This window comes from Echeneis naucrates, chromosome 16 (assembly GCF_900963305.1).
Source record: "Echeneis naucrates chromosome 16, fEcheNa1.1, whole genome shotgun sequence".
NCBI classification, from domain to species: domain Eukaryota; kingdom Metazoa; phylum Chordata; class Actinopteri; order Carangiformes; family Echeneidae; genus Echeneis; species Echeneis naucrates.
The window spans coordinates 21,176,552-21,458,743 of record NC_042526.1 but is presented as its reverse complement, the minus strand read 5'-3'; the positions used below and the strand labels follow the sequence as shown (position 1 = coordinate 21,458,743).

Here is a 282,192-nt window from a genome sequence, read left to right as displayed (position 1 = left end):
TTATCACAAAGGGCTCATATACAACATATTGCATTTTCCATTGTGACAGTCACGTGACAGCACATTCCCATAACAGCCTTCCACCCCTATCAACGCTGTCCGAATGAAAAAACGAGTGAATAAATGAGTGCTGAACCTACTAGTATGTTTAGTGGGGCCCTCCTAGCCCATTTAATGGTGACAGACGTTGCCATTGAAACAGGACATAACCTCTCTGAATAACTTAATGACATTTATTAATTCTTGTCGAAAGCCGCATTACATATGAAAAATAAATTTTGTTCTGTATTGTTTAAAGTTAGAAAATAGAAAAACCAAACGTCTTTTCATAGTGAAACTTTGCATTTACATCCAGGGTGGGATGAGCTTTGATTAATTTCCAGTCTAGACTATGTGAGGGCTTTGGGATGGGGCTCACGGCAGCACCTGCTGCTGCTGCTTGTTGGGAGCTGCAGAGCGTTGTGAGCTTTCACAGCAGTTGTAACCCTTATTTCGATGTAATAACAGAGCACAGGTAAGTAATAATCAATAGTAATAACGGGACCAGTAACAGAAGACAATAAGCTTTTAGGAGCCAGTAATTTGAACATCAATAATGACGCAGACACATTGATTTGAATGTTTATAGCCACTTGTTACTTCAAGCTGAAAGGTGGACATGCAATACAACAGCTTTTTTTTTTTGGGAAGAACAATGCATGACAAATAACAAACTAAAACTAGAAAATTCCTTGGTAGAAATTTCGAGAGTGACTCGAGGGAGCTGCTGCGGGGACTTCGATTTGGCGCATTTCCAGAAGCATGTGCGCGTGAGTGCTGCGTCAGACCAAGGCGTTAGGAATTGACAAAACGCTTTGGAAAAGAGACAAAACTTTAAAGTCCTGAGTTCAGTTGCTTGCGATTCAATTGTTGGCCGGATATTACTGTGATCTGTGTGAATGAGAATATACACAGACAGATGTATGTCTTTAGACACGCAACTATTTATTTGAGACTATTCTATTTCACACATACACCCTGTGACACTATTGTAAAAACTGACAAATGTTGTCTATCTGTTGTGTGTCTGTGTGTCAGCTGTGTTTCTGTTTGTCTCATTATGTGCATTCCTGTGTGTGTGTCTGTATATTTGTCTTTGTGCATGTGTATATTTGTCTGTTTGTGTGTGTATATTTGTCGCTGTGTATTGCTGTAAATGTGTATGAGTGCGTCTGTATATCAGTTTCTGTGTGTGTTGTGCGGTCTAAAACAAATGTCAGTAACAGTTGATCAGCAGCTCTCATATCAGAGGAGTCAGGGATGAGTCCATTGATTTGTCAGAGTCAGAGAAGAAATCATTCAAACTGATGGTCATACTCATAGTGTTCGTCAGCTGTGTGTTTGTGTCTGATTTTTTTTTTTGTGTGTTTGTGTGTGTGTGTGTCAGCTGTGTGTGTCTGTGCATCAGTTTGGGTTTGTATGTTTTTGTTTCTGTCTGTATATGTGCTTCTGTATGTATGTGGGTTCTTATGAATAGGGCTGTCATATTTGTGTCTCATTGTATGTGTCTGGCTGTGTTTTGTGTGCCCGTCTGTCTATATGTGTGTGTGTGTGTGTGTGTGTGTGTGTGTATCTGTGTAGGTCTGCATATGGATGTCTGTATGTGTGTATATGTATTTGTATATCAGTCTCTGTGTGTGTTGTGCAGTCTAACACAAATGTCAGTAGTAACAGCTGATCAGCAGTCTGATGACTTAATTGACTGCAGCTGTGTGTCTGAGCTTGGATTGCGTCATCCTTCTCAGAAAGCCCATTAGAAAACAGGTTCATTTCTGTCGGCAAGCCTCTCGCTGTAATGCAATTTGTGACAAAACGGTAACTCCTATCAGAAAACCGAGAAGACGCTGAGCGCCGCAAGTGTCTGAAGCTGTGTGTGTATTTTAGTGTTTCTAGGATGTAAAATGTGGACATGGGAGCGATCTAAAAACGTATGAAAATGTGAACTCCTCTCCTTCCCGCCAAAGAAAAATACATGGGGAGTAATAGGAGAGAGGAGGGGTGAGCATGTCCTTTAGAGGGGCACAGTTAAAGACATTTTTCAAGAGAGGACAAGAATCTCTACTACTTTGGAGAAAATGACAGGTGTACCTCAAACTATGTGCCCGTGAGAGCAATTTACAAATGTTTATTCATTCATTCATCTACATCCGCTTATCCGGGGCCGGGTCGCAGGGGTTGCAGCTCCTGTTTTTCGATAATCATCAGCTCACTGACTCACTCTAACTGAAGATTCCTCCACTCTAAGCCACCAACATTCCAAGCAATACACACACGGGAAACTGAAATTTGCAGCAAAAATTAGGTGAGACGAGCATGACACTTGAACAATAGCATAAAAGATATCAGAAAGATGAAGACATGACTTGAAAGAGAACACATTTTCCTCCATTTTAAAGGTTAAATGGACTGTGTAGCTGGAAGTATGCCAAAGTATCAGAAGTTTGAAAAGCTGAAGATTTTTGAGGATTTTCGCCGTCTCTCATAGGAAATGATTGGAGTTTTTGGCCACGTTTTCGTCGTTTACGACGCCAAAATATCGTATTCTACCCAGAAAACGGATAGCACACCGATCCCAAACAGGCCCCAGATGATGGGCTTTGGTCCGTGGGGCTAAATTCAAAGCCCTCCAACAAGAAGCGAATCAAAATTTTTATGGAAGAGGAATAAAAACTTATTCCTCTTCTGGGCAGAGCCCAGTGACTCTGTTTGCAGCCTGAGTCACTAATAAAAACATTAAAAAAGAATAATAAACGCGCAGGATAACAATAGTGACTGTGTGGAGCCCGAGTAACTAATAATAAAGCCGGCACTATAAAAATAACAGAAAATACCATTTGTTCCCAAAGTTAGTCTTTATTTCGTTGGGGCCCTTTTTCAACCGATGTCGGTGTATCACTGTTTATTTGATGCCTCAATATCAGTAATTCGGTTTGGCTCGCCACCCGGCTCATACTGGGAATCTCTGGGTCTAAGGATCTGAAGCCTAATTTATGAATTAGTACTAATTAATATTAATATTTAGTAATAATTATTTCAAATCAAGTTCTCAAAAAGGTCTACTTGTACAACAAAAATATATCTTTAGTTTCAAGTATTCATTTGTAGTTGTGTAACTATAAATACATTCAAAGTGCTTATCATGTTCAAATACAAATACACATTAATAATCATTTACAATTTCTCAGAATCCCGCAGTCACATAAGCAAAAATACATTTTACAAACATAAAATACAATACCATGGGGTACCCCTTTAATTTGGTCAGAAATTGCATTAAATGTAGTAACATTAATAGTAACCTGTGGTATAAGGAGACTAATAGTCTCTCCTTGCACCGGTAACAGTGAGAGACTGCACTAAATATTAACCTCTTTAATTATTATAAACATAAATTGCATATAACATCAAATAATTATGCCAGCTACGTGGCTAGGCTCAAGCTAACATGCTATTAGCATCACAAAATACAGTCTAAGATAGCTTATTAGCTCCGTTTCATGGCTATCAGCAGCAGTTAACATAAGTATCAGTTGCCTTACAATCATCTAAATAGGTTTTACAGTGTTTTTCCACTCTGAGTCAAAGTATGAGTGAGCTTTGCCGCATTTCACTTCGGCAGACCCGCGAAAATCATCAGCCTCTCACGCCACTCTACAAAGCCTAAATGTAACAGTATGGAGAATCTAAATTACTTTGTTCAGAAGATAATTTTTAGCTCTTGTCCAACAGATGACATCACACATTCAACAACACACATCAACACATTTCCCTGTGTGTCCCGACAGCGCTTCATAAACAGGAAGTGATAATAGGAAGCGGAATCTAATGGGGTTCATTGATTTGTCATTTGGGGATCGTGCCATATTGACCCCTTCACTGCTGCTTGGAAAACACAAAGTTGGCTGACTTTCTCCCTTTATGCAGTTTTGTGATTTTAAACAACTCTTAACAGATGTATTTATTTATGAGTTAATTGAATGATGTTTATATCAACACCTTTCTTAAAAGTTCTTATTGTCATCATTTTTAATGCATATAATCAATTAGCATTAATTATTTGTTTCAAAATAAAGTCGTTTTTAATTATTTTAATGACTCCTAAATATTTTAGGGTGTCGTTTTAGAGCTTGGGCTGCACAGTCCATACCAGAAAACCGCTAAATCTAGTGCCAAAGACACTACTGGTGAAAATAATGCCGATTGTTGAGCTCATGTTATGGCTTTAGGTGGTGTCTTCACTATGGTAAGTGATCGTGTGTAAGACTAATGTAGCCTTAAGCTAACGTCCAAAGCCATAGATACAAAGACTAGACGCCGAACCGACTGCCGTGGAGCCAACGTCTTGGACTTTGACTGGCTCAATTAACTCACTGAATACTAAATTAATTTTCATGCGATTTTATTTGCTGCAAACGTCATACATGTAGCTATGATACAGGACACATGGTTTATATATAAGAATAAAAAAGAGTGACTAGCACAAAGTCTGGATAACAAATGGGAGGGGAAGGAAGTGGAAATACCTCTACACCCTCTCATCTTGCTTTTCAGACTTGCTTAACAAAGCAGAGAGAAAATAGAATGGTAAAACAAGAACATGACACATTCCCACGCCAAACTATATTTACACATGTACAAAGTTTCTCATGAAAGGTTTACATTAACTAAAACCCCTGAAAGAGGACTGTCTTGTAGAGCTTTCTTCTCGTGTTTCCGTTCTGCAGGTCAAGAGAGGTGAGTTTGGCAATGTGGTGCAGCCTTATCTTAAGAAACACAGACAACCAATAACAAGTTGGAATGATGGTTGTCGATGCCAAACTGTGTCTCCTCAATGTGTTCCCCCAGCAGGAAAAACATCCTCCGTTCCTGTCCTACCCGACAATGTACGTGACTGTCAATAACTTTGGAGCTTGCTTAGTTGAAGCTCGGCGGATCACCCTCTCTGCAGCTTTCAGCACCTAATAATAATAACAACAACATTATATTTATATAGCACTTTACACAGTGCTCAGACACTTTAAAGAACAAAGAACAAAGAAAAAAGCAACTCAAATATATGAAGATTAAAAAAAACAAGATAAAATCAAACCTTCACTGTGCCTGGTGATGGAATCACTACACCGCCATTTTTCAGGGCGAGAAGGTGGTAGTTCTTGTCAAATGACAGTATAGCATCTCTGACCAAGCTTGCAAGGCACACACTACAGGACAGCTTTTGCAGAATCTGCCAGACTACAAATCCTGCTATGTAGACCAGAGTATTTTCCACCAGACCATCAAACTGTGTGGGAAGATAACCTTGGTCACACACAACGGCTGAAATGTTGACGAATGGAGATAGGTGTTCTTCAGCAGTTTCAGCAGGGGACATCTCTACAGCAGGCAGAGACACAGTGTCATCTTGGGCTGCCACATTACCTGTCTCACTAGGTGAGACACCACACCATCAGACGGAAGATGGTCTGGAACTGGCATGCAGATGGATTGTTATTCCAGCTGCCTTGTAGAATCTTGCCTGAGTAGAATTCAAGCTTCTCTTTGAGCTCTTTATTAATGAGGTTCTTTTCCCTCAAATCCCCCAAAAGGCTTCTCACTGTGGTCTTTGTCCTCTTTTCTCTGGCCATGGCATTCTTCTTCTCTCACTCCAGGCTTTATTGAGTCTGGCCTTCAGAGTGGTAGGAGAAGTAGGCAAGGCGTAGCCATGATCCTAGTAGAAAGAGGAATGGACATGGTTTGGGTGATGTTTCACGTCACACTCATCACTTTGACACCACCAGTTTATAGCCCACATTCTTTCTTATAGTCATCAACAGTCAAAGCCATTGCCAGCACTGTGTGTCTGTGTGTGCGTGTGCCAGGAATGCATGTTCAATATATCTTCAATTATGTGTGTATGGGTTTATTTGTGAGTGGCAGCAAACAAGTGAGAATTTCATAAGTCCAGGATGTTTTTGGATGTGTATGATGTTTAAAGTAGAAATACTCACATCATTAGGCTGAGGTTGTTGTTTCTGGGGCATCCTGAGGGGCCATGGACAGGCTTTCCAGCTCTTCGGGAGGTAGACATAGTCCTGCCCTTTTCCTACAAAAATGGAGAAGCATAATACCTGAAAAGAACACACACACACACACACACACACACACACACACACTGCTACTGCCCACTTCTTCCTCACATCATTGTCTTTGGGAAAGATTCAAAATTAAAACTGGAGATTTGGGAGAGTCTCCAAAAAAACATTTTACAAAGGAGGTCAAGCTTATTTTCTTCCTTAAAAATTCGTACAGACTTTCTTCAACAAAACTCCTACTTTGATGCGCATCTGTTGATAATTAACCAAAGCTGCTTGTAATGGTGACCAGGGGTTCCATTACTTAAATTAATAATTGAATGTGTATTTACGGATACAAACAATACAGTAACTGAATAGGCACACACATGTTAATGGTCAGGTTTATTGAAGGGACAAACATTTGGGACATTTGCTGTGCCATGTAGAGGTTCCAGGTGGGAGTGGGCCCTTGGGGTAAGTAGAGAAGGACTGGCCATCCTGCCTGTGTAAAATGAAAACCCCAGTGTCAGTCAGTGGTAATCACTGTGCAAGGGATGGCATTTCAGTTGCTTCCTGTGTGTAAAGCAATTTTAGCAAATAAAGTCAGTGCTCACCTCTTCCTGGTTGCCTCCTCAGCACAGGGTGGAGACCAAACAGGCCACACCACCAAGGAAGCTCCTAGAGCAGGGATTTTTAATGGATGATGATTGTTGGGGCCTGATGTCAGGAACAACAAACGGCACCCTGGTGTTTGCATTTTTAAATGCCATCTCATGCTTCTTTCTTTTTTATTTTTTATTAAAGCCCTCGCCAGTCGATCCGACACTGCTGAAACCACTCCTGAGAAACTGAAGACATTCTTTGGGAATTCTATTTACATGGGCTGTCTAGGATATCTAAACATTCAGATGTATTGGGCCTCAAAGTTCAGTTTCACCTGTGTGGCGTTCCAATGTTCACTGTAGTGGACATATGATATCTTAAAAATAAAAACTTAAAAAAATGTTTTCAGTATTCTAATTACCTCACAAATATTGGGGAATAAAAAAAAAATTGATTGGACAATTTTTTTTCTTCTGGTAGTCAGGGGATATGGTGGTTGCGGGCCATCCACAGCGACCCATATAGGTGATAGACGTATAGTACAGCCTGTCATAAACTTTGACCTAAATAAATTTGTCAAGAGAGAAGATGAGTAATATGAATACTACAAATAAATAAACATGAATACACACCTTTTATCTAAGGAGCAAGTAGACAAAAAACTCACAACATATATAGTGAAGGCCAAAAGTTTGGACACGCTTTCCTATTCATTTGAATGAGAATGTGTGTCCAAACTTTTGGCCTGTACTGTATTTGTCATCAAACTCAGCCCAATGATTGTCTTTACAGGCTTGACCGCAGGCTCCAGTTTTTTTCGTTTTTTTTTAGAGCAGATGGACCTGCACAAATCGGTCACTCAGCAAATTAATGAATTAAGCAGGCATGATTCAAAGTTTTTTTTTTTTTTTTTTTTAAGTTTTATCGATATTAAAGTTGTGTCACGCAATGAAGCCCAAGCTTCTAGCGTTTTTGGCCAAAGCTTTTCAAAAGAATGTGGATGTTGTGGAATTTCATTTGTCTCTCTACTCATATTATTACGGTATTTACAGCCTGACCCTCGAGATTTTCAGCAAGTACAGACTTGGAGTCGGATTAATCCGTCTTCCGGTCCGCTGACTGAAACAGGCTTGCTGTTTTTAGTCTGATTCCAGAACAGTACTTTTCGAGCCATTTCCTAATTACGGGACTCAAGTGCTTTGCTCTGTGACGTCAGAGGACCCGCTGAAATTCGAAGTGAGAGGAGGAGGTGACTGAAAGCGTAAAATAACAGGAAGACAGTGATTTTACCTCCTATCAGTTGGCGTTGACCTGTTTAACAACTAATTCTCCTACCGACTACTTTTCAGGTAAGACAATGAATAACTGCTTTGCAGTTTTCGTCAGCTATTTGACGAGTTTTTAAGAAAGGTTAACTTGGCATCGTAAGCTAGGCTAAATTGTTGGATCGACTGAATACATTGAAAGGAGTTGCCAAAGTCGACGCAAACTGCATTGTTGCTAACATAATCTAGCTAACATAGGTCGTCAAAATAGCCGTTGGCGGCTTTTCAGTGCTCATAAATAGTAAAATTGAACTAGCTTGAACTAAATTGATCGGAGCTGAAACTGGAAGTCGGAGGCGTTGGAGCGATTCGTTAAATCTACGATACTGCTGGAACCTGCTTGGTTAGACACTTGCATTTTTTCCGCGTGTAAATGCTAGCTTTGTAATTTAAATGAAATACGTTTCAGGGCACACACATTCACCTATAACTTTGCCCATGATTATTGCAAACCTGACCTTCGCTGTCCTGAAATCTTTTTAATATATTTTATAACTTTACTTTGATAAAAAAGTTTAGTAATTATAAACCGTGTTGTTGTAGCTTCAGCCCTTAAAAACGCGACTCTTGTCTGTATTGCAGCTTGTGTGCATGTAGGTTGCTGTGCGATAACAACGAGAGCATTCATGTTTAAAGAATGTCCACTATGTAATGTCACAGTAGTTGCAGCTCAGTATGGAAGGTGGCAAGGAAAAAATTGGCAACATCAACTTGAAGAGACAGAGAACACCTCTGTCAGATTCTGAAGACAATGTCCTCTTTTCATCAGGTTTGTTTGTCATTGTTATTAACAAGAATACAAAGGTTCACTTCTTTATGAATGCACACTGTCCTCATATTTGCATGTATATTTAAGACTCTGTCTTCTGTCATTTAACTTTTTTGCCCTTGTGTTACAGAGGAAAATGATGGCCAAAAGCGACAGTGTCTGGAGGCACCTGGTCTGGAAAATCATAGCCCAAACCCATACAACTCTGGACGTTTGGTTGAGTTAGGAACAAAGCCAGACACACCAGTGATTCCCTCTGTCCGGTCCAGAGTCCAGCAACTCACTCAGCGAAGAGAGGGTAGTCACACCTCTCCACTCATTGCTTTTATTAATGATACAGACAGTATTAGTGTCATTCATAGCTAAATGACACTAATAAACTGGTTACCAAGTGTGTGTACATACAATAATATTATAGTGTATTTAGGCAGGATTGAGAGTACTACTCTAGATCAGAGATTGCCAACCGCTGTGCCGCAGCACACCCACACATTTTGGCACAGTGGTTGGGAATCACTCCTCTAGATGACAAAATGTTCTGACTAGTTCATCACTCAAGATTCTTTATCTGCATTTAAGATAACAACTACAGTTGCTGGAACAATTCTAATGTAAGACAAACTTTGTTTGTAACAGCAGTTTTTTTAACAGGAGCTCCACTGGCTCAGAGGTGCCTGTCAGATCCTGGAGCTGACAAGATCTTCTTCAAAGAGCATGTCCTTGGTAAGCATGCATAAAAACACATTTAAAACCAGTGTGGACCCCCCTCCAAAAAAAATAAAAAATAAAATAAAAATAAATAAATAACAATAAAATAAAATCTACAGTGTTGTAAGGGGAAAACAATGGTTTAGAGGTTTATGAAGCACATGGATGATGCACACACTTTTATTCATAAATTTCACCTGTTTTATACTATTATGTAATAATTCATAATTGTGTTTTACACCAGGTGAGGAGGAATTCAGTCAGCGAATGGAGCGCTTTAAAAAGCCAGTCTTAAATGTTCCCTCCACTCAAAGTTTTGTCAACCTTTGTCCTCAAACTTGCTCAAGCTTTGTATCTGGCATTCATCAGAAACTCCAGTGCTCTACAACACCCAGTTCCACGCAGGCCTCTCGTATCCGCCAGGTTGGTTTGGGTGTCATCTACACTAAAACTTTTCATTTAAAATAAAAACAGTGTTTTATCCCTGTGTTTTAGGAAAAAACTTAAGATCATATAATTCACCAACAGTTGGCATCGGTGTGCTAGTGTAAAAAGGAACTAAACTGTCCAATCTGCAGTGAGTCAGTCATAGAAAGTATTAGAAAATTGTATGAACAAATAGCACAAACAAATGGAAAAACAATTGTAACACAAGGGTAGAATTAAATGCCAAACAAAATAACAAGGTAATCAGTTATCCATGTTTCATTGAAGCATCAAATGAACCATAATTTTCAAACACAAGCACAGTCAGGTGCATTTCAAAAAGTTCCCATTACGGGGCTTGAACACTTTAGAACAGTGTGGACATTAAGTGTAAATGTAGCAAAAATTATGCATTAATTTAAAAAATATTTATTTATATATTTGGCCTCCAGGGCTGAAATGTGCCAGTAGTATTTAGAACTCTACGATTAACACATTTATAGCACAGAAGTACACCCATAAATGTTCTCTTATACACCAGTACTCTTAAATGTTGTTTATAAATTTTGAAATTTAGAATTCTAAAGCTAAAACTACTAGCAGCAATTATTCTTTATTAAAATTATTTTAAGAGTGAATGGATACATTTTATATTTGTTTGCTCATTTTTAAGACTTTGAAATTATAAAGTTTTCCAGAGGAGGTTATGGTTGACATCTGACATGGTTTTCTGGCTCAGGAACGGGAGCAGGAGTTGAGCAAGTTGCCCTTCCAGCCAATCAGTGAGAATGCCTGGCTGAAAAGGAGCAGCTCCGATCCCTCAATAGCCCAGGTGGGTTTTATGATTGTGTTATGCGTATGTTTTGTCAAACTTTAGCTTTATTGGCATTATTAACTTTAATGCGACAACTAGTGAAACAGTGTATTTAACTGGTTTTATGAAATATGTACAGGTTGCAAAATTGATGTTAAAACTCCCAACGTACAGAGATGGCTAAAACATATCTGAAATGCACATAATAAATCAATGAAATATTCAGAGTGCAAAAATATTATCTATCATGCGGGTTATTCTGACTGTTGCCGTGTGATTCTTGTTTAATTTCATCTGAAACCCTCTCCAGGAAAGGAAGTGGGACTCCTGTTTGTCTTGCTCTCAGATATTTGGCATGTTTCCGCTGACTATCAGCATGCTATTGGTTATTATTAACTTAACATAAAATCTAATTTATCTAGGCTGAACAGGGCTTAAATAAAAATTAGCAAAATATACAGGAATAAATGCAAACGTATTAAATTGACATTATTAATGTTATGGATGACTAGTCGCAGAAAATGACTGATAATATATCACCGCTTTTGCCTGTTTTATTGTCAAATACTTTTTGTGTTGGTCTTCCTGCACTGACTCTGGCCATACTGTCAAGCACTTGTCAAGCAGTTTTTAAAGTAAAATTTATTCTTAAAGCTATGGTGTGATATTTGGTGATCAAATAATGCAAAATGTTATGAGTAATGTTGATGATGTATGTTTTTAAAATGACAGACTGAGAGAAAGAATGAGAATGAAAGTCACTGACTAGTTGGTTCAGGGATGGTCGTGACAAGGTGATACAACCATCGCTTTATCACTGGCCATGTTTTCACCTCCTGAAAACTAGCCTGACTGCCAGCTTCTTTTCTTTTCTTTTTTTTCATCTACAAAGCAGTGATTCTGATAATACTTGTTTGGATTCCTAGACATTTGATCTCAGTATCCCAAACATACTAACACTTTTTGTAGTTTCCACTGAATTTCTGCTTATAATGATAGTAATGTGATTTAAAAAAAAAAAAAAAAAACTAAACTATGCATTGACGGCGACAAACTCTTTGGATTTTTTGCAATCATTGGTGTTCAGTTGGGTTAATTATTTAACTTATAAAATCAAATCATATTTATTTATATAGCACCAAATCATAACAAAGTTACATCAAGCGATTTCACATATAGAGCAGGTCTAGACCAGAGAGGGAGAGGAGAGACAGACACATGGGGTGGGGAAGCAAAGTTGGGTAGAGTAGGGAAAGAATGAGAGCAGGTGGAGGGGATATTCAATACAGGTAGGAACATGATGAAGTTCATAGAGATATGGGAGCAGCAGGCATAATTTATCAGATTACAGTCAAGGATTTCCTGCCTACCTTTGACCATTGTGTTTCAAAGATGATTCTTACCCAACAGATGACTGACAATGCAACATAAAATGTTGAATGTTGAAACATTTTTATATGTACACTATTTTGTAATGTTTATTGCTCTCTTCCTGTTTTAAAATTTACCACATACATGCCTGTGTAAACATTTAGCAGAAAAGGACCCCTCCTGGCCCCTCAACTCCTTCCTCCTGGATTCCTAGCTCTAGAAGGCGATTTCATTGGCCTCCCATGCAGCCCTGGGATGTGAGTCAGTTAAAAGGACACTAGTCCTGTGTGACTGTATCAGTTGGACAAAGGGGAAACACTTTAAGCCAATGCATTGGTCATTTTGATTTGGGGGGTGATAAGAATTAAATTGGACAGGTAGGTGGGATTACTGAGGCACTGTTGTTAAACTCACACTGGGCGAGAGTGGGGTACACCCTGGACAGGTCACCAGGCCAACACAGGGCCAACAGACAGAGACGAACAAACATTATATATATATATAATTTATTATTTTTTTCCAGGTGGATGATGCTGAGATAAAAGATGTCATCTTCACTGAGTTTCCAATGTCTGGTGCAGAGGTGCCATCTGTAAATAAAACAGGTAGGAGTTTGTTATTGAATCATATGTTCCTGAAAATTGGCTTAATATATTTCCCTTAATTCAATCAGGCTTAACTTTGACTGTGCTGGTTTAAGAATGTCCTGATTTAATGTACAAGATAATGCAAACCCAAAGCAGAGATCTGTTAGCGATGAACCAATGCATTTCATTGGCTCCTTATCAGCATTAATAGGGAATAAAAATGATCCACGTAAAAGCTTTGGTCAGAATAAAAACTGATGGAAGTTATAGTCTTGAGATTTAACCTGATTTATTTACATCTGCTATTTTAAAAAACAAAAATTTTATTATTTATTTTATATTTTTTTTATTTATTTATTTATTTTTTTAACATCTGCAATGATGTGCCATAGAGCTGCAACACTTATGACCTCAGACCTCATTTCTGTGCCCATATCTCTGTTTTCTGGTCTGTTTAATGACACACACACGTTGACGACCACATACCTTTTTATACTAATGTTTTGTAACTAACTAACTAACTAGTAAAAAAATTAATTAATTAAATGCAATAGAAACTAAGTCATTTCTGAAATGTAAAAACTATACTAAACTTTCAAATCTGGTGCAAAAGATAATCAGTTGAAAACAAAAAGTAAATTAATTAAATTAATAACTGGTTTTATTAGTTATTAGTCGCCACATAAGATAAGAAAGAGGTGAGATAACTGTTGAGAAAGTCAACACATCCATCCACACCTTTTGTGCACGGCTGTCCAGATTGATGTAATCTGCACTGGAAATAGTTGCATTTAAACACCAGACCATTTTACTGTGTAAATTGTCTGAATAGAAATATGGTGCATGTAAAAGCAGCTGGTATTTTGTGGTAGTGGGAGTACATTAATTGGTCAAGCAAAAAAACAGATGACACATTGTGTTTTTCCATTTGCTCTCTGACTCTGCAAAACTTTGGATAATGTATGGTTTTATGTTAATACTAGGGATGCCCCGATGAACTGGCCAGCAATCAGAACTATAGGAGATGTATATGTAATTAATTTATAATCAAATTGTGCAATTCAGTTGATTGTACAATACTTATTGCAGCTCCTTGGGAGTTTTTTTGTACTGCTAAATAATTGTAGTCTGAAAAAGCATAACCTTTTATGGTCATATTATCAAATACACAACAACAAGGAGACTGACCAACAGCTGAAGCAGCTGCAGAAGAAAACACAAAAAATACTTGGTAGTATTGGGGTGATCGGGACATCCCTATACTAAGTGGTGGTTCTTAAGTAAATTCTAGGAACCTAGTGTAAAGATGTGAGACCAATCTTTCAACAGGTGAAATTGCATCTTGTGACTCTGAAGCCCCAGGGACATCTATAGAGCTTGAACGCTCCGTTGAAGGGAAGCTGCAGATGGAATGGAGAAACCATAATGCACATCAGGTTAAAGAATTTGTGAAGGTGAAAGACCACCAGGCTTCATTTGTAGAAGAGCAGGAAAGACCCAAAGAACCAGAGACACAGACTATACTGAAGTTGTTGTTTAGTGAGGATCAGTGTTTCTGTGAAACATCTTTGGGTGATAAGATTATCTCAGGTGATGAACAGACACTGCTACAGTCAGCTTCTTCGCATGAGAAAGAAATGTGCGATTTCTCCCAACTGAATGAACAGTCCAGTGTAGAAATGTTTTCATTTGAAGAAAAGATCGAAGCTTCAACAGATGAGGAGTTAATGTTATGGAGGTATCCTGAAAGACAGGATGTATGTACTGAAGAGAAGCTCAGATCATCTAAAGTGGAGAAAAGGGAAGGAGGAAGTGATCACTCTGGCACCGAGGATAGTGAATGTTGTTTGGCTAATGTCTCTGTTGAGATTTTCTCTTCCTTTGAATTGCAAGAAGATGAGAAACTTGGACTAGATGAGGCCAATATGAAAGAGTCTTATGAAGAATATGCTGAGGCTGTGAATAAAGGAGAGAGTGATATTTTTTCACTCAGACAAGGCCCAAAAGATACAGTGGGAAGTGTTCAGAGTATATGTCAACAGTCAAACAGCTTTCATACAGTCAATATAAAAGACCATGCAGATCTAGAGCTGAACAAAATAGGCTCACATATGAAAGTGAAACCAATAGAGGCATCTCCTTTTGCAGATGCAACTCTGGCTCTGAAAGAAGCACAGACAGATTTTATAGAGCTTCAAAGAAACCTTGAAGATGTAGAACCATCAAAGGGAGATGCCTTTGCACAAGTAGTAGACATTGATAAAAAGGACACAGCTCTTAGTTTAACAGGGATCCAGATATCAGAATGCCTGTTGGACATGAATCAGACCCTGCAAGTCACAAGACAAGAAAGGCGGGATGTTATAGATGAGCTGACAGAAGAAACTGACAAGGGGGCAGAGAGGTTCAAGAAAGTCACTTTTATCCTTGTGCCTGAGCTAATCAGTGACCAATCCCTGTGTGAGACCGCTACCTCTGGGGATTCCAGGACAGAGACAAATACATCAGGTGAGAGCAGGATGATACATGTGTGAGCACATGGGCTGAGGAGAAGTGGAGCACATTGGTGAAGTTGTTGGTTACACAACTAGAAGAGTAGAGGAGCTTGTTATTTAGATAGATGGGGGTATGAAGATTGCACATGCTTTTCCATTCTTCACACTAACAAATGGTTATTGTAATGCTCTTTTATTTGTTATTTTTTCGAGAAATTAAGACTTTCACGTGTCCTTTCAAAACTGTTATTTGAAACTAAGGTACACACTTGCACTTGAGGGGAATTTTTTTTTTTCCCTGTTGTATTTATTCATTTATTTTATTTCCACCAGCCATCTGTTATTGTAGAATTTTTGTCCTGATTTACTTCTGGAAGTGTAATTTTGTTTCTTTCTTTAGATGCTGAACTCAGCTCTCATGATGAGACCAACACCTCTGAAATAATTGATCAGATGTTTGAGGAGGTGTTGGAATATGCTGGAAAGATGGAGGAAGAGAAGGGGTGTGATGAAGATGCTGAGGACCATGATAGTGGCATTGGTGCTTGTTCTGGAGAGAAAAAAGAAGAGGATAAATTCAAGAAGATGAGTGAAGTGGCAGAAGACAAACAGGAGTGTGATGAGAGCAATGTCGATGAGCTGCTCACATTCCCTCCTAATGGCATCCTGTCTCCTCTCAGCAAATCTGTAGAGGCTGTGGTTACCCCTCTGGTGAGATGAATTTGTAATTTTAAGCTGTCAATACTGAAGTTCCAATAGGACCTTAAGTACCAATCAGAAAGTAAATGGAAAGCTAATGTTCCTTCCACCTACAGCGGCTAGCAGCAAGGGAGGAATCAAATCCTTCTTCTCTGCTGCTGACTCCAGAAGAGACGAACACCCCTCATGTTGAATCTGCTCCTCTATACAGGTACAGACCGCTTATATAAATTCAGTGTTGAATTACCAGTGATAGTTCCAGTGCACAAGGCAACATGTACTCAATTTGAATAGAACCTACATAGCTATAATTTTAAAGATTGTTGTTCCTATGATTGACAGTATTGATGCCTACCGTATGCAAAGGCAAAGTAAATTGCCCACCATTCAGAGTGTCACACCTGGAGTTCAGAGAAAAGCACCAAAGAAGTCTGTATCTCAACATTCTGCCAACACCAAGGAGAAAATCACAGTAAGTAATTACTTAGAGTAAATTTGAACCATTGCATTCTAGTACCAAAAATTAACATTTAACTTTACAAACTCAGTCGAATGAAAATGGATATTGTACTGCAATCGATGACATTGACTCCTATTTGATTTAGTGTAATGTTATAATAATAATAATTACCAATAATGTTATTTGTTTTTCTGTGATTCTCCAGGCTCTTAATGAAGAAGCAGCAAAGTTGCAGAATGTGATTAACCAGACCCTGCAGGCTCTGAGCTGCTGTACTGATGAGGAGCATGGTCGAGGCTCAATGGAGGAAGCTGAAGCTGAGAAACTTCTGCTGGTGTCTTGTATGTTCACCTTTTAGTTTTCATTGGGAAATAATGTTTTAGCCACATCTGCTTCACAGAGTAGCAGGACTTGGTGTCAGAGCAAAGAGCTATATGACTTAAACATGTCACCCGACTAGATATGAAATGTTTTCACACTACCGTATATTAAAGTAAAAGTTCCAGATGGTTGGTATTACTAGTTTAATTGATCACCATATCTGTGGTAGTCTACAATATTTAATTGAAATCATGTTAGGTACTGTATGGAATAGACATATATGTGGAAAGAAACTTCATTGTGTTATGTCAGTCACAGGGACAGGGTTCATCTTTCTGTTTCTCTAAAGGTGACATTTTGTCACAGCTAATAGTATTTTGCCTGGCCTTTTCCAACCTGAGACCAAGCCATGTAGCTAAATCTTAAAATATAGATAAATTATGAAATTCCTGTTTGAAATTCTACATAAAGGCTCCATGTTTCTGATTAAGATATGAATTTTCCCCTATTCCAACCCAGAACTTAATCTTCCTCTCCCAGTGTGGGACATAGGAGCTGAGGGATATTTCAGTAACAGTACATTTTGTGTAGTTTCACAGTTCCAGCATTGCAAAGTTACAAGTTTTTTGTAATTGTTTTGGGTTTGTTTTTTTTTTTTTTTTTTTTTTTTTCAGTTTTTACTTTTCTATTTCAAACAAAGTACTAAGAGTACTGTGAAATTGCTGGATAAATAAGCAGATAATATCGCAAAAAATAGTTGCATTATTAAAATTCCATACCTTCCTACCTGTTTGTTTAGGTGAGAAACGTTCTGCCCTGCTGGCAGAGGTGGCCAGACTGAGGGAAGAAAGAAACTTGGAGACTGGAGACACTGCAGAGTTGGACAGGGAATATGTTAGCCAGCAGCCCTGCAGGGGGACTGTCAGCATCACGAACATCCAGCTGCCTCTTAAGGTTGAATTTGTCTGCTCCTCACACAGCCGCACAGGTTTGCCCAGCAAGAAAGCATCTCTACTATTTTGTGTTTTTATGAGTCTGATACAATGACATTATTGTAATTTTTGTTTTCATATAAATTCTTGTGCCTTCTATTAGAATTCATGGCTTGATTAAAACAAACATGGTTGTTGATATTCACTTTGAAAGTACTGTTTATGTTCGTTTTCAGGTCGACCAAGTCACTATTTTTTTGTGCTGATCCGTTACGCGCCCTGCAACATCCTCGCCACTCCACTGGCCACAGCTGCTGATGCTCAAAATGGAGACACTATCTCCTTCCCTACATCTGTCACTCTGTAAGCTGTGATTATCAACTGGTCTCTTTTTGTTTTGACCAAATAAGCAATGCACACATTTTTTACTTGCTTGCTCTGAAGAAGAAGAAGGAAAAAAAAATATTTTTGTGATTGCATCAATGAATGTATATAAATGGAAATCTGTAATGGTTTGGTTTGTCTCCTTAATATTTCAGGAGGGATATTTGTTCATCTTTTGAGATTGATGTGGAAGTCTATAGTCTGGTGAGACACATTGACATTTTCATTTGCTCTATTCTGTGTCACATAGTAATTGGATTAAAAGTCATTGTGAAGTGGTTGAGTATTTTTCAAATCATAAATTTACACTTGCATGTTGAATGCTGTTTCTCGTATGTAGCAATCAAAACATGCAAAAACGAAGTAGCTACTTTAAAGGCCAAAGAACTTTGTGTCTAATACTAATACTAATAATAACCAATAAATGGTGGTTATACTAGAGCTTTATAAGCAGGGTTGACCACTTCCATACTTTTTACTTCAAATGTGCTGGCTACTTTGTTCCATTTAACTGTTCTTTAACTTTTTATCAGTCAGTTGTAAAAAGTAGTTCAATGAATTCACCATAACTATTTAACTTTTCTGTTTTTATCTAGTCCCACACCTCAGGTAGGAGCTCCAGCATAGACCGGACCACCAGCAAGCCTCGGGTAAGTGGGTGAATTACTCAGAAATAATGAGCCAGGTGTGTATTCAGTGCGGGTCATTTACATCTTTCTTTACATTTTTAGGTCACACCAAGGAAACTTCTGAACACCATCACTGTGAGTATTTTAATTCATGCTCAAATGTTGTTACATGTGGGTTTTTGTAATACCTTGCACAGAAGTAATGACTTCACTCTTGCTCCCATTTTCAGCAGAGGTCCAATAACAGTCTGACATGTGAGTTGAGTTTATTTTGGTAAAAACATTTTTTTTGCTTGTTTTACACTTTTCAGTAACTCTAAAAGCTAGTAGCTTGTATGTTAAAAAATGACAAAAATAAGATGTGCATTTGATGTAGAGGCAATTCTACTTTGTATCAGATAAACTTACCAATCACTGGTCATAATGGTCATAATTTTTGTCATGCTTGTAGGGATGTTTCAATCTGTCTTTCTTTCTTTTCCAGCTGCTGCTCTTCCTGCTCTCAACACTCGTCGCTTCAGTAACTTTTGTCTCGTTGGGTCGCATAAAATCACCTTGTCCTCACTGGGACACAGCAAGTTCCCACTGGATAAGGTAATTGTCTGATATTAATAGAAAGAGTTGCCAACGTTGTTTTTGGTGTTCTAGAGATTGAGAACAGAATACCCTATTGTGTCATTTTGAAAATCAAAAAAATGACTGTTGCTGACTGCTAAATTTAAGTTGATATTAAATATACCGGGCACCATGGCAACATAGTGGTTAGCGCTGTTGGCCTGCAACAACAAGATTGTGTTTCCCAGTCTAGGGCCTTTCTGTGTGGAAACATTGAAAGGGGGATGCACAGCATACATTCACTGTCACGAGGCTTAGCCTTGTCTTTGCTTTATATTTAATACTTCCGACACTCACCAAACAGAAGTATGACACCACAAACACCTATGAGTATCCTTTTGTTATTTCTGTTCATCTACTGCAACTTTCTGCACATGGGTGGGCACACTGATGATGTAACAGGTCTGTCTCCCTTTGTCTTGCTTTCTTCACTCAGATGAAACTTGAAAGAAAAATCAAGATGCTCTTGGGAGATGAATTTCAGGAAAAGGTTTCACTCTCTTCTCAGCACTGTTTCCCGTTTCCCTCTTGCTTTTCCCTTTGATTAATTGAAAATATTCAACTTCTGTCTTGTGATTTAAGTTGTAAACCTAGCAGCTGCTTCTGTTAGACTGCTTTTGTTTGTGTATAATGATTTTTCTTTGAAGTTGAAACTATTTCCCATTTACACCAAAATCCATGATATTCAGATTCTGACTTCCAAATTCAGTGTGCAACAAATGGCCAATTCTCAGACGATGTATTTTGCAGTATGCACATGTGTAAATCTTATTAGATTTTTCCCAACCATCTTTTTGACTATTCAGTGATTATATAATATCTCAGAAAACATTAGTGTCAAACTTTATATTTTAAATGCACAACGTTATGCCATTTCTGATCATTTTCTTTCACAAGTTAATTTCAGGTGAAATTCTTATCATTACATAAATGGCTTCATTTTTGCTTCTCATTTCTTGCTTTTCCTTGCCTTCCTTATCATAAGCGTTTCACAATGTGTCCCTTTCCTCTTCTCCCCTGACAACAGGTGCCATTTCTTTCTCCTCTAGAGGGCAACATCTACTTACAGTTGAGCAGCGAGTCGCACTCAAATGTGCAACATGAAGGATTCCTGGTTAGTAATGTAAAATTTTTTTACACTGCATGCTTTTTAACAAACACATCCAACCATTGATTTCTTAACTCTATTAAAATTTTAAGCAAATAAGGTGAGATTTGAAGTACACCTCAGTGAGATTCAAATCTTGATCTGACACTTTTAAATCTATTGACATCCGTTGACAATTTCACAGATCAAAAGAAACAAAACTGATATTTTTCTGTGAGAAAATTACAAAACAATTTTCATGTTGTGTTTTGACAGCATTTAGAGCATTACATTTACTCTGTTTTCATGTGTTTATGTTCCAAGACCATGTTTGAGTTAATTAGTGGATATGGGGTGTGGCATCGCCGATATTTTGTCCTTGAGGGATGGAGCCTATGCTACTGGAACCACCCAAACGACAAAGAAACCAAGGTAAGAACAGACAAATTTTCTTCCATTTGGCTGATGATTCTGGTTTCATTCTTTCCTCTGTTTGTACCTTTCAGGTAGCAGAGGGCCACATCTCTTTGTCAAGGTCTCCCTGTGAGAATGTGAGGTCTGTCAAGAGGGACTTGTGTGCTCGGCCTTTCACCTTTGAGCTGGTGAGCAGCCTTACACATCAGCAGCACGCCAGCCAGGAAGCCTTGGCCAAGTAAGTTTGAAAATAGCATTCTTAGGAGTTTTTTTATGTGCTAGGTTAATACATTAAATGATATTTATTTTCATTCAGAGCATCAAAAAGACATCCCAGGGGCTTGCTTTTTCATTATTACTATGGACTGTAATCATCTTAGTCCCAGAACCTTACTTTGACCATCACTGAATAAACCCTTTTCATAAAAACATATCAAATAATAAAAATATATGCATATAGGTTCCACCCAATCAATACTGTCACAGTGGGTGTTTTCAAATTTGATGGGAAACACTTCTGACCTCATGAGGCTAAAAAGTGTGACTAAAGAGTTATTTGGCAGGTAACAATCAAACAAACTGATATGTGTTCTTTTTTGTTCAGGTGTTGGTTTTCAGCTGACACCAAACAGGAGAGACTGGACTGGATGGAGAAACTCAACCAAGCACTTTTAGACTTTCATACATGGAACCGAAAATTGGTGCCACAACCAGAAAGCCAGCAGTCAAACATGTTGAGCAGGGAGAATTTGAGGGAGAGCATACTGTAGCTACATCATTAAACTAATGTGAATACTACAAGTTTGAGGATCATGAAGGCACACTTAAAAAAGCTTTTATGTGTTTAGTAGATGAGCAGCAGCTGGGTTTAAGATGAAATGACAAACAAAAATATGAAAGCAAAACCAGGCAAATCCTCATCTTGATTTGTGTGTATGGGTTTCTGTTAATACTTTTTAGTCTGAATCCAATCAATAATGGGCTTTCATTTTTTCTTAATTATGAGGTTGGGGAAAGCAGGAGGTTAGGTTTTTTTTTTTTTTTCCCCCTAGAGCTGCTTTACTCTTTGCTGCCACTTTAATCTTTAATATGCTCTCCTGGAGTAGCTAAGGGAACGTTTGTCTTGTCTCTCATGTTTCTCAAAGAATGTACATTTAGTCCCATATAGTATTTTTGTATCAATTAAACTGGAATGATTAAACAAATAATAGATACAAAGAAATGTGTGAAAACTAAAGCTTTAACCTTACAGCTGTAGGATGGGAATGTTTTTGAAATGGCTTGGAACATCAGATACAATTTAAAAAAATATTGAAGGAATGCATCCTAGTGTTGGACTAAAAGCCTGTCTCAGTCATTTAGACAGTATCTGCTACCGTAAAATCTTAATCACGGCCACAGACTTTGTGTTGATTTTTTTTTTTTTTTTTTTTTTTTCTTTAGTAGCACTACATAATCTGTGTTATTGCACATTTATGTAAAACATGTATGTTTTACTGATGTATACCATATTAGATACATAATGCAGATAAAATTGGGAACTGCAGGTATGCTTCTATGTTTTGTCTGGTGTCCTGATATTTTCTATATATTTTCACCTGTCAATCTGTATCTTTGTCTGAAATATTCATGTTATACACCTAATGCAAGATACCAATAAAATAAATGGAATGAAATGGCTCCAAATGCAGTTTAAATTGATAGACTTGACTATGCTAATATGTGTGATTTATAGTCAGAATTTGAAATGCATGTAGTGTGTGTGAACATGAACATTCACATACAAAAGAACAGAGGTTTAGCTTGCTGAGCTGTAGATGTTCTATAGATACACAGCTTGAGCGAGTCTAGCAGGAAGGCAGCTTAGGTCAGGAATGTTGGACAGGAAGCAGTCTAGAATTAGACATCCTGTTCGTCCCAGAACCCCTCTGGGTGAAGGTGTTGCTAGATGTTATGGAGCTCAAGGTGATGACAACAGCACAGAATTTCTACGGGGTTGTTATCTACAATTTCTTTGGCAGTTTGATGAAAGTGGTTTATGTTCATCACATGAGGCTGATGTAAATGGAAGCTTGTACACATTTAAATTAATTACTTAGATCTGTCAATGTAAAAAATCTAAATTTTAAGCCTCTAACTACACCACTTCGTTGTTAATGTGTTTAACTGGCATTTGTACATCTTGATCAGAGTTTAGAATTTTTATTTAATAGTGGCACTAGATGAGTGGTCAGTACCTTTGCATATAGAACATGAGGAGCCAGTGAATTTCATGTCGATGAATCAGTCATGGACAATGGAACATGAGAAAGTCAGGATCCTTTACCAAATTTTCAATCTGTAACTCAATGGAGGTGTATTTGTCCAAATCAGGTTATACAGCAGAGGGAGTGACTGAGCTGGAAAAAAACACTCGTCTGCTGTCACTGACAAAACAAGAGTTTCGCAGTGTTGGGCGTCCTTGTCCTCAGTGAAGTGTCGCACCCTGACAGGAATACATTCTGAACATCCTGGTTTGTCAGCTTGTGCTTTCTTCCCTACATGACCTTGGGGGAAATTGTTTATGTGTGGCAAAAAGACAAAAGGTGATACTGAGGAGGGTGGCCTTGCTAGCATGACTAACTGTAATTTTAGTCTTTTTTTCCTGAGATGCGTTCCTGTCAATGCAATTTTCAGTTGGGTTCTCAACAAAGTCACTCAGTGTTATGTTTGTATCTTATCCCCCTCTGGCCAAAAATAATTTCATCATGATTCCCGGTTTTAACTGGTGTACATAATCATCCTAACTTTGTTATGAATTAAAATATATGGCTTATTACCAAATAGCTGGGTTATTCATTTCTCTTAAGAAGCAAAACACAAGCTACAGGAGCACTGTACTAGAGATTATGAAATGCTGTACTGAAAGATGTTGGTCCTGTTTTCCACAGACAGCATGAGCTGGCTCCAGATGCACAGCCACTTGGCATTCTGATGACTATCTTGAAGAGGTTGCTTGGAGGCGTAAACATGGTCATGAGTTCAGACCCAAACTTCCCCCAGTGGCATAAGCCAGCAGCAACCAGACAGCTGCAGACAATCAGAGATGGTCAAGGATACTTTGCTTGTTTCAGAGGTAAACAAAAATCAACACTTTTTCTTCAATGTCAACAATAGAGCCTCGTTACACATCTTATTTATTATTTATTAATTGACCTTTATTTGACCAGGTAAAATGTTTGAGAATTAATCATCGTTTACAAACATGGCCTGGCCAAGTAATTATTATTATTATTGACTAATGTGTCTTAATTATGACACTGGTCAACTTTTGTAAATATGACAGATGCTTTTCTTCAAATTGACTTGTCTATATTCCTGCAGCTTTAGTGCAATAGAAGATCTTGGTCTAAGTACTAGTACTGGCATCTGGATTTAACAGTCACTGACTCCATTAGTTCCCGGTCAAGGTTCTGCATTAACATTATATACATTAACATTATATATTACAGCATGTAAAACCAGAACTGTTTATATGGTATTAATGAATAGGTCAGGTTTTACAAAGATCGTTGAAATACAGGCTTCATGGCTGTGAAAATGATTTTTTTTCTTATGCGGACCTTGAAAAAGCTTTGGAGAGAGTTTGTAAGGGAAAGCAGGAGTTACGGTTGTTTATCCTTCAGTAAAGTAAAGCTTGGGCTAAACATTTACAGCCTTTTCATTAGGTCACTGAATGCATCAAACCCCCACCCACCACCCCTTCCTGTGTCTGGGTGAGAGTGTGTGTGAGAAGGATGGATCCGTGCTCTCTCATCCACCCTTCCTCCTCCGACTCATCTGGTCCTCACCCTCCGCAGCCAGCGTCGCTCCCGGGCACTGATCAGCACGGAGAAGGAGACACCTCCGGTGAACGGGCCGCCAAAAACTGAACTTCGATGTCAGCAGAAGAGCCGAAGAATGGTGGCGACAAAAAAAGAGGTAACAAACATACACTGAGCAGTTAAGCGGTTGCAGCGTTGCCGTTGGGCTGCTGGAGACAGAGCGGTACAGGACTGTCCTCTGCCTGCGGTATGGAGGTCCAGACTCAGGTATCGATCTGTGGAATCAGTGCAGTCCACCCCGATTACAGCCACAGACAAAAAAATCTGTTGTATTTCTGCATTGTTCAGTGTGCAATTTTAAACAAAGAAAACAGTATAACAACGAAACGACCTACTCAGATACTGTCAGATGACCTAACAGATGGCATTTGCCCAGCTGACTTATTCAAACTGCTGGGTTTTTAAGTTTCAATCTCTAAAATTGCTTGAAATTTAGGAAAGCTGCCATCTGCTGATAAAGAACGTCTTATATGATCAAAAATTCCACATCATTTTAGTTTGGTGTTCAACTGTTGGTTAATCGAACTTTGTAATGAATTAAAAAAAAAAAAAAAAAAAACCCTCACCATTCTGAGTTGGACTTTGGGCTTATTGAAATACTGCAAACAGAAGACTTCCAGGTTCTAAAAAGTTAATAGGATGAAGCAAATCTGTCCAATATAATAAAAGGTTTTATAATTCAGTGTAATGATTTTTAAATAAAATCTGAAGCTTGGATGGTGTATTTTGGATGAGACAAATAGCAAGTAAAAATTGATCTTGGGCAAGCAGATAATCCCACATTCTAGAAGAATGAATAGAAATAAGAGTATATAAAGTTCTCAGACTATCAAGGTAATAACCTCAAACTAAAGGTACCTTAATCCTCAGCAGAGTGTATTACTCTATTTGTTGTTGTTGCTTACTTGGATCCCCATCAGCTACCACCTCAGCTTCAGCTATGCTTCCTGGGATATGATGTGCTACGCATCATGCATTATTCAGTTAAGAACTATATTGTCATCAGGACTTCATGACTCCTCTACTCCCTATTTCGCTGAGAGATGATAAATGATATCCTACATACTTTAGCAGTGTCTTCTATAGCAATATTCTCTCCATTAGAACGCAAAGATATGCCTGACTCAGCATATTGCCTTTCATAGACATCAATATCATTACTGCTTGTCATGCTCAAAATAATCTGTTTTTACAGGTGAGTTGGCGGGGTGGGTGAAGCAGAGGCAATGAGAGAGACATAGTGAGAGCATGGAGGAGAGGAGGGGGGACTCAGCAGAGGGATGGAGATAGAACAAGAACAGGAGGAGTAGTAGTAAATATTAAAGAAGTTACCATGGTGTAGCCCAGGCTCTAAAATTACACCCTAAAATATTAGCATTATCCCATTAAAATAATTTATCTTAATTGAGAAATAAATAATTCATTGGTGAGTCATTAAAATCTTTAAAAACAGTTCATTCTATTTTTAAATAAATAATTAATGTACGTTGATTGTATGCATTAAAAATTATGACAATAAGAACTTTTAAGAAAGGTGTTGATATAAACATCATTCAATTAACTCATAAATAAATACATCTGTTAAGAGTTGTTTAAAATCACAAAACTGCATAAAGGGAGAAAGTCAGCCAACTTTGTGTTTTCCAAGCAGCAGTGAAGGGGTCAATATGGCTTGGCCAATTCCCCAGAACTTGTGAGAATTAAGATCTTTCCTCAGGTTTGCTGCGTACTACAGAAGGCTTGTTAAAGGCTTTTCCAGTGTCATGAAGCCCCTCCATGATCTAACTTCGGGTTACCCACCTGTTCAAAAGAAGGCAAAGATGAAACAGAAATCAGAGCAGTACCGTAACCCAAAGGAGCTCTTTGGAGAACGATGGTCCCCTATTTGCCAACTAACATTCGAGACCATCATTAACGAACTTACCACCGCACCTGTGCTGGGTTTTGCGGATCCCCAGAAACCCTATGTGCTCCACACTGATGCCAGTACCACCGGGCTTGGTGCTGTCCTGCGTCAGGAGCAAGAGGGTCAGCTCCGAGTTATTGGCTACGCAAGCAGAGGGCTGTCATGTAGTGCCAACCATTTCACCATTGTTACTGATAGCAACCCGCTGACTTATATACTGACCTCAGCAAAACTGGATGCAACAAGCTGTAGATGGCTGGCAGCATTGTCCACATTCTCCATCAAACTTCTTTAGCAGCCTGAAAAGCAGAACGGTGATGCGGATGGTTTGTCTCTCAGGCCGCATGGAAAGTTGGAGGATGACCTCAAATCCCAGAAGGAGAGGGAACACATTCTCCAGTTCACCCAAGATCACCTCTCTCATCCAGAAAACATTGACACAATTGGTCAAGCAGTCATGCAAGAAATCTGTGAAAGGCAGCTTATCTACAGTGTCAATGATGATGACAGTAGCACTGATAATGTTGCCCTAGTTGAATGTCTTGCGATCTCTGCTAGTGCTGTGTCTGACAGCTATGAACAAGAGGGTCAATTCGAAGGATTGCCAGTCATCCCCCATCTATCTAAAGCAGAGCTGATAGATAAACAACGGACAGACCAATGTATAAGGCATGTCATTTCCCAAATCAAGCATGGGGACACACCACACCCCACCTTGTGGAAACAACTCCCTGACCTCCCACTCCTGCTCCGAGAGCTGAATCACCTTGAGCTCTTGAATGACGTCTTGTACAGACCTCACCAAGAGGGTCCCAAAACAATCTACCAGCTTGTGCTCCCAGCTGAGCTCCGTGACACTGTTCTGACCAGCCTGCATGAGCATATTGGTCACATGGGAGTGTACCGTACAATGGCTCTTGTAAGGTCCCGATTCTACTGGCTGAGAATGGCTGTGGATGTGGAGAGGAAGGTTAGGACATGTGGCAGATGCATGTGGAGGAAGGCACCACCCGAGAGAGCGGCGACCTTGGTCAATATTAACACCACTAGAGCCCTTGAACTCCTTTGTATGGACTTCCTCTCTCTTGAACCTGATAAAAGTGGAACCACAGACGTCCGTGTGATCATGGATCACTTTACCAAATTTGCAGTTGCCATTCCAACACCTAACCAAAAACCACGCAATTGCACCAGGAATGATGTAGCAGGTTTCACACCATATGTACTCATGTCCGGGCGTCAGCCTCATCTGATCAGATCTGTTGTTGATCTGGCGTTTGGATTGCCAGTTCACAGCAGCCAACACACATCACGTTTCGAGTATGTGCAGAACCTTCACGACTTGAGGAAAGCAGTTGTAAGTAGTTATGAATAACGCTGCAAAGACAGCACACAAAAAGAAAACTCGGTTTGACAGGCGCATGACTGCTTCAGACTTGGAAGCTGGAGATCGAGTACTGATCAGGAATGTCCGCATCCAGGGGAAGTACAAGATTTCTGATAAATGGGAGTCAACTGTCCATGTAGTGGTGAGCAGAGCAGGCACCCTTCCTGTCTATACGGTTAAGCCCAAGAACAAGGATGGTCCCTTAAGGACACTGCATAGAGACTTACTCCTCCCATGTGGACACTTACCTACAGAGGAAAGCGTTGAACCTGCTCAGCACTCTACAAAGCACAGACCAGCAACTCGTGCAAATCCTGCTGTAGATGCCGATTATTCCTTGGAAGAGGAGGAGATGAGCTCATTACAGTCTACTGGTTCAACCAACCCCCAAAAGCTCAGGTCCCTGCGGTCCATGAGAGCCCAGTACTGCTTGATCCACATATGTCTAACGAGCGAGATACAAAGCATACTGAACCTCCAGATGTATGTTCTGTTGAGAGTCCCGTGAATGCCCAGAATGTTGATTGCACTCCTGAAATTGGCAAACCACCTGACACGCCCAATTGTATACCAGACAGTCCCCTGACACTTGATGAACCTACCAGCCGTCAGGGTGACACTGAGTACTTACCTACTGAAAGAGTAATTCTAACAGAGCAAATGCATGAAACAGACCAACCTGGAAGCGACTTACCTGATATCGAATATCCTGCAGGAAACAGCAACCTACCTGAAAGTGTACGCCCTGTGGAAAAAGGAAACTTAGCTGATGATGTCGATTACATCCGGAACAGCTGCCAGCACTCTCCGACATGTCAGAGAGTGAAGAGAAGAAAGGACAGGATGAGTCGGATGAAATGGAAACAGAGACTAAAGAGGAGATGGAGGGAGGAACAGGAATAGATACCTCTGTCAGAAGATCAGAGAGAAATCATCAACCGGCAAGACGACTTGAGTATGCTGAACTTGGAAATCCCTTGGTCATGGTAGTTAAATCGTTCTTTCATGGACTGACTACAGCACTAGCAAATGCTTTGAGTGAAGCTGAAAACTCGCTATATTCCCCTGTCCTGTACTGTCAGATAAAACATATTTGATCACTGTCATGTACAGGGACGTACATGAGTTAAGGAAGGGAGAGTGGTGTAGCCCAGGCTCTGAAACGACACCCTAAAATATTAGCATTATCCCTTTAAAATAATTTATCTTAATTGAGAAATAAATAGTTCATTGGAGAGTCATTAAAATCCTTCAAAAAAAAAAAAAAAAAGCTGTTGTATTAAATGTTGACCTTTCAGTTTGAAGTAACAAGTGGCCACAAACATTCAAATCATTGTGTCTGTGTCATTATTGATGTTCAAAATACTGGCTCTTAAAAGCTTAGTGTCTTCTGTTGCTGGTCCAGTTATTACTATTGATTATTACTTACCTGTGCTCTGTTATTACATCGTAATAAGGGTTACAATGGGAAATGAGCAGCATTGTGTAAGGATAACTAAAGGTAACTCTTGCAGCAGCTACTGAGCAGGAACATGGAGCAGAGATGACAGGAAAGGACAGGAGAGCACATACAGAGCACATACTACGGGAAGAAACGAAGTTAGAGACATGTAAGGTTGTAATGCACATGCATGGGGGAGAGAAGAAAGCAGGATGTTCATGAGATTTGTTTTATATGAGGGACAAAAGGACACGTCCCATTCAAAAATTACTCCAAGATTCCTAACAGTGCAACTGGAGACCAAACTAATGCCATCCAGAGTGGTTATATAATCAGATAATGCTTCTCTAAGGTGTTTACAGCCAAGTACAATGACTTCAGTTTTGTCTGAGTTCAGAAGGAAAAAGTTGCAGGTCATTCAGGCCTGAAGTCTGATTAGCTGATTAGTTTCTTTTGGCTTTATTAACAAGTATAACTGAGTATCATCTGCATAGCAATGAAAATTGATGCTGTGCTTTTGGATTATATTGCCTAAGGGAAACATATAGGGTTTAAAGGACAGAACCCTGTGGAACTCCATGATTAACTAAGGTGCGTGATGAAGACCTTTTAACATTAAACAAGTGATATCAATCTGATAGGTCTGATTTAAACCAGCTTAGTGCGGCTCTTTTGATTCCAGTTTCATCTTTCAGCCTTTGTAATAGAATATTATGGTCAATGGTGTCAAAAGCAGCACTAAGATCTAAGAGGATATGTGTGGAGGCCAATCCGTTGTCTGAAGCTGTTAAAATGTTGTTGGTACCTTTAACCAGTGCTACGATGGTCTCTAAAACCTGACTGAAACCCTTCAAACAATCCATTCCCATGCTGATGTTGACATAATTGACTTGCAACTGCTTTTGCTTTTGGGTCTAGCACAAATTTCTGGGTCAAGATTTGTTTTTTTGAGGCAAGGGTTAATAACTAGAATCTTGAAAGGCTGTGGTACATAACCTAGAGATAAACTGATCCAAATTGGCAGTGAGGCATAAAGAGTGAGTTTGCAGGAGCTTGGTTAGTCGAAGATGGTGCAAAGAATGAGCTGATCATGAGACGAGTCTACAATCCAGAACTGGCTGACTGATGACAGGAGCTTATGTAGGCGGAGACTGATGAGGTGCAGGTGTGTGGTTCAGGCACAGCAGTTGCCCATCTCTAATCAGCACCTATATGCCAAAAGAGAGAAGGGGGAGGAGGACGAGGGAGCAAATGGCATGACAGGACTACTGCCAGTCGTTGGTAAAAACTATTGAATTCTGGCTGTCATGTTACAATTTTATTAGTAAAAAAAAGACCATAAAATCACCCATGCTAAGAGCTCAAGTAATCCATGGTTCCACTGAGCTACGACTCTGTCAGCATGGCTACAGTACTGAAGCGACATCTGGGATTGTTCTTGTTTTCTTCTCTCAACTGAAAAGGATGAGCTTCTGATAATTTGAAGAACGTTTTTTTTATATTTTAATCTGATTTTAATCTTTCTTTCCAGGCTAAATAGGCCTCATCTGTGTTACTGTAGTGCCACTTCCTGTCCAATTTTCATGACGTTTGCTCAGTTCATTTTGTTTCCTCCATAGTGGCATCAACGTACAGTATTATTCGGCATATGTTGTTGGCCCACTAGCAGATGCAGGCATGTAACACAAATCTTAAAATTAAGTTAATTATTAGGGATTGTATTTTAATCCAACAGCTGATAAGAGATCAATTTAAAACTGGGTTATTTTGGCTCTGATGCAGCCCCGTCTCTCTGTCTGCTGTCACTACTCTGTCTCCAGCATTGTCCCACCCACAGCACCATCTGATTGGTTACACACAGAGCCACAGTACAGGTAACAGCCAATCAGCAGTGAAAGTGGTGCACGCACAGTGCTCACACACACGGCGGAGAGGAGAAAAAGTTTTGCCGAATGGAGAAGGTCTGGAGAGCAGATGTATGCTTTGAACATGGCTGTATAAAGAGAACTGGATACAGTGTCGGAGGCGGGGCCTGTTCATTCCTACGGATGTTGCTAAGTGGCGCATGATACCAAAAAAGTTTGTTTTCCGGGTGTCATGGCATAAAATTATTTAAATTTCAGTTAACTTTGTAAGAGATGCTGCTGACCCTGGGAACACCCTGCACTTTTTGTTTTTGTTTGAACATAAAACGTCGGCCCTGAAAATACTATATCAGTCACTATTAATTATATGACATTAATTGCTTGTACAAACTAAAACAATAACTTTTACTTCCATTATGTAAAACTTGATATATTTTTATAAAATTTTAAAGCTGCGCAGACATTACAAATAGCAGTTTTGCTGTCTGTTTCAGACACTTGGAAAACCTTCCAGACCATGAACATTTTGGCTTCCTCTCTTTCTGCGTGTGGATGCATGTCAATCACAAGAGCCTATACACGTCTCACTTATTTTCTGCTGTTTATCACAAGGTTAATGGAGGGTGCTGGAGCCATCCCCCCACAAGGGTTCTGGCTGAGGGTTGGGTACACCCTGGACAGGTCACCAGTCCATCACAGGCCCAACACACAGAGACAGACAGAGACGAACAACCACTCACACTCACACTCAGACCTATGGGGAGGGTCCACCAAGGCACAGGGAGAAGATGCAAACACAGAAAGGCCCCAGCCCCGGGAATCGTACCCACAATCTTATTGATGTGTGGAAACAGCGGCAATGCAACCCAGCAAATACCAATAATGTGCCAATAATCCCTAGAAGGTTGTGTCCCAGGCTTACATTTTTTTATGATAGTTGTCAAATCTGCTTATCCGTTTGCTTTTGGGACTTTGAACATTGAACTACCCCAAGGGTTTGACTCCTAATCGAGTCGAACAGGCAGCTTTCCTTACCAACAACTCATGCCACAGCCATTACTTCACTGAGGAAGAGGGTCAAGAACCTATTGCAATGAGTTTCATACAGACCTACTTTTTTGTTAAATGCTGTTTGTAAAGATCACTGCATAAATGTGACCTGTATGTTTCAAATCAGTTAATCTTGCTGAGCTGTAAGATTTTGTGCAGGGTAACTTTTTAATGAACTAATGACTGTGATAGTCAATGGTGACACAATCTCTTTGCACACTTAACAGGACATTGGGGTTGAATAGAATTATTTTTGTGTCATCTTTCATTTAATGTGATTTCCTCTCCAATGATGGTGCAATTTTTCTTAGTTTATTAATGAATGTCCTCAGTTGGAATGGAGGTTCCAAGAGATATATGTATGAAATTATATCTGTGTTATATTGGGTCGGTTCAACAGGCCAAATGTTAGTGTCTTCAATGTTTCTTCTAAGGTACACCTAATAACTTATGACTAGAAAATGCTTCTTTTAACTTGCTGACAGACAAAATGCGGGCAGCTGAGGTCTGGCCGGAGATGGAAAAGGCTGAACATTTGGCGCGTGGTGCTGCCTTGAAGTGGGCGTCAGGCGTTTTCTGTCAGCCTGAAAATCTGGAGCGACTGAGCCAGTACAGGAAGAGAGAAAGTCAGAGGACTGCTTCTGTACACGCCAGACTCAAGGTGACACACATACATACCTATATAAAGACAAATAAATGTACAGTAAAATCACTTTCTTCAATCATTTCATTAATGATAAAAACACACTTGAATCCTTGCTCTATTTTTTTGTTTTTGTTGTTATTGTTTTTTGTTTGTTTCACCTTCAGTCCATGGTTCAATCATATCTGGAGGGGGTAGGCTGGGGTCTGGAGCAGCTCCAGGAGGCCAGGACAGAACTGAAAGAGGTGTCACATGCTTTGAAGAAAGCAGCACTAGAATCCAATCAAAATGCAGAGGGAATGAAATGTCTAGAGAGGCTAAGAGAGGTGTCATTCAACCACCATCAGCTCCTCGCTGCTGTCAGCAACCTGCCAAGACTTTACGCTGGTGAGACACTGCTTTGTGGTCACCCATTCAATAATAATGAATCAGTTCCTACTAAAATATAATATCTATATAAAATACAGGGGAGAGAATTTACATTTCTCCAGATGCATGTGCAAGAGAACAAAAAATCAACAAAGAATGCAAGTTAAGTTAAAAAAAGTTACGTTAAAAAAGCTACATATGAAAATACTATAATAGTGCATCCAATATATATGATAGTATGACAATCATTTAAAATGTAAGTTGGTCCACATGTATCAGGTTCAAGGTGCTCGGCTGTTTATGAGTCACATGGCTTGTGGAAACAACCTGCACGATATTCTTACTGTCTTAGCTCTGATGGAGTCTCCAGCTAAAAGGCAAGTCAATTTGCATCAAAATGCAAAGGGCCTTCTTCCTGTAGCTCTCCTCATAGATGTCCCGCACAGAGAGAAATCAAACCCTGATGATCTCCTTCGCAAATCAAAATCCCTTCTCTATGTTTATTCACCACCATCTCTCCGTCATATTGTCCACTCCTGGAGCGCAGGAGGAGGAGAGGACGGCATGGCTGCATGGAATGAAGCATCTGCCTAACGTGTAAATAACATTTTCCTTTGATACTGTGAACATATAATCAAATGCCAATGAATTCATATTTATATTTTTCGTGTTGGGGGTTAGCACAAACTGTATTCAAGTTGTTATCAATCATTCTGATTATTGTGAACCTATAAATACAGCGTGGAGCCCTGTGTATAATGCTGCACCATGGCACTGCTGGCACTGGAGGACTATGCCAATGGCAGAATTAGGTGGGAGAAGGTTTGGGACCATAATGACTTATTGGCTCATGGTGATGACTGTCTTATGAGCCGTTTTAGATTCCCTAGAGTTGCTCTTGGATCTATGTGCTGAACTGGGTCCAGCATTAGAGAGGGCAATGCGCTGGAACTGCGCCATCGGTGCAGATGAATACGATTGCAGACTCAACTTCACAGGAATATTGCACAGTAACACAGTAAAGTGGTTAGTGCTATTACCCCACTATAAGAAAGTTGCGGGTTTGGATCCTGGGTCTGTGTGCAGTTTGTATGTTCTCCCCATGCATTTTTACGCCCAGTGTGAGGTGGGATTGGTTCCAGCACCCAGTGCGACCCAGAAATGGAAAAGCAGTAGAAGATGAATGAATGAACAGAGTAAAGGACTTCAGGCTTGACCATTTTGTTGAACTCAACTTCTTTGAATTTTACTTGAATACCCCTGGTGTAATGTGTAATAAACTGAAATGGTTACTCCCCACTCTCATACAGCATCAAGTTGGCAGTAGGAGGTTGGACAAATTGTGGACAGATGGAGGAAATTAACTCTCCTTCCTTGGCATCCTTGCCCCTTACAGTGCATAGCCTGGTATTAGAGACTGAGCGTCTAGTGGAATCCCGGCGGCTCCTTGAAGCCCACGCACGGCTGATGGATCTGGAGCGCTGGCAAGATGACATTCTCTGGCAGCTCCGTGGTCCAGGGATGACAGGAACTGCACTTAGCACTGAAGACCAGGAACTTGTGGCAAAATATTTTTCTGGTGTCAGGCAACTTGGGGAAGCCCTGGGTAAGGAAAACTCATTCAAAAACAAACCTAGCACAAATATTTTCTGTAAAATGTAGTTTTGTGACTTTTGTTTAGTGCATTACATTCACAATACATGCACTGTTACAGTATGAGAATAAGCTACCATATATAAAACGTAGATTTCAAAGTTTTATCCTTTAAGTGTAATCCCAGCAGCACAAGGTAGCTCTTTCTGGCAGGAAAACCAAACAATAAGCTAAAGGAGGCTAAAAAGCTACAAAGCTGAGGATAAATTTAAAATTGGATAATTTCTATTCACATTTGAAACAAGAAGCGCTTTCCTTAACGCTCTTACTTGATCTTTTGTAATTCTGTAATTAAGTTGGTTGGTCTGTGAATAGGGGGATATTGACAATTTTTGTGTTTAATTTTGCTAATTTTGTGTTTAACACCAGTGCCTTAAAAAGAAAAGACCTACTGTTTATTGCTAATTTAAGAGCGGTGGCAGAGTAATTTGGGTATTGGAAGAGATCAGCCACTGAATGAGTGATATCACACCCTCAACATCCACCCCCGTCATTGCAGGAAAGGAGCTCTGGGCGGTGGTGAGCAGTGCTCTGGCTTTGTCCCGACAAAACCCCACACCATTTGTATCAGCAGTAAGAATAGTGGAGCGAGAGGAAGCCCTGGATAAAGCTTTGCTGGAAGAGAGAGGTGGGATGGGGAGCAACAGCAGACCTCTCCCCCCTGGACGTCCTCGCTGCTGGAAAGCAAGCTTCTTCCGGGTCAGCACCAGCTGATTCATAGCATCTCAGCTTTCCACTAAGTTTCTCCCGTTAAATGTTGGATTATATAACAACCTCTCCTCTCACATATCCTGTCTTGTAGGTACTAGAGGAGGCAGTTTCTGCACGGTTTCGTAGTGTTTCCTACCTACACACACGAGGCCCAGGTCTGGCAGGCCATCTTTCTGCTCTCCAGCATGCTACCATGGCAGATCTAAGCACTGTGCGCCACCTGCTGGAACACTGTGTCCCACCACACTATCGGCTAACAGGAGCCTACCTGAGAGCAAGCCATCACTGTTTACAAGTTCACTTGGCACAGGTAAAAGAATTAAGGTAGTGCTGCAGTTTCCTTATTACATAAGTATTTTTGCACTACAACATAATTACATTTTAGCTTTTATTTTATACTTAATATTTATTAGTCATTTCCTTGCTATACACTTGTAAGTCATATTTGTGGCTTAGGTTAGCAGCTGGGACCTAGAGAGTGGTGAAATCTTTGCTGTGCTCAACTGGGTGCTACACATCTACAACAGGTGAGGTTAGATACACAGAGTGTATATTTTATTCTTAGTATTAAAGCACATAATATACAAATACAGAGAGAGACAGTCCTGTCAGTTTTGGCTCTGAACAAAAGACTTTGGATTGGTGTTAGTGCCTTAACTAGGATATACAATACCAACTGCAAAGTAATGCCAAAAAGGAAAAGATATACAAATAGCATGATCTATCACAGCCACCTATCTATTGTATTTATTTTGGGTCAATTTATTTTATTTTGAGTTTTTACAGGGTAGAAAAAAGAGAGGAAACAGCATGTAGCACAAAATGCTTTTTGTTTCTTTTAAATCTTTACACAAAAATACTGCAATTTGGAGGTCATCCAAATACTTTAAAGAGAAATAAAAATTAGATGTGATGATGAAACACCACTCCATACCCTGTAGTAACTCAAAGTTCAGCCTATGACAAACCTTAACATTGTTGAGAGATCAGAAACTCTGGATGTGACTTGTTTTTTGCAGCCCACACATGATGGGACACCCAGACCTAGTGAGTGAGGTGGAAAAAGAAAAGCTGGGACCTCTCATCTCCACTGAGGGGCTTGAGGAGCTACAGAGCAAATATGTGCGGACTGTACGGGTAAGTCAACCTCAAATTAACAATAAAGCCACAAATTGGGTGTCTGTAGTTTTCCTAGGTGGTCTCTAAGGTCTGTATCAGGGCTGTGCAGAGACCTCTAAAGGGGGCAGGTGCTGAAAGTCAAAAAGGGGCATATTGAATCTGATTTTAAAACACTGTGGTGTTAGGGCTGTATATTTAGCAATAACATGGCTATTACAGTTCAATGGGCCATGATATAGTACAGTTGGGGTACCGTTGGGTTTTGAAGTCCAAGTCAATTTGAGAATGTCCTCTTTTTGGTTTTGGTCTCTATGTCCTGAGCTTCTGATTCCTGCATATTTTTTCTGGACTGTGTGTCTCCCTCCATCATTCCAGCCTCTGTCTCTGTCTCCTGTACACTTTGTGTTCGCTCCATCTCCTCATCTGACCTGTCACTTTCTTGCTGTCTGTTTAGGAATAAACAATAACCTATCAATTAATCAGCCTTAATCTTCTATTTTGTTGAAACACAATTTATTAACTCTTGAACCTTATGCGACTATAGATCTAAAATGTAATGTTTAACAATTAACACACTGCCATGTTGTTGTAGTGTCCTTCAGAAATGTTGTGATGTCACCACACCCCCCTCTGCAAGTGCCTAGTCTGTAAACTGAATTAAAAGACGTTAGACTGCCTGGATGTACATACAGTATCTCACAAAAGTGATTACACCCCTCATATTTATGCAAATATTTCATTATATCTTTTTATGGGACAGCGCTGAAGAAATTACACTTTTTTATTTTTGGACATTTTCATTTAGGGGTGTACTCACTTTTGCTGGAAGCAGTTTAGACATTAATGGCTGTGTGTTGAGTTATTTTGAGGGGACAGTAAATTTACAAATTTATACAAGCTGTACACTGACTACTTTACATTATATCAAAGTGTCACTTCTTCAGTGTTTTCCCATGAAAAGTTATAATGAAATATTTGCAGAAATGTGAGGGGTGTAATCCTCAGATACAGATACTGTATATTGCACATTGTATCATAGCTTCTATATAAATTGACATAGCACTTACACCACTTTGTATTTGTTGATTAAAATGCAACATTTTGTTCATGAATATTTAACTGTTTCTAACTGGTTTTAACAGGGGACCTCACATCACTCCAGTCTTAGCGTGCTTGCACTGGCTTCTGGTTAGTTTTAGAATTGATTTTAAAAAATCGCTTTTAAAGCTTTCACTGGTCTGGCTCCAAGCTTCCTCTCTGAACTCCTGACACCCTTTGAGCCTGCCCACAGCCTTGGATCCTCGAGAGGGGCTCTTCTGGTCGTTCCATGGTCAAAGCTCATGTCTAAAGATGGCCTTTGCCTGTCAGAGCCCCCCAGCTCTGGAATGACCTCCCAAAGGAGCTAAAGCTTGCAGACTTAGTGTCAGCATCTTCTTAGAACCCACTTTTACAGACTTGCTTTTATGAGTTTCCATCTTCTTCTTTTATCACTGTCATCTACTTCATCTTAAAGCTTTATTTTATCCTAATGCTCTTTGTTTTATTTTCACCCTCTTCTGTTTTAACTCTTTTTTCCCATATTTCTTATCTTATTGTATCTAATTTCATTCATTTTTTATTACATATTTGTTTTGTGTACCCCTTATGCTATTTATTCTATCTCTATATCCCCTTTCCTCATCATATTTAATTTATTGCATTTATTTTATCTAACTAACTGCATGCTGCATTTTAATTTGAGTCCTTGTGGTCTCATCTGTTGTTGGGTTCCTGTATTGCCTGTGATGCTGTATTGTTTGGGGCGGTCCATTTCTTATGGTTTATGCAATTGTGACTGGTTTTTATGTTGTTTTGTGAAGCACAAACTGGTGTTTTTAAAGGTGCTTTATAAAGTTATTATTATTATTATCATTTATCCTTTGGAATCGGGTGTGTTGGCAGTAAGAGTTATGAAACTGTATTAGGTGCTGCCACAGGCAGAGCAGAGCACAATGACGTTTTTCACGTGCATTCAATTTTTGTATTCCAGAAGAGTGTATCAGAGTGGATGCAGAAAGCTCTACTGGTAGAGCTACAAGACTGGCAGAGAGACCAGGAACCAGATACAGACCATGAAGGTTTCTACCAAACCAGCCTGCCTACTATCATCACACAGGTAAACAAAATTCTATAAAATCCCCCAAATTACCACATAACATACACAAATTGCTTCTGTATTTTGCTTATATTTAGAATTATGTGAAGTATTTCACACAATTAACCATAATATGTTTATTTCCAAGCACAAAAATATAGATTATGAGATGACACACTAAAATAGATACTTAGTTATTAAAAATAGAAATTAACAGAGAGCAATTTGTATCCAGAAATAGTTGTCTCAAACTAGTTCAAATTACTTGGTGGCTTGCCGAATGTTCTATGCCTGGGCCACTTCTATTCATCATTAGATGAATTATTTATCCGTGCTATGTAAAAATTTATTTCCTATTTGCTGATGATACGAATCTCATTGCCACTAACAATGAGTTCAAAGAACCAATCTGCCGTGCAAACAGTGAAACCATTGAAATGTCTGCAATGATTTCAGATAATTGCAGATTATGGAGAAGGAGGAGATATTCAATATAGGTGCAGGCAGGAACATATGATGCTGCATGAAGTTCATAGAGATGATGCTGTGTGGAATTCATGAAGATAGGGGAACAGCATGCATTGCAGGAACATGGGATGGTGATAATTCACGATGTGCAGGATGAGGACAGGGAGAGACAGGAGAGCAACTGGGAGAGTCAGAGACTTCGGGAAACATAGTTGGTAAATAGTTACACATACTTAGAAGTGTGTGAGAAACGGGGATTTAGAAGAAACATGATTATTGATTATAGTAAAGAGTTACAGTAGTCCAGCCTAGAAGTTACGAATGCATGGATTAGTTTTTCTGCATCATCCTGAGAGAGGGTGTTTCTGATTTTCCTAATTTTTCTCAGGTGGAAGAAAGCTCCCCTACTGACTTGTTTCATGTGAGGGACAAGGGACATGTTCTGGTTAAAGGTTACTCCAAGGTTTTACAGTGGAGCTGGAAGCCAAACTAATTCCATCCAGACTGATTAGATAATCAGATAGGATTTCTCTGAGGTGCTGAGGGCCGAGTACAATAACTTCAGTTTTGTTAGAATTTAGGAGTAAAAAGTTATTGGTCAACCAGACTTTTATGTCTTGTAGACATGTCTGCAGTCTGACTATCTGACTAACTTCATTTGGCTTCATTGATAAATACAGCTGAGTGTCGTCTGCATAAAAGTGAAAATTGATGCTGTGTTTCCTGATAATGTTGCCTAAAGGAAGCAGATATAAAGTGAAGCGCATTGGTCCAAGTACCTAGCCCTGTGGGACTACATAATTGGCTATAGTATGTGAGGAGGAGCTATTGTTAACATGAAAAAAGAGATATCTATCTGATAAATTGGATTTAAACCATCTTAGAGCAGTTCCTTTAATGCCAATTTCATGTTCCAGTCTCTGTAATGAAATATTGTGATCTATGGTGTTGAATGCAGCACTGAGATCTAATAGAAGTATGGAGGCTGATCCATTGTCTGAAGCCAGAATGTCATTGGAGTCTTTAACCAGCACTGTTTCTGTGCTGTGATGGGCTCTGAATCCTGATTGAAATTCTTCAAGCAAACCGTTCCCATCCAGGTGGTCATATAATTGATTTGCTATTGCTTTTTCAATGATTTTAGAAATGAACAGAAGGTGTCTCTCTCTCTCTCTCTAACAACTCAGTCGTTGAGGCAGATGGCCACCCCCCCCAACCCGGTTCTGCCCGAGGTTTCTGCCTCTTAAAGGGAGTTTTTCCTTGCCACTGTCGTCAAGTGCTTGATCATGGGGGGATCAGTTAGGTCTCTTTAAATAATTTTGATGTAACTTTGTTATGAATTAGCGCTATATAAATAAATCTGATTTGATTTGATATGATATATGGGTCTGTAATTGGCCAAAACATCTGGGTCAAGATTGAGCTTTCGACTGCAGTCTTAAGAGTCTGAGGTACATAACCCAAAGATAAGGTCAAATTAATCAGGTCTAAAATGAACAGCTCAATTAAGATTAAAATCTCTTTAAAGAGGCTAGTTGGTACTGGGCCTAAAATAAAGGGTTAGAAGGGTATAGAAACTAGCTCTGGGAGATTCAGAGATGATTCCAGATGTAAAATAGATGTTCCATTTTTTGTTGTAGCCAGTGATGGTGTTGATTTCTCTACACATTTCACCTGTGTTGCTGTGTTGTAACTTCATCTCTATTATGACATAAATATAGTGAAGGCAAGTTCTTCTTTGTAGTGATAGACCATTATTAGTAGTCAAGGAAGCCAATAACTGATATTTAGAGCCGAGGGAAAAGGAAAATATTGGCATCATAATTTTGATTAATACAAACTCCAACACTTAACTTTGTTTAAATGCCTTTAAGCATGTGTTTATTAAACAGCCTATCAGATTTGCAACATGTTAAAGGTTTTTTTTTTTTTATCTTAGACAATAGACATCTTTGTTTTGAAATTCTAACAAAAAGTGCAGGGAGCTCCCAGGCTCAGCAGCATGTCTTATAAAGTTAAATGAAAACTTAAACAAATAAATAGCCCCCTAAAGTTTTTTACAGAAAATAAAGTTTTCCAAAATTTCAATATAACTGAAATGTTAATCTTTCACTTATCTTTGTTTTAAGTTCAAACAAAAACAAAAAGTGCAGGGTGTTCCCAGGGTCACCAGCCTCTTTTATAAAGTTAACTGAAAATTTAAATAATTTACCGACATGACACCTGGAAAACAAATTTTTTGGCATCATACGCCACTGAGAAACATCTGTAGGAATGAACAGGAATGAACGCCTCTAACGCTGTGTCGTTCTCTTTATACAGCCATGTTCAAAACATACATCTGCTCTCTTTCTCCTTCATTAAAACCTTTTCTCCTCTCCGCTGTTTGTGCGAGCACTGTGTATGCAAAGCTTTCACTGCTGATTGGCTGTTACCCGTACTGTGGCTCTGCGTTTGACCAATCAGATGGTGTTGTGGGTGGGACAATGCTGTAGACAGAGTAGTGACAGCAAACAGAGAGGTGGGGCTGCATCAGAGCCAAAATAACCAAGTTTTAAATTGATCTCTTATCAGTCGTTGGATTAAAAAAAAAAAGGCAGATGCTGATATGTATCAAAGCGCCAATAATTGGTCAATCCCTCACTCTTTGTGGGACTGAGACAGATGCTCGAGGAGAACACCCGGGTGGCTTTGATGATTGGAGAATCCCTGAGAGATCAGACTATACAGATGGGACTTTATGAGCTGGAGAACCTCTTGAACAGGTACGTGTATTAATGCATATTTTGTTAATAAATACCATTACCTACATGGTTCCTGTTTCATTTTCATTTACCTGTATATGCTCACATCCTTCAGGTTTCGAGAAGCTCTTGTGCAGTTTGGGAAAGATCATCGCAAGGATCTGAGCAACAACAGAAACAAGTTCTACCTCCACTATTTGCTGGCCTCCATCAGCAACTGCATCATCCTCAAGTAAGTTTATGACAGCATATCGGTGAAGTTCATTAAAAATTTAACAACATGATATTGAACCATTTTATTTATATATTTATTATATTATATTATGTTATATCTCTATTTTCTTTTTATTTGGAATGGCATATTTCCAAAACAGACAGTTTACAGCTTTTCTTTGTACATAGTAGGTTATACATAACTTCATAACCATCTATTCATACATTGTTTTTATGTCAAATCTATGTTGCCTTTCTGGGATTTTATCTTGTAAATCACAGGCTATTTTAAACATGAACAACAACAGAAACAGGGGAGCACAACATCTCTGTCACTCTAACCATTACTTGAAAAAAAGGAGGGTAGGTTTACACAAAGCTCTTAATCTCTTCTATGGAACCAACTTCCAGCATCTGTCCGGGATGCAGACTTTTTAGCAGTTTTCAAGACCAGGCCTAAAGCTTTTCTGTGTGACAGAGCTGCTCCCTTATTCTCATGAATTCCACACTACAGCACCATGTTCCTGCCTACACCTGTTTGAATATCCCCTCCCTGCTCTACCCAACTTTGCTCCCCCCCATGTCTCTCTCTATCCCTCTCACCCTCTCTCGCTCCCTCTCACCCTCTCTCGCTCCCTCTCCCAACCCAACCAGTTGAGCCAGATGGCCGCCCCCCCTGAGCCTGGTTCTGCCCGAGGTTTCTGCCTCTTAAAGGATGTTTTTCCTTGCCACTGTTGCCAAGTGCTTGCTCATGGTGGGATCTGTTGGGTCTCCCTAAATAAATTTATAAAGAGTTTGGTCTATATGCAAAGTGTAACTTTGTTTTGATTTGGTGTGACACAAATAAATCTGATTCAATTTGAAAGCACAAACACAATCAAATTAAATCAGATCTGATCGGCTTTACATACTCAGCCCATTTGTATATTGAGCCATTTTGATTACATCAGGTACCTAATGTCTGTGGGAAAACGTCAATCACAAGCCATGGTTTAATATCTGTGTCCTGCGGTGTATAATGCAGAAAATCCACAGAGAGTCTCCAGCAGCAGCAATCCTCACACTTGACAGGCCAGTTCTCTCAGACTCCTCCCAATCCACTGGCAGCTCTGGACCGGGCAGTGAGACGGGCATGTCGCCTGGTGATGGATCAGCTCTTGCTGGACCTTCAGCCCTTCCTCCCGGGTCTGTTGACCCGAACCTGGCTGGTCCAGGGTGACCCCACACCCAAACTCTGCCGCATCTTGGAGCATCACCTGGAGCTCTACGGTCATGTTCGACCACCCTGCCGACAGGTGACAGCTCTGCTGTGTTTATGTCCCTACTGTGCGGACAGTAGTTTAGCTGTACTGTTTTTCTTTGGAACAATGCCCACCCAGAAGCAAAAAATGTATGTTTAATAAAACTCACTGAGTGGATATCTTAATGTGGGTAGAATATTCACTACCAATCAAACATGGTAGTGTACATGTCCTGCATATCTTTACAGCAATCAAACACTTTCTTTTGTCAACTTCTTATTATTTCTGTCTACCAGAGACACCAATATATCCTGTGGCAGAGCATAGAAATTACTGCAAATATATCTTGCTCATGCCAATGTTAAACTGAAATCTATGTAAACACAATTATTTTGAAGAGGTTTCACAGCTATCTATGAGCTGTACATGGCATTAAGATGTAAGGATGGTGGTTGTCATGAATATATCGAAGTTAGGAATAAGTTAAATATAAGTTAATGTCTGTCCTAGCTGATTGAGTCTTCCCTGCCCCCTGCTATAACCAGCAAACATGCTGTTGCATATTGTACAGGTCTGGCCAGCCATAATGCTGTTCAGAGGTCTATCTAGCTCTTGTATGGTACATGCCCAACACATGTCATTGGTTAAGCCTTGTATAAACATTTAACGTGCCTGCTGAGTCTCATTTTTGTGTCTGTAGCGTCTCCAGGAGGAGGCCCAGTGGCTAATGGTGGTGGAGTATGTCAGGGCTCTGATGCAGAAGAGGATGGTGTGTCGCAGCGCTGAGGAGAGGAGACAGCTTGCTCAACAGATGGTCCAGGATGACCAGCTATTCAGAGAAATGTTCATTAGCCTAGTAAGAATTGCTGAAATCATATCAACATGATCATATTGCATTGGTTTGGCTTGAGTCATGATTCATAAATGTTTATCATTAATAAAATAATTTTGTTGAACTAATCAATACTATTGATAGACCAATATGCCTTTTTCAGGGCCGATACCAATACCAATTATTAGTAGTCAAGGAGGCCGATAACTGATATTTGGAGCCGATATTCATTTGCAGTAAAAGGGAAAATATTGGCGTTTTTTACAGTAAATAAAGTTTTCCAAAATTTCAGTATAACCGAAATGTTAATCTTTCACTTATCTTTGTTTTAAGTTCAAACTAAAACAAAAACTGCAGGTTGTTCCCAGGGTTAGCAGCATCTCTTATGAATTTGAAAATTTTAAATAATTTTCCACCATGACACCTGGAAAACTTTTTCAGCATCAGACTTTTTTGGCATCATGCGCCACTGAGCAACGTCCGTAGGAATGAACAGGCCCTGCCTCCGACACTGTATCTGTATCTGCTCTCCAGACCTTCTCCATTCGGCAAAACTTTGTCTCCTCTCCGCCATGTGTGTGAGCACTGTGCATGCACCATTTCACTGATGATTGGCTGTTACCTGTACTGTGGCTCTTCGTGTAACTAATCAGATTGTGCTGTGAGTGGGACAATGCCGGAGACAGAGTAGTGACAGCAGACAGAGGCGGGGCTGCATCCGAGCCAAAATAACCCAGTGTTAAATTGATTTCTTATCGGCATTGCATTAAAAAAAAAGGCTGATGCTGACATGTGTCAAAATGCTGAATATCGGGGCCGAGCCCTAATCGATACTACATTGTGTGTGGTAAGACCTGAAAGGATTTAATTTTGTTTAAAAATTATTACTCGGCTTGTGCTGATATTTGATATTATAGTGTTATTGATGTGAAGGAAAAGTTCATGTTAAATACTAAAATGTTGCAATATAAAGGAATGACGAGTTTGCATGTTCTATGTGTGCCTGTAAGGGTTTCCTCCCACAGTCCAGAGTCCAGATAGGTTAATTTGTGACTTGATTTGTGAGTGTGAATGGCTGTTTGCCTGAGAAGCTGGGAATGACCCCAGCAGTAACTGTGATGGATAAGCAGTGGAAAATTTTATGAAATAATGAAACATCCCAAAAAGGAGATTGTAACTAACTGTATTCAAAGTACTGACATTGCATCAGCTTTCATTATCCCATAAACAAGTGTGTAACTTTGTGCTTGTGTAGCAGGGTGATGGGCCAATTCCTGAGGTAAATCCTTTAGCTTTACTACCAGTGCTGGCTGACTTCATCCAACTCAAAGACCCCAGCATGCTCACTCTGGAAGTGTCTGGACTTGCTGCCAAGTACCCTGACATCAGGTAATCTTAGCTCACCTTCTGTCCCTTTACTGTCAGATGATTTTTAGTCTGCCCAGCTTGTTTTTGGTTGGCAAATTTTAGTCGAGTATCTGTTAATGTCATTACTTTCAGTTATTGGGGTGTTCTTTTGTCTCAAAATTAGGTACTTGCAATGTAAAATATAAACGAAAATATGCATAAATGAATGAGAAAAATGATTTGCTGATCAAATGAACTACACCTGCATGTTTTCTCCTACCTTAGTGAAGAACATGTTTCTGTACTGCTTGATGTCCGTGGGGATGTCTCTAGGGACATCAAAGGAGCTGTGCTGGACTTATTGCAGCAGAGTGCCCCTTCACTGCCAGCAGGATATCGGCCCATCTTCACCGACATCCTGGTGCCTCCATCTACCATGGCCTTCTGTCTGCCCACTGCCAAATGTGCATGACTACAAGCTAGGGCTGCAGTTTGTAGTCATGCTTGATTATTTTTGCGATCAAGTATTCTACCAGTTATTTTATCGATTAATCGGGTAATTAACAATTTCTTTTGCCTTATTAAATAGCAATCGTAAAATGGGAGAGAAAAACACAAAAAAGACACACAATTGGCTTTTGTTCCTGGACATTGTGTTTTGAAACCACAACTAAGCCCATTTATTGCATTTAACGTGCCTTTTGAAACAAATCAATTAAATTAATAATACAAATGCAGCAGTATTTTACAGTTAGGAAGATCATGATTAGCCATCAATATCAATTCAGATTGTTAACTAGTAATTAAAAAGAAGCACAATTACCACAAGTTCTTACTAGCGTTCATCTCCATTAGAAGTTACTTGGAATTATGTTTGTCGTCTTACTTTATGCTGCTTTGTCTTAGCTCTGCTTTGTGGTGTTACGGTGGATACACTCTTTTATTATTTTCTTAAATTTCTTGGCTTTGCTCCATCTCATCCATGATCATGCCATTGAATTCTGAAACATTGTGCGTCATTAATAACCGTCCATGTGAATCACAAGCAGAGCATCTCTTATAATGTGAGTGAAATTTATTAAACAAAGCTTAAATTCAAGAAAAATTGCTTGAATTATTGCTTACTGGAATTATTTCATAATTCATATTAATATAATTATGAATCTATCTGCATGCTCTGTTTTCAGTCATCTCTCCAAGACCATGAATTGTCTTACTGAGGGACTCAGGCTGCTAATTAATTAACTATAATTGAACTTGTACTCACCTTTCTGCTGTTTCTTTTTTCTCCAAATGTATTGTGTTTTCTATATTTGGTGTTATAATACCAAATAATATATATAATATATAATATAAATAATATCAATAATCTTTCTTTCTATTTATTGCATGTATTTATTTGTTCAACAAATTTTAATAGTATTCCTACTGGCAGTAGTTAGTATGAGCATATAACATGTAATTAAATTATTCTCTCAGTGATCAAAACACTTAACACACTTCTTAGAACAGTCCATAATTTCCACACAAAGATCTGCATCTCATTGTGTTTGTACAAATGTCCATTGGCACTAGTTCACTACTCAAGAAATGTTCTCATTGTTTTGATGTGTTTCTTTTGCACTCTGACCACTGATGAAAATAGCTCAGCTATAATACAAACCTCTGTCTCACTTTAATCCTGTCATAAATTGATGTATCCAATCAAATCACAACTTTCTTCAACTATGCAATATGCATTAAACTGCAAGCAAGTGACACAGACAACATACTCACCTGCCTCTTATCTTTCACAGCATTTGTTTCATGTTTCAAATTCTGAATTAGTATATGACCTCGTCATTCAAAAACCTCTTCCCACTATGAACAGAAGTTCCAACTGTTACAAATTTAAGCTCAACTATCCATTAGCAGGGTTAAGGTTAAAACTTAGTCACTGTGCGCTTGGTTCTCAGATTGCTTAGTGCCTCGGGATCCTATCCTCTTACCAAACAATAATGAGCTGCTAACTGGGGAGGTCGGTAATACTCCCAGCAGCTGGCCGAACTGAGTGGTGACACTCTTCGGTAGCAATACCCCTCTGAAGGCAGGCCCACCAACAAGAAGGGCCACCAATGCCACTATTTCCTTAGGAGGCTAAGGTGAGTCGGCCTCAATACCTCAGTGCTGGCAGCTTTCTACAGATGTGTGGTCACCTCCTTCACAATCTGGTATGGGAACTACTCTGTTGCTGATAGGAAGGTGCTGCGGAGGGGAGGGAGACCACCCAGAAATTCAGGGGCAACAGCCTTCCTTCAATGGAAGACAGGAGTAGTGCAACTGTGTCACGGTCCACAGTTCATGTCCGCAGCTTTCGCCTCATTTGTGCATAACCGAGGTATCTTATAGCAGAACATCAGTCTACTATTCAGCTGCTAATGGAGCTATTGATAGATTTCATTGTGCCCTCAGAAGCTGCATCCAAACTGCTATCCAACAGTCACAACTTCAAGTGTACACCACCACATGCTGCAACGTCTACCTCACCATATGAACTCTTGTACGGCAGAAAAATGCGTATCAAGCTGGACATTCTCCCTCTGCTCCCTACCACATCCTCACTGGATGCTTCTGTTCGTCATGCAGTTCAGAAACAAAAGGTAAAGAAAGCAATGTTATACTGATGGCAAACGTGGTGCACGCACTCCTTCTTTTCAACTAGGAGAGAGAGTGAGGATAAGGAAGCCTCACCATGTCCCAAAAGCACACCCCAGATTCACCTCACCAGCCACTGTGAGAAAGAGATTTGAACCAAACTCTTTCTTACTTGGAATGTTTCTCACCTTGCCCACTTTCCCTCTGTGACTGAACAAGATTGTGACACTGTGTAATCTTTCACAGACAGAGGAAATGTGTTCTTCATTTGTATTGTTTCTGTATTGTACCACAAAGTGGCACTGTAGCGTGAGATAAGGAACTTGATATGAGTAGAGTTGGAGTTAGACAGTGTTTTTTTTTTACAAGATGGCTACTACTCCGTACACGATGCTACGCTAATACTCAACTACCTATTGTTATTTACTTTCAAGTAAACAGCACCTGTTCAGACTTCTTCATTTATGTGTCAACACTACAGTGACCCCAACACATGTCGCCAATTTCTAACACAGTGCCAGTTAACCTTCACTGCTAAACCTCATTGTTATGCCAGTGAAGTGGCTAAGGTGGCTTACCTGGTTAACCTGTTGGAGGGTCCTCTGCTGAGCTTTTACAATGCCCTCTTTGAGCAAAACTCCCCTCTCGCCATGCCAGCTGATGCCTTCGCTGAGGAGCTCAGGTGCCAGCAAGCTGGCCTGTAGCTTTCCTGGAAGCATATAACCCATGTAAGAGATATATTGCAATGACTACCGGAAATCAATTGTAAAAGCAGAGAAGTGTGAATTTCATGTAACACCTGTTAGCTTCTTAGGTGATGTGATGGAGAAGGGACAGCTCCAGGCCGACCCCTCCAAGGTGGAGGCAGTGAAGGGGTGGCCGGTTCCCACCACTCGCAACCAGCTCCAGCGCTTTCTTGGGTTTGCAAATTTCTACAGATGGTCCATTCACAACTATGGTGAAATAGCTCTCTCTAGGCTTGCACGTCATGCTCACCTATCGTCCCTGCTCCAGTCATAGAGGAGGGGAAGTCCACCAACGAGACCACCCTCAATTCCTGTGTGATGGGGACAGTCTGGTAGCAGGTTGAGCAGCAGGTGCAGGACGCTCTTCAGGGCAAGCTAGTGCCGGACAGGTGTCCCCCAGGTTGACTGTTCGTTCCTGCCTTGGCTAGATCTGCAGTGCTGATGTGGGGACACACTTCCTGTGTGGACTGCCATCTGGAGTTCACCACACCCTCGCCTTAGTTCAACAGAGGTTCTGGTGGCTGTCCACTGACGTCCGGACCTTCATTGCTGCATGCACACAACAAGTTTTCTCATCGGCCCTTAGCAGGTCTCCTCCAGCCCCTCCCGATTCTGCCACAGCCCTGGTCCCACATCGCAGTGGACTTCATCACAGGTTTTCCTCCCTATGAGCGCAATGACAAAATCCTTACCATAGCTGATCGGTTCTCTAAGGCACTACACTTCATTCCCCTACCCAAATTACTCTCTGCCTTGGGGACCGCTAAATTACTAGTGTCACATGTTTTCAGACTTCACAGGATCCCCATGGACATTGTCTTGGACCGAAGCCCACAGTTCACATCTGAAGTCTAGAAGGCATTTTACTGTGCCCTGGGTGCCACCTCCAGCTTGACTTCTGGGTACCACCCACAACCCAATGGACAAGCGAAAAAACTCATCAAGACCTGGAGACTGACCTTCCTCTTGGGCGACACACCTGCCGTGGGTGGAATATGCTCACAACACCCTGATTAGCTCAGCCAGAGGAATGTCCCCCTTTATGATAAACACAGGTTACCAACACCCATTATTCCCTTGTCAGGAGTCGGACTCTGCGGTGCCCTTGGTCCGAGCCCAGTTCCTTCGGGCGAAACAAGCATGGCGAGAAACCTGAGCAGCCCTGGGGAGGACAGCCAAGTGGAATCGGAGGCTGGGGGACCACCATTGAATCCCGGTGCCGAATTATGAGGTAGGTCAACAAGTTTGGCTGTCATCACATGATCTCCCCCTCCAGCAAGGGCAGATTAACCATAAGAGCAAGGGGCCTAAGACTTTAAAAGGGCCCAGGGTGGGGAGAGCACAGGCAAAATATCTGTCTGACCAATGAGGGAATCGATGGGTCACGGTCACCTGGGCCTGCGAGCAGACTGTGCGCCTCCACACTGACGCTGCCTGGAAATCCTGGTCTGTGGGGACCCATTACAGAGCTGCTCCAAGAGGAAGCAATCCACCGGGGACCTACAGGCTTCCAGAACCGGGCTTCCAAATATCCTGCCTAAGTTAGGGAGTCTGGTATTGTTTCTGGGACACACTCTATTACCAATCTCTTACTTAACTGTCGTCTCCAAAACAACCAAATTGTGCTAAGGGAATGGTTACTTTACTCACCGTTGACTGGTTCAGTTTACTGCTATGCCTGCAAACCACTGTCATTGCAGAGGAATGCATTTATCTGCGGATTTTGTGATTGGAAACATCCTGAAAGGATTTGTGATCACGAAAAGCGTGTAGAACATAAAGAAAACATGCTTTCTTTAATGCACAGGTGTAAGCACATGAGCAGGGTGGACGCTTCATTTGCCTGACAGTGTGCAGCAACAGTATTGGAAAGAAGTCCTTAGACGTGTGTTCACAGTCATTACATTGTGAGCGAGAGGATTACCACCCCTAGCTGACAATGAACTGCTGAGCTCAGCGTGTAACGGGAACTATTTGGGTCTGCTTGAAGTTATAGCAGAGTTTGATCCTTTTTTAAAAGAGCATATTGATAAGCATGGTAATAAGGGTAGAGGTAAGCCCTCCTATATGTCATCAACTGTATGCGAAAATTCATTTCATTAATGGGTGAGAAAACTAAGCAAGTGATAGCAGAGGAAACTCAACTCAACGCCACATTTAGCACACATAGACCAAATCACGTGTTTTTCGTTTTGCAGATTGTAGAGTGGTGGAAAGATTTATTGGATTTGAGCCCCTCCACAGCCATACAGGCATAAGTCTGGCTGAATCTGTAATTAAAATGGTGAGAGACTTGGGGTTGGGCTTGGCCAACTGCCATGGCTAAAGTTACGATAATGCGAGTAACATGTCTTGCAAATACAATGGGCTCCACATCGCTGGAACAGAGCTTTCCATAACAGGGACAATTACATTAGCCATACACTAAAATCTCTCAGCAGTACTAGGTGGATTTGTAGAGCAGACTCCAAAAAAGTTCCCAAATACAATTACCAGGCAATTAGAGATACACTGGCCAAAATAGCCTCGGACTGCGACCAAACACAAAGCTGCTGCACTAGTCTCTAAACTGGATAAACTGGAGACAGTAATAATTACTATTTTGTGGGACAGGGTACTGGGTAAGTAATTAACTACATGGACATGGATTTAGCTACTGCTGATGGTCTATTGCAGTTGCAGTTACTGTAATTGTATGTTGGCTCTTTACGATACCAGTTTGCAGAGCTTGAAGAATCAGCACGCTCTGTCAGTGCTGCACAAGACTACCAATTTGACATTCAACCTATAAGAAAAAGATTCACAGACGAGTCTGATGATGACAACGAGATAGCTCTTTCTGATAGTAGTCAGAGATTTAAGGTTGAAACATATTATGTCATCATTGACAGACTCAGTTCATGCCTATTCAAACAGCTCAATGCCTACATAGATGCATGTGATCTTTTTGGCATTTTATCTGACAGGGACTGTGGTGATTGTGGTTTGCGTGAAAAAGCTGCTAAGGTGTGCTCCATTTATCCAACAGACCTGAGCAATTCCTTGGCAGATGAACTTATTCAGTTCAAGCACTTTGTTGATGTTGCATTAAGAATGTTTTTAACCTTCCTGTCTCGAACTGTGAGGGTGAGAGGTAGTTTTCAGTTTTAAAAGAGTTAAAAATGAGCTGAGGACCACAATGTCACACAGAAAGCTTTCTTCACTTTCCCTCCTGGCCTGGACCTGTGAGTGCTATTGATTTTGAAGATATTATACATCAATTTGCATTCAAAGTCAAGAAAGAGGCCAGTGTAAGCTCTGGCATGACTTTACATTATCAAAAATGTCAGTTGGATAAACATGTCGATATTTAGGGCTAAAATAGTTTATTCCAGGTTATACTGCCATTTGTGTTCTTTTAGTTTTCTTCTGTGGTTTAGTTTTTGAGAGAAATTGACAATATTTCTGAATGTATATGTTGCACTAAATGTTGTTAAACCTGACTGTCTTGAATTTAGGGTGAAAGGATGTTTTCTCTTTAAAATTAAGTTAAAATGAGCCAGATTATATGGTTTGTTTGTTTTTTTTTTGTGATTTGAGGGATATGTGTTAAGATACAAAATAAATATTTGATGCTCTGAGAGTAGTTTCCCCTTGTTTCAGGTGGAAAAACTGGAGGAGTAGCCAGTGGCTTGTAGCTTGTTTGTTTTATCAGGTTGTACTGATGTGTTTTCATAATGTGAGTAGCCTTGGTGAGATACAGTGGTGTGTTTACTATCATAAGTGAGTGTGAGTGGGGGGACACACAAATGTTGTTGCCCAGTGGCACAGTGACGTGTTAATGTGGCCCTGCCCTCCAGACAGACTCAAAGAAGATGGCCCCCAAATACATCGGTACCTTCGAGGTGGAAAGTATCATTAACCCCAGCGCCGTCTGCCTAGATGCCCAGCCATCTGAGAAACAATAAACATGCATTTAGTATTTTACCACTAAAGCACTTATACATATCCTGGACAAAAACTTGCTATTGGGAGCTGCCAGCACCAGGATCTAACTGAATACCTCCTCCATGATCGGCCACCCTTTGCTGTTTGCAAGGGCCAGTTCCTCTGAGGAGCAGGGCCCCTTCCAGTCTGTCTCCTCTCACTTTTCTTCTTGTTTGCTTCAGATAATTGTAACTACTTCACAAAAATGCTGAGGCTGAGGTCGGGCCTTGCCTTTTTCTGACGCGCTTAACAAAGAAAACACGGAGAAAAGGAAAAATAAACTAACTTTTTTTATTAACGAAAAAGAATAATGAACTCGTGACACCGTGCATAAACTCATAATCAGAATGAACACAATAACCAAAGAAAATAGCAGTCAACAAAAAATACGGCGACCCCGCTCACCCTCCCTCTCCCTCTCCCTGACCACACCAGGTGAGCAGGTGCATATAGCTGCTTCTTGGCTGAAATGTGCGGCACGTAATCGGTCCATATTTCTGCGGAAATAGCGTCAAATGACGTCTAAACGCCCCTTTTTATGTGAACGAGCACAGAGCTTGATGAGGTAAGCCTGGGTCAACAAATCAAGTTGACAACCACCGTCGTGATACTCGTTATTTCTGGTTGGAGCTTTCGGTTTTGTGGAGCCAGCTCACCCAAAGAAAGCCCGGCTCTGTTGAGCTTCCTTCGTAGTATACCCCTCTGGGTGGCGCTCGCTGTTTAGCTCTGCTCCCCCAATGTGATGTACCTGCGCATAGACACTATCACGTGAATAAAGAGTGCCGTGGACAACTCAGACACTCAGAGATCTCATTAGCCGTTCACGTTTCATGAAGGCAGCGACGACAATTTGGATATAAAAGCGACTAAGTTGACGTCGTTCATTTAAAAGAGCAGTTCAATAGAGTCGACTCGAACGTCACATCTCGAGTTTCGGTGGATGTTGCAAGAAGTGGGGGAAACACCCGGTACGGCAGCAGGAGGAGTGTCAGCAACAGGCTGCAGGAGGCGGCAAACTCCGTGAATTTTATTTAAATTCGTCATTTTAAACATTTACAATCATACAAAAAATAAACCGAACCAGAGGGGATATACATTCTTTTTAAAGAGGATTTTAAGGCTTTGTCCGTAGATTCCGGTTGGCTTTCTTATTCGTCAGTCCTTTTAGTGTTTCAAAATAAAGTTTCATTTCATTCTTGAGTTGGTGGATATTGGGTTTCCTTTCAGTCCATTTGCATTTATGTGTATAAAACTTTCCATGTAAGATAAGAAGGTTTAGTAAGAGCAAATGACTTGTGTCCATATTCCTTTTCTCAAAATAAAAAAGAACATCCTTTTTTGCTGATTAATGTTAATCCCGCACAAAGATTCAAACATTTTCAACATCTATCCAAAAGAATTTAACATAAATGCATTCATAAAATAAATGTACTACTGTTTCTGTTTCAGTGTTACTAAATACACAGGATTCAGAAAGCTCAAACCTGTATTTTTTTTTTTTGTTTTGTTTTGTTTTGTTGGATAAATTATATGTATAATTTTAAAGTGAACTTCACAAATCTTATTATTAATCACATATTTTTATACTAAGTCCATACCATTTTACAATGAATGTTAACAAAATGATTATTCCAATAATTATTGCTACAAGAAGTTGTAGGGCAGCGTATCATATGTCTAAACAGTTTGTTATTGCATTTGTTATTTTTTACATTGATGCCATTTAGTAAAATATAGTCTTCAAAACTGGCTGTTCATTAGATACATTGCTGCCTTGTAATAATCTTGAGTAGCATCCTGGTATTGCATCAAATGTTGTACAATATTCTCGTGCAGGTATTGGAATACCAAATGTCCAAATGGAATACCAAATGTTTAATCCAGTTCAACCTGAAGATTATGTTCGAAGAATGAAAGTGAAGCATATTTAATCCTCTATGACAGTATGAATTACACAACATATTTCTTTTTAGGTAGTGAGGTTTGTTTCTCCATAAAAAATTGAATAAGGTAGTCTATTTTTTTATTTATTTTTATAGTCGAAAATCTAAGATTAATCTAATATTGTTACAGATAAGTCTGCCTTGCATGAAACCAGACTGACCATCATCCATAATTGTGTCAAAACAAAACTTTAGTCTTTCTGTGAAGATGTGAGGCAATAATTTTGCATCATTACTGATTAAGGTTATCAGTCTCCACCTCTCACCCTAACCCTAACTCTCAATCAGCAGTTGATCCTTATTAGATTTAAGCATCAAGGTAATTAAAACTTGGCACATAGTTGCAGGAAGCTTACGGATTTCTATAGCCTCTTTGAAGACATACAGTAAAAACTTAGGAATATGACCTTGAAATACCTTATAAAATTCGCCAGTAAGTCCATCATTTCCTGGGGACTTATCTTTTAAGCTACTGATATTACTTTTTAGTTCTCCCAAGGATAAATCTTGTTCACAGATATATTTTTGAGTTTGGTCAATATGTTGTGCCTCATGGGATGGGCTGTAACTATCATTTGGTGCAGAATATAAGTTTTTATAAAACTTTTCACTAGCATTAGAGATTTTGGGGGGGTTTTCAGATATTTGTTGGTCAATTTTGAGTTTGCGTATTTTATCTATTGTAGCATTTCTTTTCTGTCGGGAACAAATAAATGCACCACGATTTTGATATATATTGTCCAACTCAGATTGCAATTCAAATAAATTATTGGTCTCGAGCTGAGAAAGTGTGTTATTTTCATAAATAGAAATTACAGCCTTAAGATTTTTTTCTTTAGACAGTTCCTTTCCCCTTTTAATTGCCATACTACTAAGCAAAAATGTTGTATATTCCCAATGTTTGCCATATAATTTCTCCTCTCGGGATTTCCTCCAATTTTCAGTTATGACTTCAATGGTTTCTTCTTTGAAGGATTTGTCACCTAAAAGTGTATTATTTGATTTCCAGTATTTGGCCCCAGCCGCCCTCCCAGCATAGGAATAAATAAGCTTGTCTTCATCACCAGTGGCAGCAACCAGCCACGAACGAATCCCTCCCTTCCAGGACTAGCGCAGCTGCACATTTGTAGCAGGTCGCTCTTCAGTCACACAGGCCAGCGCTGTGCTGTTTAGTCTTTGAGTCCAGCCCGCGCGATTCGCCGCAGCTCCGGGGCTCCCAGCAGTCCAATCATACTACTGCACAGAACTCGTCAAAGCCAAAGTACAGCTAATGTGGTAGAAACCGGCGTCATGGGAAAAATTTGGGGGGGAATGAGGTGGTCATGTGACCCAATGACCTTGTGACGTCTGAGGAAAAGATGGCAGCTCCCGTTAGAACAATGCTTCTCAAGTAATTTAATTCATCCTTTAAGTTGTGGAAAATATATCTGCAAAACAAAATTTTACTATCATAGGATTATTACAGCAGTTGTGACAGATATGAAGACCTTCTGTGGAAGAGCCAACCCGACCACTGGTGCTCTAGACTGGGTGGAGGAGAGCGAAGAGTACGACTACCACCAGGAGATAGCCAGGTAAAGCCTGGCTCACACGACAAGAATTTAAAAATCTTATAAGAGTCTGAAATTGGGTTGTATCACACACACAAGGAGAATATCATACATTTTCTCTTAAATCTTAAACACACACTACAAGATGTGAAGGTAATGACCAGCACATAAGACAGAATTTTATCAAGATTATCGGACTAGAGAGCGACGCACCACGTGATCCTACGTCATCTCACAAGGAAACGAATGTAAACAAAAGCACAAAAAATGGAGCCTAGTGCGGTCCTGCTGGTCTTGCCACAGGTCGACTAGAATACCCTCCTCGGCTGTCCAGCTCACTCGCACACCCTTCTCCTTCGTGGTCGTCATTTTCGTCGCCGATAACTTCCAATGACTTCCCTCGTAGGCGGGTCTCTCTGATTGGCTATGGCCATCCTCAGCGAAATCATCCCGATAAAAACATTTCACACATGTTTGAAAATGATCTGGGCGCCTCCGATTGTCGGGAGGGGCGAATCGGGGTAAAATCGGCCCGGGAAACCTGTAGTGTGAGCCAGGCCTAACACTGACCCAGCAGCATGGATACAAGCTGCATTATACACACTCATTGGATACTGTGCATGGGCTGGTGGGGGGGCATTCTATCATAATCTTCAATATCTTCAGTTTTTACTTGTTGTTGAACATCGAACAACTGTAAAAAAAAAAAAAAATAATAATAATAATAATAATAAAAATAAAATAAATAAGTAAATAACTTTACACTGGGCCAACAGCTCACCAAAGAACATAATGGCCTAATCTGAACGTGTAGTCCTTCCATTCAAATCTGAAATGGGTGTGTTTATTTTGCAGGTCCTGTTATGCTGATATGCTGCATGATCATGACAGGGTGAGTGTTGGGAGACATTACTGATAGGCTTGATAGGAATATCTGGAAAAAACTCTACTAACTGTCATGACTTAAAACAATCAATAGATAAACAACCACAGAGTGTCTTTGTAGCACAGCTGACATTTGTACTTGCTTTCAGAATAAGAAGTACTACCAAGGGATTCGGGCAGCTGTGGCCAGAGTAAAAGCGTGTGGTAAGAAGGTCATCATCTTGGACATTGGGACGGGAACAGGCCTACTGTCAATGATGGCTGTCACCGCTGGTGCTGACTTCTGCTATGCTGTTGAGGTGCATATTCTCTAAGTATACACTTAATGGATACTGCACATAAGCAGGACCAAATTAGTTCCCTCTCATGTTGGATACTAACGCTATCAGTTGTGCATGCTAATTGGATCTCCAGCCTAATTGCATTCAGTTTTTCTTGTCATAAATCTACAAGTAATCTGCAGCAGGTGGACTTGCGCAATGCAGTTAAAATAAAAAATGTTTGGTATCAAAGCTGCATAAATGAAAATATATTGGTTATAAAATTGTGATCAACTGATTAACCACTAATCATTTCAGTCCAAATGAGGCCATGTGAGACTTTGATAACATTGGCTGAAAAAGGCGAAACTGGGTCAAAATTAATCAACTTTCTTAAATATGACTAAAAATTCACATTTTGCCTGTGTATTGGAACAGAAGGATACATAGCAGGAAGTAGATATATATATATATATATATATATATATATATATATATATATATATATATATATATATATATATATATCATAATTTGTATTTATATAATCCCAACAGCTGCAACAATATAACCATGTAAAGGATATCTCAACAATGTATCTTGATTGGGAATCAAAGAAAATAGCCTTATGAAGTTGCCTTTTAGGTTTATTTCAAACCAAAAGAAGTTAAATGGTCCTGAGGAAACACATTGTCTACTTCACAAATATAGCTTCAATTAAATGTGAAAAATTAACTATTTTAATTCCGCTTTACACAAGTGGCTAGTTACTTTAGACTAGTCTAGTGAGCAGTTTTTTTTGTTTTTTGTTTTTTTTTAAACAAACTATCATAAGCAAATTTTTTTATTTTTATTCAAAGTTTTATTCACCTCTGTGATGTCAACAGCGTCTGGACGCTGCTGAAGGGACAAAATAGCAGCATGCAATTAATGCAATATATATATATATATATAGTCTCTTGTTTTCCTTTTGTCTGAAGGTTTTTAAACCCATGGCTGAAGCAGCTCAGCGAATTGTGGAAAAGAATGGCTTCTCTGACAAGATCAAGATCATTAACAAACACTCCACTGATGTGACTGTGGGACAAGGTCAGAGACAAATTAAGCACATACACACACTGCTGGATGTTTGCATTTACCAAATTTTCCTTTCAGTGCTTGTGTTTGAGATGTGTTGTATTTGTGATTTATTTTATTACAGATGGAGATATGCAAATGAAGGCCAACGTCCTCATAACAGAACTGTTTGATACAGAACTCATAGGTGAAGGAGCCCTACCCAGCTATGAACATGCTCATCAAAACCTGGTTCAGGTGTGTTACTGATATTTTAACAGTTTGCATGAGGCCAAGAAGTGATGTCTATGTCTTGTGTTCTAAATGATTGTGCCTGTCGTCTCTAGGAGGGCTGTGTGGCGGTTCCTCATCGCGCCACTATCTACGCTCAGCTGGTGGAGTCAGAGTTGCTGTGGAGTTGGGCTCAGCTGCAGCCAGCAGAGGTGGATGGAATCCGTCTGGTCCCCCCACCTGATGTGGGCCGCTGTGCTGGAGCTCATTCAGTGTGCGACATTCAGCTAAGCCAGGTGTCCCCAAACAACTTCACCCCACTGAGTCCTCTCTGCAAGATGTTCAGGTGGGAAAGTGAGAAAGATGAAGATGTTTCTTTTAAAAAGTTTTCTCTAAACATTTTCACATCCTCTGTATCCTTTCTCTGCATTTCGTCTCTCCCTTTCAGTGTGGATTTTAGTAAGCCAGTAAGCAGTACCTTCCAGTCTCACTCCTCCCGATTTGTGGCTCAGTCCAGTGGTCAAGCACAGGTGGTTCTGTCCTGGTGGGACCTTGACATGGATCCCAGTGGAAACATTGTGTGCACCATGGCTCCTGGCTGGACATACCAACAACCAAAGATGGCTCCGGTCAGTTGTAGTGCATATTGTACAGTACAGTTATATTCAGGCACCCATCATCCATTGTTAATGGTGTGTTGTGTTTTAGTGGAGAGACCATTGGATGCAGAGTGTCTACTTCCTGCCTGTGGAAAGCAGGGTGACAAAAGGAGATGAGCTCAGTCTAACTGTATGCCATGATGACTACAGTCTGTGGTATAGCCTCCAGTCTAACAGGTAAAACAGCTATCTCAGAAAAATCCTTTAGTACAATACTTGTGGAAAGCTAAGACAGCATGATATCTACCTAGCATGGCATGATCTGACAGCAGTCTAAAATTAATTTCATTTTCTTATAGCATGTTTGACAATTGATGCTTTTCATAAATTTCGTATAAACACACTAATACAACATTTTGTACTATAGTCTTTTCAAAATTTCATTGTGATGATGTGATCATATATCCCTCCTGAACTAGCTAATAGACTGTTCATGTTTTCAGCCACCAGACTACAGCCCCTCCGTCTCGTCCATGTTGCACCTGTCAAGCTCACATGGTTTGGACTCGGCCTCGTTTCGGTGAACTCAATGACAGTCAGCGTACAGAGACATACATCAAGGCATTGTGCTGTGTAAGTCAAGACAGATTGGAATCCAGACTTTTAATTTGTGATAGATTTATATATTTTTTCTGTTTCACCTGCTGTGTTACTTTCAGGTTCTGAGAAAGGACAGTGTGTGTCTCAGTGTCAGTGATGGAAGCCTGCTTCCTGTGTTTGCTCATATGCTTGGAGCCAAGAAGGTACTCTGCTGTGATCATGGACATGCTGGAGAGAACAAAACACCACACTCAGACTATGTTAATGACTCATATTTTTATTCACTTGACTTCTGCTTAGGTCTTGAGCTTGGAAAACTCTACAATGTCCAAACAAGTTATTGAGCAGGTACCTGACAACTATTCAAAGGGCTACATAAACTTTGGAGAGCAGAGAGATGCTCCTTGATATCTTTGCACTTTGCACTCAATTAACTCTTCAGGCAAAAGTGAGGAAGAAATTATCATGCTAAAAATTTTCTCCACAGGTGTTGGAAACTAACTTGATGAAAGGAGGTGTTGAGCTACTGGAGATGAAGCCAGACCAACTAACCAGTGGTGACCTGGGTGAACAGGTACCTTGAGAACAAGCCTGTAATGGTGTGTGTTATCTGCCAGGGTGTGCTGCTGTTACTATTACCTGAACTGGGAAATTCTGTAGTCTGCACTTGATGACTTATAGCCACAGGCCTAAACACCTGAGACATTGATGATTAACTGATTAAAAAATACTGACATAAAGAGAGTCTTTCAAAATCAACACAACAATTGAAGCTGCATTCATAACCACTTTTGACAATGCATCTTCTGTGTGTGGTGTGAAATATGCCCCTCATGAACAAACCCTCTTAGAACTGTCACCATGTGGATGGAAATGCACATCATTTAACGCTGACATAAAAATCTACTTGTTTTTTAAAAAATTCTGTTTTCCTTTCCGCATATGGCAAAAATTAATGCTGCCTTAGTTATTTACTTTACAGTTGTCATTTGTTAGAATTCAAACATATTTTATTACATTTGAGGCCAGAAATGAAAAGACAAAAAAAAAAAACAAAAAAAAAAAAACAAACCATACCAGACATGTAACTTCACATGTGACGGTGAGAATCTCACAAACAGATCTCAGTCCTGATGGGTGAACCGTACTTCAGCACCAGCCTCTTACCCTGGCACTCCCTTTACTTCTGGTACTGTCGGACTGCCTTGGCAGGACTCCTGCAGCCCAGTGCCACCATCCTCCCCTGCTCTGCCACACTTCACATGGTTGCTGTGGAATTCCAGGTGAGACAGAAGGGAATATTTCATAGATGCATAGAAATATGTATGTATGACACATTTTATAACGGTAATAGAATAATAACTGTTTAAAAATAAGTCAGTTGAATAACTCTTTTTCTTACTGCCTTTGTTAGGATTTGTGGAGGATAAGAGCGCCATGTGGAAAATGTGAGGGCTTTGATGTCACACCCATGGATGAAATGGTTCAGGTAACGTATTTCTGTATTGTTATTACTTGCATTTCTTATTTGTGCCTAGGGGCTCCGCACCAAGCCACTGGACCTGTCGTTGGACCATTGTTGTTATTGTTACTGGTTGAATTTCTTATTCATGCCTCGGCCCCCTGCACCAAGTCAATATTGTTTTTACTTGCATTTCTTATTCTTCTTTCTGAAGAGAACGGAAGCGAAAACATTTCAATTTGCTACTTGTCCTAGGGCTTTGAGAAAACTCAGGCCAATTATGTATCAAAACGTGCAGCTTGGTATCAGTCAGTGTGCTAAGGATTTTCTCTACCGGAGACACATTTTTGGTGGCATAAATGGCCAAATGCATCCAAAAAATCTACTACGTTTGCGTATTTGTGGGCAATTTGACTTTCACATTTTCAACCTTTTACTGCTACTTCCCCATACTTTCAGCTCCAGACTGCGTTCAAGTGACAAAAGTCTTGTCTGTTCATCACTGTTTTGATCTATTTCATTATCTTTTATGCTTTTTGAGCAGCAACTGTTCAAATATCATGCTCAGTTTTGACATATTTTCAGTTTATAATGAGTGTATATTGCACAAAATGTTCAGTTAGAGTAGTGTGTAGTTTCACTAGAGTGGAGAACTGAGGTGACAATTACCTGAAAAAATACTGATAAATCATTCTCACTGACCCATAGTATGAACTAGCCACACCGTTTTCTCGGAAATAGAAGAGATTCTCTTCCTGTTTCAGACAATGTGTCTACTTTAGTAGTGAGTCAAACAGAATTTGATCTGTGAGCCTCTGAAGGACATGTCCACTATCTATGTCTCCAATTCGCTCCAATTACTTGGGCGAACAGCAGAACTGTCTCTGTTGTTTTACATTGCTGTGTTGTCCACATTTTAGACTCTAGAAACAACAAAAATCCATCCACTGCCTCAGGAACTTGTTACAGCAGTCACCATCTGGTCAGTTTTAATATAGGAGTTACCATTTTGTCATAAGCCGCCCAAGTTTGAGGGCTTCGCCAATCCATTCTGGGCTCTCTGTCTCTGCTCTCAGGTTTTTGTCACAGCAACCCTGCTACAGGTGACAGCTGCAGGTGGAGCAATTACTTTATGACTGCTCCGATATTTGAGCAGCTGATCAGCTGACACACAGCTAGATGTACAGACACTGACAAACACACACACTTGCACGACACTGGATGCTCACAAACGCAGGAATTGATTGACATCAATAGAAGAGGGTGAAAACCAGGCAGCATGGCAGCATAATGGTTATAATGCCTCAAAACTACAAGGTTGCTTGTTCCTGGGTTTGCGTGGGTTTCCTCCAGGTACTCTGGATTTCCTTTTTACTCCTTTTTACTGGGTTTCTTCACACAGTCCTACGATGTATAAAAAAGACACATGTGTAAGTGATAGTTTGTCTTTGTCTCTCTCTGTGTGTTGGCCCTCTGATGTACCCCCGCCCCAATGCAAGCTGGGATTGGCTCTAGCACCTCCCTGACCTGGAAACGGATGACCGGTAGAAGATAAATGAACGAGGGTAGAAACTAACCATAACACAAGTGAAACAAACTCATTCTGCAATGAGCCTTCTCTTTGGCTGTCATTTCAAAGTTTTGGAGATAAGATATTAAGAAAAGCAGATAGGTTTATATTTATTTAACATGGTTTTAATTGGCCCAGGGACATAGCTCAGTGGTAGAGCACCCAGGCTTCAAACCCCAGCAACAATACAAACCAGTGGTAGCCTTGTGCTGGTCCCAAGCCCGGACAAATGGGGAGGGTTGTGTCAGGAAGGGCATCTGGCGAGAAAACAGCAGCCAAATCAATCATGCAAGCCACGGAGCTGCCACTTGCTGTGGCAACTCCAAATAGGGAGAAAGTTGAAAGAAGGAGGGTGTAAATAAAATGAACATGGTTTTAGTTATAGCTGTTTTTTTGTTCTATAGTAAAATCAGATTGCTTAAACATTATTCCTAAATTTCATGTCATCTGTCCTTTCAGCAATCTCTGGATTTTCGTGAATCACATGAGGCAGAGCCCCATCCTCTGTGGGAGTACCCATGCCGTGCTCTCACCCAGTCCACTGCCATCATGAACTTTGACTTCACAGAGTGTGTCCCTCAACAACCAATTAGCAGTCAAGGCTCAGTGCCTTTCATAAGGTAGGGTGTATTCCTAGAAGCTATCTATTATTAGGATATATTATTTAGAAAAAAGATCTCAGATTTCATGAAGATTTCATTCTTCAAAGTTAGTTTACATGTCTATTTTAGGAATGGTTGTTGCCATGGTATCGCATTGTGGATGGAATACCACCTAACCAGCGACATCACTGTTAGCGCAGGTCTGATCAAATCAATCACTGAGCAGGTATTATGGTTTTGTTTTCCTCATAAAATGAATCAACTTTGTACTGCAAGACTTCTTTTACTTTATTTTTGCTACTTAATGATCTTACTCTGTCTAATCCATGTAATTTAATAAGTGCAATGTGTATTTCCTGGTTTTCCTTTGTCAAATCTGGCTAAGTTTGTGAGTTCGTTTCAATAAAACCAATAGGAAGCAGCATAATGAAGTCATTTTCTGGAAAACCCAATGATTGCTTATATTCTCTTCTCCTGCAGGGGGACTGTGAGTGGAGTCGGCATAGGAAACAGGGAGTGTATTTCTTCAGATCACCATGGGAGAGTTCCGGTGATGGAAGAGCTGGAGTGTCTTACAGCTTCACCTTTGAACCAAGTTCAGGAGACATTAAGATGGACTTCAGCTTCAAGTGTCAGCAATGATGTTGAAAAACCACAAATTGTTATGAATTCTGAGAACATATTCAACATCAGGGGGTAAGCTTAGTATTTGCCTCTGATTTAAATTCAGTGCCTGACAAGTGGTAATAACAATCACCATCCCTTAAATTGAGCAGAATGTTATATTGTTTGTGAGAACAATTAATTTTATGTCCAAGAAATTAGTTGAATGAAGAGTTGAATAAAGTGTTTTGGTTTCCAGTGCATGGTATCTTCATTGTTTCCATGAGGGAATGATTAATTTCTTTCTGACACAGAGACAGCTGGGACTAACAATGTAGCAGTAGCTCTGCCAGTATCTCCAAATCTTTCTATATATATACTCTATATATATATACTGTGTATATATATGTATGTATATATATATATATATATGTATATATATATATATATATATGTATATATATGTATATATATATATATATATGTATATATATGTATATATATATATATATGTATATATACACTCACCGGCCACTTTATTAGGTACACCTGTCCAACTGCTTGTTAACACTTAATTTCTAATCAGCCAATCACATGGCGGCAACTCAGTGCATTTAGGCATGTAGATATGGTCAAGACAATCTCCTGCAGTTCAAACCGAGCATCAGTATGGGGAAGAAGGGTGATTTGAGTGACTTTGAACGTGGCATGGTTGTTGGTGCCAGAAGGGCTGGTCTGAGTATTTCAGAAACTGCTGATCTACTGGGATTTTCACGCACAACCATCTCTAGGGTTTACAGAGAATGGTCCGAAAAAGAAAAAATATCCAGTGAGCGGCAGTTCTGTGGGCGGAAATGCCTTGTTGATGCCAGAGGTCAGAGGAGAATGGCCAGACTGGTTCGAGCTGATAGAAAGGCAACAGTGACTCAAATAACCACCCGTTACAACCAAGGTAGGCAGAAGAGCATCTCTGAACGCACAGTACGTCGAACTTTGAGGCAGATGGGCTACAGCAGCAGAAGACCACACCGGGTGCCACTCCTTTCAGCTAAGAACAGGAAACTGAGGCTACAATTTGCAAAAGCTCATGGAAATTGGACAATAGAAGATTGGAAAAACGTTGCCTGGTCTGATGAGTCTCGATTTCTTCTGCGACATTCGGATGGTAGGGTCAGAATTTGGCGTCAACAACATGAAAGCATGGATCCATCCTGCCTTGTATCAACGGTTCAGGCTGGTGGTGGTGGTGTAATGGTGTGGGGAATATTTTCTTGGCACCAATTGAGCATCGTTGCAACGCCACAGCCTACCTGAGTATTGTTGCTGACCATGTCCATCCCTTTATGACCACAATGTACCCAACTTCTGATGGCTACTTTCAGCAGGATAATGTGCCATGTCATAAAGCTGGAATCATCTCAGACTGGTTTCTTGAACATGACAATGAGTTCACTGTACTCAAATGGCCTCCACAGTCACCAGATCTCAATCCAATAGAGCATCTTTGGGATGTGGTGGAACGGGAGATTCGCATCATGGATGTGCAGCCGACAAATCTGCAGCAACTGTGTGATGCCATCATTTCAATATGGACCAAACTCTCTGAGGAATGCTTCCAGCACCTTGTTGAATCTATGCCACGAAGAATTGAGGCAGTTCTGAAGGCAAAAAGGGGTCCAACCCGTTACTAGCATGGTGTACCTAATAAAGTTGCCGGTGAGTGTATATATATATATGTATATATATATATATATATATGTATATGTATATATATATATATATATATATATATGTATATATATATATGTATATATATATATGTATATATGTATATATATATATGTATGTATGTATATATGTATATATGTATGTATGTATGTATATATGTATATATGTATGTATGTGTATATATGTATATATGTATATATATGTATGTATATGTATATATATATATATGTATGTATATGTATATATATATATATGTATATATATGTATGTATATGTATGTATATATATGTATGTATATATATATATATATATATATATATATATATATATATATATATGAAGTCTGAATTTTACTGGGGGGAAGAACAGCATTCTTTCAACTTATTACCTCCTTTGGTGTTGTGATGGTGGCAGAGAACGCTGTGCAATACATCTGTCTAAAACCAAATTACTGAAGTGAAGTAAGTGGGATGCCTATAAACACCATAAGAGTAGCTTTAGTTTATTGTACATACATGGTTTATTCATTTATAAGCTTGAATAGCACTACTTTTGACTTCTACACAAAAATTTGCTCGTATTCGCTTACTATCTGATACAATCTAATTTGCAATGACAGTGAACTTCTTCCCATTTTCATCAAGTTCCACTGCTGGTCACGCTTGAAGCTTCAATGACAGTGATGTCCTCTGAAAAAGCAGTTTTCAGCTAGGAGCTGCTGAGTTGAATTTCTTCAGAAGCAACTCAGAATGGATGGGAAAAGTGAGGAATGTGATTTTTTTTAAATGAAGCATAAGTGATAAAGAAGAAGTCTGCAGTTTCACACATCTGTTAGTGTGTTGCCGTTCAGAACAACCTTCTCTCCTGGTTTGAATGCTGGCATACCCAGATACGGACAGCTGGCACATCGGAATGCATCACCAAGGTAACACTGCCATCAACAGATAATGAAAATAATTGAAATGATTATTTCCTCACATGGGTAATTGGTAAGTATATTGAAAGCAAAAAGTGAAGCAAGACTTTCCCAATGGTGAAATAAAATACACTCACACTTCCACAGGCAGATTTTGGTAAATTTGTCTTCTGTTTTCCTTTACTCTCCTCCGCCAACTCCTCAGCAAGACCACATGTGCTACAAATACATATGGCATCATGCAACATTTAAATAACCTAGCAGCTTCTTGCATATTGACTACTTAGCACACCAACATGTTTTGTCTGTGGTTTAAATACATATGTGCAGTGACCTCACCAGTTCTTGCAAGCTTTCTTCTTTTTTTCAGCTCCTTCTCCACAACTCCGTACTCTAAGAGATGCCGGATCTGGCTTCTTCAAGTCATCTTCATCCAGAAGAGCATCAGAGTCTACCAGATCCTAGAAAAGGAGCACAAAAGGCACATGAAAAACTTGATGAACGAAACATGATGTCATCTAACAGGTTACCACATATGAAGGAGTAAAAATATAAATAATTGACTCACCACATCATCATCGTTTATGTCATTGGCTGAAAGGGTCCACATTTTGACAGTGTTGGGATCGAGGGCAGGCTTCTCCACTGCAACCACAGATGATAGCGTTTCCCTTTGTAACTCACAAGGTAATGCTATACATTAAATATTAACAAAATAATTGTGTGGCCATATGTCCACATAGAAAATAACCATATGTCTCACCTACTTTTGCACCATTTATTCAACCTGCATCTGGCATTGTTTCACTGGTTTTCATGATGTTTTTGCATTTGGTGAGACATGACAATTTTTTGCAAAATCTGAGCAATGTTTTTAGAAGCATCATGCTAAAGAAATAAAAATTTACCTCCCTACAGATCCCAGAAATCTCCTTAAAGAAGCCCTGACTTATAAAACCTACCTGACTTAGATGTCTTTTTTCCAAATGATAATTTAATCTGGCTGGATGATCCCATCTCATAGTTGGGTTTGGAAGCAGATAAGCGGACTCTAGATATGTTGTTTCCTTGAAAACCACAGGCTGTCCTGAGAGAGCTCAATGCTTGTGAACTCAGTTCTGATTTACTGACCTAGATGGAGAGAGGTCAAACAGGTCAACAGGTCAAAAATGTGACCATTTTAAAATTTCCATTTTATTAATGCCAGGCCTGTTAGCACAGGTGTTATACCACTTCCCTCTCACCAAATCAAATTTATTTATATATTGCCAAATCATAACAAAGAGACATCAAGTCACTTTACACATAGAGCAGATCTGGACCAAACTCTTTATGGAGTTGTTAAAGAGATCCTACATATTCCTCCAAGAGAAAGCACTTGGCAAATGTGGCAAAGTAAAACTTTGTTTAAGAGGCAGAAACCTTAGGCAGAACCAGGCTCAGGGGGAGCAGCCATCTGACTCGACCGGCTGGTTTGAGAGTGGGGGAGAGAGAGCGAGCAAGAGGAGGTGGAGCGAGAAGTTTTAAGCCTGGTCTTGAAAATTGCTAAAGAGTCTGCCCCCCGGACCGATGCTGGAAGTCGGTTCCATAGAAGAGGAGCCTGATAACTGAAAGATCTGCCTCCAGATTTACTCTTGGAGACTCTAGGAACCACAAGTCCATCTAGAGAGCGGAGTGGCCTACTGGGACAGTAAGGAACTATGTGCTCTCTGAGATATGATGGAGCTTGGCCATTAAGAGCTTTATATGTTAACAGAAGAATTTTAAATTCTACTCTGTATTTTACCGGCAGCCGATGAAGAGCAGCTAACACAGGAGAGATGTGATCTCTTTTCCTAGTTCCTGTTAATATTTGTGCAGCAGCGTTCTGAATTAACTGAAGGCCTTTTAGAGATTTGTTTGGACATCCAGATAGTAATGAGTTACAGTAGTCCAGCCTAGAAGTTACAAATGCATGGATTAGTTTTTCTGCATCATCCTGAGAGAGGATATTTCTGATTTTCCTAATGTTTCTCAGGTGGAAGAAAGCTTCCCTACTGGCGTGTTTTATGTGAGGGACAAAGGACATGTCCTGGTTACTCCAAGGTTTTTAACAGTGGAGCTGGAAGCCAAACTAATGCCGTCCAGACTGACTATATAATTACATATGGTTTTTCTGTGGTGCTTAGGGCCGAGTGCAATAACTTCAGTTTTGTCAGAATTTAGAAGTAAAACATTTTGGCCTTAGCCTCAAACATGTTTGATGCTTGTTGATTACTATAATCCTCTTGTACATCATTGCATTCACACTATAGTAGAATAGCTTAGCTTAATTACCAAAAGTTACTCCAAGGTTTCTTACAGTGGAGCTGGAAGCCAAACTAATGACGCTCAGACCGATTAGACAGCGTTTCTCTGAGGTGCTGAGTACAAGAACTTCAGCTTTGTCAGAGTTAAGGAGTAAAAAGTTGCAAGTCATTCAGGTCATTAAGAGACCTTAAGTGTTATTAGCTGATTATTTTCATTCAGCTTCATTAACAAGAACAACTAAGTATCATCTGCATAACAGTGAAAATTTATGCTGTGCTTCTGGATTATATTGCCTAAGGGAAGCATATATAGGGTGAAAAAGACTGGTCCAAGGACAGATTCCTGTGGAACTCCATGATTAACTAAGGTGCATGATGAAGACTCATTGTTAGTCTGAACAAAGTGATATCTGTCTGATAAATATGATTTAAACCAGCTTAGTGTGGCTCCTTTAATACAAATTGCATGTTTCAGACTTTGTAATAGAATATTATGGTCAACGTTGTCAAAAGCCGCACTAAGATCTAAGTAGGGAAGTATTGAGGCCAGTCTATTGTCTAATGCAAAAGTTAAACACTGCAATTCCAAGAAAATTTTTCATGAAATTGTGATACTTCATGGCACATAAGGATGGCTTTCAAGCCATTTCAGTGTGAGTCTCTTACTCGCCTCTGTCACTGACATAAAGCCTGACAACTTCAGAGCTGACACCAGCTTCTCAGCAGTCCTCATACTCTGCATCTCAGCTCCTGAAAGATACACAAACAATGTCTGATATACTGCAGTGCAATGAGAGCTAAAAAGTTTGTGTAAGATTTTTCATGAACCCTGCCATATTATGGTGACTTTATATATATATATATATATTATGGTTAAAAACCTATTGACTCAGAAACATTAAAAAATAATACACACAAATTGTCAAGTCAGTGTTCTAAATAAACTCTTGCCACCCAATATGACATTGACACTCAAGGTGCTCACCAGTAACAGGTTCATCCAGAACAAGCTTCCCACCAGGCTTGAGCACTCTCATGATCTCAGCTAGTGTGTCTGAACTGTGTATAGAGTAGCTGTCAGCAAGAAGGCAAGAGAGCACCAAGTCAAAGCTGGATGCTGCATGGGAGGCTGAGAGGGGAACAAAGACATTTTTACAAAAAATAAAAAAATAAAATCATACCTTCAACTCAGTCAAGCCATACTTTGTAAGGCAGTCTAATAAAGCAAGAATTTGTGTTTTGGAGCTTTTTGTTCTAAACATAAGGCTTGTATGGTATAACGAGATAGTAAAGTCACTCACACAGCAAGAGTCTCTCCATGTTTTCCACTGACACTTTGCCATCTGCACCAACAGTTGCGCCCAGTTCCTCTGCATAGTCTTTCAAGGCTGCTGGTGCTGAGGGCTGCACCCAAACAAACAGCACCTTGTCGCCTGCCTTGATACCAAAGTCTTCCATGATTTCCTAGAGAAACCAAATTTTTGGGTTGGGATTAATTGTTAGTTGTAATGCTTGCCTTGAATGTAATCTCCATTATGACATTATAACAATGCTAAAGAAACATTGAGCCAATTTGTGAGACCATGGGTTGCAAAAAATTACTATTTATTTTGATGACAGTGGTAATGAGAACACTTGACTTTTGAAAATAAATAAATAAATAAATAAAAATCACACATGAAACACTTCAAAATCGTGCTCAAGTCCACTCCATTAGAGCAACTAGGTAAGTCTTGAAGTTAAAACGATCTGCTGGACCCTGATGATAATAAACTGGTGCATGACCATGACCAGCATTTCAAGTAGTGATAAGTTATTCACCTTTAAGATACCACGAAGTTATAAAGAATCAAAAGGTTAATTTGTCTAATGAGCATTACGTTAACACGGGCAAAACGCAATGGTTTAACAAACAGCGTGACACAGAAGACACCGACGATGTCAAGTTTATAAGACTGTTTACATACAGCAAGAATCAGGCACACGAATACTACCATCGAAATGTACCCAAGCTACCGTGTGATCGTTTCTAAATACCTTAGTTGTCCTGAATGTCATATATTCTAACAGAAAACACTGCGACCTACCTGCTAGCTTAATGATAGCTCCAGCTAGGAACAAGACGCATAATATCCGATTTTGGTTTTCAAAATAAAATGTAAATCGTTGTTGATGTATCGCTGGCGACAAATATTTAATAATATCAATAATATTGAGTAATTTTGACCCAAAAAATGTTAGGTATTTTTTATTTGAGCTTTTTAACTTGTAAATTTGAAATATTTGGTTCAATGTCTTATGTTTACAGGATACCAGAAAATATGGGACTTCTTTTTTTTTTTTTTTTTTTTAGCTCATTGCGGTTCTTAAATATAGAAAAACGATAAACAAATAAATTGATTGGTTCAAAAGGAACAACAAAACAATGGTGACAGAGTGAATCTATTTATAAATGCGACCGTTTAATGGGTTTTACGGTGAGCTGAGACGCGGAAAAGTGACGTAGTTATGTAAAAAAAAAAAAAAAACTTGGTGCAGCTGGACATGGCGTCGCTGCTGAGAGTTCTGCGGACTGGAAGGGCATTTCGGGGACTGGGCAATGGTGAGACAGGCCTATTAATGATTTTAAGTTAGTAATAGACTGAGTGGGCTGGAATTTTTGAACCTGGACCTATCAGGTCTTGAAGTCAAACGAATATTTTATTCGTTGCCCTTCCTGGACTGGCAGTAGGATCGTTATTGGGCTGCGCTTTGTTTGGAAAAAAAAAAAAACTAATTTACTAAACTTGGTTTGTGTGGTGCTACGGGTATGTTGAACTCATGATTCACAAATGTGTTACATGAACACGAGTTCTTTCAGCTAGGGGGCGTTTTGTCTTGGTTATGCAAATGTGTTTCCCCTGCATTCAGATGTCAGTTAATGGGGAACTCTTAGATAAACAAACTAAATTTTAATTGAATAATGCCCTTTTTTATGACATTTTGATACATTTTACACGTGTGTTGACCCAGTTCGTTTTGGAGGATGGAGTTGGTGGTGCTGTTGAAAGTCACTGCTTCCAAAATAGTTCTGTGCACTGGAATCTGTATAGTTATGCATACAAGCCTTAAATACTTGTATACAACCTGCTTTATGTAATTTAAATACAATTTGTAGTGAGTGTACATTCTTATGTACATAATAAATGTAGTATCAAAGAACAAAAGATGGTTATGAAATCCTTAAAGCTTGTCTCAGTTTCAAATTCACTGAAGGGAAGCTTTTCCTATGGAGAGATGTGCAGTTTTCTTCAAAACCGAGATCCAGAGCAGTTTGGGAAAAAACTAACAAACAAACAAACAAAAAAACCCACAGTCAAAAGTAGGTAAAGGATGGCCTGTGGAGAATACATTTTCAGCATTTGAATTTATTATAGTGTCATTTGTGAGTTACTTGAAGTGGATACATAAGGAAATGCAATTTTGTTCTGTTCCACCCCAAAGTCTCCAAAACTAACAAAATATTCCCTTTCCCACCATCAGCTTTAACCCGCCAGAGTGGCAGCCTGAGACGTGGCTTTTATGGCTCAGCACTGAGACTTGAGAATGAATCCAAATCTGACAAACCCCCATCCTCCTCATCCACAATGTACCATGAGCACTACCAGGCTCACCCTAATGAAAAGGGAGATTCTATCAGGTCAAACATGAGGTCAGTTAATGTAATCTGTAATGTGGATTTCTTATGCTAAGTTTGTTGTTGGTTATATTCTGACATGACATTGTGAGTGTCCACATTTCCTGGTGTAAAAGTCTCCTGATCATCCTTGTGCTGTGTTTGTGTTTAAACATCACTGATTATGTGTCTATATGAAGTTACCAGGATCAGAGTGGAGAACATGGTGAAGAGTATGAAACAGAGGAGCAACTTCAGGCTAGAATTTTTACCGCTGCTTTGGAGTTTGTCCAGCAGTATGGCTGGTCGATGGAAGCCATCGCAGCAGGTGCTGAGGTGAGCTGCTGTTAGGTTAAAGAGTTGGATGGCTTCTAGAAAAAAGACATTAGTACTAAGATGTGTGGTGCTATAACAATATGATGTCACATGTAGTATAAATATATAGTTAGTTGACAAATTTGAAATCTGTTAGACATTATTTTAAAAGGCTTCAATGGGTTCACAGTGGATGTAAAGGGTTCCACTGGATCGCATATATCTCACCTGACTTTTACTACACACTATGCAATTTTTTTTTTACTTCAGACAAATTATAAAAATTTGGAGAGCTTTGTGATGAATAAATATTAACTGTTTTCTACCACTACAAACCACAAATCAACCAATCAGAATACAGTGTGGAAATAAATATGTCACATGGATGCATTAAGAAAAGCTGAATACCAGATCCCCTGAAGGCGTTTGCTATAATCCTGGAAATGCTTTTGTTAAACTAGGGTTACAAAATAACCTTTGTACTCACCTTAATCTAATCTAAACCTTAATCGTGTGTGTGTGTGTGCGTGTGCGTGCGTGCGTGTGTGCGTGCGTGCGTGCGTGCGTGTTTCAGACACTGGGTCTGTCCTCTGCTTCCACTGGAATGTTCTCTAATGGAGCTGGAGACTTGGTCCTACATTTCATTGCTCAGTGCAATTCGAATCTGACAGATATCCTGACTGAGCAACACAAGCATGTCCAGCTGGGCCAGGCTGAGTAAGTTTGCATGCCAGCAATTCAATTTTAATGTTGAAAATTTTATTTACTACCATTTCTGTAGCCAGGGAAAAAAATATCTTGTGTGATGGCTTTTATATTACATTCAGTTCAGTTCTAGCTAATCCACCTTATTTTCAAACACGGAAGTAAATTGTGACGAACTTCCGTGTTTTTGTGCAGCACTTTCGGTCAGCCGCTTTCCCTTACCAGAGCTAACGGTGCAAGCTAATGTTGATCAACTGTGTCTTGGGTACACTATAAAGAAACCTTAAAAAAAATAAAATAAAATAAGATTGGAGGCTGGTACCACATCCTCAGACGCTTACCGACTGGCAGTACCAGTTTCAGTACATAGGTGATGTGCTGCCCAGTCAAAGCAAAGCTGACCTCCACTCTGCCTGGTTCCTGACTACATCGGCTGGCACGATCAAAATGGCTGGTTGTTCCTGCAATCACGTATGAAATAAAAATTCAATTGACACTTGAAAAAGACATTTTGACATTTTATTTAACATTTTATTTACCATTGACATTTTATTTAACATCAAGTTGTATGTGTAATTATAAATTCTGAAAAACTTTTGGTACCATTGAGTTCTTCAAATATAATAATAAAAATAGAAGAATTAAAGAAAAATAGAGGTGACAAACACGAACTGTTCCGAATAAAGCGAGCTCATTCTAGAAACACCCTCTTTCTCATAAATTGTAATTGTTTAGTTAATGTAATCACACACATTATATATGTATGTATATCATATATAAAAATTATACCACAACCAAGGCACAGTGGTCTGTAACTAGATAGAAAAAAACAAGTGGACATGACGTTTTTGCCTAAATTGTAGATTGACATTTTTAACCAGCATCCTCATGGATGAACCACAGGCAACGGGATTTATCGTCTTTCGGTGGAGGATGCAGATCATATTGCACCTTACATCCACATTCAGTTCTCGTACACAGCTGATGTTCAAAACACTCCCCCTCTAGGTAAACTTGTTTATACCAGTTATTATTATAGCCCCTAACTGCACAAGAGAGCCCAGTCTCCCTTGAAGCCATTACTTAACCAAAACCAAAACAAAACACAAATATCTCTCTGTAGCTGTGGTAGACACAAGTTAGCTAATAGCTACACAGTGCTGAGTGCTGAGCCGGAAGTGTGGCACAAAAAACCGGAAGCTGGCTGCATTCTGTCTTGTCTCTGTGCATCTGTGAAAAATGAGGTCAATACGAGAAAAAAGACACTCAGTCTAATTGTAGTTAAATCAGTGTTTCTAAATTGCACATAGGTGTGAGTGTTTTTGGGGGGGCTTTTGTTCCTTTATTCTGACGACATTAAGTGGCAAAGAGGCCAACAGGAAGCAGGGAAAGAGAGGGTAATGGCATGTAGCATGGGTCCCTGGATTGGGTCCAAACCCAGGACCTTGTGATAATGTGACACGCTAACCATGTTATTTATCTCTGTATGTCTCTATATGATGGACTGGTGACCTGTCCAGGGTGTACCCCACCCTCCCCAAATATCAGCTGGCATTGCCTTTATCCTGCCCACAATCCAGACTCATACATTTTATAGTCTGCTGCTTTTGTAAGCTCAAGAAAACTGCAACGCCAAAAAGATGCACATGCCAACTTTTAGCTTTGGCACTTGTGTTTCAGAACAAAGAAGACTTCTGACTTTCTTCGAGACGCTGTAGAGTGCAGACTGCGGATGTACATCCCATATATTGAGACATGGCCACAGGTGTAGTTTGGAGAATTCATGACAATGAGTCATGACAGAACGAGAAACCAAATTTAATCCTAAACTTTGTGTACCTGTCCTCAGGCAATGAGTATCCTGCTCCTCCCTCACAACATCCCACACAGCCTAAAACACCTGTCCACCCTCGTAGATGACATCTGGTACTATGCTGGAGACCGATCCACAGATGTGAGTAGATCCCATCATATTCAATCCCCTTCTTCTGCTTATACTATCCTGTCCCCCTTGTCAGGATCCTCATAATATCCGCCCTGCTACTTATCCAGCTAATAAAATCCAATCAAAAGTGTAATCATTGTCCTAAATGAGCACTCAGCTCATAGTAGGGATCAAAAAGCCAGAAAAGGAAATAGCTGTGATTTCACACCGTATCATTCTGTTAAAATGTACCTAAAACTCTCAGATATAAATTTTTTTTTTTTTTCGTTTGTTTGTTTACAGGAAAAAAAGAATATGTAATATGTCATAGAGGGTCAAATTGTTTCTCACCTTTTCCTGTTGTATATAATGTAATGTATTCTACTGTATATGCAGCATACGCCATTCCATTTTTTTAATCAAGCACAATAATATAAAACAATAAAATTGTCTTGCTTCTTTCAAAGTTTTATCAGATGTATTGCCCCTTTCCTACATAGATGAACTGGTACACCAAACGAGCAGCACTGACAGGCATCTATAATACCACAGAGCTGGTGATGGTTCAAGACTCTTCTCCAGACTTCCAGGACACCTGGAACTTCCTTGACAACCGGATTCAGGATGTAGTTAACATGGCTACCACTATCAAACAGGTAAGACACACTATCATTAAAACTGAAAAAGGAGATTTAACAAATGAAATGTAGTCATTACAGAGCCACTTTAAACTAGCTGATATTTGATCAGCTAGATGGAATTTTGATGACGTTCTTTAGCTTTTGAAATGTGCATTTAATTTTGTTCTGTAGGTGCAATCGACTGGTGAAACCGCTCTGCAGGGGCTAATGGGAGCGGCCGTAACAGTATGTGTTTGCCTCAATAATATTTGTCTGTGTGTATGTATGTATGTATGTATGTGTGTGTGTGTGTGTGTGTGTGTGTGTGTGTGTGTGTGTGTATATATATATATATATATATATATATATATATACGACGGCTCATGCATGTCGTGTTTTTACAGCTAAAGAATATCGCAGGGATGAACCAGAGGCAGTGATGATAAACTTCCTTTCAGTCAAATGGATTATGACAGACTCCGCATCACAAGTTGGATATTTTCTTTTTCTCCATGCTCTCATTCTGACTATTGGTATGAATTGCTATGAATATGGTATTAGGATTTTTATTTAGCAAAAGAAAGCTATTGCTCCTTACAGACCACTGATATTTCTTTGTGTTAATAGTGGCTTAGTTCAGTTGTTTCACTGCCAAAGATTTCACCATCATGCTCAGATTTCTTTTTGTATAAAAGGAAACACAGATGTTGCTGTTATTTTGTCTTTGGATTAATTAAGATTTCAATAAAATGATTATTATATATTCTGATTATATTTGTCTTTAATTGTTTGAGAATTAGATTTTTCTGTCACGCTGTTATCGCAAGATCATTAATAACATTTTCTTCATTTTTAGCGATGGGTTCTCTAAACAAGCTCTGATTTCGCAAAATAAAAGTTTAATGATCCTATCATTACAAAAAATATATGGTTCCTCTCATTATATCATTTTTCAATTTACCCATAATTGCTGCCCACAATATTACATATTTATGCTTTCACTACTACTACTAGCCTACTGTATACATATGAATGGTCCTGAACTGAAAGGCTGAAATCAGGAGAGCAAATGAGCAAGACACTTTAGATTTCATCACAATTGTCCCATCCAATGATCTCTACAAAATGCGATGAATTTTCACGTTATGCACAGAAGTGTGCACCTCGTTTAAAATTTTTAAATGTTAATTAATTCTGTTATCACAACAAGCTTCGCTACCATAATATAAACATATAATTAACTTGTGCTCTTGAAAGAATTACATCTCGCTGAAGTAAATGCTTTGGGCCAATCTTCTTTTTTCTTTTTATTAAGGCGGGAGTACTTTTATTTTGGAAGAGCAGTCCCAGTCACCTGTGACCCGGATATAAAAGAAAATCCCACCTCATGAATCTTTGCAACCAACCACTGATAGGAATTACGTCTCTTCACCAATCAGGGGCTGGTAAATATTTCCGTGAGGCCTTGTAGTCGACGCAGCGCTGTTGTGAGTCGAGTTAGCAACGTTCATTCTCAGCCATCTACCATAATGCCGTATGCTAACCAGCCGACGGTGAAAATCACAGAACTGACAGACGAAAATGTCAAGTTCGTTATTGAAAATACAGACTTGGCGTAAGTATTCTTTTCTTACTCTTACTATTGAAAATGTGTGTGTGTTTTGTGCGTGGTCGAGAGCAGCCATTATATTATGATTTAGCAATTGCATGACAGAAAGATTGAACGATAGCTCTGTTGGCTGAAGCCCAATAGTTTTTAAAATAATGTACTAATTTTCCACAATAAATTGGTTTTAATTTTGTATTTAGTTTTATAAACATAAATCAAGCTTTTATTTTGGGAGCTCCGGTGACCGGTAGTGTGAATTTCCATATTCGCTAATTATTTTGTTTCAGTTTCAAAATTTAGGTTTAACATTTAATATTAAGATTTAAGTATTTAATATATAGTTTTAGTCAACTTTTCTGCAAAGACAAGCCATTATTCTACTGCCTTCCTGACTGCAATCATTGTTCTTTAGCAAATCTTGAACCTCCTTTTAAGTGGGGAACTTATTTACAAAGTCTGTGTCACTTATTGCCACATTCGGCCCAGGCTGGGGATATCGCATTGGACGAAGTACTTGTTATGAGACCTGGGTGTTCACAATATGTTCACATATTCATTTTTGTGTCAACTTGGTAGTCAGAAATGTGACATTATCAATAGGTGGCTACAGCCTCTAAAAGGACAGGAAAAACTGCCATTAAAATTGTTGCAAAGCTTTTTTGTAACAGAAATATAAAAAAGACATAGTACAAGAATCTGCTGTAACGACTCTATTAACTCAGGGAATAACTACAATTGGATTAGCTGTCGTCTTATACTCTTGATTTTATGCTTTTGGTTAACACACACATTAGTGAGATCATACTCCTAACACACCATACAGTGTGTGTTGAATATAACTTGTTTGTGGGCTGTAATGTGGGCTGTAGGACTATGACTAAGTGAGAGTCTTTACAAACTTTTTCTCTTCTTTTAGGGTTGCAAATTCCATCCGCCGTGTTTTTATGTCAGAAGTTCCCACTATAGGTAAAGTAAATTACTGTCTAACACAATTTTATCTGACCAACAATTGAATCAAAAGCAACTGGACTTAGCACTTCGGTTTGTCAAAGACGTTCCACCTCTTATCCAAGGGCCTTGATCAGTTTGTAATGGAAGTCATCACTAGTCTGACAAAATAGTGTAGTTGGACCCAGGTTTTTTACCTCTGTGGGAGTGTTCACAAAGCACCTTGTGACAAAAGCCCTTTTAGTGGATAAGAGGCAAAACGTCTTTGACAAACCAAAGTCCTAAGTCCCGTTGCTTTGGATTCAATTTTTGCCAGGTCAATGACTGTGACCTGGATAAAGGAGACGCCTAACACAATTTTATTTTCATACAATGGGTTTGAATCAAAGAGTCACAGATTTAGAAAATATTATTCATATTTTGAGCATTGGAATGTTGATATTCTTTATAATTTTGTAAAACTGCCATAAATAAAAAGTAACACACCCACCAGGGCCTTTGCCTACATCCATTTCCATTTGATGGAGCAAGGACTTAAAGCTTCAGCATGTATTATTGAACAAAGCTTTCACCTGTTTAATGTTTTTTGTTTGTTTGTTTTTTTCACATGGACATTTGAGTTTTAGAAGAAAAATTCCAGGTATTGCTAACACTTACACTGTGTTCCAAATTATTATGCAAATGAAATTTTTCTCTCTTTCTCTCTTTCTTCTTTTCCTAAATAGTCTATGCAAGTGAGCCAGTATAATTTTCAGCTTGAATTTCTTTGCAGGATGTCAGGATAGTCTAGAGCTGCTGTTTTGATGTGAACTGCTTCCCACCCTCATAGATCTTTAGTTTGAGGATGCTCCAAAGGTTCTCAGTAGGGTTGAGGTCAGGGGAAGATTTGGGCCACACCATGAGTTTCTCTCTTTTTATCCCCATAGCAGCCAATCATGTAGACATATTCGTTGCAGCACGAAATGGTACATTGTCATGCATGAAAATTAGCCTTGTTGGGACATCGAGGCCATCCACCAACAATCCACAACTCCATCCCGGGTTGCACGGCACTCATCAGTAAACAGGACTGTTTTAAAATTAGTCTTAATGTATTTCTGGGCAAACTGCAACCATTTCTGCTTGTGAGCACTCGTAAGGGGTGGCCAAATAGCAGGTTTACACGTAACTGCAAGCTTCTGGAGGATCCTTTTATTTTTTTTTATTATTATTATTATTTTCTTTTTTTTCCTTTTTTTTTGTGAAATAATTATTTTTTTATTTTTTTATTTTTCTCAATACCTTGTCCAAGGTATTGCATGATTTAACACTTTTTTGCAGTAGAGAGATCCTGTGGCCTGCTAAATAAGCTGGAATGTCCTTAAGTAGTTTTCCTTTAATTGGGCTTACCTGAGACTTACTTCATTCATCCACAGAACCCTGAGACACAAGACCATCCATGAGTTTAATTGAAAAATCAAAAATTAAATGTTAATGACACACAAATCCAATTTGCATGATAATTTGGAACGTGGTGGACTGTTCTATTCTAATAGTGCATAACTGTGATGAGCTCACATTCATAAGCAAAGATTGTTTCACCTCTGCTATGATAAAAGAAAGTGTGCCATGAAAGTATCTAGTCCTGAATTTTTAAATTTTTTTTTTTAGAAATATAACTGAGTGGGATTCAACTATCATAAATTTTGCTATTAATTGTTTATTTACTTAGCTTTTCCGATTACAACACATCTAAAAAGTTTCTCTGTTAGTCCAACAAAATGTGAACTATTCACCTCCATGAATCAAGAAAATTTAATCATAGAATAAATTAATAAACAAAAATAAGTAAAGTTGAAGAGATCTGTGTAAGTTTATCAAAATTGTGAAAATACTGGAAATGTAATCTGCGTAAAACTTTCTTCCATCAATATAAAAAGAAAATAATACAAGTTGCATTATTTTATTTATGTCATTTACAGCTATTGATTGGATTCAGATTGATGCCAATTCATCTGTACTACATGATGAATTTATTGCGCACCGAGTTGGTATGTATGACAGTATTTGTGATGTGCTTTGGTGATAGTGACTTGATTTAGAGCTAAAAAGAAAAAAGAGGAGGCGAGATATCATGTAAAGTTAAGTATTATGTGTTTCCTTTTGTGGTCAGGTCTCATACCTCTCACAAGTGATGACATTGTCGACAAAATGCAATATTCTCGTGTGAGTATACAGGTATTCACCTTTTATGAGACTGAATAGTAAGCCTTCAATACAGCACCATTCATAATTGACCACTGATGGTATTGAAACACAACTGAGACTCTAAATCCAAGATTAAAGCTGTGGATGAGATCTGCACAATGTGCCAGGAGGATTTTGATTCATTCTACTTGACCTATTGCTTCATCTTGAATAATTTTCACTATTATTTTTAAGCCATTCTAGCAGCAGTAGTAGTAAGTTTACTCTATTTAGGGTCATATTCCTGCTGCATCCCCCAAACTCAACTAAGCCATATTAAATTACACCCATGGTAAACAGGTTGATTGTTTAAGAACAGCAAATCCCATCCTAAACACATATTCAGTACTTGGCAGCACGAGTGGTTGAGTGGTTAGCGTTTGAGCCATGTGATCACAGCATCCAGGGTTCCAAGCTGGCCAGGACTGATGCTGTAGGTTTCAGGCCTATTCCCCTGTCCCTGTCTCCTGTAGGCCTCTCAGCCAACTACTGTATGAAATAAAGCATAAAAAGGCCAAAAACTAATCCTTAAAAAAATTATAATACTATAGCAATAATCCACTACAATGGAGTGTTGTAACAGGATGTTTCTAAAGTTTTCTCTTGGTTGGAATTGTATTAACTGAAGATTACATATCATTTACCCCTGTATCTACTCGTCCTGCAGGACTGTACTTGTGATGATTTTTGTCCAGAGTGTTCTGTTGAGTTGACCCTGGACGTTCGATGTACTGAAGATCAGACACGTCATGTCACCTCACGTGACCTTTTATCCAACAACCCCAGAGTCATCCCAGTGAGTTGTGTGTCTATTTTTTGAAGTCATAATGTGGGCGCACAAAGAAAAGCTGAGTGTTTTAATGCGGCTTTCCAGGTAACTTCCAGGAGTCGAGACAATGATCCAAATGACTATGTTGAACAAGATGGTAAGTTTAGATCAGAACATCAGCTCTTTTGTTTCAGCACATTGTTGGCTCTGTCATTAAATCCTACATTTTCAAGATTTCCATTTTCTTTTCTGTCTGATTTCTCCTTTGTCATTTACTGAAACAACAGACATTTTGCTGGTGAAGCTTCGTAAAGGTCAGGAATTACGGCTCAGGGCATATGCCAAGAAAGGCTTTGGTAAAGAGCATGCCAAGTGGAACCCAACAGCGGGCGTGTCCTTTGAATATGACCCAGACAATGCACTGAGGCACACAGTCTACCCACGACCCGAGGAGTGGTGCGTTTTGTATTGGGTTATTGGGTTATCACCATCAGGATTAAATGTGTGAATGATAAAAACAAATAATGCTTCTCTACAGAAAACAAATTGTATGTACACCCTGACTAAATTGACTTCACTCTGATTTCAAGGCCAAAGAGTGAATACTCAGAGATTGAGGAGGATGAGGTTCAGGCTCCTTATGACCCCAATGGAAAACCAGAAAGGTAAGGAATTTGTTTTCATAGGTTTGAAGCAAATGTTGTGAGCCAAAATTTTTAACAGCACAAACTGTAAATGCCTACAGCACTGCTCATCCACAGCACCTTTCACTCTTTTTAAGGTTCTTTTACAATGTGGAGTCATGTGGGTCTCTGCGACCTGAGACCATTGTTATGTCGGCATTGGCTGTCCTCAAGAAAAAGCTTAGTGACCTGCAAACTCAGCTGAGCCATGAGATCCAGAGTGACGTGCTAACTATCAACTGATGTCATCCCTTGAGTAGACTAGAACTTGGCTTCATACAGCTTTGAAATCGGAAAGCTGAATTTTAGATTATTGTTAATGTCACCGGTCATACGCACAAGCATTGTTTATGGAATTTGTCTCTTATTCCAGGAACAGTGGCAATAATAAGTTGTTCTAAGGAGGGGGAGGGAATTGCAAATTAACTTTGAAGCAGTTTGTCTCAAACTGGTGAAAATGATGCTTTGTTGCTATTTCTGTAAATCCTGCATTTTATTAAATAAACAAGTTCCTGAAAATCTTGGTGTTCACTAATGTCACATTGTGGTTATGTTAAATTTATGTACAGACTATTAACACCAGGAAGAACAGGAAAACTAGGCCTGTTAAGTTATTTCATGGTAATTCTTAAAAATAAACATGTAATAAACTAAAGATTTTTTTTATTAGTTTATTTAATTTAGTTGAGTTTTATTACTAATGAAAAATGTTATTGTCAGAATTTGATCAATTGGTGGCTAAAGAGTTCAACAACTAGCACTGGTGGATGGGGCAGGGACACCACTTCTTAATACTCATCTTGGAATGTGTCAAGTCAAGCAAGCACCCAGAGTAATATGAAATGGATGGTTGGATGGTTTAATATTCCTTGTATAAAGCGCATTCCAGGTAGTTACAGCGTCCTGAGTCTAGTTCTATCTGTCTTCCTGTTTCCTGTTGGCCTTTTGCCAATTACTGATTGAAATAAATGTAAATATAGCAAATGTCTTTAATTGACCTTTGTTTGCTTTTCAGCTGAAAAAGTCAGTGCATGCTACCATTTCTGCCTCTGACACACACTCAATATCCCTACGTATTTGTGCTGTGGTAAACACTTTGCTGTGATCATTTGTTGCATCAGCTGGGCCAGAACATCCACGTTAGTGGATTTTCTGTCAGACAGACAACATTCCACAATGTGTGGTGAGGATAGCAAAGAAAATCATTGGCCATCGTTCCCCTCCATATTGGACGTCTTTGAGGAGGAAGTACTGTAGGGCCGTTGCATTTTGATCTCACCCTGCAAATGAGCTGTTTATGTTGTTGCCTTTTAGCTGTAGATATGACCATCAAAGCTAAGACAGAATGTTCTATAGGTTGTTTTCACAAGCCATATGACAGCCAAACACCTTGATACATGCAGACCAATTTACTTTTTAAAATATTGTCATACTATTGTGTATATATATGTTTTATGCACTAGTTTAGTATTTTCATAGGTTGCACTTTTTAACTTAGTATTGTACTCTTTGTTCAGTTTTTTTCTCTCTCTCTCTTGCACTTGGGTCTTGAGAAAAATTATTTTGCTCCTCTGTGTGTATTTTATATACATATGGATGCAATAACAGTCCACTTGAACTTGAATTTGAACTTATAATAATAATTCCATCCTGGCCCCTGTCCACCATGCCTACAATGGGCATGTGAACATCAGAACTGGACCACAGAGCGATTGAAGAAGGTGGCCTGGTCTGATGAATCACGTTTTCTTTAACATCATGTGCTCTAGTGCACTCTCTTTCAAATGTGAAGATGAAGTTAATGAAGCCAATAGGAACCAATGCCTTGCAAAATCTTCAACAGTCCCTTTTAATACGTTTTGCTCCAGTGGCAGGATGGACATACATTTTCCATACCATGCTGAGTTTGCCTGCTCTTATTTCACAATTTTTTTAATAAAACACATGCAGCATGGAAGCAACTTTAAGTGTTTTTTAACTACATACATAATGTTCCCAATCCACAACGTTCCTTTTACACTTTTTAATAAATTTGGCATTATGATGGCAAATATGAAAGAGCAAACTCACAACCAGCTCTTTCTGAATCTAGAAATGTAGTCATTTTTTATCAATTCCATTCTATATATCTTATTTGTGAAGCCCTTATACAATGTAACTAGGAAGTGGTAATCCTCCTTTGTTTAGAGGAAAATGCACTTTCTCAAATTTAAATCTACGATACTTTTTTCCCCAAACCAATCCAATACCAATATATATATATATATATATATATATATATATATATATATTAAACTGACTAGAACATTAACAATGGGCTCCACCTCTGAGAGCCTCTTTTAATTTCAACAACCACTTGCTCTAACTTACTTTTTGTAAAATCATCAAAATTAGGATAAACAAATATCCATAAATACTGTTTCGTTTTTGCTGTTTTTATTTCTGAAATTTGCAATCACGGCAAGTCAGGCTAGCTAACGGTAATTGTTTGTGGTTTGTGGTCCTGACTAGGTCCCAGAGGTCTGTCAGTTTTTGTTTGTCCTCGGTCATCAGTCTGAGTAAGGTAAGATTAAATGCTGTTTTAAACTTGATTTGGCTGACTGACTTTTAAAGTGGCTTAAGAGGGGGTGTTAAGAGTTTTTACGGTGCCCAAATAATTTCAATTCCATGATTGCATTTAATTCTCATTATGTGAGTGAAAATTATAGTGACGGAGTGTAGTTATTTGGGTGTAAGTAGGCCTGCCACGTTTGGTGGGTGTAAATAATGTTATATTGATCGAATAATATAAAAGTAATCGTTAGATTAATCAAAAAATTTATCATTAGATTAATTATTTAAACAATAATTGTTAGGTGCAGTCCACAACACTCCAGTCTTTCATAATTCGCTCATCTCTATGTTTTCCCTATTTCACATTATTCTCCATGGATTTAAAAGATTCATCATATCTTTGAAGAAGCTGTATTACAGTACATGTATACTAATAATTTAATATGCAGCATAAATACTATTAGCATAAAGTTACTTGTTGGATTTGATACAAAATGGTTAAATGATATTTTATTAAACTAAAATTACGAACATATATCCAAATATTTCTTTTTTGATAACAATGCATAGAAAGACTCTGCCTGTGTCCTGCTCCACCTTAAGACGAAGGACCAGTGTAGATGTAGATAAACGTATGAAAGAAATTAGTGATGACTGCACAAAGTTTACTGACTTTGAAGACAGGAAAACAGGACCTCAGAGATGTTAGTGGACACTTTCTTGAAGGAAGTACACTTTGCACAGACAATGACACTTGTTGTGATATTGCAGCTGGAGTAGTCTTTAGTGAAGAGGAAGGTGGCATGGAAGTGGATGCAGACATTAGTGAGGATTTTGTGGTTCGTGACTGTGATGAACAGATTCAGAACATTGTGATGATGAATTCTCTGAGAGATTTTCACTCACTGACAGCATTTCCAACTGGGCCATACAGTTTGGCATTTCTTTGGTTGCTTTGACAGCACTATTGGGCATATTACGCATTTGCCATCCTGATCTTCCAAAGGATGCTAGGACCATCCTTAGGACTCAGACAAAATACTCAATTCTGGAGAGAGCTGGGGGAAAAGTACCACTATTTTGGGATTCTAGCATTGCTTAGAAATACACTATCTAAGTACATGCACACATTGGCAGACAATTTCACTTTGAAATTGCAAATAAACATAGATAGACTTCCTTTGTTCAAGAGCTCTAGGTTGCAGCTGTGGCCCATCCTTGGTCTGCTACTAAGTGTTCCCATGAAAGAACCAGTAGTGATGGGTTTGTTCTGTGGACCAAAGAAAGCCAGTTCAGCAATGGAGTTCCTCAGAGATTTTGTCACCGAGTTGGAACAGCTTGAGAAAGGTTTTGATCTAGATGGCAAGAAATTCAAGCTCAAACTGGACACAGTAATTTGTGACACACCAGCCAGAGCCTTTGTTAAAAACATAAAGAATCACAATTCTTACCATGGCTGTGACAAATGTGTGCACCCTGGAAAATACATACAACAGACGCATGACATATCCATGTACAGACTATGCTTTAAGGACAGATGAATTATTTGAAAACATGGTTGAGTGTCATCATCATGAGGGCCCACATCCATTTCATGGTAGCAGTGTTGGCATGGTTTCACAGTTCCCTTTAGATTATATGCATTTGGTTTGTTTAGGTGTTGTTAGGCGACTGCTACACATCTGGCTTAGAGAACCTCTCAACTTCCGAGTACCTGCAAACATAGTGGAAAGAATGTCTGGTAAACTCTTAGAAATGCGTTCCTATATTTCTGTGGAGTTTGCCCGCAAAGCCCAGATCGCTGAGGGAATTAGATCGTTGGAAGGCCACAGAATTAAGACAGTTTCTCCTGTACACAGGACCTGTAATGCTGGGTGCCTTTCTGGATAAATATAAATATGTACAACAACTTCATGCTACTCTTCTCTGGTCCTCGACCATCCTGTCATACACAGTTTGCTGCCACCTTGCTTAAATCTTTTGTCAGTCACTTTGGTGAAATATATGGCAGATATCAAATTGTTTATAATGTACATGGTTTGGTCGATCTAGCAGATGCAGTACAACAACATGGTTGCCTTGACTCATTTTCTGCATTTCCATATGAAAGCTACCTGCACAAGCTGAAAAGGCTAGTTAGAAAACCAGACTTTCCCCTGGCCCAAATTATCAGGCGATTGTCAGAAATGAAAATTATGGACTGTCCTTTGAATGGTACCTACCTTAAAAAGCAGCATTTTGTTGGGCCACTTGTAGGTGGAATGTCAGTGAAAGCACAGTATATAGAAATGGCCTGTGACAAGTGGACTATTAAAGTTTCAACAGGGGATAATGTTTTTGTCATTGGAAATGGCATTTGCCGCATACTTAACATTGTAGAATGCAGTGATGGAGTGTATGTAGTGTACCAAGACTTTGCAGATAAGTCTTTGTTCTTTACTTATCCATTCAACTCTGATTACCTGAACATTCATACAATTTCCCAAGCATCTGATACACTCAAGTGTGTTAAGGTTTCAGAGCTTGCTCAAAAATGTGCTGTTTTGCCTCACAGGAGAGGTTTTGTGGCCATTCCCCTATTTCATACAGTTTAGGGATGTGTCATATTTTGGTGAGACACAATGCAGGTCATTCATTTGTTCAGGTTTAGGGTAACTAGTTGTAGCTCTTGTGTTTAAAAGTAAAATGAAGTACAAACTTAAGTTTTGACTGGATGGGCGTAAATACAAAATAAGGGCCAGAGACTGACTGACTGCACCACCAGAAACGCAGTCTTTGTGAACTGGACTGGACAATTGACTGTAAGTATTTTTTAAAAATTGTGTCTAATTGTCAATGGTGACTAAAAGATACTCACTTCTTGAAACAGAAAGTTATATTTTTATGATTGATGGTGATGTTTATTTATTTCTTTCTCAATATAGGATGTTCCATTTAATAGAATTTTTATTAAACAAGAGTGTAGCAGTGGTATAGTGATGGTGTGGTCTGTTGGCCACAATACAAAGTGATGAAAGAGTGGAGCGGGCTGTCAAAAATTTGGAGGAGCAAGGACCTGAGTGGCAAATGTCTAATGTGAGAGTTATTATATTATATTCTAATAAGAAATGGCTAAATATCAACATTCGCACATATTTGATAATACATAAAATCAATTTAACTGTATTCTGTTGTATACTACTTTGTTCTTTATGTGGTCAAATTGAAATTTAAGTGATGTCTGACACATTAAATTTTTAGATCAGTATTTTGAAGCACGGCAGCTTTTAAAGAAGTCGCTTACATGCAGTACGTCGGACCTCCAATCTGAAGAGGAAGAGGGGATTAGACCAAAAAGGAAGCTAAAGCCGATGTAAGTATGACTACATTTTCCTAAACGTTCTTCTGAACTTTATGACCTTTAGTTTCACAGCAGCGTCTTTCAGTGTTATGCTATGACCAATTTAACAACAACTCAGGCAAAGCTAATTGGTAAGGCTAGCTTGAACTGGGTTTGTTTGTTTATTCAGAAAAGTATTGACACAGAGTCTAACACATTGTTGGTTGTTTTTTGATTAGACAAAATAGAATACAGAATAACACTAGAAAAACTTTCATGTCATATTAACATGGGCTTATTTATCCAACCAACTTTGTAGTCATTTCTTTGGGGACACTGACAAAGACAGTGAGGAGGAGGGGGTTCCGAAAAAGAGACCCAAGGGTCCAGCCAAAAAAACCTACAGCTCCGAGTATCCCACTGCCACCTTGCCATGTGCTACCACCTACACCCACCCCACTACCTCCTCAGATAGAAAACAGGCAACAAATAGATGAGGCAACTCCCTCTACTAGCCAGGTGTACAGACCCACTTGGCGAGGTGGAAGGTGTGGCTCAGACACATTTGCCTGCTCTGGTGAGTAATACCTAAAATGGCCATGAGATTCAACATCTCGATCATTTCACTTTTTAAGATGTTAACTGTATTACCTCTTGTCAGTAGTTCAAACTTCTTGTGCCGTAAGAGCAAACCAAAATTCCAAGGCACACCATTTAACCAGGGGACAATAAAGATGTATTGTTTTGGCCTACATAACAGTGAAATCTGTCTTAAGGAGTTGTTCTGAGCTAACTGGAATTAATTTATATATGTTAATGTTCTTTAAAAGCTGCTGAAGTCCACATAATGAGCCTGCTGGAATATGAACTGAGCTTTTTTTAGTCGTAAAAAGGGCATGAAACAGTCAACCAAGTTGTGATGGTTTACTAAATGGACATCCCCTCTGATCAAGCGTTATATAATAAACATGATAAATGTTGGCATTTAAGAGAGAAAAGAAGATCTGTTTTAGATATCAGATATAGATAGCAAGGGTGCCACCATACTGCCTGAGCCTAGCTGGTGGCTCGCTCGGCTGCGCTCATATAGTACAGTACGTATACAGTAGAAACAATATAAGATATCGCGACAGATAACGACTAAGACACTGACAGAAGGAGACATGCGGGGCACAGGTGAAAGGAAGACAAAGGGGAGACCACTATTGTATTATAGATGTAAAAATAAATTTACATTATTTTTACAAGCTACGAACAAACAGCCCGCTTTCATTCACTGCTGCTGCGCCGGCTTGTTGTTGTCAATCCTCTTTGCTCTTACCCACAAAGCACCAACTTCAAAATTTTGGTATTGTGCCACTGCTTAGTTCTCAAGCTTAGTTCTCAACCCACATAAAAAATTTGACTTATTAAAGGCTCATAAGGCGTTTCAAGTTCATCTTCCCCATTTTTTACACAAGTGTGCGTTTAAGCAGCCCAGAAGGAACGTATTATATGACGTAGGGCGGCGCACTAGACACATAGCTTGGCAGAAATGACAAAAATAAATTTGGCATATCTTTGGTTTAAAAAAAAATTTTAATCAAATTTTTTGACAGGCTGGTTCTTCTAATATATACAATCATCATCAGTGCCAAAATGAGCATTTTTCATGTCTGCTTGAAAGCCTGTAGAATTTTGGTTTCAGATCTAGTATTTCTCAATATGCGATTGTAATCTGTGTGTTTGTCTGTATTTCTGTATTTAGATTTCCTCACTGGGATGTATTGGGGGCCATGATATTAAGTGTGTTACATGGAACATCCTGGCCCGCATATTCCCTGATGATGTGGGGCACAAGATTAATTGGAAGGGCATCAACAGAAAAAAATCCTTCAGCCAGATGGCGACCAAGACTTTGCTTCTGCGTAAGTAATTGTGATAATGGTCTTAGACAGTGACATAACTGTTATAATAGATTACATGAGAAATGACTAATGCTAATTAATTTGATTGAGGGCACTGGGGAGGTGGTCAATGCTTGGGGCATCAAAAAACATTGCAGGGTCTTAAAAAAAACAGCAACTAATTAACTGCAATGTGCACATGAGACAAAGAGCGCGAAGGACAAGTGACAGAGTAATTCATGTTAATATGCACAGAAATGTCAATGTGAAATAAAAGCAGAAAGCATATTTTTCTATAACTCTATGGAGTGTCAGCGAAGTGTGAGAACTATACTGCGGGCTGGAGTTCACATGTCTATTCACAGTCAGGAATAGACAGATCTGCATTATGCATGTCCTTTATGGAGCATCTGTATTCAATGGAAGCCAATTTCTGCCAATTTGATGGAGAAAATGAAAGTTTTATCGTATCCTTTAAGTCATAATGAATGTGTGTGTGTGTGTGTGTGTATATATATATATATATATATACACACACACACACACACACACACATATATACGTGTGTGTGTGTAATGATATAATGAAGCTTCTTGGATGAGAGGCATAACATCTTCAGATAAGACTTTTGAACAAGTGCAGTTGCTTTCAATTTAATCCTTCCTGAGATTACAATGACCTGGACGAATGACAGCATTCACCTATATTAACAATAATTATTGGTTATGGCAGTTATAACAGTGAAAAGGCAAAATATAAAGTGTTGATTAGTGGGTTGTAGGGATGCAGTTATGTGAACTTTTAAAAATTTTGGTAAAGCCATATAAACTGTTTACACACGTTTCCAGTATTTATACTAAGTTAAACTAACATATCTGGCTATAGCTTTAAATTCACTGTTCAGACATGAGATTTGCTGAGTTGTGTCAACAATGCAAATAAGGACACCTAAATGTCAAGGAAGCAAAATTTCACTTCAAAGGCTTATACGCATCTTTTTAAAACATTACAGCTGGTTACTGTAATGGGAGTTCATGAAATTTTGTGTGATTTCAGATGCTCTAAAAAAGAGCCACATTGGTCGTGCAGCGACAGAAGCGGAGATAAGCAGACATGCTATTTGCTGGTTCAGCCTGGCAGCTGACAGGGGAAACTCCCGGAGGCGTCCCAGTACTTTAAATGACGACCAACTAGGGACAAGTTAAGAAAAAAAAATGTATGCAGTGTTCTTTTTTTACTGATTAATCTTTTCACAATGTTGACTTGTTGTTGTTAATTTTCATGTCTAACTGGTATGTTATTATTTTCCACATTAAATAAAACTGTTCATAATTTTCTCCACTAATTGATTGGTCTAGAGTGGGTTAAAGGAGATATATATATATATATATATATAATTATTATTTGTTATTATTAATTAATTAATTTATTTATTTATTTTTTTTAGAGCAATCTAGATTGTAGATACCTTTGTAGTTAGTTATGGCCAAATGAGCCATTTTAAATAAATAAAATCTGGCCGAATCAGCTACTTCATGAACGGATCCGGACCGGATGAGCGGCTTCATGAACTGATCCGGATTGGCTCCTTCCGCCGTGCAATCGATATCGATCTGCCTTCATAATTCAGACTACAACACAATCAGAGATTTAACCGTTATGTTAATCAGTACTGTGTTATCATCATCTTATATCTTGGTTTCCGTCACTTTATTATTATTATTATTATTGTTATTTTAAAGTATTCACATATCCTTATTTTTTGACCCACAATCCTTTGTACATTGGAAAAAAAAAGTCATACCTACGGTCACGTGGTATTGTCACTGGGGCGGAAATGAAAGTTCGTTAGCGACAGCAGCAGAGCACAGCTGAAAAAGGTATGAAGAAGATTACATTTTGATATTTTTTTAGTGTGTCAATGTATAGAGGTTGTTCTAACACGAACCACGCAACCATTAATCTAGCTTTTACTTGGTCAGATGACTAGAATAGGTTTTATCGACATGTCCTTTCATGAGATCCCCCTGCGTTGCTTGCTTGCTAACAATTAGCCGCTTCTAGATCAAGTTTGCCTTACTTAGCCACATCGGGACCCGACATGAAGCTGCATCACCTTTGAAATAAATGCACGAAAAAAATCAGCATATTAGGACGAATAAGTATCATTTACACAAAGCTCTTTTCTTTCAGTAGGATTTGACTTTTTATGATGTCTCTTACTGGATCGTATTAAACATAACACGTAGAGACATGGCTGCGGATGCAGTTGCGTTTTAGTTTGGAAAAATTTACAGGAAATGCTAATATTGTCTTATCCTGACTTGACAGAGATGCATACAAATTCTTTATCATCTTCCGTGTTTGTGCTTTGTGCGCAACAACCGAGGATATTTATATTCAGAGACACTATTATCTGTTTGTCAGGTTTGCCATCTTTATTGCGCTGTGAAAAGTTCACCTAAAATCCAGTGAATAGCGAATCTAATGAACTAGCAGTTTGATTCTAAAGCTGACGGGCGATGCGGAGCGTTTCTATTGTGGTTCCTTTAATTGATGTGTCTGGAAATCGGAGACAGACCTCAGGTTACAATTTGGTGAATATAACACTGTTCGCTCTGTTTATGCCCAGGACACATGCATCACTGGGTTATGGCTGATCTCAGACTGTGAATCCAACAGCAGTCACCTTAGTGCTGCAGCAAGAAACATTACACTCAAACGAGGTTTGACTCCTCAAATCGCATTAGGGTTAGGTTCTTTTATTGTTTTATGCAGTAAATATTAGCATAAATTATTGTTTCAGACTAGAGTTCAGATTTGCTGTGTTTTGTCAGTGCAATGCATTTCTCTCTGCTTTAAGCACAGAGGGCTACATCTCTGACTTTGCTCAAGGTGACGTTGATATAAGCAGATGCATGTATTGGCTATGCCCAATCTTTTGTGTGTGGGGGGAGGGATGTCTGTCTAATTGTTAAAAACAATTTTGTAATGCAATAGCAGTATTTTGTAATGTGTGTGATTGTGGTTGTTTCAGAGCTGTGATGTCATGGCAGCTGCGAGTGTAAGCCGACCTGCTCCCTGTTCCCAGACTGCTGAAAAGTCTCAGTTAATCTTGAAAGGTAATTGTCTTCTGTAAGAAAAGGTATTTACTAACTGCAACATACTAAGTTAGATTCTAGTTGAATTACTTGCTCAAATCAATTTGCTTTTTGTGTTCAAAGTTCATCACCCTATACCAAATGTGCAAATAAGTAAGATTTGGGATGTTAATGTGAATTCACACAAACTGAACTTGTAATTAAGCTTGGGGAACTCACAAATCAGATAACATATAGCCTTATCCTTGTGATGGACTCGCGACCTGTCCAGGGTGTACCCTGACTTCACCCAGTGTGAGCTGGGATTGGCTCCAGCACCCCCTGTGGCCCAGAAACAGAAAAGTGGTTGCAGATTAATTAATGAATTAAATGTAGCCTAGCTGATTGCAATATCTGAGTCTGAGTCACTTACAGTACAAGGGGTCTGTTTTTAACTAGTAGTAGAACTGTACTGAATGTCAATGTAGCATTAAGCCCTCTGTGCTCCATGCTAACATCTTGCATACATCTTGTAGTTTGAAAAATGCCAACAATTTGGCAGTGCTCGTCAAATTGTGCTTTTATAAAGACAGTCAGTGGCAGAGAGAGAACTGAATGATGGTTTGTGGGTCGGAATCAAACCCAGGATGCTGAAAGACGTGGCATGTACACTGACCACTTAGCTTCCCATCCAAAGGCTGTAATCGTGATGGGAGGCAGTACCATTGGCAATTTAAAAACTAGCAGTTTTATAAAGCATTTGTGTCACACGGAAGAGCAAGAAGAGTTCGCCAATGACATGACAAATTCCTTAAAAACACGTAATACACTTTATTATGTATTCTCAGATTTATTTTTGTTTCAAGGTTGCACCAATCTTTTATACTGTAATATGCAGTTTAAAATGTCTTGCACTTTTTTTTTTTTTTTTTTTTTACAAGTTTTTAAAAATAGTTATTTGTTCCCAAATTTATTTACTTTTTTATGACTGACAATAAAATATGATAGTAAATTAATGGCATTGTCATTCAAATGGAATACTTACATATGTTAATGCTTAACATTGGGGTTTTATCTGAGCCATACCATTAGAAGTATAGCAATCAGATCACACCTATAAAGGGTTAATAGTGAACAACTGTTAATTTATTTTCTTTTCTTTCTTTCTCTTTTTTACAGTTTAAATATTGGGAATGAACGCACATTTATCATGTAAATTGCATCACATAAAATGTATTTATTTATATACTGCAAAATCATAACAACATAACAAAGTTACTTCTAGGCACTTTTCAAATAAGACAGGTCTAGACCAGCATCTAGTTATTTAATGGGACCAAACAAATCGCTCCATGAGAAAACAGTTCATGCTAGTGGAGAGAAAAGTTTCCTTTAAGAGGCAGAAACCTTAGGCCAGGGTGGGCAGAGCCATCTGCATCGACTGGTTGGGTTGAAAGGGAGTGAGAAAAAGAGAGAGGGGATTGGGGGACAGAGAAGGGATAGATAGAGAGCCAGAGTAGAAGGAGAGAAAATACAATAATATGGAAGCAAAACCACACAGATGTAGAGAGAGATTAATGCCTGGTACCACTCAATATACATTGGTGAATATTAGCAGTAAGTAAAAAATATGGCATTTAGCAGAAGAAGTGATAATGGAAATGATTAATAGTGTAACTAATAGTAGCTATTGCAGCTGCAGGTGCTGAGGAAGAACATGGAGTAGAGATAATTTAGCACCTGCATGATGAGTACAGGGAGAGAGAGAGAAAAATGCTTAGTGCATCCCCCAGCAGTCTAGGCTTAGGGCATCATAGCTAAAGAGTAATTGAACTTTAACTTTTAACTATAGCTCTATAGCTCTGTCATAGAGGAAGGCTTTAAACCCAATGCTAAAAGAGTGGCAGCATTCTGAATCTGCAGAGGGATTTTCACAGATGTGGTGGAGCATTCTGATTGTCATGAATTACAGTAGCCCAGTCTAGAGGTAACAAATTCACGGAGTAGTTTATTCCATACTGCTTCTGATGCTTATGAAAATTGTTCAGGTGAAAGTAGGCAAGAGACTTCTTTTATGTGAGGGACATGTCTGGGTAAAAAATTACTAGGGTTTCCCTAACCTTCATCTGTAATGCTTTGGTGCTCTGATATACTCTCAATCCTGACTGAAAACCCATTCCTATACAAATGTTAACATAATTAGTTTGTGAGTGCTTTTTCAATGAGTCTAGATTTGAAATTGAGGTTACATATGGGTCAATAATGAAACAAAAGGATCATCAGGATCAAGATCCAGTTGAAGTAGAAGTTTAATAACCGCAATCTTAAAAGTCTGTGGACACAATCTAAAGATAGAGTGAAATTGATCTACAACTATCCTTCAATATCCTTAAACATCCTAGTTGATATCAGGTCTAAAAGACAAGTTTATGGTTTAAATAATGGGACTATAGAAACTAGAGATTTAAACTTGAGAAAGATTCTCAATACAAAACAGGCATTGCAGGTGATTCAAAAGCTTGAAGATTTTGTCTAAAGTTTTCAGATAAAAATCTGCTTTAGCTGAATTTATTCCTAGATACTGTGCAGCCAATTATTGTAAAATCAATTGTTATTAGGAAAATGTTGCGGAGAACTCTTAAATATAGAGTGTTAAATAGAGAAGAGTGTTAAACTGCAGCTCTGCCTCCTGGTCTCGATGTCACAGTTTTAACATTTTACTAAGTTCAGTCAGATTCCTAGATATTAGAGATGCACCCTTCATGATGGGATGAACACCATCTCATCTAGACACGGTATTCCCCAGAAAATCTTCCTGTTGTCTGTGTGGTCTTCAACTTCACCATATTTATGGTTAGTCAGCTGTTTCAAATAAGATTGGATGTCTCATGTTATGGCCCCAGGAATGCACTTAGCTATGGCAGCTGGTGTCTCTGACCATACAAATAAAAAGGAATTCAGATAGTTGCATGTTCATAAATGAACAACCGAAGCCAATTCGACTGACAAAATTATCAGTCCGTAGAGTGGGACAGGTGAGCAGGCACACATTGTGGCATAAGAAATAATGCCAGATTTAAGAATTGCTACATTAGAAATTCAAATCGGACTACATGTAATGAAGAAATGGCTTGTTGACTGGTAGAGAAGTGTGCTGCTTGTGTGAACAGCCAGGCTATTGCTTGCCTGACACAGGGCTAGTCACTATTTCAAACTTACTTAACAGAAACAGAAAGCATGCAAATAAGAACATTTTTATTGTGAATTAAGCTCTTTTATATCACTGTTTATGTCAGCACAAGAGGAAGAGAGAAGCAAATGGATAAGTACTCTTCATAATATAAATGCAGCATGATTATGTCTTTTGTAGCACATTTTCAATTTCACATGATATGCAGGACAGCCAGATACTATGTTTTCACCTAGTCTTAAAATTAACAAATAAATGTTAGGTAAAGGTTTAACAGATGCCTACATCAGATGTAACACAGTGTTTTATCGTATTTTATCTGCTGCTCTTTGGACCTTTTTATAGTTTTATTGCTAGTGGTCTATGTTTTCTGATCAGTAGCTTTACTTGATCACTGTTAATCAATTTTTTAGTCAAAAAGGTCTGATGAACAGGTGTACACTACCTGCACAACATCACACAGGGAAAGTTAAAGGCTCATGGGTCGTTGGGCTGCTGGAGCCGATCCCATCTCATCTCGCTTGTGAGGACGGTATACCCTGGACAGGACGCCATTCCATGGCAGGGCCAACACACAGAGACAGGGATGAACAACTACTCACATACTCACGCTCAACATGCAAACTCGCAGAAAGGCCCCAGGCCAGGAACTGAACTCAACCTTCTTATTCTGGGGTGACAGTGCTAACCACTACGCCACTGTGCTGCACAATATTGGAGCATTTAGCACCTAAATAAAAAAAAATTTTTGTAGAGTTGAAAGTGACCATCCTTTCTGGAATTGCTCCACCTCTCTGTGTTACATTTGTTCTCCTGTAGTCAACTTTTGTTTTGCCAAATGTTCATGAGTTCAGAGATTGTCAGTAAGTCTGAGCTGACACAGATCTGCCACTATCTCATGTGCAATACGAACAAGGATGGATGGAAGCCTCAACACCATCTGTTTGTCCTGATTAGACACCTTTGCAGAAACACTGCCAGAGTTTCATTCAGTTTCCAGAGAGTCTAATTCAGAAGAAGGCAGCATTATGATGTTTCATTGTGCATGAGAATACTGTGATCTAATAGTTGCGCAACTTGTTTCATAAAAATAGATATAGTCCAACAGGTAAATCAAATCAAATCAAATCAGATTTATTTGTATAGCGCCAAATCATAACAAAGTTACATCAAGGCACTTTACATATAGAGCAGGTCTAGACCAAACTCTTTATAAATTTATTTAAAGAGACCCAACAGATCCCCCGATGAGCAAGCACTTGGCAACAGTGGCAAGGAAAAACTTCCTTTAAGAGGCAGAAACCTCGAGCAGAACCAGGCTCAGGGGGGGCGGCCATCTGCCTCGACCGATATGACCGATGTGACCGGTATGGACACTACAGTGGGGGAATTAAATATTCTATTTTTTTTTTCTGTAAATATAATGGCAATGAAGCTATTCACACAAATAAATCACCAGACTTGTGTATTAATTCAAGAAATGCACTCACATAAATAAATCAACACTGTTGCGTTTATAAAAGTCTTATGAACTGTTGGATTTCATTCAGGTGATTGACTGGGCCAGTTGAATACCTTGACTTTCTTTCTCTGAAATGATGAAAATTTATGTTTTCCTTGGCTTTATGTTTTTGTTTTGATCATTGTCCTGCTGGTAGTCCACCCATGTCTTATCCCCATCATCATAGTTGCCATTAGATTCATTTAAAAGGCTCTATCCATTGTTCCTTCACTTACATGAAATCTTTCAATACCATGAGATGAGAAACAGGCCTTCATGCCATGATGCTTTCACCCCTTAACTTCAATGTTGGTATAGTGTATTTGTGTAGTGCCTTTTCTCCTACAAATTTTAAGTGTGTAGTATATTAAGTGTTTAGTACAACCAAAAAAAAATTTTGTTCCATCTAATCAGATTACATTCTCCATTCTTCGTGGCTGTGTCCAAATATAAGTAGTACATCTTCAATGAACTTCACCATTTCTTTTCTTTAGTAATGGAATCTTATGGGGTGAGTGCTCATAGACTCCATGTTGGTGTAGTGTATTGGCTATTATTTTTTCAGTGACAGTTATACCTGCTACTTCCAAGTGTTTCTAACCCTAACCCTTGGCTCTTGGACTACTCCTCTTATTATCCTTCTAACTCCCTGGCCAGAAATGTTCTCTTGTGCGTAATCAGTTGATGGTGGAGTGATGTTCCTTCCACCAGGTGTTTTGAAATATGCCTGCAACCACTTTTGAAGATACTTTTCAGGCTCTGGAAACAGTGAGGGTCCTGAAGATCTTGAAAAAATATAGTAGCATTCTATTAAGGCTACGGTGTGAACAGTTTCTGCCCTCTTGTGTTCTTACACTGGGTCTTCATTGGTATTTTATTTAAAACACAGTATATAATTCTTTCTGACACCCCAGTCAGGAAAATAATTCACAGGCATCTTGCATCCACTAGAGGGCAATGTATATATTTTTCTTATTTGCCTTGCAGCAACAACCAAATTGTATCCCAATCCATAGAAAATATCAAGTATCGACAACTTTTGAGTGTGTAATGTGTTTAAAAAGGGGTAATTGGCAAAGCCAGGACAACAGCCAGGATGCATATATAAAAACAAAACTTTCATAGGAAATGAACACAGATAGAATGACATATATATATATATATATATATATAGTGGACACTATATATATTTAGTGACCTGCAGTGAAACTTGTGACAGCAATTCTGCTGAAACCAAAGATAATAAAAATAAAATTCAATTCTGGAAGAAAACTGACACTTTAAGGTCCATCAGCTGTGAACAAACCTACATAGTGAGGCCAGTAAAATTAATTCGAGACAACTAAAATAATTTTTATAAAGTCAATTTGGATTAAAGCATTTGCCAGCTGTAAATGTAGAGGAAATTATTAATATGTCAGAGGTTGTATCCGAAAGGAACCTTCTGTGATGAAGTGCATATTTAATAAATGGGAAAATAAGTAAATTTTCTAACTGAGAAGGGAACAGTACAAAAACTAAAACACAGTTAAAAAAAAAAAAAAAAAACATATCACACACACAACTCCCAAAACTGCTGTGTAGCATGAACCAAACAACCATCATACAGACAGATACACACATGCACAACATACATACAATAATCCAACTAATCATATTAAGTGTGAGCATATAGAAATGTTTCTTTTTGGATGTGGACTTGGTTGTGTGAAATCTCAGGCAATTCCTCAGACAGGCATGTTACAGCTGCTTTAACTGAATGTATCTGTTTCCTTTGGGATTGTATAGTGGTTAGTGCCTCATGGCACAATGATTCTAGATACAGTTCCAATACAGTTCCAAAACACATACAAACACACACATATAAACAATGAGCAGACATTAACATGCACATATAAATAAATTTTGAAGTATTTGATATTATTTAAATGATGGATGAGTGCCACTCTGTTGGTGTTAATCCTAATAGCCCATCTTACTGAGAGATTGTAGCTGTGAGTGAAGGGTTAAAGGCAAACCTTTAGAAACACTTTAGACAAACACTTTAGAAACAAAAATGGAAATCCATCACTTCCTTATTATCCTTGAACAATTTTGAAGGTCACACTGTGTTTATTTAATCTATAATAACTTTACTCTTTACTCCAGGAGGTACCATTCAAGTTGATGTTTTTGAGCTCTCCAAAATACCCTTACTCACCTTACTAAGCTATTTCCCTTAATGTGTGTGTGTGTGTGTCTGTGTGGGTCTGTGTATGTGTTTTCATGGACACAAGCAGTAGTTTCAGCGAAGCCCCAGTCTCCCAAGCTGCCAAACCGCCACTCTCGACTCAGCTCCTTTGTGGAGGTAACTGCCGATGGTCTGACCAGTGAAACCAAAAAAACTGGCAAACGCAGTGGACATCTTGAGCTGCAGTGGAATGAAGACCTCACCCTGTGAGAATACCATCATTCTTTCATAGATTCCTGTTTGTAACCTTGTGGACTAATTACTGAAAATAAAAGCTGATAGCATTCTTTCTATTGTATTGTTGTGTGACTGATGATACTGGCAATGAAGGTGATTTCTACTTGGAAAATACTTTTGAAGTAAATTAGCTTATTTCAAACTTATCCAAATAAAAGAAAATGCAGTTTATAGGTGCAGAGGTTTAAACAAAATTTAATTAAAATTAAGTGAAACAGTAGTGTTGTGCAAGTCTGTAGTTCATGTGCTTTTCTTGTTGTGTCTGTAGAACTTATCCGTTAATGTGATGTATTATCCATGTGTTCATGTGGTAACAAGCTTCATCTAATCGCATGATCTTGTGTGGCTGTGTTGCCTTGTGTTTCAAAGTAATGTAACGCCACAGAGTCATCTGGATCTTAAACTGTGGAGCTGCCACACCCTGAGGAAGGAGTTATTGGGCAGTGCCACCATAGACCTTTTGGACACGCTGCGTACTCACAATGGCAAGAGTAAGAATACACACACACACATACACATACAAACATGAATTTAAGCTAAAACCATTGTCCCCCTGTGTAATAAGGTGAAACATTATCTAAAGCAAAATAAGAGCAAGAAACGTTGAAAACAAAATTTACATATGAACAATGGAAATATTTAAATCTTTTTATTTCCAAAATTCCAAAAGCTGCTTTGTTAAACTTGGTCATTTGTCAATATTCTGTTTTCAAATTTCTGCTACATTTAATAATTATTGACTAATGCTTAGCGTCATTGAGGGTGAATGAGGGTGATGCCAGAGTTTTTTTGTATTTTTTTTTTCAGGCCTCTTAGGGCTAATCCGCACAGAAACCTGGATGCTTCTTCAGGTTTATTCCAGGATGTTGTCCACAAATTGCAAACAAAACCCAAGACAGTAAAGGATGTGAGATTTTCCCTCAAAGACAAGATGGAAAACTATCCAAATAACAGCAGCAAAGTTTATAACTGGCATTTTGACTTTATATTTTAAAGTTACCTTATTAGGGCTCCACTTTCAAGAGATACAATAGTTGTTTTTATTTTAATAGGTCACTGGATATTAACATCAGGATGTCATCCAAACTATGCTTAATGGCAGCAAATATCTCAGTCGCTTTCTGTATCAATTCTGCTCTTTGTGATTATGGAAGAATATAGTCATTTGGCAGTGGGAACATTTTTACTTTTTGTCATAGAATTCCTTTGAAACCACTAAAATATAAGGCAGTAAAATCAGACAGCCATTTTCTCAATCTGACTCTCTACCCCCCCAGTGGAGAACGTCCAGCTGAGTCTGGTACTGCAGACGGAAAACAAAGGCTTGGTTGTGGCAGGAGGCGAGCTCAATGTCTGTCTGGATGGCATGGTTGTTGATCTGGGCTCACTGCCCAATGGCAGCACGGCAACGGACAGTGAGTTCCACCTCTACCACACAGACACACACAGAAGGAAGGTAATTATTTACAGATTACCTGGAGAAGCACTCACATCAAGGATATGAGTATGTTGATATCACTATTGTAATGTTAAAGCTACTCCATAGCGGCAACTTGAATATTTTCTCAATCCCGAAGTCGACTAAGGCTGAGATGAGAAGAAAGAAGGTAAGAGACAGGGGAAAAAACTTCAGTTTTTACTTGGGTATATTGGAATTAGGTATTGGTGGAACTTGTTGAAAGGTTAAATTTCAACATCAAAAGGATGTAAAATGTATGACTATAATCAATAGCATTTTTTTCATTGTGTCACACGATGGCACTCAATGTATACCATTTGCCAAGGCAAAGGCAATGATTCCGTCCAGAATTGGATTATGATCTAGATCTGGGGAAGTTATAAAAACACAAAATGTTATTGTTAATTTGAAGGGAAGTGATGAAAAAAGTATGATTCTACTCCAATAACCATATTCACATGAAAATTTGGTGTTTTCTTCTGTGGACTATCCATCAAGTTTGGTGTAAACCATGCCATACTTTGTAATGTAATCCTGCCACAGGCCACAACATGACCTGCAGAGGTGACAAATATCAAGAGATTTTCAATTTATGAAAATTCAGCATTTTGGAAATACAAGGTTTTCATACATGACAAATTAAACTGAACATGCACACCCAGTTTTCCCACAGAAATCAAGGCAGTGACCACAGTATGTTTTTCGTCTCTCACTCTTTTCTTTCCTGTCTTTCCTAAATGTTCGTTAGTATTGCCAACAACCACCACATATACACATACATCTGTTTGTACAATAAGGTGTTTCTGCGTATCCACGCTGGTAACAAGTGGTTTTCCTCACTTGGAGAAAAGCTGAGCTTTTACTTTGGATAGATTACTGACAGTTTTCCAAAGTCACTTCTGGCCTGCATAGCTTTGAACTAATGCCATTTGTCCACATACAGATTTGGTATTTACTGTGACCAGCCATCAGGGGGAACTCGAGATGTTTCAGTTTGACTTTTGTCATAATTATAGCCACTATACTGATCTCTGCCATGACACCCCCGCCTTTTTTTGGTAAAGGTTACATGTTACACACCCATATCCCCAGACAGTGTGGCAGACTTTCTTACATTGTACACTTTTAAAATATTTTTTTTCTGGTATACTTTAATTTATTATTGTTACCGCTTTATTTTATTTAATTTCAAATTCTTTGCCACTTTGCTTCAAACCTGACAACTGTGGAACCCTGGTATATAAAGGCAAGTATTGAATATTTTTGATTTATTATTCCAGCAAAGATTTGGTGTCTTAGGAGAGATTGGGTGATGGTCAACACTTAATAGAAAAAAATCAATTAAATCAAATCAATTACAACTTACCACTGAATTTTAACACAGTGATTGCTTCCAAACCATAAACCTAACCTTGCAGATAAACAAATTTTAACAAATAACAGTTACAAACTGCTCTTAAAACTGTGGGCTGGTCAATATGTCGAAGTCCTCTCTACATACATACACACACACACACACACACACACACACACACACTTATACATAAGGCTTTTCATAGAGTGTGCAACAGAGCCCACAGTGTAGTCCTCTGAATGAACACAGGGCTATCATTAAGTGCCAAGGTCCTTTACAGCATGAGTTGTAAAGGTGTCTCTTTGTGACTGCTGAGATGTGAAGAAATGTTAAGAGGAGGTGTGTGTGTGTGTGTGTGTGTGTGTGTGTGTGTGTGTGTGTGTGTGTGCGTGTGTGCGTGCGTGCGTGCGTGCGTGCGTGCGTGCGTGCGTGCGTGCGTGCGTGCGTGCGTGCGTGCGTGCGTGCTCGCGTATGTGTACGTATGTACTGTCTTACCATATATTTTAGGCCATTTGGCAAGTTTTGACTTGCACATGTTAGTTTAGAGTATGGATTTAAATGCAATTTAAAATGCACAAGAGGTTTTAATGGACATGTGTTTTTAATTTCATTCATATGTACGTGGCAGATCTTTGCCCATTGCTGTATAGCAGAATATTGTAGAATAATGATCGCTTGATGGACTTTTTACAACCAGGAAAAAATTTGTGTGAAAATGTGCATATTCCTCTTGGCATTAGTTCCCAGTCTGGGGGTTAGGTTACAATATGATTAATGTCTTTGAGAAGGTGTCATAAATTGTGCACAAACCAAACAGATGAAGAATCAATGCCTCAACAGAGCATTTAACTGCTTGGGAAATGTTTTGGCCAAAGTTGCATGGATTTAGATGAAATGATTGATGTATTTTGTCACAACTGTTCATAGAATAAAGGTAAAAGTCTTCATTAATATGTTATTGATTTGAAGGAAAATTGTCCTAATTAGCGCAGCCATTGATGATGTGTTGGTCACTTTCAGTAACAAATAATGTAAAGAAATAAATTAATCTCTCGGCTACCTCTCAGATAGATCTATGAGTCGTGGCCTTTGTTCACAACAGAATCCTTGTCTGAGTCTAGGTCAAACAGGCTCATTCATGTGCCCGAGATGTTTCTTCACTAGCTACCTCGATAACATCTAATGTCTGAGCCACAATTTGTCAATGAGGTTTGAAGCATAAATGTGCCTCCACCATGTTGACAAAAAATAGTCATAGCATATTTTTACACCTTTTTTTTTTTGGTGGTTGGAACTTTAAGGTTTAAAACATAAGGGAATGAATATATTAAATAGGACACTTATAGAAGCTTAGATTTATTGAACATGTGGAATTCATAGTACATCAGACATTTCGATGATGAGCATCAGTTATTGATCTCTCTCTCTCTCTCTCTCTGTGTGTGTGTGTGTGTGTGTGTGTGTGTGTGTGTGTGTGTGTGTGTGTGTGTGTGTGTGTGTGTGTGTGTGTGTGTGTGTGTGTGTGTGTGTGTGTGTGTGTGTGTGTGTATCTGAAAATTTCCTGAATAAATAGTCTATAACATCAGCAGAAGGTATGATTCCTTCTGCCTGTATTCTGGTGGTGCTCTGAATGCACCTCTTGTTCGTATTTTAATCATTTTTCCAGGGGGCTTTTCTAAGGCGTACACATACATAACACAAACCCTTCTATTGAAAGAGTTAGAGTGGCAGAAGAAACCAGAGCAGAATAAACTTTTTAAATGTTAGATGCCCGCATACAGACGTTATATGTGTACATGTACAACTTCTCATCATTCAAAGCAGTAAGCACATGTAGCTCAGACATTTGGACTATCCAGGCACCAATGACTGACACACGTTATTATGGATATGTTCCTCTAGAAACGGTACATGGTAACACGTTCATGTGCCAAACGCTGAGAGAGAAATACAGCCAGTGTGTACTGTAACTGCTGAATCAGAGAGGTGTATGATTTGATACAGCAAACCAACTCTGAAGCCATGGCCAAGATTAACCCCATGTCAATATATGAAGCTATATAAATAATTCATCTTGATGTCAGTGATTTGCTGTATAGCTAGAAATGTTATATCACATCATGTCTTAGATTGAAGTAACATAATGCAACTATTATTATAGCTACCTCAAAAAACAACTAGTTCAGAATTATTTTGATAATAAAGTGATTTGACGCGGAAGAATTTGTGCCACTGGCCAGCATTAAAATATAATACACCTTGTAAGGACAAGATATAACCTATAACCTCACAAAACTAGTTTTTAGCTTCTTTAACAGGATACCTGAGATCTTAAAATTTTGGACAAACATTCTTTTACAGATTAAATTATTACATTTTGGTGAGCAGCAATCAAGGTCATGGTGGCCTCATGTTTTTGTGAGTATCATATTAGGAAGAAACCAGAAACATTTTTATTACATGCCACTATATTCACTTTTTTGACAAAACTGAAAAACAAAATTCATTCAATGATTATGACAAATGTAATAGAAAAGAGGGAAAAGTGGTGACCAATAAAAACGTCAAGGTTAGTTTCATTGTAACATTATAATTTTCTGCAAACAATTTGTAAATCAGAAAGGGTGCTGCTAGTTTGTAATTGTCGGACTCTTACAGTTTACAGGTGACTTAAGATGTCATGTAACTGACCAACCGTTGCATATTTTGTGAAATAGTTGTTCTGTTTCTGCAGTAATGACGTGAAAAAAAAAAAAACTATCAGGTAATTAACAGATTTTTATTTTTTTCTGAAAAAATTTTCATCTTATTTTTTGAGCAAGTTGTCATTCTCTCGGCTTGGCGTCTCAAAGCGTGTTGTTAATATCACAAACGTATCACATATCACAAAGATCCCGCTTTGTCATAACTGAGGTCTTTAAGTTTGGACTGTGACTCAAAAGAAACAAGTAAATTGATTTTATCAATGATATGTTAAGTACTAAGAATCAAAATAGTTATGGTGGTGGTGACATTGTCTCATACAGCATTTAGAAGTGTAATTATGGTTCATCTACTGCAGCTGTTTAACTGAAATATATCATACTGTAGTGGAGTTTTTTGTTTTGTTCCCCCCCCCCCCCCCCCCAATTTTTCATTTATTTATTTATTTATTTTATCCTTCACATGGTTGGATGATTGGAAGTTCTATTTTGCACTGTTACAGTACATAACCCCACACTAGGTGAGTTATTAGACATGCCTTTAAGGGTTGGGCTAAATGAACAGGGCATGACAAAACGGTTTCTCCTCAAGACCACTGTTTATTTTTCTGTATGTCCATCAAGTCTGCCCACAAGAAGCCCTTTCATACCCGCAAAACAGGACTCTGTGTACGAGAGAGAGAACCTGTTTGCTTTACTTTAGATAGCAGAATATACATGTGTGTAAACAGGGACACTGTTTGAGCCTGCCATACCTCTGCTGGAAGTTTTGTTACACACAAGAAGGTGTTGCATTTGTGTGTTAAACATTAAATTAGTGTTAATGACAAACATATTATAGACCTGTGCTTTTGAGTCACAGTTGGGACTAAACGTATTGCATGTATGTTCCCTCACAACATCTGTACCATAAATAGACATACATATACAAAATGGTATGAATAGTCTATTAAACCACCAAATGTATTTCTATTGTTACATGTCTTCCAAATTTGTTGGGATATGTTGAGATTTGATTATTTAGACGTTATATGTATACTTTGTGTAAACCTGAGCAGTTGTTAGTATTCTCTCTAAACAGCTCTGGAGAGGACCAATAATCTGGCCAGTATTCAGTGTTCAAGAGTAATGCCTCAAAATTAGGAGGAGATTAAAATCGAAGTGGTGTGGTCATTTCTTTAATGTCAGCCTAATGGATGGCAGCAGCATTGATAAAATAAAGAGCAAAAACAGAAGTACAAATACCACACGAGTAATACCAGTCAATATCCTGCTCGGGCTGAAGGAAAATCCTCCTCAGGGCGTCCTGTGGTAGGACAGAGCGCAACGCGTCATACTCCATAAGCCACGCCCACCGGAGGAAAAACCAACCGGCGGCACAATTTAAAATACACTGTCCGGTAGTTAGCTTAGAACATTATTTCAACATGTCAAATTAGTATTTTAACACGGTAGCTGTAAAAACGGTACAATGAAAAGCTCACATATGTGGGTCTTTCTCATTGTCCCTTAATTTTCATGGAGAAATGATCCCACTGAATGTTTGGAGGACAGGGCTTCATGCAGCCGGCATTGCGTTTCTCATTCTCAGTTTCTCTACTTCTCTACCGGGGTCAGGTTTTTTCCAGTCGTCTCTCTCTTCTTATCTTTGTGTAAAACAAATTAAGCTGTAAATAAAAATATAGTGAGGCTTACAATAAATATAGAAATTTCTGACCAACCCACATCAATTTCAGGCTTAAAAATACAGCTTTCATGTAAGCCACGCCCACTTCTGGTTTAAGTCCTGCCCCTTTCAAGTACGAATACAGATACAGATACAGAGAGTGGTGTATTCGCTCATCCCTACTGAATACTACCTGAAAGTACTGTACAGATGGGATGGAACAAATAAAACAGTAAAGAGATATCCTGAGGTAGGTGTGATGTGCTGGAGGTGTCCTCCAGTTTACGTTTTTTTTTTTTTTTTTATTCTGTTATTATTGCTATTATTATTAATTTTGTTTAATGTATCAAGTTTTTTTTTTTTTTTTTTTTTAGTAAGTCAAAAGGCCACTTTACCCCTGATCAAACAGTTTGACTAAAATAAGATATAAATTAGGTCTGTCAACTATGTGAATATTAATGTTTGGAAAAGTTTGACTGATATCAGTCTTGTTGCAGTGCATACTTTTTTGGTTTCTTTCAATACCCATCTTGCACCTAACCACACCCCCAGTATATAAGTGCTTCCATCAATAGAGTCAGATTGTTTGTGTGTTTCTTTGCAGAGATACTTCAGTCAGACAGACCAAACCTGAGGAGAACACAGAGTGAGGAGACCCCCAGTCCTGCTGCATCTCAGAGGTCAACATGACACATGCACACATATAGTTTCATATTGTCATCTGGTGGAAATCCATCTACACAAGCTATGTTTAAAGTTTATTTATTGCCTCCAACTCAACCTACTCTTATCTGTATAATAATAGAAAATATTTCTTGCTAAAAGGCTCTTTGGAAAGAGCCCCCTGGACGTGGTTCCAGAGACTCTCACTGATAAGAATGGATAAGAAATAGTGGCACATGCTACATTCATTTCAAAATTTGCACTGCTCTACATTGCATCAGACGGTAAGCTAAGCTAAGCATTGTAGGAGGCCATAAACACAGCTAAGTCAAAAGCCCAAGCTGCTGCTTTCATGGAAAAACAGTCAGCATCTCCATTCAGTTGGTTATGAATAGATACCAGGAACAAAAAGTAGGATATTTTCTGTTCTTCTGCCAGGATGAGGAGCTCAGTGCCCTCATAAACAGATTGATACATTGACACAGTACTCTCCTGTCTTTCTCCCTTATGGCATGCCAACAACCCTGAAACCAATTTTTCTTGTAAAGCCCATGTTGCATGTATGCTAGTTTCATCTATATAAATATTTCACTGTCCTCAAGGCCTGTTTTCTTGAGTCAAGAAGAAAAAATGGCCTTGTGTAGTAGTCAAAACAAAGCTGCTGGGTGATCCAGGGGAACCATACATAAGAGGCAATCAAAGTATTTGATTGTTACTGTTACATATTTTTGAATTTTTGAATTTTTTGGAAGTAAATTTTTCTTTTTTTTATTGTGCTTCCATCTCACCTCCCCTCCATTCTGCCTCCCTTCCTCATTGCGTTTGCTTTAACCCCCACACGTCCGCTCCACATCCTGTTCTTTTGCGTGTTTGCAGGAGTAACAGGCACTCAGTGGGGGGTTTGCAGACCGGTTCCCCAGGGTGCTTTAGAGGGGCCTTTCTTACTAATGGGGAGCTGAATGAAGAGCAGATCCCTGGGCTGGGACCCTCAGGTCACAGTCAGCCCTCCAAGAGTCAAGGTAACCCAGCAAACAGTGCAGTTATATACTTTATATAATTTTATCTTGATTGCTTCAAAAGAAGCTAAAAGAGTAAATAAGCCATCCAAAATTATACTGGTGAATAAAATCTGACTGTATTTCTTTGCTCTACCTGCAACTTAGTATGTAAATCTGTATTGAGTGGGAGCAAATTAAGTCAGTAGCAATTTGAGTGTTTAAATGTTAAACATAAAATACAAACAGTCAGTGGGTGGACATAGCTGTGGGACCGAACCAAAGGTAGTTTGTTGGAAAGGCAGATTTAAGGGGATGATGGCAAATTCATCTGTGGATCAAGTGCTATCTGACTCCAATCTGATCACACGCATTACTTTTAAATGTCAGAAATAAAAAATTAGAGAGCTAAAAACTGTGTGAATGCAAGAAACTAACCATACTTATAGTTAATAATAAAAAAGGTTATTAAAAAAAAAAACAGAAGAAAGTCATTCATTCATCTTTTCCCACCTTTTCCGTTTTCGGGTTACGGGGGTGCTTGAGCCAGTCCCAGCTCACTTTGGTTGAGGGTGGGGCACACCCTGAACAGGTCGCCAGGCCATCACAGTGTCCAGAAGAAATTGAGTCCATTTAAAAAGATGGTTTCACTGGAGAAGACAGTTCTTGTTGCCTGAATTCTTTTTTCTTTTTTTTTTTACAATAAAAACAAAATGAGGTCAAAAATATTTTCCAAGCATGAAACAGATCCAATGTGTTTGTGGATATTTGAACCACTTATCATGAAAATAATAATAAATTCATGCCAACAGAAACTGAATGATGATGATGAATGATTGAAACTGAATTTAATGCTCATATCTGTTGCTAAATTACTTTTCCCTATATGTCCTCTATTAGACAAAGCTGAATTAGCCTCAACTGGTTTGGAGAGCAGTCGGGGGGGTATGGCCCGTCAGACACCTCTTCCACCCTCACCACTGGGCCGATCTCCGGCCACCAACAGTAGCAACAGTAGCCCCTCACCAGGTCAAGAAGCCTTGGGTCTGGCTACCCCTACAGCACCCAACCCCAATACCACCTCCAGCACCGAGCAGACCAACAGCAGCACAGAGTCTGCCACAGACTCACTCCCAGCAGGGTAAGATTTGGCACGTTATTCAGTCTGCAATTAAAAGCAATCTTAGTTGCTTTCATTATTAACTAATCGCAGCGCAATTCAAAACTGAAAAAATATTGTCACCAGAATGAAAGCACTCGCTAACTTCACAGATGATGTTCACTGCTTCTTTCTAAAACAAATCTAACATTCAATTTCTCTAAGATTTAAAATCAGAAATGTTGTCCATCAGAAGATGCATTTAATATACAATTCCAGGACACAGAATTTCAATCATGAGACGTCTATTTTCAAAACCCAAGGACAAAATCCTCTTCAGTAATTAACCATGTGCACCCAAATTAAATTAATGGAGCTATTTGCAGTGATGACTTCTGTCCAGCATTCTGCAAGACCAGAGCCGTGAGATCAACTCTGAATATAATATTGACATTGATATGTGTCTGCTGCTTCACCCTGTGAAGGCTCTACCTTTAAGGGCTTTTAAGAAAATCTTATGTCCTCCTCCTGTTTTGTGTGTGCTCTGATGTCTTCAGTGTTGTTCTATGATATAGAAAGTTGTCAAAAAGCTATTTCCAATATCTTGACTGCTAGTGCACATTTGAAATAATTTATGAACTTAAAGGATTTCAGTGAGGAATGAATAAGATAACTGAGAATTTACAGTTTTGATTGCAATATAAAATGATTACCACAAATAAAGCTTTAAACCTTTAGCTTGGCATCAGTAATTCCCAATGTCTTGGTTGGTGGTGGGACAATTTCCATCCTAAAGAAAAATCTAAGTTGTCAAATGGGGAGAAAGGTTTATTAGAATAATTATAGCTCTTTTTTCTCATTCTGTCTTTTAAGCTGGGAACAGAGGGTTCTGCCCCATGGCAGGGTATACTATGTTGACCACAACACCAAAACCACAACCTGGGAGAGACCACTGCCACCAGGGTAGGCCTCTTAACATTTGATGTGTTTTTGTGTTGATTCGTCAATTGCTCAACAGACTTTAAGGTTAAAAAGGTAAGGCTACCTGTTCATATTGTTTATCAACATTGACATTTATCAAAAATGAAATGAAAGTAACTACATGAGCAGAAGTACAGAAAATGAATGTGACTGCTCACTTATTTTGGATTGGCCAGTAAAATAGTCTCAAAACAGGCTGAGACATTTACTTCGAACATCCACTTTCGATACTGTCCCAATATTCACTAGGTAGTAGTATAAAGACAGGGCCAAATCATGAGATACATAATGGATCATTCAGAAGTGTTATCAGGGCCTGATGTTATATGTAGTGTTGGCTGCTGAATCCAAAGGAGCTGAAAGCTGCATATCATTCTACTCTTCAAGATTCTAGGACCCCAGGTAGGACTGTATTTAGAGTGTGGAGTATTCTGTTTGGATAATGGGATAAGAGTAAGAATGACTTTGTAGGTGAAAGATATTTTAAATTCTATTTGTCCAATGCACATAATACAGGTTAATACAGGAGAGCTATTTTTTATTTCCTAGTTCTTCTCAGTTTGGATTATCTGCAAGCTTTTCATTGAGAATCTAGGACATCCATGCATTTGTTATCTATACAGCTAGCCATCAGGATTGTAGGGGAAGACTGGAGCCAATCACAGCTTACATTGGGTGAGGGTGAAGTACATCTTGAACAGGTTGTCAGTGTATCACAGAGCTTAAGTATAGAGAAAGCCAGAGATACACAACCATTCATTCCTACAGGAAATTTGCAGCCACCAATTAACCTAAACATACATGTCTTTGGACCGTGGAAGGAAGGCGGAGTAACCAGAGAGAACTCATGCAAGCACAGAAAGAACATGCAAACTCCACAAAGAAAGGCACTACACTCCAGAACTTTTTTGCTGTGAGGCAACGGTGTTTACTACCTGTTAAATCGCATTTGGCATCTATAGGTGCCAAATGCATCTTTTTGATTGCATTCAAGGAAAAGTCATGTTCAACCTCAGTCTTGTCACATGTTTCTTGTTCCTGCTTGTATGTTTTATGTCCTCTTTTATAATAATTCACATTGTCATTGGTCATAAATCACAGATTAGATTCTAGTATTTATGTGCTAGTTTTTGAGCCAGCATAATGGAAACAGCTTCTCCCTCTCTTTGTGTACCGCATTATAAGAGTATGCCAAAGTCCAACCCTTTTATGAATTTTTACTTGCACCAATCATTTATTGATTTTCACAGTGTGTGTGAGGCTGCATGGCAGAGAGAAAGAGAGGCTGTTTTTAGGAAAAGGTCACCACCACTTCTCCCCAAACTTCCAATCCCCATCTCAGATTTTCCATAGAAGGAATGGGAGCATAGGGGCCTTGAGAACAGAAGTTCTTTCTTAGTGCTACACATACTTCCATGCAGTGCTATATTGGCTGCTGGCCTATAGCCCTTCAGAGATCAACTACCAGGCTAATGCCGGGCTAAGCACTCAAGACATACACACCAGGAACTGTTTAGAGGTTTGAGGTTGTTGAGCAATCCAGCATCGTAACTTAAAAAAAAAAAAGAAAGAAAGAAAGAAAGTCATCCAAAACCAGAGTAAGCTTCTGAGCCACACTGCTCTTTAAATATACTGTAATGTAACCAGTCGTGCACTACAAGCTCAGCGACTCTGGTCTTTAAGTTATAACACATTTCCTTGAGTTTAACGTTAGGCATCACACAATAAAGTTATACCAACCAGGTTCAAACACAGAGACTAGTAAGTTAAGCAAGATTGTGTGTTGCCATGATTCCATTTTGTCTAAACTGTTCTTTTTGGAATTATTGGTTGAGGTTTAGTAAGTTAATTGGAAAATTGGTCAAATAGAGCCCTTGCTATTGTTTAAAGCTGTTACCATTACTTCTGCAGTCAATCCTGCCTAAAATATTTCCAAACCTCTCTGGGTGCGAATTCTGTTCTACATGGTGTTGTGCTTTGATTTGCCTGAGTGACAATCTTTTAAATATCAAAACATGTTCTGAAATTGAATTTGGCCCCTGTGATCATCCATGTCTTAAAATAGATTTTCATGGATTACTCTTAACATAGTCTTTCTATTTAATGAGCATCTGTTTAAGATGTACTTTGATCAGTAGTTGGAGAAATAGCAATATACCATCACAGCCAGAATTTTATGAAGTGTTTAAGCTCCAGTACAGGACTTGGACATGTTATCGAAAAGGCTGTAATTTCCAAGCCTTCACTAATTGAATTCACACAATGTTTGAGCTTTTCAGCATCAGCATCTCTGCACTATATGTACTTGAGTTTTAAATCTGGGGTCTTTTGTGGCATTGCTACACTTGGCCTAATATAGAGGCTTAAAAGACTATTACAATCGGCATGGTGTTTAATACTAAAAGGTTCAAATTTGAAAGCTCATAAGGGTACTTTTTGTACTTTCAGCCTGCAATCTAATCAGTATTCTGCAAACATCATTATTAATATATAGATATATATATTAAGATATCAAAATAACTCACAGTTCAAAATAAATCAATAGTTGTTTTTTTTTAATAAATGTTTTGTTTTGTTTTTTGTTTTTTTTTTTAATCTTTAATAATTTTTTTTTGGGGGGGGGTCTATAATATTTAAGTATTTAAGATTAACTTGGATCATGATCCAACTTTAAACCTGAAAAGTTATATTAGTGTCTTTCCAGCCTGACAAACTCGGTGTTAAATTTTAAAGAGATAAAGAAATGAAAAAGATAAAGCAGAGTATTAAACCACAAGAAAAAGATGTTTTCCCATTTGAAGAAAACAAAATGTCATTATTAGTTAGCAAAATTACATTACAGTGTCTCCTCTGGGATTTTTTTTTTCAGCAGTGGCAGCAGGCTCTCCAAGGGGGGCGTGGCCAGTTGAAAATGGCTTTTTCCCTTACAACCACTACAACCTATACACCTCAGCCATAAACAATGTCAGATAAAGGTTGAATGTAAAAAAAAAGAAAAAGTAAATAAAAGGCTAATGATACATGACGGCCGTCATCTTTTCCAGTTGTCTTTCTCTTTTTAGAGAAATATTTAAACAAGTTCATCTGAAAATGCAGTCAGCAGTTAATAGATGATGACGTGTAGATATTAGCTTAATGTTATTAATTAGTTTACCCAAGTTAGCGTCACTGAGTTGGCTAATAATTCTACCTTTTCTCCGGTAATTCACTGCCTTATTCCTCACGACTACACTTCTCTGACTCTGACCTGGTGCCTTATGTGATGTCACTTTCAAGGCCGTGCTCTCGCAAGCAATGAACTCCAATAGGATCCCCCAACCACCCCACTTCGTCCCTTCCATCTCCTCCTCTTTCCTCCCCTCCCCCCGCTGTTGTGCTCATCATCACACAGGCTGTGCGGTGAAGGTGGAGAGAAATAAAAGAAATTTGAAGGCGTGGCGGCTAAATGAATGTAGAGGAAACACTGCATTAGATAAACAGCTAATCAGTATACACTACCTACTGCCTAGGTTCAGCTCTCACTGCAGACAGCAGTGCTAATTATGTTAGCATTACACTAAAATTCCCTCAGCAGACGAATTTGAGTTTTAAACCCTGGAATTGTAATTTACATTTTTCTAACTGTAATTTATATAATCCAGTGCCAGCCTTTCGGTAGATAAATTAAGGGAATTTAGAATATTTTAAAAGCATACCGTAATTTCCAGATTATAAACTGCTACTTTTTTCACACACTTTGAACCCTGCGGTTTAAACAACTATGCGGGTAATTTATGGATTTTTATGGGTAACGAGCTTCATGCCGCAAACACGTTTAGAGTAGCATCAAACCAATGACATTACCGAACAGGTCACAGTGGGCCAATGAAATTATTCTAATTAAGTTAAACACACCCACACTAAATTCTTCAGATTATCCATTTATTTTGCGCTTCATGCACACACCCTTATCATGGAAAACACATGAAGCAATGAATATGATGCAGCTTTCAAGTTGAAGTCGATCGATCTGGAAAATAGGCCAAATCTTTCTGTGTAACATAATTCCTGCCATATGCCATTTCCTCCCATACTTCCGACAAGTGCGGCCTATACATGTACAAAACAGTTTTTCTCTTTAAATTTAGCGGATATGCCTTATATGCAGGTGTGCTCTATAGTCCGGAAATTACGGTAGTTTCTTCTAAAGCTCATGTTGAACCGTCATTGCTGTGTTACTGTTTTTTTGTTTTGTTTTGTTTTTTTTTTTTTTGGTATCCTGACTGGAGTTGAAATCATACTGTGTGTCCACTTATAAAAATATCCCCTTTTAGTTTGTATGTTTCACAAGCTTGTGTGCGTGTTTTTTTTTTTTTTTTTTATTATTTGTCATGATGCAGAAGTCAGTTCTGTTTTCCAAATTTTATAGCGCTTCACTCAGAAATATGAAAATAGCAGTGGGGTAGCAGTCAATCTCAATTAAATCTAGGGAACAAATCTATTTATGTGGGCCTTTTTCACGTGTTTTGCATGTGCGACTTTGCGAATCCTTGGTCTGTATGTGTATGTGTGTGTTTGTTTCCATTGACCTAATGGATCTATAGCTTAATCCAATTCCAGAGCCCCTAACATAGATGAAGAACAGGATATTTACACGTCTTTGTAATTGCACTATCAAGAAATGACGCACGTGCATTTTTTTTTCTTAGTCAAAAAAACACAGAAAAGGCACCTTCCATTTATTTTGTTTTTTCTAAAATTTGCTGGCATTGTGTTTAAGTGTGTAAGGTGTAATTTCTGTCAGGAGTGGTTTGTTTTAAACATATAAGCAGTGTTATTTCTTTTATCCTTCCTCTCTTCTTTCTTCCTTCCGCCTCTGTCCTTCTACATTCCTAATGTCTTACCATCCTTTACTACCTCCTCCTTTGCTTCACTTTTCTTTCTTCCCACACTCTCTTCATGCTCTCCTCTTCTTTCCTCTTTCTTATTTGTTTCATTTTGCTTGTCTTTATCGATTTGTGCTATTGCTGTCAGTTGCTTTTTAATATAACAACCCACCTACTTACTCCCATCTTTTTTTTTTTTTTTTTGACACTCATGCAGCTGGGAGAAGCGAGTTGACCAGCAAGGCAGATTCTACTATGTTGACCACAATACCAGAACCACCACATGGCAGAGGCCCACAGCAGAGTCAGTGCGCAACTACCAGCAGTGGCAGAGCCAGCGCAGCCAGCTACAGGGTGCCATGCACCAGTTCAGTCAGCGTTTCCTCTACCAGGTAATCCAGGTATTCACTGGCCAAGGTTATATGCACATTATGCATGAGATAATAAAAAATTGCTAAAGCAAAAGACTTGACAGTCATTTTTAGATTATACTAGCAATATTACACAACCATTAGAAAAACTGGCCCCGACACCAATTGTCCACTTCTTTTAATGCCAAATAATTTTCCTATTCTGTCATTCTGTGCAGTTTCTGTCTCCTTGTGGATCCTCTCGCAATTTAAACATAAACATTTCAATTATTTTCTCTCCATTCACTCTGTAGCATGTGAGAAAAGGCAAAAGGCAGATCTGCCCTCTATGATAAAAGAGTGGAATGCCCACATTGCTGATAGTGGGGACTATTTATGGCCCCAGTGTGTGAACAAGAAAACACACAAAAGATCTCAAAGTCTAACTTTGAACATGGCAACATGCTCCACTGCCTAACTAACACTCATGCTACAGGGAGGTACAATAGAAACATAATTGCACAAAACTCACTAATCATAACCAATTCATAACCAATAACCAAATAACAATCAGCCTCTTGTTCCACGAAAAACGGTGTGTTTGTGCGCGTGCATGCGCAGTGTGTTGAGCAGATGTGTTCACAGGCCTGTAATGTTGAGGTCAGGTGCCACATTTCTTTTCTGTAACAGATGGCAACTAAAGAGTGTCACGGGGCCTGCTGTCCTTCTCGATGTACCATGATACTGTACACTCTCATATGCACCCTGTGCAGAACTGTATCTGTTCAGAATGACCAAGTGCACAAGTTATGCATACATGTTACATACATACAATGTTTATACTTCTTAAGTACATGAGGACATAGACAGATTCTCACTTTTAGTTGATCCACATCTGTCATGTCTGTCTGTGCTCGGAGTGTAATTGCAGCTAGTTAGGAGCCCTAGAAAGCAGCCTAAGGATCACGAACCCTGCTTCCACCCTACAACCTTAACCACCTTAACCTCATCCTTTACCTTTACCATTCAGAATCAGAACAAGAGATACTTTGTTAATCCAGGGAGGGAAATGATGCTGTTTGGTAGCTTATCTTCTAATAGTTAAGGAGTTGTAAATTGTGATGGCAGTGGGAATTTAGCATTCTTTTTATCTTTCCATCTTTCCATCCTGCATTTTAGATGGATTAACCATCAACTGCTGTGGTTTCTCAGTCGTTCTCTTACCTCTGTACCTTCCTTTCAATGTACTATTCAGTCGCCTCTCCAAATGTTGTTTACTTCATGTCACAATGTTGATGATTTGTGCTGTTCCTCTCCTTTTTTCTGTTTTTGTCATGCTTCATCCTTCACCTTCAAATTAGCCCTTAGCCTCAGCCCCTTCCTTTTCCCTTCTCTCAGTCAACTCCTTCTTCTTCTCTCTCCTTCTCTGGCTTTATGTTGATTCTCACTGAAACAAAGACCCTTAACAGTACCACTTGAATCAGCCCTTTGTTTTATCAAAGCTCTGAACAGAAAAGTCACACACGAGCCCACAGCAGCATGTCACTTATGTTTACACACAATCCATCAGTGCTCATATTTCTATAAAGAACTTAAATAAGTGGCTTTTTAATGAATAGACAATGAACGTGATTGAGGGAAACTGCACTGATGCGCTGTTAATATTCATGATATGAACAAAAAAGAGTCCTTTAATGCTTTATGTGTATTTAACATTAGTTAAATTAGTTATCGCTACAATATCATACTGTACTGTACAAAGCACTGTGGAGAGAAGATGGCTGAGCAGATTATTTACAATAGTTACAATCTTGTAGTTTAAATGCATGAAACTGTTATGCGTTAAAGTTTCTCTCTGCCATCTGCACTGAGAGGTCAACAACAGATAAATTGTTTACTTGATATTTGTGGAGTGGGGTACACCCTCAGATAAAATTGTGTGTGTGTTTTGTGTTCACTTTTTGATCAATTGTCATCACTAAGATAATGTAAAAACAACTTCAGTAATTACCGGTTCCTGGATATAGAGACAACTGTCACTGGACTAATTTAATATTAAAGAAAAATAAAAAAAACTGATGTTTCTGACGCAAGGTTCTAGAGTTATAAAGATTTATGAATCCAAGGAGAAACAAAAATATTATCCCAATTTTCAGCAATCTGGCACTAATGATTTTAGTGATTTAACAACTTACATTAGCTACCTCAGCTGCTGCTTAACTGGGATTAAGGGGCCAAACTATAATAACTGCACATCAGTTGTTTTGACTTTCACAACACTTGCATACACCTATCCCTGTCACCTCACACTGTATCTTCCCATGCTCATCGTCATGTTATGTGCTGATGGGGAAGTGCAACTCTTACTTTGGTTGTGTGATTATGTGACAAATTTGCAATTGTTTGCTTTGTATCACTTCTTATTTGGTTAGATAATGGTTTAGGGCTTTTCATGACAAAAGTTAAGAATGATGATCATGTATTACGAAAGTTCGCCTCAATGGTGTACTTGTTGGTTTTTCTTAACTGATTGATTCATCGCAAGAATGCTCAGCTGTTTTAGTTATCAGTTAATTATAATTTTTCAACTAAAATTACAAAAACTATGTAAAAAGATTTTCAGCAGCACTCATAGAGCTTGTGTTAAACACAGCGTTTTGAACACTGGGGGAGTGAACATCACTCAACATGAGACGAGGAACGAATTCTCAGATATTCCAGCTAATTTTGTGTGTCAATGACTGACGAACTCACTGACCTAGTTCCAACTTCACTAGACTCCTGTTTTTTCCCTTCATTCCAAGTACACAAATGTGCTTTTCTGTTCCTTGCAGAGGTGGAAAGCTAGTGAAAAATTCAAAATGTACCTTAAAATGACATTTGTATAAATTAATTGTTCATTGTTAAAGTACCTTTCACATGTGCTGCATTGAAATGAGTCTTTATTCTTTCCAGAGCCATAACACCCAACCTTTATTTCACACCTTTCTGCCAAATGGCAGCTTTTTCCCTCTCTTCTTCCCTCTCTTGTTTTCTCAGTTTCTCTTTCTTTTCCTTCCTTCAGTCTCAGTCTGTCTGGAAGCTGCTGAGGAGATGAATGGTTGGAGCCAGGATGAAGTCATCATGTCTTTATATCATTATAGTCTCCTTTTACCTTTTTTAGTCACAGAAAACCTAAAAGGGTGGGGTTCAGGGGCATAGATTGGCTGTTGATGGTAGCGACACACACACACACACACACACACACACACACACACACACACACACACACAAACACACACACACACCCACCCACCCACACACACACACACACACACCCTGAAATTCAGTTATGTGCCCATCTTACTCCTCCAGCAAACCCAGTCCTCTCTATCCAAGCTTTCTCAGAGTTTCCATGACAGAGCCACCTAAAATGGGTGCAGTCACATTTCTTTTTGGGAAATGCTGTATAAAGTGACGTTGGCATTCGGTAGATAATATTCTACAGCTAGCAGTACATAAATGCAACATTGGTACAACATGTCTTCATGAAAATACCCCTTTGAAGCTACTTCAGTTTTCATTTGGAGGCCGTAGTTCTTCTCACCTTAGTGAATGCATAATTTATCATTTACTATTGCAGTTTGTTTGGCATTTTGCAGTTAACACATATTGAGCACTGTGAGCTCAAATTCTTATTTAAAGCACCACTACAAGCAATGCTAACATTAGATAACATGCAGTCATTAGAGGTGGCAGTACTTGGCGTTACAGTTAATGATGCAAAAGTTGTTTGTGACACACCTAAAACCAAAGTGTTTTTATAACCATCTTTCAGCACGAAAAACTCTAAGCAACTGCTTAATCCTAACAAGTGTCTTTTCAGCATACTTTTCCACTGAAGCTAATGCATTCTTGTGTGTGTGTATTCTAACGTGAGGGTACACACTGACTGACTGTTTGTCATAGACAAACTTTCCACACTGAGGCACACACACACACACACACACACACACAGAGGAGGCTGAATAAACCCAGTAGTTTCCAAGCCCAGGGTGAATAAAGGTGCCTTTTGTCAGACCTAGGGTGGGTTAGGGCAGCGGATGAGGAGGTGGGATGGGTGGGGCAGGGGTATCCAGTCTGGAACAAGCATGAATGTTCCTTCAGTTCCCTCAGACATTGCACTACCCTGCTTACTTTCACAGCAGCATTAGAAAAGAGCAAGAGAAAAAAGGAGGAGGACCTCGGGGTGAAGAAGGGAGGGGTGCCGAGGTGGGGGAGGTGGAGGAGTGGGACGTGGGGTGTATTTGAGGAGGTAAGTGGGAAGCAGAGAGGTGGGGCATGCATCCAGCCAGTAAGCTTATTGGAACAGGGTTGTTGTTTTATCCTCCTACCAAGCATGTCGTTTTTGGAAGGCATACGAACAGCCAGGCAGTCAGCTCTTTCAGATGCCCCTTACCGCTTCAGCAGAGAGGAGCCACCCCCACCCTCATCTGCCCTTACCACTTAAAAACACACACACTTTACAAAGATATCTTGATTTCCTGATTTAGCTACGTTTAGGGAAGACTTTGCACCTCTGAGGCTTTCATCTAATTGCCAGAATCTCGGAAAACATCATTGAGTGAGTTTTACTGAGTTTCATCTTATTTTTTTCTTGCTCATCTGCAACCTCGACACTATTCCCTCCATTCTGCATTTTTGGGGTTGTTTTTCACCCAAACTTTTCCTTCCTTTCCTCATCCTTATGTGGGGATAAAAAACAGAGTAACGTACAGTGTACAACAGGAGGACAGAGCAGAGAGACAGAGAGGTGAACCTAACAGGATTTGTTTTGTCTCTCTGTTTCTCCCTCAGCCATCTGGTGGACCACTGGAAAATGACCCTCTGGGCCCACTGCCTCCTGGATGGGGTAAGTTTGCTGAACACACTAGTCAACTGATAGAAGACAAACCTTAGCATCAGTAATTTTTTTAGTACAAGATCATAGAGATTTTGGTCATTCTGATGGTCTGTTTCAGTCTACTTGTGCTGAAAATAACTTGTAGTGAAATGAATGTGGGCAGGCAGGACCCACATCTTGACTCTGAGCTGTTTTCAGTCAAAAACTGCAGCCCTTCCAGCCAATGTATTTTAATGATTCTTGCCAGAGGTCAGTAGTAAATCATTGCAGTTTGTAAAGATATAAAAATTTATTACTTGATTTGTTCCATCAAAGTCATTTCTGCTTGCACCTGAGAGAGTGAGGTTGATTGAAGCGTGGATAAATATTTTCAGTTCCACATTTGTCAGAGCCGTTTGTACATTTTTATGGGAAGACAAAATGCAAAATTGGACTCATTGCTGGTTCTTTGACCTTTTTTGCTTCAGGTTGTTTTGTGAAGATGAGAGCAGATTTCTGTATTTTTCTACACCCAACATTGATTTGTATATATTCATTATGGAAAATATGGATTTATACTATCTCTATTTTCCCAACACTTGTTCTTCTGTTCATGTTATACAAAATAGTAAACACATGAACTACCTTTTACTGTGGAGTCCACATTATAAATGGGAATTCTCAGGAGCCAACATTTTCCCAAATTAATAGTCACTACTCTACTTACTCTACTTAAATTAAACATTTGTTTTATGAACATTCACAGGTAATACCCCAAGTTAAAACTGTGTTCGGAACTCCCCCCCTACTGTGTGCTCAAATTTTGTTCTGTGCGGTTCTTCCACCTCGTACAAATTTTGCTGCGACTCACACTGCGCACCACCGTAGCCTACACCACCCCAGCATCACAGTTCTTTGTACTTACGTTAGTGTTAAAACGTGCTCTATTACAAACAAACAACTTATGAACAATTCAGGATACGAATGGCCTTTTGGAATGTAACTCGTTTGTAAATTGGGGATTGACTATCTAATCAGATAGAATTGGATCATGTTACACACATTCATTCATAAATAGACACTGCTTCCAGCCGTGTCTTACCAACATTTTCATAGACTTTGTTGGGTTCTCTTCAAAAATCTATGTCTATGATGCATTCTTAACATGTTACTGGACCTGAAGATGAAACCCTCAATTATATCACGGGTTTAGATTTGAATCTTTGGTGCACTCCTCGTTTCTCTCTGCTGTGGTTGCTTTCCTCACATTTTTTTAGGCTTAAATTCAAGAAAACAAAGATAGGAGGAAAGAAAGATGGGGTGAAAGAAAGAAAATTGAAATTGGTGAATGAAAGAAATATGGGAGGGGGAAGGGGCTTAAACAGGATAGCGTAGTGGGGGAGGAGTGAGTCAAAAAGAAAGCTAGTAAGAGTTCCAATAACAGCACTACTGTTTCTAGGCCTTCCACACACGCTTATTAATGAGAAAAAGATGTTAAAGCAGTGGAAGGAGGGGGAAGGGGAACTAGTTGCTCTTTTTTGAGACCAGTCACACCCGCATGCACACGCACACATAAACACACACTTGTATACATTTTGCAACCTTTCATACAATTTAAAACTATTAACAATGCTCCCAGCGCGTTACCTTATTTTAAATTTACCCTGTTATCTGTTCCACATTTATCCCAAACAACATAGCCACTTTAATGTGCAGACACCCTCACCACAGCATTAAATCCACACATAGTGAGATTTATCCTGGTGAGCTATTCAATTCAAAACACAAAATATCGCATGGACTCGGTGGTTTTCTGTCCTGGTGGTGTTTATTCATTATTCGTTCCCAAATAGTCAGGTCCTTACTTAGGTCCTTTCATATTTGTTTTGCCTTTAATATAACATTAGTATAATAAAATCAAAAATACAACTTTTAATATCACACATGAAATAAAACTTGCTCCTCAATGTAAATTTGTGTTTATCTGTGCAGAGAAGCGTCAGGACAATGGCAGAGTGTATTTTGTCAACCACAATACAAGAACGACTCAGTGGGATGATCCACGGACCCAAGGGTAAGACTATGAGCCAGCAGAAATACGAATTTGCGCATGTGCATGTGCCTGCTTGTTAGGTGGTACCTTGCTTTGGATGTTTGCTCATGCAGAAAATCATCTAGTCCTCACACCCAGTTTCTCTTGAGTCTGGTGCTTCCCTTGGAGCTAATGATCAGTGACACCACTGAATTAAAAGTTTTTGTTTTTAGTTTTTTTCATGCTAAATTTAAACTTGTTTTACTAAAGGATATAAATTTGACAAATTTTCTGAGATGGTGAAATTAAAAAATAAATCAGTAATTGTGTAAAAAAAATTCCACTTAAGGTCGGAATTCTCATCTCACTTCTTCCCTCCTTGGGGGGGTTGCAGAAATCCTGCAAGTCGTCCTGAGCTCTCTATGATGTGAGCTTGACATGTTTTAACACTCGATTCAGTCAATCCTTCGCATACTGTTAACTTCCAAATAACTTATCATTCAGCACTTACTGATATTTTGAGGGTTTTAATTTATTTACAAAAGACTAAAACACTTCAAAGAGACTAGATTAAAAAATGTTCAAATACAACACACAATAAAAGTAGAAAAGAAAAAGTGTACAAATAAAGCACATTTTATCTTTTTGCAAAAATTTTATTTATAAATCACATAATTATGCAACTTTTAAGTAATTTATGATCAGTGGGTTCTCTACATTGATGGATATTTCCATCTGGCTACTACTGGTATGTTGATGGTGCCTGATCAGACAAAACGTGACAGGGCTAACTACGGTCCCTGATACTGATCTTGCTTTCTATCAATCTGTATTCATAAAATAAACAAAGACAAAACATTCGGTTCTTCCTGTCTTTGATTGAAAACTGGATCAAGGTCGAACAAGCCCTCAGAATCCTTAGAGAAGCTAAATTCCACCCCAGGCACATGCTTTGCTTAAGTATTCATTTATTTAGATCAACAGGGTGCCAAGGGAGGTGTTTTACTTGCATTCTCAAAGGGGGACCCACCAGTTAGGACCGTGCTCACTGCCCCTCTCCCTGTTGCAGGATGATCAAGGAGCACCCCTTGCCCCCGGGCTGGGAGATGAAGTACACCGCAGAAGGAGTCCGATATTTTGTGGACCACAACTCACGCACAACCACCTTTAAAGATCCCCGACCTGGGTTTGAGTCAGGGTAAATATTCTCTCAGCCCTTCCTCCCAAGCCTGCTGTTTCAAAAAAATCCAAACATTTAAGTAATTTACAGAATGATAAAAAAACTAAACTCATCTAGTTTTTGATAAATTATTTTCGCTCATAATTGTACCACAGCTGTTCCCTTTTACTGCAGTCCCTTTATTTTGTGAAAATTCATCCAAAATCAAGAAAAATATATAGCTTTAATTTTTTTTGTCACTATCTTTTTTAGAACCATGTTCTGTCCATGACCTTTCCTTTTTGTTTGTTTTTATGCATTCCAGACAATCCTTTTAAGCATCTCAGATATTTAACAATGACAAGAAGTCATGTTTTCCATGACAATATGTACCTGGTAGCATGCTCATTCACACAAACCTCCTTCCCTGATTCTGTGCATGTATGCTTTAACTTGAGGTCTCAGAGCTCTATAAGGGCAGAGCTCTGTAAGGTGAATGTGCAGATCCACTGCAGACTTCACTGGCATGTGTGAGTGCACCATTGTTTGTGCCATTCTGTTTCTTTTGCTTGCAAGAGTGTATTTGCTTAGGCAGTCACTGCTATAGATGATGTTTTCCTATTTGTCTGTATGCATCTGACTGCATCTGTGAGGTGCTTTTCCTGTTGATACTTAAGTGTATTTTCGGCTTATGGTCGTAGAGGGCTTCAGAAAAGATAATTGTTTTTTTACAACAGCTTTTTTTTTCACAGTCAGCACACTGTTACTGCAGTCTCCATTTTCTAACCCAGGATGTGATGTGTCTCATGGTGCAGACAGTACAAACTCAACATGTTGCAAAGCCCCTTCTTCTCACCCCACATAACTGGCTTATTCCTTCCCCCCATTGTTGGTGGAGCCTATACTATAACGGCATCAGACTCGCACTCAGCTTTTCCTTTGAGGCATGGAGCCATTTTTTTAGAAAAGCAGGCTGAAGTGAATTAAAGTAGTTTTTCTTTTTTTTTCTTTTTTTTAACTTCACCTTTAACCACTTACCCCTGGAGCCAATCCCTGCTCAAACTGGGCGATGGCAGGGTACGCCCTGGACAGGTTGCCAGTCTATCGCAGGGCCAACACACAGAGACAGACAACCTCACTCAGACTCAGACCAACGGACAATTTAGAATCGCTAGTTAACCCAAACATGATGTCTTTGGATGGTGGGAGGAAACTGGAGCACCTGCACAGAAAGGCCCCAGGCCCGGGAACCGAACCCACAACCTTGATATTGTTGGGGTGACTGTGCTAACCACTATGCCACTGCACTGCCCAAAGAAGCAGTTAGTTTCTGTTTATCTGCTGATCTGACCACACAACACAAATGTCTATCAGTTTGTATACTATACATGATTTACGGTGAACTTGTAAAGCCAGAATTAAGTGTTGACTGAGTTCCCTTCTATCTGTTTGTACAGATCACGGCAGGGTGGTTCACCTGGAGCCTATGACCGCAGCTTCAGATGGAAATACCACCAGTTCCGTTTCCTGTGCCATGTAAGTGTTAAGTCTGCAGCTAAAGTAAACATTTTCCTGTCCAATCACCTCAGCTTGAATTTATTTATTTATGTGTGCTACCAGAGCATTGGTCTGTTTATTTTTATGCTTCATTACAGCTCATTAAAAGCATAAAGGAACACAGTTGTTAATCTGGATTATTTTCATAGAAAAAAATCTGTGAATTGTTTCTTAAATGGAGAGTTTAAATTAGAATTGATTGGCTGTTAGGTCTATGGGTTTTTCAGAGCAACAAGGATACATTATGCATGTTTGTTAATTTTAATTGCTCTGTGTTTTTTAAGGCAAATATATGGGAACCTGTAGCAAATTACTACACTTAATGGTATAAAAACTAACTAGTACTGGTGCTACAGTTGCAGAGAACTTAATACTGATAGGTATCGTAATGTATATTATTTCCACAATAAACTGTTTCGTAATCAGGCAGACCAGATGTTCAGTTCCTCAGCTGTTGCTGAATAAAAGCACATATCGGGGCTGGCTCTATCACTGTAACACAAGAGCTGATCTGTTTTTGTTTGTGTAAAAGAACAAGATTCAATACTTAGGTTAAGAAAAATGCAACCAGTATTTAACAGAATAAATTCATATTGTCTTGTATCCGACAAGGATTAAAAGAATGGCGAAGTTGATTTTTGCACACATCTTTGTTTAAAAGTGATGAACTTTGGTTATATTCTTATTCTCTGTCTTTATCTAGTCCAATGCATTGCCCAGCCATGTGAAGATATCTGTTTCCAGACAAACACTTTTTGAGGACTCATTTCAACAGGTTAGTGACAAAAAAAAGATTTCTGCTCCGGATTTTATTTTATATTATTTATTTTAATAGCCGCTGCTCTCAAAACTGAGCTCTCGCGGTATGTGCTACCAAGACTGGGGCATTCTGTTCCAGATTTAAATATAACTACATTAATTAAGGGGAATGATCAATACTGCAGCAATTTTATCATAAAAACAATACAAACGTTTATTTTATGTTGAATGAATAACACATTGACTTATAACATAATTAAAAAATGTGATTCTTGTGCAGTATAAATATGTACTTTTACTATCTTTGCAAAATGAGAAATGGTTGGGCCAATAACACTCCAGTTTACTATTAATCTTAATAGGAAGCTATCAATTTTAATGGTAAAATGTCACCTTAATTTACTAATGTTAATCTTAATTTTAATCTTATTTGTGAGTAGTAAACTGTTACGTTAGAATATAGTAAGCATTTGCTAATAACACAAATGTTATGCCATCAGATCATGAACGTGAAGCCGTATGATCTTCGCCGTAGACTCTACATCATTATGAGAGGAGAGGAGGGGCTTGACTACGGAGGCATCGCCAGGTGAGATCAGCAACGAAACAAATATTTCTTTTCTCTGCTCACATTCTGCAGGTTTTGTTGAGATAGATTTTGGTTTTGTTTTTTGTTTTTTTTTTTTTCCTACATTTTTCTTTTGTGTTGGTCACGGGGTTAGTGTGTTTTTCCTCCTCTGACACTGCTCATTCACCAGTTTACACCTTTCTTGAAACTGGCAGTTCATCTTAAATACTCCAGTTTGATTGGTTTTGATTTTTAAGTTCAAATCCTTGGGCAAAGAGGATTACAAGTAGACTTCAATTGAGGTGATGAGCTGGTTTGAAAACTGTGGAGACATTTTCTGTGCAAGGATGAAATTCCCGGTGATGGACAGCAGAGGATGCACTGCAAATGACTCAATGTTACTTTTTGCTTCATGACACCATACAGCACTTTCTACCTCTTGCAATGTTTCTGTCCCCCTTCCCCAAGCCTCCATCTGTCAATCACATTTATCCATTCTGCCCCCTCAGTCTGCTGTGTTCCAGGTCTTGTTATCTTTCTGTTGGTGGTGTTTCATTTTTCTGTTTAGTTTTGCATTGTGTCTCTGTCTCCGGTGTCACGTCAGTGGTTTTACCCTATGGTAGGTGACATCATGCTGTTCTACCACAGGGTAGAACCACGGACGGGATGTTGGGAGGTGTCTGCGTCCGTCCCTCCGTCCGTCCGTCCGTCCGTCAATACCCTCTCCCACATATACCTAAGGGGAGGGCAAGGGCCTTCTGAGCCCTTGGTTCTGGTCCTGCATTTGGTGGTGGTATAACAGGTGGCCCTTCATTCTCTCTAAAATGCTTCTTTACACAGTATTTTTTATGCTACCTTCTTGTACTTATCCTTAATGTTCTTTGTTTTGTTCTCCTATAATCTCTATGTTTAATTCAGGTTGTGTTAATGTGCAGTATATTATCATTGGCTGTGTATGCATATGGATTTCCACTTTGCTACTTGTTAAACACCCAGCTCAATCCGTGAGATATTTGGCTTCTCATTCAGACTGGTGACACCAAGAAAACAAAAACACAGTAAAAACAACAAATTATACATGTTTGACCCTGGATCTGTTCTTTGTTGGAGCACAATCACTTTCTAAAGTTGTCAAGATCTTGAAGCTCCCAGGCCATTGTTTTTGCAGGGTGTCACTGGTCAAAGGGTGAGATCAATTCTCTTATTCACTCTCTTAGAGAGTGAATGAGCAAAGATGTTGAAGTGAAGAACTTTTAACAAAAAGCAGTGATATTTATTTCAGTAGAAAAATATATTTATAGTAATGTCAGTTATAGTCCTGTCTTTGTTTTTTGTGTCTTTCTAAAAATAAATAAATAAATAAATAAATAAATATTTTGATTGTTATTGTATTGTTAAAATGCCCTAAACTGTTCCATAATTTACATAACTGTACGTAAGTATCTCAGCAATATTTTTGAAAGGAGATAGACAGGCCCGTGACGTTTCATTTCTGCTGTCTTCACTTAAAATGTTCCTTCTTCCACTCCCATATGAATGCTTTCTGTCCTTTCTGTCGATAGGGAATGGTTCTTCCTGCTGTCCCACGAGGTCCTGAATCCCATGTACTGTCTGTTTGAATACGCTGGCAAGAACAATTACTGTCTACAGATCAACCCGGCTTCCTCCATCAACCCTGACCACCTCACATACTTTCGTTTCATTGGTCGCTTCATTGCCATGGTGAGCCTCATTTGATTAAGTTTTTTATCAAAATCATATTTCAGCTATGATTTGCTTTCAGGGATATTCAAGGTCTTTAGAACTGCAAAAGGCCATATGCCTGTTTTGCTGTTTTTTTAATATATATATATATATATATAATTTAGTGTCTTTGACTCAAGCACATTTAACTGACATTTTAAAGCAAACAGATAACTCTATTACCATGATAAAATATTTTTTTCTTTATTTCACTTTTATTGATGGTGAGTGTAAAATGTAGTGCTTACACAAAAAAACAACTGTCATATTTCAATGTTAGACAGCTCATCCTATTTCACAGCATCATTTTCTTTCAGAGCAACAGATAATGGTCCACCTTTCAAAAACTGTCCACCATTGTCTGTGCTCAAAAAAGGATAACAGTTTAAGTACAACACAAAATAATTGTATAACCACATCCATACATAGTTTCTGTATGAGATTCAAAGGCTTTTGTTGAAAGAGCAAATAATGGTCTTTTCTCATTATTTAGGCAAATAGACAGACATTTATCACATTTTTCAATTCAGAATAAAAACATTTAGTTGAATTTTATCATTCACTGCACAATTGTCTTGTGCAATTGCATAACTCTTACACAGACAGCTGACGTTAAATATCATCTATTATCATACTTAAGATGACGGAATTTTTTTTTAATCTACAGCAAATTTTAAAGTAGTTGTGTGGAGCCCATTTAGTCAAACTTCACCATATAATATAACTAAAGGATCTAAGATCTAGTCTGTACTTTCGTGTAACTTTTTTTTTTTTCCCTCATTACTATCCTCCGAGATCCTCCATAACATCCACCAGGCGGCAATCACACGGTGATCAAATTGCCTTGTCGCCATGCGTGTGACCTAGGGTCAGAGCGTGGATGCAGTTCCACATTTGTTGTGTTTTTCTAGGGTCACAAAGACTGTCTTTGATTTTATGCAAGTAACTCCCTTTTGCCTTTTCAATGGCCCCGCAGAGCTATGACCTCACTAACCTGAGGGTTGTTTGTACTCAGATCTGAACAGGGCATCCCTGAATTTCATTTTTTTTATGGTCCTGTCATTCATGGTTTCTGATTAGCCCAGGTTTTAACAGTCTACTCCTCAATGTAAGTTTTAAAATCATTGACCGTAGCCCAGTTGTTGATGGTCCAAAACAGTCTTGAAGTAGGTTGCCACGTCTTTTCAAAATGCTATATATTTTTGTTCTTTTTACAGTCTTGTTTTGTTTCAGCAATGTCTTGTTTGCTGGAAATAGCATTATGAATATGTGATCTGAATCACTTAAGCCAGGGTGTAGTGCTGTTTTGTAAGTCCCCTTGGTGTTTGTGCACACCAAATCCAGTGTGTTAACCTCTTTTTTTGGAAAGCAAGGTTTGGGTAGGACAGATTTTCAGTTTGCATGGTTAAAGTACCCTGCTACCCCTGCCGTTTGTATGGCCTGTTGCGTTTTTCATTTCAGAAAATATAGCTGTGGCCCTGAATTTTTCACAAGCAACTGCCAGACTTCATCACAATCATAATCACTGTTAAGTTAGTTCTGTGAGTTTTTTTTTTTTTTTTTACCGTTATCTCCAAGAGTTGATGGCCACGTAGTTTGTTACTGTCTGGATGAAAAAATAGTATGGTGGTATTCTGTGGGTTTCAACAAGTTAGTGCAATATTGAGACATACCTTTTTTTATAACTGTCCAAAATCTGATATTTTACAGGAGAATGTTGTGGCTGCGTTTCTGTTGCCTTTGGGTACTGGTTTTTGTTGGATCACTAGTGGAGTAATGTGCACTCCAATTACACCCAAGGGTGGGGAGTAACACCTGTACACAATCTCTGTTTAGAGCTCAAGGCTTTCCTAACCGCTTCCCCTATGACTCTGAACTTTTAGCAGTTGAGTTTTATTGATGGAAGGTGAACGGTCATTTATTTATGTATTCATCTGTTTTCTAGCACTTATCAGTTTCTGGGTCATGGGGGAGATGGCTGGAGTCAATCACAGCTCACATTGGGTGGGGGCAGGGTACACCCTGGACAGGTCGCAAACTTCACACAGAAAGGCCCCAGGCCCAAGAATCATGCCCATGACTTTTTTGCTGTGAGGCAACAGGGTAAACCACTATGCTGCTGTACTCCTCCAGAAGGTGAACAATCATCAGAAAAGGAAACACTAATGTCAAATTGTAATGCTTAGTCTTTTCTCTTTCAAAAAGGTTTACCCATGAAACAAGTCAGACATTATTCTTGAATAATAACAAAAAAGAGAATGTGGTAGTTCATATTCTTATTTTGTATATGTAAACATATTTGGTGTGTGTGTGTTTTTCTCTTCAATTAGCACAAAGATACACACATATACACATTTTCCCTTTATTTGATAGTAAAAGTGACACAAACAACAACAGTTCCTTAAGTGGAGTTGACCCACAGATGGTGTGACAATGTCAGCTGCCTGTACCACATACTTGTTGTACTTGTTGAGTTTACTTTCCACGTGTGTTTAACAAACAGTATCTACACTACGTAAGATATTCTGTGTGTAGTAGAAATTACTGTCAATGGGGTCAAATTCAGAGAACTCTATCCCCAAAGCTGAAACTTGTTTCGTCTGTCACCACACACTCACATTCATATAATGCATTGCTTTTCAGTTGACACCATAACCTTTACAGTGGCAACTGAATGTGTCAGCATAACCTAAACCTGACTGTAACCTTAAACCTAAAAAAGTCCCCTCAAGTTATGAACTGGGAGCAAAACTTTATTAGACCCTGACAGCCAAAGCTGCTGTACCGTATGGTTGTACTGTATGAATTTCAGCAGTGATCCACATATGATATAAATTCTCTCTGCAGGCCTTATACCATGGCAAATTCATTGACACCGGCTTTACACTGCCATTTTACAAGCGAATGCTGGACAAGAAGCCCACCCTCAAAGACTTGGAGTCCATAGACCCTGAGTTCTATAACTCCATCATGTGGGTAAAGTAAGTACAGTAAGACATAACAGGTCACCAAATGTGTCATTTTAAACTCACAAGGGTGGAAATTGGAGAAAAATATCTATACACACAATATATAATCTTGCAGGCCAGATAACCTTTTCAGCTTCTTTTTTTTTTTTTGCTGCTGTTGTTGTTGTTATTTGAGGTTGTTAATTGAAAGGAAAAACTGAAAAGTAATAGTGAAGTGTCAGGTCAAACCTTAAGTAGTCAGCAATAATGAGTACATGAAGATTTTGATAATATACTGCACACTTTCCTGTGTGTCCAGAGACAACAATCTGGAGGAGTGTGGTGTGGAGCTTTACTTTGCACAAGACATGGAGATCCTTGGCAAAGTATCCACTCATCAGCTGAAGGATGACGGCGAGAACGAATTGGTCACAGAGGAAAACAAAGAAGAGTACATTAGGTATGTAAACAAAAGCATAAATGGGTTTGATTTATATCAACAATAAATCTAAAGAAATTATAAAGGGAGACCAAACTACCATACCATATTGCTTTTCCTTTCCTCAGCCTGCTGACCGACTGGCGGTTCACCCGTGGAGTGGAGGAGCAGACCAAAGCCTTCCTGGACGGCTTCAATGAGGTGGTTCCTCTGGAGTGGCTTCGGTACTTTGACGAGAAGGAGCTAGAGGTGAGGAGTAGAGTGTGTGGGTTAACATACTATTTGATGTGGCAGCTACTTTGACAGCTCATTTGTCAGACAAACCCAGATAGAAAGATGTTCAGACACAGCTGTCACTGGGCTACTAATTCGACCTTGTTCTGTTTTCTTTATTGTAGCTGATGCTATGTGGGATGCAGGAAATCGATTTGGCTGACTGGCAGAAGAACACCATTTACAGGCATTATACTAAGAACAGCAAGCAGATCCACTGGTTCTGGCAGGTACAGATACACAGTGGTACTGTGAGCACCCAGCAAGATTTTGTTTGTTAGAGATGTCTTACGATATGTACCATACAAGGTTTAAATCTATACGAAGGATGATGAAGTTGTGTTCCTTTAGGTGGTGAAAGAGATGGACAATGAGAAGAGAATCCGTCTTCTTCAGTTTGTAACAGGAACCTGTCGATTGCCTGTTGGAGGCTTCGCTGAGCTCATAGGTACGCACATTGGTACACAGTGACTCAAGACAACTGCATATTCACAACTGTTAAGGGTAATTTTGATGATATTTGATCATGGCCCCATCACCTGTTCTATTCTGTCACAGAAATACTGTTTTAATTTTAGTCTTTTGTTTTTGTTTTGTTTTGGGGTTTGTTTTTTTTTCCATTCCGTCAATGTTAACTTCTATGTTAAATTAATTTGACTATGAATCAACAGTTCCAGCAGATTGCTCCCATTTATGAGTATCTCGTCTCCATTTTGTGGGCCCTTTAGTCTAGAGATATTAAGAACAACTTAATATTTAAAAAACAAAAGACAAATCCTAACGGACATTTACATGGAAATCAAACAATCATTCTCTAAAATGAGAAATGCAGCAGTATAGTATAACTCTGATGCACTTACACTTATGGACAAAATTGTTGCCCTTCCATTAAAGAAAAAGAAAAACCCAAAAAAGTCACTGAAATAACTTGAAATTGACAAAAGTAATAATACTTTTTTTTAAGTAACTAATGAAAAGCAGACATTGCTTCTAATTGTGGTCCAACATAATTATTTTAAAAAATTAAACTAAGGAAACTGGCCTGGACAAAAGTGATAGTATCCCTGGAAAAGATATTAAATATTGACCGTAGGGACATGCTAAACTAAGGTTTATCCTGTAATTAGCCTTCATGTGTCTTGTATTTAAGGGTGAAATGTAGTCACTGTGCTGTTTGAAATCATGGTGTGTACCACACTGAAAATGGACCACAGAGAGCTAAGAAGAGAGTTGTCTCAGGAGATTAGAAAGAGAATAGAGAAGCATGTTAAAGGTAAAGGCTATAAGGCCATCTCCAGGCAACTTGATGTTCCTTTGATAGTTGTTTGTATTTTACAATTAGAACAGAAACTGGAAACATCAACCGGTTTTTCTAAGATTTTTTCATTTTTATTTTTTTACTTCACCCTGCAGGAAGTAACGGCCCACAGAAATTCTGCATAGACAAGGTGGGAAAGGAGACTTGGCTTCCAAGAAGCCACACATGGTAAGCTGCTACTTTATCTTCTATATTATGTGGAAACATAAGCTCAAAGGACCAATTTATATTTTGAAGGAGGAAGATAAGGTGTCAGTAAAGGGGCTTAGGTCTTTTTGTATATGGTTCCTAATGGTCAAGCATCAGATGTTAAATGTGTTTGTGCAGGTGTAGACCAAGTTCAGTATATTTTATTAAAAATAAATTATGCGAAGGCTCATGGCTTTTTGTTAAGGAAGTGTTTGGGATGATCAAACACAGCAGACATAAATGTTAATTATCAAACTGTGATCAAACTAAGATCAAACCTGAATACTAAACAACAAGATTGTCAACACTGATGACAGGAGCATGATGCTTACATCTACAATATGTCTTAAGCCGTAGAATATTTTACCTTATGCCATGGCCAGTGTGAATACTCTTTTCTGATTGGTTGGCAGGTATGCGTTAAAACCATTAAATGCGCACGTAGTTCAGCTAAACTTTGTAGGATAACTGCTCTAAATTCATCCGTGCCTTTAACCACAGCAATATAACAAGCCCAGCTGTCAAACTGTCAACTGCCAACTTGTCAACTGCAATTTCTGAGGAAAAAACAAACAGAAAAGGGGGTCACAGAAGAAAAAGAAATGGAGAAGAAAAGACAAAAATAAAGAGAAAAACGGCACAAGGAGCTGACACCTGAAGAGCTGCAAATGAGAGAGGATAACTTTTGATAGCCTAATTTTGGCTTTGTTAAAGTGATTGAGCCACAGTGCTCATCCCGTGCTACTGTGACTACTGTAACTGGTGTGGTTGTAAAAGGGACTAGTTTATTCCTTTTCATGACAATGGTAAGCTCTTGCTTCAAAAACTTTAGATTTTGAGTGCACAACTTTCGCCAAGAGTTGGCGAATCCTTTTCCTATATTCTTGGAAAATGACCATGGTATAAGCAGGTTAATCCACGAGTAAATTTGCTTCAAATAGTTTGCACACCTACTTGTGGATTAACTCTTACATATATAACTCACAAAATTGGCAGGCGCATTGCTGATGTTTGGGGAATCACAGTCAAATTCCTGTTTCTCCACAAAGACCATCCACTAATAATTTTTTGGCTGTCTCTACCTGCTTGTCTTCCACATAGCTTCAATCGTCTGGATCTGCCACCCTACAGAAGCCTTGAGCAACTCCGAGAGAAACTCCTGTTTGCAATTGAAGAAACGGAGGGGTTTGGACAGGAGTGATACAGAAAAATTAAAAGAAACAGCTGAAGGGAAAATGTTAATTCAGTGGGATTATTTTTGTTGTTATTATTATTATTATTATCATTATCTGTCTTTGTTAATCACAAGACTGAGAGATCATCTCTCATCTATTGCCCCTCATCTGGGATAGGATTATGTTTGTGAACTGATTTGAGGATCTTTGGCCCTGTCCAGGCCTAGGATTTGTGTGTCTCTTCAGTTATCCAATCAGAAGTGATCAGTTCATTATCATCAATTCAGTCATGTTTGCTACCGGGATGTAGTGTTGTGCAAAGCTCTCGAGTGGAATCAGGTTTCATTGTTTTAAAATAGGAAAATATTTTCTGTTAATTACAAAACCTTGGCAGTACTAATTAGACTGTGGCAGAACACTACAGCGGTTGTTGTTCGCTGTTGGGCCAGGTAAATTTGCATTGGCCACATGTCACCTAGACCTACTCAAAATGTGATTTGAGTGATCAAAGCTCAATGTATACTCAGTGCATTCACAGTAGAACTGTTCACTTGTAATTGGATCACCATCATCATTGATCATGGTCTAAACCAGCCCTGAGAGATGGGGACATAAGAGCAAAGAGGAAGTGTGTGTGTGTGCGCGCGCACGCACGCATGGTCACTCACCATAGTTTCATCTATCTGGATGCATAAAAATGGTGTGTATGCATAAAGACTTCACATGATGGCACGTATTGAGAATTATACTCTACGATGGTCTCATGCACACATCTCTATTCACTGCTTTAAAAAAAAAAAACAAACACTAAACCAGACAAGATACTTTTAACATCAGCAGCAAATCACAACAGCTATCCACAAATGCAGTATAACACATCTATGAGAGAAAAATTAATTTTTACATTTTAAAGAGAAAAGGGTTAGTGTGTGGGAGAGAGGCAGTGTATGAGAGGAACTAAGTGCATGTGTCTGGATACAGAGAGTCATCATCATCAACAATGACACCTCTGTTACAAAGGACACAGACGCAAAACATTATTTTTTATTTCCCTGTTAATTGTGAAAATGAGCATATTTCTCTTGTACATAACAAATAAATGAGACTTCAATCTTTGTCGTTGTTGTTTGATCACCATTTATTTTTACAGTACTTTAAGACAGAACATGCAACTGAACTCAGGTATGTTTTTGCAATTATTTTACTGATTTTAAGATGAAAGTTAGGTAAATTGAATTGTTGAAAATACTGGAACTTGACTTGGAAGTCGTGCACTTGGCACAGAGCCTTAAAGAATTTAAAATGCTTGTCTAAACAGCAGTTGTTCAGCATGCTAGATCTACAAGGCAGAGAATGGTGGAACAGTAATAGATACCTGTTTGTGACAGATCTTGCGGCTGGTAGATCATGATCCTGAGTCAATCACTGAATAACTCCCTCTCCTTGGAGACAAAACATATTGGAAACTTGTAAATTATGATCACTATCACTGACTAAACCAACTAAAGTGTAATAAGTGGTGAAATCTGTATAGCTGCGTAGACTAGTGCTCACATAGTGATTTATCAGTCGTTTTAATCCACTAATAAAGTATTTATGATATATTAGTCATTCAATAATATAAAATTGCTATCACTTCAAGGTGATTGATGGTTATTTTTGGTAGAGGGGTGTTTTAATCTTTTTAAAGTTTTTCCTTTATCCATTTTTTCGAACTACTGAAACTACTGCAACATCTTCAGTTTTTAATTATTTTTTTCCTCTATTCACCAGGAGAATACTGCTATAGAACGGAAGTTAAATATTTTTTCGATTATTCATAAATTAAGGACCTTTATTGTGAAAGCAAACCATGGCGGAGACCGGATATTGCGTAGTAGTTCTCTTCTGTTAGTTCCCAGCAGCATAGCCGGCTAACTTAGCGAAGTTCTGCTCATGAATTGTTTAAGTGATATCGAAACTATTCGAAATAGGTTAGCTGTTAATTTAAATAACATTTGCAAATGCTGTAAATGTACACACAGATGTTCATCTGTGGGTCAACATGGTGAACGCGGACGAAATCGCCAACTTGTGCTATGAACGTTTCGAGCAGCTGCCGCGGAAAGGAAAGCCGGAGCCCGGCAGAGAGTGGACCCTGCTGGCCGCTGTGGTCAAAACCACCCGCTGTCTTCGTTCCGACACAGGTTGGATTGCAGAATGAACCTCATCGTATTTTATGTTCCTGTTTGTGTGAACAGCATTTGCAGATAAGTGGAATACAGATCAAAATTTGTAGAAGATGACAAATATGGAGGTTTGACGCTGCAATGTGTGATGACAAATATTTTAAGGGTTTTTATTTTCTCCGCAGTCAAACACGAGGTTGTTTCCCTGGGAACTGGCACAAAATGCATTGGACAGACACACATGAGCCCCAAAGGTGTGTGGAAGTGACCTTGTACCCTTAACTGCTATTTTCGTTTATGTTTTTAGGTTGTTGTGGGTGGTGGTGGTGGAGTGGTGGGGTTTTTTGTCTAACTCTATGTATTTGGATTTTTATCCCTGTGTAAAATTTCATTCCATCCACCACTCATACAATGAATTCAGTTCACAGTCCAGGCAAATGTATGCCACCACATTTTTGTGTTCATTTGTGTTTCCTGTTTAAATGTCAGTTGATTTAAATTCCCTGAAACAGTCAATTTATGGGGCAGCACAGCTGCATACTGGTTAGTCCTGTTGTGTCATAGCAAGAAGGTTGCGGGTTCAGTTCCTGGCCTGGGGCCTTTCTGTGCAGAGTTTGCATGTTCTCAACGTGTCTGCATGGGTCTCCTCCGGGTACTCCGGTTTCCTCCCAACATCCAAAGACATCATATTTTAGTTTAATTGATTACTCTAAATGGCTAGTAGGTCTGAGTGTGAGTGTGAGGAGCTGTCCAGTGTATCCTGTCCTTGGCCAATGTGAGCTGGGATTGGCTCCAGCACCCCCCGTGACCCAGAAATGGATAAGTGTTAAAAAATGAATAAATGAATGAGTCCATTTATGGTCAGCATTTTTTTTTTTAAGTCAATTAAATAACTGATTGATTATATTTTTTATCCTGATTCCCTAAAAATAACTTTTAATCAGCCTTCCTTCTTGATTATGCCATCAATTCAGGTGATGCACTCAATGACAGCCATGCAGAAGTAATTGCCAGAAGGGGATGCATCAGGTCTCTACATGTTGTATATTCATTTTTGGATATATTCCTGCAGTTCTCCATGCATAATATATAAGAATTGGTATAGAAGTCTGCTGTGTGTGTATTTGTAGGTACCTGATTCAGGAACTGCACAGGGCTGTGAGTGCTGGCACAAGCACTGTATTTTGTCCAGCAGATCACCAGGGGAAATGGAGGCTTCAGCCAGGAGTCTCCTTCATCTTCTTTACCAGTCATACTCCCTGTGAGTCCAGCATGCTCACAGTGTATTCCAACAAAGTTAACATTTTACACACCATGCAGATATAACTGAACCACAAGTAACCTCTACTTCAACATAATATTTTTTTGCAGTTGCACCATTTATATGTAAAGAAGAATCTTGGGATTTTCAGAATTGATAATGGCTCCTTCAAATAAGAAATTTGTTTGGGGGTTTTTATACAACCTTTAAAATGACCACCAGCAACTTATACTTGTGTGTGTGTTCTTGTGTATTACTAGGTGGTGATGCCTCCATCATCCCTATGACTGACTGTGGGTCTCAGCTCTGCCCCCCTGTGAGCTGTGTAAAGGGTCATAAACTGACTAAGGAAGGCGGAGGCCTGAAAAGGAAAGCCAAGGAACCAGTTGAAGCACCAAACTCAAAGGTGCCTCATCTGAATGAACAGGAATTATCAGAGATGGGTCATTCTAATGAAACACCTGCAAAAACTGCTTTCCAAGACTCAGCACAGTTAGTAGTTGACAAAAGAGGCTCCAATGGTAGTGCTGGATTGCATCAACAGGTCCCAGACATCCACAGAACAGGAGCCAAATGTGTTCCAGGTGGTCCACCTGACCCTCTGCATCCTGGAATGGGTTACCACAGCACAGGGGTACTTAGGGTGAAACCTGGGCGGGGAGAACCCACTCTTTCGCTTTCCTGCAGTGACAAGCTGGCCCACTGGACAGTGCTAGGTTTCCAGGGTGCACTGCTGTCCCATTACTTACAGGACGGACTTTACTTCAGCGTCATAGTTGTGGGGAAGTGCCCATACAGGGAAGAGGTCATGCAGAGAGCTTTAGTCACAAGGTAAGAAACAATGGCGAAACTATTAGTCTACTTATTAATATTATTGTATATTTAAAAATTAGCTTTGTACATTTAGTATGAAGTTGTTCAATATGTAGGCAATAGTTGCTAATCCAGGAGGAGTTGTTTCTGGCAACCTGATAGATTCAAATCAAATATTCACTCAGCCCTTATTCTGTTTTGTTCACCAGGACAACTCCTGTGAAAAATATCTTGCTGTTTTCCCTAAATGTTTAATTTGTTTCACCACCTAATCACTAACCTCCCTGATTACCTACCATTAACTTATTGAATGGACCAAATCCTATTTTGTTTAAAAAAAAAAAAAAAAAAAGTTTTTTGTTTTTTTTTATCTGAGGAAGACTATTTTCAATTCTTTTTGCTAGAATGTGAGTAAAGATCTTATATTCTTAGTTCAAAACACTTATCGGCCAATAGCTTCCACAAGTAAGATAATAATTTAGCTGATTTTCCCTGTTTCATAATATATTTATTTTAGAAATGTCAATTTTTTATTGATGTCATTTGAGTAGATGTCATTCAGTTCATTTTTCTTACTCATTTTTAATCTTGTATTTAGTGTTTTTATGTATGTTTTCAAATCTTTCCAGGTCCGACTAGAACTGTTACAATTTTTGCTTTTCTCTGGTTTTTCAAATTAGAGCAGTAGTCTATAATTTTTCCCATTAGAACCACTTTACAAGCATACCAAAGAGTTTGTGGAGATACTTCTCCATTGTCATTTTCATCAAAAGATTGCTTTATATCTGTTCTTATTTGTTCCTGCATTGGACATAGATCCCTGTATATATCCTCCAAATGGTCCTCTTTTTTCCTGTATCTAATGTTACATTCAAATAGACTGGTGCATGAGCCAATAAATCCACAGTCTCAGTATTGCAGTTTGTAACCCTATACATATCCCTTTGAATTGAATCAAGCCTAGAATAAACCAAATGTTGGTGAGAAAAAAACGTAGTCTTTTTTTAAATCGGATTTTAGTCTCTCCATATGCCTGCAAGACACCCTCATCATTAGTTTTTTGTTTTTCGAAGTCATCTTCTCTCCTGTGTAGCAGGGTTTTGGCGTGTCCAAGGTTGGGTTAGTCTCCACCACAGATTAGGGTACTCTGAGCATACGAAACTAATAACTCAAGAATTTATTTAAAAAATTTCCACTCAGACAGTGGAGGAGCGTAAGCATTCAAAAATGTAATTAAGCACCCTGTAGATAACCCCAAACCAGAACAAATCTCCCATATGAGTCCTTCTTTTCATATGTACACTCAAAATTTTATTTCTTTAGGAAGGGGACTATTGATTAAATCTCCATCTCGTAAGTTTTTCATTTTTCGAATCTGAATGTGCCTCCTGGAGGAGAGCTACTTCTACTGCTTCGCTCTTAAATTTTCTCATAATTATGCCTCTTTTGATTGGATTGCCTAGACCATTTACATTATATGTAACAACCTTAATTGACTTGGTATTTTGTATTATATATCATTTCAGTGTATTTTAATCCCTGCACGCCTGGATTGCATTCTTTTCCATTGCAATATAGATGACACTCAGTTGTATTTGTTAATGAAGCAAAATGAATCTTCTAGAATCAGACAGAACTGAAATTGTTGTCCTTAGCCCTAAGCACCTTGACCTCTAGTTCCCCTGTAAGGAGTCTTGGAATAATTTTTGGCCAGGTTCTGAATCATCTCTGCTTCATGTCCCTACCCAACAATTACTGTTGAAGTAGTTACTATTAATTATGCCATTATTTTTTCTTTTATACTTGTGTTACATTTACTTATTACTAGTATCCTCTGTACACCTCTGGTTGCATTTTATTGAGTTTTCTATCCTATTGCTTTTGTTCTCACACACACACACACACACACACTATCCAAGGCAGATGGTTCCTCCCTCCCTTTAGTCTGGGGTTTCTTAAAGGATATTTTTCCTGCCAGTGTCAGGAAAACATTTTTACAATGATTTTGTTCTAGACCTACTCTACGTGTAAAATTCATTGAAGTAACTTGGTCATGATATGGTGCTATATATATATATATATATATGTGTGTGTGATTTGATGTGAGCTCATCAGACTCACTGGAAAAGCGTACTAGAAGGCTTAAAACTGTAAAATAAAACATTTCAGGGAAAAGAATCCAGGTAGCAAGCTTAAAGGACATCTTCTAAATAAAGCAGCAAAAGCATAGTTGCACCATTCAAAGGCTGACATTGCAGCCCATTGAAATCATGAATAAACCAATTAGCTAAAGGGCTATAATATGTTACCAACTCTGATTTGATTTTAAATAATAAGGCCAACATACTGACTTTGTGATAATAAATATTAGAATACTCCATTACATCTGTTCTAATTAGGATTCATTTATGTGATAGTTTACAGATATCCACAATGTTACCATCTACAAAACCCTAAAAGTTGCTCCTATATTTAACTATATTGAATAAGTTGTTCAATCAACAGATTTCTTGATCATTGTCCTCATATACTCCATAGGTGTTCCCATGTATCAGACCTCCCGGCTGGTTTCTCTGTGTCTCCACCATTGCTGGTCCAATCGAGCCTTGAGTTTCCCTTCAGCCTCGCTCAGACTATACTCCACCACAGGGCCGGTCAGGGGCGCATATCCCCCTGTGGGGCAGGTAATATTTTCCCTTTTTCACCCTCAAACAAACACATCCACGCATATTCACTCTCAAATATTGTTGTAATTGGGAGAGAAATTATTTAAGTCCAGTGGGTACTAGTTAAAAATGGACACGTGAATCTCACACAGAGTAAGATTCACGCATTGCGTGAAATGTAAGTCACAACTGTAGCTAATGGGTGGAAGCATAGTACCGAAAACCTGCTCAAAAGATTTTGGGACAAATCCACATTTTACCACAATGTAGCTGCAATGGAGAGTAGTGCTGTTTATACTAGGGTTGAGCCAGATACTTGGCTTAAAACGAGTATCCGGTACAATAGAAAATTTAACAAGTACCACATGAGTAATATGAGTCAATATCCTGCTTGGGCTGAAAGAAAATCCGCTTCAGGGCATCCTGTGATAGGACAGAGCACAATGTGTCATACTCCGAAAGCCACGCCCACTGGAGGGGAAAACAATCAGCAGCTCATTTTAAAATGCACTGTCCAGTAGTTAGCTTAAGACATTATTTCAACATGTCAGATGAGGAAAAAAAAAGTGCAATGAGAAACTCGTATCTGTATCTATCTTTCTCATTGTCCCTTCTGTTTGCCTTCATTTTCATAGAGAAATGATCCCACTGAATGGCCGGAGGTGACATAAATCAATATTTATAACTTGAGGCTTACAATAAATATAGCAACTTCTGACCAACTCATATCAATTTCAGGCTAAAAAACACAGCAGTTGCTCTGTCAGAAACAACAGGACACTTTTATTAACAGCTGTGGTCGTGACAGCTAGAGAGTGAATGAAGAGAGGGGCCGCTAACAGCAGAAAGCTGGTGATTAGATCAATCAAATTTAATTTTTCTGATTGTTTCACATCAGTTATGTTCAACACGACAATAATATCTGATATGAATAATTGGCCTATAGCCTATAAAGTAATATATGAAGACGTCTGAGGTTGGGATTTTCCTTGTGCACGGCTAAGCGGAGAGAATTACAAAAAACAATTACGCACAGTTCACAGAAGTTTCAAAGTCCATATTGTACCAGTACCATATTAAGCACCAGTCAAAGTTTTGCACACACTTGAGGTATTATGTTTAAGTCCTTCCCAATGCCGTCAACAATTCTAACCTATGAAAAATAATATAAGGACAACTGAAATACTAACACTTTTTTTGTTTCATTCAGCCATTAGTTGGTGTAATGTGACTGAGCAGCCACTGGATGTTACTGCCAATGGCTACAAACATGGAGTTACAAAGAAGGACATTGGCACAGCTAAGGCTAGGTGGAGTCAACACACTCTCGTCATCCATTGTTTTATTTTTTTCTTTTATTTTACCATGATTCTTTTGTCCATAATTTCAGTGTTTCTGTCTTCAGGTCTCTTCTGTGTAAACTGGAGCTTTTCCACTCCTTCCTTTCTCTGGTGTCAGCGACTGACCATTCCAAGCTTCCCAGCTCTCTGAGGTAAAACAATGGGCTCTTTCACAATGTAAATGTGGTTTGAAAGAGCCTCAAACAATCTGGAAAGACAAGTGAAGACAGAAAATTCATCTTGCATTGTGTAGATTTGATCAAATGTGCTAGCACTGCTGGTATTGCGTGTGACTTTCTTGTGCTTTAACTACTCATATAATGTTTCCAAATTTCTTTTCAAAGCATCTGTTGTTGCATGGCCTCCTGAAATTACACCCCAAGTTGTGTTTGTGTGTATGTGCATAAATATGTTATGCCTTTCTTTGTGTGTGCTTTTGTATGTCAAGTCCTTACATTTCATGACCTTACTCATGACTGACTTTCTCACCGGTGAGTCTGGGGTGTGTCCTAATGCCTGGGGATCCTTTTTAAAGGGGCAGCAGTCTTCTTTGTTTGTCAGTAATTCAGAACAGAATACATACATTCAAACACAATGACAAATATTTATGCAACTGCAACTACCAGTTGCAGTTACATAAGTTACCTAACTTGAACTCCAGTTCAAATGGTAGTGTACATGAAGTACATTTTAGGCAAAAATAAACCCAATAAACAACACCCACAAAATAAACCTAATGCTCATGAATTGCCATAGTTCATAAGTTACAAATTTGTGACATACACTGGCTGGCATTATTTTGTTTTTGCGTGTTTCTAGTTAACTTGATCCTATTGATCTAAGAAGACCTACATCTTCGAGAACTTCAAAGTTAAAAAGCTCATTGATGACTTTAAACATTTTATTGGGTCTAGAGGAGCACTGTGGCTCAGTGGATTTCTACCAGGCTTTCTTGTGTGCAGGATGAATAAATAGTTTGTATTACTCTTTTTATAGATTTTTTTTTTTTTTTATAGGTTTCGAGAAAAACGCACGCTATTATTACGCACATTTTTAGGCTACTTGTAAGCTTTGTTATTGCTACATACAGTAACCAATGCTAACATTATGCACAGTTAGCATTGCATTTTGAAGCATACACACATGGGGAAAATGGGGTCCAACCTAATGCAAACAAGTGGTCCAATATACTCTATTAATAATGTAGAACTCTCATTGACCTTATTGACATATTGATTACACCAGAGAGGGTCATTGTGAGCAGTAATTGCATTGTGTTTTTACTCCTTTGTTTGTATCTGTTCAGGGGAAGAAAGCTGCAGACCTACTGGGACTACAAACAGGCATCTCAGTCATACCAGCAGGCCTGGCAGCAGCTACACAGTCAGGCCTTTCCTCTGTGGCCACGCAGTAACAGAGATCTCCTGCTTTTCCACTCAAGTCCCTCCCTCGTAAAATGTCTGCAACTGTAATGTTCCATAAAGTTCCACTGAAAGCTGCTTTTGCTAGCAGGATTGGAAAGTCACAGGTTAGAAATAAGTATTGTTCTCATAAATCATGTGAAACAAAAATTTATCAACTTCATCATGTGACAATTAATAAACTGACAAACTTAACTTGTTCTCATTTCCTGTTGGACCTGCTTCAGCAAAGGGTAAGGTCTGGATAAATATTGTTCCACAAGTAACATCTACTTCAACATATTTTTTGCAGTTGCACCATTTTTAAGTAAAGCCATAAATCTAAAGAACAATTTGGGGAGTTGCTGATGGAGCCTTCAAATAAGAAATGTTTTACACAATTTTAAAATGACCAACAGAAACTTGTATATTTGTGTGTATAAACACTGTTTCCTTGACTACTTCCTCCTTTCCAGGAATACAAAAATCTGTCTGAAGCTTATTGTGTATTACCAGGTGGTGATGCCTCCATCATCCCTTTGACTGACTGTGAATCTGAGCTCTGCCCCCCCTGATGTGTAAAGGGTCATAAACAGACTAATATTGTTCTCCCTGTCGTCCCTATCAATTATGGAAGAGTCGTCATGGAACTTCTGCAGGTGGGGACTTGTGGGAGAATTCTGCAATGTAATGGGTGAAGAGTAACGGAACCAGGAGCGTTCCCCCTGAGGCCACTGTACTACAGATTATGTCAGATATGCAGTCCTGTGCTCTCATATACTATGCACGGTTTTTGAGGTAGTCCAAGATCCACAGTGTGAGGAGAAGGTCCACCTCAAAGTGTTATGGCTTGTCCTTCAGTGCAGGCTGGATTGTGTGGAAACCACTGGAGAAATTAGAGAACAAAATCCTCTCAGTGCTTCCAGGCCCGATAGCCTTTCTTCAGTGTCCGCTGATCCTTTTAGTTTCACAATACTTCTAACACAATGTGTCTATTAGGCATTCATAATCTGAAAACACAGGAGGTTAAATGGCTGAGTTGAGAATAAGTTTCAATCTATGGTAATGTTTCCAATGCTTGTTAGAAAAGGCACCAGCGCTCTGTGAGGGGTATTCACCCAAAACAAAGAATAAGTTCTGCAAACTTCCTCAGTAAATATCAGGCATCAGATAAATGGAGGGACTGAGGATCAGTTGTGATTTATGCTTAAACCCAGATTCCCCTCTTTCCTATTCAGCTTGGCTAAGATTCAACAACATGTTGGTCTACAGCAAACGCTGAATTGAAAGTAAAATAACTTTTAAGTAGGTTTAAAGTTTAATGTTTTTCAGCCCACACAAGACAAAAACAAACACCTGAAATCTGCACATTTTGAACAGATAAAACTGAATGAGGCAAGAACACTGGTCTTACGTGATTATCAGGCAGTCAGTAAAGGCAGGAAGCCCACATCCTGCTCCTGTTGCTGTAAGTGTCCGTGATGAGAGGAAGGCTGTTAGCAATTGTATTGTATTGCATTAGCAATTTTCCTAGCAGATTTCACTACCATAGCTTCTTCATTTTGGCAGCGGGGCAGTTACTGCACCAGGGCAGGGGTTGTTGTCCTACTTTACCTCCTGTGTTAACTTTGCACTAGTCTTCTAGATTTCTCACTTCCTGCCAGTGTGAAAATTAGGTCCACTAGGGTCATTATACCTCTCCTCAAAAAAACAAAGTTTTTCTTTGACACTGTTACCAAGTGCTTGCTCTTGGAGGGTTTTGTTGGGTTGCTTTAACAACTCCATAAAGAATTTGGTCTGAACCCTGCTCTATGTGTAAAGTGCCTCGATGTAACTGTTTTGATTTGGTGCTATATAAATAAATTTGATGTGCTCTCAGCATTGAATATGAAGTTTAAATGCTCCATCATACATAAATCTCTGATTAAACAAACACTCTACAAGTCATTTTACATTCTCTTTTATTGGTCAGTTCTTCCAGCTACCTTATCTTTTCAACTAAATTTTCATCATGTCATTAACATATTTAACATTGTACAACACGGATAAAATAAAACAATAGCATTTAAACAATGTTGTACATATCTACATATGTTATCTACCATGTTTAAAAGCCTGTTTTGGCTTTGTGTTGTGAAAGTATGGATGGGGGAAATGTGGAAACACATGTCTCTGATTCAGCACCAAAAACTACTGCTGCAGCTAAAATGTAAGGTTTATTTTTCCAAATGAGAATTAACTGTGGTTCTGATTTTACACCTATACAGCCAAAGTTCTTACTTACTACACTTGATGCACTAGGTATGTAGATGACAGTGCTTAATATTCTTACTGGGTTTCCTTATAAATACAAGGTTCTTTGTTACAAATGCATTTTATAATTGACAATTCTGAAAAAATTACACACTGTGTACACTACATGTGAATAAGCATTCAGTGATTTTTATCAACCAACATTCGACTGTTCTGTGTTTAGTCATTCAAATTTAAATAGGATATATTTAGGGCAGGGACAGGGTCAAATATTGTGCACATTTACCTCTATTGGCATTGCAACCATTCCAGGATCATAAAAAGTACTCCAACATAATAGTGTTTATGATATCATTATCATGCATGCATACATGACTTTGAAGCACTCATTGTCTCTACTGTACCTCCTGACTTCTTACTCACTGGCTTACCGTCACATACTACATACTCATATATATCAAGTTTTTATACATGATACGGAGAGTTATACAAATACATCCATGGTGAGTCTGAGTCACATCATAATAGGATTTCTGTCTCACCTCAGCTGGACTGATATCTGTACCAACGAAAAGACCCAAAGAAACTGAAGCATGGTTGGGTGATGTGGAATGACTGGCCTGTGTGTGTGTGTCAGAGCCTGAAATTGTTTAAGTTTAATCCTGATTTAATTCTTAAACTGAAGCCATGATTTATTATGTGCCAATAATGTGTGATAATAATTACTCTTATATTTGGCAGTGTTACACACATTTCTCTCCACATCTGACCTTTAAGTGGAAACCATAAAACCATATTCATCTGTTTCCATGTCACAGGGGGCGCCTAAGCCTACTCCAGCTCACATTGAGCAAGGGTGTGGTCACCCTGGACAGGTCGCCAGTGCATCACAGGGCCAACACACAGACATACAGAGATAAACAACCACTCACACTCACACTCAGACCTACAGACAATTTAGAGTCACCAGTTAACCCAAACATGATGTCTTTGGATGAGGGGAGGACCCCAGTGCAAGCACTGGGAGAACACACAAACTCCACATATTATGGCCCTATTCCCAGGAACCGATCCTGCAACCTTTTGGTTGTGGGGCAACATAACCAACTGTACCACTGTGCTGCCCCATAACAAAAATACGAACCATTAAATTTAAACAAATTTTGTCACAAATTTCTGCACAAATTGGTGATTTTAGTATCAAAAATTATTAACAAATGACTGTGTAAGAGTGTAACACATATAAAGACCAATATATAAAAAATAGTGCACCAGCATATTTCAGGCCCTACTGTATTCATGTGTGTGTGTGTGAACTTTAACCACTTGGATAAAAGGGTTTGCAACCAAAGGTATTTTCTCCACTGTAGGATACGTACAGAAAACCATCTTCATCCTTCTCCTTGTCATAGAGCTGGCCCATAGTCAGACTGCAACACACAGAATTACACACAGTCAAGTAAATCTCCACATTCCACAACAAAAACAACATAGGTTCACCCAAACTGAAATCAATAGTGTTGAAATTTGCACATATCAACAAACAGATTTTACATGTATTCCTTGTGGTGTCATTCATTTGCATGCATTGAACTTTCAGGTGGTGACACCTGAGACATTTTTTTGTTATTGTACATTGAATTGAATCACTGCCATATGTCTTTGGATCCAAAGAGTGTGTGTGTATTATAATCAGAGGTAAGCACATCTTGTGGTACATTTTTACAGAGTAAAAATTCTATGTGCTTTACAATACCACAAAAGCAATTGCTGTAAGTTTGGCCACCTGATACTTTACTTAAAGTTATTTATTTATTTATAAAATACTTCAGTGAGTGTGAATGAGCTGTGTTGGAACTTGAAGTTCATGTTGTCAGGCGTTTTTGTTTTTTTTTTTTAAGATGAATAAACATGACAGCCTCATTTATGTGCCTATATTAGCGCAGTATTTAATTCACAGGTCATTCATTTTGTGGCTATGTTGGCATGTTGTGACAACTTCTAAGTGTTTTGTCTTTTTTATTGGCTTTTCACTCATAAATTTTCAACAGTCATCTGTCAATAAGGAAGAAAGGTATTTGCTCAACATTGCTCATGGAAACTGAGTTTGACTTGCTGTTTACATGTAGGGGAACAGTACAAATAACTCAATAATGGTAGTTAATAAACATGTAACTTAAAAAAGAATTATTGAAATAAACTTTGCTTCAAAATGGCTACAACCAACAGCTTGTCACTAATAAACAAGTTCAACATTGACTGCGGAAACCAACATACGATCAACAAAAATGGTGGCTGCTCTATATTTTACAAGGTTAACTTTTTTTAGGCTTTAAAAACCCTAACCCTTTTTTAGTTTTTAATGGCCCAAATAAAACATATTTCTGACAAAACACAGGGCAAAATTTTGCCAACAAAGTTTCTCCACCTCACAAAAATTACTTACGACTTGTAATAACGAAATGTAGTGTTACTCTTACCTTGACTGGGGGACAGTTTTGTCAACAAAGAGGAAGATGGCTTTCTCTGAAGGCAGCTGGATGCGTTTCCTGATGATCCACATAAACTGGGCCACTGTGATGTCAGAGGGCACCAGATACTTCCTCTTATCAATGTCCACTATCTGAGAGCCAGAAACTTTCTCCACTATCACCTGAAGCAGATAAACAAACTTTCAAGGCTGTATGGAGATATGCATATATATCTCTCTCTCTCTCTATATATATATATATATATATATATAGGTTGCAAATACCATTGAAACACTGTTTTTTTTTTTTTTTTTTTATGTTTTTTAATGTTGCATTTCCAAAGACTTTTAAAAGGGCCCAGGGCGGGGAGAGCACAGGCGAAATATCTGTCTTTATCTCACTATTTGTTAACCTGTCTGCTGGTGCTGCTGCTCATTTTAACAGACCCTGTCACTGTGAGCTGACTGGCCCTCCTCTCATTGGTCAGGCCAAGCAAGGCAATTCAAAGGTGACGCCAATAAACGTGCTGAAATTGATGTGTTTGACGTTGTCAAGGAAACCAGCACCTTTCATTCAAAGATGCAAAAAAGGAGAAGCCAGGAGGGCAGCTAAGCGGGAGCGCCAAGCAAAAATTATAAAGGGACAGAGACATCAGAAAGGTGGAGTCATTCCAAAAATAGGTAATATTTTCAATTATGTTCCCAACTGCCCTGCAGATCCCCAGACTGTATAGACAGTAAGCAACAGTGAAGGCAGCACAGCTCATGATACTGCTGCAGCAAGTGCGACCGATGAGGGAACAGGCACCAGGGCCTGCGAGCAGAATGCGTACCTCCACTCTGATGCTGAATGGAGATCCTGGACTCAGGGGACCCCTTAGAGAGCTGCTCCGAGAGGAAGCGATCCACATGCAGCCTTCCGGAACCAGGCTTCCAAATATCCCGTATCAGTTAGGGAGTCTGGTACTGGGTCTAGGACATGCTCTTTTACCAATGACTTACTTAGCTTGTAGCTTGTTTATTTTATCAGGTTATATTGATGTGTTCTCATAAGGTAAGTAGCCTTGGTGAGATATAGTGGTGTGTTTACTAGTATTTATCATAAGTAAGTGCATGGGGGGAGGGGCACTTAATCTGGCCCTGGGTTAATTAATATGAATTATTAGTAGCAGTAGTATTATTACTATTGTTACTTTTGTAACCAGGATAGGACTAGGTCTTCCAATCCAACAATGGGATCTTTATACTGATGGGGGGTGGTCTTCAAGCAATGGGTTGCAAGAAAGGGTCGTCAGCTTAGTGCAGGGGATGATAGGCTTCATAGAGGTCATCAGGGGGCACCCTCCTTCGTCAGTGTGTCAATGATTAACCCCTAACACCTCCACTGGCACCGTCTTGCATCCTAGGTGTGGCCCCTCTGCACTGGATCCCTGCTTGCCCAGCTGCTACTGCTGCTGTTCTGGGGCCCAGACACTGTCTCTCCTCGTTATCCAGTGCCAGCAACTTGACTGTTATGCAGCATTGGGGAGTTGATGGCATGCTGCAGAGCTTGACCTCAGATCCCTGGGTCCCTCAGTGGCCTGGTTGTTGATCTGCCCACATAATCCTCTGCAGCCAACCTCAACTAGATAAACCTTGGTCTTTCATCCACGTTGTTCAGAGTCTGCTGACAGCTCAGAGTATTTGAGGTTCTTCCGCTCATAGGCCTCCTTGACAGAATCCTCCCGGGGAACAATCAACTTGACTATGAAGGCACTGTAAAAGGAGAAAGACCAAAGCACGACATCAGGCCTGAGGTATATTGCAACGATCTTGGCAGGGAAGCAGAGACATTTGTCCAGGTGCACAAGCAGCCTCTATCCTGTGTCCCACACAGTTGGCCAGGATGTTGTTTGGATACATGGCCTCTGCTAGGTGTTATGTTAGTGCTTAAGAACGTTATTGTGGGTGTGCAATGGCCTTGTGACAAGCTTGTCTTGCATCCAACCAGGATATGTCTCAGGCTGGCAGGAGATGGACACAGTGGGCACGAGGTCTTCTCCATACCATTGGTTGAGATGTAGGGGATGGGATGGCATCATAGACCGCTCGAATGAGGAAGCTGGTTCGATTCCCCAAAGCTCCTTCCATCACACTCTCCTCTTCTCAACCTCATCCCACTGTATCCACTGGTACAGCTTTGCATGTGGGACAGCCTTGGTCCACCTTATTCCCTGTTCTTGCCGGCGTACTTATTCTACCACTCTGCACTGATAGGGGCTTACTTTCTGCTAGGATGGTCTACTCTCCCAGGTTCCTAAGCCTGCTCTTCCTGCTGTGTACAGCCAATAATATCTTGGTGTTTGAGGGAAACATTTTCCGGCTGAGTCACAGCAGTTTAGTACCACTTCCTTCTAGTTGATAGGGTGTGGAGAGTCTGAACCACCGCTTAATCGCAGGACTTCATCAGAGTCAATTCCAGCCTCACTTTTGAGCATTTTTAATCCTCCATAAGACTGGACACTGGTACTGCCAGTACACCTTTCCCATACAGTGCTGTGTGGTAGTGCACCTGGGGAGGCCAAGCCACTTTTTGGCAAAGGACCTTACCAGTTGTTCTAACTTGTCAACCTTGGAGAGTCATAGATGGTCAAAGACAACATGAAACCTGGTAGGAGGCCAAGCTGGAAGCACCAGAGCTTTAACCTTCCAGGTAGTAGGGACTTTTTGATGGTCTTGACACTGCTGATGGTGTCCTCCCTAATCTGGTCCACCTGTGTTCTGTTTCTGAGGGAAGCATTGTATCAATGGTCAAGACTCTTGATGGGTTTCTCTGCCACAGCTGGAATAGGCTCCTCGTTGGTTTAGAAGTGGTGCTCTGCCAGTTTCCCTTTCTGAGCCCACTTGCTGTTGTCTTGCAGCTTTCCCAGAAGTTGCCTGGTGCAACTTTTGGTTGTGATGAGAGTGGTAAGATCATCTACAAATGCCCTGATGGGAGGGAGAATAAGACCAAGGTTCGTTAGCTCCCCTCTGACCACCCACTGTGACACATGGATGATGACCTACAGAGCCATAGTGAGGACTAATGGAGAGATGGTGCATCCAGCCATAATGCCTACCTCCATGGGCTGCCATGCTGTACTATTCTGCTCTGTAGACAGGGAGTGTTGTATATTCTGGTAATAAACCTCTGGTAATAAAGTCCCATCTTGTCTAGTTTCCTCTCCGCAAATCCCTTAAATGTATTCAAAAGCCCACAGATATCGCTATTTACTCATTCCCACTCACTCTTTTCATAGGACTTTGGTCTTTGTCTATGGATCTTCTCGGTAGAGGGTTGTGGTACACTGGGCTCAGTGTTCGGTCCTACCTCCTCCTCTGAGAAAGGGCGGCTGATGTTTTGTAGACTGTGGGGTTTGTCCTTCTGCTTAACCTCACTTGACTGACTCAACATTTTCCATAAGAAGTAGCAGTTGATGTGAGGTCCCTGTGCCACTGTTCTTGCAGTGTGATTTAGTCCTTGGTGAGTTACCATGCCATCCACCATGTTGCCAGCCATGTTGCACTCCCGCTCTCGCTGACTCTGGGGGTATTTTCTTCTTATTATATATATATGTATATATAATAGAATAGAATTGAATACAACAGTCTGGCGACCAGGGTGTACCCCGCCCTCGCCCGGATTGGCTGGGATTGGCTCCAGCACCCAGCGAACCAGAAATGGAAAAGCGGTAGAAGATGGATGGATGGGATGAATACAACAGAACAGATATTTAATTATGATTAATATTAATATAAATATTAATATTAAGGATATATCCATTTAAAAGTTACAATCAAATCAGATTAAACACAAGGACATCACAAGATAATACATAAATAAATGTGGAGAGAAAAAAGGTGCAGCACCAGCACACACTATCATCTAGAGATCATAAGGATGTTACTTCAGCAGTGATTCCTCTGGGTTGTACCATATTAAATAAAGCATCCTGCCTATTTTTAGAGTTACAGGTTAAAAAGGAGACAAAGTGGTGATGAATCAAAATAACAAAAGCAGAAAATTTGTGTCATGAAACATGGAAATGTCCTAATATGTGCACATACACCATATATATTTGAGGTATCTCACAAAAGTATTCTTTAGATCAGGGGTATTAAATTAAAATTTAAAGAGTTCAACTTAGAGAAAATTTTTTGAAGCAGAGGTCTGGAATATCATGATGAGTAACTATTTAGTGTGTTACATATTTAAATAGGCTTGTTCAACATTTTTTATATATTTATATTTATATTTATATATATTATATACAGTTGTGGCCAAAAGTTTACATACACTTGTAAAGAACATAATGTCATGGCTCTCTTGAGTTTACAGTTATTTCTACAACTCAGATTTTTCTCGGATAGGGTGATTGGAACAGATACTTCTTCACAAAAAGCATTTGTTAAATTTGGTTCTTTTATTACTTTATTATGTCTTAACAGAAAAAGTAACAAAATCTGCTGGGTAAACCTTTGACCACAACTGTAAAATGTGAACCACCTCTCTCACTCACCGGGACTCTGTCTGGATATTTGTTGCGTATTTTGGCAGACTCCACACATCGATGCTCTGAAGGAGAGACAGAAAACAAACAGGAAGTCAGAGATTAGAGGGATGGTTGAGAGGCGTCTTGGAAAGTTCCTCTAGTACCTTCCAAGATAGTGATTCATGTGCAAGCTCAAACTCAGCATAAAGGCTGGGAGCATCCTAAACAAACAGAGGGCAATGTACAGAATGCAACAACACACCCATCTAGTGTGCAATTATTCAAAACGGAATTATTTTATTTGGCTCACATTGGGGGAATTCTATTAATTTTAATGCATTTAACTGTTTGATTTACCTTTATGTTAACTGCATCAACATTCTTAGAGCTAGCCCAGGTAGGATGTTAACATTTGGAAACAAGTGAGACAACTTACATTTTGGTATGTGACTTATCACTTTGTAGCTTCCTTCTGCGATTTGAGTATTCTATACAAAATTTAATGCAGAATTCTATATTATATTATCTGTAATGTTGGAATCACTGTCACACAAGTCTGGAGCAAATACTTAGGGAACACTGATATATACATTACTATCACTGCTTGTTACATTCACCTACTCTTAGTCAGCGTGAAATCCTGTGAAAATATGCACGGAGGGCCGATGCACTCATATTTAGTCGAATAAACTGCTCTATCCTGAGGCATCTAAAGAAACATGGGGCCTAAGGAAATTGTCTTGACATTGTCCTACACTGGAAATAATATTTATGTTTACATTTCTCCATGCCAAATACGATTTTGGCTGAGGCAACTCACAGCGGTGCATCATTTTTGACAGCTGGTAATTTAACTTGCAGTCTGCAAGTTGCAGGAAACCCAGGTTTGCATTTGTTACCAGTCATGTAACGTTAGCCATTATGGATTTACTACGGTCAAAGATGCTACGATGGCGTGCATTTCTGAACGTAGCCTATGTGGGATGACATTGCAAAATCGTCGTTGGGGTAGCAGAAAAGAAAAGAATAATGCATGACATGACAGGAACATCCCTTGTTTCATAGCTATCTAAAGCCTTTTACCAAGGGAATGGTCCTCTTTAAACATCCATTTCATCTTTGCAGGATTCCTGCACCGTGGCGTGACAGAAGAGTAGAAAAGTGGGTTTCTAAAGTTCTGGACACCGTCTGTGTAATGTCCAAAAAATGAGAAAAGCGACCAAAGCAAACGCTGACAGTAGCTCCCTGCAGATGTTTCCGACCGCCCGCTGGTAGGAAATGGTGTCACAGGCTAACGGACGTTTGGTGATGCTGTTCCTGATGCTGCATTCAAGTGCTGTTGTAAACAGTGATTTCATACATGAATGGGGCCCTCGAACAATGCAGCCAGTTACATCCGAAGTAGTTCCAGGATTATATTTTTGATGAAAAATGAAACCAAAACCTTTACCTTTTGCTTTTGCTTAGACAGCAATCAATTTCACTTTGCAATTCACATGTGTTAGGTGTTTGATTGTAACACAAAAGGTTTTCCGCAATAATGTAAACTGATGTTTGCCACACTGAACGTTAACTTCAACCCAACAGCATTTTTCCCTTAAGAGTTTTCCCATTTAGGGCACATGGAATGGTTAGTTATACCTACGATGTTACACTTCTACACACCATCTGAGAAACCTATTCTTAATGCACTAAACCATTCATCTTAGATAAGCGAGATAAGCTTAGAAAAGCTTTTTAAGAGTATTGTCATTTTAAAAATGCCTATGCGTGAACATGAAATGACGGGTGTTGGACTTTCCCAAGTTGCACGATATTTCATGAATGCAGCAAAAATGACTCCACTGGCAGCCATGGTTACGGTGACAAGCTAGCTCAAACATGGCGCGGTGCACGGTGCTTAGCTAGAAGGCTAATGTCCATTGCATGTTGTGATTCGTTTTGTCGAATATGTTATCAGCTACGATGAACGGATAACCTGTGTTTACTTGGCATTCCTTTGTTTGTAAGCGTTTTTTCGTTAGGGCTCCGGGACCGTTCTATCAATTGGCATATATGCTATCATAAACATTAAGTAGTGGACTGGCTAAGTGCATTATAGATAGACCTGACAGTTACTCACAACTCAACAAACTCTATTTTTATTGTTACCCATGGCTTTTTATGAAGTCTACTGTCACCCGGCTGTGATTCGGTACAAGACAAGTGTTTGCACGAAAGCAACTTTCTTCCTTGTTGTGGTTGTCTGTCTTACTTACCTCGCACCCTTGCTGGTCTCTTATAGGAGCCAAGGTGTGGCACTAAATCTAAGAAAATTGATATTCCAACACTTTCTTATATTTGTAAAGCTTACAAGCAATTTGGTAAGCCATGCTTCTCATATTGTATTAGGGTTCTGGATCAAAAGAAGCACCTATGAAGAACAGCCGGTTGTGAGGTTCCAGTACCAGGTTCTGCTGGTGGCAGCAACCAGTTCTGCGGGAAACTACGTCGCGTGGAGCACTTTCCCCCATCTTAACAAGATGCTTGGTGCCAACCTACGGATCCCTTCTGTCTCAGTGAGAAGAGCTCAATTACAGTTCATTTAGATGTATATACTATGCTATCTGGTTTGTTGCATTGACTCCATAGGTCTTTTTGAAGTAAATATATACTGCTTTATTTCAACACTGTCAGTTGTATGTGTTTTCTGGGTGGGAAATGTGTACTATAGGTCAGAGAAGAGGATCCAAACCAGGATGGAAAGATGGACCGCCTGGTTTTTCAACTGCAGCTGCCTCTTAAAGCTGAGGAGGAGGTTTACAACATCCAGCTGTTGCTCACCTTCAGCTACCAGCTCTTTGTATGTATCACACTGCAGCACTAAGTCTGTCAGTCCTCCTACAGTCTGACACTGCCATTAAAATGCTGTTCTTAATCTGATGCCAAAATGTAAGGACTGTAAAGCTTAACTGAGAAAAAAATTCCAGCTCTTGTTGTAGCCAATATTTAGAAAGTACTGTCAGTGACTCAGTCGCTGTGTCGGGTATGAATTTTGATATATTATTTCTTTCACCATTTTAAGGTCTGACTATAAATACACTGTCCTATGTTGCTTAAGTGTCCCATGGAAATTATATGTAACTCATTTGCATATGAGTTTCAACCTGGGCTTTTAAAGTAGCATATGTTGGGGCTTACAGTAATGTGTGCCAGTTCAATTTTATCAAGACCTTGAACAGCTTGTGTATTAATCCAGGAGGAGAAATGTATCATACTAGAGGAATAAAATGAAGGCAAGATTCAGTTATTTTCAGCTAATACACATTAAATAATTTCCCTTCTTAACTCATACATACAGTACAGTGTGTTTGCATTGCCTCTGGGGTCAGTAACCAGTTTAGAATACAGCCAACAGATACAATTGTGTCTAAACACACTGTGAGTGTATGTTTGCAACTGCAGTAAGATATCAGATTTATCTAGATCAGATCAGCCTATAGTCTGTTTCCAACTAAAAGAAAGCTTTCTTATTTGTTTTTCCCAGCGGATGTCCACAGTTGTGATGCAGAGCATGGCTTTTGTCCAGCAATCTTCTTCTGTCCCTGGGGCTAAACTGTTCATCAGTGGAGACCTGAGGTTGCACCAGAAGACACCGCTACCTCACCAGGGACTGTATAATATTTATAATGTGAGTGGACATGAAACTCTCTGTCTTTCTGCCTCCTCTTTCCTCTTTACTTTTTTCTTCTTTTCTTGTCAAAAATAAATTGGAATAAAGTTGACTGATCTTATGATCATAGGACAGAGAAAGCCACACAGAGTACACACTAGAAAGATGGGGTGGAAAGTAAGAGGAAAAACAGTCACCAAAAAGACTGCAGTAGTGTGCCACAAATTCAGGAAGTGATAGGATGGATAAGATGTAATTGGAGGCACATGTGAGGTAGTAAAGGACATACTGAGCTCCGTTGTATGGTCCAAACACATTCATGGCACCAGTATTATCATTTGTTTAATTCCAGTGACACATTAAGAGGTGCAGCAGATATGTTGATAGATTGGGTAGTTAGCAGTCACAGAATAGAACAATCTCTATCAAGTAAAATTTACAGGATTTCTGTGTCAGCATCCCTTTGCAGCATATCTATTCAGAATTTACACAAATACCTCAAATGTGAACTCACTGGCATCCATTTTAATATTCAGAGAAACTAGGGGTCCATAAGTAATAGAAACATTGCTATATCAAAATTGCAGGAGCTGCATTTTTTTGGCACAAATACAAAATATGTCACAACATTGATGCGCATTGTAGACACTTTAGGGAGGTGATAAATCCTGCTAGAATAGGAAATGGGCAATGGCATCACCATAAAGCTTGTCAGCAGATGAAAGCATGGAGCATGAAAATGTCTGAGAAGATGTTGTGTTGACTTTAGACTTGATAAAACGCAGTGGACGAACACCAGCAGATGACATGGACCCAAACAATCATTGACTGAGGAAAGCTCAAGCAACTTGGATTCTGTGCCTCTACACTCTTCCTCCACACTCAATGAAATTTAAAAATGCCTTTCACCTGAAAGGAGGACTTTGGACAATAGTCCATTTCCTCCGCTTCTGACATTTTCTCTGGTTCAGGAGCATATTGGTACTAGGCCTGTGGCAGTTGTAGTCCATTCCTGAAGGTGTCTATATGTGGGTGCTCATGATGCCCTGACTCAAGGTTCAGGCCACTCCTTGTGAACTTTTACCAAGTTCTTAAAAGACCTTTGCCTGGCAATCTTTTCACAGCTTCAGCCATCTTTGTTGCTTGTGCTTGTCTTCCTACCACACTTTTCACTCAGAATACCTGTTCCCTTCAACAGGTTAATTCTTGCCCTGATACTAATCACCGTACACATATCTGTGTAATATACTATTACATGTACCTCTCAGCATGCAGTGCTACCACATGCTAATCGTGAAAAGGGATCAGACAAAAGATCATTGTTAAGTTCATCTTTTGTTCTGTTTGACTTTTTCCTTTATTTCTGCCAAGGTGTCAGTGATTGATGGCTCAAGCCCCTTTGCAAGTGCATATGACCTTGACAACATAATCAGGAGCTACCAGAATAGAAACTGTAAGTTGACATATGATCTACTTTTGGTGTGTGACTAAAGTAACTTCTCAATTTTAACTTAAAGCTTTTAGTAAGTTTTAAACCTTCAACTTATAACATCCAAAATATTTCACTTTGTAAAACCCATAGACAACTCTTTTCTCTTTTTCCCATCATAGTGACCACCGTATTCTCCTGTCCCATGCCAGTCTGGACACTCGGACGAGCAGCTGGTTCTCCCTTTGAACTAAATGCTGAGATCCATTACCCCATGGAGGTCATTAGATATCCTTTAATATAGCGGTCTCTAACTCCGGTCCTGGAGAGCTACTGGTCGTCATCAAGCTCTACTGAGGTCTGATAAGGAGCCACTCATTTGAATCAGGTGTGTTGGAGCAGGAACCATCTAAAACATGCACGACATTAGCTCTCCAGGACCTGAGTTGGAGGTCCCTGCTTTAATACATACTGGAAAGAAAGAATGTGTGTATGTGTTTCAATATAGCATAGGACTCAAATTTCTTTCAGTATTCTGTGGGGATGTCTTTCTTAATATCTCAGTTTGACATTAGTAAGGTAAATTATTAAAAAAGACTAAAACTATATAAAATGAGATATGGCAAGATATCACCAGAGGAAGTCACAGAGGTTATTCATAGATTTTGCGTTGGTCTTTATCCTCAATTCCTATGAGTCCGTCTTTAGAACAAGTTTCATTGTAGCCAAATACAACAATGAAAAGGAAAGGTATGCCCTCTACTACTGAAATTATGGCCTTAACTATTTCCTCCACCTATCGTCCTGGCTTTTGGGAAACCATTAAGTTTGCCTGGATCCAGTATGTCAGTGTCCTGCTCATTTTCCTCTGGGTCTTTGAACGTATTCAGAGATTTGTTTTCGAGAACCAGGTTCTTACCACTGTGCCCACCCAAATGGAAAAAACTCACCTATCCTGAAGCAGTGGTCGTTGATTTTATCAGAGACAATAGTACTTTCTACACAGTAACTTGCCCCCACTGATACTGTGACTTAAATTTAAAATCAAATCAATGGCTATGTGTTAGGATAGCCATTTGCATCAGTTTAGATTTAATTCATTCACATTACCATTAGATTAAACAAACAGCTTTCCACTTGTTGTTCTTATAGCTAAAATAGGGCCTGAACTTTTTAAACAATATACATGTTTGTAAAGACAAGAAATCCTGACTTTTCATAGCTTATTTCTAGGAACGACATTACATCAACTGTATGGTTTGTCACCAAAGTGACACCTTAATGAACAATGAACTTGGTGTGTTCCTTGACAATTTGCTGCTTAACTTAGAATTCATTTATATTATCACCTTATCCAGGGCAAGTTTTTATGCAGTTTCATATTCTACAGGAGCTTCAGTAGTTCTTGCCATATGAAATTTGTTTGCAGTCTGAAGATATTATAATGGATAAAATTTAAATTTTCAAAAATATTTTCATTACTTGAATGTTTTAAAATTTTTGGCTGTAGTTAAATAAATGTTAATGTGTTTCATTTGGATTTCTGTTGTTCCTGGATTTAGGTGATTGTTAATAAAAGTGAATTTAAATTTGCCCACTTTGATATCTGCTTTCATCCATTGTATCTTTTTGTTTAGTAAAGTAAATAAACTCATAAATATAATTGAAAAAACCAGCACATCATATGGCAGAGGCCACAGTCAAAATGAAATTTACTGTAAGCTCTGAGCTAAATATAATTTGAAGTCAGATCAAACAAACAATATTTTTTAAATAAAGATTAAAGGTAGTTTAATGGCACAAAAACATTTAATTGACATGTCTGTGTCACACCAGTCTGTGGAAATGGACTCAGGTTCAGACATAAAACCAGAACTCTGGGGTAGTGGTTATTTAACTGATTTATTGCCAAGACAGAAAAAGCAGGTTGGAGCAAATGCACAGGATGACAGAGAAGGATGAGGGCCAGGTAGGTGGGGGATCCCAGGTAAGAAGGGACGAGTGTGGATTCTGGTGGAGACTGACAGAGTAGGTGAGTCAATGGATCTGGGAGCTGAAGACAAGGAAACAAAGCCAGTAAATGCAAGGCCAATTCTTGAAGAACAGACAAGAGCCATGGCACTCTACCACTATGGTAAGCAGACGATCTGGCAATGAGGGGAGGACTGAAGCAAGACTTTACGGACAAGGTGAGTTGATGGCTGACGAGGCTGCATTAATTGCAGGTGTGCAGGTAAGAGGTTAGAGCTCCACCCAGCTCCGGACCAAGCTCCAGTGGGAAACACAGACACATCCAACACCAAAAAAGGAGGGAAACAGAATATGCACTGGCAATCCTGACAGTTTTTCCCAATGACATTTTTCTATTCTCAGTCTTTTATTAATTCTTACACACCACATATTTAAGCACTCTACGGCTAACTAGTGAAATTGACTTATACTGGGCTGTGACAAGCTTTTTGTGTTATTTGATGTTTGACGTCATAAGGTTTAGGATGGTAGAAAATCTTTACCAACAGGATGAAAACCAGCAGTATTGAGGTATACTGGTGGATAAAACACCCCTAAATGTTTCTTTTTGTTCCAGAACTCTAGTATTTTTTTTTTCTTTACTTGTGAAAAATATATTGACAAATTTGAACAAAGCTTACATTCAACTTTTAAGGCTGGTGGACAACAGGCGCAGCGTTCCTTTTTGCAGCATGCTCCATAGCAGAAGCTTTCACCTGGAATACACATCTCAGACCCAGCCTACTTCAGTCTACACTGGAGGGCTCCTGGGCCCTTTCCCCACCCTTTACCACACACCATTATTAAACAAAAACAAATACTGTCGGGACTTTGACTTGGCAGATGTACAGATATACTGAACCGCGTATAACTGCGTGCCAGAACGCACGCGTCAGACCGAGGCGTTGGGAACTGACGAAGCCCTTTGGATAAGAGGAAAAGCTTCTTTGACAAAACTCAAGTCCTGAGTTCAGTTGCTTTCTATTCAGCTGTTGGATATTACTATGATCTGTTTGATCTGTTTGAATGAGAACATACATGCATGAACTTCATGCAACAACATGTTCCTGCCTACACCCCCCCCCCTCCAATGCCTGCCTGCCTGTCTCTCTCTCTCTCTCTCTCTCTCAACCCAACCGGTCGAGGCAGATGGCCGCCCCCCCTGAGCCTGGTTCTGCTCGAGGTTTCTGCCTCTTAAAGGAAGTTTTTCCTTGCCACTGTTGCCAAGTGCTTGCTCATCGGGGGATCTGTTGGGTCTCTTTAAATAAATTTATAAAGAGTTTGGTCTAGACCTGCTCTATATGTAAAGTGCCTTGATGTAACTTTGTTATGATTTGGCGCTATACAAATAAATCTGATTTGATTTGATTTGATTTGATACACAGACAGACGTATGTCTTTAGACACACAACTATTTATTTGAGAAATCAATTTCACACATACACCCTGTTACACTATTGTAAAAACTGACCAATGTTGTGTATCTGTTGTGAGTCTGTGTGTTTCAGCAGTGTTTCTGTTTGTCTCATTATGTGCGTTCCTGTGTCTGTGTGAATCTGTATATTTGTCTCTGTGTGTGTCTGTATATGTGCGCGTGTGCATGTGTATATTTGTCTCTGTGTGTGAGAGCGTCTGTATATTTGTCGCTGTGTATTGCTGTAAATTTGTATGAGTGCATCTGTATATCAGTCTGTGTGTGTTCTGCAGGTTACCGAAATTGTCAGCAGTTCTCATATCAGAGGAGTCTGATGACATCATTGATTTGTCAGAGATCGAGAAGAAATCCTTCAAACTGATGGCCATAGATAGATAGATAGATAGATAGATACTTTATTTATCCCAGACTGAGAAATTGCAGTGTAATAGCAGCATTACACATAGGGAATAAAATATATAACATGAATGCATCTGGGTGTTCAGTCAGTAGTTTGGCAGCGGTGGAGCTGATGACTTCACAGGCTACCGCTGCATCAGCTGACGGGGGGATGTAAACAGTGACAACAATGGTGTACGTGAACTCCCTTGGTAAATAATACGGGCGCATTCCTACAGCCAGCAGTTCGATGTCTGGGTTATAGAGACGTTCCTTCATGACATTTGGAAAAGTCTCTGTCTCCCCGTACCAAACTGTAACCTGGGACCTCAACGCTGCTGTCCGGGATGTGCGAGTGTAGCCATGTTTCACTGAAGCAACATATGCTACAGTCACGGTATTCCCTCTGGGTCTTCACAAGCGCTGCCAGTTCGTCCGTCTTGTTCCCCAAAGACCTCACGTTCCCCGTTATGATCGCTGGGACCGCTGGTTTGTGTCTTCTCCTTTTTTCCCTCCGTTTCGCTCCGGACCTGCAGCCCCGGTGTCTCCTCCGTAGCTCCTGCGGTACCACAGGCCTGTCTCTAGGCAACAGCGCGGGTTTACACAGCGCAATCAACTGCCACAACTGCCGGCGGCGATCTTCCAAGCCACAAAAGTAGGAAAGTAGGAGAAAAACCAAACCAACCAAGCCATTTCGCAACTTTAACAGAAGGTTGTGATTGAACAGAAGAAAAACAACAAAAGAGCGAACCACCAAATTAACGAAGTTAACACGAAACACGACGAGGAGCTGCGGCTACAGGCTGCCGCTAGAACGGCGCCAAAAAAAAAATAATAATAATAATTAAAAAAAAAAAAATAAAAATATATATATATATATAGAGAGACACAAATATATATATATATATATATATATATATATATATATATATACGTCATAGTGTTTGTGTCTCTGATTTTTTTGTATCTTTCTGCATGTATTTGTATGTCTGTATGTATGTATGTATGTATGTATGTATGTACCTAAGTATAGGGCTGTAAGTCTTTGTGTCTCTTTGTATGTGATTGGCTGCTTGTTTGTGTCCCATAGATGGCCATAGTCAGTGTTCATCAGCTGTGTGTTTGTGTGTCTGTTTCTGTGTGTGTCAGCTGTTTGTGTATCTCTTTGGGTTTGTCTGTGTATGTGTTTCTAAGTATAATTGTTCCTATGAACAGAGATGTATATGACTGTCTTTCTGTGTATTTGTGTCTGTTTGTGTTTGTGTTTGTGTGTGTGTGAGTGCATCTGTATATTTGTCTGTGTGAGTCTGTATGTCTGTGTATGTGTCTGTGTGTATCTTTGGATCAGTCTCTGTGTGTGTCCTGCAGTCTAACACAAATGTCAGTGGTAGCAGTTGTTCAGCTGCTCTCCGATCAGAGGAGTCTGATGACTTAATTGACTGCAGCTGTGTGTCTGAGCTTGGATTGCATCATCCTTCTCAGAAAGCCCATTAGAAAACAGGTTCATTTCTGTCGGCGAGCCTCTCGCTGTAATGCAATTTGTGACAAAACGGTAACTCCTATCAGAAAACCGAGAAGACGCTGAGCACCGCAAGTGTCTGAAGCTGTGTGTGTATTTTAGTGTTTCTAGGATGTAAAATGTGGACATGGGAGCGAGTTAAAAAAACATGAAAATGTGAACTCCTCTCCTTCCGGCCAGAGAAAAATACATGGGGAGTAATAGGAGAGAGGAGGGGTGAGCATGTCCTTCAGAGGGGCACAGTTTTCTTTATTTTAGGCGCCGACGTTAGACATTTTGACGTATATGAAATGTAATCGCTAAGGACTGTATTTAAACTTGCGCACTGACCTGAGCAGCAATGTTCTCCCATGCCGTCTCCCTCTCTTTGGCAGCCGCAGCGGTGGCACACTTCTTTCTAAAAACATGTTCAAACTCACCTTATGATCGCATTAAAGCCCCTTGCCTTTCAATCGGACTGCATGGGACGTCCTCTCGGTGACCTGGAGAAATATCCAGTTCTAGCGGGGTGTAAAACACAGCCCTCTGTCAGGTTTAAGCCACCTAGAACATTATTAAACACACAGGGAAGAAAGACAAGGGACAACAGCGCTCATTTTACTTGCAAGGAGAACAGACAGAGATATGCTCAGTTACATTCTCTACCTGCTCTGACGTATCTCTTCTGTTCTCCCATATTTATTTCCTTAGGGTGGTCCCTAGTTACATGGTGTTGCAGCTCTAAAGGGTGGGGAAACATACAGCTGCAACATAGTAGATAGATGCTTATTGTGTAATCATATTCAAGGTACAACTTTGAAACATGACACACCAAACACTGTGAGAAGCTAGTTCATAACCAAAGTAATCTTGTTTCTGCCTCCTCCCTGTCTTCATGTTCCTCTTCGAAGGTCGTTGCTTATCTTCAGAGGTATGATCTCAGCTCCTGTGAGAAAAACACAAGTTTCTGCATTCTTGCAGGGTTAGTAAAAGTAGAGCAATACTGTGATAATCACTTTATGTACATTTATTCTAACACCCTCCTCTTGCGCTTTTTTTCACTCCCCCCCCCCCCTAATTTTAGACATTCCAAAGGCTATGTGTATGTCTCATCTCAGTGACTCTGTTCTCAAGGTAAAAGCCATAGTATGCGCTTTTATCAGTAACTGGCAATTAGAGTGAGTTTGATACTTTTCCCGTTTGCTCCTCTATGGTTCACACAGTCTAAACTTGTGATTGCAAGTATTGCAGAAACAAATCAAATCAGATTTATTTGTATAGCGTGAAATCATAACAAAGTTACATCAAAGCACTTTACATATAGAGCATGTCTAGACCAAACTCTTGATAAATTTATTTAAAGGGACCCAACAGATCCCCCGATGAGCAAGCACTTGGCAACAGTGGCAAGGAAAAACTTCCTTTAAGAGGCAGAAACCTCGAGCAGAACCAGGCTCAGGGGGGGCGGCCATCTGCCTCGACCGGTTGGGTTGAGAGTGGGAGAGAGAGACAGAGAGAGAGAGAGAGAGAGAGACAGGCATTGGAGGGGGGGGGGGGGTGTAGGCAGGAACATGTTGTTGCATGAAGTTCATGGTGTTGAGCTGTAATACAGAATTCATGCTATATGGGACCAGCAGGTGTTGCAGGAACATGGGATGGAGATGAGTCACCACCTGCAACTGGGAGAGACAGAGACAGAGGCAGAACATGGTTCGTAAATGCAGTATAAATGCTTAGAACTGGGTGAAACAGTTTTTTTTTTTTTTTTAAGAAGGATGGTTTTTATCAGCGCATGCAAGGAGGGAGTTAGAGAGAAAGAGGGAGAGGGGGAGAGAGGGTGACAGGGAGAGACAGAGAGAGAGAGAGAGAGAGAGAGAGAGAGAGAGAGAAGCTCAGTCCTTCCCCCAGCAGCCTAGGCCTATAGCAGCATACCTAAAGAGTAGAGGACTTTTTATCTGTACGCTCTGTCATACAGGAAAGTTTTAAGTCTGGTCTTGAAAGTTACTAAAGAGTCCGCCCCCCGGACCGATGCTGGGAGTTGGTTCCATAGAAGAGGAGCCTGATAACTGAACGATCTGCCTCCAGATTTACTCTTGGAGACTCTAGGAACCACAAGTAAACCTCCATCTAGAGAGTGGAGTGGCCTGCTAGGACAGTAAGGAACTATGAGCTCTCTGAGATACGATGGAGCTTGGCCATTAAGAGCTTTATACGTTAAAAGAAGGATTTTGAATTCTACTCTATATTTTACTGGCAGCCAATGAAGAGCAGCTAACACGGGAGAGATGTGATCTCTTTTCCTAGTTCCTGTTAATATTCGTGCAGCAGCGTTCTGAATTAACTAAAGGCCTTTTAGAGATTTGTTTGGACATCCAGATAGTAATGAGTTACAGTAGTCCAGCCTAGAAGTTACAAATGCATGGACTAGTTTTTCTGCATCATCCTGAGAAAGGATGTTTCTGATTTTCCTAATGTTTCTCAGGTGGAAGAAAGCTGCCCGACTAACTTGTTTTATGTGAGGGACAAAGGACATGTCCTGGTCAAAAATTACTCCAAGGTTTCTTACAGTGGAGCTGGAAGCCAAAGTAATGCCGTCCAAACTGATGAGATGATTAGATAGTATTTTTCTGAGGCGCTTAGGACCGAGTACAATAACTTCTGTTTTGTCAGAGTTGAGAAGTAAAAAATTTCCAGTCATCCAGACTTTTATGTCTTCAAGACATGCCTGCAGTCTGACTATCTGACTGACTTCATTTGGCTTCATTGATAGGTACAGCTGAGTATCGTCTGCGTAGCAGTGGAAATTGATGCTGTGTTTCCTGATAATGTTGCCTAGAGGAAGCAGATAAAGCGTAAAGAGGATTGGTCCAAGTACCGAACCCTGCGGGACTCCATGACTGACTACAGTACATGAGGAGGAGCTGTTGTTTACATGAACAAACTGATGTCTATCTGATAAGTAGGATTTGAACCACTTTAGTGCAGTTCCTTTAATTCCAATTTCATGTTCCAGTCTCTGTAGTAAAATATTATGATCTATGGTGTCGAATGCAGCACTAAGATCTAAAAGGAGAAGTATGGAGGCTGATCCAGTGTCTGAGGCCATTAGAATGTCATTGGAGACTTTAACCAGCGCTGTTTCTGTGCTATGATGGGCTCAAAATCCTGACTGAAACTCTTCAAACAAACTGTTCCCATCCAGATGCTCGTGTAGTTGTTTTGCTACAGCTTTCTCAATGATTTTAGAAATAAATGGAAGGTTCGATATGGGTCTATAATTTGCCAAAACATCTGGATCAAGATTAGGCTTTTTAAGCTGGGGTTTGATGACCGCAGTCTTAAGTGCCTGAGGTACATAACCCAGAAATAAAGTCAGATTAACCAAATCTAGAATGAACGGCTCCATAGAGTGTACTGCACTCTGTGGAACAGGATATTTCATGGCATCTCCTATTTGTGTGGCATTTTTAACAAATGGCTCTTCTTGCTTATACTTTTTGGACATGGTTTCAACTAATACACCTCATGTTCACCAACCTGCCTTCTTAGCAGTGCCCTCCAGTCTCCCATGGCTAATATGTGCCCCATCATTAACTGGCATAATTTATTCATCCACAGTCCTCCACCTTCAGTGGGAAGTGGCTTCTTATCTAGCAAGCAGTTCATATCTGAATATGAATGGTTGATACACTTTGTGACCTCTGCCTCCTTCCATCAATGGCATTTGCATGTGGGTCATATGGCACTGGAAAGGGTCTTTCCTGGGTCCTGGTAACAGGTGTGTTCCCAGGGGTTACCAAAATGTGGAATGAGTTTGTGGTTCTCTTTTAAAAACAAACGGCTATATCGCGCGATTATGCGTGAATTCGCGAGAATGAGTCCGAGCTACTCCAGCTGTCAGGTGCATCACAGGCGGATCCATGGGTGTAGACGGACGGCGGAGTACGGAGTGGAATCCCGGGGTAACTGAGTCATGCAGCAAAGTATGCACTGACACAATTTGATGACTTGATGACTTGTTAAAGCAGATTAAACTGTATCTCGCAACACAAATTTCATTGTCATTAGAATTATTAACTAGGCGACAGATGTATCACTTTTCATAGCTACGCCAAACCTCATAATACTATGTACATGCATATAATTTTAGTAGGGTGGTATGACTATCTTATGAGCTCATCTTTAAATTACGCTCCATCCACCCACCAGTGCTGTTGGTAAAATGGTTCAGGACTTGTGTAATCGTTCAGTTTTTTTCCCCCCACTTTTCGAAGTAGGAAACAAATAAAGGCATTTGTAACATAGTGTGCAGTCTTAAGTAATATTAAACAGGCATCTTAAAATATCTTAACTCCAAAACACTGTAATAAACATAAACAGGGCAGATGAACACTGCCAACACCTAAAATTTACTAATGTGTCAGGATTCAAACAAATCCACACAGGAAACAGGAGAGCTTATCAATTACCATAGGGGGCTAGATAGATTTCTTTGGCCCCCCCAATGAAATCTATCTAGCCCCCTATGGTAATTGAAAATCTCTGGATGTTTGGTACTCCCTCTCCTGGCTGTTTATCTAGTTCTGTCTGTGTGCCATAGTGCCATGTACCTGCACCCTAAATTATCCTCCATTCTTAAATTTTAACTGTCTGTCGGTCACACATAGACACATGCACTCTAGCTCTCTTGAATGCGTGTAACTTTTTCATAATGTATGCTTTGATTGGTTTGATACATATGTTACAGCTTTGACAGCTCTCCCAACAACGGCATAGGAATGCAGCAATCGATTGTGGATGCTGCTTACAGTATTGTTATTTTTGCTTTGGGGGGGGCTAAGACCTTTTGGGGGGCGGCTTGCAAGGAGCACCTGTAACAAAACACTTTTCCCTCGGGGATAAATAAAGTATTCTGATTCTGACATAAATCGCAGCACACCACTACATTCCTAGCTTGTGAGATACTGCATAACTGCATACTGGACCCCCTGCAAGGCTACTATCCGCACCTCCCTGCTACTAAACCTGCCGGGCCCTGCACATTGTAAAATAAATTCACAGATAAACTACAGCAATCTAACACACAAGACAAACTACAATATTAAGACACAAAATAAAAATCATATTCAACTCACTCGTTGGCAAGGGCCCCACTGGGGTCTTCGATTGATGCGCCGTCCGACCCCCTGGGGGAGTACTGATCGGGCAGCGCGTCCAGTCAGAAATTGGCTCTAGAGCCCGCAACAACAGCACGAGGGTGTAGTGCCACTGGGCAGATGGCTGTGAGAGTGGTGACCGGCGTCCCCACTAACGCCCAGGCCCTGGCTACCTAAAAGAGGCAACTAGCCCCTCCTCCTCAAGCAGGACAGGCTCCCCTCACTTACCTTCTTCACGCTGGAGCTGCGAGCGCCCCTCCCCAGCCCAAAGGGGTACCAGCCGCCGATCAACAATAGTAGTTACAGCCACACAACACAATCACCTTTAACACCTCTCCTCTCTACATGGTGTCCCACAGGTGTATATCATTGTCATTAGTCTATCTTGCAGGAGCCAGAGCTTGTGCGGGAGGTGGAGCGCTACCAGTTGGATCTGGTGGGGCTTACCTATACGCACAGCCTTGGCTGTGGATCCCTACTCCTTGAGAGGGGTTGGACTCTATTCTTCTGTAGAGTTGCTCATGGGGTGAGGCGCCGGGCTGGTGTGGGGATACTCACAAGCCCTTGGCTGCGCGCCACGACGCTGGAGTTTTCCCCAGTGAGAGGGTCGCCTCCCTACGCCTCCGGGTAGTGGGGGGGAAAACTCTGTTGTTTGTGCATATGCACCAAACAGCAGTTCAGAGTATTTAGCATTCTTGGAAACCCTGAATCGGGCCTTGTATGGAGCTCTGGTGGGGGACTCCATAGTCCTATTGGAGGATTTCAACACGCACGTGGGCAATGATGGAGACATCTGGAGGGGTGTGATTGGGAGGCACGGCCTTCCTGATCTGAACCCGAACGGTGGATTGTTGGACTTCTGTGCTAGCCATGGAATGGCCATAATGAACACCATGTTCACGCATAATGATGCTCATAAGTGTGATCGTGTCAGGCCGCAAGTGTTGGACACTCAGGTGAAGAGAAGGGCAGAGCCGTCCGACTGAAGAAGGAGGCCTTCCAGGATATGTTAGCCCGGGGGACTCCTGAGGCAGTTGCAGGGCACCGACAGGCCCGAAGGGCTGCAGCCTCAGTGGTGAGGGAGGAAAAGCAGTGGGTGGGGGAGGAGTTTGGAGAACGCATGGAGAAGGACGTTCGGGAGGCACCAAGGTGTTTCTGGAGAACTGTTCGTCATCTCAGGAGGGGAAAGTGGGGGAACATCCAAGCCATCTATGGCAAGGATGTTGACCTCGACTGAGGAAGTAGTCGGAAGGTGGAAAGAGCACTTTGAGGAGCTCCTGAATCCAACTTGCACGTCCTCTGGGGTGGAGGCAGAGCTGGATAATGGAGGATCAGCGTCAATCTCCCGGGAGGAGGTCACTGAGGTAGTTGAAAAACTCCACAGTGGCATGGCACAGGGATTGATGAGATCCATCCAGAAAACACCCAGGTGTTGAGGGGTGGTCGTGGTTGACATGCCTTTTCAATAAAGAATTGATGACATTATTTTTGATGCATAACATTACTATTGCTTCCTATACATTTGGAAATGGGCAACATATTTCTGCTCCTTGGAAACACCCACCAGATAGCGTCCATTATTTTTCCGTAATTCATGAACTTGTTGAACACAAGTTTGTCCCTTTTACCATAATGAACATACATTCACGTGACAAACATCCACCCAAAGCCACCCAAATTTATTAACTTTGCGCCCTTGGGAAACTGGGTTGGGAATTACGTTACGCCCTAGGTTAGTTCCAAGTAAGTGCATGATTTATACAAAAGTCAATGATCCATTCAGTGAACACTTAAAATATTTTTTCCTGGAAGCCTACACATTAACTGTTATCGCTTGCACAACATGCCCATAAAATAGGCTATAGGTCTACATAATTGTCATTGTGATGATCAACAAGTTAAACTGTTGCATAGACACAATAACAATTCAGCAACAAAGAATGATATTTATTTACTTGTAAAAATTACAAACAAATCAACAGGCGTGAACTCAGAGCTAAGAAATCGGAAATTTGCAATTATCTCTTTTCCATTAAAATCAATGATTGGCAATACCGAATCAAATAACAGATGATCAAACCAACAGGGAAATCTTGTTTTCGCTGCAATCTCAAATTGTCAATCATTTTGTACTACTTTGCTTTCCGTAAAACCAGAGGGGTATTCCAGAAAGCAGTTTATGTGAAAACTCTGAGTATGTTAACCCTGAGAAGAGGGAAACTCTGAGTTATCGGTTCCAGAAAGAGGGGTATCTGAAACTTAGAGTCAAACACCATGGTAACAGACTCTGTGAACATAACCTGCTCGCTGGGAGGTTTTCTTTAAGAAACCCTGAGTTTCTACCTGCCTCTTCCCATATAAAGACAGCTGTTGGACATGCATTGTCCATTCATTCACAATCCAATTGATATTGAAGGCCAAGTAATTTGAAATGCTTTACGTGGCGAGAGATTAGATGTCCTGGCGTTTCCACAGGAGCATCTGTCATTAATCTCAGTAACATTCTCCGGCCATACATCACCAACCTCACACACTGTGGGCGTGTGCTCACATCACAGCTAATTTTATGCGTGGTGCTAAGTTTTGTTTATTTTATTTTATTTTATTGTAAACGGTCATTTTCTTTACAACATCAGTGACAGTACTTTGGAAAGGCAACAGTGTGTAGAGCTGTGAGAAAAGTAACTCTTGCACTGAAACGGCTGTTCCCAATTATGTGTTACATTCATGGAGAAACATATGTTCATACACTCCATACGCCTGCATTAAGACCTACAACTCCATTGGGTTGAAATAACTGGGTCTTTTTTTCTTTGTTGTCATGGTAACTCGTGGTATCGGGGCTCCATTGATGATGGCTTTTTATAGAGGTTGTGCACGCGCGCAACTCAAAGTGAACATACTCAGAGTTGACTGAACCAACTCAGATCAGCTGTTCTGGAAACGGATACTCAGAATTTCCCATCTCAGAGTCAGTCAACTCAGAGCTCAGGGATAGACTCAGAGTTTGTTGAACCTCCTACCTGGAATACCCCCCAGTTTTTCTGGGTTGGTCCTGTGGGTGGCGTCAGTTATGGCTTTTCGAGGGGGAACAGGAATGCCAACGGGAACCCAATCGGTTGACACAGTGGCCCTGTTGTCCTTGTGCCGGGCCCACTTGCTCCTCTATACTCCGCCCAGTCTTCTGCCAGTCCACTCAGAAGGCCTCTTCTTAAAAAGCGAACGGTGGATTTGGCTTAGCAGCTGCGGGCTCGGCGTTGAAGGGAAGAGAGCACCGCGACCTGTAGTGAGAGAAGATAGAGGCTCGCCTGCCAGTCCAATCGAACACAAAGTTCCAGGTAAGACATTTCTAAGAGATGCACAAAACTAACTTTCTCCCCAAGCTCAGAAGCAAGCGATTCGTTTCGTTTTGTAGCAGAGAAAGTTTTTAGTTCAGTCCACAGGCAAGCTGCTCAGCAACAAACACAACGGGGTGTAACGTCCCCTGGGGCACACAATGTGTCCACGACAAAGAAATCACTGATCTAACTCAGACTGTCGATCATAAATGTCTCATTCGGTGCTCAGCGACCTGAAATACAAACTTAAAACTAGAAAATTCCTTGGCAGAAATTTCGAGAGTGACTCGGGGGGCTCGGGAGGCAAAGCTTCTTTGACAAAACTCAAGTCCTGAGTTCAGTTGCTTTCCATTCAACTGTTGGACGGATATTACTATGATCTGTTTGAATGAGAATATACACAGAAAGACGTATGTCTTTAGACACAACAATTTCGTTGACACATACACCCTGTGACACTATTGTGAAAACTGAGCAATGCTGTCTATCTGTTGTGTGTCAGCTGTGTTTCTGTTTGTCTCATTATGTGCGTTCCTGTGTGCTATTTTCCCTGTGTGTGCGTCTGTATATTTGTCTTTGTACATGTGTATATTTGTATATGTGTATATCTGTGTGTGTGTGTGTGTGTGTGTGTTTGTCTGTATATGTGTGTGAGTGCTTCTGTATATTTGTGGCTGTGTACGTGTCTGTAAATTTTTTATGAGTGCTGAGTGTTGATCAGCAGCTCTCTATCATAGGAGTCTGACATCATTGATTTGTCAGAGTTAGAGAAGAAATCCTTCAAACTGATGGCCATAGTCATATTGTTCATCGGCTGTGTCTTTGTTTTTTTTGTGTGTGTGTGTGTGTCTGCATGTTTGTGTCTGTGTATGTCTGTATATATGTTTCTGTATGTATGTGCTTATCAAATCAAATCAGATTTATTTGTATAGCGCCAAATCATAACAAAGTTACATCAAGGCACTTTACATATAGAGCAGGTCTAGACCAAACTCTTTATAATTATTTAAAGAGACCCAACAGATCCCCCGATGAGCAAGCACTTGGCAACAGTGGCAAGGAAAAACTTCCTTTAAGAGGCAGAAACCTCGAGCAGAACCAGGTTCAGGGGGGGCGGCCATCTGCCTCGACCGGTGGGGTTGAGAGTGGGGTTGAGAGTGGGGTTGAGAGTGGGGTTGAGAGAGAGGCGCAGGCTCAGTCCTTCCCCCAGCAGCCTAGGCCTATAGCAGCATACCTAAAGAGTAGAGGACTTTTTAACTGTACGCTCTGTCATACAGGAAAGTTTTAAGCCTGGTCTTGAAAGTTACTAAAGAGTCCGCCCAGAATGGGGGGCGGACTTATGTATAAGGCTGTCTGTTTGTATATTTGTATCTTTGTCTGTGTGTCTATATATATATCTGTGTGTGTGAGCGTCTGTATATCATTCTCTGTGTGTGTTGTGCAGGCTAACACAAATGTCAGTAGTAAAGGTTGATCAGCTGCTCTCAGATCAGAGGAGTCTGGAATGAGTACATTGATTTGTCCGAGTGGGAGAAGAAATCCTTCAAACTGATGGCCGTAGTCATAGTGTTCGTCAGCTGCGTGTTTGTGTCTCTGATTTTTTTTTTGTGTGTTTCTGTTTGTATTTGTATGTTTGTGTCTCTCTGTGTATGTCTGTATATGTGTTTCTGTATGTATGTATGTATGTATGTATGTACCTACCTAAGTATAGGGCTGTAAGTGTTTGTGTCTCTTTGCATGTGCCTGGCTGCCTGTTTGGGTCCCATAGATGGCCATTGTCAGTATTCATCAGCTGTGTGTTTGTGTGTCTGTTTCTGTGTGTGTGTGTGTGTGTCAGCTGTTTGTGTATCTCTTTGAGTTTCTTTGTATGTTTTTCTAAGTATAATTGTTCCTATGAACAGAGATGTATATGACTGTCTTTCTGTGTATTTGTGCCTGTTCGTGTTTCTGTGTGTGTGAGTGCGTCTGTGTAAGTCTGTGTCTTTGTGTGTCTGTATATTAGTGTCTGTGTGTCCTGCAGTCTAACACAAATGTCAGTAGTAACAGCTGATCAGCAGTCTGATGACTTAATTGACTGCAGCTGCGTGTCTGAGCTTGGATTGCGTCATCCTTCTCAGAAAGCCCATTAGAAAACAGGTTCATTTCTGTCGGCGAGCCTCTCGCTGTAATGCAATTTGTGACAAAAACGGTAACTCCTATCAGAAAACTGAGCAGACGCTGAGCGCCACAAGTGTCTGAAGCTGTGCGTGTATTTTAGTGTTTCTAGGATGTAAAATGTGGACATGGGAGCGAGTTAAAAACACATGAAAATGTGAACTCTTCTCATTCCGGCCAGAGAAAAATACATGGGGAGTAATAGGAGAGAGGAGGGGTGAGCATGTCCTTTAGAGGGGCACAGTTCAAATTTGGTTTGTCCGACATTTAAAGTAAAGACATTTTTCAAGAGAGGACAAGAATCTCTCCTACTTTAAACTATGTGCCCGTGAGGGCGATTTTAAAAATACATTTTTAGAGAATCTTCAGCTCACTGACGCACTCTAACTTAAGTGTCGCTGTTCGAAAAGTATAAAAGATATCAGAAAGATGAAAACACCACTTGAAAGACAAGTTTTCCTCCGTTTTGAAGGTAAAATGGACTCTGTAGCTGGACGTATGCCAAAGTATCAGAGGTTTGAAAAAGCTGAAAATTTGTGATGATTTTCGCCGTCTCTCATAGGAAATGAATGGAGTTTTTTGGCCACGTTTTCGCCAAAATATCGTATTCTACCCAGAAATCGGATAGTACACCGATCCCAAACAGGCCCCAGATGATGGGCTTTGGTCCGTGGGGCTAAATTCAAAGCCCTCCAACAAGAAGCGAATCAAAATTTTTACGGAAGAGGAATAATAAATGCGCAGGATAACAATAGCGACTCTTTTGGGAGCCCGAGTCACTAATTAAAACTAGAAAGTTCCTTTGCAGAAATTTTTAGAGTGCCTCGGGGGGCTGCTGCCGGGATGAGTACACGATTCATTTTCCAGTCTTCAAAAGTCACCCCGATCATATTCTGCTTTGGAAAAATTACTTGTTATATTACTGTAGCGCCCCCAGTTGTCACAGTTGTGAGTGTGTGTGCGACATATTGCATTTTCCATTGCGACATTCACATGACAGCACATTCCCATAACAGCCTTATTCCCACCCCCACCGGGCTCCACCAACGCTGTTCGAATGGAAAAAACGAGTGAATAAATGAGTGCTGAACCTACTAGTATGTTTAGTGGGGCCCTCCTAGCCTATTTATGGTGACAGACGTATAACGAACGATCAGTGTTGCCAACTCCTCAGTAAGGAAAGTCAGTCAATCAAGCAATTTGCATAATTTATTCATGATAGGCGTGTAATTGTAATAGACACTGTCGGAGAGAGACCAACGTTGTGAGTAAAAAAACATCTTAAATGTGTTAAGAGCTATATATGAACTTTTTTCTGTTGATTCTTCATTTTTGCCATTGAAACAAGCCATCACTTCTCTGAATAACTTAATTTATTCATTCTTGAGGAAAGCCGCATTACATAGGAAAAATATTTTTTCCTGTATTGTTTAATGTTAGAATATAGAAAAACCAAACGTCTTTTCACGGTGAAACTTTGCATTTACATCCAGGTTGGGATCAGTTTTGAATCATTTTCAGTCTGGATGCTGTGAGGGCTTTGGGATGGGGCTCACAGCAGCACCTGCTGCTGCTGCTACTTGTTGGGAGCTGCAGAGCGTTGTGAGCTTTCACGTCAGTTTACACCAGAAAACCACTAAATCTAGTGGCAAAGACACTAAGTTGGAAACACTGGTGACAATAACGCCTATTGTTAAGTTCATATTACGGCTTCAGTTGCCATCTTCACTATGGCAACTGATCGTGTGTAGGTCTAATGTAGCCTTCTGGTAACGTCCAAAGCCACTACTAATTTCTAAGAGTCGGATGAGAAATGATTAAAACTTCGTTTTAAATGGGCTGCTGGACCTACTGGCATGGATTCAATGTACTGCTTGATCTCACTGTGAAAAGCAATAAAGAAAGGGTTTGTTTTTTTTATATGTGAACTTACACTTGTGAATGTGAACTTTAGTCAAAAGAATGATGAGATTAATAATACGTTAACGATGCCATTAAAATTGGCAGTGAGGAGATCGCTGACAGGCATCACGTCCTCTCCAGTCTACCCACTGACTGGCCTGATGAAATAAAAACAAGGATTTAATCTCATGATTAAAAGTTAAGTAATTTTCCGGATTTGATTAAGAAATATCAAGAAATGCAGAAAAAACAATACAGCTTATATGTTTACAGAAACATAGATACAGCACATACATCCTTAGATTTCGGGGTGGGGGTTTTGCACAGGGTGGAATCAGCTTTGATTCACTAGCAGTCTGGGGGCTCTGTCCAGAGTGAAGAAGAAGAAAGAAAAACAAACAAGAGTAATAACTCTTCTGCAAGCTTGCAAACTCGTCGGAGGGCTTTGAATTGACCCCCGCGGACCTAACCCCTTCATTTGGGGCCTGTTTGGGAATAGTATGGCATTGTTTTTCTGAGAAGAAAACAATATTTTGGCGCAGTAAACGGCAAAAACGCAGCAAAAAAAGCCCATTCATTTCAAATGAGAGCCGGCGAAACCCCCCCCAATTTTAAGCGTTTTTCAAAACGCTCGTACTTCGGCATACTTACACCTACACAGTCAATTTAAACTTTAAAACGTAGGAAAATATGTTCTCTACCGAATTGTGTATCTTTCTGATATCTTTTATACTTTTAGATCAGTGATTGTTCAAGAGGACAACAGTGACTCTGTGCAGGCCCGAGGCACTTTTTTTTTCCCCAAAGTGGCAGAAAACAGCACAATGCAATCAGGATTTAAACCCATCATTTGTCATTTATGATAGTTCACTGATTATCTTTGGACTAATGATCAGACTAAACAAAACACCCAAATGCATCAGTAAGCCTGTAGGAAAAAAAATACAATAGGCATTTTCACAATTGTATGAAATCTTACTGAGAAATTGAGAAGATCATCTGAAAGTTACACTGAACATCATGGTTAGTTGTAGCTAAGGTTTTGCATTACTTTTAGTGCATTGCTCACAATGGCCAGTTCTTACCCAAAGTCAAATTAAATTATTTCAACAGTATTTGCATGTCAATGCAAAATCCAAATTTAGCATTGACAAGAAGGAGCTTGATTGAAAAAGTCTGTTTTCAGCTTGATCTACATGTTTTTACTATAATCACATCAAAATACTGTGAAAAGCATAATTTCTTGAGGGTAGTATTTTACTAAAAGAGTTGATAAAAGGTGCAGCTGTTTGAGGTCAATGCTTAAAACTGGCTCGCTGAGTAGTTTATTTATCATTTGCTCACAGTGCCATTCCCCCTGATGTCTTGGCTGCAGCTGCACAACATCCTGACAACTCTTGAGACAGAAGATAAGATAATCCTTTTATTAGTCCCTCAGATGTGGACGTTTTCATGATTACAGCATGCAGCAAATTTCTATGCAACTCTAATATTCCATCATGTTCAATGACAAGTTGGTTTTACTGAGGTAGGATAGGAAAGTCACAGGTTAAAAATAAGTATTGTTCTCCTACAAAATGTGAAAAATCATGTAAAACAAACATTTCAAAGCATCAACTTTATCATGTAACAATTAATAAAATGAGAAACTTGAATTTCCTGACATCTATTGGACCAGCTGCAAGCAAAGTGTGAGGTCTGGATAAATATTGTTCAACTGTATTTGAATGTGCATGTTCTTGTGTGGGTTTCCTCCAGATACTTCAGTTTCCTCCCACCATCCAAAGGCATGCATGTTTAGGTTGATTGGTGACTATAAATTGTCCGTAGGTGTGAGTGTGAGTGGTTGTTTCTCTGTCTGTCTCTTTGTGTTGGCCCTGGGATGGACTGGCAACCTGTCCAGGCTGTACTTAGCTCAGAGTGAGGTGGCATTGGCTAAAGCACTCTGGAAAATTATAAGTGGTAGAAGATGTATTGTATCGGACTCTTCATTGTCCAGGATGTCACCACTTCCGCTTTCATGCTGTTTGAAGAAGTTGATAAGGTAATCCTTTTATTAGTCCTTCAATTGGGGAAATTCACATCACTGCAGTAAGTATAACCAAAAATAAGGAAATAGAAATGGAAAAATAAATGAGATTTAAAAAGTTAGCAAGCAAGTGGTGAAACCAGACCCAAAGTAGAACCTTTAGTCTCCATAGAGCTAGAATGAGTTAAGAATAATAATATGTAAGAAATATGAAAGAAGGAATAAGATTAGCACAAGAGGTTTAAGAGGAAAATCTCAACAATGAGTGAGAGCTGTTATAAAAGGTTGTAACTGTTGCAGCACCTTCCTATAACTTGCTGAGTAAATGCTATAATGTTTCTCAGTAACTGGCAACCTGTCCAGGCTGTACTTTGCCTAGTGAAGTGGCATTGGCTAAAGCACCCTGGAAAATGGTGATAAAAGATGAGTAAGTGTATTAGACTCTTCATCGCCCAGGATGTCACCACTTACGCGTTCATGCTGTTTGAAGAAGTTGATAAGGTAATCCTTTTATTAGTCCTTCGAATGGGGAAATTCACATCACTGCAGTAAGTGAAACCTAACATAAGGAAGTAAATGCTATAATGTTTCTCAGTAAATCAATTTTCTTAACAAAAGAGGTCTGTCTGTTCTAATAGTCAATGAATAATATCTGAGGTCCATATTGTCATTGCTCAAGTTGCTACAAGAAGTGAAACTGCCACATGACTGACAGAAATTGGGCAAAATGCTACAAAACCCCCTGATTTACTTGATATATTGATACATGAATATTTATAGCTCTCATTCATCATGAGTACTTTCCTGTTGTTATTTATTTATTTATTTATTTATTTACAACTTTTACAACAGTAAGTTAAAGCTGGAACAAGAAGGAACTCTTTAAACAGATTATCTGTCTGGATATGAAGGTCAGAGATAGCAAACTGAATGACACTGTTACAACTGACTTTGATCATGAGGAGAAGAGGCTTCAGACTCAGTGTGAGTTTAATCTGTATCCATGAAATCACTTCTTATAGATTGCATGGTTACAGCAGGCTAGTAGAGTGGTGAATAAAAAGTTGATCAAAAGCAGAGCACTAATGGAGATTCAGTAAAAGCCAGGGAATTTTGAAAAAAAGACAGTTTTAAGTAAAAATTTACACAAAAAAATTTTAACATTGAAAGATTTCATACAAGTATTTAATTAAATTTCACTCTTTTAACCTGCAAATTGCAGATGATTACAAATTGGAAGAGTTTATAGCATTGTTATTACATGTCTTCTATAAAATAAAACAATTCTAATAACAGTCTTCATCCACTTATCTGAGGTTGGGTCACAGGGGTAGCTACTTCAGCAGGGAGCCCCAGACTTTCCTTTTCCCCGGCCACATTGACCAGCTCTGACTGGGGGGAACCAGAGGCGTTCCCAGGCCAGAGTGGAAATATGAGCTCTCCACCTGGCCCTCATCCCAAGGGAGGTGCCCAGGAGGCATTCTAACCAGATGCCAGATGTCTTATCTATTGAAGATACAAATGAAACTGATAAGCACACACTATATTGCTCTTAGAGTATCTTTTCAGCAGATGTAAGTGACATAAACACTGGCACTATGTACTAGTAGATTACATACATACACACGCATTTTAAAGGAAATTTACTACAAATATGTTATTCTGTTTCTGTTAGAGTTAGCAATCATTTTCGTGTTTCATCAGTTACCTTTTACATCACTCAATAATGTGATCTATAACATGTTTTTATGCATTATAATTAAATAATGTATAAGGTTATATAAACAAAGATAACAAATATAAAAAACAATGTTGATACAAACTCATCTCATCTGTACAGTTTAAATAATTTGAAAAAGCAGAATATTAAATATGAATATGAAACCTCTTTCCACACACATGCTAGAATTCTCTAGCATTATGTTTCATTATGATGAAACATAATGCTCAAAAGGTAATTTGTCAAATGCAGTACTCAAATATTTATACATGTCTACTGGCTCAATTTCAGCTCCATTGATTGTAGTTAGTGATGGACCTTCTAAATATGATTAGTTTTAGATACAGAATCATCAACCACTGGTCCATAATTTAGCTCCAATTGACTATCTGCACAAGCTGCCAAAAGGCGATTTGCAAGTGAAACTGTCGAAAGTAAAATATCAATGTCTCTTCTTTGTCCCTTTTTCGCCTTCATTTCAGATATAAAATTTACACTTCAACCTTTTCCTTTTATGCAGAAGAGGCAGCACACGGCTTCACAGACGGCAAAAACAAAGGTCCCCATCAAATACTGCACCCATTATAATGCCTCGCTGCAAGATGAGCCTCAGTACCATGATTTTCCTGGTGATCCTGCAGAGTGCAGCAGTGGTGCTTTTCTGCGGCTGGTATCTCCAGGTCAGTCCATGCAGCTATTCTCCCTCCAACAACAAAGTCCATGTTCTGCTGCTGTCATCGTGGCGATCAGGCTCATCCTTCCTTGGTCAGGTGTTTAGTCAGCATCCATCTGTCTTCTATCTTATGGAGCCTGCTTGGCATGTGTGGACCAAATTTGATAAACCAAGAGCACGGGAGCTCCGGATGGCTGTAAGGGATCTGATGCGCAGTTTATTCCAATGCGACTTCTCAGTGATGGACTCCTACCTTCCAGAGCACTACAATGTTTCCTCCTTGTTTATGTGGAGTCATAGTCGAGCTGTATGTTCACCACCAGCTTGTCCCCTCACACCACGCAACCAACTCAGTGATGAATCTCGTTGTCGTGAAACATGCAATGCTGTTGGACTGCAAGGGGTGGAGAAAGCGTGCAGCACTTACAGTCACGTGGTGTTAAAAGAGGTGCGCTTTTTTGAGCTGGAATCCCTCTATCCACTTCTGCAGGACTCAAGCCTTGACCTTCGCATCATCCACCTTGTCCGAGACCCACGGGCTGTGTTGCGTTCTAGAGAGCAGTCAGCCGCAGCCTTAGTGTATGACAGTGCTACTGTCTTGGAGCAGAGAAACACACCAGCAGCTGACGTGCAGTATAAAGTCATGCAGGAAATCTGCCGTAGCTATGTACGCATAAATGAGAGGGCCATGCTGAAGCCCCCTGCTTTTCTCAAAGGACGCTACAAATTGGTCCGCTATGAGGATGTGGCACGCAATCCACTTGAAGAAATAGATTCATTATATCACTTTGTAGGTCTGGAGACATCCTCACATTTGGAGGAATGGATCTATGGGGTGACCCATGGAAAAGGCAAAGGCTCAAGATCAGAAGCCTTTAAAATCACATCACGAAATGCCACTAATGTCTCGCAGGCTTGGCGTATGCTGCTGCCATATGGCAAAGTAAAGCGTATCCAGGAAGTGTGCAAAGGGGCGATGACTTTACTTGGGTATAGGACAGTTAACAGTGAAAAAGAACAGAAGAGCCTTGACATTGATTTGTTGGTGCCACAGGAACCATATCAGTTCACCTGGTTACCAGCTAAAACAGAGCATCCCATTAGCCAATAAAACATGAATGACAAAGTACAAAGAAGTTGATGCAGATGTTTTGAAAGATTGTATCCCATAATTTTGAAGCCAAACTGGAAGATAGTACCAAATTAATTTAGATTTGCTGACATTTCATTGGTCCCTGAAGCCTCTAGCTAAACTAGCCTCAGCTGTCCTGTCTGGCTCGGGTAAGAGTTTTGTGAACCAAACTTTTTTTTTTTTTAAGCCTCAATCGTATTTTGCATGTCTAGTCATGCGAAGAATGGGAAACAGATAATTACGTAATCTTAACAAACAGTCTTTTATTTAAAAAAACAAATTTGTTGCAAAGCCAGCACTAATAAGTAGATCTGTGAGTCATGTGTACTCATTTCACTGATAGAACGCACTGTACAAAGAAAATCTGGAGTTGGTTTGTGACATCAGGGAAGGTAAATGAGAAAAAAAAAAACACAGAAATGAAAACTTGATGTCAACAATTTGAATCAGTAAAGCCACAATTTATTACTAAAGCTACTCTAGAAAAAGCAATACACTATCTTCAACCTAAATCACAGTTATCCCAGACTCTTAATATGTACACCTTCCTTTTATGCAAAACATAATTGTTCACATTACTGATAATAAAGCCTTTCTAATGGCTGTGAAAAATCCAATGGTTGAAATAAATGATTAACCATCCACCTCTTTACAATTCAGAAAAATCAGCTTCCATTAAAGTATATGAAAGTGAACCAATTCAGATATTAATTTATATTGCCACTACTCACATACTGTAAGAAGTTGCTTACTGTAGTATAGCCTAGAAGCAGTATCTTATTTATGAAAACAGAAACATGGCTTCTGAAAATGTTCGAAAGTTTAGGAGCAGAATACTGCTGATTTATTAAGTATTGACACTGATCATCTACAAGACTCATGTTTTGACGATTTATGAAAACCAAACCATTTTAAAAACTAGTAAGTCTTGCGTTACAGCTGTAGCAGTTCAGATTTAAAATCAAAGCACTGTATTTACATAATTACTGGTAGTACTGTATAGGTCTTCTGATTACATGAATAACTATATGATAATAAACCAGAGAATTTCCCAAGTTGCACAGTACAGTATATACTTGTGGTATTTATATACATAAATACAGACAGTAAAAGTTATTGAATAGCTGTTAAATATCACAGAGCACTGAGAAGCTAAACAACTTAATATTATTCAGGAGCCAAAACCTACTGCCACAAACAAAAACAGAGCAGAGTTGTTTTTCTATGTTTTGATTAGTCCTATGTTTGTTTGTTTGTTTGTTTTTTGAGAGAGAGAGAGTCAAATCACTAATATTGTAGTAATATGGAACTGGGGAAAAGGCTGGTTTAGCTTTGCTCACTAGTGCAAATCACACACAGATGAAGCCACAGAGCAGATCCTTCAATAGTAGTTAATGTGACACAGATGATTTCTAAAGAATGAAAAGAGAACATTAAAAGGAAGAAACTTTTATAGGAGAGAGTTCTCCTCTAAATGAATCTACAGAAGAATACATCTGATCACTCTAATGGGGACAGTGGGAGATGACATTCTGTGTTGTTGAAATGTCTGGGACGTATGCAGCATGTGGAACATAGTGTTCCGTACTCTGTGTTCTGTCTTTGTGTATGTGTGAGGCAGTGAGAGAGGGTTAGAGTTGTAGTTGGTGATGCAATGTCCATGCACAGTAAAAATATTTATCATTAATTTAAATTAGCATTTACACAAAAGGGTCCCCAATATTGTTTTTGGAATTCTGAGCAGTCTTTGTTTATGTTCTGGTTTCCATACAAGTGATAATATCATCTATGAACAGTGCTATTTCTTCAGGGCAGTCTCCATAATCCAAAGTGACTTACTTTTGGAAAGTCATGGACTTTCCTTTACCAGTCCAAGGTTTGCTAGTTAGCATGTTTTAGAGTAAATGCAAGTTAAGATGGATATTGCTTTACAGACGTGGTAACAGTACTTGGTGATTCAATTAAAGCTGCATCACAATAAAACAAGAATGGGGAAAAAAATCCATTTTTAAAATATAGATCTAGTATTCATTTCATTTTAATACTGCACTGAAATTAGAAGAAAGCAGTGCCCAGATGATATAAAATTACATTCAACAAATAATAAAAAGATGCTTCGGAAGCAGATTTACAGTAATGTAACATACAATTTGTAATTTCTTTTTAATGCTTGTGAATTTTTTTTTATGAAATCTTGTGTGATTGTTTTATTTGATATGATTCTTCAGTTGTTTCCCATCATCAGTTATTTGGTGACAATAACAAATCAGTCATTTGTGAAGATAAACTAGCCTCATAAGTCAAGAAACCTGAACAAGATGAAGGGAAGGTGTTTTTCACTATGAAATGAATCCTATGTTTCTAATCTAATTAATCTGAGTTTAAGTTGCCTTAATGTGCCTTGTGGTGGGTTCAGGATTTGTTCCTGTATTTATCTGAAGATTTATTAAGCAAAAATTATATGGTACCAATGAATGCAATAAATATTTACGTTTAACCTTTGTCCATTTTCGTTCTGTGGCTTTTGACTGAACGCTGGTTGCTAGCTCCAGCACTTTTAAAAAAACTGCAAGCGATTGCAAACACGATTTATATTTTGCTGCCACCTGTTGGCTGGTCATTGAACTTCAACATCTCCACTAAATATTTGAGACCAGGAGTCCCCATCTTAGGGCTGTACAGCGGCATAGTGCTTCCTGCTGTTGCCTCACAGCAGGAAGGTTGTGGGCATTTTTTATGTGGCGTTTACATGTTTCCTCCTGGTAATCCGGTTTCCTCCTACAGTCTAAGTAGATTTGTGACTCTAAATTGCCCGTAGGTACGAGTGTGACTGATGTTTGCCCTTTAGTGTCCTGGCAACCTATCCAGGGCGTACCCTGCACTTCCCCAGGACAGTGGTAGAAAATGAGAGAGAGAGAGGGTCTCGAACTCAAATGAGCTGGACGCTACTACTGCCAACGTCATCTTACTGCAGAGCAACTTCAGTATTCAAGTAGTGCAAAAACGAGCAAATGTTTCTGAAAAGCAAGTGTTTCATTTTAAATACTGTATAATAACACAAAACCACAAACTATGTGTGAACTCCCCCGCCCCCATTCTTAAATAAATAACTAATTGAACAAATTAAGGAAACAAATTGGCAGCACTTCTGCTATCTTCTTTATACTTAACAAAATAAGATGCAGCCATAGGTATTCACATTTGACTGCTAGTGTCAATAGTTTTCCCTAAATGACTTTCACTGAATATACATAGGCAATCCCTCATCACTTTTGCACTTTTTGCTCGCATTTCCTGATGCTATGCAAAACGTATAAATAGAAAGAATTGCTTCTTATTCTTTCAATTTTTTATAAAGTTTTAATTAGCACCCAGAAATAGCATGTGATATATGGGTCAATGAACTAAGGGACCAAGAATGAAATATTTCACACACCCTAAAATGACTCTTAAACATGGATGCATCTCAGGCACACGGGTGCCTGACATGCCTGAAGATTAAAGTATCATCGTTTTATTAAATAAATAATAATAATTAAAAAAATCGAAACTGCTACGCTGGACTGAATTTCCCAGGAGTAAAAAAAAGATAGGAGACAAATAATTAAACATATGACAATGGCGAATGAAAAAGGTATCTTTATTACAAGGCTAATTAAGAGAGCGTATGACATAGTAAGGTTAAGTCCAATATGGTACTAAAATCATCAAATCAGTCCAACAAAAGAAAAGCTGAGGCCTCTTACAAAGAGGCAACATACATGGGAGAGTCCGTAGGGTGCTACCAGCTCCTGCTTTCTTTGAAAATGAGCAGATGTAACTTCAGTACCGGAGGCCGCAGCGCCGGACAATTAAGAACAGCGTCTCATGGTCAAATGTGATTAAGTCTATTATTTATTTTTGGCATGTAATGATTTGGAATGATTGATTGAGGCCAAAATAACCATATTGTACCATCAACAGCAATAAATAGCTGTCATGGTTGTCATGGGGGGAAAAAAAACTAAAAAAAATAAAATAAATAAATAACCGAAAGGGCTGATGAAATGCAGCAGCGGGGGCCAGAATTGGCCAGAACCAGGAGTTTGAGAGATGCTGATCCATACTCCAGTTCAGGTGGCCGTAATGAATCCGTAATGAATCAAATCAGCCCACAATCCACAATCATTTTAACTTCATGAGGAAAAATCTGGGGAATTTGGAAAAATTACAAGCCGTCGAATTTATCGCGTAGTTACTGTTAACTGTAGTGGTCAAAACAATTTCAATATAAATTCTTGTTAAACACATTTTGTGTACAAAAAACAAAATTATTATTTACGTTACTATTATCCATTTTTGTTGTTTACATAATTTAAATTTTATGATTCTACTTTGGCAAGAACCCACGGTCATTTCTGTAAAATATTGTGTATTGTTATTGATTCACAAAACCACAGATGAGTAGTTATGATGAAAGTTTCCAACACGAGACGTGACAGCATAATAATATAATGGCGTTTAAACATGAACGTGAAATGAGGGGGAAAACAGATAAATGTGGGTGGGCATCTCCAACATCGTCTTCTGCGGACAAACGTTAGGATAAAAGAAAAGAAAAGTTTCTGCCTCACGGTCCATCGGCTGACGTTTTAAAATAGGTCCGGTCGTCACTCAAATGCTGACATGGCAACAAGCTTTCATTCATCGCAAGTGTGTACATTTTTAAAATCATGATTGGAAGTGACGTAAGTGTACTTTCAAAATAAGATGAAAAAAAAAAACCCGGATGAAACTGATGCAAGGGTTAGGGTTTTCGCGCGTCTGCTTCAAAGTGCAATAATGTTCGACCTAAACAGACTGGTATTTTGCCTGAAAATGCAACCCCAGATCCAAATAGCCCACTCCTTCGCTGTAAGAAAAAGGTCGCGTTGATCATTATGATACATCACAACAAAAAGTTAAAAATTCTCGATTAGGAATTTCTTACTTTCTTAAACTCAGACCGGAAGTTTGTTACTTTCCTCTGGGTATCTTGACACGGTTGTGCTAACGACGTGCAGATGCTGTACATGACTAGCAATCACCACTGAAAAGCGGGCAGGAGGCCGTGCCTAACAGGAGCCAAAACAGCCCAGATGGCCCTGGTGTATATATAGGTAAGAATGGGCTCCACGCCATCGTCATGGCCAGATCCACAAACAGAAATGCGAAGGACAGCGACTCACGGGTAGTCGCCCCCACTGACCGCGGAGAGGCTCGGGCTCTGGCCGAGCCTCGGGAACTGTCTCTGGAGGAGGTGCTGAAGTCTTACGACCAGCCCATCAACGAGGAGCAGGCATGGGCGGTGTGCTATCAGTGCTGCAGCGGGCTCAGGGTGCCCCGCCCGCCGGCCGAGAGAGTCAGCCGGGTGAAGGACCCGTCATCGATCTTCCTACACCGGGACGGAACTGTGTCGTTACAGGAGGAGCCGAACCACAGTGGTAGGGTGGCAGTCTGTTATTGTCCCGAAACTTCCTCCCGCCTTTTGGCACGTTTTTAATGGCTTTAACGCGAAACAGACCGACGAAGACAATTGTTGTGTACAAATGTACAAAAATATTTTGAAAAAAAAAAAAATACAATAAAACCCATTACATTTAACAGGTGCAAAGAGACGCGATTAAAACTTTCTTCCAGTAAGATTTAGACTTTTTCAACTTTCAGGTTCCCATATTTTTTTTTTTGCCAGTAAATAACTCCACAGTAGGTGGCAATGAACAGCGTGAGTCAGTCTAAAAGTCCGGAATCTTAGGAACTTGGATTGTGCTTTTTTAATATATTAGCACGGAAGCTAAAATGTATACCATTGTGATTTTAAATTGTGCTTTACCATGCTAGGAAATTTTATGTAAATTTCACACGGACTTGGTACGCTAGAACGTGCTGTTCATAGAAGAGAACCAAAAACATCGCTGCCGTCCCGTCTCAACATCTTATTCTGAACTAATCGACCTCAGTTATATGACAGTATTGAGACACTGTATCTTGATCCAGATAGCCATGTTGGTATTTCGTTGCACTCCAGATGCCAACAAGGATGACTCGTATTATGCTGGTAAATGTTTAATTATTCATGAAGCACAGCTTCACCCAAGCATCCCCTCTTGCAAAGACTATTTTGCAGACTTCAAAGGATCCCTGGTAATCCAAAGGATTTGATGCAGTCTTTTGGTTGTTTCTTCCTCTGAAATTAGCCTGGTGCACAAATCCTGGTGTGTTTGAAGTGTCAGTGCCCACACTGAGCTGGGGCCACAGAACCTGAACTAGGAGTCTTACAGAACCAGATAGGTTCGCTTAAAGTGGGTTTTATGAGGCTTTGTTTAACATATATGGGCATTGTTTTTAGAAACATTTTTATTCAAGTACTGCTTATTGCATCAAATATTTTGAAGATCACAGAAAGAATGTGCTTTATTTGTCCAATACCTTTGCATTACAGCTAAATTCAGCCAGTGTGGAGGAAACAATTTATCTTTCAAAAACTTGTTTTTATTGCACTTTACAGAAAATAAAGGTCACTGAACTCCACCACTGGGCCTTAGCCTGGACCTACTTCAAAATCTGTGAACATTCAATTAATAAAGCAACGTATTCAAATGACAGAGCACCATAATCTAAAACAACATTGTGATTTTTTCACATAACCTTGTAAAAGTAGTCTAATCTATTTCTTCAGAAGATATCAAGAGCATTCTTTGGTATCAACACAATGGTTCTATAACAAAAGGCACTGTTAGGTTGTTCCTACTTTTAATGTTATCATTAATAAATATTTTATTTATTTTTCATTTTTGCTGGTTTCAGATGAAAGAATTCTACGTCTCTGTGAATCTTTTTCATCAATTTAAAATGAAATAAAAATTAGATTAAAATTTCAACTGCAATGGAACCAATGTTGAATTTTGGCGGAGCTGTCTAAAGCTGTTTGGATTTGGTTAATGATTGCTTTTTGTCTCTGTGACATCAGGTAATGTCTATATGTCTTAGTATTTGGTTTATGTGCATTCTTCAAGGTTGCAATGTAATTAAGACCATGGACCCCAAGAAGACTACATGGCCAGCTAATGGGGATCCTTTCGTAATAAGCAATATTGAGGTTATTTGTAGACCAGGATCATTGAAACAGTTAGATATCCTGTCATTCCTTCTTGTTTGTTGCTCTTGTTAAATGAATGAACATAAAATGAAATTTACTAGGTAAACTTTGATTTGATAGGTAGTTAAAGGTGTGCTATACCCTCAATACTACTATAATTATGTGTAAGTGTCTAAAGATAAAGCTAATTTCAGTTCACAGACACAAATCTCTCTGGTGTTTTTCAATCTTTCACTCATATTTAATTATTAGCAGATTTCCTTCTCCAGCCCGTTTTTTTCTTCTCTTATCAATTTATTGCCTTTTTTTATTACCATGGCAGCAAATCTTGACAGCGAGAGAGAGAGAAATTGTGATTATTTAGCAGGAAAGGCGCTGTTGAGATATTGCAGTTTATATTACTGTTCCTATTATCTTTTTTTTATTTGTCTTTACCCCTAGTTTTCAGGTTGTTCCTATACCAATCTGTCAGATTTTTGGAAAACAAACTATTCCAATAACACTCTTGGGGAATCTCTTCAAATAAAAACCTGGATAAATTAAATTCTTGTGGTCAAAGTGCAAGGTCACAGTGATCTTGGTTTTTATTGTGAATGCAATGTATCTCATTGAATTTGGGACAAACATTGACTTAAAATTCGGCATGCTGATTAGAATTCAGTCATCAAAAACAGATTTATGGCCTAACCCTAATTTTGACAAACGGTCAAAGTTCAATTTCACCATGGCATCAAAATGTTCTGCGAAACATTTAACCACTTTAGCCACTGTTGAGTGCTGGAACACAAGAAGGGGAGATAGTGACCATATTCCATATTGCAACCGGGCTCGTTGGTATACCCTGTGGAAGTGATTCTAATTATGAAACCATTTGCACACATGTTGGTTCCATTGTGTTTTTTACATTTTGGAAAGTAATAAGAAAGACCAAAAGACACGAGGCAACAAAGAGCAAAACCTGGACTTTAATAACAACTATTTAGTGTAGGTGTTGCAAACTAGCTTCTCATTTTCTAGGCCTAAGCTTGAGGATGGATGAATCTTTTCAGTGCTTGACCTCTTGTTTGTTAACTGACCTGTAAATATGGCGGACTGAGGGAAGTATTGTTGCTTACAATACAGGGCCCCGGTAGTGTATTATCTGTACCTGTCTGACTAGTTTGCAGGGGCTCTTGTTATCACTTCCCACCAGTGGGAAGGGGCAACATAATGGAGAGTTTCTTCTTTCTCCCTCAGTGTCAGTTACTGCCTTTAGCAGCTTGAAACAGCATCTGTTTTCACACAGGGAACAGAGTGATGCCATGTTTATCTCATGTTCATGTGTTGGACTCAGCATTTTGTTGTTTTGTGAAAAGCGCCACGCCCCCTCTCCCACTGCCCCAATCAAATCCAGACTAATGCTCCCTATTTCTAATATTTTTCAACTGATTTTTCAAGTTTCTCTCTCTTTGTATCACTTATTAACTTTTTTATTTTTTGGCCGATTCAATCTCCTTGTTTTGCTTCTATCTCCTCTGTCTGTTCTCCTGTTTCTCTGCAGTGAGAGCTGCTGATTGAGGAGTTTCAGGCCTCTTGGGTGTCATTACTGACATCTGAGCTGGGAAAGAGCAGTTTTCTGTCTCACACACAAACACACTTACACAAACATTTATTCTATCTTTATCATTAACACAGTGAATTCTGTGGCCCATTACTCTAAAATAACAGCTGAATGTCCAACTCTGACCTACTGTAAACCCTGAATGCAAATATGTCCAGGGACACAATAAAGGGCTACATACACTACTGAAGTCCTTGGTATCAGTTTTGGTCAGACTGATATATAATCAAATGACATAAAGTGAAAACACATAAAGTATGACACAACTTCAAACTGAATTTTATTTTATTTTTTTCATTATATAGAATGTATTTGTAATTAATCTAATTGATTTTTTATGATTTTGAGATTTTTTTTACATTTAAGTAAGTTACTTTTTCACTGTGTTTACAAAATTACTTTGTGTAACGATTCACTCAAATCTTGACATATCAGTTTATGTACAGGGTAGTGTACACAAGGCTTTGCACGTTTGTTTTTCATCAAAACCTAAAGTTCATAAACTCATTTTGTATAACAGTTTCCAAGTTGTGCTGTTTAACAGTGGAAAAGTGAATTAACTGAGGTGTAAGCTTAAACAGTTTGATATTGTTACAATAAACATTTAAATGCAACACAAAATTTCTCAGGTCCTGATGAGTTGATTGTCTCCCCATATGTCCTTCAGACAATGCTGACGGTCCTCCTCCTACACCTACTGCAGAGTGTCAGGTGAGACAGGAAGTAAAAACATGAAGCATGTCACTGTTTAAATGGTTATAGGTAAGAATATAGGCAAGAATATGTGACAGGTGTCAGCTGCTACAAGACCAATTTCCACTTAGCTACTTTTTAGATTGCATTTTTTTTGGAACAATAAAATTGATCCTTCTAGCGTAGTACCTGCCATAATATTCTGCCTCCTGTAAAATTGTTAATTTCATATTTCTTCCTGAAAGCTCACATTTAATGCTTTCTGTTGGGGGTGAAATCTCTCACCCCCACACAGGATGACAAAATGTGTCAATTTGTGGATACAGAATTTCATCTTATAAACATCTTCGTTGCAGTCAAATGGTGACTGACACTAACATGATTGATCTGACTGATAGTCAAATCTAAGTCAGAACAATCATTAAGTGTATTTTATGTGAGGATTGTGCTTGGAATAGGGTGGAGATTTGTTTATGAGTGGATCAGTTTGTAATCTGTTTTTAAGATAGATTTGGCAAACCTAGCGTGGGTAATGTGTTTGGAAAAGGGCAGTCTAATTGTCTTGTACTTTTTCTCCCCCTTATCCATCGCTCCAGCTGGTCCAGGCACTGGGTGTAGCCATTTACCAAGCCCTGGACTGGGGGTTGGATGACAGTGAGGAGCGGGAGCTCAGCCCACAACTGGAGCACCTAATTGAACGCATGGCTGGGGGGTACCAGGGTGGAGAGGGTGACCGCATCACCAGTAATGGGACAACAGATGAGGGGTACAGTGGGCAGGAAGAGGAGGAGGAGGAAGAGGAGGAGCAGGAAGGCGTGAAAAAGCCAATGTGTACTTTCCGGCAGGTGATGGCAATGTGTGCATCCCGTCTATCCAACCCAAGTTTGGCTCCAGAGCATTACCAGGCTGTCTGCAGGGCTCTGTTTGTAGAGACTCTGGAGCTGCAGACCTTCCTCATCAAGATCAGAGATGCTAAGGAGGTATATTACCTGATTTCTTCTGCTGAACAGAAACACTGTGCAGGAAATGGGTTTAATCGGTGGTTTTATTTATTTCACAGATGGATTTTCAAATGACTCAGACAGGACATGTTTCAAGATCTGAGCAACTGCTTTGGTGCAAGTGTTCTCATAACCGGCAGAACAAATGGTTACAGCTATGAAAATAATTCCCTTTTTTTTGGGGGGTGGGGGTTGGGTTTCCCTATTTGGGCTCACCACAGAAAGTTAGCATTGTGAATTGTTTGATTTGGATAAAGTTTTTATGCCGGATGCCCCTTCTTGCTGCACCTCTCCCCATTCATCCAGGCTTGGGACTGGCACAAGCCTACCACGGGTTTGCCTTGTGGCTGGGATTTGAAGCCAGGGCCTCTGCATTCAAAGCATGCAGCTCTACCACTGAGCTATGTCCCCGGGCGAAGTAATTCACACATAATAATCGATCCATCTTCTACTGCTTTTCTGTTTCCGGGTTGCAAGGGGTGTTGGAGCCAATCCCAGCTAACTCTGGGTGAGGGTGGGGTTCACCCTGGACAGGTCACCAGCCCATCACAGGGCCAACACACAGAGACAGGCAGAGGCAAACAACACACTCACACTCTCTATACGGACAATTTACCTATGTACCTTTGTCCCTACGGACAATTTACAGTCATTGGTTAACCTGAACATGCATGTCCTTGGAGGGTGGGAGAAAACCGGAGACAGCGCTGACCACTATGCTGCCGTGCTGTCCCCCAAATAATAATAATTAACAAAAATGTTTCCCTTTTTTTTTGGATAGTTGTGCTTGCTGTAGTTGTGTGTGCATGAAGTTTTCCACATGTAATAGGACAACCTCCATTGAGCCACCCTAATTTTTTTACTCCCAAATTGTTGTAGTCAGTGTAAAGGGATATCAGTCATTGAATGCAGAATTTTTTCTGACGTTAGTCCCCCCTTGTGGTGAAACTGTGGCAGGTGGTTGTCCAATCTGATATTTGCATTGAAAAGGGGGTTAAAGTGATACACACAGGTAATATCACCATAAGTTTCGCACTAGTGTTTGCATTGCTGAAAAAAGTGCAAAATGTGTTTCTTGCCTTTTCACAGATGCTGAAAAAGTTCACAACAGAGGAAGCTCAGGAAGACTGGTCTAAAGCTGAACTAGACACACTGAAACACAGAGATTGGGTGAGTTGATAAAAATCGAAGCATTGTAACAATATAACTGTGTCTGACTGCAGAAATATGTCACATGCAGTTATGTGTTGATGTTTCCATCCCAGGCACGCCTATGGGTGCAGCTGATGAAGGAGCTCAGACAGGGAGTAAAGCTGAAGAAGGTGCAGGAGCAACCATTTAACCCACTGCCCACGGAGTTCAGCCTTACACCTTTTGAGATGCTAATGCAGGATATACGAGCGCGCAAGTTCCAGCTACGGAAAGTCATGGTGAGAGATGAGCCGAGTATAAGAAAAGTAATAAACACAAATACCAAACACATTAAATATTGGACAGCATATACATATATGGGCAGTATGGACAGGGGGAGTAAACAAAATGCTACAAGTAGTTAGATGGAATACTAAGTGTTTAGTGCTGTTGAATTGAATCATGAATCAAGGCATCACATCTCATGAAATCATTGTCTTTGTTAAAAGGAGCTAAAGTAGTTAAAAGGAATGGAGGATTGACATTTCTCACATCCAAATGTTGAATGTGAGTCAACATGGATTCTTGTTCTGCTACTGGAAAATAATCCAATTTGCCACATTCATTTTATCAGGTGATAAAAATATCAGTGATGGCAGTGGACCAAACAATCAGTTAGTATAGTTCAGTTTTCTGTTGATATTGATTCTGTTCAGGGTTTTTTGAATGTATTTAATCTTGTGGTTCATTTCAACTCTCTTTACTGTGGAAAATATGCATTTATGTGTCTGTTTTGATGTATTTTCCCAATACCATTTTGAAATTGTGTATTCAGCGAGGAAGTGTGATCCACAGGCTGCACCACATTTGTTCCTCTAGGGATATAATAAAATACTGACAATGACCATTTAAGTAATTTAGCTGTCACTGAACGTACATTTCAATGGATTATTTATGTTTTCATGAATGTGTAATCCATCCACTAGAGGGCCTCTCAGAGTCAAGCTTTTTGACAGCATCATATGGTGACAGTGCTCAAAATAATATTAGTCTTGAGAAAGAGGCACAAGAGCAGGCAGTGATTTTGACAACAGTGGTCTCTGACGTCTTTAAACACATTGCATAACCTCTCCAAAAATATAGTTCTTCATCCAGTCTCATTTAACCCACTGGTCCAATTTGGACACAAGGCTCTGTTTATTTGTATACACACAGGATGAGTTTTGCATTAATGAGCCTTTACTGTACATCGGATTTGTTGCCTTAGGGGGCTCAATGCATGACAGAGTGACTAGTTAACAAATAAAATGCCACAAATACTTTGTATTTCTTTTCTTAACCAGGTTGATGGTGATATTCCTACAAGAGTGAAGAGAAATGCCCATGAACTGATACTGGATTTCATCAGATCAAGACCTCCACTGAAACCAGTGAGTGTATTTGGCAGACACTCAGCACACTAGTGGGAAGAAGAGCGCAAGCCTTATCATTTACAATATATCCTGAAAGCCCCTTGGTGTGTATGGTACCAACACGCTGGAGAATAATTTTGGTAATAACCATCCCAAAAACAAATGCAGAAGGAGGTGAATAGTCCTGCAAAGCAGCCCTCTTAACAAGTAGAGCTAAATTAGGTTTATGTGACTTGTATAAACATGTATACCTCTGTTTCCCCTTTAGAGCTGTCTTTATTTATTCAGCACTTTTCATACAACAATGATAAAGTAATGAAAGACAATGGCTCTGTCTGGGGTGGCAAACCTTATACCACCATTGGAACCATGTTCTTTTCATTTTCTGTAAACATTGCCATGATGCATTTTGGGACAAGCAGGAGCACCCCTCTGCTGACAAAGACATGAGTAAGCTAGTCTGGACAGACTGGAGTTTGCCAAGAATTTCCTGAAGAAGCCAAAACCTTTCTTGGAGAAAGATATGTAAAACCAAACTAAAAGGCTTTTTGGCAAAGCATGTCATTGCACTGTTTGCAGAAACTGAAATGAGGCCTTTAAAGAACAGAGCACCGTTCCTTCATCGTTCCTTTTGGGTTGCTTTGCTCCTTCTGGCACTTAATGCTTTGACTGTATGATTGGCATCATTAAATGCGATGGCTATCAAAGAATTTTGGGGTACAAGGTAGAGCCCAGAGTCATAAAGCCAGAGATCCTGGCTTTATGACTCTTTGTACATCTCTGGGACAGTAATCAACAGCAAAGGGGGCTCAACAAGGGACTGTTCTGGTTCCATTCCTGTTCACATTGTATACGGCAGACTTCAATCACAACTCTGACTCTTGCCTCATCCATAAATTTGGATGATACTGCTATTGTGGCAATTATCAGGGATGGACAGGAATCTGTTAGACTGGGCCGTTAACATAGATGCACTCTGCAGAGAGGGGCAGACACACTTCTGTGTTTTAAGGAGGCTCAGATTCTTAGACATCTGCAGAGATGCTGCAGATGTTTTACCAGTCTATGTTGGCATACACTTCTATGCTGCAGCCTGGTGAAGGGGGCCTTCATACAACAACATGATGCAAGGCAGCTGGATAAACTGGTAGAAAGAGCTGGCTCTGTGTTTGGATCAGACTCATTGGGGTTTAAGGTGGAATGATGCACACAGAGGAAGGCAGAAACCATCACCCATTTCATAACATCCTTGTGGATCAGAGAAACCACATCAGTGGACAGTTACTCACTCTACGATGCAGGACAGAAACATATAGAAAACCATTCCATTCCCACTGCTATCAGAGTAATAGAAGATTAGCAACTATTAAAAGTTAACAGTTAAGATTAGAAGATAAAATGTCAATGAGCAGATTTGGCCTCCAGGGATTAATAAAGTATTTCTGATTTTGATTCTGATTCTGACAGGAGCTTCCACTTTGTGCAGAGACGGGTCATCCGTTGGTAGTTGGATGGTGCTCCCATCTGTCAGCAGCTGGTTTGTTCCTGTCTGTGTTCATGTAGTTCAACTAGCTTCTTTAGCTAGTAGGCATATCTGATGTCAAGTTTTCAGGCTTGAGACCAGTGGCGGCTGGTGCTAAAAATTTTCAGGGTGGTGCAGTTTACCTTGGCATACATAGGGGTGTAACGGGACACAGAAGTCTTGGTTCGGTATGAGCTTGGTACAATGGGGAAAAAAAGAAGGTAGAAAATAATATTTTGGCCCTTTTATTTTGAAAAATGTGAGCATTCAATAAGTTAATTAGTCATAACTTTTAGTGAAGCAGCTCAATTATGCTGGAGTGAAAAAAGAAAACAGTGCACAAAGTAATAAGACCACTGTTCATTTGTGTTCTTCTTTTCTTCCTGGTTTGGGTTTAATTTGTTTTACACATTAGAAGGAAGAAAAACATGAACATTTCCATTGTTCCATTTGCAATTTATATTATTTGCAAAGATCATGTTTCTTCCTTTCAGATATTTGATAATATACAAAATCTGGGAATGAATGGTCGAAATCACATTAGATTAAAAAAAAAAACAAAACATGACATGATACTGATTGCTGATTCGCTGCTGATGCTTGTTGGACGCATTCGGGACGCACACAGATGCGTCCCGTGAAGAATCTGATTCAAACCAATTAAGAGAGCCTCAGGTCACATGCCTATCAAATGTTCTAGGGCTTACGCTGGATTCTCTTTTACTGGCATCCTTCACTTCAGGAAGGGTTAGTGGATAAAGTAAAATAAAAACCATTTTAGAACCATTTAATTACTATTGACAGTTTCCCACAGACTGAAATAACACCATCTTTAATAATTTGCATCTTACAGCATGTTTGTTTTTTCTTTGGCTTTTCATCTCTTGATTTGATGGGGCCAGCACCCTAGCGCCCTCCACTGACTAGCCGCCACTGCTTGAGAGGCTTTTTTGGATGTTTCTGCCATTGTGATGGTTACTGGATCCTGTTCAGGGAAGTTCTTGTGAGCTGTTCTCTGATCCACTTGCCACCACAGAACATTGATGTGATGTGATGCCTCCCTCTCGAATGTTTTTTCCAGCTTTTTTCAGTCACTAGCCTGGGTGGGCCTAATCTTCTGTTAATCCCCTTCCACTGAGAGTACACTTTGAATGGATTGATGGGGAACATCCTCCCTATTCTCCTAGCTTCTACTTCTTTGGTGTACCTCTTCAGCTGGGTCGTTAGTCTTTATTTGACAGTCTCCAGGGTGTCAGTGTGTTAGCTTCATAGGTAGCCCATTCTCCAGCATGCCTTTCTATGATTCTGATATCTGGCTAACATCTTTCCATGTTTTCTTGTTCTTGGCTTCTAGCGCCTTCTGAATGGAGGATGCTGATAGCCCGGCATGCCAAGGATCACTATTGCAGTGGTGTCTATTAGATTGTTGGTGTGTGTGATGTATTGCGGTAGGGATTTCATGTGGTGCTGCATTCACATCTTCTAGTAGAGGATACTTCAATAGGCCTGGTAATTGGCCATGGAGGCTCCATGTGTCCCACATGGTTATGATCTTCAATCTCAGTTCAGATGCTCTTGCATTCTTGCATTGTAAGGGCTTGTTGTTATTTGGACATATTACTCAGTTACTCAGCTCCTAATTAATAATTGGTAAATCACTAATACTGTACATTATGTTAGCTAACATGTGCATAAAAAACATTGCATTTAATACATGCCCAAAGATGTGTTTCTCAAAGTGGGGGCCTCAGGAAATTAGAGGGAAGATGAGGGGAAAAAAGCAACAATAAAAAAAGAATAATTATTTTTTAAATAATCATTATAAAATATCATTTACATATAATAAATTGAATGTTATTTGCCACCCTCATCTTTCTGATTGCCTGCCAGTCAAAACTTCGTTCATGACGTCGTGTGTTGACGGCTGACCCGGCGGTTGGCGCCCTATCAAGCTGCTTTGCTAGCGCAAAATGGACAGGTTTTTGACAAGAAACAGACCAGCAGCCCTGCTGTGGGGGACACTGGCCATGACTGGTTCAAATGAGTGTTTATAACCTTCGAAACTTCAGCGTCACCTAATACAAAAACAACCAGCGAAGGCCGAAAAAACGGTAGACTTCTTCAGATGTAAAGAAGAGCATTTGGTCAGGCAATCTGTTGCATTTACACAGCAAGCTACCGTTCCAGAGCGGGCCATGAAGACATCATTTTTAGCTTCGTACCACATTGCTCGTGCTAAAAAAAAAAAACCCTCACACAATTGGAAAGGATTTGATTCTACCAGCTACCAAAGACATTGTCCGAGAGTTGCTTGGTGAGGATGCTGCTAGGAAAATCGACGATGTCCCACTTTCTGATAATCCATGGCATGGAAAAGTATTGTGTCTATTTTGTCTTGTGATATGAAATACTTCGATATCAACCTCTTATGTGTTTGCACCTACGAGGTATCACCTGCCCCTATACCTATCCTTCTCAAATTTACTGGGACTTTGAGCAATAATTCAAGAATAATAATAAAATATTTCAATACCTGACCCTGTTGATGGAGTGGTGTCTTGTTTATGGTGGACCCCGCCCTTGCCCAATGTGAGCTTGGATTGGCTCCAGCTACCCCAATGAATGAATGAATGCTATTTCAGTGCTCTCATTACTGCAAGTTATTCTGAATTTCATTGGGTAGTTGTTAGTTGTATAATGTACACGGTGTTTAAATCTTGGCATAACACCTCTTTCATCAATACATGTATGTATATATTTTGTCAAAGAACCAAAAGGAGAATTTCTTTTTCACAGTAATCTTTTATATTTCTCAGTAGCATTGACCTTCTTTTTATTTCTCCTTCTAGGTTACAGAACGCAGCCTCCCCCCTCCTCCCCCACAGCAGCAGTGCCTCCATGATAGAGTCTTGGCTGAGATCAAGCAGGAGAGGAAGCTCAAGCCTGTGGTGCCACCCAGCTCCAGACGTAAGGGGTTAATCCTTCACCACAATTTCTTTGACAACACAGCACCTGAATTAAACTACCTACTCTCATTAAATGGTTAATATAAGTTTGCTAATTATAATCCATTATATAATTATAATGAAGTATCAAAACTTAGCTTAATTGTGGTAAGAACTAAAATCCTTTGAATGCAGAGACCAGGGACTTCTGTGTAGATGACTATATAGTAAACTCATTAGTAAAAATGTTTTCAGACTGTACTTATTATTAGTGACCATTGGATGTACACTACTTTTCTTGATGCATTGTGCTGTGTTGTTGTTCCAACAGTGAAAAAGGAAACCACATTTATTTCTTACTGTCTTACTGTATCTGTTACATTTATTCCTTTACTAATAGGAACACATTACTGTAGTTTTGAGCTCTGTATGTACAGGACACGTCTTTCTAATTTGTGTTGTAAATAATTGCAGCGCAAATTAGAAATTGTGACTTACGTTACATTCAACAGTAATTCCATATGCCAGAGGCAATGACTCTTCTGAAATTATTGATGCTATAATGCTGATCTTACTGCTTCTTGCAAATCTGTTCTCCAATGGTTTTTGATTTCCCTCTTCTCAGCATTTGGCTCTCTACCCTGCCTGGCTCAGGCTTGTCTCTGTCATGTCACTTCTACTTCATGCATTGACCTGTCCATATCAGAGCACAGGCCCCGCCCTCGTATTCTGCTCAAGGCTCCAACTCTGGCAGAGATGGAAGAGATGAACATATCTGAGGTGAGGCCAGGCAAGAGCTCAAACACAGAAATCTTGGAGAGGGAAAGGGAATGATTGTCTCCAAGGCTAGCAGACAATGACAGGTTTGCATAAAGGAGAGAGAGTTAAGCAATGTTTGAGAATAATCTTCTACAGGTAGCTGGGTGGGCAGCATAGCGTCATAGTGTTCCCTCACAGAACAAAGGTCTTTGGCCTGGCCTTTCTTTACCTTTTCCCCCCGTGCTGAGTTTTCTCTGGGTACTCTGGTTTCCTCCAACAGTCCAAAGACATACATATCTGGGTTTTTTGGATACTCTACATTTCAGAGAGGTCTGAGTGTTAGTGTGAGTGGTTGTTTGTCTCTGTCTATCTCTGTATGTTGACCCTGTGATAGACTGGCGACCTGTCCAGGGTGTACCCTGCCCTTGCCATTGTTTGAAGATGGCTGGGATTGGTTCAAGCATCCCCATGACCCTTTCACAGAGTGAGAGACGTAGTTGGATAAATTGGGGGGATAAATTTGATTGAATGCCTCTATGTCAGCAATAGCCTGCACCGTACCAATTATCTTGCAGGTTTTCCATTCATATATAAGTTAATCTTTCCCATTGTCAGAATTACAATATGTTTGATATTCTGTACCAGTCAAAGCTTTCTTCTCTGTGTATCATAATGGAATTTCTTCCAAATTTCTCAAAAGTCCAGTTGCATGGATTAGATTTTGTTTTCTGCTAGTCAAAACCTGCTGCAATACTTTATGCTTCATCCCAGGGCTAATGTGCACTATTGCATTCATTTCTTTTATTATACGCCATTCTTTTTTTCATGTGCCTTGTTCGTATAGTGGCAAGTATACCTGCTTGGTATGCAGGAGATCAGGGTTCAATTCCCTGAAGAGGAACCCCAGCCACAACATGCCAAGTAGTGGTACTCTTGTCCAGAGCCCAGATAAATGGGAGGGTTGCATCAGGAAGGGTATCCAGTGTAAATCGATCATGCAAGTCGCAGGATGCTGCCTTGATGTGGTAACCCTATAGCGAGAAAAATAAATAAATTCAGCTTTGCAATTTTGTGTTGCATACTAAATTTATGGTCGAGAAGTTGGCATTAATTTTTTCTCTGAGGATACAACAGATATCAGACTCACAGATTAGGCCCACATGCAAAAAGTTTAAGGTCCTTTTTTTTCAGTCCATGTGTCAGGTACAAAGGAATAGATTTCAAATCATAGAGCTAAACCCACTAGTCAAAGATATAAGAAAAATTAAACATTAAAGATACATACAAGGACAATGGCTCACACTATTGTAAAGATGATCTGCCACAGTTGGCAGGGGGAACACTCCTGATAAACACAAGCAGGGGAGGAAATAATGACACCGGGAACAGACAAGCCTGATTGTGGTTGTGGTAGCTTACCAGTGAACCATGGTTAAAATCAATCTTTCAAAGTGAATACTCTCATACATTTTGCTTTTATTGATACCCAAGTCACAATACTCTCATATTTAATAAGTGGTCGACAAATTTTTGCAAAAGCCATTAACAATATTTCCATGTAGAGACATACTAAGACACCTTAAAAATTTTTGTTGAACTGACAAAAACTTGAAATGGACAGTTAGCGTATCTTGCCCTATTTAATACTTTAAACTTATTTAGTTATTTATGTACATTGATTTATTGTATTTATTATATCAAATAAACAATTTCAAATAGGAATTACATTTTAGGGTTTTTTTTATGTAAAATTATTTGAAACCTTTTTTTTCCTCTACCTCTGACTTCTTTACTTCCCTTTTTTTACCCCCTTCTCCATCCTCAACTCTTCTCTTTGACCTTCATCTTCACCTCAGGAAGAGGAGTCCCCAGATACTGGCGAGCTGAGAAGAGCAGAGAGTTCCCCAATACCTCTCAAAAGGGACCGCTCCTTCTCAGAGCATGACCTGGCCTTGCTCCGAGGAGAAATGCTTCCTTCGTTCTCTGAGGCAGCACAGCTGGATGGGCCAGTCAGGCTGAGGGGCGAAAGGCCATGGTCCCAGACTCTGAGCAGCAGTGGGCTACCTCCTCACCACAGAGGTCAGTTTGTATTTTCATGTAGACAGACACATAAAACAAATTTGAACTGATTCATCAGGGTAAAAGGGAGAGTGCTCTTACTTTCTTCCATCGTTATTTAGCTCAGAATCATATTTAGAGCAAGGTAGAGAGATGCTTGACAGGAAAAAGAAGACAAACTGCTAATGTTCATCAAACATTAAACATGCCTGTCAAAGTTAAGAAATGCTGAAATTTGCTGTCAGCAGGTCAGCAGGACAGGCTTGTATCTTTGTGTATGTAAACACCTGGAGGTTAAGGACAAAGTATGCTCAGCAGAAGACAGTAAATATACATATTGCAGTTAAAAAAATGTGGTGGTGGGCACTAACAAGTTTTTGAAGATCTGGACTTTACTTGAGTGATTTATTTTTTGGAAACCTTGTACTTTTACTCCACTACATTTGAAATGCAAAGATTGTACATTTGACTTCACTACCTTTCTATTAAGTACTCCTTACATTTGCATCAGAGAAGTCCATGAACTCCGTTCATACGCATCTGTTGTGTTCAAGTGGTGTTGCCATAGCTGTCCTTTGTGTTAGGGTTGGGCGGTGAGCTCACAGGTAACATTCAAGCCGGAGAGGAAAAGTAATCTGCTGCAGCTGTGCACTACAAGTCATGACTTCAGGAGGCAATGGAGACAAAGATGCTCCTGCAGCTCCTGCAGGGGATAGAGGAGGAACAGGATGGGGAAGAACAAGGAGAGAAATGTCTTCAGCTTTAAGTTCAGGTTACAGATGTTTTGTCACTGAGCCAAGAGGTTTATTATAACTTATTTTATTTAGCATTTTGATTTTGAACAGGAATGGTTCTCTTTAAAAAAAAAAAAAAAAAAAGAAAATAATTACAACTTTTTCAGTTCAAGTTTGTTTCCATTGGATTTGCTTCTTTATTGCTCATAGATTTGCTTAAATATTTCAGTTCAGTTCAAATGAAGTCATTATTTTAGAGTCAGATTCTTTGAATGTACTGTTTCAGAAAACATTGCAAAGCGATGAAATACTTTGAATACATAAGTATTTTTAAAAGCAAGTACTCCTATACTTTTACTCAAGCCATTGTTTAACTTAGATACTTTGACTAGAATTTTTGGCCAGAAGAATCTGTGCTTGGACTCAAGAACTGGAACTGTGTTCATTGTCCACCACTGAAAAAATTTAATTTTAACATAATTTTGCTTTCTTTGTTTCTACTTTCTCCACCACTGCTGATGATGCTAAAAGAACTACATAAATTATTTTCAAGTGCCTTATGAATGAACGTGTGGTGGCAATGCTGGCACAAAAAAGGCCAGTACAAATCTAATGTCATGCAGTAAACGACCAGCTAATGGCAAAAAAAAAAAAAAAAATCCTGATTCTCACACAAATGCCATGTTCTTCCAGATGAGAGAGGCCATGGTGTAGCATGTAGAGGACAGCATCATCCACTGCAATGTGTTCTTTGTATGCAAACTGCAGGGGGTTCTGTCTTTGACTTTGAGTGTTCAGTAGATCTAGAAGAACTGCTCCACAGTTTTCATGATGTGTGAAGTGAGGGCCATCAGTCTATAGTTGTGTAGTTCAGCCAGACATTTTATATTTGGTACCAGCACAATTTAAGCTGTTTCCCACAGAGCCAGGACCAGCCCAACTCTTTCCAAGCTAAAGTTCTGGAGATCTGTCCGCCCTGCATGCAGGGCTACAGCAAAGGAACAGAGTACAGCGAGCTGGTTGGGAATTCCAAGTTACTGACCAAACACAGCATTTTGGTGATTGCTGTCAGAATATATAGCCATTAAACACATTTAACTAATAATATCACCGACAGCACCTTTAATGGTTAACAATCTGGGTTTGCAGAAACAGTACAACAACTTTTGACTGTGGAATGTTGGCAGCAGCAACATATATCTAATCTGCAGCCTGGATGGCATTTAATGGCAACATCACTTTAGAGTGTGGGAAAACAAACAATTGGAATAGCAAGTCCATCTCAGTACAATTGAGAACCATACTTGATGTTCAGTGATGAGGTTCAAAGATGATTGCTGGCAGCTTCTGCTTAAGAGATGTGACTTTTGGTGTGGTTTTCTGACCATCTAATTGAAGGAACACCTTTTGAAATGCCTCAAAGGTGTACTTCAGCTCTCTCGGGTAGCTCAGATTGAGGGCATAGATGAGTCCCATCAGCAAGGCACAAGCCCTCGGTAAATTCAACTGCTCCACGACTTCTGTCCCCTCGATTATGATAGTTGCACTGGCTGGATCAGATGCTGTGGTGCCTTTGGTGACTAGGATCTTCATCACTTGACTCTCAAGATTCCCATTTAGGTCTTCGGAATCCTGGGTGCACAAATATCAGAACAAAATTTCAGTCTTCATTGTCATTTAGCTGGTATACCCAACTCTCTCATAGGACTTATGTACGACACTGAAGTTGGATTCCGGTTCGGCATTTATGGGGAAAGTTAAGGGGAAATTAACATAATGTGCAGCGCGACTGTTTGTCTGTTTTTAATTTTTATTTGTCAAAATGCAAAGAAGGCACATTTCAGCTTTTTTGTTGTTTTTGTTTAGATGCTGAAAAAACTGAAATGTACTTTTATTGCATTTTCACAAATCAGAAACTGTATTATAATATTTAGCCTCTGTAGATTAATCCAATCCAGATTTGAGAAATCTAGGTACAGTGGTTTATTAACTGGACCTGGTATAATGTGGTCTAGATATGAAACAAAAAGTGAAATCTCCCCTTTAGCATTTTCACAAATAAAATATAAGTTTCATAAATACAATAATGGGTGCCAGGCAACTGTAACATATTACCTCAAATGTCACATTATGTAAATTTAAGGGTTAGGAGAAAATACTATCAACTTGATGACTGTGTAGTCAAAATGCATTTATTGTGCTCCAATCTGACCTCAATAAATTGTATTTGTGTGAATGTGTTCCAACTACTTATAGTTTTATTCCACCCAAATACTACTTTATGTCTAACTGCATTTTCAGCTGCTTTGAAATTCCTTTCAGCTTTTAGCCATTATCTTTACACAATCACACAGCATTTTCTGCAGGAAATGCAATTTTCCTTTTTTTCGTATAACACACAGGGTGGTTATCAGCCCTACAAGAGAAAGCTGGTTACCATTGCTGAGTACAATACACTTGAAGTCAATTCTCTAGAGTAAAATGTATCAAATAGCATCTGTGAGTGCATGACAATTTCATTTTAATAATAAAAGGCCTAAAAAAGAAAATATCAAGGGAGAGAGGAGAGAGTAGAGTGCAAGGAGATAAATAGATAAATCAGAGGGAAAAGAAGAAAGGGGGTAGTTAGAGAAGAGACACACTGAAAAGAGATGGAGAGAAGGTGAGAAATTAGAAAGATAGATGAGGGAAGCGTGGCCCATGGCATGCTGGGGGGAAAAAACAGTGATTTAGTTTTACCTACCAAATATTTGAAAAGATCCTCCTCCTTTTCCCCAAGGGACTAGACACTAGGCAGCGGATGGCAACCTCTCGGCATGTCTCAATCATGTTGTCTTGATAAAGAATTTATGAAATGTTTTCTAATTATTTAAGGGTTTCATGTAGTATCTCAGGATTAGATTCCCGAAAGAAAAAAATGTAACATGGATGAATGGAATTTTCCTGACAGGTGCCAATTTATTTATTTTTTAATCCTAAATATGGAATCATGTACCTTAAGGAGCTCCATGATGTTCTGGATCTTCTTTTTTGCAGCCCCTCCTCTTGACAATGCCAATGACATTAGGCTTGGTATGCACTGATCCAGATTTTCCATGAAAGTTGACTCCAGATTAGCAGTGGTGATCCTTTTAAATTCCTCATTGATCTGTGTGACACACAAAACAAAGCAACATGGCATATGAGTTGTCAGAATTATACTTTCATTCAGCTGAAATCATACTCCTGCCAACTTTTATTTAAAAAAACATTCACCTGTGCTGAAAAAAAAGAGCAGACCAACGTTCTTTCAAGTCACTGACAGGTGGGGACAAGGTGGGAGACAACTTCCTGTCTGTGAATGGACAATGTTCTTTCCATTTTCTCATTGATGATCTGGGAATTCTTCTTCTTTACTTCACTTAGGAACTCCAGTCTTTCTTGTTCTAAACTTTCTTGTGTTTCTCCCTGTGGATGAGGTGGCAAGCAGTTCGCCTCACCCTTCCGTTCCTTCTTCACATTCTTAGCAGGCGTTTTTTCATTTGCTTCTTTTTGAGAGCATTCACATCAAGCTCAAATCCTAGTTTGCCACGAACAACCACCATCTGAATCAGCTCTCCAAAATCTGGGAGGCCACTTGCCATAATGCCATAATAACACACTGTAACACTTGACTCACCAGTGAACTTTGTTTCCAAAGCTGTCTTGATGTCCTCTCTCAGCACAGTCAAGTTCATCTCTGACAGTTTTGTTACCTGCAAAGAAGGTTGGACAACCTTACTGTCATGTAGATGGTATGCAACCATCATCTGATGCTTCACTGAAAGGGAAAGAAGAATGTTTTGAAAAGAGTGTGCATGTCTGACAACACTTTTAAAAAAGCTATGTTTAGCTTCAAACCACATGGTCCAGAGTGACACAACTGGTCCAAAAGCCTTAATCAACTGAGGATAATGCTCTAGATAATGATGTTTTGGAGTAAGTCTTTGCTCAGGGAAAGCCTCACAGAATCTGTGTCGATGTTCTGAAATCTTACTGTCCAGGAAACAAACTGTCTCCTCTGAATGAACTGGGGACCCTAACCCTAAGACAAGCTCAACTATGTCTTTGAGGTTCAGAAGAACCTGCCATATTGGTTCACTCACTGGTACCTTTCTGCCAACAATGAGAGGAAGGAGCCACAGTAAAGCCCAATTTTCGTGGGCATTCCCACCAACTGTTCCTTTTGCAGCAAAATCCAATGGTTGCGGTGCATCCTTCTTATCTGCCCACCTATATGGAAACTGTTTGATTAATTTGTTCAGCTCTATGAGAGTGAAATATCTGTCCTTGATTAAGGCAGCTAAGCACATCGCTAACTCTTTTGGTACGATACCTTAAAAAAGATGTAACAAATCAGGTGGGTAACCAGACATTACATCGAAATGTTCAAGTTTTTCTGTCAGTGGACACAGCTGCTTTACGCCATAGCAATGGGATCCACCTGTACTCTCCTGTGCAGTCTGGACATGCACTCTCTTTTCTTCTTTTGTCCTGGGAGGAAGTGTTCTTCTTTGTACTTCACTTTCTTGAAACTGGGATTGTTCTTCAAGACACCACCTGCAGACATATGAACTTGAGAAACTCTCAACGAATCCACCAATGGAATGGGCACCCAAGTTGTCTGCAACAACAGAACAGACAGTACCTTTCCCTCATCTGCCTAAAGAAGGAATGTAAAGTCCCTCCTCTTCGAGGCTTGCAAGATCTTTGAGCAGTGGCTACACAGTACTATATCCATATTGTTTTATGTCATTAGCTTTGCAGAGAATGGCTAAAAAGATTAAAGTTAGTGTAGATCGGAGCAATGGTGGCACATTAGCAAGAACCCAATAAACAGCAGTGATTGTGCTTTTTTCTCGATGTTCCAAGGGGATTGCACACTTCAAATTAATCTACAGTATGTATAGATTGAGACAATGGCTAGATCATTTTCTGAGAACAATTTAATAGCTTTGAAGTGTGTGCCATCGTGAAATGACAAGGACTTAAGAATAGGTACATACTGGAAGTTTTTTCGCTCCCTAGCATTAAGCACATATTCAACAGGTTCCAACACAGAGAAATTTAAAATACATCTTTCTCTTGTAGACAATGGATAAAGGGCCATCACTCTTCAGCGCTAGGCTGATGGGGTTGAATTCACAGAGCTTTGTTATCATCTTAGAGATCACTGAATCATCTAGCTGACAATTATGCTTCTCTAAGGATGACTGCAGAATGTCTTTCATGATAGGACCTGAAGCTGAGCCAGAAATAAAGTTTAGCTCTTCCACCACCTCATCAATACACCTGTTGGGCACATTAAATATGCTGTGTAATTTCAGAAAGAGGTGGGCTAGATTTGCTTCAATTAAGTTAGGCAATTCTTTCATTTCTTTATCATAAACCTCTCCTCTCTCACAATCTTCCTCATCAGCAGGATCATCCCTTGCATTTACAGGATTCACATACCTGTGTAAAAGCTCTGCCTTGAAGTCTTCCAAAGAGTGAGGAGTTTGTTTCCGGCTCCTATGAGAGGCAAATGTACCATAAATGTTAGTTCTGAAATGGCAGTTTTCAAAAACATGTGACAGTTTCTTGCTTTTTTAAATGACAGCCAATATGCTCAAAGTACTCCGTTTCTGTGGAGATGGTGCTTAAAGTGCAACATGTACATTTAAAAGACAAGACATCATTTGCTTTCACCATTTCATGAGATGAAAGACTTCTTGACATATGTGATTTAAGGCTGGCCCATGTTTTGAAAGTGCAATAACATTCCCAATAAAGACATGACAGAAATTGTCCACTATGCACATGCCGCAGGCTATAATGTTTCAAAAGCTCAGTCTTTCTGGGGGTTTCAAGTTTACTAATTTTACTGCACCAATTCATTGTGAAAAGGTACAATCCAGTTTAAGTGAAAAACTCAAATTCAGACAACCCTAAACACCGCAATCTCTTGCTTCCTGATTAAGAAAAATAAATTAAAAGAGATTAAGTATTTTCAATGGCTTGTGCTGCAATAAATTCCTATTTTCAGCTTTTCTACTGTATTTGACAAGTATGTCATCTACAAATCTGAAATATTTTGGCTCTAAACAAAATCACAATCACTGTTAGAAAAAATTCCCATAAATAGCTCACACAAATGTGTTTGGAATTTTTCCCCCAAAAAAGTAAGCAAATGAAAAGGCCTACCAACTTCGGTGACTCTACACTTAGAACTACAAAATGATGCTGAAAATTATATTACTTAATAATGACACTTGCCTACAATTTAAATGTTTGGCAACAGTGGACTTACATTGACCAACACGCGTGGGGAAAAAAACACAAGGTGAAATTAATTTAAAAATAATAAAAACAAAAATATTTTTCTAACCCTAAACTTCAGAAAATGGCGGTCCGCCTACACTTGGCAATGTGACGATAAAGCCAACCTAGCTTAACTAAAACAGTTGTACTACTCAAATGGATGGAAATCGCCTTACATGTTTTTAATGCTGAACGATATACAACCAATCAACGCAATATGTGTCAAAATGGCTTTAAATAGTGATTAGGAGTCCCTCTCCTGTAAATTACCTGCGTGACAATATTGCGCTCTCTTCACAGACTTGCAACAATGCGAAGACAGCAAAACAGCTAACTACACAGCCACAACTAATTTCAACAGTATAATTATAGTTCCTGCTGTCCGATGTTAGCAAATCAACAGCCTACAACCTCACATTTACCAGATGGCAACAGATAATATTTGTCAGTACTCATCTTCCCGTCCACGTTTACCCAAGGATATATTTGCAGCAATCCACATGTGAAAAAAGTCCCGCAACATATCAAAACCTCACATTGACGTTATGACGTTCCTTCAAAATAATAGCGTGCGAACTTATATATGATAAGAAAAGACTTGAAATGGCAGAATGAAGTAAATCATAAAAATAGTTACGCCATTTCGGGCTCCTTTATGAACGTGATTTACTTTTATTTCCACTGGAAGCTAAGAGCCGCGCCATTCCGGTGTGTGGCCTGAGAGCTCGCTTGTTGTGCACAAGCTTCATTTACTTAGCTTGTGTGTGAGTAGCCTATGTTTTAATTTGCATATCAAAATAATATAAACTAAAATTTTAATTTGAGAAACCATTTGGAAAGGTAAGGGGAAAAAAACAAACAAGTATGAATAGCCTATACTAGAATAGAGGCCTATATGCAACTAAAATACAGATGTGTAATGTAGGGGTACAGAATGAATATGCAAGACTGGTCAAGAATGAGATGCACTCAAGGCCAGTCATTTCAGTAAGACTCTCATGGAGGCCGCCCCAAGTGCAAGATAGATATCTTAGTTGAGCCAGGTCAATATTGTGACTTGTTGAGCTGACGCAATATTGTGTGTTCATAAATAAGTATAAAAACTAAGTTAGGATATTTTTTTATATTCCGGCTGGTTTGCCTTGCTGAATCAAGTAGATGTAGCAAATTTTTATACTGAAATTGCATGTTTATTTTAAGGTGGAATTACTACACCCTTGCTTGATTTTTTTAGAGTGTGGATGTACCAATGACGTTTCCTAGCCTGTTTCCGCCCTCCCCTCTGGTTTTTTCCTTTCCATTAGGCCCAAATTGATACTTGGACAATCAAAGAGGCATCCAGTTTTAGTTCTATATGATCTCTCTTTAACCCTCTCCTGCAAACAGTTCACCAAGTGTCCTCCTACAGTAGCTCCTCTTTTAGAGAAGCCGCTGGGAGGGCCTCTCAGCATGATCTCAGTTTCAGATGTCAAAGAGAACTGAAATGGGGCAAAAAGAGAGAGACTGACGGGGACTTTAGGACTTGTGGCTTTTTCTCACCCATTACTGACAGATATTTATCAGGCCTATTAAGTACCCTCAAAAATGATATTGCTTCCTCTCTCTTTCAATTCTCTCTTCTTCTTTTTTTTTCAAAATCAGCCTCCTTCCCAGTTTCCAACTGGATGCCACCCTCACCAGCCCGTCTGTCTCTCTGTTCAGTTGATGAGACTGTCGAGTCTTCAAAAACGGTGTCAGGTTCCAGAGCTGGAGATGAGTGCCAGTGGATGGTGAGTTAAAATCATAGCAGCAGACAAATTGTGCTTTGCTTCTTGTGAAGTTACAAGAATCCAACAGTCAGAAAAATGCATTGCAAAAATAAAAATCTTATCAAGTCAGTATCATATGCAGTGTCAGATTGCAAAATTCAGGAGTTCAAGTTCAATTCAGGTAAAATTACTGTTGATTCAAAAAGAAAGACTTATTATATTAAACAATTTCTCATTTTATCAGAAGGTCCATTTAAACTAGGGTCTGTCCTGAAACTTATAATCAAATGGAAGGAAATGTATCAGCAAATGGAGTTGAATTGACAATGAAATTTGAAAAAATCTTTTTAAAGTGCAGGTAGGCATGGAAACCACAAACAATTTCTTCTTAAATAGTTCTTATTATTATTGTTACTGGAAAATGTAGTAGTAATAGTAGTAACAATACCAATAAAGTCATGCTTTCACTTGTGCTTGTGTGTTTATTTTTTACCAGGATTATGCAAAAGGTACTGAGCTGTACTCTGTGGTGGGATGGGACATGGATCAGAAAAGAGCACAACACATTTTCCAATAAAATTTTCAATAGCAGTTATTTTTGCGATACTGCCCTAAACATCGCAAGAGAGGGGGTTTTGACTGTTTTAATCAATAAAAGAAAACAGCCATGCTCATAACTAATGTTAATATTTAATATACAACATATACATGTAATGATGAGATATTACAGGTGTATATTGTGTAGTTTAACTGCTGAGTTTTACTGTGCTCATGACAGTAAACATCTGGAATCTTGAATATAAATGAGTTCCAGTATGTGGCACTGTATGAAAGACTGATGCACCTCTTCTTTTTGTGCTGTTGGCTGATCTCAGGAGGAGTTTAGCCACCCTGTAGAAAGTCTTGCCTTAACAGTGGATGAGGTAATCAATGTTCGCCGGGTGCTTGTCAAGGCTGAGATGGAGAAGTTTCTTCAGAACAAAGAGCTCTACAATAACCTGAAGAGAGGCAAGGTATAGGAGGGGATTTTTTGGGCCATACAGTTTGTCACTGATGTGTTAACACGTAGTAACTCTCTCTTCCTGTGTTATGGGAATATGTGTGTGTGTCTGCATGCACATGTGTTTGTGGGGATGTGCTTGTGTGTGTCAGGTATGCTGCTGCTGCAGAGTGAAGTTTCCCCTCTTCTCATGGCCATCTACCTGCTTATTGTGTAAAAGGTATCTATGAAAACTTGATCTGAATTTCTAAGTGTTCAGAAAAGGTCTGAAGTTTGTTCCTGGGCTGTAGCTAAGATTTTAGGTAGGACTGGGCAATTAATCAATGTTAATGATTGATTTGAATTTTCTTTTTTTTTTTTTCTTCTTCTTCTTTTTTTTCAAATTATTATTTATTGAATTTTCTACAACATGTTGATCTGCATTCAGATTGATTCGAAAATCTCTATACTAACACATTGTGTGAGCTTTGCAAGATATTAAAATACAATCATGAATAAAGATTAAGTGTGGAAATGAATGACTGATGTACTGTAAACAGCAAATAGCTTTTACATTTCTTTCCTTGATAACTCATAGTACTGAGGAAGATTGACACTTGAGGCAGAGAGCACTCCTGTTGGTGGGTTTGATAGTTTGTCATAATGGAAGGATTTAAACGTGATCTTGAAAGCTATAGCAGAGTCCGCTCCCCCAGACCAGTACTGGGAGTTAGAAGAGAAGCCTTGTAGCTGAAAGATCTGCCTCCTGATTTACTCTTGGAGACTCTAGGAACCACAAGTAGACCTCAATTCAGAGAGCAGAGTGACCTACTGGGACAATTAGGAACTACAGTATAAGCTCTATGAGATATGATGGAGTCTGGCTTTTAAGAACTTTATATATTAGGAGAAGTATTTTAAATTCTATTTAGAATTTTACTGGGAGCCAATTAAGAGAAGCCAGCTGGGAGAAATTTTATCTTTTTTTTCTAGTTCCTGTTAATATTTCTTAATATATCTGCATAAGAGTATGATTCTGATCTTCACAATATTGTGTAGGTAAAAGATGGCTGCCCTAGAGACTTGTCTTATATGAAAGACAAATGACATGTCCTAATCAAAAATGACTCCCAAGATTCCTAAGAGTGGATCTTGAGGCCAAACTAATGCAGACTAACTAATCCAGAGTGGTTAGATGATGAGATAAGGCTCATCTAAGGTGCTTAGGGCCAAGTATAATGAGTTCAGTTTTGTCTGAGTTCAGAAGTAATAAGTTGCAGGTCATTCGGGTCTTTATGCTCTTAGGACATGCCTGAAGTCTGATTAGCTGACAGCTTCATTGACAAGTATAACTCTGTTTCATTACTTTCATTTTCAGAGAAGCCACAGAATCAAAATTTAGACACGGTGAGGCCATAGTGCCTCAAGATCATCAATCTGTGTACAGAAGAAGTCCTCTATTGACTTTAGACATGGCAGTTTAGCAAATGTTGTCTGAATATTCTCCTTAAATTTGACCACAGCATTTTCAGATAAACATTTGCTATAGCTGAATTTATTCCCAGGTGCTTTGTAGCCAATTATTGTAAACTTAAATGTTACTAGGTAATGGTTGGATAGAAGACGGTTGTGGGCAAATATTGTTAATTGGTCGATTTTAATGCCATATGTTAAGACAGGATCAATGGTGTGATTGAAACACTGAGTACTAACTCTGATAAAAATTCAGAGACCTGTTATAGAAACTCTAAGGACCAGTTGGATGATATGGTGTAAGAGCAGAACACAGAGATGAACTATAAGGCGAACACTGTTGGTTCTTGCACTTTCCTGCAGCTGAGCCCAAAATCATTCCCCCTTCCAAAGCAGCATTTTAGCCAGAAGAGAGGAAGATGCAAGACAAATGCAGAAGGATATTGACAACAGACATCGACAGATCAGTTGTAGAGATTTTTTTTTGTTGGTTTAGTTTTGTTTTGTAAATTAAAACACTTTCTTTCATTTCACACTAAACATTCTAGAACAAATGACATATGTAACTAGAAAACATCTTACTTCTTACCCACATGATATACAGTTGTTTTGATTCATTTTTATTTCCCTTGCAGATCAGTCTGTGTCTCCTGCAGTGCAAAGGTAAACCAACCCCCCCCCCCAAAAAAAAAAACAAAAAACTTGCATGCGTTACATTTTCATCATACACTTTCTGCTTCAGTATGAAGCATGAATCTCTGACAGTATATGACATTGCATAGATTACCTTGATATGCAACAGAGAGTTTATTTAAATTATATATTTCACTTTTAAACATAAATGTTTGTCACATTCATTGAAGTGGAAGTAGAATTTCTGTTGACAACATTTCTTCTGTTTTGTTGGTTTTGATTAGTTTCCCCAGTCCCTGCCCATGTTGGATATGTGAATATGTGTAAACATACAAGGAATTTGACTCCAGTGTTTCAATCTTGGACAAGGGAAAGACAAAAAGAAAAAAAAAAAAAAAAAAAAAAAAAATATATATATATATATATATATATATATATATATACACACACACACACACACTGAAATTAGGAATATTTGTAGTTGGATATGATATGCAATTCTTTTTGTTGTTTGGGTTTTGTTTGATTCTAATTCATGTTTGTGTGTAGTGTGGGTGTTTCCTGTAGTTGTGCAACTCATTTGTTGTGATTTGTCTTTTGGAATATATGTGCACTGGATGAAATTATATGTTTATTTGTGGATCTGTGATTTGCGTTTGTTTATTTGAATCTACTGGTTGTACGTGTATACTCTGTGTCAGTTAAATTTTGTGCTCTGCTCCATCACACCCTCTTCTTATGCTCCAGATGAAGATTCCCTCAAAGAAGATGGCCCATATTCCTGTGTACACTGTGGGCTTCCACAGCACTCCAAAAAGCCATGGACACAAAACACAAGTCTATAAGTGAGTCTGCATTTATATGCTTAGATGGTCAGATATTGTTTGTCTTAATAGTTAAATTAAAGTAAGATTTTAAGCTTTCTTTTCAGTCTCAGTGAGACTCCTCCGAGTTGCTGGAAACAATTTCTTTCTAATTTCCTTGATGTCTGCTTTAAGGCGCGAATTTGAGAATTATACCAGGGAGCCAGCCTCCTCTGTTTAATTACTTTCTTTTTCAGAGGGGCGGCATCAAGATTTGAACACAGTGTGGCCATAGTGCTCATCACAAGGTCATCAACCTGTGTATGGGAGAAATCATCATTTGAATTTTGATATGGCATTGCTGCAAATTTAGCCACAGCATCTTCAGATAAACATCTTCTATAGCTGAATTTATTCCTCGATGCTGTGCAGTCAATTAAAGCAAACTCAAATGTAATTAAGTAATGGTCAGTCAAAAGAGAGCTTTGAGAAACTTGTCAATTTCAATGCCATATGTTAGTACAAGGTCAAGGATATGACTGAAGCAGTGAGTTGGTTCATTCACATGCTGGGAAAAGCCAATTAAGTCTAGTAGGGAAAGAAACCCAGAACTAAAGGCTGTCACTTTCTACATCTACATGTATATTGAAATCTCCCAGTATAATGATTTTATCTGTTCTGAGTACTAACTCTGATATAAACTCAGAAAACTCTGATAGGAATTCTGAGTACGGACCAGGTGGACGGTATACTGTAACTAACAGAACTGGTTTTTCCCCTTTCCAGTTTGAGTGGGAAAGACTAAGAGTGAGGCTTTCGAAAGACCTGCAGGCAGATTTTGGTCTGGGGTTGATTAGTAAGTTTGACTGAAATATAGCAGCCCCACCTCCAACCTGTGGTGCAAGGGACATAGAAATTAACATGAGGTGGGGGGGTGTAGCTTCATTAAGACAAACATACTCATCGTGCTGCAGCCAGGTTTCTACTATGCAAAATAAATACGATGATCAGTTATGAGATCATTGACTAGTAGGGACTTTGATGATAGTGATTGAATATTCAACATTCCATATTTAACTGCAGCATTATTTGAGACTGATTTTGTGGTTGTTTTGATTTCAGTTAAGTTTTTGTTTTTCGCTCCTCTTCTGTTTAATTTGGATTTAGTAACTTATCTAAATTTAGGTGGTCAGGGGACAGACACAGTATCTATAGACCTAAACATAGACAGAGACTCTATTATATTCTCAGCAGGGAACCGCTCTGACTGAGGCACAGAGGAGCATGTTAAACTGCAGCTCTGCCTCCTGGTCACTGGTAACCTACTCAATCCAATCACCAGGATCCACCCAACTGACTGCTCTTCTGTTACAGAATCAGTGCAAGGCCAAGGCTTTAAGCATCCATTATGTAATAATTACGTAGATGTAATTTATATCATAATTTCTTGTGCTTGTGTGAAGAGTAAGATGGAGCAGGAGAGCTAGCTAGATAGTGAGTGGTGGGGAGAGAACTGTAGTGTTGTATCATAATGTTGTTCTAATCCATGAACATCTGTCTGCCAACACTGCCATAGTAAGGACAGAAATAACACATTTGAATGTTATTTCATTCAGAAAAAATGGCAGAGTCAATGATTTCAAATTGTGACACGGTTCATTTGACGCAGTGTTTAAAGTACCAGTCAAAAGTTTTGGAGTCAAAATGCTTTCCTGTTCATTTGAATGGGAAAGTGCATCCAAACTTATGACTGATACTGTATATACTTCTGATAAATTTGATTTTTGGTTTGGTCCCCATTTGTTTGTCCATAAGGAGTCTTGACTCTATGACGTAATCAATAAAAATGGCAAAAGTTGATTAAACATAATGCTACATACCATAAATAGGTGTTGTGGCTGTTTGGTTGCCATTTCATAGATATCACGTTTCATGACATGACACAAAAATGTGTTTAAATCATGAGTTTAGTTTTGAGAAATCTGTATTGTAGAAGGAGTTGATGGTTATGACAATCTGTAAATTTCACTGATATGAATGAATGAGTGTGAAGTGAAGTGAAACACAATAGTATATTAGGGCCTTGGTGACCAAAAAAGGTTGCGCTGCAGCATTCACTTATGATTACTTGTGTGACAAAATGCATGATGCTGAAAGCTAAACTACTCTATTGTGAAGTATCTTGGTTGAAATGAGCCATTTCAGTGAATGTATGTGGTGTCTGTGTTTTGGAGCATAATATACTGTAACTGGCATAAAAATAAATAACAGACAGTGTAATACAGCTAATATCACTTCTTCTGTGTAGAGATTTGTAGTTGTCCACTTACTCAGCAAGTCAGCATTTTTGGTTCAAAACTTATTTTAAGTCAAATTATTGCTTGCAATTGCTTCTGTTTTCTAGGTAGTTATGTAATTGCCATTAAACCATCGCTGACTCTTGTTATTCAAACATAGCATCATACCATACACTCAACAACAACATAAAGTTCAAAATGATTCACCTCAAGGTTTTTAAAACCTGGTCGGTTACATACTGCTGTATTTTTCATATAAAATGTAAAACCTGTCCAATCTGTATGTTTGCAGGTCCCTGTGCAGTTTATCCCGCCACTCAGTCGAGGAGGAGTTCCCTCACCTGTATGCTAATGGGTGCACACTGCGCGATGTCTGTGCCGAATGTACCAAATTTGTTGCAGATGTCATTTCATCCAGCCGTCGGAGTCTGGATATCCTTAACAACACTCCCAAGAGAGAAGTCAAAGTTGCTGCCTCTGCTCAGAGACTCCACCTACAACATCAATCCCACCTCAAACTTTGTTCTCAGCCAAGCCTTCCTCAACCTTACCCTCACCATCTATCCAACCCAGGGTCACAGTGTCACCCACAGCTCCCTCCCCACTCCCATCAACAGCAAATTCATGCAGCATTGTCACCTTCTTCCAAGGAAATCAACAACCTGAACCAATGAGTAGATTGACACTTTTTGCTGTTTTGCCTACACACCCTCCTTGATGAATTGTCCTACAGTAATACACTGAACACACACAAATATGTTTAGAAAAAGTAGGGCTCACTAGATTTTACAATGGTTACATGGAAAACAGTAATGTCCTCAAACTGTGTTTGATTCAAATGAAATGTACATGAGAACGGATCATCTCATTAAGGCTCCTTCAGAGTTCTTTAAATATTGGTATAGTAGTATTACATGCATTATTTAACAGCAGTGTTGTGGTATGCTGTATAAAAAAGACATTTTCTTGATCTGTAAAGATCTCTTTCTATCAAGAAACTAGCTACTGTAGACCACTACCACCTCACCTGCCATCCAGTTCCCAACTAAATTATCTTCCACATCTCACCCAGCACTCTTGCACAGAGACCCCTCTTCACGGTCTCAATAAGAAGCAGTTGCATCTGTATCTGCCTTATCTATAGCACCATGACTAAACATCTTGAGACTTACAGCTCCTGGGGGGCAATAATAGGAGGGAAGGAAAGGATAGGAAAACAGTGGTGACTAGAGGAGCTTTGCACGTGAGAGAGAAGATGGAGGTGAGTTTTGACATAAGCATAATTGTAAAATGATGACCTTGCACATAGCATAACATTTTATTTTTATCATCCAAAAAGAGGTATGAAACAAGTGGTTGTTGTATAAATCTTGCATTTTAGACATGCTTTTAAATTCCTAGGTATAGCTGCATTAGGTATGATAGTGATGACACTGTGAATGTAAATGGGTGAAGCAGCAGATGGTCTCCTAAACCAGTGCAGCTTGATGATGCTGTTGTGAAGTGAACAGATGAACTCTAATTTCTCGTGCCCCATGGATGCTTGCTATCTGCTCTGATTTTGTAAACACTAAACCTCAACTGCAATAAAATCTACTCACAAACACAAACTGTCTCAGTGAACTTTACTCCTTTCTACTGAAGACTATGTCAACCTGCTTTATTCCACAAAATGGGTTCAGTACTGATAAAATTTAAAATTGAAGCCATGTTCCAGAACGTCTTTTGAGACTTGCTAAATCATTCAGAGCTCAGTTCACTATTACATGACTTATTTCTGACAGGTAGGGTGAGCCTCTGCCTTTCAGCATTCAGAAAGGTTCCTGTGGGATTGAAGACAGAGTTCAATAGTTACTAACTATAAGGGAAGCAGAAGGTAACTTCCTTAGCTTAGTGGGAGAAAGACTTAAAAAGACAGTTTTTATCTTTTATCTTTATTTTTTTAGTCTAATGCATAGCTAGTGTCTTGCTCATGTTTTGCTTTCAACATTACGACGGCTGGACGTCTCCCTACCATGACAATTTCTGAAACAAGCTCACTACAGGCATATTGACCCTCAGACTAGAGAACAACTGTTGACAGCGAACAGCCGATTTTTCTTTCCAGTTGTCAAACAGCCAGAACAGTCATCACTGATCGCTCCTCCAACAGCAATCGATCTGGCTATTTAGGTTTCTGCTTTCATGAGTTGTGATGTGAAATTATATCAATAATATATGTTAATTTTGGAGGCTGTATTTTGTGCTGCTGTTTGACTCTAGTAATATTGATACTGTGTTTAACATGTTTTGCTGTCACGCTCATGCAACATTTCATCTCTCTATTTTTGTACATGTAGGGCTGCTCTACCTGCATGCAGGTTGCCACAGATTAGCTTTTTGCCTAGAATATGCATGAAATTGACTGGTAAATGCTGAGCGATTTGATTTCGCATCAACAGCATGAAAAAGGGGTAGGGGCGGCATAGTGGTTAGCAATGTTGCCCCACAACAATAAGGTCTATGTGGAGTTTGCATGTTCTCCACATGCCTGCATGGGTTTGCTCCAGGTGCTCCGGTTTCCTACCACCATCCATAGACATCATTTTTAGATTTTTAGATTTTTTTTAGGTCATTTTTAAATTGTCCGTAGGTCTGAGTGTGAATGTTTGTTTGTCTCTGTCTGTCTCTGTGTGTTGGCCCTGTGATGGACTGGTGACCTGTCCAGGGTGTACCCCACCCTCGCCCAGTGTGAGCTGGGATTGGCTCTAGCACGCTCTGTGACCTGGAAACGGATAAGTGGTAGAAGGTGAATGAATGAATGGATGAATGAATGGATGGATGGATGGATTAATGGATGAAAAAGATCTGAATGTGTACTGAGAAATCTCTTAAATGCACGTGCTTCCCTTCAAAAAGGTGAAAGTAAAGTTCTGTGAGAACTTATTGATCGGTCCTCATTGGAGCCTGGTCCATATGCTTCAACATTTGGACAGTGTGCAGTTGTGAACCACCGGTACTGACAGCTGGAAGACTGTATTCTGTATTTGTGCCAGATTCAGGCTGTATTCTGTATTTGTGCCAGATTCAGGCTGTTAAGGATCCAGAGAGATTTATTTTGCTCTTTTGGGCCACTAATTTTTTCAAATTAAGACTCATGTTGTTCTGTATTTTGAAAACGACCAAATGAAGGGCCATTTTCACATGACCTTTATGTTTGCGTGCAGTTTTCCAGCAACATTGCTACACTTACAGCAGACACTTTCTGACTTATCCCATGTGTTTCCATCAGTGAGGTCATACCTGTGAGATCATTTTATGCTGCATCACTTTAAGAGGCTCTCTGAACTTAGACCTCCCTTTCTTAGCATGCAAAGGGTTTCTCACACACAAAAGAGCTTTAGTGCCTTGGCATGTCTCTTGGTATTAGTGTATGTATTCGTGTGTAGCTGTCTCTTTTTGAGTCTGTCTCTTATTGCTTGGTCCTGTTCAGCTGAGAATCCAGACTGGACAGAGTTTAGTTTTCATCTTTCTTCCATACATGAGCTGGAATGGAAACATCCCTGTTGTTACATGTGTAGTAGCTCCATATAATTGAAGGAAATCCAAGTTCTCCATCTCTCACTGGAGTAAGGATGCATTCCTTGAACACCCTTTTTAGCCATCCCATAGACCTGTTTTCTTCTGGGTGGCAGATTGTGGTCCTGGTGTGTTGGATATGTCATTCCTCCAGGAAAGAGGACAGTTCTAAGAAGGTAAACTGTGAGCTACTATCTGTCACTCACACTACTGGGTTTCTCTTTTGGCTGAACACAGTTCTCGTGAAGTTAATCACTGCATTAGTTGTGCACAGTGGGGCAAAACACATCTCTGGCCACTTCAAGTTGTAATCCACCATGGTGGCAGAAATCTTGCAATCAGTAGGAGCAGTCTCAAATGGGCCAAAAATGTCCACTGCTAGCTTTTGCCAAGGTCCATCGGGCAGAGGGACTGATGTCATCAGTGCTGGGGAAGTCCTTCATGTCTTGAGAACAGCACAGGTGGCAATGATAGACTGTGACAATGCAACCATCTTGGGCCACTAATACAAGTCTTTGAGTTTATTCTTTGTACAAACTATGCCTTAGTGGCTTTCATTCACCAGGTGTAGCTTCTGCTTAAGACAAGTGACTTGTGCATGGACAGTTCAGTTCTAGCCTGCTAGTAAGCCTCTGTAAGGCATGTCTACAGGCAGTCCTTTAGGAGATGCCTTTTGTCATATATTTGCAGAGCTAGTGCAGCTATGGACAGGAAGCGCAAATATCTGCAAAGTCAGACATGACGTTTTTGTTTGGAAGTGTGGTTAAAGCCTGGGGATGTGAGGCCTGAGTAAGTCCTCTGGGAGCCCCATTTCAAACTGAAGCAAACTGAAGGCATCCTGCTATAGTCTGGCTTTTATTTGAACTTGTGTATTCATTTATCCATCTATGTATTGCCTATTTGTGCATTTTATATATCCAGTGTTGACTGGTATTGCATTTTATTCATGTATTTATTTTTCTACTTTTTTTTTAATCAGCTCATTCATTTGCAACATCAACAAGGATTGCTTTCCTTTCTATTTTTTACTAAGGGCCAGAGTTGTTTTTACCAACTGTTATCTTATTTTATTTAGCTTCACTTTGAGTTTCTATCTTTCCTCTAGTGTTTTCTTACATATGATGGCACTTTCTCAGTTCAGCTCCTGTTCTTTTTCTCATTTTTAATAACAAATTATTACTTTCGTTTTGGGTGTGTGTATGGGGAATGGGAGGGATTGTGTATGTGTGTGTGTGAGTGTATATATGTCTACGACTCTGTGCAATGGGGATCAGGGTGGGAGGGTACTGTATTTTATTTTTGTATTGTATTAAGCCCTTTGTGCTACAATTTATTGGCTGAAAAGTGCTATACAAATAAAGTTTGTTTAATTGATTGCAAAAAGGACGTTAAAAAAAAACTGAGTGCAACCCTGACCTTTAAATTGACTGCTTCTGAGTTCAGTAACTCTGAGTTACAGATTGGAAAACAACAGATTTTAGTTGATTCAATCAACTCTGAGTAGGTTAACTCTGAGTCCAGAGCGTACACTGTGACTATGATAAGCCAACACTAATGGAACCCCGATACAATGATTCACTGTGGCAACGGCTGACAAGACACTTTTCCAGTCTGGAATTTGAAATCCTCAGTAAATTTATGGCAAGGTGGAACAGACTTTTGGGGGGAAAAAAAATCACATGGTTGCAGTGGCAAATAAGAGGACTGATGTAGGAGAGAATTCCTTTGGTGTAATTTAAAAAAAAATTGAATTAATAGATGCATTTATCTAATATTTAATGATCTGTGTAATATTATTGGTGAAGACTGGTGTAACTTTATCGAATTTAAAATTTATTTTTATTTATATGCGATCCCGCGGGACTTGGGAGGAGCTTAAAATGCAATTTTCACATTCAGACTTTAAGTGAAATTAAAAGGGGAAGCTCACTCAGTTTCCCTCAGATCAGAGTTAACTAATGCAGAGCTTTAACTGAACCCGCATTCCGAAACAGCCCCTGTAGTTTCAAGTAGTAATTGGTCAACACTAGGTATGTAGAAGAATTTTGATTGTGACTGCAAACAAATTATTTTATGGGCTAGAAAAAACAGTCTTCACAGGCCACATAATTTCATATAACTGTGTTTTGTATTTACAGGAAAAAAACCCATCATAAAGCAATATCAGACATGGCCGCCGGTGTTTCTTGCAGTGATTATCTTTAAATGATCATACTTTTTTTGTAAATGTTTGGGTTTCACTTTCTTTTTAATGGTTACGCTGTTGTTCTGTGACACAATAGATGAGTTGAGATGATTTATGGGTTATGGGTTATTTTGGGTTAACGGAAATTCATGGCAGATACAACAGGACACCCCCGTTCTCCTACAATATAAAAACAGCATCAGCAGTGGATATTGCAGCCTGTGTCAAAGGGAGCGCACAGGCAATGAATTAAAGAGGGCTTTGTCAGGGATCTGCTCTGGACGCCCCGCCTGAGTCATGAATAAATAATCTACAGGCCCACATATCTATTGGTTCTCGACTGTGCGTTATCCGGCTCCAACTCCGAATTCATTCCTCAGACAGAAAGACTGCACAAAGTTATCGTTGCTTAGATAGAATGAAAGAGGAAACTGAGTATTTCGCTTTCAAAATAAAGGTTTGATTAAAGGTTGGTGATTGTGTATTCATCTCCGCGTTACACCACTGTTCCCTCCTTTTTATAGGCGGTGAAGAAGTATTTAGCACAATAGCAACATTTGAACAAATAACTGAAGCCTAAAATAAATGTATCAAATGAAATTTGCTCTTCATTAGCTTTTGCTTCTCACAATTTTCCTTCATGGGACAATGCCTTTCCTATTCATTTATAAATATGCATAAAAATATGTACAACATGTTTTTTTTTTCAGTAAATATGTTTCCATTGAGGCTATTCACATACAATTTTCACCAGATTTTTGTATTAACTCAAGATATCTCCACATCAAAATAAATAAAAATAGTAAAGTCCATGAAGAAAATAATCTGTAATGAAGTGGAATGAAATGGGGAAAAAATATTGAATTTGCTCACTGTGAAACTTATTTGACACCTAGCTGAGAAGCCTTGGCTTGTGACAGCTTCAGAATGCTTCCTGTATGAAGAAACTAACTGCCTACAGTGCTGTGGCATGATTTCAATCTATTCTTCTGAACAGATTGTCTGTACATCTTCAAGAGTATGAGGTGCCCTCTTGGTAACTCTGATCTTCAGTTCCTTCCATAAATGCTCAGTTGGAGTGCAACCATGTGATCGACTGGACCAATGCAACAATTAGGTTTTCTGTCTCTGAACCCCATTGAGAATTTACTTTGATTTCTGTTTTGACTCTTTGGATACTCTTCTGACTCTCCTCCCGACTCCCTGGTCAGAAATGTGGTGAGGAGCTCATATGTGGGGCCAGTTGATGGTAGAGTGCTGTTCCTTCCACTTCCAGTTAAAGGCCTCACAAGCACATTTAAATGCACAGTTAAATCAAGCTATGGTTGTAGCTCGATAAAGCCTTCTCTTCGGACTTCTGTCCTTGTCCCAGTATACATGCATGGGAGTAGTGTTATGTGAGTCATGAACGAATCGTTCAATACTAGGGAATCATTTTACTGACTCATGAAGCACGATTCTTGGTTCCCACCAACTCATCCCTGCTACCGCTAGTTAGTTGCACAGCTAACTAAAGATACCACTCAGTATATCATTACTGTGTAACTGCCATTATAACAGCACTTCAAGCTAATCATTGTAATTGTGGCGAAAGCAACAGTTCATGTTTTTTAACTGAACTCCCCATTTCCCCTGGTGAACCATCACTATTTCCTTCCCTTGCTTTGAGCTGTGAATGAAGGAAAGGCACTTGTTACAAAGCTGATGTCCACCTAGCTCCACTCAAAACAGAAGACTCCCTAAGCTCACAGTACGTAGCGTCAGCACGCACGAGTCCTTAACTAATCTAACTAAACTAATATACTCGAGCCATAAAGATGAACACATCACTCACTGACACACCCCTTCCCTCCTTGCAAGCTGAACAATGGCAATCATGGCAATATGCCCTCTTTCGGCTTGTGGGTAAGGGGCCACTACCAATTGACCTACAACATCACACACTACAACAGAGGTGGAAAGAAAAAAAGATCGATCAGCTTGAAAGTTAACCTCTGTATCTGTCCAAAAATTAGCTTTTGCTGCAGACTTGCCATGTTTGACTAGTTAGCAGTTAGCCAGCTTCTTTTGTCTCACCTCTGTGTTTGCGTTTAAGTTTAAAATGCCGTTTGACATCAGGCTCATTGCTGAGTGAAACTTTAGCACATGCGCAGATCACCCCGGCTCCAGCCCGATTTTTCTTGTAGCAGCAGATCAACTTTCAATCGCATTATCTGGGTGTGTTAGTCCGACAATTTTAAACTCGATTTCAGTCGAGCTAATGTGTTTAGATGTACTTTAAAGGTCCAGTTTAGGTCGGACTAAAGCAATATTTTGGGTTTTTTTTACGTGTTTGTGCCTACTGGATTCAGAAACACACATGTAACATTTCCAATATGTTCTGCTAATAAAAAATAAAATCTTTGTCCATTTGAATCGAACTTTTATTTCTTGGTGTTCAATAATTTTGTCCTGTTTTATTCCACTTTATTCCACATCAGTTTATTTATAGACTTAATTTTTATATGGGTTATATGTGTGGATTTCCTGAGTAATAATTGAGTTATTATATAAAAAATAGGCAGAAACATCTTCGATCGTCAATAACGTCAAGCATATATAAACTGCTAAAAATTCTAATGCTCTTTGGTTTTATTTTGAAAAGTTTGAAATACGGTTGCTCTGTGGTGTTCCGTTTACTTTATGGTGGAAGTGGGACAGCTTTAGAGGCTGAAGTCAACAACAAGCCCTCTCCGGCTGCTTCGTCGCAGAGCTGCTCTTTTCTCCCCCTCTGCCTCTCCTTCCTGGCGGAGCTCGGCTCCTTCTCCCCCTGTCCCGGCTCTCGGTGTGAGTGGGTGTGTCGATGTGGGCCAGTGTAGCCTAGTCGCTGCTTGTGCGCACTCTGAAAAGAGGAAAAAGTTGATGATGAGTTTAGTGTGAAAGCGGCCCGCCTCTGAGCAGGCTAACCGTCCAGAATGGCAGTTTGGACCAGAGCGGACAAAAACGGTCAACTGGACCTTTTGCTCCGCGACCGCTGGATCCGAGTGGCCGCCGAACTCACCAGGGAAACGCTGACTTTAACGGCCGAAGCGGAGGTGACCGGACAGGCGGGCAATAATTGGGACTACAGCAACTCTTCGGCGGGCCTACGAAATGGTATGTCGAACGGAAACGACCCGGGTGTGAGTCCTGGCAACTCTGGACGTAGTCTGTCCTCGAGTCAAGACCCACTCCAGAGCCAGAACCATGGGGGCCGGGGGTGCGGTGCCAGTCCGGGGCGCGGGATTGTCAGCCGTGGACAATACGACGGCAATTATGGTCTTAACAGCCCAGGAAAGTACCCGAATAACGGCACAAACTCAGACTTTGGCAGTCCTGGGTCCAGCTTCGGGTCGAGACAAAGCGACTTTCCCGTTAATTTGGACGGTTCCTCGGAAGCAGTGCGGAAAGTCCGAGTTGTCAAACAAGAGTCAGGCGGGTTGGGGATCAGTATAAAGGGAGGGCGCGAGAACCGGATGCCCATCCTCATCTCCAAGATCTTCCCGGGCCTCGCTGCCGACCAGAGTCGGGCTCTCCGTGTGGGCGACGCAATCCTGTCGGTGAACGGGAACGACCTGCGGGAGGCAACACACGACTTAGCGGTTCAGGCGTTGAAGAAGGCAGGGAAAGAAGTAACGCTGGAGGGTAAGTTGGCCAATGCGACAGCGGGGATTTGCAAAGGCCGAGATTAGGCTCTTGTTCCACCATACACCTGAAAATGAAACAGAAGTAGACATTCATGCAGAAACTGGGACATAAATTAGTTTTAAACCACACATATGTGTCACGTGCTCCCAGAAGCCTTATGTTAAGTAAAACAATTTTAAATAGCTTTATTTTTGCTTTATCTTTCTAAGTGAACCAATGACTTTATGGATCCACCAGCGAACCACTTTACTTTTTAAATCAAGAACATCAGGATGCACTACAGTGTTATACTTTGGTGAACTTTACACCTCACATATTTTCAGTTGTTTTAACTTTCACCACACGAGTAATTGTTTTTGCAACACATTATGATACAACCGTAGATGCATTGGCATAAACAAGGTCTCAGTCCGAGTTGATCCATGGCTTTGAGGAGGAGTGCAGCCTAAAAATTATAAGCAGAGCAGACAGCCTTTCATTTGTGTACACAGGAAACCAACAACAGTTATGGTGACAGTCAGAGTAGGATGCATTGTTATGTATTTCAATCACTGATGAAGATTGGTAAAGATGAACAAACTGAATTTTAAAGAAGAAATTTATTCCTAACACTGCAGCTTCGTTAAGCTTTGTAGCTTTTTGGTGTATTCTATTTGGGTGAATTATTCTGGTTTAGGGCATGTTTGTGCTTCATGTTTTTGTTTTGGAGTTTCATTAATCCAAACTAAATCACTGAACTACTAGTCGGTGTGAGTCTCATTAAAACTTTGTCTGCACTATGACTTGAATCGATATTATGAAGACTTGGGATGGTTGAAATATTTCTTGTCTCATAACTATCAGCTGATATGGTGGCAATGATTTATTAGTTAGTCAAACAATCAAACAACACCAAATGGTATCATCTGATATTGATTCTCATCAGTGCACTGCACATGCCATTCACACTCTGAATTAAGAATGCATGTGAGTACCTCCACATGGAGGGTGAAGGTGTGCAGAAGGTTACTTGTGCGGACATGCAGTCACAAAATAATTCACTTATCAACAAGCCAAGGCCAGAACATATATGGCTCTGAACCATGTGTATGAAAAATGTTGTGGAACTGCTTTCAATGGAAAGTAGCTAAAACCTGCAAGAAAGTTTCTCAGTGTCACTAGATCATGCTGACAAGGATATTCATGATACCGTTGGTAAACTAACCAACTGTGTAGCTAACTCAAATACAGTCGAACATGGAAGAACATGCTCCATATTGACACGGTATCCCCTTAACTCTAACCCACTAACCTTAGAGGAGCTCCAATACCAAACTGCTCTGATATAACGCAGTTTAATCTTAAGCGGAAAAAGAGTGAAATGGGGGAGAGAGGCCGCAGAGCCCTGGGGGTCTGGAAACTCCAAACCAGGAACAGCTAAATGCAGTGTTTAATGGCTTGGAATGAATATTGGATGAATACTGAAGAGCACAAATTGTAACTAATCAATGTGTAGGACATTTCTGCTCAAGTCCAAATAGCCTGCTATGTACTTCCCAAAATTAACCAAGGTAGAATATGACAGTCTCTTCAGTCACCATATGATGATTAAACCAAACCCACAGTGTCTATAAAAATATCATCAACATCAATTTTCCCTATTAAGACATGATCCAAAACATTGTGTTGTTCCAGTGACGTATTGTTTCTTCAGCTGGTTGATGGAAATCTAAGAATAAACATGAAATATGCAAATATTACACTGTAACAAGGAAATTAATATCATTAGAAACAACTGGCTGACTGTACAAAAGCTTCTCCAGCAACCCTCAGCCATAGACATGAAGATCTGCAGTCATCAGCTTCTAAGTGGAAGAATGTATCAGCTGTTTGTCACTGTTTGTCAGTTTGAAAGGCAGTGGGGTGTATTGTTTGTAGACCAGCTCTTCCTTCCAGTTTCCCTTTGTCTCTGCTTTGCAGTGAGTTAGAGTGGAGTTTAATTTTCCAGACCTCTGTGCCAGTTCTGTACCAAAACTGCCAGATATTATCACAGTTAGGCTAGACACCCCACATTCCTGACATCCACTTTGATGTGTGTGTATTTAGGCCAAAGGTCAACACCTTTGCACCTTTGACTTTTATTGCTTGTGCTGCTGGTTGAGGAGAGAATAAAGCAGCATATCTTGGAAAGTGATGGATGCAATAGAGGTGTAGAGTCAAGCTTCTTAATGAGACTTGTGACAAGACATTCTGTCTTTGGTTGTGATTTATCAAAAAAAGAAAAAGCAATTTAATGATATATCTTCAAATCAAGTGACTGTCCTCAATTGCATTGTGGTCTCAGTTACTGTTAAAGGTACACTGCACAAATGGAATTTTTTTATTTATTTTTTTAAACAATTCAATCTCATTCAGTGATTCTTCTGAAGTATCACATGCACAACTTTACTAAACGTGCTTCAAGATATTTGATGCACAGATATTTCTTGACACACTAATATATGTTTAACTTGTCTCTGTTCTTTCAAGAATTAAAGCATTTTTAGAAACAAACTAATTAGTAAAAAACTAACTTTTTTTTTTTTAACCAATGGACCAAGTGAGTTTCTAATGTGACGGTTGTCACTCATAGTGAAGTTCCATCTGACGATCTGACATCTATCAATGATTCAGCAGGCCCCTTGAGCCTTATTGGAGTTATTTTAAAGCATCCTTCAAAATCCCTCACAGGCAAAGTCATAATATTTTTTTTCTCTTTCAACGCTGTTATACTTTATATTTTATTACGGGAGATCAACATCTTTCAAACATAGTGAATAATTAACTAAACTGAACAATTGGACAGAAACAAGACTCCAATTCAAATGTGACCCTCTCTTTGTTTCATATGATTGCAGTTAGGGATGTGCAATAATTTTCAATCAATCTATACTTTAAACTAATTGATATGATATTGATCATATGATGCTCGTTTATCTAGACAAAGGGGACCAGTGTTATTTTCTTTTTTCTCAGCAGCACCAGGAAATATTGCACTATTACTTAACATAAAAACTAAGGCTTTTATCTTCCATATTTGTGCCTTGGTGCCACATGCACATCTTTTTCTTAAACTTTATGAAGCCTTGTTCACGGTGTTAACAGATAGAATTGCTTAGTAGGCATTTTTCCCTTAATTAGAGAAACAGTTGAACAGCCTCCTGCTTTCTCTACATATGCATCAGGTGTTATTTTTTCTTTATGCTTCACAATATATGGCTTGTTTAAAAATGAGTGCAATGTCTATTCTTGGTCAAACGAGCAAGTAAAGGAAGCAAATGGGATGTCATCTCCCAATATTCTCTTGTTTAACTTTGGCTTTCTTACTTGCTTATTCTTATTTTCAATTTAGTGCATATACTGTATGACTTCATCAAATCACTTATTTCCAACTGTAATTTTTGTGATTCAAATATTGTGATCTCTTTTTTTTTTATATTTGATTTTTAAATCACTTCAAATGAATTAAAAAATCTTATACATAAAACATTTTTTGCACTGCAAATCTTGTCAGTCATCTTGTCATATTTGAGGTTTGTTACTTTATAAGGGTAGTTTATTTCTCCAGGGCCCTATCACTGAATTAATGAGCTCCTGTCAACCAACTTATAAACACGTCATACATATTCCAAAGACTACTAGTTATTCATTTTCCCCTGACCAGGTAACTGACAGGCATGATATCCCATATTTTTAAATGATTAGTAGGAGTTTGCTCCAGCAGTCCCTTTGGATTAGTCTGATGGTCAGTGGCGCAGGAGAGGAGTAGGAGGAGATACAGATGAGCCCTTTGTGTAAGTAATTGGAGGAATAAAAACAGCACATACCAGACACAGAGGGTATTGATGAAATGAGGGCAGCACTGATGAAGAGCAGTTCTTTTCCTTTGTTCTGAGGCCAGAACCAGCTAAACTCCCGTTAAGTGTGTTGGTTGATGTCCCCATGGGGTGATATATACCACGCCGCATGAGTCTGCACAGCCTGAAATAGGGCACACCAGCTGTATGAGTATGAATGTCAGGACTTTTGATATTCTCTGTGGATACCCCTGCTATGCAGTTTCCAAGATAGTTAAAAATTAACCTTTGGACCAAGTTTTTGATATTATTAATCTGTTAAGGCTTCATTGTTTTTTCTATTACACAACTAATATTATGTATGTTATGAGCTATTCTTTCCTGCCCAAATGTTTCTCCACCCTAGCAGAAAACATCAAGCAACTAACCATCATCAGTCTGCTCTCTCTGCCAACATGACAGATTGTCATTTATAATCTTGAACAGGTATAGTAGGAATGTTGAATGTGATTATTTAAATTTGTAATCTGCTTTATCCTTTTAGTCTTTTAGGACATCTCCTGACCTTTGCAAAATTGACTTATGTAGTATAAATATTACTGTATTTTTTCAGATGAGCGCACGTGTTTACACTTTTCTCATCTGATTTTCTCGGATCCAGTTTGAAGGGTAACAAAGAGGAATGGGCAGGTGTGACTCTATGTGTGAGGGATTAAGGGAATACTTTTTATCAGTTGTGTTTCTGAGCCAGAGAGAGTTGTTCTACAATAGTATGTGGCTATTCTATCCTGGAATCTTGTGTATATGACTTTAATATTCAGCATAGTATAGCAAATCACTTCATTTAACCTTTAAGCCCCATTGTAGTCTCAGGCAACTAATTTTATGTGGTGCAGGCCAAAGTTGCTCTAAATTCCTGCCTAAATGTAATAATTAGTGCTGTGAAACGATTATTAAATGCTCATTAAATTATTAAACTTAATGACATGATTATTCTGTGTTTCTGTGTAGCAGTCTTAAGCTAGTCCTCTTCAGCACCCTACCCTCCCAGTTGCTGTGGTCAGTGGCTTGTGTCTTTATATGTATTATATGTATTCAGAGCCAATAAGCAAGGGAACCTTTATGAAAAAAACAAAACTGTGTTAATTTGTCATGAAGTAATTGTTGGCTTTAATTGATAAATGGGTTCAAGCAATAATAATGTGTTAACTTTCCCAGGTCTAAAAAATAATATCTGAATTTATTTAAAGGGAAATACAATTTAAAATGAAAGGTTCGTTTAAAGGAAGGGTACATTAAAGTGTGTTTAGCTTTTGTTATTACTGATAATACCAAGAGATAATATCAGTGCCAGTAGCTTTGCTGTGCAGTATATATCGATCAGGCATAACATTAAGACCACCTTCCCTAATATTGTGTTGGTCCCCCTTTTGTTGCCAAAACAGCCCTGAGCTGTCATGGTTTGGACTGTAATCTGCGAGGTGTTGCCTCTATCGATCCCACTCGTTTGTCCAGCACATACCACAGATACTGAATTGGATTGAGATCTGGGGCATTTGGAGACACCTCAAACTTGTTGTTGTGTTCCTCAAACCACATTGACACATAGTCCACATAATGAAAATTCCAGTGAGTCAAGAAGGGCTTTTCATTCTAATACCAGACAAATTACAATATCCAGTAAATCTAAATAATGAGGAATGAACATTAAAAAATTCTCTTTATAGCAAGGTGACCTTGAAATCATCATGCATACTTACAAATATATGCTCTCTAGCGCAGCCATTCTGACATACTGTTCTCATTATGTTACTGACATAAGTAGATTTTGAGGTGGGTGGGAGGGAGCGCAGATGGAAGATGGAAAGAACAAGTCAAAAACATGACTTTGGAGAAATACAGAAGGAATAATGGAAGAGAACCATGAAGGAGGTTTGAGAGAAAAGGAAGGAGAGGAATGACAGAGTGCAGAGCTGGCCAAACCACAGGGGAATTTCTGGGCAGTTTTAGGGGAAAATACAGAGGCCTTGGTTTGACTGCCTGACTTGCTGCTTTATAAGCTATTATTTTGTCATTTTGGCTATGCTATCAGATGCATATTTATGCCCCCCCCCTCCTTGTGTGCATCCTTTTTTTCTGTCCAAGGGACAAAAGGGACCATGAAGGGAAACAGATGAAAGGATGAACTGGCCATCTTGGTGAAATGTTCTACACATGCACAAACTGAAATATGTTCAAGCGTGTACATGCATACACAGAGCTATAGTCCTCTGTGGACAGCCTAATAAGAAGCAGAGGTAGAGCTGAGTGACAGACTTGGCCCAGCTAATGAGTTCTTTTAACCGTACCAATGGAAGGCCAGGCAAGCAGTAAGGATTGAATCAGTATGGAAGGGACGAAAGGCAAGGAAGATTGTGAAGAGGTTAGGGTTACTGTCTCTGGCAAAATCTGAGCAGATGGAAAAAATGTTATGCTATTCTCCAAGCTCTGAATTGATTTACAACCTGAGTTGTTACACTTAACATGCAAAGACCCAGTATGAAACCCTTCCACCTATGAGAGCACAGACAACCAACTGTAACCCTTAGGTAAAAACAGTACAAAATAGGTTTAGACTGAAATATTAGGTAATATCAAATAATATATTCCTTAGTATACCATGTTTTTTTTATAATGTGGGAAGAAGTTTATGTATTTATTTATTTTTGCACAGTACAAACTTGCTGCAGAGTCATTCAGAATAAATCCAAAATTAATTTAAAATTAAGAGCTATTGAACATTGAGATATCCTGCGAATTCTATGAACAGCAGCTGCGGCCCACACGCTGTGCATAAATTGTGTTTCATTGGTGCTGTTTTTAGGTGTAGATTTGCAAGACCTGAAAATAGCCCTAAAATTATCTCAAAATTAAATCACAATTCAATTATGATTGAGAACAATGGTAAGATTTGAACATAACTTACACAGTATTATATGGAAGAAATAAGCGTGACCTCAGTCAGTCAGTCTGTCTTTCCTGATTATGCCCTCTTTCTATTATGAGTATAAATTAGTTGTTTGAGCAGAAAAGTTAAAGAGCGTTGGGAAATAGGAGGGACATGAGTGGAAGAGGAGCTAACAAAATGGCTAACAAAATGATGATGCCTGTCAGAGCAAACAGGTGTTATGATCAGAAATCAAAGAAATTGTTGATAAAAAGGGCCAAATGTTCTCAAATTGTCTGGACCTCGTTTGAGAGAAGAACAACCATTCACGCTCACAGGGACAATGCGCAGATTCCACACACAAAGGCCCAAGGCCTGAGAATCAAACCCACAACCGCCTTGCAGTGAGGCAACAGCACTAACCACAATTCAGTCGTGCTGATGAAACCCCATGCCCCTACCTGCAAAACTGCAGCACTTAAAGAGACTACAGCATGTCCTGCCTGCCACTTAAAGAATCATCAAAATATTACCAGGTACAACTGTCCTTCAGTGTGAACATTTCCCTCATAATCTGATCCTGTACATTTGTGAAATTCACTCTCCATGATTATCTGTATATATTATAATATAATATTACTCAGAAGGTGGTTGTTTGAAATGCTGTTCACAATTCTTATTAGCTCTTTCACAAAAGAAAATAAATGAAAAGTATGACAAGTATGACAAGAGTATGAAAACTAGGATTAATAACAATACTAATAAAACCAGAAGAAGCAGTTAATATGCCGGTTTAAAAACATGGGTCTTAAGATTTAAAAGGGAAAAAGGTGTCAATATTTTGAAGGTGTGGTAGGAGGGAGTACCAGAGGTGGGGGGCAGAGTGGCATAGGACTCGAGCACAAAGAATACTTGTGACCTAAACATTAAAAAACCTAACCCTTAACCATGAGTGATAGACATGGTAATGTACACACAAGCATGCAGAGCCTTATACAGTGTACTGCTCACGCAGAAAAACACTTTTTACAAAAAGAGACTTATTGGAAAAATGAATTCCTTTGAACAAAGGAGAGCACGGCAGCATAGTGGTTAGCACCATTGCCTCACAACAAGAAACTCACCCGGCCAGGGGCCCTTCTGTGTGGAGTTTGCATAGTCTCCCCGTGTCTGTGTGGGTTTCCTCTCACCGTCCAAAGACATAAATATTTAGGTTAACCGGTGACTCTAAATTGTCTGTAGGTCTGAGTATGAGTGTGAGTGGTTGTTCATCTCTGTATGTTGGCCCTTCAATGGACTGGAACCTGTCCACGGTGTAAACCCCCTTGCCCAGTGTGAGCTGGGATTGGCACCAGCACCCCCATGATCCAGAAACGGATAAGCAGTAGAAGATGAATAATTTCATGGGAAAAAAAGAGATCAAATCAAATCAAATCAAATCAAATCAGATTTATTTGTATAGCGCCAAATCATAACAAAGTTACATCAAGGCACTTTACATATAGAGCAGGTCTAGACCAAACTCTTTATAAATTTATTTAAAGAGACCCAACAGATCCCCCGATGAGCAAGCACTTGGCAACAGTGGCAAGGAAAAACTTCCTTTAAGAGGCAGAAACCTCGAGCAGAACCAGGCTCAGGGGGGGCGGCCATCTGCCTCAACCGGTTGGGTTGAGAGTGGGGGAGAGAGAGAGAGAGAGAGAGAGAGACAGGCAGGCAGGCATTGGAGGGTGGGGGTGTAGGCAGGAACATGTTGTTGCATGAAGTTCATGGAGTTGAGCTGTAATACAGAATTCATGCTATATGGGACCAGCAGGTGTTGCAGGAACATGGGATGGAGATGAGTCACCACCTGCAGGATGAGGACAGGGAGAGAGTGGAGAGGAACTGGGAGAGACAGAGACTTTGGCAGAACATGGTTAGTAAATGCAGTATAAATGCTTAGAACTGGGTGAAACTGTTTTTTTTTTTTTTTTTTTTTTTAAGAAGGATGGTTTTTATCAGCGCATGCAAGGAGGTAGTTAGAGAGAAAGAGGGAGAGAGGGTGACAGGGAGAGACAGAGAGAGAGAGAGAGAGAGAGAGAGAGAGAGAGAAGCTCAGTCCTTCCCCCAGCAGCCTAGGCCTATAGCAGCATACCTAAAGAGTAGAGGACTTTTTAACTGTACGCTCTGTCATACAGGAAAGTTTTACGCCTGGTCTTGAAAGTTACTAAAGAGTCCGCCCCCCGGACCGATGCTGGGAGTTGGTTCCATAGAAGAGGAGCCTGATAACTGAACGATCTGCCTCCAGATTTACTCTTGGAGACTCTAAGAACCACAAGTAAACCTCCATCTAGAGAGCGGAGTGGCCTGCTAGGACAGTAAGGAACTATGAGCTCTCTGAGATACGATGGAGCTTGGCCATTAAGAGCTTTATACGTTAAAAGAAGGATTTTGAATTCTACTCTATATTTTACTGGCAGCCAATGAAGAGCAGCTAACACGGGAGAGATGTGATCTCTTTTCCTAGTTCCTGTTAATATTCGTGCAGCAGCGTTCTGAATTAACTGAAGGCCTTTTAGAGATTTGTTTGGACATCCAGATAGTAATGAGTTACAGTAGTGCAGCCTAGAAGTTACAAATGCATGGACTAGTTTTTCTGCATCATCCTGAGAAAGGATGTTTCTGATTTCCTAATGTTTCTCAGGTGGAAGAAAGCTGCCCGACTAACTTGTTTTATGTGAGGGACAAAGGACATGTCCTGGTCAAAAATTACTCCAAGGTTTCTTACAGTGGAGCTGGAGGCCAAAGTAATGCCGTCCAAACTGATGAGATGATTAGATAGTATATTTCTGAGGTGCTTAGGACCGAGTACAATAACTTCTGTTTTGTCAGAGTTGAGAAGTAAAAAATTTCCAGTCATCCAGACTTTTATGTCTTCAAGAGATGCCTGCAGTCTGACTATCTGACTGACTTCATTTGGCTTCATTGATAGGTACAGCTGAGTATCGTCTGCGTAGCAGTGGAAATTGATGCTGTGTTTCCTGATAATGTTGCCTAGGGGAAGCAGATAAAGCGTAAAGAGGATTGGTCCAAGTACCGAACCCTGCGGGACTCCTTGACTGACTACAGTACATGAGGAAGAGCTGTTGTTTACATGAACAAACTGATGTCTATCTGATGAGTAGGATTTGAACCACTTTAGTGCAGTTCCTTTAATTCCAATTTCATGTTCCAGTCTCTGTAGTAAAATATTATGATCTATGGTGTCGAATGCAGCACTAAGATCTAGAAGGAGAAGTATGGAGGCTGATCCATTGTCTGAGGCCATTAGAATGTCATTGGAGACTTTAACCAGCGCTGTTTCTGTGCTATGATGGGCTCAAAATCCTGACTGAAAGTCTTCAAACAAACTGTTCCCATCCAGATGCTCGTGTAGTTGTTTTGCTACAGCTTTCTCAATGATTTTAGAAATAAATGGAAGGTTCAATATGGGTCTATAGTTTGCCAAAACATCTGGATCAAGATTAGGCTTTTTAAGCTGGGGTTTGATGACCGCAGTCTTAAGTGCCTGAGGTACATAACCCAGAAATAAAGTCAGATTAACCAAATCTAGAATGAACGGCTCAATTGCATAAAAGATCTCTTTAAAGAGGCTAGTTGGTACTGGGTCTAATAGACAGGTTGACGGTCTGGATGATGAAACTATAGAAGCTAGCTCTGAGAGATTTAGAGGTGAGAATGATTCCAGATGTAAAAGAGGCGCCGCAGCTGATTCAGCAGTTGCCGTCTTCAGAAGGGGATTTTTATCTAACGTAGGCAAGAGCTGATAAATTCTTTCTCTGATCGTGAGAATTTTGTCTGAAAAAAAACTAATAAAATCATTACTGCTTAGAGCTAAGGGGATCACTGGTTCAACTGAGCTATGGCTCTCTGTCAGCCTGGCTACAGTGCTGAAGAGAAACCTGGGGTTGTTCTTGTTTTCTTCTATGAGTGCTGAGTAATATGAACTTCTAGCACTGCGGAGAGCTTTTTTATACGTTTTTAGGCTGTCTTTCCAGGCTCTGTGAGACTCTTCTGACTTACTGGAACGCCAGTTTCTTTCTAATTTCCTTGATGTCTGCTTCAAGGTACGGATTTGGTAACTATACCAGGGAGCCATCCTCCTCAGATTGAATACTTTCTTTTTGAGAGGGGCGGCATTATCAAGATTCGAACGCAGTGTGGCCATAGTGCTAGTCACAAGGTCATCAACCTGCGTATGGGAGAAATCCTCATTTAAATTTAGATATGGCATTGTTGGGAATGATGGCCAAATGTTCTCTTTAAATTTAGCCACAGCAGCTTCAGATAAACATCTTCTATAGCTGAATTTATTCCTCAATGCTGTGGAGTCCATTAAAGTAAACTCAAATGTAATAAGGTAATGGTCAGACAGGAGAGAATTTTGGGGAAGAATTGTTAGCTTGTCAATTTCAATGCCATAAGTTAGAACAAGATCAAGGATATGATTGTAAAAGTGAGTGGGTTCATTCACATGCTGGGAAAAGCCAATTGAGTCTAGTAGGGAAAGAAACCCAGAACTAAGGCTGTCGCTTTCTACATCAACATGTATATTGAAATCTCCCAGAATAATGATTTTATCTGTACTAAGTACTAACTCTGATATAAACGCAGAAAACTCTGATAGGAATTCTGAGTACGGACCAGGTGGACGGTATACTGTAACTAACAGAACTGGTTTTTCACCTTTCCAGTCCGAGTGGGAGAGACTAAGAGTGAGGCTTTCAAAAGACCTGCAGCCAGATTTTGGTCTGGGGTTGATTAATAGGCTTGACTGAAATATTGGTCATTAAATGAAGTCATGCCTAGGGCTGTTTAATTAACCAAAATACAAATGCAATCATAACATGGAAATATCTAAATTTATATTTTTTGGGTCGAGTTAAAGTGTCACAACATTGTGCATTGTTAGCACGATAAGTGTTTTGCTGCTACAGAAACAAATCATACTCTGTGGACTTAAGGGAAAATCCTTGTGTAGTCCAATGCCCAGCAAAAATAGTATCTTCATTATATTCATTTATCATATCACATTGCAGTCACAATCTCTGGGATAATTGTAATATGGATTTTTATTATTGTTATATTATTTTATTTTTATTTGTTTTCATATTTTGTGCTGCCCTACACGTGACTGTGTACTTCCACAGGATTATATTTGGGTCTGAAGTGGATTCTCCACAATTGAGCAGAGGTTTTACTAATTTTACTAAGATAATTTTACACAGTGGACACACATTCTGTCCTTTATAGACAGCAGGAATGCCAAGGTCCAAAGCTTTGGCTGCAATGTGATCAGTCACCTCCTCATTCAGTAAATATCTTTAAGTAATCATTTAGTATGTTCAACATTCAGGCAGGACAGACACTCAATCGATCTCCAAACCTGCAGCTCTGGCCTTATCCTAACTGGGTTTATTGACAAAAAACCTCACGTTTCCTTATGGCCCAGTTAATGGCTAGCCACACTATATATCCTGAATGAGGGGGAAGCTGTTGTTTGTTGGAAACCCACAGATGGTCAAACGACCGCACGCTATTCTTTCAAAGGCTGTAGATGTATGGCTTACTGAAGCCTAAAAAGTTAAATTTATATATTTTTTTCTATTAACAGACCCTAACCCTAACCCTAACCCATTTGTAAAAGACTTTGCTTAGCTCATCAAGCGGAGGATGATGATAATACTGTTTGCCCTTTTTTGTCTTTAAATGAAGACAGCCTGGAGTAGATTATTGTCCCTTTGATGTTATATTTTGAAAAAAGTTACAACACAGCTCAATTTGGGTAAAAGGAATCAACATAAAACCAGATGTGCTTTTATAAGCAAGGGTACATAAGGAGATGGATATTATTACAGACAAGAAATTATAACATAATAATAATCAAAATTTCAAATCAACAGCCAACAGAATCTCAAAAAAACTCATTAACCACAATTAAAATGTACACATTGAGAAAGAGCACATATCCTTCCACAGTTTTACAAGAAGGTTAGACAGGTCCACGTGTAATCTGAAGAGTCAATCACAATGTTTAACTGTATTTCCCAATGAAAATGATATTAGCATTGAAAAGCTAAACTCACACCTGTCTAGCAGCAGGTAGACAAAGCAACTGGCTAGCAAACTACTAGCTATAGCGCTATGGAGATTTTTTTGCAGTGAAAGCTTGACTCAACCCTTGTCATCATCTGTTGAAAGAATGTCTCACTAACGAATGTTATGCTTGCTAGTACTGGCTATCATTTAAATTCTAGCAATTCTAATTCTGCTAATGAATTCCAGCAGCATTGGTTTAAAAATGTCAAATATTTAGATAACATCAACACTTTAAGTATTTTAAGCAACAAATGAACAGTCACAACAGTACTTGCTTAAAACAGATAATTTTTCAAATCACATCTTATTTTTTTTTCTTTCTGGGTAGCCTATACCTGATATGCTAGATTTGTAGGCTGTAATTTAGAACTCAATTTTCCGTCTCAATCCTCATGCTGACTGTACCTGCCCTACCATTAGTAACAGGCAAAGTAAGTCATTACTTTATGAAGGTAGTCAAACATGTTGTAGATTAAGAGTTTGATATTTTCCTCACTTGTGGAGGCTAAAATAATGATAAAATGAGAGTAAATACTGGACACATAGTCATTAGGGACACATGAATATCCTAAATGCCAATGTTGCTCTTTGTGAATAGCTAAGTTGAGAAATTGTCACATAGTTGTATTTTTAGTTTGTTGTTATGACCCCAACAAAAATTACAGTATATCTGCAGTATAATAATCCTTTCATTTATTTCTTTCAAACATTGTAGGTAATGAATACCTTCCCACAGATTCTTCTACGACAAAAAGTTTTGAAAATTACACTTAGAGTATTGATACTATAAAATTACAACAATGTCAGTCAGTCATCTTTTATTGATATTTTTTTCGGTGTTCCTTCACAGTGAAATACATTCGTGAGGTTTCTCCACTCTTTAAGAAGCCATCCTTGGTGGCTGACCTGCCATGGGATGGGGTTCGCCCGCAATCACCCAACTACAGCGGCAGCGAGGACTCTGGTTCACCCAAACACAGCAGCTCCTCCTCATCCAAAGACAGAAAGGTCATCAGCCTGAGGATGTGCTTCATCAGCAGAAACCTTACAATGCCAGATTTGGAGAGCAGGTCTGATTTGGGACTCCTCAATGTTTGTGTATGTTTTAGAGAAATAGATTATATGTGAGAGTTAAATTGAAAGTGTGCGTGTATGTGTGACTTCATTTTTATTTTTATCTTATGTCACCATTTGAACACCACATCAATATGCCAATTGTTTATGATTACAGAAGTTTCTTTCAGTGGTCGAAGGCATCAACAGAATCACCAAGGAGATAACATGATGACATAATTTTACTATATAACATTATATTATTCTTATACCATTATATTACAGTTTGTTTCAAGTAGAGCTCATATATATAAAGTGCATTTTCACACAGCCACACATTCTAGTCCCTGGGCTTCATATTTAACTGACAAATGTCCTCACTGCTTTTCAGACTTTTGGAGCTCCATTCCCCAGATGGCCAACATACTGTGGTGCTGCGCTGTAAGGATGGCCCCACAGCCAACTCCTGGTTCACAGCTATCCACACTAACATTGCTGCACTGCTGCCACAGACCCTGGCTCACATCAATGCTTATCTAGGGGCCTCATCCTCGACCTCCACACACCCCCACCTCAAACACATTGGGTGGTTGGCTGAACAGGTATTTTAAACTTTGTTTTCAGCTGCATTCTATGCATGTGACAAGTGGTGTTGGGCAGATGGATTTAATTTTAATTTTTTTTTTACATTTCAAAAAGATATCTCAATGGGATATTTTCATACAAAGGAGAACAGAGCAAAATATTCATGTTATAAGATTTGCACCTTTGCTTCTTTCATTTGAAGAATAAATTTGAATTTGCGTAAAAAGGGTTTTAGTAGACTTTCTATAACTATATGCTACCTTAATACACTGGAACACAGGAAGTAGGAGGAAACAGCTAGCCAGGCTCTGAATATGAAAGAAATCAAATGAAATCATATCAAATCTAACCCTAACCCATAAAGTTACATCAAGGCACTTTACATATAGAGTAGGTCTAGACCAAACATTTTATAAAATTATCTAATTAATCTAATTAATTAACTGTTGAACTGGACTACTAATAAGGGCCTAGATACCTGGGGTACATATACACACTATCAGGCGAAGTGAACTTCAGAAATGGAGAACTGATCTACTCAGTGTTCTAGCACTTACTACAATAAACAATTTTTTAAATTAACATTTACTATGATAAAAATGCACAATTTTCATAGGGTTGGATCAGTTGGTGAGGGAATATAAATATGTTGCTGCCGTTGACCCTTGACTTTCTATAGATCCAGTTGGAAGGTGGAAGGCAGCAGTACAGGCCGCTGGTCATGGCGCTAACAGAGAAAGACATCCTACTGTTTGAGTCAGTGCCGTGGAGCAGAGAGTCCTGGTCAATGCCTCTAATTACACACCCATTGCTGGCCACCAGGTAAAGATGTCAGACAGCAGGGCAACTCAGCTGTTTGGATCTCTTAGTGGTCTGCTTTCCATTATTGTAGAGGAGGTTGTTCATTTCTTGTTTGTCAGTGCAAAAGATTATATTTACATCTAAACACTTGTGTGTAAATTTACAATGATGAAGTTCTTTTTGGGAATAAATTTAAACAGGAAACATTACCTGAAAAAATAACAAATGTCAAAACCCAGTAGAAAAGTATGCTAACTAGTATGCTACTTCATTTTCGTGTGTCTCCCTCTCCAGACTTGTTCATTCTGGCAGTTCACGGGGATCTCCTGCCCAGGGGTCAGATCTGGTGTTTGCCACACGGACAGGCACAGGACGAGGCATTGAGTCCCATGTCTTTCGTGTGGAGACACATTGGGATTTGTCTTCATGGACAAGAGCTCTTGTGCAGGGTGCACACTCTGCTGCCGAGCTCATCAAAGAGGTCTCCATTGGTGAGTGCTTTATAGTTTTTTGTTAATTTTTAAGATGTAGTTTGTAGTATTGATATAAAGATTATTTTAAAGATGAGCTTATAAGATTATTTCAAAATTTTTTGCATTAATCTTGCTCTGTTTAATACTGCTGTTCTATGTGCCTTCAATTGCCCCCTGTGGACAAATTATTTATTTATTTATTTATTTAAATTTGGGCTGGGATTGCAGCATGGCTGAGAGTGGTGACAAGTGTCAGATGTGCTGACAGCTCATTTTAACGTTCAGTGTTTGAATACAAGCTGTGTGAATTTCTCAGTGAACTGAGCACTATGGTATTGTGTTAATAATATATACTATACACAACTTACACCTGCTTTACAGAAAAAAACCAAACACAGCTTACCATTATATACTAAATGGGAACTTAAATACCGCTACAGTTTACATTCCTTTTTACTCCAGTTATAATTTATCCATCTATTAAACATGATACTTTGCTGTAGGTGTAATGATTAGTAGATACAGTATGTAATATGACCAAGATTACGAATAATCATTATTCGTATACTACTGTATACCAAATAATGTATTTGTTTTAATAATCAAATATTATATGAAATATCAGAATAATAATAATAATATAACACAGACATAGCTGTAGTGCTTCTAATTGTTGCTTTTTACTTACGTAAGATTTTAAATGCTTTATTTAACCTTACTTTAACTGTAAGCTACATGAACTAGTGTAGCAATGGGTTAGAGTTTGAAAGCATAGGCTCAAGAGGAAGCTTCGAGTTCACCGAAGCAATTACATCATCAAACTTAAAAATTAATGTCATTTGAATAACAGTTTCAGAAGAAGGAAAATATTTCTTCACTAACTATACCAAATCACATATGTGAGTTTTTGACAGTAACATGAAGTTCCCTACTGTAACTGTGTCACCAGTAGTATGCAACACCTAGGAAAGAACAGCTCCAAGCAGGAAAAGCAGACATAAGAGCTAGCAGAGGAGAATGTCTACACTCTGTGCAGAACAATAGCCATTTGGTGTGAAATCCTCAGCCCTTTTTCACTCCTTCCCTGTCCTGCTGAGACACAAAAACATAGTTGTGCAGGAATGTTCAGACCATTCAAGTAACTGTCAAAAATACATATTCTTAAGCTTTCAGATATTTTGGCTTCACAGTTGAGGCTGCACCATGGTAGATTTTTTTGTTCTTGTTATTATGAGAAATACTATTACAAGATTTGATGGCTGTATGATTAGGATATTGACAACATCGTAATCATACATTAAGTGGAACACCTTTTGTCTACTGGTAACACAAAACGTGACACCAGGCTCATTACAGTTTGCATTTTGCTGACATGTATCACACATTTTACTCTCCATACATACTTGCACTCTCTCAATTAGACGTATCTGACATGCATTATTGTAGTCTGTTTCTCTGTTACTCCCATAGGTTGCACATTGAACAGGCAGGATGTTCGGCTGACACTGCACTATGAGAAGGGCTTCACTGTGACTAGAGAACCATCCGATCCGACTGGTGGTGCCGTATTATACAGATACCCCTATGAGAAGCTGAAAATGTCAGCTGATGATGGAATACGCAACCTTTATCTTGACTTTGGAGGCCCAGAGGGGGAAATGGTGAGTTACAACCACTGAAAATAGATAATGCTGTAATATTCTATGGGCTTTGTGTCACATAACTAGATGTGCCACAAAGTTATGATCACTGTTTTTATTTACCAATAATCATTTACCACAACTGTGTTGTGATTGTTGTGACATAACATTTTCCTAAAAATTAACAGTTATGTCAGAAAAAGATTATGCTTGCAGTTGGAACAGTAAATATACAAATAGGTGGGACCACACTGTATAAATTATTTACTCAGATAAACTTGCGTATGGGAAAGCTAATACAAGTTGGGAACAGAGAAAGAATTGAAGTGAACTGGTTTTATGTCAAATCAAAATCAAATCAAATCAATTTTATTTATATAGCACCAAATCATAACAAAATTACATCAAGGCACTTTACATGTAGGGCAGGTCTAGACCAAACTCTTTATAAATTTATTTAAATTGGGGGGGGGGGTGATTAGAGTAGGCAGAGAATGAGAGCAGTAGGAGTGGATTTTCAACACAGGTGCAGCAGGAACATATGATTCTGTATGAAGTTCATAGAAATATGGGAGCAGCAGGCATTGCAGGAACATGGAGTAGTGATGATCCAACACCTGCAGAATGAGGACAGGGAGAGAGAAGAGAGGAACCACCACCAATATACCAAATATAAAGGTGGTCAGACAGCTTATATATTATATTTCATGTCTCTTCTCCTGTCCCACCTATCCTTTCAGTTTTTCTAATTCACACTTACCTCCTTCATTTCTTCTCGCTTTTCAACCAGGTATTTGACCTCCACTCTGGTCCAAAGCCAGTGGTATTTGTCCTCCATGCCTTCCTGTCAGCGAAGCTCACTCGTATGGGGCTGCTGACGTGAAGGAGCCAACAACAACAATATGAATGAAAGGAAGAGACAGGGGAGATTCCCCTAAAATGCTTATAATGGGGGGTGAAATTTTGTTTTTTTCACAGCTGGAAAAGTTTTACACACGAGTTGTATTGTTTGTCTCAAAAACGTGCCTTCTCTCCAGAAATGTCCTATCCACCTGTTACGTTCCCATTGCAAAACCAGGTGAAAGTTGATGGCACTTGCTAGCTTGAAGTTCCCATAACATTCCGTGTGGTAACAAATCAAATGTAATGTAATATAAAATACATTTTGTTGAAAATAACAATCATGAGAAATATGCATATACTAAAAATAATGAAAGAAGGAGTTTTAGACAATTATTGAACTGTCCCTATAAATTCTCCTTGTTTTTACTCTATGCCTCATTCCCTGACAGCCTTCTAATGTAATATGGGCTCTTTCTAATGTATTTGTTTGTATTTTCCGTTGACATGTGAGTGCTGTTGTTGAGTCAAAATGCAGTTGCTTGTTAATTTACAGAGATTGTGTATATGACAAAAAGCGTGTGTGTGCGTGTGAGTGCGTACATGCATGCATACTCGTTTATTTCTTTGTTTGTTCCCTCTTTGGGAACTTTTCCAGTATAAACACCTTGTTGGGACTAGTATTCTTCATGAAGTCCAAAATCTGGGGTACCAATAAGGCAAAATGTTCTGGCATCCTGGTTAGGATTTTAGGGTTTAGGGTTGGGATTGGGGTTAGGCTTTGAACTTTCAGTTACAGTTTCACAGTTACTGCAATTTCCAAACAAGAATAGTTGCACAAAGAAAGTGTGTGTTTGTGAATGTATGTATGTATATGCGTGTCTGTTTTTCTCTATTACACGTGTCTATTGGCTTTATGCTGTGCCTGCTGTCTGATAGACCTAGCTTTTAGCACATTTTCCCAAACTATTATAATCAGGATTGCCAACTGTGCCTTTTCACATGTAGTCAGACACTCTTTATTTTTGTCTTTTTATTTCACACAAAAGAGAATTTTAGGATTTGACATGCGCGAGCAATAGTATTACTCTTACAGTGTAAACAATATTACTTTGTTTTTATGCATTTTTTATGTATATATCTCATAGCATGACTTCATTGACATTGAACTCAGATGATATAATACTGTATGATAAGTCTTTCTCCTACCACATTGTCTCCGTCTTAGCGTTACTGATATCATATTTTTTTATTTTTATTTTAATTTTTATTTTTACTTTAGATTACTCGTCAATTGTTACAATTGCATAGCATCATTTTCTGCTGGAGGACTGTTTGATAGGTTTTTTTCCAGGTGGGACCATTGTATTTTTAAAATCTGAATTGTTATAGTCATTATATCACAAAATCATAATAATAATGATAAAATAATAGGATAAAATGGAAAAAAGAACCTAACTTTAGCAGGAAATCCTCCTGTATGTGGAGATGGTATGCCAGAGAGAGCAAAGAGAGGAAAAAAGTGCTAGCCCACGTCTTGCTGTTTTTCAAGTAGAATTTCACCAGCCTGAAACCAGTACAGTCTTCCTTCAATAGGTCTTTTTTTTTATCCCTAAAATCAAATTATGTTCAAATTAATAAAGTGAAACTTCAATCATCTTCCCTCCAGATCATCATTCAATCCAGTGCCTCTGCTGAGACTTAACTCAGTGGTTACATGCATAACCATATGGTCCACATTGATAGCTACTCTATAGTAGAGCCTTAGTATTCCTCCAGAAGTTAAATAATGTACCAATTTAACTACTGTCTGTAAAATGGGAAAGCCCTCCCTTCTTCAATTCTGGATAAGGAACACAGTCACCCATGCAAAAGGCCTATTGTGAACTATGCTCGTCCTTGTGATGGTTTGTTGGTTTGTTTATGAAAGTAGCTGTATAGCATTATGTAGGTTATGACTATAGAGCAACTGTGTATGTGGAAGGTTTGGGTGATGTTTTGCCTGAAATCAAGTCTTGAAAGCAGTGAAGTGTTGCATTCTGTCATTTCATCATGTTTCTCTAATTTGCTGCACAGATGTGGTAGAAAGTGGTAGAACTCAATCTAACTCCACGCCGTCCCTCTTTGTGATACACTAATCTATCAAACCCCTTTAAAACAGTGAATGTACACTTCCTCTTCAAAGTGATTTTATTTTCTTGTGAAATTGCGGTTGTCTTCTCTATGCAAAGCAATCCTTCAAAGAGGAGGATTTTGAACCAAAGGTTATATCTGTGGCAGCTTGCGTCCAAAACAATCATTAAATTGAAAGGTCACACAACAACAAAGTGTTGCTGCAACAACCTGTCATATAAAGACTCCCTTTCACGGCACAGTATACAATGTATGATTGCAATGTAATAGTTTCAAATGTAAATATCTACAAATAAAATGTTACCGATTATATATTATGTGTGGCTTGTTCAGAAGCTTTTGTTATATTAATAGTATTTTCTCATTGTTTCTTTGGTTATTTTCACTCTTACTGCTGTAGGACCACTAGGTGGTGGGCGGCCTTTTCGTTATACGAAATATGAGTTGTTTATAGCTTCAAGTGCATTCAAGCGATAATTAAGTCAAAGTATAGTATCACAACCAACTGTAATAGAAAAATCGTGTCTTTGTTTGAATTAATATATGTATTGTTCCATTTTTCCATGCTTGTTACTGAACCTTATTTTGGAAGTTTAAACCGGAAGTGTTAGTTACCAGTTACTTTGCTGGGAGACAGCCACTTGGGTTTGATGGGCCACTGCTGAACTGTCATCATCGCTAGCTCGCATAGAAGTCGCACTCTGGTCATGTCAACCTCTCACCTTACAACACAGGACTTTTAACGAGAGCCTCTCTTCATATAGCCATATTTAGGAAGGCTAGAAATCTTGGTAGATAACAGAAGAGTGAGATGAAATGACAACGTCAACACTGCAGGTACGTTTGGTTATTGACTTGCAATCGTTCGCTTTTTACAACTGGACATAACTTGGTTTGCACCACACAGCTAGCAGGCTAGCAAAACAGCTGACGTCAAAGCCTTCTATCATTGTTGGCTATCCAGATCTTTTACCCGAGCCTACGAGCAGTGATTCCATTGTCTTGAAATCAACATTGGCACAAACGTATACCTTTAACCTCACTGTATTTACTGATTACGTCGCGTAGGAATAATAGCCTAGATTTACTTTGGTGTGAATCATGAGTTTGAGGATTGCTAACTGGAGCATGTGTGTAACGGCGGCACAGCGTTAGCTGGGCTGTGGTCCATATTCAAAGACATTAAACGTGGGTTAGATAAATCTAAAATAATTAGATCACGGATCATTCCTTTTTCTGATTGCCGATAAGCCGATTGACTTAAAAACACCATTACTTCAGTTGTATATCCAGAAAAATAATAGGATCATTCTGCATTGCTTGTTATCTTTGTGACATAGGCTTTGTTTTGGTTCAAGCAGGGTCTACATGCAGAGTATTACAAGTGACTAACGTGCTTGCACGCCCTGCTCCTATCTGAGTATTAACCCTTATCCAGTATACACCTGTCCATTGACATTACTGTTCTTAATTTATTGTAGAAAGCGATTGATCTTGTGACTAAAGCCACAGAAGAAGACAAGGCAAAAAATTATGAGGAGGCCTTACGCCTGTATCAGCATGCTGTGGAATATTTTCTACATGCCATCAAATGTGAGTACTGAAGCCTGGCAGGAAGTTGAATTACTATCTAAATTTTACACTCTTCCACTTGTGCTGATGTTGATGTTGGTGGATTTTATTTACATTGTTGCTTGGAATTTAAAACTTCTGCAGATGAGGCACACAGCGACAAAGCAAAAGAAAGCATACGAGCAAAATGCATGCAGTACCTGGACCGAGCAGAGAAACTTAAGGACTACCTGAAGAATAAAGATAAACAGGGCAAGAAACCTGTAAAGGAAGCACAGAGCAACGACAAGTGAGCTGTCATTTTCTTACTCTGTCAGTGAGGATGTTTAAGCATGTGACTGAGCAGTGGGTTTCACTGTATTTCTCTGTTTTTCCTTAATGTGTTTGTTTCCACTTTAGGAGTGATAGTGACAGTGAAGGTGAAAACCCAGAGAAGAAGAAACTACAGGAACAACTTATGGGTAAGCGGATTCAGTCATTACCTCTGAGTGCAGAATTGATAAGTTAATATTTGTTCATATCTCAGTATTTTTGTTTGATGGAAAGATGTAAATGCTTGTTAGTTTATTACAACTTCCAGTTGGATTCAGTAAATGTATTATTGCCTTTTATACATGTGTATGATTCCCATAATTTGTTTCATCGGTCTCAATTTGAAGGATATGAAGATATTGATAATGTTTTGTCTCTGGGTCCAGGTGCTATTGTAATGGAGAAGCCCAACGTAAGGTGGAACGATGTTGCAGGACTAGAGGGGGCCAAGGAGGCTCTGAAGGAAGCTGTTATCCTGCCCATCAAGTTCCCTCATCTCTTTACAGGTACTGTTGAACTTATGGGTGAAATTCTCTTAATGCCCAGTAGCTATCATACAGTGTAATTCGTTATATGTGATAATATCGTATCCAAGGCAAAGTCTCATCCATTGTTTTTATTGTGATAATTGAGCAGATTGGGCTACAGCACATTTCTGGTGAAAGACTGATATGTTACATCATATGCAAAATGTCAAAGTCTTACATTTGTTTGCTACTTTGTTGTTACTTAAATATGATAACAGATTATTTTTCTATCAGTACACAGACAGCAATTGGATAACTCGAATAACCATTTTAGAGGAAATAACAGAGGGAATCAATTCTAATCATAGGTCAGCCTCAAGTTAAAATTTTTTCTCTATCTTTACTTTCGTAACAGAGTTTGCACTGCTCCATCTTTGGTAACCTTTAACCTTTTTGCTGGCTCTGCACCAAATGTGTTTCTTTTTTCATCATTGTTCTGGATCACTTCAATGGACCATTGGATGCTACCCTAGAAATCTGTACCGTTGTGTACTCAACAGTCTTTCTGTACTTAGGCAAGCGAACTCCATGGAGAGGCATCCTGCTGTTTGGTCCTCCGGGGACGGGGAAGTCGTACCTGGCCAAGGCTGTGGCCACAGAGGCCAACAATTCCACCTTCTTCTCTGTCTCTTCCTCAGACCTCATGTCCAAGTGGCTTGGAGAGAGTGAGAAGTATGTCTCCTTCAGGAAGCTGTCTGTCAGAAATCATTATGTCGGCAGACAAGTTGGGACACCTGGTCCGTTTGTAGTACTTGCACTTTCGTGGCCTATTTTCGCTTCTGCTCAATCAGAGTTTAATGATTCACAATGTCTGCCTCTCCCTGAAAACCTAGTTTCAGTCCAAATCACCAGTACTAACAGTCATTCTCAGTGACACTTTTCACCACAGTCATCAATTTACACAAAATCTTGTTTAAATGTGCTGCTGTCCCTGGCCTCTCAGAATCATTGTCTCCTCCTCTCCACGTGCTTCTCAGGCTGGTGAAGAATCTGTTTGATCTGGCTCGCCAACACAAGCCCTCAATCATCTTCATTGATGAGGTGGACTCGCTGTGTGGCTCCAGGAATGAGAATGAGAGTGAGGCTGCCCGTCGCATAAAGACAGAGTTCCTGGTGCAGATGCAGGGTGAGCCAATGATGTGATGAGGAAAGAGCTCAATCAGACTGACATACCCTAACCCAAATACATAGTGAAGAATGTGCAATGCCACATAATCTTTTTTGTTATTTCCTGTACTAGTGATGAGCAATCTGAATATGAGAATTCCCTGTGTGGAAACTGACAGAAGTAGGAAATGCTCATGTTGACTGAGGCTCTATGGTTTTCTAGGTGTTGGAAACAACAATGATGGTATCTTGGTACTTGGAGCCACCAACATTCCCTGGGTTTTAGACGCTGCCATTCGCAGAAGGTAAGCAGTCATTACAATACTCATTGCATCCAAATCTGATAGTCTCACCCTGAATTTGTTCTACAGGTTAATTCAAATAATCCCGCTATTTTATTTCATAAGAGAATTTAACTCAGATGTATGGAGGGGACAGAATTAAATATATAAATAAATCTTTAAATAATGACTTAAATGTGTCATTAATTCATTAAAATACCAGTTCATTTAATGTACAAAATATATATAGTTATTTCACCAAAAATCTAATCGATTGCTTTGTTCAGAAGCCTGGAAGTCTTTCAAAACATTGCAGCTACACAGGATGTGCTTCAACTTTCTCTGGAGCTGCTGAAAGATATTTTAGACCTTTCAGAGTATGTGGAAGTGGGACCTGCTGCCCCAGAGCATGTAGCATGTAAAACAGAGAAAATTATTGAAATTGTCAGTATTATTTTCGCACTTTCCGACCAAGATAGTAACTGCAAATTTAGAAGAATGAGTAATGTTAGACTAGGTGTATCCGGACGAGTCCAGCAATTCATAAACTGAAAACTCATGAATTTAGTGTAAATACCTCAGACCTCTTTCTTGCACACGCTTCCTGATAGTTTTTGACACTCCGAACATTGCTGCAATTTGACAAGCTGGTTTACCAGAAAGAAGCTGGGGCTCCAAAACTGCAGTCGGTACGTTAAATGACAAAAGTCCGACAAAATTGAAGAACATCCTGCGTAGCCACAATGTTTTGAAAGACTTCCAGGCTTCCAGCCCCACCCACTGACTTTGATGAATTCATGAAGCCCTGCAACACAGGACCGTGAAATAATTAAATATATTTTTACATTAAATGAACTGGTATTTTAATGAATTAATGACACGTTTAAGTAATTATTTAAAGACTTATTTATATATTTCATTCTGTCTCTTTTGATCCTCCATACAGATGAGACATTTCAACTGTTTAATTATTATGTAACTGAGCAACTGGATCGGGTCTGTGTATCTTAAATATCCCATATAGTCTGAAGGAAGCTATCCAAGTTTGCATAAATATAAAAAGACTTTATATTGATACTCTAAACTGTGAAATGGTGCTTTGTGCTGTGCTGTCACAGCAAGAAGGTCATGGGATTGATTCCCAGGCCTGGGGCCTTTCTGTGTGGAGTTTGTGTGTTCTCACTATGCCAAAGTGGGTTTCCTCTGGGCACTCCAGTTTCCTCCCACAGATCAAAGACATTAGTGTAGGTCTGAATGTGATCGGAATGGTTGTTTCTCTGTTGGTCTCGATGTGTCAGCCCTGCGACTGGTGACCTTTCTAGCGTGAACCCCGCCCTCCCCCAATGTCAGTTGAGATAGTCTCCAGCACCCCTCATGACTTTAACAGATATGCTGTATAGGTAATGAAATGATATGAGAATAACTAAAGGGCTCAGTTCACAGAGAAATGTAAGCATTTATTCAGAAAGTGAGCCTTAAAACAAGCTGTTGAGACTTTTGGAATCATATGATGTCTCAACTATACAGACACCACTCTCAGCCATTTTCCAAGCTAGACCCACTTGCACCCACCATCCAGGATTTTATTGTTAGAAAGTCCAAATTTGGGCTATGCCTATCCTCCATATATACACATTTTTCAAAACCAAAATGATGCCTCACAACAGGAATGTTTTCCTTTGCTTTCTGGTCGGCGTTTGTATGTTCTCTCCGTGCCTGCCTGGGTTTCCTCCAGGTACTCCAGTTTCCTCCCACCATCCAAAGACATAATGTTTGGGTTAATTGGTGACTCTAAATTGTCCGTAGGTCTGAGTGTGAGTGGTTGTTTGTCTCTGTCTCTCTCTCTGTCCTGTCCGGCCCTGTGATGGTCTGGTGACCTGTCCAGAGTGTATCCTGAGCTGGGATTGGCTCCAGCACCCCTGTGACCCAGAAATGGATAAATGAAGAAGAAGATGAATTAATGAATATTTTTCTGTATCTAAATTACGCTCAACCAGGCTTTTCTGTTACAGGCGTCACTGCTTAGTGTCTGTCAGCAAGCTGTAGTTTGAGCAGCCGATGAATGTGCTATCAGATGTTACCTGTCCTGTGTCACCTGTCAGATTTGAGAAGCGTATCTACATCCCTCTGCCAGAAGAGCCAGCTCGTGCTCAGATGTTTCGTCTTCATCTGGGCAACACACCACACAGCCTGAGTGAGGGTGACCTGCGGCAGCTTGCACGCAAAACAGATGGCTACTCCGGAGCTGATATCAGCATCATTGTTAGGGATGCTCTCATGCAGCCGGTTAGGAAAGTACAGTCTGCCACACACTTCAAAAAGGTAAGCTCATGTAAAATCTTCAAATACCAAATACCATGTCTGGTTAATCTTTTTACATTTTGCATCACCTTTGTTCCTATTTTGTTTTTGCTACTCCTGCAGGTTTGTGGTCCATCCCGAAATAACAACCAGGTGATGGTTGATGACTTATTGACTCCTTGTTCCCCTGGTGACCCTGCAGCCATAGAGATGACCTGGATGGATGTGCCTAGTGATAAGCTCTTGGAGCCTATAGTCTGCATGGTGAGATACACGTTTCTGAATTCCAGCTCTGCAGCCCTTCATTTCCATTTACCCACTGCCTCCCTAACAGGTAGATACAGGAAGGGGCACCCTGCCTGTAAACCTAATGCTACAACTGAGTTTGTGTGTTTGGGGTTTTTGTATTTAAATAAGCCGATCAGACATAATGTTATCAGCACCAGCCTAATGTGGTGGTCTCCCTTGCTGCCAAAACAGCCCTGATACACAGAGGCATGGCTCCACTAGACCCCTGTAGGCCACACTGCTATTTTTTTTTTAACACACCCCTTTCAACTAATTGCCCAATAGCACAGCCTTAAGAGCGTGCATATCATGAATGCTGGGTCCTGTTGGTTTTCTGAGAATCTGCTGCACCTACTGGTAAATTGTTAACCATGTAGCAAAATACACTATTAGTAGTAGTAAAAATACACTAATAACAGTGATTAATCTGGTAAGTCACACTGAACTGCTATTATTTTTGAAGTCTCTCTCTCTCTCTCTCTGATATATATATATATATATATATAGATATCTATATCTATATATATACATCTATATATATATATATATATATATATATATATGCGGGATGTATAGCTGCATTCTTATTTCTAGAGATGAAATGTTGAAAAATATAACAGTTTACTAATCAGCTCTTGCTGCTGAAGCTAAGAGGAAACTGGTAAGGGATCCATTCTAACCTCTGAGCCTCTGAATATACAAAAACAAATGAATGGTTGAAAGAGAGAGACCTTTTTGCTTCTACCAGGTAACTTTGCTGAAGAAATTACTGGAAGTTTTGTAATTGGAAATGGTGCTTTCAAAGTAGCTTCTACAACATTGCAAATGCTAAGCTTATAATTCATGGATGATAGAGATATTTCTGATAAATATACATTTTTTTCTTTGCAGTCGGATATGCTGCGCTCTCTGTCCACCACCCGTCCTACAGTCAACACTGAAGACTTACTAAAGGTCAAGAAGTTCACAGAGGACTTTGGGATGGAGGGCTGAGACAGGAGCTCCCACCCACCTAGCTCCACCTCTTCCTGAGTCCGAAAGGGCCAAACTGCTCCCATGACCTTATCTCTTCCTCTACTGCTGTAACATCCCGTAGACCTTCATCTCTCAGCTGAGCACTTGGTTCACTGCTTCTCATGGATTTAAAAATAAATGACTGGTTGGGGAAAAAAACTGACAAGAAATCTTGTATTTCTTACCTCTCATCATCCAGTCCTGTGTTGTTGTTGTTTTTTTTTTTTTTTTTTTTTTTTTTTTTTTGTTTAATCCTTTGAGGACATTGGAGAAATGCAACAATAGAAAATTTCTGTGTGAGTTGATAGTTGGAGAAGAGAACCCATGTCTAACCCCCATATAAGACAATATTCCGTTACAAAGCTGCCGCTACAACACACTCAGTGAACTTTTTTCTGGCTTGCTTTGGGCAAAACGAAATCTACATTTAAATCCGAATGCATCAGTTTTGTCCGTCACTGAGCCAATTCTATCCCCAACGAAAGGACTGTACATTTTGTTGCTGTTGTGCACTTTGTTTTGGATCACAGTGAAAGACAGTGGTGTTTGATGATGAAACATAAGTTAGTTCATTTGCCAGGCATGCAAGTGTGTGAATGCATCTTAGTATTTTTGTTAAACTTGTGTGTCTTAATGTATATGTCTATATGTTGAGACCCCTGTTATTTTGTTATTTGATGAAGTTATATGAACTGTTGATCACTCCCCTGTCCGTCAACAGCTTTGTCTTAATCAGGCTTGTACCTCTGCGCTAGCAGCTGTTTATGCCAAGCTTTCAATTTCATTTTCATTTCCAGTATTAGGAATACATAAGATTTGCTTGACTGAGAGCCAAACATTCGATTTATTCCATCTGAAATCTTGAGAAAGATTTTGTATTAACTCAGCTGTAATTCTGTATTTAGTCACACCTCCATGTCAAACTATTCACTTTAGATCACGGGATCTTGTCATTTATTTTCATACGTCCATTCGCTATAGTCCTGACTGAACAAATTCTCTGCATCTGAAACAGAGAACAGCCAGTGAATAAACCAAGTGGCAAGGCAAATTTTTTTCCACTGGTATTTCTATTGATCTATTGATGAGGATGGTCACTGAACCCCAGTTGTTTTTTTTTTTTTTTAATGAGCTCTATATTTTATGAGTGCACTTGTTTGACTCAATGTGGGCCATATTTTGAGTTTCTTCTATTGCAGTTTGTGCTTCTGTAGTAGTCTATTTAGTAAATATTTTGTTTCCCATTTCTGTCACCATGAACATTTAGGTTTGTTTTGCTGTTTATTGTTCAACAACACTATTTAAATTAACTGTTTGCTCACACTTGACATGTAACTTGACTAATAGATGGTCTTTTTACACTTGAAGTATTTCATTCACTGAGGTGTCATGATGATGCACCAGTGAAAGTCTTGCTTTTTTTCCTTTGGGGAGGTAAATGCACCAAGTTTAACACTGAGGTGAACAATACCATGATTGCTTGTCTTAGTTCTCAAATTTGGACAGTATTAGTCCTGTTATGAACATATTGAAGAGCGTATTGTATCATAAGGAGAGCTGGGCTTGCTCTTAGTTGGGAAGTTGGATCACTTTTGAATGATATTTTATGACAAAATGCTGTTGGATGTTATTCTGTTCCAATTCTTACCTCTCACTGTCCTATCAGGACAACAGGCTTGTGTGGTGATTGAGTAATAGCACTTGTGGTAGCTTTGGAGGTGCATATTGGTTTCCTGAAAGTTCAGTTAACAGCCCTTAAAGGGGACCTAATCTCCAGCTAGCCATGTAACCAGAATAATTATTAAACCTGAATGAATAAAAACTGATGTTTAAAATGAAAAAAGGGAAAAGTTGCTCTGGTCTGACATTTATGTTACGTTTAATAGCTGATGGTTTAAACATATTTAAAACCTGTGCAGTAACATGATACATCTCCCTTATTTTCTACATTTGGAAAATACGTTTCAATACACATCTACCAATGAATTATACTAATGTGACCACTATTGAATCATGGCACATTATAGGAATTCAGTAGTCTTCATTCTTAAAATTAATATTTCATGATGGGAAATAGAAAAATCAAACTCAGGTGAAAAGAAGAGAATCACTGTCATCTTGGTACAGTGAATATGAAGTGAGTCAGCCAATCTTTACCTCAAGAAGTATCAGCTGTAGAAGGCAACAGGAAGGTGGAGTTGGATGGCTGTGCTCTGTCCAACCTGATGACCAGCCGAAGAAAAGCCAATGCAAAGGTCAATTTTAAATGCAGCTAAGAGGCTGCTTGCTCCCATTCCACATAACCACTATGGCAGTACAACGGTCTTCGGTTATTGTGCCTTGTTCAGTGTTCTCTGAATAATAAAGGCAGATTCTTTTACCTAAGTCAAAAAACTCTTGACAGTTCCTATTTGTCATTTAAGCTTTATGTTTTGATGTTAGGATAGAAATTGATCACAGGACATCATAATGCTTTTGTCACACAAGTACTTAATGCCTTTGTGTGTTTGTAAAGGTAACATCATGAACCAATGCAGGCATTGGCAGCTTGAAGCTACCACGAAATATTTATACTATATCTACAGGCAATACAGTATGGCAGATAGCTTCATCTACACTGCAGAATTTGTGGTTATATCTTTATTAAATATTCAAATTGCTTGATTTTACTTCCATGTAGCAAATCCTGTTTTGAAATAATCTGACTTGTTGTGAGCTCTGAACTAGTTTCCATTTGCTCAGAAATTCATCAAAACATCCTTAAGAGCGAATCCATGTTCCTGGTAATCCCAGAATCTAATCAGTACTACCAGTGATCACACTTTTCTCCGTTTCACATGGCTCTCTGCTGGACGAGCAATCCGTTTATTCCGATGGTGAGGAAAAGTTGGCATAAGCTCAGGTCCACAGGCTGCACAGAGGAGTGGAGAAGCACAATTAATGAGCAACAATAGGAGTTGGAGCTGACAATTGACATGCGCCCAAAACCTTTTTACTCACGTAGAGGTTTCTCTTTGAAGTAGGAACTCTCCAAACAATCTTTGGCAGTAGCTCTGGATCGGGGAAAAAAAAATTGTTATTGGTATGTTAACTAGCCAGCTGTGGACAATGGCAGTGAAACAATAATGGCAGCATCGTGTTTAAGGCTCATTTAGTCTAAAGGTAGATGTCCACTTGTTCTTCTGACTCAGAGCAGGTTCTATATCAATATTGTGAAAGCACCAGTGCACGCCGTCCATAGAGAAATGCAGATAGTCTGTATTCAGAAACCAGCCACGAACTTTTTGATGTCACAACAAGACAGCCACTGCCCTCAGCCATGGGCATGCCCCAAGCTCAGATCCATCTGGACCCACCATTCAACTTTGCAGAAATAGGCTTCATCAACACTCGTCTGTTTTCCCTCAACACTTTACTTATAAGAGTGAGTTGATGACAAACACATTATCAGACCAGAGGCTGAAATAATCTTAATTCCAATCATGCAGTTACAAATGCACCATTGTCTGCTACAGCCAGAAAAATCTGTGCTAAAGATAGAAATATAATAAACATTCAATTCAGCCTAAGATCATTGAATATGAGCAGGAGAACGGAGAGGAAAATATTTATTTAAAGACATTATTTCTCTATAGTTTCTGTTTACTTTGCGCATATTTCATGAAATTTTCAAACAAAATATTTTTCTGTTTAAGTCTGGGACCACTCAAATAACTTATATTTGAGTGGTCAAATACTTATATTTACTCATTTCCTCACTCATTCATGTACTCAAAAAGTGATGATACGGTGAGTTAAATTCAGGGTTCAGTATCCTGCCTAAGGACACTTAAAATTGATGACTGAAGGAGCCTGGAATCTAACCACAGGCCTTCTATTAGGGAAAACCCACTGTACTGAATAAACTTGTTTACACCATTGATCAAGGGCAGCAGTCCGCCTTTTTCTGACATCTTTCAGAATAAACTCTCGTTATTTCAAACTCCCCTAAACGCAGTTGATTACTGTTATTTTACAGCAAAACTGAAGCAGCTAAATGAAATTAAGCCATCATCAGCAGCATTGGGCATTACCGGCGCTGTGGGTTGTACATGAAGAGAAGGTTAAGCAGTCTGTGTCCAGCATCAGACAACCATGTGAATTTATTTTTCAGGTTGTTGTACGGCTGCTTCCTTATGCTGTACTGACCAATGAGGGGCAGCTGAGAGAAACCCTGAGGGACAGACACATTCTGTTTAGCATATTCCTTTACCATCACAGACTGAGTTAATGCTGAAGATGTATTCAGAGTAGCAGTCTCACAGGCCAGATGTTTTCATTGGGTGTTCCCAGCAGCTGGATGATGAGGTCGACCTGCTGGATCTCAGAAGTTCCAGGCAGCAAAGGTTTGTGAGCCAATAGCTCAGCAAGGATACAGCCAACTGCCCTAAAAAAGCAATGCTTTATCTAGCAGTCTTTTCTTCTGAATAAGTGGGAATAGAGAAAAAACATCTGGTTAATGTGTGCGGGTAGAGACATACCACATGTCCAGAGCTGTAGTTTGGGTCTTGGTCCCTAGGAGGAGCTCTGGACTTCTGTACCTGCAAGCAGATGACAGGAGGAAGGAGAACAAATTGCGTCAAATTCCCAGTCGCTCTGAGATAACAGAGCTAATAACATAAGATTACTGGGAGGGATTAAAAGGACGTGTTTCAACTGAGGCTGCACAAGCACAATGTAGCCAAGAGTTCTCCCCAAAGGATGCCTCTTACGCTCAAACACAATAAGGAAAATGGGACATTTTTGCTAAATGGGTCTGAGAGCCCCATGAAAAACTCACCACAGTGTAACTACTCTGGGGGTCATGGGTTGCTGGGGGATACCATACATCCTGGCTAACCCAAAATCCGCTGTGCCCAAGGGGAATCAAAGGGACAAAAAAAAGCACATCAATAAAATAGTGCGACTTCTAATATTGTATGCACAATATGAGACAATTGACTGGATAACTGACCTTGTTATTACAAATTTGGAAAAATAATCTAAAACCAAGGTCAGGTTTTCAGCTCTCTGCCTTGGTCACATGATTGATTCAGTTTGCTCATTTCACTCAGTTTCGTCCTCCAGAGTGTGGTCAATTGAATTTAAGATTCAGTTTAAGAAGAGACAGACAGCTATAGCTAGATGGATGCTTGTGAGTCATTGATAACCTTATTTGGTGCCTTTCTCCTGATCTGAGCTTCAACAAAATCCTGCATCTGATTTTTGCTAGCAGCTCCTTCTATTTCATGGCCTGATTTTTTCCCTAACGTGCATTTTCAGCTCATGCATATGTGTATATGTATATGGCCGTCCTGTCCACTGCATCATGTTGAGTTAACAGAATTTACCACTTAGACCACAACACCCTGAAAATGTCAAAGATGATCAAGAGAAATAGAGGAAATGCATTATGCAATTGCAGTGACTGCAGAGGTGATTATGGTAATAGTGATGACTCACCAATCTTTACGCAGCCTTTGTCTGTCATCAGAAGATTAGACACCTTCAGGTCCCTGATAACAAGATTGAAGAGGATAATGAAACAGCTACCAGAAGATACAAAGCTTTCAAACCCCTTTTCTTATGAGACCCAAGTCTAAAACTGTTTACCTAACACCTTCTCAGTTATAGCTTCAATTCAGCGTTTTTAAGATCCAATATTTTTGAAAGGCAGCACATAGCAGTTAGTGCTGTTGCCCTGCAATAACAAGGCCATGGGTTTGATTCCCAAGTTTGCATGTGTGAGTTTCCTCCCACCATCCAAAGACATCATGTTTAGGTTAATTAGTGACTTTAAATTGTCTGTAGGTCTGAGTATGAGTGTGAGTGGTTGTTCATCTCTGTATGTTGGCCCTTCAATGGACTGGAACCTGTCCAGGGTGTAAACCCCCTCGCCCAGTGTGAGCTGGGATTGGCTCCAGCACCCCCATGATCCAGAAACGGATAAGCAGTAGAAGAAGAAATGTGAGTGTTTGTCTTTCTTTATGAGTTGGACCTGTGCTGGACTGGCAACCTGTCCAGGGACAACCCTGACCTCGACCAGTGTGAGACCCCCTCAAGACCCGGAAATGTGTAAACTGTATAAAATGAATGAATATTTTATAAAGTGCGAACTCAAAGTCTTTGATTTTAAAGCAGGTTTAGGTTCTATATTAATACTAAGAAATTATAAAAGTGCTCAGTCCTCAGAAATTAGCACAGTCTGTATTCAAAAACCAAACTTCAGAAAAGCCTTTAGCCTTTCTCAAACTTTGTGATATCACCACAAAGCAGTCATTGCTCACAGCTAGAAGCATAACCACCTCCTTATTATTATGTTGATCCCCCGTTTGCTGCCAAACAGCCCTGATTTGTCAAATCAATCCAGAGCCCTGAAGGTGTGCTGGGATATCTGTGGTTTCTACCACATGTCAGCAGCAGATCCTTTAAATCCTGTAAATTGTGAGGTGGAGCCTCCAATGATCAGACTTGTTTGTCTAGCACATCCCACAGATGCTTCAATGGATTGAGAGCTGAGAAATTTGGAGGTCAGTGCTTAGGTAGGTGGTACCCGTCAGTGTAACATCCACATGGATGGCAGGTCCCAAGGTTTATAAGCAGAACATTCCCCAAAACATCATACTTCCTCAGCCAGCTTGCCTTCTTCCCACAGTGCATCCTGGTGCCATGAAGCACTCTTACCCAACCATCCACATGATATAAAATAAAACTTGATTTATCAGACCAGGCCAGCTTCTTCCATTCCTCCATGTTCCAGTTCTGACACTCACACAGCCATTGTTGACACATTGGCAGGGCACAGGAGTCAGCATGGGCACCCTGACTGGCCTACAACTATGCATCCCCATACGCAAACTGTGTATTCTGACACATTTTTATCAGAATTGCCATTCATTTCTTCGGCAATTTAAGCAATAGTAGCTTGTCTGTTGGATCGAACAACATGGGCCAGCCTTTGTTCACCATGTGCATCAATGAGCCTTGGCCTCCCATGACCTTGTCACTGGTTACCCATCTTCCTTGGACCACTTTTGATAGATACTGACCACTGTAGACTAGGAACACCCCACAAGAGCAGCAGTTGTGGAGATGCTCTGACCCAGTGTTCTAGCCATCATGAAGGTAAATGTGAGTCAGCTTGGTTCCAGCCACGCAGAGACACTATATTCACATAATATTTATGCTGCATGAGCAGCTGAGCAACCTTTTTAAGACAGGAATAAATATGACTGAAACATAATGAAGGAAAAAATTCAAAAGAATCCTGATCTCAAAGTTTTTCATATTGTTGGGTTTCTAATAGAAGTCTTGCACTGACCTGTGTATAATAAAGTTGTGGTGAAGGTACTCCAAGCCTCTGAGCAACTGAAGCACAATACATTTAACCTGAATAACAGAAGAAACATACATATAGCAGAGAATACAAACCAACCAAAAAATAATTAGCAATGCGGTGGAAATATACAGTTTGCTGAACAGATGATGTACTCTCAATGTACTTCAATTTAAGTACTTTCCTGTCACCTACCTGAGCCTCAGAGAATGGCGTCTGCATGTTTTCTAATAGACTGGCAAGGTCCTGCTCACAGTAACTCATAACCAGAAACAGGCTAAAAGAGAAATTTTCACACATTTCAGTGTCAAGTTAGCACAGTTAGCAGTAACTAAGTTACAGAGATAAACTAGAGCCACATTGACTATAATTACATATTCATTAAATGTAAGGCAAGAGGTCTTCGGTTTGTGTATGTGTATATTACCTCTCCAGCTGGCTGCCAACAACAACTTCCTTTAGCTCTACAATGTTGGGATGCCTCAGCCTCAGCAGCAGGGTGATCTCTCTCAGGCTACTGATGGGGATTCCTGCAGAACAGAAAAGGGGATGTCAGGAGATTTATTCATCTTCTACAGCTTATCCCTTTCCAGGTTGCAGAGGTTAGGAGATTCAATAACTGTTATATATCACAATAGCAATAATTTGCTCAGAAAACCAGGAAAACTGTTTGAGGATTTGAGGGATGATGAGGATGAGGAGTAAGGGTACTTATATCCGATAATGTATATTTTACTATATTACTACTGCAGAAGTATCAAAGTGATCAGTCCATGAAGAAACACACATAGCCCACGTTCAGAAAAACAGTGCCAGAAAAGTAGCTCACCAGGTTTTCCTACTGGTGCGCCAGAGAAAAGTCTGATAGGGAAGATGTAAAACTACACTGAGATGTTGGTTCTTAAAATGACTAATATATATTCTTATGGATATCAACACTTGCATGTAGGACTGGTGACGTGTAAAATGCAGCATGTGTATCTGTTGGTACAAGTTTTTATTTTTTTTTCCTTCTTTCATTTATTTGTATTTCTTCTGTTTAGTGCTGTTGTATAGGGCCGAAGGGTAAATAACATGGATAATTTGGATGATAACGCACATCCAAGTGAACAGTTTTTTGCAAATTCTCTATGATATTGGTGGTGAACAGGATAGTAAGTAGGGGTGAGCCGGATTCTCGGCTGAAACGAGTATCCGGTACAACAGCAATTTCGACGAGTACGAGTACCATATGAGTAGTAATGAATAATGAATAAAGATCCTGAAGGAAAATCCTCCTCAGGACGTCCTGTGATAGGACAGAGCGCAACGCATCATACTCCGAAAGCCACGCCCACCGGAGGGGAAACAATCGGCGGCGCAACTTAAAATACACTGTCCAGTAGTTAGCTTAAAACATTATTTCAGCATGTCAGATAATTATTTTAACACACTAGCTGTACCGGAGAAAAAACTATGAAAAGCTCACATATGTGGGTCTTTCACATTGTCCCTTCATTTTCATGGAGGAATGATCCCACTGAATGGTTGGAGGTGACATGCATCGATATTTACAACGACACGATCGAGTCCCCCGGTAAGATCTTCATTTAACCTAATAGCGATAAAAAGTTATGTTACATTCACACTACTACATCATCATTTTAAAATAGCTTTTTACATGTTTCAAAGCTGCCTCATTTCATTGAGTTATGGGGTAAAAACATGATTCGTAACAGAAGCGGTGCTTATGTGACAGACAGGGCTTCATGCAGCCGGCATCGCGTTTCTCATTCTCACAGTTTCTTTACCTGGTCAGGTTTTTTTCCGGTCGGCTCGCTCTTCTCACCTTTGTATAATAAAAATTATGCTGTACCTAAAAATATATTGAGGCTTACAATAACTATAGAAATTCCTGACCAACCCACATCAATTTCAGGCTTAGAAATACAACTTTCCTATAGCTACGCCCGCTTCTGGTTTAAGAAGCCCCTGCCCCTATCGAGTACGACTACTGATACAGTTACTGATAGTGGTGTACTCGCTCATCCCTAGTATTAGGTTCTATGTTTTAGATGATACTGTAATAGTTTCTGCACTGACAAAAGACGAATCACCGTTATGTATGAAAGAGCTATGACAATCCTAATGAGCATTCAAGTGGACAGATTATGATAGTGATAAATGTATTGATGTTGCAGACAGGATTACTTATTTTAAGGATGGTGGTTTCTTATACATGGATATATATATAGAGTTAAAGAAGTGGACTTACCATCTTTCTCTTTGTCCATTCGGACCTTCTTCAATGCTACAATTTCATCTGATTTGGTGTCACGGGCTCTGTCTATGGTAAGAAAAGGAAACAGTATATATATTGAAAATTTTATTGGATTTCCAAATAAAGCCTCTCTACAGCCCCCAACATGAATGAATAACTTACACACAATGCCATAAGTTCCTTCCCCAATTCGATTCAGTTTCTCAAACTCTCTGACACTTCTGCAACTCCCAAACTGAAAGAGAATTAAAAGGTTTCTGTTTTGCGGTAATAACGATGCTTAAGGGATAAACCATGAAGTACAACCACAACCACAAATGTATTTCACTAACAGATATAATAGATAATTATTCCGAGTGACCTACGTGGAAATTAATGAACAACGAGATATCAGTAAAGGAATCATACAGTGCCTAAAAGGTCCCAGTGAGCCATTAAGAAATGGCTTGGAGGGAATTTACCATTACCTGCGAGGAAAAAACCACTTGGAGCCAATTCCCATTGGCACCGAAGATTCACCAAAGTATCACTTCATGACGCGTAAAGTGAGGCACTATAATGTGCAGGCTTACGTGTTGTTGGAAGCCAGTAATGAGATTGACCGCTGTGGGCGACGTTGGCAGCATCAGTGAGGTTTACAGAGCTTTATTTTACCTTTACAGGCTAAGGACTCGCATAACAAAGGCGCCTCGCTATTCCAGAATGTGCACACCAAGGCACAGCAAGCGTGTTGCTATATCAGACCGATTCTCTCCGGAATCCAATCCAACAGTTATAGTATAAAATATCCTGCTTATCAAGGAACGCTGATGCCGACATTTCGTTGACTTAAAGACAGCTAGCTAAAATCCTTCCGCTATTTAATCTCGCCTGTATCACCGATATGTCAGATTGCTGGACATCTAGATTTCCAAAAGTGTTGACTGATGATCTGTCAGGGATTTCTTCCCTTTCTTTTCCCACACGGCAGATACAAACCTTACCCTGTCATTTTGAGACACAATGAATGTCTTATTGTTCTTGATGGATTTCAGGTTTATGAAGTCCAATTCGTCCTCTAATACCGTGTCCATTCTTTGCCGAAAAATTATTGCTGTCAAGACAAGTGCGTCGTCTTGTTTAGCGTTAACTCGATGCTGATGGCCGTCGCCATAGTGTGTTAGTTTTCTTCTTCTTCGACCTATTATTGCGTTACACGGCTGCAATGCATCAACTTCCCGACTCACTACCGCCCCCTCTGGTATGGAATGTGTATCACACAAACGACTTTATCTGTCTTAACTTCCACACCCACAACTAATTACCACAACTAAATGTTTAATTTGAATTCTCACTCTTATGCCAAATCCCAAACCCCCAAACAGTCTGACAGTGCAGTCTTCATTATGTAACATAATTTATACACTGTGTCTTTCCCACACTGAAACACACACACACACACACACACATACACATCCTCAATAAAACTTAATCCTATATGCTACAATCCAGCCCTACATTAAACACAATTGCTATAAATCTATTCTCCAGACTGAAGAACTTCATATGGAACCATGCAATCAATTAATAATCAACAATTATTTGTCTATAGGTCCATATCCAAGAGGAATGACATTCCTAAACCTGAAAAACCGAGGTAGAATTTTTTTTATACCCTTTAATTGAACACCTCAACAATTTAGAATTGCATGTGCTAAGCTTTGGTCTGCTGACATCTTCCACTGCTGTATTGAGTGGCTTAATCTGATTTTACCCAACTTTGATTGATTAATTTACCTTACATATCAGGACACTTTCAGTCACTATTTGGCCACTAGTTTCTTCCCCACTACAAAGGGTGTGGAAGATGGCCTCCGCTCTTTGGTGACATCAGCTATAGTCGTGGTGGTTGGTGTAGCATGAATGTCCTCTTGTGATGGAGCTGTGATGAGGATGGCAGGTGGACATGGAGAGGACTCAGATGACTCTGTTTGCCTGCTTAACTGTGATGAAGGAGGACTCTCTGTAACTGACAGCAAAAACTATCAGGCATGTACTGGCTCCCACTAAATATCAGACTGATATAAACTAAAATAGATGTGTGTGCTTGAGTAGGTGTTGACAGCATGTGCTATGAAGACAAACCACACCTTTTAAATTGGATTGTGTCTGTAGTATTAGGACAGTGTCTGTATCATATTAGCACTTCATTGAGAAACTAATAATTATCTTTTAACAATGATCAACAATGTACATATTCAACTGCTTTAGTTAAAATTTTTCCACCGATGAACAAAAAACTATTTTGTAAATAACAAAAGTGAGACATTTTACGAAGTGTACATGCTAACATTATTATAAGAAGGGCTTTGAGAACTGAACATTGTGTAAGTGCTTTTGTTGGCAAGATTTACATTAACAGCATGGACTGTCCAATAATAACCCATTGCACATAACTTCTGGTAACAGATAGTTAAATGATCTCTGAATGTGATCATGATTGTTTTTCCTCATTAGAATTACTATCATGCTTGTCAACCTGGAAAGGAATAGCTAATGTTTTGTAAATGACAGTTTTATTCTATGGCCGATAGCAAGTATAAGTAAAGTATAAAATGTATCAAGTTGCTGAGTCCTTACACAATAACCTAACAGTTTTACCAATTATTTGATAATGTCACTAGTTACTGTTCTCATTTAGTGTCTGACTGAAAAAAATTCTACAATTTAGGTAGTTCATCCTACCTGAATTTTCCTTCTGGCTTGCTCCAGACCCCATTAGGCATCAGTGCTACACATTCATGTGACACATCTCCACACAAATAGTGTTTACATTTTAGTCAGTCTGAGCTATTACATGTGTAGCATGTGCATTTTAGAGCTACTGATTTTGCCAGCCTTCATCTCCCTGTCTTTGGCACTCCCTCTGCTTCCGTCACTTGCTCTGTCTGGCTGAGGCCACTAATCCTGTGCATTTGCTCAGAGCAGTCGTAAGAGATGTGGGATTTAAAGGGGAAAGAAGGATAACTAGCTGCAGCTCTTGCTTTATTATAGAAAAGCAACATCTATTGTATATGTCGCTGTACAATGGTATTGATAGTATTGAAAATAATCAAACAAAAGTTTGTATCCATGGAAATGAATACTCCCCATCTATTCTACAGCTATCATTCCTAACTAAGAGAAAAACACTTATACTGACCAGGTTAACTATTGATTTAACTACTTATAGTAGTATTATCTTACTGTCATTATTGTTGCATGCTGGGTGAATGGCTGGTTTGGACAAATATACTGTAGACTGTTCTTTAAAATGATCTGGCAAATTAAAAGGTTTGCTATTATGTACAAGCAAATTGTGGCCCTTCTTTAAAATACTCATTTTGTAATTAAAATATTCAAATCTTATGTGTATTACACACCACTGTTGGCCCCACAACACGAAGGTCACACAAACTCGGAACAAACTTTCTGTGTGGAATTTGCATGTTCTCCCAATGTTGGTTTCCTCCCATCCTCCAAAGACGTGCATGTTTGGGTTAATTGGTGACTCTAAATTGTCCGTAGGTCTGAGTGCAAGTGTGAGTGGTCGTTTGTATTTGTCTGTCTGTCTCTATGTTGGCCCTGTGATGGACTGCTGATCTGTACAGGGTGTATTGACAGGGCTTACACGCTGGCGTCCTGAATCAGAGTGGTTTTGTTTAGGTGTCATTTTACATTCCATACTAGGTTGACACAACAACTATACACTACTGCCACCTCTTGATGCAGCGGTATAACTACATGACTTGTAACAGGACTGCATGTACTCCTCTTTTCAATACACAGGGTGTACCCCACCTTCGCCCAATGTGAGCTGGGATTGGCCCCAGCACCACCTGCGACCTGGAAACCAATGAATGAATGAAAGAAAATCTTTTGCGCACAAACAATTGCCTCCTGTTGGTAAGGTGTTATAACGATTTAATTTTTTTATTAAACAATTTCAAACAGCTACTCTAATAAAGAGCAGGATGAGGGCTATAACTTTGCTTCAGAAACCATTAAGTGATGGATGTCAGATTAATATCTGTGATGTTAGCCTTCGAGAAACTGATATATTCTAACCGTATAAAAAAAGCAATCACATTTCCTGACAAACATAAAATACTGACACTTAGTATATTGTTGCTGCCTGTTTATTCCATCTTGCCCTTCTTTTGTAAGTGCCCAGTGTGCTGTACTTGTTGATGCGTTTACTAGGGTTCATTTGCCCAGTACCGCAGATACTCTAAATCCTCCTCAAGCTCGTCTTCCTCCATCTTGGCTTTGGAGACGAAAAAACAAAAAACAGTGAGCAGTTTGCATGAATTGGCATACTGCAACCAAGTACTCCTTGTTTTGTATGGTATTCTTAGTTAATGTGAAGTTGTCCACAGCCATTAGGCCATTTCTGCTATTTAACAAATACTTGCCTTCTACTGCAGCTGAATTCGTGCCGACCCATCCACATCATGTAAGCACTTAACATTGATACTGTCATCAACTAGTACTTGTACCTGCTCTTTGAATGGTTCTTACCTGGAGGGGGAAGTGACGCAGGAGACAACAATTTGGTGCAAGGAACTTTCCCCTCTGCTAAGTTCTTCTCAAATATGCACTCTATATCCATATACTTCTCCAGCCTCTCCAGTTCTGCCATTAGCTCCTCCTGATCCACAAACACACACCCCAACAAGAACCACACATCTCAGTGGGCTCATTACAAACATTTTCATAATTGTGTTTTCCTGGAATTCTTAACCTAGTGCTTGATTTAAGATATCTAGAAAATATCAAAACCATAATGCAAATAAACAAGTCTATTAATGAGAAAACAAGAGGAAAATTCAAATAAAATCCCAAACAGAAATTTGTTACCTGTACCTCATTAAATTCCACTGGAAAGTTTAAAGATGTGTAGAAGGTGCCTGACATATCTCGAGTCACATCCTGCGCCTCTGTAATGTCTCGGATCAGGTTGTTCACCTTGTAAACAACATCTCTAAAATCATGGGCAGAAATTTCTTGTCTCGGTTTAACTGTATCAGTATGCTCTACACAGAAACATGACTTATAAATAGATGACATCCAAATACTATATAAATACTCAGCAATAAAATGCAGCTATCTGATTTAAATATAAAATATAATTTATAATCAACATTAATGACATTTTTTCACATATGTGTCATGTGTCTTCTATGCTGATGCCTTTTTCCTTACATGTGCTCATGAGCATACCCAATGGCGGAAACAGCGCACTCAATGCTGCTAAGATGCTTCTCGTACCACATCTTTCTTCTGAGTGCCTGTAGAGCTACTGGGAGTATAGAAGGTATCATTCAGTGTGACAATTTTCAAACACACAGCATCACAGTGGCGTTGCTAATAGCTGTTAGCTGTTATACTACACTTCTATACATCTGTTTTTATTGCCCTCAAATATTCCTAAATTTTTATTTTGAAAACAGGAAGTTGGTACACACTGTAGCCGTCTCCTGTTTGTCTGTTCTGTCATGTGTTTAATGTAAAGTCTACAATACAGATGCACTTAAAATGTTGGAGTGGCTTGCTCGGAGTCACACTACGTGGAACAGAAGAGGTTTATCCGGAGTGAAAGGCTGTCGAAAAAACAACATATAACTAACTTCACTGCCGTATTGGGGCTTGATTAGAGCAGTGAACTTTCTGGTAGAAATATAATAGAAATATTTAGGGACAGAAAGACGTTCTCCTCGCTCCTAATTAGCTACAATCACCAATAAATCCGGGCAAGCCCACAATTATGTGTGTTGGTCCATTACTATGGCAACAGCTATCTCACATGCTAGCTGATGTTAGCTTACCCACCCAGACGCCTCGTACTATCTCACTGTTTCATGTTTACTCTAACAATGACACGCAGTGCATTTCCAACTTCCAAATATCTCACCTCTTCTGTTGCTTCTACTGTTCTTCTTGGCGAACAAAATTTCCTGCTCGATCTTTTTCTTAAAATCTTCTTTCTTTTCCATGAGCAGCTCCCTTCTTTCCGAAAGTTTCTCAATCTCCTGATGTTGAGAAGACTTCTTTTTCAGCTTACCTCCTCCACGGAACATTTTAAATAAAGACATGACCCGTGAGGGCTGCCTGACACACGTGTACAAGTGAACTAACCAGCTGCAGGAGAACACACTGAGCGAACAAAGTTGCCTGTTACCTTGCGACGACGTTCAAAACAAAATTTGTTGATTATTGTATGGTGCCCAAGTACAACCATGCAAGCGCAATTCATATGGATTATTTATTTTGTGTGTGTGTGTGTGTGTGTGTTTCAACTACAATTAAAAATGAATGAATATTTATTTATGGTTTTATTTCAATCAATCTGATTCATATAATCTGCAAATATAACAACAGATGCAGACACATTGAGCGCAAAATAGTACGTCCATATTGGATGTGGCAAACTGAATTACTGAAAATGTCTCGAAGATCAGTTGGAAGATGTGAGGTTTGTCTCTGTGTATGCGTATTATCATTGTAACTACGTTGTCATGAGATCATAAGCTTGGCAACTGTAGTCACTTTGTGGGGACTAAAGTATATTCAGAGAAACCCTGACACATGAATTGTATACAGTTCAGAAAAGCCACGCTATTGTTGGCCATTCAGCTTGATTTACTCTGGTTCCACATTGCCATACTGAACACTCTTCCGTTACAGACTAACAACACATGGAAAAAGCTGTGCAAAAGAATTTTCAAAGGGGTTTTAGCTTACACACACAGTGTATAAAATAATTTCTCAGTAAATATATTTATTAAGGTCTTACTGACATGACATGTAACAACCCATGCAACCCACACATATGTCCATAAATGAAGCTATGCATAATAAAATGGAATGACACAGGGAGACTGTATCAAACACACAAATTTATTTAATACTTCGTACAAAAGCCTATGTTAGTAGTAACAGCTTCAAGACGCCTCCTGTATGGAGAAACTAGTTGCCTACATTGCTCAGGTGTGATTTTGGCCCATTCTTCCACACAAACAGTCAACTCTTAAAGATTCCATTGGCCTCTTCTATGAACTCGAATCTTTAGTTCTTTTCATAGATTTTCTTTTGGATTCAAGTCAGGTCATCGGCTGGGCCATTCTAGCAGCTTTATTTTCTTTCTCTGAAACCAAGTGAGAGTTTCCTTGGCTGTGTGTTTGGGATCATTTTCTTGCTGAAATGGCCACCCTCGTTTCATCTTCATCATCCTAGTAAATGGCAGCAGATTTTTAATCAAGAATGTCTCAGTACATTTTTTCCATTCATCCTTTATTCAATTTCATGAAGGTTGCCAGTGCCGTATGTTGAAAAACAGCCCCACACCATGGTGTTCCCACCTCCAAACTTCGCTGTTGAGGTGATGTACTGTGCCATAATACACACCGTGTTTGACCTCCCAACACGGTGTGTATTATGGCATCCAAAGAGTTCAATTTTGGTCTCATCTGACCAGACTACATTCTCCCAGTATTTCACAGACTTGTCTAAATGTTGTGCAGCAAACTTTACACCAGCTTCAACATTTTTTTTCAACAGTTTTTTCTTAATCAATGGAGTCTTGCGTGGTGAGAGTGCATGCAGACCATGGCTGTTGAGTGTGTTACTTATTGTTTTCTTTGAGACAGTTGTACCTGCTAATTCCAGGTCTTGGCTCTTGGACAACTCTTCTTATAATTCTTTTGACTCCTGTCAGAAAACTTGTGAGGAGCACCTGGTAGTGGCTGGTTTATGATGAAATGAAGTTTACAGTTTTCACTGGAACATTCAGAAGTTTAGAAATCCTTTTGTGACCAATGCCATCAGTATGTTTTGCAACAATAAGGTGGTTTTTGGTGCCTTTTTGCACCTCAGTTTCTTCATGTGTTCAATACTTTTTCCCTGTGTCATTCAATTTTATCACACGACTTAATTTGTGGACACGTAAGGTTTGATTTCCTTGCATGTGTGGGTTGCATCTGGTAAAAAATTTCATGTTAGTAGCACCTTTAGAAATATATTAACTGAGAAAAATGGTGACGTGTTCGTTAATTTGCCTGCTGTAAGTGTTGGGGCACACAAACTGCAGGGCAATGGGTCTAAAAAGTCTCAAAAATTAGCAGCTTCCAAAAATTCAGGAGAAAAAAAAGTTGTCAGAGTCTGATGTGGATGAAAATGTTTTCAACAGCAAGTATATGAATAAACAATTGAATAGATCGGAGCCTGGGGTCAGAATACACACCGAATACACACATCTATAAACCACCTGCTTATATATACCTGGGGCCCCTCCTTTCTTCACCTGAGGCCACAACCTATTTGTTTTTAAAATTACAGTTTGAGCTGGTCTGCCACCATTAAAACTGGTCTGGTCTGGATTCCAGTTAAGTTATCTAACCATGGCAGGTGTCCCCTGACCTGTTTTTTTTTTTTTTAATTAATTCCCAGGATACTGACTGTGTAGGAGAACCCCAGGCAGCCTCTGCACCTGTTCTGTTTGCAAGATGCCTTCCAAAATAACAGGAGACCACTGCAGTTCTGGGTTGTAGCCTCTTTAAATTTCCTTTATCTCCCAACATACGCTCTTTACTGTACTACAATGCTTATGTATATATATGTATACATATATATTCATTCATTCTTTCATTCATTTATTTTGATTTATTCTGCTCATGGTGGTATGTATTTTCTTCAAAATATATACAGTTTATAATTTAACAACTCAGTTTACACATCCATAGCTGTAAGGGAACAGGAGGAAGTACAATCTTTTATATTACCCCTTATTCAGAACATAAACAATGAATTAGCACGGTCAAACCGTGTATAGCTGTACGTATACTGTGTGTACAGTGTACATAGCCTGTGTATTGTGTGTGTATATAGTGTACATAGTTGTATGTATAGTCTGTTTGTTGTACATAACCTGTGTATTGTTTTTGAAAAAGGACTATCATTTATAAACTGAAAAATGGCTAAAATAGGCATATGCAATTTTGTTACCTGAAAAATGCTAACATTTTGTAATTTGCTGTCTGAAAATGGAAAAATATGTTGTTTTGTTGGTCTGAAAAATGGCAAAAAATACGTAATTCTGTTACCTGGAAAAAAAAATTAGTTGCCAGAAAAATTGCTAAAATGTGTTATTTCGTGGCCTGAAAAATAGACCAAAAATAAATAAAAAAAAATAGTGAGAAGATGTATTTCTTTGTTTTTATGACACACTCAATTCCTATTCCAATATATAGCCTGTATATGTGTGTGTGTGATCAATTAAGTTCTTATTTTACTCATCTGAGAAGATTAAATACATTATTTTGGTCCCTAACTGTTTGTCAAGTATAGTGGTGCATATTTGAATGAATAAATGAGAGTCATTAACGTAAATGTCTTTGTAGAAAGGTGCTTAATGAAATTAGGTCCATTTACTTGTATTCGTTTACAGCGCAGCCGAGCCACATTCAATATGGGGGTGATGCTGACATATCGCAGTAGCGGCCAAAAGCGCTCTTTGCGGCGTCTACGTATACATGTCTATGGAACAAACCACTCAGTGAGCCGTCTATGAGTGGAACGCTGAAATTCTAGTCACGTGACTATTACCAGACCAGGAAGTACTCTGTTAAATACAAAAACAAACAAGGACTAGCCTGTTGCAGATCTAAAATCACATTCCGATTGACATGGACGGTATGTTGTGTTTTAAGAGTCACATTGCTATACTTTGGTATGTGTTTTTAGCTTTATTATTGATCTAGACATTACACATAAATTCGAAATTAGCTTGTTAGCTTATGTAAGTGGTTAGCATGAACGGCTACCAGACCAGTTCTAATTTTCAGTTCGTTCGTTGCTGGAAAAGACTATTTATTGATCTTCGTTTTTGGTTAACATTTTGATTCCACGTTGCCTGCCACTAAATCTTTGCATGACATTTATATAGGATAAATGTCATGGTCCGTTCAAAATTGATTTGTGTAGCTTCGAGAAACGACAAACACACCAGACATTTATACAGAACGACTTTTAATCGAATGAGTCCTAGCAGCATGATGAGAAAGCTATTCATTGTTTCCACAGGGAAGTTAGCCACCTTCACAGATGATAATTAGAATGACCATTTGAAAATATATAGTAATAAATGGCTGTTTTATATTTTAGTAATGAATTGGCTTTTGTCTGACAACCTCTCTTCGTAATTCTGTAGTCTGCAGTATGAAGCTCTCCCATAGAATCATTACATGAAATATTATGCAAACATTCCTATTCAAAGTTCATTGTACAGCTGTTGAGACCTAAGTTAACCTCCTGTGTCAGGGTTCATTAGACAGATAAGAAATGCTCAAATTTAGGGCGAGTCGTCTTATAGTACACCCTATATTCCTAACTCTGTATCTCTGTTGTGCCATAGAGACACTCTTCCAGCTAAAGGTATGTACCTGTGAAAAGGTTTAGTCTGCATCAGCTTAATATTGTAACAGTGAATTAGTTATCAATTTTCCACACACCTTTGCCTCATCTTTGGTCTCTAGTTTACTTCCAAGCAACTGGAACGACTAGCAAAGAAGGCAGAGAAAGAGTCTGAAAAGGAACAGGCCAAGGTGAAGAAGGTAAGCAAACTGGCTCATGCCGGATGACAAGCCATTGGGAAACTGTTAAGATACATTCCATATGCTGTTTTTGCGATACTCTCTTAATCTTTTGTCTCTTTTTATCATATTCCATCTGCATCTATACTTTCTAATCAAGGCAAGACTCTACAAAAAAGAATAATGTTACAAAAAAAGGAACTTTTTTTTTTTTTTAGCACAAATGAACAATATCTTGGGAATGTTCATCTTGTCTTTATAATATATATTTTAGCGTCAATAAATGGCGCATTGAACACAACATATGAAAAAGAATTAAAGAAAACCAAGGATCACCAGATTAGGAAATTAAACCTTTTATTGGAATATAAACACAAGTGAACAATATAAAACATCTTGATTGGTATCATCTTGGAATCTTTCTGCTTACTTTGCCTTTTTTCTGTTCATAAGCAGTTGAAACTAAACATTGTACCTACCAGTTTTTTGCATCTGGCATGTTTTCTGTAATGGCTAATTATTTTTATATGAAATGTCTATCTCCAGTGTTATGATTGATTATATCTGTTCCTGTTTTAAATAAAAGTTTGGTTTAGAAATAACATAGTCACTCACCGCTTTGAGGATACCCTCATAGACCTTTTTGTAAAACAGGCTACCTATGGCATAGAGGTGGACATGAAGGAATACATCATTTTCACAGTGGACAATAATTCAAATTTCGAATTCTTTAAAGTACAACTAGGTACAAATAATGACACTACAGAATATAGTGTCATCAGGCCAAGCCTAAAGAAAGGCAAGTAAAAGATGAAAGACATCTGAAGACATTGCGTTGTCAAGACTACCACTGATTACACAAAATGATTATGCTTTGTCTGTCCAACAGTAATGTCACATTCACTTTCAAAGTGGTAATAGTGATGCAAATGCAAGAAACAGGTTTCAGACTCCACAGATTCTCACACTGCACGTACATTATATACATATTCCAGGATAGGTATTGAAATATTTACAAAATTTATAAAGTCAGGCTATCAGTCTAAAATTAGCAATAATGAAGTGCTTTCAAATTCTGGCTCTCCCCATTGTCAGAAGTACTGTCACTGGTTCTTTAGGCTGACTTCAGCTCACTTGATGGACTAAGTTCCTTTTCATGGCTTCACTAATAGAACTAGCAGATCCACTTGTGTTCAACACAGGGCACATATGTAACAATTGCATACACTGCTAACAGTGAACATTTTGAATACATCCACAATAAGGTCATCTCCAAATTACCACCACACTTCCAAACTGCCCCTCCATATGTAACTGGATCCTGAACTTCCCGTCAGAGCATGTTCAGGCAATTACACTGGGCAGTTGTCCTCCATTATAAGTTCTGAGTCCTGCTACACCCCAAATATACTAAGACCTAATGTTTTAGAATTTGGGAGTGTCCTATTCCCACTTCCAATACCACAGTTTTGCAGAGTACAAAGAGTGAACCACTTCATTTCCCATCTGAGAGGATCACTAACACCACTGCATTGATTAAAAACCATGGCAACTGTGCTTTTTCCAGAGGAAGCGAAAGAAAGCTGGTCCACCCCAACAGCAACTGTTGAGCCTCTGTTGTTGCTCCTTAGAGAGCATGTTGGTGATTAGCAACTGATAGAAAAACTCTTCAACAGGTTGTCTCCAGAGCAGAGATGATTGCTGGAATGCAACTCCCAGCCCAGGAGAATACTCATAGCTCGCACTGCCCCGGAAAATCTGCTAGATTGTGTCAAGATTCCACACAGCCATGTGTGTTTGTGTATATGAAATTCCTTTATCTGGGTGGCAATGTAAAGGCATCCACATTTCCACCTCAAGACCTAAAAATAGCTGCTTTTTCAGAGCCAGAGCTGCTCCAAATCAGGCAATTAAGAATGTTGGCTGACTGATCCAAAGCTTCTGCTCCTGATTTTACATACACAGTCATGGAGTATATAAAAGGTCACATGTTTGGTCTTGTTTGCACTCTTTACTTTTAACAATGCTAATTCAGTCACTCACCTTATTTCAGTTTTTTCTACATATTATTTAATTGCCACCACTTTATCTTCTTACATCTTTATCTCACTGCCACTTACCTAATTTACTGTTGAATCCTTTACCATTTTATTCTTTCCTTTTTAAGGGTATTGATTATGGGTGTTGTCTGGGCCTCACTTTCCTCTCAGTAGCCAAAAATGTTTCCCTGTTGAGGTATAATAACTTTGTATCCGGTTTAATAGGGCCATTGTTGCAGTTTGCTGTTGAAGGGATAATGAGTGTTATCATTAGAAACTTCATGTGAGATACACCTATAAAAGGTTCCCCACACAATTAAATCACTGAAAAAGAAATGAATAAATAAATGAAGCATCAGATGACTGGCCTCACCTTATTTAAGAAGATTATACTAAGTGAGGTACACAAAAATAAATTGCAGATGCATATTTCACAGTGAGTTTCTCTCCCACCAGGCTTTGCTACAAAAAAATGTGGAATGTGCCAGAGTTTATGCAGAGAACGCCATCCGGAAAAAAAATGAAGGTCTTAATTGGCTGCGTATGGCGTCACGAGTGGATGCAGTTGCCTCAAAAGTCCAGACTGCTGTTACCATGAAGGCAGTAAGTTCCTGCGTTTGGTCATCTTAATACATGCCTTTTATGTACATACTTGCATGACCTCATTGCTTTATTCCAGCTATTTTGATTAACTTTTCATTCATTAGTTCATCTTCTACCACTTATCCGTTTCGGGGTAACGGGGGGTGCTCGAGCCAATCCCAGCTCACAATGGGCAAGTACACCCTGGACATTGTTGCCAGTCTATCACAGGGCCAACATACAGAGACAAACAACCACTCACACTCAGACTTCCAGACAATTTAGAGTCACCAAGTAACCCAAACATGCATGTCTTTGGACTGTGGGAGGAAACCCACGCAAGTTCGGTGATAACATGCAAACTCCACACAAGCCCCAGGCCTAGGAACTGAACCCGCAACCTTGTTGTGGGGCAGCAGTGCGAACCACTTAGCTGCCTTGCTGCCCTTTTGTGAAATTCTATGTATCTAGACTGAAATAAATATAAGTATATATCATTTTTCCCCATTAGGTAACCAAAAACATGGGCCAGGTGACCAAAGCCCTGGACAAAGCTCTGAACTCCATGGATCTCCAGAAGGTCTCTGCGGTCATGGATAAATTTGAAAGTCAAGTGCAGAACCTTGATGTTCATACCTCAGTGAGTGGTAGTTTTTTGTGCTTGTAGTGTGTAAGTGTTACATGAGCTTTACAAATTGTGACACTGAGGAGCATTTGACAAGTCTTGTTAGAATTATTCGCCACTTTTCCTTCCTTCTGTCACTTGATCCATCCATCTTTCTTACACCAGGTCATGGAGGACTCCATGAGCTCTGCAATGACACTGACCACGCCTCAGGAGCAGGTAGATGACCTGATTCACCAGATTGCTGAGGAGAGTGGCCTAGAGGTGATGGATCAGCTCAGCCAACTCCCAGCAGGAGCCACCTCACTGGGCGGAGAGAGCACACGGAGCCAAGAGAAGGAGGACCAGCTGTCTAGACGGTAAGGACAAGTGTCTACCTTTGATGCGCTATCCCGTCACTACTGAGTTAAAGGTTAGAGACAATGTGCCTGTGGCTTGTGTTTTCCTAATGGGACTATATTTTTCACTTCATAAAAGTCCTCTTTACGTGTATCAGAACACGAAATTAGATCTCACAGCATGCTAGTGCCCAACCACACAGAACACTACTGTTATGGTTGCAAAGTCATTGTGATGAAGACAGCTAAACTGTGCAGCTCAAACTTGTGGAGAAGCTCAAAAACAGAAGATACTGCATTGTAATGATGTGGCTCCATTTTAAACTGTAATATACCACAAAAGACAGTGACCCTGAGAGCTCAACACACCTGCAACCTAAAAAAATCATGCAAAAGGACAAAACACAACAAATTCAGAAAACTCCATTCACTGATTTCATAACACATTCACTGCAAAATATTCTCAATACAACCAAATATATGAACAGACTACAAATACCATAAACACAACCAAAGACATTAACACCACAAATACACGCAAATATTCCCAGCACAACATGAAAACTCTGCAAATGCCTACACCGCAATCAAATTTACAAACATTAGTCATTATAAGAGGCAAACCAATATATTGGCATATCCAAATATTAATAGTATCGCATATTTTTCCCCCTTCAAATAAAGCCCAACACTATCACAGATGCAATCCACCACACATCATTCCAGATAACACCCGTCAGACAGTAAAACTCTCCCATATTTTTTATTCACTCCAGTTTGGCTGCCCTGCGAAACTAGAGTTCCTCCAGGGATGGTGGTGCTCACAGCTGCATGGAGGCAGATGTGTTAAATGATGTCATCAGGAGCTGAGTGTGTGTTTCACTTGAACTCTTCCTGCTGAGAGGACTTAATGAGGCTATAAATTATCACTCCCATGATCTACAAATAGAGACACACCAGTGAGAAATACCACCTGAGCAGGTATGAATCTCTCTCTGGGTCACCCTCCCATTTTGATCAATTTCTGCTCTTATTCTATTTTCCCCTCGTAATTCATCTTATTTTCCACGTGGACAAATCATATTATAAAAACATTGATGAAAATGAAATGTTTTATTGAGCAGTTGTAATAATTGTAGTGGGACTATCCTTGTCACAAGGTGAAGGATGTGGGTAAAAGATGTGTATAGACATTGTTTCTACATTTGCTTTGAAGTGTTTTACAACTGAAAATTTTTTGGAGTTAAGGTTTTGTTAAATTGGGATATGTTGGTAACACTAAAAGACATCATCTCCTTCTCTTGGCAGACTGTATCATGTATTAATAGTTTCTTGACATGATTGTATAAACCGAAGGACAAGGCCTTCCCAGCTTTTCTTTATCAATGGCAAAATCTGTTGTCTTTTTTATATATATTCACATTCATCAAAGATCACTTCTAATGCCGTTTTTCAGACCTTTTGCTTTCAACGCCTTATTTGGGATGCAGGTGCTTGTATGGGTGCTTCTCTTATCAGTGCCTGAAGGACAGTAGTTGGAGATGTCTTTAACTCTGTAGCATGAAGTTGCCTGATCTCTTTTTGCTTTTGGGTGGTTGAATTGAGGTGTTGACAGTTTCCCCCAGCAACATTAAAACCTCATTCAGATATTTTTAGAAGTCTATCTGTCTCAAAATAACCTGATATCTACCAGTCTAAGTTTCTTCCTGCACTATTTCAGGACAGGACTGCCTTTTAAAGAAGTACATTTGGAAGGTTTTTTTTTTTTTTTTCATTTGGAAAAAATCAGCTGATCTTCTTAATTTTTTTTGTAAACCTTATATTTGCTCATTTGCTCAGGCAAATGCAAGAGTGGTGGTTGGTGGATGATTTAACTTAAGAAAGGTTCACAGAAGTGTTACAGGGATCGGATAGAGCTTGAATAAAAAAAAAGAAGAAGAAATAACTGGGTCAGTTGATTGGTTCTTTGTCCTGTTTTTTTTATTGTTGTTTTTTTTTGTTATCTCATAGCTGCTTACTGAGTTTCCAGTTAAGGGATTTGATTGGTTTTGATCTTTCCCTCGTTGCACATTCAGTGTAAGCATGAGTAAAGGAGAAGGCAGGGAGAAGGCAGAAAAAAGACTGGCATCCACATGTGACAGATCAGTTTCACATTCTTCATGTTTTCAGTTTTCTGTCCATTTAGCAAGGGGTTATTTACACTTAATGTTCAGCAGACTTTGCAGCACTTTTGTTTTGTATATCTATCTTGTGAAAATAAAATCCTGCTCTCTGATGCAGTCTTTAATTTTCTGACTTTCAACACTGAATATGAATGAACCATCAAAAGATAAAATGGTTTACCATTCAAAAGTCAAGCTGCCTCAAGAATATACCATTGCTACCATCGTGAACACTAAAGTCACATGCATTCATTCATTCCTCTTCTATCAGTTATCTGTTTCTGGGTCACAGGGGGTGCTGGAGCCAATCCCAGCTCACACTGGATGAGGGTGGGGTACACCCTGGACAGGTTGCCAGTCCATCACACAACGTATTATCTTTTCTGGTAATATGACATTTAACCTGGTGAGGAGGTTATAGTCTGAAAAGGAAAA

At 39.3% G+C, this 282,192-nt stretch overlaps 17 protein-coding genes and 1 long non-coding RNA gene across 29 annotated transcripts; 14 read left to right on the top strand and 4 right to left on the bottom strand.

Annotated features, from left to right (window-relative positions):
- Nucleotides 1-7,872: 7,872 nt before the first annotated feature.
- anln2 (anillin, actin binding protein 2) lies at nt 7,873-22,388 on the top strand. 7 transcript variants are annotated; one of them, XM_029522989.1, is made up of 24 exons: nt 7,873-8,044; nt 8,684-8,789; nt 8,920-9,087; nt 9,441-9,512; nt 9,742-9,920; nt 10,663-10,755; nt 12,276-12,365; nt 12,632-12,713; nt 15,591-15,901; nt 16,006-16,100; nt 16,232-16,361; nt 16,555-16,690; nt 17,470-17,658; nt 17,839-17,965; nt 18,142-18,190; nt 18,583-18,636; nt 18,718-18,750; nt 18,846-18,870; nt 19,100-19,209; nt 19,667-19,720; nt 20,258-20,344; nt 20,642-20,749; nt 20,824-20,969; nt 21,336-22,388. In XM_029522989.1, exons 2-24 carry the CDS (start codon nt 8,696-8,698, stop codon nt 21,499-21,501), a joined length of 2,598 nt encoding a protein of 865 aa, XP_029378849.1. In that variant the 5' UTR covers nt 7,873-8,044; nt 8,684-8,695; the 3' UTR covers nt 21,502-22,388. The 7 variants fall into 7 exon arrangements, with proteins under 7 accessions (XP_029378849.1, XP_029378850.1, XP_029378848.1 ...); XM_029522990.1 differs by having other exon boundaries at nt 8,681-8,789; nt 18,849-18,870; XM_029522988.1 differs by having other exon boundaries at nt 8,681-8,789.
- Nucleotides 22,389-24,537: 2,149 nt separating this feature from the next.
- exoc3l1 (exocyst complex component 3-like 1) lies at nt 24,538-47,435 on the top strand. Of its 2 annotated transcripts, none has more exons than XM_029522799.1 (15): nt 24,538-24,691; nt 32,729-32,904; nt 33,054-33,273; nt 34,652-34,861; nt 35,408-35,607; nt 35,711-35,929; nt 36,076-36,146; nt 36,639-36,756; nt 38,768-38,893; nt 42,005-42,105; nt 42,200-42,316; nt 43,322-43,592; nt 44,239-44,394; nt 45,626-45,759; nt 46,051-47,435. In XM_029522799.1, exons 1-15 carry the CDS (start codon nt 24,649-24,651, stop codon nt 46,187-46,189), a joined length of 2,301 nt encoding a protein of 766 aa, XP_029378659.1. In that variant the 5' UTR covers nt 24,538-24,648; the 3' UTR covers nt 46,190-47,435. The 2 variants fall into 2 exon arrangements, with proteins under 2 accessions (XP_029378659.1, XP_029378658.1); XM_029522798.1 differs by having other exon boundaries at nt 24,649-24,691; nt 46,003-47,435.
- An 8,808-nt stretch (nt 47,436-56,243) lies between these two features.
- On the top strand, nt 56,244-64,685 carry prmt7 (protein arginine methyltransferase 7). The gene is made up of 17 exons (XM_029522572.1): nt 56,244-56,580; nt 57,412-57,448; nt 57,591-57,740; nt 58,682-58,790; nt 58,903-59,015; nt 59,105-59,334; nt 59,437-59,617; nt 59,697-59,824; nt 60,091-60,220; nt 60,307-60,390; nt 60,488-60,535; nt 60,675-60,761; nt 61,309-61,470; nt 61,602-61,676; nt 63,679-63,839; nt 63,951-64,047; nt 64,302-64,685. Exons 1-17 carry the CDS (start codon nt 56,486-56,488, stop codon nt 64,461-64,463), a joined length of 2,049 nt encoding a protein of 682 aa, XP_029378432.1. The 5' UTR covers nt 56,244-56,485; the 3' UTR covers nt 64,464-64,685.
- A 1,934-nt stretch (nt 64,686-66,619) lies between these two features.
- On the bottom strand, nt 66,620-71,496 carry ciapin1 (cytokine induced apoptosis inhibitor 1). The gene is made up of 9 exons (XM_029522576.1): nt 71,444-71,496; nt 70,658-70,820; nt 70,342-70,485; nt 70,027-70,106; nt 68,031-68,199; nt 67,637-67,713; nt 67,408-67,529; nt 67,206-67,287; nt 66,620-67,083 (listed from the first exon to the last, which is right to left on the bottom strand). Exons 2-9 carry the CDS (start codon nt 70,812-70,814, stop codon nt 66,973-66,975), a joined length of 942 nt encoding a protein of 313 aa, XP_029378436.1. The 5' UTR covers nt 70,815-70,820; nt 71,444-71,496; the 3' UTR covers nt 66,620-66,972.
- A 388-nt stretch (nt 71,497-71,884) lies between these two features.
- On the top strand, nt 71,885-77,344 carry coq9 (coenzyme Q9 homolog (S. cerevisiae)). 2 transcript variants are annotated; one of them, XM_029522573.1, is made up of 9 exons: nt 71,885-71,958; nt 72,879-73,047; nt 73,212-73,347; nt 73,901-74,043; nt 75,712-75,796; nt 75,881-75,985; nt 76,456-76,611; nt 76,768-76,821; nt 76,980-77,344. In XM_029522573.1, exons 1-9 carry the CDS (start codon nt 71,901-71,903, stop codon nt 77,013-77,015), a joined length of 942 nt encoding a protein of 313 aa, XP_029378433.1. In that variant the 5' UTR covers nt 71,885-71,900; the 3' UTR covers nt 77,016-77,344. The 2 variants fall into 2 exon arrangements, with proteins under 2 accessions (XP_029378433.1, XP_029378434.1); XM_029522574.1 differs by lacking the exon at nt 76,768-76,821.
- Nucleotides 77,345-78,058: 714 nt separating this feature from the next.
- polr2c (RNA polymerase II subunit C) lies at nt 78,059-83,714 on the top strand. The gene is made up of 9 exons (XM_029522890.1): nt 78,059-78,190; nt 79,101-79,150; nt 81,094-81,162; nt 81,285-81,337; nt 82,026-82,154; nt 82,233-82,284; nt 82,415-82,583; nt 82,718-82,792; nt 82,909-83,714. The coding sequence occupies exons 1-9, from the start codon at nt 78,105-78,107 to the stop codon at nt 83,051-83,053; spliced, it is 828 nt and encodes a 275-aa protein (XP_029378750.1). The 5' UTR covers nt 78,059-78,104; the 3' UTR covers nt 83,054-83,714.
- A 4,925-nt stretch (nt 83,715-88,639) lies between these two features.
- On the top strand, nt 88,640-90,513 carry LOC115057021 (uncharacterized). Its single transcript, XR_003841852.1, has 3 exons — nt 88,640-88,715; nt 89,002-89,259; nt 90,430-90,513. It is a non-coding gene; the product is annotated as an uncharacterized LOC115057021 (long non-coding RNA).
- A 1,876-nt stretch (nt 90,514-92,389) lies between these two features.
- Nucleotides 92,390-137,076, top strand: wwp2 (WW domain containing E3 ubiquitin protein ligase 2). Its single transcript, XM_029522297.1, has 24 exons — nt 92,390-92,448; nt 93,606-93,690; nt 100,619-100,775; nt 101,176-101,297; nt 102,084-102,221; nt 108,592-108,667; nt 109,527-109,669; nt 110,546-110,786; nt 111,618-111,707; nt 116,808-116,982; nt 121,777-121,831; nt 123,794-123,875; nt 124,903-125,031; nt 126,450-126,528; nt 127,253-127,324; nt 127,809-127,897; nt 129,439-129,598; nt 132,467-132,600; nt 132,887-133,027; nt 133,135-133,255; nt 133,405-133,509; nt 133,631-133,727; nt 134,693-134,765; nt 135,888-137,076. Exons 2-24 carry the CDS (start codon nt 93,618-93,620, stop codon nt 135,985-135,987), a joined length of 2,652 nt encoding a protein of 883 aa, XP_029378157.1. The 5' UTR covers nt 92,390-92,448; nt 93,606-93,617; the 3' UTR covers nt 135,988-137,076.
- Nucleotides 137,077-137,856: 780 nt separating this feature from the next.
- Nucleotides 137,857-147,433, top strand: adat1 (adenosine deaminase tRNA specific 1). Of its 3 annotated transcripts, XR_003841847.1 has the most exons (10): nt 137,857-138,147; nt 138,315-138,383; nt 139,104-139,158; nt 139,260-139,390; nt 139,651-140,221; nt 142,742-142,887; nt 144,080-144,179; nt 144,275-144,361; nt 145,516-145,737; nt 146,126-147,433. XR_003841847.1 is itself a non-coding variant. In XM_029523831.1 (9 exons), the coding sequence occupies exons 1-9, from the start codon at nt 138,006-138,008 to the stop codon at nt 145,679-145,681; spliced, it is 1,467 nt and encodes a 488-aa protein (XP_029379691.1). In that variant the 5' UTR covers nt 137,857-138,005; the 3' UTR covers nt 145,682-147,433. The 3 variants fall into 3 exon arrangements, 2 of the variants coding, with proteins under 2 accessions (XP_029379691.1, XP_029379692.1); XM_029523831.1 differs by having other exon boundaries at nt 145,516-147,433; XM_029523832.1 differs by lacking the exon at nt 139,104-139,158 and having other exon boundaries at nt 138,009-138,147; nt 145,516-147,433.
- A 150-nt stretch (nt 147,434-147,583) lies between these two features.
- gabarapl2 (GABA(A) receptor-associated protein like 2) lies at nt 147,584-156,097 on the bottom strand. Its single transcript, XM_029522767.1, has 4 exons — nt 155,927-156,097; nt 154,871-154,926; nt 150,343-150,515; nt 147,584-149,292 (listed from the first exon to the last, which is right to left on the bottom strand). The coding sequence occupies exons 1-4, from the start codon at nt 155,958-155,960 to the stop codon at nt 149,181-149,183; spliced, it is 375 nt and encodes a 124-aa protein (XP_029378627.1). The 5' UTR covers nt 155,961-156,097; the 3' UTR covers nt 147,584-149,180.
- Nucleotides 156,098-156,711: 614 nt separating this feature from the next.
- Nucleotides 156,712-161,507, top strand: tmem231 (transmembrane protein 231). The gene is made up of 7 exons (XM_029523394.1): nt 156,712-157,135; nt 157,235-157,401; nt 157,557-157,685; nt 158,370-158,513; nt 159,867-159,948; nt 160,107-160,212; nt 160,721-161,507. Exons 1-7 carry the CDS (start codon nt 156,997-156,999, stop codon nt 160,881-160,883), a joined length of 930 nt encoding a protein of 309 aa, XP_029379254.1. The 5' UTR covers nt 156,712-156,996; the 3' UTR covers nt 160,884-161,507.
- Nucleotides 161,508-173,527: 12,020 nt separating this feature from the next.
- On the top strand, nt 173,528-183,750 carry chst6 (carbohydrate sulfotransferase 6). Of its 2 annotated transcripts, none has more exons than XM_029523114.1 (2): nt 173,528-173,739; nt 182,065-183,750. In XM_029523114.1, exon 2 carries the CDS (start codon nt 182,132-182,134, stop codon nt 183,326-183,328), a length of 1,197 nt encoding a protein of 398 aa, XP_029378974.1. In that variant the 5' UTR covers nt 173,528-173,739; nt 182,065-182,131; the 3' UTR covers nt 183,329-183,750. The 2 variants fall into 2 exon arrangements, with proteins under 2 accessions (XP_029378974.1, XP_029378975.1); XM_029523115.1 differs by having other exon boundaries at nt 182,027-183,750.
- Nucleotides 183,751-188,513: 4,763 nt separating this feature from the next.
- On the top strand, nt 188,514-219,256 carry spire2 (spire-type actin nucleation factor 2). Its single transcript, XM_029523397.1, has 15 exons — nt 188,514-188,811; nt 192,734-192,777; nt 193,356-193,739; nt 194,850-194,930; nt 195,026-195,190; nt 196,235-196,321; nt 200,675-200,792; nt 201,396-201,550; nt 203,386-203,608; nt 212,281-212,408; nt 213,263-213,400; nt 213,540-213,607; nt 215,475-215,502; nt 216,220-216,317; nt 218,865-219,256. Exons 1-15 carry the CDS (start codon nt 188,514-188,516, stop codon nt 219,244-219,246), a joined length of 2,397 nt encoding a protein of 798 aa, XP_029379257.1. The 3' UTR covers nt 219,247-219,256.
- Nucleotides 219,257-227,011: 7,755 nt separating this feature from the next.
- On the top strand, nt 227,012-248,705 carry sntb2 (syntrophin, beta 2). Its single transcript, XM_029522012.1, has 7 exons — nt 227,012-227,978; nt 241,714-241,933; nt 242,308-242,518; nt 243,181-243,323; nt 243,597-243,793; nt 245,246-245,436; nt 246,206-248,705. Exons 1-7 carry the CDS (start codon nt 227,270-227,272, stop codon nt 246,296-246,298), a joined length of 1,764 nt encoding a protein of 587 aa, XP_029377872.1. The 5' UTR covers nt 227,012-227,269; the 3' UTR covers nt 246,299-248,705.
- Nucleotides 248,706-249,028: 323 nt separating this feature from the next.
- vps4a (vacuolar protein sorting 4 homolog A) lies at nt 249,029-257,631 on the top strand. Its single transcript, XM_029522013.1, has 11 exons — nt 249,029-249,225; nt 249,870-249,981; nt 250,105-250,249; nt 250,360-250,421; nt 250,659-250,778; nt 251,315-251,471; nt 251,777-251,925; nt 252,130-252,211; nt 254,290-254,509; nt 254,612-254,752; nt 255,668-257,631. The coding sequence occupies exons 1-11, from the start codon at nt 249,205-249,207 to the stop codon at nt 255,767-255,769; spliced, it is 1,311 nt and encodes a 436-aa protein (XP_029377873.1). The 5' UTR covers nt 249,029-249,204; the 3' UTR covers nt 255,770-257,631.
- Nucleotides 256,006-266,559, bottom strand: cdk10 (cyclin dependent kinase 10). The gene is made up of 13 exons (XM_029522014.1): nt 266,388-266,559; nt 265,567-265,639; nt 265,399-265,470; nt 263,572-263,674; nt 263,340-263,421; nt 263,130-263,197; nt 261,272-261,324; nt 260,610-260,679; nt 260,311-260,370; nt 260,093-260,216; nt 259,864-260,003; nt 258,791-258,843; nt 256,006-258,701 (listed from the first exon to the last, which is right to left on the bottom strand). Exons 1-13 carry the CDS (start codon nt 266,475-266,477, stop codon nt 258,607-258,609), a joined length of 1,083 nt encoding a protein of 360 aa, XP_029377874.1. The 5' UTR covers nt 266,478-266,559; the 3' UTR covers nt 256,006-258,606.
- Nucleotides 266,560-269,621: 3,062 nt separating this feature from the next.
- LOC115056270 (charged multivesicular body protein 4b-like) lies at nt 269,622-271,517 on the bottom strand. Its single transcript, XM_029522583.1, has 5 exons — nt 271,337-271,517; nt 270,646-270,721; nt 270,283-270,406; nt 269,944-270,073; nt 269,622-269,689 (listed from the first exon to the last, which is right to left on the bottom strand). Exons 1-5 carry the CDS (start codon nt 271,515-271,517, stop codon nt 269,622-269,624), a joined length of 579 nt encoding a protein of 192 aa, XP_029378443.1.
- A 3,463-nt stretch (nt 271,518-274,980) lies between these two features.
- chmp1a (charged multivesicular body protein 1A) lies at nt 274,981-281,870 on the top strand. The gene is made up of 7 exons (XM_029523572.1): nt 274,981-275,112; nt 275,834-275,853; nt 275,955-276,032; nt 278,507-278,653; nt 279,144-279,272; nt 279,423-279,616; nt 280,372-281,870. Exons 1-7 carry the CDS (start codon nt 275,106-275,108, stop codon nt 280,391-280,393), a joined length of 597 nt encoding a protein of 198 aa, XP_029379432.1. The 5' UTR covers nt 274,981-275,105; the 3' UTR covers nt 280,394-281,870.
- Nucleotides 281,871-282,192: the final 322 nt, after the last annotated feature.

What these genes read in the sequence shown, in the direction of transcription:
- anln2 (XM_029522989.1), top strand. Translation starts at nt 8,696, where the DNA reads ATGGAAGGTGGCAAGGAAAAAATTGGCAACATCAACTTGAAGAGACAG. An exon ending in ACACCAAGGAGAAAATCACA is followed by an intron (nt 16,362 to 16,554) that starts GTAAGTAATTAC and finishes GTGATTCTCCAG; the next exon opens with GCTCTTAATGAAGAAGCAGC. An exon ending in GAGATGAATTTCAGGAAAAG is followed by an intron (nt 19,721 to 20,257) that starts GTTTCACTCTCT and finishes CCCTGACAACAG; the next exon opens with GTGCCATTTCTTTCTCCTCT.
- exoc3l1 (XM_029522798.1), top strand. Translation starts at nt 24,649, where the DNA reads ATGTCAGCAGAAGAGCCGAAGAATGGTGGCGACAAAAAAAGAG. An exon ending in TGCCTACTATCATCACACAG is followed by an intron (nt 38,894 to 42,004) that starts GTAAACAAAATT and finishes GGACTGAGACAG; the next exon opens with ATGCTCGAGGAGAACACCCG. An exon ending in GAGAAATGTTCATTAGCCTA is followed by an intron (nt 44,395 to 45,625) that starts GTAAGAATTGCT and finishes GTGCTTGTGTAG; the next exon opens with CAGGGTGATGGGCCAATTCC.
- prmt7 (XM_029522572.1), top strand. Translation starts at nt 56,486, where the DNA reads ATGAAGACCTTCTGTGGAAGAGCCAACCCGACCACTGGTGCTCTAGAC. An exon ending in CCTCTCTGCAAGATGTTCAG is followed by an intron (nt 59,335 to 59,436) that starts GTGGGAAAGTGA and finishes TCTCCCTTTCAG; the next exon opens with TGTGGATTTTAGTAAGCCAG. An exon ending in ACATCAAGGCATTGTGCTGT is followed by an intron (nt 60,221 to 60,306) that starts GTAAGTCAAGAC and finishes TGTTACTTTCAG; the next exon opens with GTTCTGAGAAAGGACAGTGT.
- ciapin1 (XM_029522576.1), bottom strand. Translation starts at nt 70,814, where the DNA reads ATGGAAGACTTTGGTATCAAGGCAGGCGACAAGGTGCTGTTTGTTTGG. An exon ending in CATGGAGAGACTCTTGCTGT is followed by an intron (nt 70,486 to 70,657) that starts GTGAGTGACTTT and finishes TTCCCCTCTCAG; the next exon opens with CCTCCCATGCAGCATCCAGC. An exon ending in TCTGGATGAACCTGTTACTG is followed by an intron (nt 70,107 to 70,341) that starts GTGAGCACCTTG and finishes TGTATCTTTCAG; the next exon opens with GAGCTGAGATGCAGAGTATG.
- coq9 (XM_029522573.1), top strand. Translation starts at nt 71,901, where the DNA reads ATGGCGTCGCTGCTGAGAGTTCTGCGGACTGGAAGGGCATTTCGGGGA. An exon ending in CCATCGCAGCAGGTGCTGAG is followed by an intron (nt 73,348 to 73,900) that starts GTGAGCTGCTGT and finishes TGCGTGTTTCAG; the next exon opens with ACACTGGGTCTGTCCTCTGC. An exon ending in CTGGAGACCGATCCACAGAT is followed by an intron (nt 75,986 to 76,455) that starts GTGAGTAGATCC and finishes TTTCCTACATAG; the next exon opens with ATGAACTGGTACACCAAACG.
- polr2c (XM_029522890.1), top strand. Translation starts at nt 78,105, where the DNA reads ATGCCGTATGCTAACCAGCCGACGGTGAAAATCACAGAACTGACAGAC. An exon ending in ATTTATTGCGCACCGAGTTG is followed by an intron (nt 81,163 to 81,284) that starts GTATGTATGACA and finishes TTTTGTGGTCAG; the next exon opens with GTCTCATACCTCTCACAAGT. An exon ending in TACCCACGACCCGAGGAGTG is followed by an intron (nt 82,584 to 82,717) that starts GTGCGTTTTGTA and finishes TCTGATTTCAAG; the next exon opens with GCCAAAGAGTGAATACTCAG.
- wwp2 (XM_029522297.1), top strand. Translation starts at nt 93,618, where the DNA reads ATGGCAGCTGCGAGTGTAAGCCGACCTGCTCCCTGTTCCCAGACTGCT. An exon ending in TTGGTCGCTTCATTGCCATG is followed by an intron (nt 129,599 to 132,466) that starts GTGAGCCTCATT and finishes TTCTCTCTGCAG; the next exon opens with GCCTTATACCATGGCAAATT. An exon ending in AACAAAGAAGAGTACATTAG is followed by an intron (nt 133,028 to 133,134) that starts GTATGTAAACAA and finishes TCCTTTCCTCAG; the next exon opens with CCTGCTGACCGACTGGCGGT.
- adat1 (XM_029523831.1), top strand. Translation starts at nt 138,006, where the DNA reads ATGGTGAACGCGGACGAAATCGCCAACTTGTGCTATGAACGTTTCGAG. An exon ending in CAGAGAGCTTTAGTCACAAG is followed by an intron (nt 140,222 to 142,741) that starts GTAAGAAACAAT and finishes TATACTCCATAG; the next exon opens with GTGTTCCCATGTATCAGACC. An exon ending in CATATCCCCCTGTGGGGCAG is followed by an intron (nt 142,888 to 144,079) that starts GTAATATTTTCC and finishes TGTTTCATTCAG; the next exon opens with CCATTAGTTGGTGTAATGTG.
- gabarapl2 (XM_029522767.1), bottom strand. Translation starts at nt 155,960, where the DNA reads ATGAAATGGATGTTTAAAGAGGACCATTCCCTTG. An exon ending in TAAAGAGGACCATTCCCTTG is followed by an intron (nt 154,927 to 155,926) that starts GTAAAAGGCTTT and finishes TCTCTCCTTCAG; the next exon opens with AGCATCGATGTGTGGAGTCT. An exon ending in AATATCCAGACAGAGTCCCG is followed by an intron (nt 150,516 to 154,870) that starts GTGAGTGAGAGA and finishes TATCTGCTTCAG; the next exon opens with GTGATAGTGGAGAAAGTTTC.
- tmem231 (XM_029523394.1), top strand. Translation starts at nt 156,997, where the DNA reads ATGGCTTTTTATGAAGTCTACTGTCACCCGGCTGTGATTCGGTACAAG. An exon ending in GACTGTATAATATTTATAAT is followed by an intron (nt 158,514 to 159,866) that starts GTGAGTGGACAT and finishes ATTTCTGCCAAG; the next exon opens with GTGTCAGTGATTGATGGCTC. An exon ending in GAGCTACCAGAATAGAAACT is followed by an intron (nt 159,949 to 160,106) that starts GTAAGTTGACAT and finishes TTCCCATCATAG; the next exon opens with TGACCACCGTATTCTCCTGT.
- chst6 (XM_029523114.1), top strand. Translation starts at nt 182,132, where the DNA reads ATGCCTCGCTGCAAGATGAGCCTCAGTACCATGATTTTCCTGGTGATC.
- spire2 (XM_029523397.1), top strand. Translation starts at nt 188,514, where the DNA reads ATGGCCAGATCCACAAACAGAAATGCGAAGGACAGCGACTCACGGGTA. An exon ending in CACTGAAACACAGAGATTGG is followed by an intron (nt 194,931 to 195,025) that starts GTGAGTTGATAA and finishes TTTCCATCCCAG; the next exon opens with GCACGCCTATGGGTGCAGCT. An exon ending in GTGTCTCCTGCAGTGCAAAG is followed by an intron (nt 215,503 to 216,219) that starts GTAAACCAACCC and finishes CTTATGCTCCAG; the next exon opens with ATGAAGATTCCCTCAAAGAA.
- sntb2 (XM_029522012.1), top strand. Translation starts at nt 227,270, where the DNA reads ATGGCAGTTTGGACCAGAGCGGACAAAAACGGTCAACTGGACCTTTTG. An exon ending in GAAAGAAGTAACGCTGGAGG is followed by an intron (nt 227,979 to 241,713) that starts GTAAGTTGGCCA and finishes GTTCCTTCACAG; the next exon opens with TGAAATACATTCGTGAGGTT. An exon ending in ATGCCAGATTTGGAGAGCAG is followed by an intron (nt 241,934 to 242,307) that starts GTCTGATTTGGG and finishes ACTGCTTTTCAG; the next exon opens with ACTTTTGGAGCTCCATTCCC.
- vps4a (XM_029522013.1), top strand. Translation starts at nt 249,205, where the DNA reads ATGACAACGTCAACACTGCAG. An exon ending in GTTCCCTCATCTCTTTACAG is followed by an intron (nt 250,779 to 251,314) that starts GTACTGTTGAAC and finishes TTCTGTACTTAG; the next exon opens with GCAAGCGAACTCCATGGAGA. An exon ending in CTGCCACACACTTCAAAAAG is followed by an intron (nt 254,510 to 254,611) that starts GTAAGCTCATGT and finishes CTACTCCTGCAG; the next exon opens with GTTTGTGGTCCATCCCGAAA.
- cdk10 (XM_029522014.1), bottom strand. Translation starts at nt 266,477, where the DNA reads ATGGACACGGTATTAGAGGACGAATTGGACTTCATAAACCTGAAATCC. An exon ending in AGGAACTTATGGCATTGTGT is followed by an intron (nt 265,471 to 265,566) that starts GTAAGTTATTCA and finishes TTCTTACCATAG; the next exon opens with ACAGAGCCCGTGACACCAAA. An exon ending in CGCCATTCTCTGAGGCTCAG is followed by an intron (nt 263,198 to 263,339) that starts GTAGGTGACAGG and finishes TCTGTTATTCAG; the next exon opens with GTTAAATGTATTGTGCTTCA.
- LOC115056270 (XM_029522583.1), bottom strand. Translation starts at nt 271,517, where the DNA reads ATGTCTTTATTTAAAATGTTCCGTGGAGGAGGTAAGCTGAAAAAGAAG. An exon ending in CAGTAGAAGCAACAGAAGAG is followed by an intron (nt 270,722 to 271,336) that starts GTGAGATATTTG and finishes TACTCCCAGTAG; the next exon opens with CTCTACAGGCACTCAGAAGA. An exon ending in TGCGTCACTTCCCCCTCCAG is followed by an intron (nt 269,690 to 269,943) that starts GTAAGAACCATT and finishes TCGTCTCCAAAG; the next exon opens with CCAAGATGGAGGAAGACGAG.
- chmp1a (XM_029523572.1), top strand. An exon ending in AGACACTCTTCCAGCTAAAG is followed by an intron (nt 275,854 to 275,954) that starts GTATGTACCTGT and finishes TTTGGTCTCTAG; the next exon opens with TTTACTTCCAAGCAACTGGA. An exon ending in GAGGACCAGCTGTCTAGACG is followed by an intron (nt 279,617 to 280,371) that starts GTAAGGACAAGT and finishes TATTCACTCCAG; the next exon opens with TTTGGCTGCCCTGCGAAACT.